This window comes from Nannobrachium achirus (genome assembly GCF_963921795.1).
Source record: "Nannobrachium achirus genome assembly, chromosome: 2".
Classification (NCBI taxonomy): domain Eukaryota; kingdom Metazoa; phylum Chordata; class Actinopteri; order Myctophiformes; family Myctophidae; genus Nannobrachium; species Nannobrachium achirus.
The window spans coordinates 38,799,337-39,049,484 of record NC_137811.1 but is presented as its reverse complement, the minus strand read 5'-3'; the positions used below and the strand labels follow the sequence as shown (position 1 = coordinate 39,049,484).

At 43.0% G+C, this 250,148-nt stretch overlaps 2 protein-coding genes across 2 annotated transcripts; both read left to right on the top strand.

The window, feature by feature from the left end:
• Nucleotides 1-28,845: 28,845 nt before the first annotated feature.
• thsd7ab (thrombospondin, type I, domain containing 7Ab) lies at nt 28,846-215,478 on the top strand (the record flags this gene model as incomplete). Its single annotated transcript, XM_080746633.1, has 29 exons — nt 28,846-28,993; nt 107,321-108,155; nt 115,100-115,348; nt 117,175-117,359; nt 122,006-122,074; nt 133,378-133,533; nt 134,324-134,527; nt 137,856-138,050; nt 142,874-143,030; nt 145,033-145,140; nt 154,419-154,534; nt 157,146-157,281; nt 157,886-157,989; nt 160,221-160,415; nt 162,213-162,479; nt 179,564-179,742; nt 181,435-181,568; nt 182,407-182,560; nt 184,909-185,050; nt 187,818-187,933; nt 189,036-189,153; nt 192,299-192,444; nt 193,440-193,614; nt 200,319-200,492; nt 206,220-206,318; nt 207,097-207,179; nt 207,979-208,192; nt 210,434-210,521; nt 215,205-215,478. 29 exons carry the CDS (start codon nt 28,846-28,848, stop codon nt 215,293-215,295), a joined length of 5,037 nt encoding a protein of 1,678 aa, XP_080602759.1. The 3' UTR covers nt 215,296-215,478.
• A 2,934-nt stretch (nt 215,479-218,412) lies between these two features.
• Nucleotides 218,413-226,568, top strand: LOC308303046 (neurexophilin-1; the record flags this gene model as incomplete). The annotated part of the gene is made up of 2 exons (XM_080747365.1): nt 218,413-218,466; nt 225,798-226,568. 2 exons carry the CDS (start codon nt 218,413-218,415, stop codon nt 226,566-226,568), a joined length of 825 nt encoding a protein of 274 aa, XP_080603491.1.
• Between the last annotated feature and the right edge of the window lie 23,580 nt (nt 226,569-250,148).

The following is a 250,148-nucleotide window of genomic DNA, read 5'->3' as shown; positions in this document are numbered from 1 at the left end:
TGCCAATTGTACCCTATCCATCTCAAAAACAAATTGGATGTCTATTGTATGTATTTTTTGATGGGGAATTCAAATGTTACCTTCTTTTTTAGATATGACAACTCTGACCTGCATCAATTGGTGCATCAACCTACTTACTATCTATCTATCTATCTATCTATCTATCTATCTATCTATCTATCCATCTATCCATCTATCCATCTATCTATCCATCTATTTATTTATACTTCACCTTTAGTCCAGAAGAGAGTTCAGCCTCAGGAACTTGCACACATGGAACTGTGTCATGACTGTGTCATGGAGCTAAAACAGAGCCATGTTAAATACTCACAATGACTCTGATGGACCAATCAGGGTGGTGGTGGGGGGAGGGATCAACAATAGACAGAAACTGGATAATGCTTTGTTAACTGTCCCACCTAAGTCCCTGCTAGTCTGAACAAACATCACCTTCCCTCTCATAACACTACTACTACTACATTTATATAAAGCTGCTCTTGCATTTGAATTCAAGTCTGACACAAGTTAAGGTTAACTTAGGTAGTATTTCATTTTGCTGGCTTTTAGGGTCTGTGTGAGTGTGTAGGCTCACAAATTATTATAATTGTCATTAAGTGACTCTGAGATCTATCCATCCATCCATCCATCCATCCATCCATCCATCCATCCATCCATTTATTTATACTTACTGTTTACATTTTCTATAAATATTTATTTCTATATAAAACTCAGTTGTGTGGAGTTATTGTGTGCCTTTTCTTGTTGCTAAAGAGTCCATTTGTTCACTATACATTAAGTCAAGGTTACTATTTTGAGTTGAAGCTAAGTGTTGTATTGCTTTGTGGTTTAACATGATTTAAAAGGCAAATTCATTGTTATGGTTACTTTAGAAGACTGCTTTTGCATTCATGAGTTAAGAGAGCCAAGCTAATTCAAAGAGTTAGGTTAAAGGAACACAAAACATGACCTAACTCACAGCTGCCATTGGACAGACAGTTACAACATACTCTTATCTTTCACAGAACAGACAATTATCATTTATTTGATCTATTTGAGACTATGTAGCTGCTCTAGGGGAAATAGAGCATTATATCAGCCTATTCAATTGATAATGACCAATGGGTGCCAGTTTCTAAGTAGTTAAAGCATATTAACATAACAATATATGTGGCCTAGACATGGACATTGCCCAATCAACTCGTAATCTACAGAAATGTCCACCACATCACACAGTATAAAACCTAGTAGGCTTAGTGGATTACCTATGTTAAATCATGTCAGGTTAGTTTGGTTCAAGATTCAAGTATAATAATTTATGAGACAAAAATGTAAACAGCACAAATGTACAATCACATCTAGGCTAGAATGATAACATAAAGTCCTGACTACTCCTTGTTATTGTGGTCCTAAATACTACAATGATTAGTTTGGATGCATTGCTTCTATCATGTCCAATTAAAAATAAATACATTACATACATACAGAAATCTGCCTTCTCCTGTATTGTATTAGTGACATTCATTATAAATAGTAAAATAACAGGACAGAGCAAAAAAGGCCTCTGTTGTGTCTTTATCTGATCACATGCAATCAGACACTCACACTGCACAGCAATACTTTATTACAGGCTCAAGGCCCACAGGGTAAGAAGACCATACATTACAAAGATAATAATTAAAAAAACAACAACAGAGTACATTCACCAAGCCCCAACAGAGCTAAAAAGGCACTCATGCCAGTGGCCTCTAACGGTAGACATGTACCTGACAGAGTTTTCCCCACATTGGTTACAGATATAAGGTTTCTCTCCGGTGTGAATTTGTTGGTGTATTTTGATATGTTCCAGTCTAGGAAAGCTCTTTCCACACTGGTCACAGCAATAAGGTTTCTTTCCAGTGTGATTTTTCTGGTGTGCTTTGAGATGATGAATATCACTGAACCTTTTCTCACACTGGACACAGCAGTATATGGCTTCTCACCAGTGTGTCTTTTCAGAGCCGTCTTCAGAGTGAACCTTTTCCCACATTGGTGACAGCAGTAAGGTCTCTCTCAAGTGTGAATCTTCTTGTGTTGTACGAGGCTAGATTTTACAGTGAAACGTTTGCCACAGTGTTCACAGCAGTAAGGCTTTTCTTCGGTGTGAAATCTCTGGTGTACTTTCAGAGCAGCCGTTAAACTGAACTTTTCCCCACATTGGACACAGCTGTACGGTTTCTCTCCTGTGTGAATTCGTTCATGTATTTTGAGATAAGACAATCGAGTAAAGCTTTTCCCATACTGGTCACAGCAATAGGGCTTCTCTCTAGTGTGAATTCTCTGGTGTTCTTTTAAAATCCCCTTTTGAACAAATCTTTTCCCACACTGGTCACAACAATAAGGTTTCTCTCCAGTATGTGAACGCTTATGATCTTTTAATTGTCCAGACGAGCAAAATACTTCCCACATTGTTCACAGCTGAATGGCTTCACTCCGGTATGAATTCTCTGGTCTACTTTGAGATAATAAATTGAGCTGAAGGCTTTTTCCACATTGGTCACAACAGTACTGTCTTGGTTTAACTGAGGACAGCACAGGACAGGGAGAGAAAACACACACCTGATAAGAGCCAGATTCACACATTGATCAGCATTTAAGTAACATCATCATTATTATTGTTGAGTCTGAAAAGAACAATACAATGTGATAGATCTTTACACATCTGACCCATAACATTATTAGCAATTCACATGGTTACTATAATAGGTGAGTCTTCTAGCTTTTAAAAAAAATATATGTCATTAATTCTTTCTCTTACTAAGTGGAACATCCCACTTCTTAATTGTATATTATTTGGAAAGGGTTGAGTAGCAAAATGTTTGCCATAAATTCAATGCTGAGTTGCATTTGTTTTCCTACATTTCCCCTTCAATGTATTATTACAATGTATTTACTATTTCTTACTTAGGTCTACTTAACTTTGTATTTTTACATTATTATATTGATCAACATTAACACATAGTGTGTGTTAGGTTAGGTTAGTTGCAGAGGCCTTTTTTGCAGAGGCCTTTTTTGCTCTGTCCTGTTATTTTACTATTTATAATGAATGTCACTAATACAATACAGGAGAAGGCAGATTTCTGTATATGTAATGTATTTATTTTTAATTGGACATGATAGAAGCAATGCATCCAAACTAATCATTGTAGTATTTAGGACCACAATAACAAGGAGTAGTCAGGACTTTATGTTATCATTCTAGCCTAGATGTGATTGTACATTTGTGCACATTTTTGGCTCATAAATTATTATACTTGAACCTTGAACCAAACTAACCTGACATGATTTAACATAGGTAATCCACTAAGCCTACTAGGTTTTATACTGTGTGATGTGGTGGACATTTCTGTAGATTACGAGTTGATTGGGCAATATCCATGTCTAGGCCACATATATTGTTATGTTAATATGCTTTAACTACTTAGAAACTGGCACCCATTGGTCATTATCAATTGAATAGGCTGATATAATGCTCTATTTCCCTAGAGCAGCTACATAGTCTCAAATAGATAAAATAAATGATAATTGTCTGTTCTGTGAAAGATAAGAGTATGTTGTAACTGTCTGTCCAATGGCAGCTGTGAGTTAGGTCATGTTTTGTGTTCCTTTAACCTAACTCTTTGAATTAGCTTGGCTCTCTTAACTCATGAATGCAAAAGCAGTCTTCTAAAGTAACCATAACAATGAATTTGCCTTTTAAATCATGTTAAACCACAAAGCAATAAAACACTTAGCTTCAACTCAAAATAGTAACCTTGACTTAACTCATTGAGTGCCTATCCCGAATTAGTTCGGGATATATGATCGTATCACAGGGTGCCTATCCCGAACAAGTTCGGGATATAAAAAAAAAAAAAAAAAAAAAAAAAAAAAAAAAAAAAAAAACTTTTTTTTTTTTTTTGAAAAAATTTTTTTTGAATTTTTTTTTTTTTTTTTTGGACCCCATCAAATCTGGTGAACATGATTTCAATCGCGATTTTGCATGTTCCACCCCCATACAACCCCATCTAACATACAGGGCAGCCATTTTTGTTTACATTACATGTAAAACATAAGGGCGATTATCTCAAGAATGCCTGAACGGATTTCCAATCGGATGTTTTTGTTTGAAAGCTGTGAACAAACTGCACAAATCCACTCTGGATTGCATTGGATTTTTCAGAGCTCATTCTTCTCTGTTTTTTTCCCATGCATGAGGTGTGCAAGGTTTAATCATGGCTAAGTTGACGAAAATAAGGCTTCTAAAATGCTTGGTAGCCAATAGCTAACTTCAAGCTAACTTCATCCTCTTCCTGTACATGCAGTCATGCACAAAGGAAAGTGTTCAGGCAAGTCATGGCTGCAGGGCTTCTGCATATACCAGCATATCTCTATGGGATTTTCTCTGGCCACTGGGCGCCCTCTAGTGGTGAAAGGGGTGGCACTAAATGAGTTAATGTCTAGTGAACAAATGGACTCTTTAGCAACAAGAAAGGGCACACAATAACTCCACACAACTGAGTTTTATATAGAAATAAATATTTATAGAAAATGTAAACAGTAAGTATAAATAAATAGATGGATGGATGGATGGATGGATGGATAGATCTCAGAGTCACTTAATGACAATTATAATAATTTGTGAGCCTACACACTCACACAGACCCTAAAAGCCAGCGAAATGAAATACTACCTAAGTTAACCTTAACTTGTGTCAGACTTGAATTCAAATGCAAGAGCAGCTTTATATAAATGTAGTAGTAGTAGTGTTATGAGAGGGAAGGTGATGTTTGTTCAGACTAGCAGGGACTTAGGTGGGACAGTTAACAAAGCATTATCCAGTTTCTGTCTATTGTTGATCCCTCCCCCCACCACCACCCTGATTGGTCCATCAGAGTCATTGTGAGTATTTAACATAGCTCTGTTTTAGCTCCATGACACAGTCATGACACAGTTCCATGTGTGCAAGTTCCTGAGGCTGAACTCTCTTCTGGACTAAAGGTGAAGTATAGATAGATAGATAGATAGATAGATAGATAGATAGATAGATAGATAGATAGATAGATAGATAGATAGATAGATAGATAGACAGACAGACAGATAGATAGATAGATAGTAAGTAGGTTGATGCACCAATTGATTTAGGTTAGAGTTGTCATATCTAAAAAAGAAGGTAACATTTGAATTCCCCATCAAAAAATACATACAATAGACATCCAATTTGTTTTTGAGATGGTGAGATTGATCCTGAAGAGAAAAAATATTTTGGATATACTGGGAACTCCCACCTTACAGAGGATTAAGCCGGTTGTCCTCCACCAGCTGTCAGTCAGTCAGTCCCTCCGTCAGTCAGTCTGTCTGTCTGTCCATCACGTCACGTCACACTTTTGGCCCTACTCTTAACTCCGGCACCGTTGTCCCTATCCATGCCAAACTTTGCACAGACACTCCTTGGCTGGCAAACCACAACCTCCGCCCCTGATTCCTCACATGCCCCTCTTCTAGCGCCACCATGAGGTTGCTTATCTCATGATTAGGGAATCTTACTGGTTATTGTGATGTTGATTTGGAAATGGCAACACTGGACTTGGCAAGACTGTCTGGACTTTATCATAATGATGATGTTTGATTTTATGCATATGATCAGATCATTATGGTTATGTTTCTTTTTTTCATGTTGTCCTATGGTTGTTTGGGCTGCTTTTGTTTATAAATGATAGCCATTCACCATGATCTGTCTACTTGGTTGACTCCAAAATGTAATGTTGTTCCCCTGATCTATGGATATCCTGTGGGATGCATCCTGTTTCTGAATGTTTTAGGGACATCATACTTTGTATATAGTCATTCAAATAACTCGCAAATAGATTGAGTCCAATAATGGCTTGAGAACATTTTTATCTATAAAAAGTAAATACAAGTGTGAATATTGTTTGATCCTGACGTTCAGGCTCTGCTATACATTATTCCCTGTTCAGCACATTAGCAGACAACCTTTTACGAGCAGGGAAATATACGTCTATTAACAAACCCCCAGGGGAAAACCGAAGTCTTTGGGAAAGCAGAGTGTACTGGTGGTGCTGGGAGCAAACAAAGCACATACACATACAACATCAGTGGCAGCACTGACAGCAAGAGAAAGGGCAATGAATCAGGTGAGTTTAAGTAGAAGGCCAATTTAGTCAGCTGCTTGACACGAATATACAGTACATCTCCCACAGTGCTGCACATGCGTGTTAAACCTCTTGAACCTCTGCTTGAACTAGCTTGCAGGCTGTGCATCAAATTTCTCTACCTACTGTAGATAATGAAGGTATGATGGCTATTAGCCTGATATTATTATTTTGTGCTGTGTTATCAATCAACACATTGGAGGTGCGTAAGTTGCAGTGGGGAGGATGAGGAGGAATTTTGGATACTTTCCTGATGAACTCCTCTTATCCAGGGGTGTCGCACCAAATTCTGGGCCCTGGGTACTTGAACTAACTAGCAGATATACAAGCTCAGCGCGGCACCGAGTGCAGCGCTGCGAGCTTGTAGATCTGCTTTTTTTGAAAAATCTTGAAAATGTGTGCAAGTCTTTGAATATTTCAAGTCCTTCTAAGGCTTTTTGAAAAACCTATGTTTCTATGTCAGTGGTGCTCAAACCTTTTCATGTGAAGGACCCCCAAAATGATATGTATTTGACCCCCATCTCAAAATAGTTCCAGGGACCCCCCCCCCCCCCCCAGAAGCTAAATTTGAGTTACAAATGTTCGCTTAGAAAAACACATATTTTCAAACATTTGCACACATTTTCATGACTTTTCAAAAATAGCTGAAGTATAAAAGGCCCCTCCACCTTGGGCCCTAGTAACTCAGTCCCACTTTCCCTCTCCCCTTGTGACACCCCTGCCTGCTCTTATCCCCTCTATGATGTGCTCGTGGGGATGAAGAGCACATTCAGTTGTAGCCACAGACTCATCCTCCCCTGGCATCCTCACCACAAAACGACTTGGACAGTCCTTTGTGCCAGTAGCCTCCATATTCGGTTCTGTTATTGGGATTACTAATACAGTACCTGCATGGACACACTTGCACATGTACTACTGGGATATACACAACTGGCCCATGCCTGTTGAGGATAAGTGTTGTGAGACTCAATTACATTCACACACACACACACACACACACACACACACACACACACACACACACACACACACACACACACACACACACACACACACACACACATTCATTGTTAGTTTGCTGTATTAATTCTATTCACTATTAATATATTTATTTATATTTACAAATATATTTACATATATTTGCCTATAATTACCCTCTGTTGAAGACTGGCGACACTGTATCCACCTGTTTCCGCCAGAATTTACTGTAGAATTATGTGTCGGACACATCCGGAGAACAGCAGACATACAAGCTCACGTTGCGACGCAGATGCAACCGTTGTGAGCTTGTAGATCACACTCGGCTGCGACGCCGGAACTGCCACACACCTTCTGCGCAATGCAGGATGGGACGTTGGAAAATTGTGGATATGTCTCATATTAACTGTTGATTGTCTGTCCATACATCGAGTTATACAATGATTGGAGAGATGTGTACTGTACATGTACATTCATGCATATTATGCTGATCTACAAGCTTTTATTTAGACAGGACAGTGTAGAAAGACAGGAGTTATTCTTTTTTTATTATTTTTACGCATTTCTTTTTGTTATTTGGCAGATAAACAAGATAAAAGGTTAATTATATAACGTTACATATCTGCTTTTCTTTCCAATAAAGAAGAACAAAAGCGAAAGAAAAAGAACAGCCATACAAACACATTCATCCAAAGTGGGGGAGAGGGTAGGAGGGGGGAGGGGGTCTCTCTGCTCTTATAGCCTAGATGGAAAGGTCATCGACTATGGTCAGGGTGCCAATGTGGTTATAGAAGGACTCCAATGAGCCACCAAGCGAGGCTCTGAGCCTCTCCAATTTTATACAATACAAAATTTCTTGGATACACCTGTTGTGAAGGAGTTCTTTTTTAAATATTATTTGTATTTAAGGTTTGAGTGTGGGAAGGGCATGCAACACAGCAATCAAACTGGGGATGTTCTGATTATGTGGTCAACAGCTACCACCATGCCCCTGTTGCTGGCTTAGTTGCCTTGATTGAACTGTATTGTGGAATTGTTTCCATCGCAGGTCCAGGGTCAATTGCTTAGCTGATTATCTGTAGGGCAGTACATTTCTTAGAACCTCAGTCCTTGAATTTGATTAGAATGCTTGTCGCTCATAGCTGCATGTTGGTCCATGTTTGTTCACACTGTGGGAGGAGGACTAGTAGATTTACTTTTTGGGCTCTATCTTGCCGATTAGGCCCTACTTCCCGCAGTAATTAATTCAATGAAATGTCGGCTTGATGCTCTGCTGTCTCCATAAATGTATCCAAAATAACAGATGTATAAGCTGTCAACACGCCATGATGTTGTGAGTTGATAGCTTGTATGTTTTTTTTGGAGTGGCGCATGCCGCGCATCGCGCATCTTGTACTAGGAAGCAAAGAAAAACACAGCAGATTGATTCTGTTATTACTCTATCAATTATTAAGCATTTTTTTAAATTCCACTAAAGGTCCACTGCCATGACCAATGAATAATTGTGTCCCTATTAAATTTGTAAATATTTAAACGTTGGCTATTTGAAAATAGCCGATCTACAAGCTCGCCAGCTGATCTGCGCCATTTACCACCTTGATTCTAAAAGCTCAAGCTGTGCTTTAATTGGCTTTATATAAAACCATATTTGAAAGTTATACCTATCATCTACACTTACTGATTATAGAGAATGTTATATAATTGTAATCAGGTCTTTATATCCTGCGCAATGAAGTAATCAAACTGACAGAGCGAATGGCATTACGCACATGCACATCCAGAGTGTTCATGTATTTTGTACATGACAGCAATAGCATACACTCGAAGTGGCAAACAAACAAAGTGGCATAGTGGGAGGTTTTAGGATCCTAAATAACATGCCCACAGCCACACCTCCATGCGCAAATAAAGGAGTTGGCATAATGGTTAGCGGGTATAGCGTCCCCAAAATACCATTTAGGGAAATAGCAAGTTTCCTTACCCGCATTTCGTGGGTATAGGGTGAAGGTATAGCAATTAGGGTGGCATAGAATAGACACCTTTATCTGTTCAGCATTTATAGATTCCACTCACCTCTATAATGACTGAATAACGAATGTTGCTGGCCCACAATAACCTACCTGACCTGGCAGAGAGCTGTGCTCCGAGGAGCACTTTTTCTAGTATTATTTTATTCTGTCCACAGTCCACATCTAATGTGGGGTTGTTCACATTTGTAAGTACATAATGTCAAAATGTTACTTAACACTTTGCCGTCCGAAATAGAATTGTGGTTGGTAGATTAGCTGTGAAATTTCTATTATTGTATTGTGATCTGAGACATAATATTATGTTTATAAACATGAGCCCGCCGCCCCTCCTTCTTGGACAGCGCCGTTGTTTTTTTTTTGTTTTTTTTCCCAGGTCATTAGCTCACCGTGATTTTCTCGATCTCGGTTGGGATAGAGTGGTGGTTTTGGCCGAGCATCGATCTCCCTGTGCGTTTCGCGTGCGCGATCCGCGCGCATAACGATCCATGCATATAGTCCAGGAGTGACTGAACAGTCGATGTGTCCACTTTGGATAGCCTAGCACCTAGCACTCCAGCTCTGCTAGTGCTAACGTCCAAACAACAAGTGGGTGGGAGGAAGGAAGGCTGAAGAAGGAAACGCCATGAGAGTCACTTCTGTTCATGTCAGACCAGCCATGAGCTATCAATGCACGAGTGGTGACTAGGGTTGGGGGCGGTAACCGCCGTACCGCGGTATACCGAGGCCTACCGCGGTGTCAGGGTCCTTACCGCGGTCAAAATAGTCTATTTTTTATTGAAAACAAGCGAGTTTTAAAACGGGGGAGAGGCGAGGACCGCATGCGCTCCATGCCGCTCTGCTCTGGGCCGCGTACCACAGGTTTGGAACGTCTATGGTTTGGAAGCCACATACGTCACTCGACTCGGAGACAGACACACAGACACAGCAGCAGCCTCGTAGTAGGGAGCACGGAGAAGCGTAAACTTTCTCTGACTGTAATCCACACAACACAAGTATGTTAATACATACCTTGTGTTGTGGCAGTAGTACCTTGTGGCATTTTGTTTTTTGAGCGGTGGTCACAACGCTCCTATACGTGGCCGTGTGTGTGGGTCTGTCTGTCTCCGTCCGTGTCTGTCTGTCTGTCTGTATGTAGCCTACAGTACCTTTTTTGACCACACATGTTAAGGGAGGGGCGCTGTTGTTCAGGCCAGACCAGACACACCAGACACACACACACACACACACACACACACACACACACACACACACACACACACACACACACACACACACACACACACACAAGGATGGATACCAGTGGCGGCCTGAGTGACATGCATTTTATTATTAATATTTTGTTTAATATTGTTTTAATATTTTTTATAATATATATATATATACAGGTATATATATATATTTGTTTTGCTGTTGCGCAGCCTCCACGACCACCGCTCAGTTTACACGGGTGTGATTTTATTCATACGGATTACAGGCGGAGCGCGGACCGCGTGGACTAAAAGCGAAAATGAAACTATCTTTTACTTTTCCCACCGCGTCGCGCCGAGCCGAGCCGACTCGCCCGTTGTGCCCCGTCGCCAATTTTATAACCTTTTCTGTCAAGTCTTGTCACTAAAACCTGTATATATCAGCACTCAATCGCTGCGATTTCAGACGTGAGTTAATCACTGTACACGATCTGATTACCCGTCTCCGTCTCTCTTCTGGTTTGTTCACACACAGCAGTCTGTGTCTTAAAAGCCCAAGTAGCTACCGTTACTATGGTAACCCGACAGTGCAGATCTAAAAGCTCAGAACGCGTCGCGGATGCGACGTGTTGTGAGCTTGTAGATCTGCTCCTTTCAAAGCCAAACCTGCTGTGCTGTACGGGGAAGTATAACTCGGGCAGTCAGGCTGTGGAGAGGCGACTTTTGGGAAGACGATTGCAATATTTTGGCTTATCGCCGAACCTTAATTAATAGATACGGGGGTGCGGTAATTACCGCAATACCGGCGGTAAATGGGAAGACGGTAATCGCGGTAACAAAATGTCAATACCGCCCCACGCCTAGTGGTGACTAGGGAAGGTTAGACGATCGCCGATTTTCGGATGAAAATCATTTATTTCGGTAAATACGGGAAAGTACGGGAAAAGACGATTGGCTGCCCCTCCCCCCTAGGAAGTCCGATATAGTACGGTTTTAATATTAAGGGGCTCCCCGTGGCTTGGAAAGGGTTAATAATAAATTACACAGAATTAAGAATAATAAACTACACCGAAATAATGTGATTTTTATTCATTCTAGTTTGACATCCAAACGTGGGCTTCATAAAAATTGATGTATTTCACATGTAGCCTAAAGCATATTGTCAGTAAAAGGGACCTACTGTACCAACTAGAATCATAAGGCTTTCTTTATTTGTTCCATTGTGCATTCTCATGGGGTCTTATGTGCTTAGTTATTTTTCACTACTGGCATACATTGCTCATTTCGGTGCGTTCGCTGAATTTCATTGATTAGCAAGATTTGGAGTTGCAGGGGTTGAATTGAATTGACAGTAAACAATTTTATTGTGGCGTTTTTCTCTATGGCGGCTGGCAGCTGTCAGAAAGGTTGTCGGGATCGGAAATTTGAACCCGCGAGTAGGTCCCAAGACGCCACGCCACTCCACGCCACACCAGCCCATGGGTCCTTTTTACCTGGAAAATGCTCTGATACACAAATAAAAACAACTTAAAATAGTTGTAAATTGGTTGGATTAGTACAGAGTTAAATTTACACAGAAGTTTACAGTGAAGCTAAATATTACATGCCGTGTCTTCTATTACTGTCATACATTTCTACGAAAGCAGTGGGAAACTCGTTTTCAGTGGCGCACATTGTCACACAAACACAAGCTTTGTTGCCCTGTGGGTAAGCTTAAGGAATATGTGGCGTGTATGTCACTGCTCTAATTTTTGCTTAAGTCTCAGTAAAGAAGCACTGGTACATTGAGGAGTTAATGAGCTTTACACAGAGACACAGATATTAGTGCACACTGACACACAAGACAACACATGAGAACATAATACACACACTTGCAACGTAAATACACACATGTATTGTACATACAAGAACAGAAACGCATGCAAACCCGCAGACGGATGGACAGACACACGCACACATGCACGCATTACTCATACAGTACTCTCTCAAACACACACACACACACACACACACACACACACACACACACACACAGGCACAAACACACACACATGTACACGCACACACACACACACAACATACACGCACACACACATTCTGCCTGTCAAATCATATTAAGATCGGGTCGGGTTGCTTTTGTACTGGTTGCTATGGCAGCAATGAGTGAAAAATGTCTGGCTGTAGGCCGCTCCTTCAAGCAGCTCCGCAGAAAGCGGCAGCAGAGAAATTGTTCTAGAGTGCTTCTTACATTGTGCCTAATGTCCTATTGTTGCTATAAAACAGTGATTCTCCTTTCCTTTTTCATTTCAAGGTTTGATAGTTTTAGTTAGGTATGTTTTGGGCCACAGGACCCCCATTAGAGACATAAGTACTGTCTCCGCCAGGCCGGATGGCCGACGGCCGGAGACTGTTTTCGATGTGTGTCCGTGTGTGAGCAGCTTGATTGATTGATAGATTTTTATTTGGTGACATAAATGAGAGCACAAGAGCACTTTCCGCCATACAGTCAATGCATCACAGAGGATGAAAACACAATAACGCCAGAGGGCTTGTTTCCATTGCGGTCCTCTTCAACCAGAAATCACAACAACAATACACAGCTATACATAACAGATATCAATACACTACACTAACCTTTGGACTGATCAGCGCAAAACTTGAACACACTCCCAGGAGGCCAAGAAAGAACCTGTCAATTTTGAATTCCTGACTTTTACTTGTAATAACAGAGTATTTCTTTTAAATGCTTTATTACTCTTACAGATGTTTTCCAAACCTCACAAATCAGTGCACATTATCTCTAAATATATGACACCCCACAATGTCTCTTTTGAGACATTGTGGAATTCTTTTGTTTAATTTTGTAAGACAATTGTTAAGTGCATGTATGATTGCATGGAAGTACACATACTGTACAGGGTACATTTTATGTTGTCTGTCAGTATTTACAGTATGTAATCGAATAGAATTGATTGATTGATTGAAAACTTTATTAGAAGTTTGCATAGGAAAAGGTACAGTTTCATGACGGTACAGTTCACTGGTACAAGGTCTACTAAAAGGAGATCCATGAAAAGACTAAGCTTATTTCCACAGGAAACCATTTAAGTATCTCATAACATTGAATGACAGACGAATAGAACACAGTACTATGCAGTAGAAGTCAAAGTGCTGATTTGGGGTGCTATGGCATCTGCTGCTTTTTTACCCAATACTGTATATATATATTTATTTTTAGCTGGATCTGTATGTCTTTGACAGTGACTCCACGTCAATCTAAACAGTGCTGTGGCCTGAGTTTAATGGCTGTACACAGGAACGGCCTCCTGTGCCTCTGGTACATTTGGCATACAGTAATAAGTCTCTCACTGAACGAACATGCTCCTTCTGTTATCCAATTCATCATGGAGATGGTGGGAGACATTGTCCATGATTTCATGGAGCTCTGACAGCATCCTCCTCTCTCTCAGACAGACACTATACTGCTAGGTGGAGTCCAGCTCCACCCCCACAATGTCACTGGCCTTTTTAATCAGCTTACTAATTCTGTTGGCGTCCACTGCCCTCAGCACGCTGCCACCGCATGCCACAGCAAACAAGAAGGCACTGGGTTAGGCACTGGCCACCACAGTCCCATGGAACATCGTCAACGTCTAGGATTTCCGTGCTCATACGGTGCTGGTACGGACATTCATTAAATCGATTTGAATCGTCCCCTGTTTAAATATTTTTTTTCATAAATTGTGGCATGCCTAGTAGGGACCTACACACAAAGCCAGACGTGGGAGTGGTCAGCCACAGTGCTCTTTCTTATCCAGGTGAGCATAGTTGCGCTTCAGCAGGTATAGATTACTGCATCCTCAACTCTCAGGTCCAGCTGCCGCTGGTAGGCAAACTGGTATAGGCAAAACAAGTCACTCCAGAGTCTTCATTAGGTGGGAGGTTAATGATTCCGCTCCAATTCAGTTTAGTAGTTTATTTCACTGAAGATTCAGACTAGGAAGGTACGCTCAGTGGAGTGAATATTACTCCCAGAAAACCTCCCTTCAGTTCATAAATATATCATGATATATTATTGACAGCCAAATGCAGAGTTTCACACAGCTCCATGGTGATTCGGTGGTTGATGGTTTAGTTCAGTGCATGGGCGAGACGGTGGATCTGTGAATATGAATTCACAGAATGTGAAAAATACTATATAGGCTTGACTTCCTTGACTTGGCAAGCATGCACAAACAAAGCTTAGATTTCCAATGAACCTTCAAAGTGTATAAAATGGCATTCAGCTCAGCCCAGTATTGATGTTTTTGTGATGACTCATGAGATGACAATTTCTCATCATAATCATAGTCTTCAGGGTTATTCAGTTGGCATTTATTTACAGCAGGAGTGCAGAGCACAATGACCTCGTCAGTTCTCTTTGTATTCATTAAGATACATTTCTGTACCCACAATTTTAGTAGCTACGAAAAAAGAAATCTATAAAATAGACTTAATAATTCTCAATTCTGTGGCACACAGCATATTGTAGCCAGTTCAGATGGAAGATTGTAGATTGATCCCATTGCACGATAATTATCTCAGAGGTCAATGAAATAGTCATGGTTTTAGCTAGAATATACACTTTTATAGGTAGAAGTTCTGTTGAAATATCGGCAGGCATATTGACTTGCCAATTTGATTACGCCTGCACAGCACACCCTGGTACCCTATACCATCCCAAAGATACAAAGAAGCATTGCATCGCTAACCCACCTTAATCCTGTGTGGAGGCCAGAATAAAAGTATTACTCACGCAGGCATCCACTCATGCACGCACGCACTCACACACACACACACACACACACACACAGACACGGACGCACGCATGCACGCACGCACGCACGCACGTGTGCGCGCGCACACACGCACGCACGCACGCACGCACGCACGCACGCACGCACGCACGCACGCACGCACGCACGCACACACACACACACACACACACACACACACACACACACACACACACACACTCTCTCTCTCTGTTGTCTTTTCTTCTTTTTTGTTTTGTTTTCATAATCCATAGCAGTAACAACCTTCCTCTACAAAGCCAGAAAGATGCAATTTGTGTCAAAGGCAGTTTTTGTACGTATCTTGGTCAGATGTTTTTGTTTCATTTCCAGGAGCTTGGTTTGGCCCTATTTGACTTTGTTCTAACTTTCTAACGTGACTGTTGTTGTTTTTTCACTTTTTGATGACATCATTACAAAGGTCCTGTTTGCAGAAGTCAAACTGATCAGGAGTGTGTGCTGTATAGGAGGCAAAGAATTTCCACATGCAGACACAACCTAGCTGTGGTTCTAGTAGTAGATGGAGAGATGCATAGGCTGGTGGATAGCTTCTGCTATCTTGGCGTCGGTGATATGCTCGACACAGATGGGGGTGGACCTTGCTTTGATGGCAAGGGTACGACGGAGTGAATATTTAGAAGTTCAGGGATCTTATGTCTTTCCTAACATCCAAGGCCACATCCCTGAAGATGAAAGTGAAAGTATTAAGCCTGCGTCACAAGCTACATGACGTACAGAAGCGAGATGTGGGCCCCGAGGGTGGAGCACAAGGATTGGACAGAGCAGAGATGAGGATGATTATATGGATGAGGCAATGTCACTGAGGAAGGTGCAGACTGAGGATGGCAGTGGAGGCGGATGTGTTGAGTCATCAGGGCTTTAGTGCACCTGATTTGTATTTCCTATCCATTATTATTTAGAAAAACTGTACGACATTTGACAGCTATAGACCGATAGACACATACACGTAATCAATATAGCTGTATGCCAGGTAACAGATACTGTAGTCATTGGGGTATCTCCGTCGGGACCGTACCTATGTTCCCCAGGTTCTATGTTCCCCACTTACCACCTAAACCTATCCTTAACCCTAACCCTAACCTCAGAAAAACTAACGCTGGTGAATGCTAACCTGGTGAAATGCTAACCTGCCGACGCTGGTGAATGTTAACCTGCATAGAACCTGGGGAGCATAGGGAGGACCCCTCTCCGTCTACTCTATGAAATGTCCAGCGGCCCTCTAAGAGGCTCTGTGTGTCTGTGTCTGTCCGGAGCTAATGTCACAAACCGCTGGACCGCTTAGCACAAAACCTTCTATGTGTGCTGCCAGTAGTACCACCGCTAATCTTTTTTCAGGTTTTATAAACGTTTTGAAATATACTTTAATTTTATATTGGAAGTAAGGTGCTGTGAGCATGCTGAAAGCTTGCCCAAGTTTGGAGACAGTTCAGACAGACAGACAGACAGACAGACAAACAGACTGATTGGTTGGCTCCTGGCCTCCCCCATCAACTCCAGCGACAGATGCAGCTGCGCCTAACTTGATAAAATAACCTCAGATCGATTCCAAGATATAACTAAATCAAATTATACATCCACTATGCATCCACTTTATCATGTTTTATGGTGTCCAAAAAAATCTGATCGGTATATCATCATTGGAAAAATATATAATGGGGGGAAAACAGCCCCCTTACTGGGAACGCACCCTTTGCTGCCGGTAGCGACTGCACAATGCCATAAGATATATTATGCATACAGTATGAGTGTGACATGAAAGCATTTGTATCAGCTGCATTCGCTTATCACAAAGGCTGACAACAAAAGCAGGGATCCATTTAGTCTCTTCTCCAACAAATCTCTTACAGAATCAGCACCTTCCCACAACATCACATTAGAGAACACCTTAAGGTTAAGATCTTATAAGCACAGCACCAACGAAGGTAACAAAGCTAAAATGTTCACCAGGCTGGCTGGAAACATTCTTACTGTTCTCTTCAGTTAATTAATCAAGGACTAAAGGATTAATCCATTGGATAGTTACATCTCCTAATGAAGTCGGGACTGAGTTCAAAGAGCACATTAATTAATGGGGAGCTTTCTGAGCAAGCAGCCTATTTTTTTGGAGAAAACAGTTTAATGCACGTATGTGTGGGATGTGCATCGCTGTTTCTCATCAGTATAATTGGTTTTGGCTTATGGCCACTGGATGAGGATAGCTGCGAGTGGTCAGTTGGGTGAGGAAAGCCTTTAATCATAATGGATTCCCTACCTGAAAATGGGCTCGGGTGACTGGAGAATTGGGGTCGCACACATGCATGCCACATACTGGCTGGTCTGGCGTGTGTGTGTGTGCGTGTGCGTGCGTGCGTGTGCGTGCGTGTGTGTGTGTGTGTCTGCACTTGCACATGTGTGTTTGTATAGGAGGACACAAGATGTAGAAAGGAAATCTGCATATTGGCTGGTTATAATAATCTATTAGATGAAGAGAGAATCACTGTGTGTGTGTGTGTGTGTGTGTGTGTGTGTGTGTGTGTGTGTGTGTGTGTGTGTGTGTGTGTGTGTGTGTGTGTGTGTGTGTGTGTGTGTGTGTGTGTGTGTGTGTGTGTGTTACTGTAGCTGAGTACAATGTAGATGGTTTCTGTATACCCTTTAAAACAGCATGAATATGTAAATGTCTGCATGGTCTCTGGACAAAAAGCTTAGATTTTAGGTTTTCACTCCCAGTTGCAGGCCAGTATCAGTTGGCAGGGTTGCTTAAGACTCTTGTAAAAACCACCAACCAGTCTGACCTTATTGTTAATCTTGTTAAGCCATTACCCAGCCTGGGCCTCACTAAAGACTCCTTAGGGCCTGACCTACTGCCTGCACTTTGCTAGAAGCAAAGAGCAGAGCCCCTTAGGGTGCGAGCCATTAAAACAAATCAAACTAGAAGCAGTGCTCTTCCGAGCACAGGTCTCCACCAGGCCACACAAATCAGCCTGTTATAGCGCCACCATGAGGCTGATTTAAAAAATGTGGGGCAGAGGTTCTGAATTAGCATCCAGGGAGTGTGTGTGCTCAGTTTGGCAGCGATCGGGCCAACGGCGCCGGAGATTAGCTGGTAACAACCAGGCCACACAAATCGGCCTGTTATAGCGCCACCATGAGGCTGATTTGAAAAATGTGGGGCAGAGGTTCTAGATTGGCATCCAGGGAGTGTGTGTGCTCAGTTTGGCAGCGATCGGGCCAACGGTGACTGAGATTAGCTGCTCACAAACTGCGAGGACGCACGGACGGACGGACGGACGCACGGACGGACGGACGCACGGACGGACGGACGGACGGACGGACGGAGGGGAAAACATACTCTCCCTCAGCCTTCGGCTGGTGGAGACAACAAACATATAAAATAGATAAGCGAAGTCCAAACTTTTAAATTGGGATCTGAACATCACCGAATTGGATTCATTGAATGCATATTCAGACCTTGGACATTATTGTTAGCAATCCAATAGGTACAGTAGGTCAGGAATCTTTCCTACATACTACCAAGAATCAACTTCTTTTTCAAGAATCAACTTCAATTATTTACAACTATCAATATATATAACTTTTAATTTAGCGAATGTCTGTCTGTCTGTCTGTCCATCTGCATGCTGACATCACTGATACTACACAATTTCAACGCCATGGTAACCGTCTGTCTGCTTGCTACTCTGATGTCATACTCTGACGTCATAGTACTGACATCACAGACTGGCCTGGACACGGAACACCATGTATGTATGGGCATAAAGATCAGATCTACCCAATGGGCACTCCAACATGGAACACCATATATGGGCATAAAGACTTTTTTTTTCTTTTCTTTTTTTGAGAATGGCAATTGCAGTACAGTACAGGCACTATGGTGCTCTTAAACGGCTTTAACCAGTGGTGTAAAGTAACTACGTACATTTACTTAAGTAATGTACTTAACTCTCCTACTGCCAGATTATTTATTTATTTATTGGGTCTGGTGCCATCAAAAAGCGGCTTACCTTTGCGACGTTATAGTAGATAGACAGACAGACATTTATTTTATTTATTTTTTATTTTTTGGTTGTGCAATAGTGCACTTTCAGAGGGCGGCGTCATGCGAGAATGAATGTGAATTTGCCTGTTATGTGTTGAAGAAGAAGAAGACCAGTCACTGGCCACAGAGCCTTACAGCCAGAGGAAATCAACAAGGAAGTGAATTGTTCTCCGTTGATCTAACGCATAATGGATTTTTTACACCATCACCGCGGAAAATGTGTTTATAGTAGACGGCCGCGCGACCCCTCATCAGCTTACAGTCATCAGACGAACGAACCGAACGAGCGCCGTATTGGCGGAGAGGTCTTGCGAAATCGGGCGAACGTGAACGTTCAAAGCGTTGGGAGAGTTAAGTACAATGTTTAGGTATTTGTACTTTATTTGAGTATTTCCAATTTCTAATACCTTTACCTTCTACTCCACTACATCTCGGATCCAAATATTGGACTTTTACTCCACTACATTTATTTTTGGACAGTGCTCCTACAGATTTTGGCCTAAAATCACGCAAAGGGGTACACAGTCTCTCTAAAGTCATGTCATCAACATGGATCTGTCCCATTTCCCATATTCCCTCCTGATTGGCTATGATTGCCTTCTAAAGTTTGTGTATGCGACGTAACGGTCGCTTATCTCCCGATTAGGGAGTCTTACTAGTAATATTATATAAAACATACATAAACCAATTTAGCCCTATTTTATACCGTGGCTATTTGAAAATAGACAATCTACATGCTCACAACGTGTCACATTGCGATGCGTTGTGAGCTTGTAGATGTTCTATTTTCAAACATTTTTTACTTTTACTCTTGATGCCAACACTTTCATACTTTTACTCAAGTACATTTCGAATTCCAGACTTGTACTTGTAAAGTATTTTTACATTGCTGAGACCTAGTGGTTAAGGTGTATACTGTACCACATATAGGCTCTAATGCAGCCTGACAGCGAGTCGCAGGTTCAATTCCCTAGCTTGACGGACCTTGCTGCGTGTCACTGCCTCTCTCCGTGTTTCCTGTCACTCTTCACTGCTCTATCCAATAAAGTCAAAACATTTTTTTTTTTATAAAAGCCCATAACAGCTTGGACTGTAGATCTGCTATTCTGGGTATGTTGGCTATTATGACATGCCCAGAATAGGTTGATGTTAAAGTACAAATACAGCAGCAAGAGGCTACACAGCATGGTTTATTAGCTCTCCCAGTGCACTATTCAAATTTACAATAAAGATCCTGTGGTCAAAATTGCTGAAACGTCTCACAGTTGCGTTGAGTCATGTTGTTTGGGGCCTCCGCTCAGTGTGCTTTAGCTTTGATTGCTCAATAATTTGCAACAGGGAGTTCTTAAATGTTTTAATTTTCTTATTCATTACAAGACATTCATTACTAAGTGTTTGATTAATATAGATTCATAAGCATAAGGAATCCCCACTCGTTGCTAGTCTTTCAGGTAATAAACTATTTAAAATGAAAATGACTTTAAATTTTCTGTCAACTGTCCACTACTAAAGATCTGCTAATTGCTGTCAGGTGTAAAATGAAATTCTACAATGAAACTCATAAAGACAAAAAAAATAAAAATAACTAGAAAATATTGTTCCTTCGAAACAATTGTGGGCTTGCAAGCCAAAAAACAATGGCTATAAAAGTGCAAAATGTCAAGATCGCAGTGCTCTCTTTGACGTTACTGGCTTAAAATGGTAATCGAACTACAATGCAGACAAGCAGTGTTATTACATGAACTTAACGGTATGGACAATTAAATAAAAATAAATAAAAACATAATGTGGACGGGTAAACAAACAACACAAGTTATGGCTGTTTAAAGCCTGGCCAATTGTAAGACAGAGGGGGCGGGGCTTCCGCAATTACAGTTCGTCTCCATCGGCGGTCTAAGTCCAGTAACTGAGTTTCGAGACGGTACCATGCTGCTAACTGGAGTTACGGCTGTTTAAAGATCAGCCAATAGGAAGACAGAGGAGGGACCCTTGTGTGTGTGTGTGTGTGTGTGTGTGTGTGTGTGTGGGTGTGTAGAAAACAGCTCAGGGACCCCAGAGGTACCCGAACCACACTTTGGCAACGAGCCATTGACCCCCTGTAAACCCCTCAAGGATCCTCGGGGGTCCCCGAACCCCACTTTAGGAACCAGCAATTTGACCCCCCTGGAAACCACAAGGACCTCCGGGGTTCCCTGAACCACACTTATACAGTGTTATAAGCAGATTATAATGCATTATGGACATGGATTGCATAGTCTTCCTTAACCCCACTTCTGTAGGTATACCTGTTACCATTGTTGCTTTTGGTCTTCTATTGTATTGTACAGTATGTACCGTATTGTGTGTTTTGAGGTTGTACATAGGACCACAATGGAAACAAGCCTTTTCATGTTATATTTTTAACAGAGCTTTTTAAATTGTACTGTTTTCAACATGTTAATAAAGTATTCAATCAATCAATCAATCAATCAATCAATCAATCAATCATACAATTGTTTTTCTTCTTTTTTTGCTGCCATCCTTGTTTTGAAAACAGGAAGTATGAAATATAGTTGTGTGTGCTGACACAAAAAACATGCCTGCCAGGGTGAGAGCCTTATATAGAAACTGAAATTAGCATATACCGTAACTTCAAGAATACTGCATTCTCACCACTTTAGCCTTGTTTGACAGTTGATAAAATTCTGACAATCTCAAACAATATTATCTAGGTCAGCCTTGAACATTTTGGCATAATACCCAAAACCACACAATGTTTTGCTGTTCTGAGTATTTGGTTGATTCCCGAGAGGTAAGATCCTATACAGTTGACCTAGAACAACCCTACCGGATGTTTTTGTGTTTTAGCCTTAATGTATGACTGTACAACATGCTGTTTACATTGCTGACTAATACAGTATTCAATCAAATCAATCAATCAATCAACATAAGTATGTAACGTCATGAAAAATTAGTACTGGAAGTGGTAGCTGACAGTAGGCTGTCAAATGTTTCCAATGTTTCATCCCAATATTCTGAGGATGATTCAATGATTTTTCCTATAAGCACAACTTTTTGTAGTAATTTCACTGTTTTGCTTAGTATGCAACTTTTCCACTCGTAACCTCGGCTGACATTGTCTTAAAGTGTTTGTTGTTTTTACAGTAGCTTTTGGTTCCTGGACAAGTTATGTTACTTGATTAATGAGAGGACAGGATATATCTTGCTGCAGGTGTGTGTGTGTGTGTGTGTGTGTGTGTGTGTGTGTGTGTGTGTGTGTGTGTGTGTGTGTGTGTGTGTGTGTGTGTGTGTGTGTGTGTGTGTGTGTGTGTGTGTGTGTGTGTGTGTGTGTGTGTGTGTGTGAGAGAGAGTGCGTGCGTGCTTGCGTGCGTGCGTATATGCACATCTGTGTCTATCATCTGAAGAAGTCTAATGTTGCAATACCCCATCAAAATACTGTATAATATTTTCATCAAAAGTAAGTTACGGGGTAACATTGGTAGAGCGGCCGGATGGGAACCACAAGGTTCGATCCCGGGCTCCCCCAGAGTTAGCTTTGAAGTGTCCTTGAGCAAGACTCTGAACCCCTAATTGCTCCAGATGTGCTTTGGATAAAAAGCACATCTGAAAGTAAATGCACTATTTACCATTTGCCATTTAAGATCATAGTGTTAAAATCTATTGTGATAGAATTTAAGGACATTTCATTGATGTGTAATATTTGTTTGTTTGATGTTTGGGAAAGGGATGTTCCAATGAGTGTCTGGAGAAAAACAGTAGAATTATATATGATTTATTTTGATTCATCATATACCGTCGGATCTACAATATTAAATATCCATATAAAAATATACCATACACTTATTCCCTCAATATTTAATGAGATACAAGGACTTGAAGCTTTTAGATTTAGTAGTGCAACCCAGGTTTCTAAGGATTTTCCAAAAGGTTTGAGCATTATCCTTATTTGATTGAATTGACTTGTTTTGTTCAGTAAAATAACTATCCTTGGCCTCCTTTATTTGAGCTAAACCTGATTTTTAGTAGGAGGTCCACTCTGTTACCTGATTGCTTAAATCATGACAGGGCTTATGCCTTTGTACATGGCGCTAATGGCGTCAATGATTTCCTGTGTGAACCACACATCATGGATCTCTGTTTGATTCTGACTGTTCTAGTTGGATGTCCATTGAGGAAAAAACTATTTAAAACTGTCTCAAGCCTAATCAGAATTTAGAATTTATAGATGGCCGCTTCGCCTCGCAAAGTCGTGCCGACGAGTAGCACTTGAGAAATCTGTCAGTGATTGATTTATTGGGAGTTAAAAGAGTGTTGTGCTCTCCTGGAGCAGTAAGTCAGGATTTCTGATGCCAGACACAACAGAAACCGTGCCAAATATATGCACATATCTGGAAGATTTTAACATAGACTTCCAGAAACAAAAACAAAAAAACATGTATTATTAGATTTGTCCTATTTCATTCATCAAACAATGATGATGAACAACACATATCTGCGCATGAGTCTCCTCTGTGTCTGCCTCTTTGTGCCCATATATGGGCATATTGGTCGGATCGTTGGTGCATCGTAGGTGTGAGGGCTGCATAACGGCCCGAACTCTAGTTGGGAGGGCCGCATAGCCATAGCGGCTCGAACCTCTAGTTATATATACAGTATATAAAACATGCAATGCTTGCCTATAATCTGTTTGTCTGGTGGCTTGCTGTGCTTAGCTTCGTCAACGTGAACTTCATGCCGTGCTACAGGCGTTTACTGTAGATCTTCTATTTTTGAAAATATGTGACATTTTTTAGCAAATATTTATATATATATATAAATATATCCACAACTTTCCATTGTGCATTGCGCAGAATGTGCAGGCAGCTTCCAGCGCAGCAGCCGAGAGTGATCTACAAGCTCACAACGGATGCATCTGTGACGCAACGTTGTGTCTGCTGTTAACCGGAAGTGTCCCGCAAATAATGCTATAGTAAATTCTCACGGAAACAGGTGGAGATATATATATATATATATATATACACACAGTATATATCCACCTCTTTCCGTGGGAATTTACTGGATAATTCTTTGCACCACACTTCCGGTTAACAGCAGACATACAAGCTCACATCGCATCGCAGCCGTTGTGAGCTTGTAGATCACACTCGGCTGCGGCGCCGGAAGCTCCGTCCAACTACTGCGCAATGCACTTTGGGATGTATATATATATGTATATATATATATATATATATATATATATATATATATATTTTTTTTTTAAGCAAATATTTTTAGAAAACTGTTACGATTTAGAATACTTTTTTAGAATCGGCCTCAGGTCTTAATGGGTTAGAGGATTATTAGGCATTGTAATAGTGTGGTATGCTATGTCCAAAATACAGCTCCCGTAGGATTTTTGTGCTAAAATTGATTTTTTTGCAGTTTTGGCTTTTATAGGGACCAAACTATCGGAAAATGATGGGGGTCAAATTTTCAGACCCCTCCCTCATTTCCTGGGGGCGGGTCACTTCAGTTATGGCCCTATTTGGCTATGTATTCCCAATTTCCATAGGAATCTTTTGCAAAAGTACTTTGTTTTGCAGTTTTGGCTTCTCTAGTGACTAAACTATCGAAAAATTATGGGGGTCAAATTTTCAGACCCCTCCCTTATTTCCTGGGGGCGGGTCACATTAGTTTTGGCCCTATTCGGCTATGTATTCCCAATTTCCCATAGTATTTTTTGCTAATATTTATTTGTTTGCTGTTTTGGCTTCTATAGGGACCAAACTATCAGAAAATTACGGTGGTCACATTTTCAGACCCCTCCCTAATTTCCTGGGGGCGGGTCTCTTCAGTTTTGGCCCTATTCGGCTATGCATTCCCAATTTACCATAGGATTTTTTTTGCAAAAAATGTTTTGTTTTCTGTTTTGGCTTCCATAGGGAACAAACTATCAGAAAATAACGGGGTTGACATTTTCAGACCCCTCCCTCATTTACTGGGGGCGGGTCACTTCAGTTTTTGGCCCTATTCGGCAATGCATTCCAATTTCCCATAGGATTTTTTTTTTCTTTTTTGCTAAAATTGTTTTGTTTGCTGTTTAGGCTTCTATGGGGACCAAACTATCAGAAAATGACAAGGTTAAAATTGTCATACCCCTCCCCCATTTCCTGACGCGGCGAGGGGGAGGGGGGTTTCAGTTTTGACCCTATTCGGCTCTATATTCCCATAGATTTTGTTTTTCTTCTTTTCTGTTTTGGCTTCTTTAGGGACCAAACTGTCAGAAAATGAGGGGGTTCAGATTTTGCATGCAATTGAAGATGCCAGGACAGGCCCCTGTAGGAATCTCTTCCTTGTGTCCCATAGCATGATCTGACGGAGGACGATTATTCTGTCAAAGTTCTTATTGTTGATGCCATGGGTGTGCTTCAGAACTTGAAAAAGACAAAAAGCTGTCAGATCTTCAGGATGCATTCAGCAAACGAATCATAACGATGATGGCTGGCTATGTTGAGGGTCGAGTTGTCTTTGACTATGTCCATCAAGGAACTCCTGACTGTGTGATCAACCAAGGAGAAGTTGACATGTTAGGCCAGGGACTGCTTGAGTATTTCTCAAGGGACAGTTCTTTCATGCTCTTTGTCATATATGATACCTTCATCAAGGGACATGATTTTGAGGAGGTGCACACATCGAAGAGGCTGCTGACACCGATGTCCAATTGCCCTGAGCTCTGAGCTTCCACCAATTGAAGAGAATTGATGGAATTCAGAGAGTGGGGGGTATGTTCTAGTCAGGTGTCTTGCCCTCCCTCCAAAGGCAATACTTGAGCTCATCACATTTGGCTGCAAAGCAGGTTGCAAGGGACAGTCAGTCTCTGCAAGTGCTATGACACTGGACTGGAGACTTTGCCAACAGTATAAAGGCCCATTCCCACTGGACCAGATTAACAGATAAAGAAATATCTTTCTCCATTCAAGTGGATGGTAAGACACAGCTAAAAAATATCTGAGACAGATATTTTCTTTTATCGGTATCTTACCATCCACTTGAATGGAGAAAGATATTTTTGTATCTGTTTATCTGGCCCAGTGGGAATGAGCCTTAAGGGAGGACATAGATAACAGTGATGATGAATAGATCCTGTATTTGACAAGAATAATAACTGGTCAGAAGTATAAATGATACCCCATCCTCCTCACCTGAACTGTTCCTACCTAAACTATTGAATAGCCTCTGAATATACTGTGAAGTTGTTTATAAAGTACTGTAAAGTACTCCCCCCAGGATATGAGGGAGGGGTCTGGAAAAAAAAATCGGAACCCTGTCATTTTGTGATAGTTTGGTCCCCTATAGAAGCCAAAACAGCAAAGAAATCAATTTTAGCAAAATACTCCTATGGGAATACATAGGTCAATAGGTTTTCTGATAGTTTGGTCCCTATAGAAGCCAAAACAGCAAACAAATCATTTTTTGCAAAAAACTCCTCTGGGAAATTGGGAAAACATAGCTGAATAGAGCCAAAACTGAAGTGACCCGCCCCCAGGAAATGAGGGAGGGGTCTGAAAATTGAATCCCCATCATTTTCTGATAGTTTGGTCCCTATAGAAGCCAGAACAGCAATTTTGGCCCAAAAGAATCTTTGGGAAATTGGGAAAACAAGGCCGAATAGGGCCAAAACTGAAGTGACCCGCCCCCAGGAAATGAGGGAGGGGTCTGAAAATTTGACCCCGTCATCTTCTGATAGTTTGGTCCCTATAGAAGCCAAAACAGCAAAAAAATCAATTTGGGCAAAACAATCCTATGGGAGATTGGGAAAACAAGGCAGAATAGGGCCAAAACTGAAGTGACCCGCCCCCAGGAAATGAGGGAGGGGTCTGAAAATTTGACCCCCGTCATCTTCTGATAGTTTGGTCCCTATAGAAGCCAAAACAGCAAAAAAATCAATTTGGGCAAAACAATCCTATGGGAGATTGGGAAAACAAGGCAGAATAGGGCCAAAACTGAAGTGACCCGCCACCAGGAAATGAGGGAGGGGTCTGATAATTTGACCCCCGCCATTTTCTGATAGTCTGGTCCCTATAGAAGCCAAAACAGCAAGAAAATCTATTTGGGCAAAGAAATCCTATGGGAAATTGGGAAAACAAGGCCGAATAGGGCCAAAACTGAAGTGACCCACCCACAGGAAATGAGGGAGGGGTCTGAAAATTTGACCCCCGTCATTTTCTGATAGTTTGGTCCCTATAGAAGCCAAAACAGCAAAAAAATCAATTTTAGCAAAAAATTCCTACGGGAATACATAGCATACCGCACTATAATGTTGAGTTGAGGATTTTATGGATTAATAACAAAGACGGAGACAACACCCATTACTGTAAAGCTGCAATCTAAACGTCCATTGACAAGCCTCATTTGAGGCGCTCACTATGACTCTTACTCCTCCTCCGTCTCCATCTTCTACCCCACCCCCTGCTCCCCCCCGCCGGCACAAGTATAAACAACCGACCCTTCTCTTCTCACTGTCCCACTGGGACTCTCATCCTCAGCTTTACGCCCCTCCTCACCAACCCCCATCCACCCCCAACCGCCACACCCCCTCCTCTCCTCACTCCATGCGTTAATCTGCACTTGTCTCCCAGCTTCTCTGATCTCGGGAGCGGTATATGAACAGGAGTGTGTGAGGGCTGCTGGGCTCCAGTTGCCCTCCTGTAGTGCTGCGAGCCTGGAGAGAGAGAGAAGCAAGATGAGGAAGAGGAGCCTATTCATCCTTCCTCGTGCCCTGGGCAGGAGAGAGGGAAATCAGAGAGAAATAGGGGGGTGGGTGTGGGGAACAAAAGTGATACACGAGAGATGGAGAGAGAATATGTGAATAAAGGGCACATAAAAGAGCGAGAGAGGGAGGGAGAGATTCAGAAAGACAAAGCGAAGGGCATAAAATAAAAAAAACATGAGGAGAAAAAAAGGGCAACAGTGAGAGAGAAGGAGAGAGCAGGAGCATGGAGAACAGCGAATGGGTGAGCGAATAGAGGGAGCGAGAGAGAGAGAGAGCGAGGGGGAGAGGGAGGGAGGCGCGCACACACATACACACCACACTGCAGACGCACAGCCACTGTCACTGCTCCACAGCCAGGGGACAGAGGCACAACGGCAGCGCGTGGCTGCAGCAGCATGGAGGAGGGAGACGCTCTCGCTCATCCGCAGCTCAGTCCCTCTCACTGATGACCCCCACTGCCCCCCCAGGGACCGTCCTGTGAAGTTGGGGGAGAAAGAAAACACGCCACGAGGAGCAGGAGAAGAAGAGGAGGGTGTCAGAGAGCAGAGAGGAGAGTCACTCTCCCTGCCCTTCAGAAGACAGAAGAATTGGATTACTCCAGGCGAAAGACTGATAATTGCACATCATCACATAATACTCTCTTTACATGGGCACACGTACACACACACACACACACACACACACACACACACATATAGGAACACGCGTACGCGAGACACTCAAACTGGACACACACTTTCGTGCCTTGTTGCAGTAAATTGAGGCTTGTTTTTGGTGACCTTCTGAACTGTGTGGATTTACTTTGATCCCGCGGGTGGACCATGGAGCGAGGGTGGAGGGGTGCAGGGACCCTCAGCAAATGGACAGCAGAAAGCTCGTACCTTTTAGTGACACTGCTGCTGTTCTATGGCTTGTGGGAGGTTCACACACAGACGGATGACTGGAGGTCTGTCTACTTCTGGGAAACAGGTATTGAGGAATAAACATTTCAGTCATTTGTGCTTTGTTGAAATCACGTGTATGACTTTTTTTTTAGACAGTTTGACCACGAGAGCCATAAGCAAGAGTACTTAAGACAATAATTAGGTTGGAGATCAATTTCATTTCATCGCCTCTATACACTAAAATCTAGATTATTAAAACTCTAAGGGTGTCAAAATGGAACTGTAATAGTCCTCTAGAGCAAACTGATGTGCCCAATGGTATCCGCTCTATATTTTTCTCTTGAGAACAGGGTCTTCTCGGGACGTAGTCTAAAGGATGACACCCCTATTTTCATGCTGACTTTTCATGTGCCGGTCTGAAAGGCAATAGATGACACACTTTTATGTAGATTCAAAATTTCATTTTTGAAGTATATGAGCCAACGTTGGAGAAGTTGAAAGAGGCTTGCACTTGAGGAATGACCTACAAATTGACAGTAGAACGGGGACGAGCAGTGTGTGTTCACTCCATACCGATTACCTGTGACACATACCGTGCAGCTATGATCCATTTTCAATGGATTACTGATATCTCCCTCTCTCGCTGTCAGATGATGTTCAATGATTGAAAGTTACTGCTGTGCGATAAAGCACATGATTGATTGATAGACAATGTAGCACCATAGAATGGAGGTGTTGAGGGAATTAAAAGGAGTACAATTGCCTTGACATCACTGAGTAGTGAGTGTGTTTACCACACCAGTGATGAGTAGGCGGGGATCGTGGGTTGGTTAAAGTGTATTCTGACATTTATTGTGCGGGTCCCTTCTGTTCTTCAACTGTTCATTGGTGTGTGTGATGCTTTGTGGCTACATGAAACTTTTTTTTCCTCGTTCCATTTACTGTAAAAGCCCACATTGAATCAACTTGTGTCTCACCCTGGGGCCCACTTAAAGATATTGCTCTTGTCATGTAGGGAGCTATCAGCGATGGACCCACAACCAATTACGGCTCCCAAGACACAAAGTCGTTTAGGAAAGCAGGGTCTATAGAAGATTTTTCACACGGTACTGAACGTCTTTTGCGGAATATCGCCACTGGGCATTCTGAAAACGAATCGCATTGCTCTTTGAAAATGTATAGGAACTTTTTCTTGACTATGCATTAATTAGCCCATCTTTCACTTTGAAGCCTCTGTTACACATGGTGGCATTGGAGGGATGGGGGGGGGGGGGGGGGGGGGGTTCATGAGAGCGTACAGAAGTCAAGATACCCCTGCCTCTCTCTCTGTCTTTCTCTGTCTGTCTGTCTCTTTCTCTCCCCCTGTCTGTCTCTCTGTCTGTCTGTCTCCCACCGTCTCTCTCTCTCTCCGTCTGTTTCACACACATTAAATCCAAGTCTGACTCTACACACCTCCACTACTGCCATTCCAACCTTGAGTCCTCCTACTTACCCATCCCAGCCCAGTGCCAGTCAAGGCAACCGTGTCTCTCCTGTGGCTCTGCATCTTTAAAGAGGATGTAGCTGAGTAAGGAGATTAAAGGAGCGGGGATTTAACAACCCAGGAAAGACAGCCCAGGGAGCAGACTTGAGAAAGAGGGAAGAAAGAGTGAGCGTTGCAGGCAGAAGGACTAACTTAACCTACATCTATCCTACTGTAGGTCATAGTGATTACACCTCTCTCCCACGCTACACCGCGCTTCTCCCACGCCATACATGCCATCCACACAACTGAAAAGCTCTAGGCTCCTCTGCGCTTTGATAAGAAATCCAGTGTTTAGTAGTTTGCGTGCTGCTTGACAGCTCAAAGGTATAATGCATAGATTTGAGCCCTGATGCATGATATGCCTCTTTGGTTTGGCAATTGCTTTCAATAGTGTAAAAATCACACAGGGCAATTCAGTCCCCCGGATTCCAGTGCCTTTCATCAAAATATAATTATGCACGCACTAAATTTGCATTATTTTCCAGAATTCCAGTGCTTTTCATCAAAATATAATTATGCACGCACAAAATTTGCATTATTTTTTTTCCACGTCAAAGCTTGTTTAAAAGAAAATAAAAAAAACTATGTGATGTGCAGTGGAGGGAATTTTCTCACGGCAAGCAGTGCTGTGATGTTGTGAATATTGATGAGTCTTTGGCTGACATACGGCCCCCGTCTTCAAACTGTGCGGGATTGGGTGCGTATTTCTTTATATTGGATTCTATGAAAAGATGATATATCTGTTTCAGGAGTTGAGACAGTCTGGCAATGTTTTATTTTTGTTCCTCTGGAGACTTCTATTCAAATGAGGCAGATAGAGGCGCACCGGGTTTGTCGTGCATTGATGGTGATGTCTCTGAAGGTGGCGGTGAGGATAACTGGAGGAAAAAAGGATGGATGATTACGACCTCTGTGATGAACACACTGGTGATGATGGTGATGGCGATAACGATGTGCCACAGTTGTTCAGGGGCCTCTCAGAGATTTCAAGGAGTTTGCCTCTTCCTCTGAGGACAATTTCCGTGCACCATTCTTCCTCAGCTTGTCATTAGCGACTTTAAGTTAGATGATTTTATGATGTGTATGACTTTTTTTAGACAGTTTGACCACGAGAGCCATAAGCAAGAGTAGACAGTTTGCTCACGCAACGCCAGGCGGACTACGGCTGCTATGACGTAATCGCCGTAGCGATCAAAATGGTTAAGCAAAGCCTCGGCAGCGACGGGTTCCCAGTTCCCACCCCTTTCACTGAACGCTTTGGTTCCCATGGCGACGCGTACATGCAGCAGACGGAGTAGGCGCTACGTGAGAAGGGACCTTCTGCCGTAGTAGAGACGGCTGCGGCAACGGCAGGTTTATCTATCGAGCACAGATCATTTCCGGTTACCGTTGTCATCTGCCGTTGCCGTAGCGATGCTTAAGGTCGCTATCTCGACAGGCCGATTTGTGTTTTTACCTATGACTCCACTGATCAGTGTAAAACATTGTATGCACACTCCCTAGAGGCCAAGGAAAAACCTTTGCCCTGCATTTTTCACATCAGACTTTTATTGTGCCACCAGGAGGCAGACTTCTGTAAAGCAACTTTTTTGACTCCTACAGATTTTATCCAAAGATCACGCAAATCAGTACAAAGTATCTTTATAGTCATGTGATCAAGACGGATTTGTCCGATATTTCATATTCCATCCTAATTGGCTAACATTGGCTTCCAAAGTTTGCAGGATTGGTCAGTCTTGAACAAAACGCCTCAAATCATGTACGCAGCTTGTGATTTCTGAGAAATTCTGCACGCACATTCCCACTAGGTCAAGGAACAAATGCCTCCCTTTTCACATTGGCTTGTTATAGCACCACCAGCAGGTCGACTTTTGCTAAACTCATTTTTGGCACATGCAGCGTCTGATCGCCATGAAAGGCAGAAGAAGACATGGCACCCTTTTCACATTGGCCTATTAGTGCCACCATGAGGCCACATTAACATACCTGACCTGGCGGAGTCCTGTGCCCGGAAGAGCACTGCTCGTGTGTGTGTGTGTGTGTATGTGTGTGTGCGTGTGCGTGTGCGTGTGCGTGTGTGTGTGTGTGTGTGTGTGTGTGTGTGTGTGTGTGTGTGTGTGTGTGTGTGTGTGTGTGTGTGTGAGAGAGAGAGATAAAGAGAGATTTAATTTAATATGATTATTGTGTCAAGTTGAACCACTTTGACACACACACGCACAAACTCAGGGAGTCTTTCCCAGTCTGTTTGTGTTTGTTTGTGTGGTTGGTTCTCAATTTATTTTATTTCAGACTTGTAACGGTCCATTTGGAATCCCCTCTCAGTGAACCCCTCAGGCTTCCTGTATACCCCACTATGAGAATCACTGGACAGACAAGGTTGCAGGGCTGAACTTTCAATACTCCACCAACAGTTTTCACTGTCCGTATGTCCGTGTGTGAGTCAATCAGTCTATCCATCTGTCCGTCCCCATCTGTGAGCAGCTAATCTCCGGCACTGTTGGACCAATCAGTGCACACACTTTCAGTAGGCCAAGAAGAATCTCTGCCTCACATTAGTCAAATCTGCCTCATGGTTTGATTGATTGATTGAAGACTTTATTAGAAGTTTGCATAGGAAAAGGTACAGATTCATGACGGTACAGTTCACTGGTACAAGGTCTACTAAAAGGAGATCCTAGAAAAGACTACGCTTATTTCCACAGGAAACCATTTAAGTATCTCATATAACATTGAATGACAGACAAATAGAACACAGTACTATGCAGTAGATATGTAAATAAAATAAAATGAAAGAACAAAAAAAAGAAAACAGTAAGTCTAAACAAACAGTAAGTATATACAAAGAAGGGGCAGGGGAGGGTAGGCACTATAACAGGGCGCTTCACGTTTTGGGCTATACTTCTCGAACCGTAGGTCGAATAATCAAAATGCCCCCAAATTGTGTCCAAAACTCAATTCAAATTGACCGCCTTCCACATGTTTTCTGGCCTTGAGTAGGAAATCCGGCCTGGCGGTGACCTGCGCCACTAGGAGTGCACTTTTTAGTCATGTATATTGTATTATAGGTCTATATTTCAGCTGAATACAGCATCATTCCCATCGGGCTCGATAAAGATAACTATAACAATAAAGATATGTATGTCGTGGTTCACATCTATTATTTCTGCGTTATCGTTGTGGTGGATGCTACCATCCACATTGGTTGAGAACAATTTTTAAAATGATATCTTTATCGGTGGGAATGACACTTAACTATAGTGGGGTCATAATGTGCCCACATTCACATATAAATGCAGTTGCCGATTAATACATTGGATGTCTTGAGTTTAGACTTGAGTCTTGAGTAATGCACCAACAGCAGTCAGACCATTTATCACTATGATCTGATGTCCCACTCACCTGCTCACCCTAACACCACCTCTGGCCTCTAATCTGTCACTGGGATCGAGATTATCCGTCGTTCATATTGCGTAGACGCTGCCCTCGGTTTCTGATCAGTCGAATCCCATTAACTACTACGTACTGCTGGATCTTAGCACGTGCTCTTTTAGGCCTATTACTCACCATGAGTCATGCACAGACAGTTCGGCTAATCGCTCCGTAATGCTTACCAGAACCACCTATTGGCATGGGCATATGTTTAGGTATTGTGTGTGTGTTTGTGTGCGTGTGTGTTTCACTACTATTGAAGTTTAAAGTATAACATAAGTGGTTCAAAACAGGAAAAGACAACATTTATGCCATATCACAATAATACAACATCATGAATCCCAGATGATATCTAGTCACATATCATAATGTCTATAACATTGATATGTTGCCCAGTCCCTAGAGTGTAAAGCACATTGAAGCTCTATCTAATGACCCCTTATACAGAAACAATGTAATCCCCTGTGCATTACATTGCTGCAGTATTCAGCAATACAGTAAGTGCCCCTCCACCTTGTAGTGCTTTGGACACACAGTGCTATGTGTCACCATGGTCCCGCTGATGTCACCCATCAATGAGAGGGGACAGTGTGACTAGCACTGACAGGCCATTGTTAGTGGAATACATTTGTGCCTTAACAATGGCCCCAGCAGTGAACGATGACTCCCTCTCCTACAATCACCTGCCATTACGGCAAGAGCCATGAGTGGGCCATCCAAGAAATTGAAGTAGAACAGGTAGAGTGGGTTCACAAGTTCAATACCGTAAGCCAAGGTCATTACGGGTGGCAGTGGCTCAGGGGTAGAGTGGCCGGTAGAGCGGCCGGATGGGAACTATGAGGTTCCAAGTTCGATCCCGGGCTCCCCTAGAGTTAAAGTAGTGTTGAAGTGTCCTTGAGCAAGTCTCTAAACCCCTAATTGCTCCCGATGTGCAGGTTGGTCCAGAGAATGTTAGAGAGGCATGGGCTGAAATTTCTAAAAGGGACTTTTGGTGAAATTATTGAAAATAGCAAACCTCCAAGCTCCAAGTGAGCTTGGAGGTTGGCTATTTTCGGTGCTTGATACCACACTGAAGTCAAGAACATAATCAAGTCAATACTGAATATGTGGTGTACGGTATGGATTTTTACATAGAGAGGGCAGAGAGGGAGAGTTTGAACAAGGCAATTCTCTTGAATGCTGCCATAAGGTATGGAATGGAAAGGGGGCGTTTGCATTATTTTCACCATAGTAAAAACTATTCATGGTCTGGAGAGGGCACTTTTTTTCCAGGGGGCTCAAGCCCCCTTTGATGTCTATGTGTGCACGTGCCTGGGTTGGTGCCTTGCATGGTTTCCTCTGCCATTCGTGTATGAATGTGTTTGTGAATGGGCGAATGTAATGCACAATCTGTATAAAGCGCTTTGGATAAAAGCGCTATATAAAAGCACCATTTACCATTTATTACTGTGGTGCAACAACCTTAGACATCCGTCTAACCCACATGGGTAACCGGAATCCGCCAGGGATCAATACTAGTATATTTTCTGTTAATGTGGGGATTCTTTTGAGAGATTACAAGCACAGCGACGCTTGGATTTAAATGGTAATGTATCGTAGGCCCTATATGACATACGAGTAGACGGGTGAGAAACAAAAGGTCAATCCAACATAAAGCGTCTTAGTAACATGTTGGGTCACCACAAGCCACCAAGACAGCATCAGCATCAGCGTGCCTTGGCATTGATTGTAAGTCTCTGGAAAGTTCAGTCATAGCGGATATAAGCATAGTCTTTATATGGGTACTTTCCTATTTGCCATAGGGTCTAAGCCCTCACGTTCCTCACTCTTCATGTTTTCTGGCCAGTGCTAGTCTTTCACTCCAATCCAGCAACATCCTTCACAGTCTTGCGGTCTCATTTCCCCACTAAGCTGCCGACTGGCTGTGTCCGATTCCCTTTAGTCACTTTTATTAGTTAGTTAACCCAGGTAAGCCACAAGACCCTGTTCTGAATTCCTAAATTGACATTGAGATATTTATATCTCATTATTGAATTCTCTCCAATATCAAATTGTGATGTTCATATTCGAACTTCACAATGATTAGACTAGGACAGTGCATAGACCAGTGCCTATTGTTTTTGCACTATTGAACTCATTGTGAGAAAAGCTGTGCCTACCTTATGGGAAACTTCCACTACTTCCAGTTTCCTATCATCTTTCTTAGTTTCATCAGTAAACAAACTGCTTCACAACAGTGCTGGTTTCACCAATGCGGGTATAAGTAAAAGATTTGCTTAGAAATCTATATTTTTGAGTAGTGTTCCTGGAAGGAGCTAAGCTCCAACATCTGGCTTTGTCCGGGCTGACATTCTCAAAATTGGGATGGCGCGATCTGCATTGAAAGTGGTTAATAAATTAATTGTTGCATACAATAAAAGGCTTGTCTAAATTATAACGTGTGTAGATCGATTGCAAATCATATTAGTCTGCAAAGCATTGGGGCCAATAATGATATTATTGTGAATTTTATGAATATTATGTATAACTGAATTTGAGGTAAAATGTGAACGCCAGGGGTGACCATTGCCAAAGCCCCTGATGCCCCAAATGACTCCCTTGACAGCAACCTTCGATGGTTCACACACAGAATGGCTGCATACCAACAAAGGTGTGGTACTGACTGTAGTGTAGTGTACTGTATGCCAGATAGCAACACACTTCTGGTGTTGTGACTCAATTCTCTCCTCCAGCCCCCACGCTGTCAGAGAACCCTAGTGGGACTACAGCATCTCGTTTGCTGCAGGGAGTTCCTCGTTGACAGTATGATAATATGATGTGATGACAGTAATGATAATCCAGTGGAAATGGGGCTGCTTTTTGCCGGCTTCGCTGACCAGGGAAGTCAAATTCCTCATTGAGACTCAGTTTGCATGTTTGTTATGTACACGTCTTGTTCCATCATATTTTGAATGCATGCAATCTCGGATTGATGGTGTTTTTTTGTTTTTTTTTTGCATGTCTTTTGGGACATGCATGTCCCCACTGTCATCAGACTGAAAAATGGATATTGTTGCTGTATCTCATCTCATTTAAACCCTACTTCATCATACAAAGTGTCACACAAAAGTAGTAAAAATAGCAGATCTACAAGACTCACAACGTAACGCTATGCAACGCGTTGTGAGCTTTGGTTTGGCTAGGTCGGCTATTATCACTATTTTAGTTGTTGTTGTTTTTAAATAATAAAAAGGAATGGTTTTGGACATATGAGGTTTCCACCCGGCAGCGCTGATATGCTGGCTCTCAGCCTGTGTTTCTGCTGAAAAAAAGGATACCATGCATGTGATATTTATTGTATTTTCCACTGTAGTAGTGAGGCAGGATGGCAGAGCATGAAAAATACTAGAACATTTTGACTGAGAGGGTTATCTTAACCACTTAACAACTGAGCTACTTAACCACAAAAAAAATCTCAATTATTTTGAAAATATCCTATCTACAAACCTAAAAGATATCTAAAAATCATATAATAATATGCCCAAAATGGGGATACCAGGGTTAAAGACAAGTGCTGATCAAATGCTATATTCGTATTGTCTTTGTGAATAAGTAAGGCAAAGGGAATATGTAAATCACATAGCATTAGTCGTTGCCCTCTTTATCCAACCTCAGGCGCTAACTATCATCCTAAACGAAGAGAAAATGATGAATGCCAGGTGATATATACATTTCCATCATACCCAGACTATATTTGCCTTGATTTTATAAACGTACCCACTACCCAGCGCTGGGTTAGTAGGGCGATAAAAGGACGAGAGGGTGATTAGATTGTGCTAATTGCCCAAGGGGTTATTATGACAGCTGACCGACCACTCAATGCAAGCTAAAGCAGTACATTATATTCTCTTGGGGTTATACAGCAGTTGACCAGTTGCTAAATGTTTATCTCTGCCAGGCTGGAACGGCTGGGAGGCAGAGATTGTTTTCACCCTTGCTTGTGTGTGTGGGTGTGTTTGCGTGCGTGCGTGCGTGCGTGCGTGCGTGCGTGCGTGCGTGCGTACATGTGTGTGTGAGCGCGCTGCGCGCGCGTTTGTGTGTGTGCACGTCGGTGCCAAACTTTGCATACACTTCAAACCTTCCTCATGTTGGTGCTATAACATGCCGCTTAACATTTTGGCCTATAAAGTCGCTCTTGAACCGTAGGTTGTACAATCAAGGAATCCCTTGAATGCATCCCTGGATTCCTTGGATCATGATGGAACTCCCATATAGGCTTGAGAGTCATGTGATAATGACCATCGATACGCTACACCGTTTGACTGTAATTGCCTTGTCACATTAAGAGCGGGCCTATTTCCTCACATGTTGAGGGGCCTCTCAGGAGCGCAAATACAACCACTTTCACTTCTGCCCTATAGGGTACGGCACAAACGCAAACGCTTGCACCATCTGTCATACACACTATTTCCCCCGCAGCTTCTTCGCGTCCTGACGGCTGTAACCCATGACTGACAGTCCTGGGTATAGGCAACGCTGCCTAGTGGGGAGCTGCACTCTGAGAAGCGCACTTCTCTTGTTAGAATTAACTAGGCTAGTTATATTAGGCACAAAGGTCTTGTGAGGCTACATACTGTGTACAGCAGGGGTCTTCAACAGGGGGTCCGGGACTCCTAGAGGGTCCTCAGAGTTACTACAGGGGGGCTGCCAAATCTTTGTGTGATATAAACCTTTTTTTCTCCTTTTTTATATTAACCGTTTGAACCCTAGTGTCCATATTAGCAGAACTTTAGACAAAAAATAATCATTGTGCCAGCATTTCTTTTCGGCAAAGAGGTTTGGTGTAGAGGGGAAAAAGAGTAGACTAAGTACAGAGTAAAAGGTCAAGTTTATTAAGTATTGACGGTTCAAGTGGTTAAATATCTGAAAACTAAAATTGACATGAATCCAAAATACACTGATGATTGTGCTGTCAAACGATGAAACTATATGGAATCTATGAAAAGGTTGTAGGGGTCCCTGCTTCATCTCTCTCTCAACTAAGGGGTCCTTGGTCTGAAAACGTTGAAGACCCCTAGTGTACAGTATAATACATTTCTATAGTGACTGCTTTTAGTGAGCGCAGTGTTAGTTCAGCTAACCACGGCTGGCAGAAGGGTAGCCTGCCCTACAGTAGCTGCCACACACTTGTACTCACTCTCCCCGCCCTCCCCCCATTCTCATTCGCTACCAAGGTTCAGTAATACACCCACGTAAGTCAAATAGTCTCTCTGAGTTCAACCTCTCTCATCTCCCTTCATTCCCATTCGCTTACAAGCTAACACGTACGCCCTCACTCTAAATGGTTCATTTATGCGGTATATTTAAGCACACTGTTCACTCTTCAAGCTCATTATTGGTTTCAACTCTTTATGGATGATTCTCTGGTTGGTGTGTTATATCTGTGTATCTTAAAGGGCTTTAAGATACGCATGTCTTTAAATAGCTCAATGTTTCAAAAGAAATATGTGGATTGTATGCTCTGTGGATTGTATGATTGATTGATTGAAGGCTTTATTAGAAGTTTGCATAGGAAAATGTACAGATTCATGACGGTACAGTTCACTGGTACAAGGTCTACTAAAAGGAGATCCATGAAAAGACTAAGCTTATTTCAACAGGAAACCATTAAAGTATCTCATATAACATTGAATGACAGACAATTAGAACACAGTACTATGCAGTAGATATGTAAAGAAAAAAAGAAAACAGTAGGTCTATACAATCAGTAAGTACAGTATATACAATATATACAAGGAAGGGGCAGGTAACAGTAAGTCTAAACAATCAGTATGTACAGTATATACAAGGAAGGGGCAGGGAGGGTAGGGTTGGGCTAGGTTTTTACCAGTTGTGAACGGCTGCTGCCTGTAAGTGGTTTTTTAGGGCAATTTTAAAGGATGCTAGTGATCCACACTCCTTTATGGCCTTCGGTAAGGCATTCCACATTTTTGTGGTGTAGCAGAAGAACGAGTTCGACCCTTTCTTTGAGTTGACTCTGGGTTGAACGTGATCTGTGGCACTGCCTCTGGTGTTGTAATTATGGACATCCTTAACGTTTATAAAGTATTTTGACAGGTACTTGGGTATCATAGTGGTGTAGTGTATCTTGTACACCAGGCCCATTGCAAGTTGCTGTACTCTGTCATCTACTCTGAGCCACCCCACTCTTAACTGGTGAGTAGCGGTGAGGTGAGTCTGATTGGGAAGGTTAAGCAGGACCCTAATTAGTTTATTTTGGGCTGTTTGGAGTTTAGTTTTTAGGGCTTGTGGGGCGTCACGATACCATACGTGGACTCCATAGTCAAAGAGGGGCTGGATTATTGCACCAGCTATGGTCTTCAGTGTGTTGAAGTTGACCATTGGGGCGATCCTCTGTAGGAAACGAGTTCGTTGGTTGATTTTTTGTATTACTTTTGAAGTCATCTTTTCGCTGGAAAGATTAGCTTCAAGGATACATCCTAAGTAGGAGATTTCGTTTTTTCGTGTTATGACCTTGTCACCCACTTTGATTGTGAAGTTCTCTACCTTTTTGAGGTTATGATTTGATCCAAAGAGGATGGACTCGGTTTTGCCCAGGTGAATTGATAATTTGTTGTCGTTAAGCCATGTGCAGATCTTACTCAGTTCAGAGTTAAGTGTCTTTTCAACCTGCAAGTGGTCCTTGCCCGAGACTAGGAGAGCCAAGTCATCCGCGAACAGGAACAGGTTGCAGTCGCAAGCAGATGCCATGTCGTTCATGTATATTAGGAACAACAGAGGTCCCAGTATGCTACCTTGGGGAACTCCACAGCTTACTGGGAGGGGGGGGGACAGGGTACCGTTAATCTCCACCACCTGTTCCCTCCCCACCAGGTAAGATTGCATCCAGCTCACTGCTGCGCTGTCAAGACCGATGGCTTTTAGTTTCTCAATCAGAATAGCATGATCCACGGTGTCAAATGCCTTCTGGAGGTCCATCATGACCATGCCACTATACTTGCCCTGATCCGCTTCGCGTTTGATTTGGTCAGTCAAATAGAGAAGGCATGTGTCAGTGGAATGGGATTTTCTGAATCCAGATTGGAACTCGTAAATCAGATTATTCTCATCGAGATATCTTGCAATCTGTTCGTAGACTATTTTCTCCATGACTTTGGATATGGAGCTAAGAATGGAAACGGGGCGGTAGTTTCCAGGGTCTAGTTTGCTACCTTTTTTATGCAGGGGGGTTACTTTTGCTAGTTTGAAGTCCTGGGGGACATGACCCTGTTCGATGGAAAGGTTAATTATGTGGGTAATGATTGGAGCAATGGTGGCGGCTGAATCTCTGAGAAATCTAGCTGGGATTTTATCAAGGCCAGTGGCCTTGTGTTGAGGTAGGGCGCTCAATTTTTTAAACACTTCATCAGTTGTCACTGTGGAAAGTTTAAAGCTGTCTTTACTGACGCCCAGTTTTTTGTAGAATGTATTAACAAATTCTTCACCATACCGCCCAGATGGGGCGACCAGTCTTTTGACCAGTGAACGGGCTGTGGTGGTAAAGGTTTTGTTAAAATGGGTAGCCACTTCACCTTTGTCAGAAATGAGAGCGGCGTCCGTTTTGATGTTTATGTTGTGGCATATGGTTTTTATGTTAATATTATGTTATATGTTAACATATGTTAATCTGTATATTAATTTATGCCCTTGAAGTGTTGATGCATAACTCTGTATCTTGTGCTCTGCTTCTGGGGGGTTTGTGATCTCACATGTCATGCTTGCACGGATAAATCTGTGGTATCACAGGAGCAGAGTCACACCACCAAACTGAATGCAATAACATTGTAATAACGAATGTGTCTAACTAAAGTGGGGTTCTATTTCTGTTTTCTTACTGGTACCTTCTGTGTTTACTGTTCCTTTGTTATTGGCTAAAGTAAATCTGAATCTGAATTAAACCCAGGATAGTCTTATGTCTGTACTGTACTGTGAGCAGATTTGTGCAGAGAATGTTAGAGAGGCAGGGGCTGAAATTTCTAAAAGGGCCTTTTGGTGAAAATATTGAAAATAGCGGACCTCCAAGCTCACAACGCGTCGCAGTCGCACTGCAACGCGTTGTGAGCTAAGCTTGGAGTTCGGCTATTTTCATACTTGATACCACATAAACTATGCATAAAAAAGGCAATACAGCATGGATTTCTACACAGAGAGGGCAATTCTTTCAACATAAGATGCTGCATTCAAGTTCAGGAGAGTTTGGACATGGCAATTCTCTTGAATGCTGCCTTCAGCTATGGCATGGAAAGAGGGCATTTGCATTTCTTTCACCATTGTGAAAACTGCATTCATGGTCTGGAGAGGGCACTTTTTACAGACTGTTAAAAGGGCAGGGGCTCAAGCCCCCTTTCATGTCTATGTGTGCACATGCCTGACTGTGAGTACATACATACACTGTGATTTACCTATACAGAACTACAGTACCACTACCTTACGTGCTAGTTTAATTTCTCTCCACTTGGTGCATTTATATCCTAGACTGGCCATGGTGCTGATTTATCTGAATGTCTTATTTATGTTGTCCTCAATTATACGACAAAAATGGCATCATTTGCTGAATACTGAATTAACATGCCCTTGCATATTGTATCCATGGCCAGAGGAAAACATTTGCAAGTACTACTGTAAATATCTACGTATTTCCAATGTTCCCCAGCAGAAATGGGACATCACTTCATTAAATTCATGTTGTCACAGGCTGGCCAGTGGCCACGATATTGATGTCCCAAAGTGTCCCGGCGTCTAAAGTAGTCCATAATGTTTCTGTGTGGAAATCCTTGACTTGAGTAGCTCAGTAATAATACTGTACCTGTGTGTGCACTGCGTGAGCCTGATGTCTAAATTGAGCCAAAAACAAACATGTGTCTGACTCAGCCGGCCCAGCGGTGAGGAGCTACAGTTGTGGGAATTGTGCCGGGATCATCCCAGCTGAGAGCATCCCTCTGGGATTCCTCCCTCATTTTAGTGAGTGCATTTTCATGTGACCCCTCATGACCCTCATTAGCATAGCACCTGAGGGCAAACGAGGCCGTGGAATGTAATTGGCTAGCCACCCTTTAAATTCCTTAGCAACAGGCTACACAAATTTAGGCCATGCATATCAATGAAGGTAATTTCCTTGGGAGTTTCATTGTTCATTAAGGAACGAGCTGCTGATGGGTTTCTTTTAATCATTGTGCCAGCATTTTTGTTTTTATTTCCAGTTTACTTGGAGCCACCGCGAAGGCTAATTGCATCTGTTGTGTATGACTTGCCCTATAGCCACCAGAAACTGAGCACTCAGCGGCCTGTAGAGCCTTCCTCAGAAAAGGGCATCAACAGCTAATAGGCATGGCGTCAGCGTCTTTCTGTCTGGAAAATAGAGGAAGGTTTTTAAAGTTTTGTTTTGTTTCAGTGCGTATAATGAGTTTGTCCGGAATTCAGGAACATTCTTCAGGAGCAACTCATGACTTAACACACTCAATATAACGTGACTCTGCACTTCATGTGCATGTGTAAGCAGTGCATTATATCATGTTTGACCGAGATTGATCTGTTTTGTGGCTTTGCAGAAGCCCTGCTACCCTTGGCTTTACTCCAGACAGGTTTGAATGTTTTATAATTGCCGATCCATTCAATCAGTGGAGAGGGATAGCATAGCAGTAGAACCAATGTTTGTGGCAGGCAGAGCCACTAAATAGCAGAGCTTATGCTAAAAACTGGCTGTTAGGGAGGGCTAGTTTAATAGGAGATTATACTTAATCCCAAAAACTTTATTTAGATTGACATAAGAGGATACAACCATAAACCTACTTCATTCAAACAGATCCTACGGGAATTCAGACCGCTGCGATTTTGCTTCACAGCGTTCTAATTATGCTCTGTAATATGACAGTGTCGCAGGCCAGTAATAGCAGATCTACAAGCTCACAACGTACCGTATAAATCTGACTTAAAATGGTTTAGTCTCCTTGTGGGGGGCAGTTCTCCATTCCTAAACCTGCCATTGCTACCCACTACTGAGGTTAGGGTTAGGTTTAGGTGGTCACTGCCTCCGTAGGTATGGCAGTGCGTAGGAATGTCAGGTTTAGGATTAGGCATGGAAATGTGTACCCCTCATTGTGGAACTTTGGTCTGAATTAGGCTGAACAGACTGTCACTGAGCCACACTATTGGCACACCTTGTGATTTGTCATGCCACACCAGGAAGCAGATCTTTTATTTTTCATTATCAGCCTCAACCTGATATCAAAGCCATGTTGCTCGAGGAATGAGTATAATTGAATAACTTATTAATCTCCCCCAGTGCCATCAGGTTATGATACACTGGCAATCTTTAGGGCAGAATTTGTTGCAGAATTGTCTGGCATAATGAGCATAGAGGGCAAATTAAAATACACGTAATTTAATCATGCCTGAAAAGTTTGATAGTTAGATTTGTTGGAACTTGGATGGGGTAAAAATGTAATCACTTTAATCTTTTCCTCCTTTTTAATCAAAGGGTAACACTTTAAAGAGAAGACTAACCTATTGTACTGGTATCAAAGAGATTGCTGGCTTGCTGAATTAGATACTATATAAAAGACAAGCTATTATTTCCCAGTTGTATTTATTATATTTGTATTAAACAAGTCTCTTATAAGTGCACAACAATGAGGTTCTGATTATAGGGCACCTTACTAATTATCTTGTCTCAGATTGTTTGATCATAAAATTGCCAGCCTCTCTTTTTAAGACTCGCTATCAATCTGCTATATTGTTATGAGTGGGGGGAGGGAAGTAAGTTGTCCCGAATTTGCCCTAAAAATGTGCCGGTCTGTCATCAAACAAAAAGTCAAAACAAGGACACAGGGTTGAGAGAGGGCGCTGAAGACTGGGGTTATATTCCCTCATTGCACAGAGGATATGCAATTCCAGTGTGTCTTCACAAACAACGGCTCAACCTACTGTGCTAAGCCACAAGTTGAAACACAAACAAAGTGCACGCCCATGTTGGCTGGAATAAGCAATTCTGCGGTCTGGGAGTGACTTTCAAAACAGATCCTCGCCTCCCATGAGAAATCTATAAGGCGGCTTCAGTGGGTTGAGAGGAATAGCTGTGTTGTCAGGAACCTCAGTGACATTTACCTCAGTGAAAGGAGTCGATGCTGCCTCCCCCTAATGCTATTACTATAAAGAGATGGGGAATGCTCAGGCGCAAATATTCACCATCCATCTGGCCTTCTTGACTCTTGTCTCTTATCATTCATGTCTGTAACAACCCATGCTGGTCTGCTCAGAGGATCACAGAGCCTACTCATTCACTCCAATGTCTGAAGGCAATTTTGAAACTGATATCTTGAGTTGGCGTATTGTGGGCAGTGGGCACTGTGCTGTATATGCCTTGTGTTTATAGAGTATTATGTACAATAGGCTAGACCTTTATGACCTAGATTCATTTACTATCATCAGATCATGTGATGCATCACTAATAGACTTTATAGTAGACAGTATTTGACTATATTTTATTCAACTCTGGGATGAGCAGGCTGTATGGCTGGTCTGACTCTTTTGTTTACTACTGACAGTTGTTTCTATTGAGAGAGCCAGACCAGACTGTACTCTGCAGACTGTATACTGCTGCCTGCAGCACTGACCAAATGAACTTGAACTTCGTTGGTGACCATACATTATTGGTACTTTGGTCAACGTTGACTGTGTAAACAGCGCTGTAAGTGCTGTAATACTGTACCTTTGTGTGTCCCTAAACAACATTGACAGGACGGTGGCTTTGCGGTAATTGTCTCTGACAGTATTAACCCATCCCTGAACTGAAGATCTGGAATTTGTCTGTGAAATAACGCTGACTTGTGCATGTTTTTGTGACCATATAGTGTCAGGTCTTGGCACAGATAAAGCGAAGGAAAACCAAAGCCAAATCGTTCTGACAATTGTAATGGACATTCGGTGCACTAGATTGGCCACATCCGTTGGCAGTGCCTAGTGGTGAGGGATGGTTTGTTTCAATAATTGACATGTTATTGGCAACAGGAATACATAAATATATGCAAGGGAGTCGAGGGTGAGATAGTACACCATAACTCTACACATAAAGGACCCGAAATAAATGATGAGAGAAAGGGGAGGGGGTGGCTAATCAGCAGTGACAATCCCCTGGATTAGAGAGGGTGGCAGATGGCCTCAGGCAGGCCAGGGCTTGCTGTACACAACAGAGTATGGGTATCCCAGTGGGTTGATCAGGTTCATTACCTCCTTGTGCTTATGCTTATATTATGTAGTAATCATGGCATGCAGTGACCACACTTCCTATTCTACATGGATGACTCGATCCCTCCGTCCCTCAAACCCCTAACTTGTTCAGTCAGCCATCACTTCATCAATGGATCTATTTTTCATGGTTCATTGACAGCTGCTGAACTTGCCTCTTCTCCCGCCCATCTATCATGCCTTCCTCTTCTGTTTCTGTCTATCTATATCAGTGAACTGTCTATCCGTCAGTCTCTTTAGACACCCATCCATTCTATTCATGCATTCATCCACCCATCCGCAAGCTCACTCATCCATCCATCCGTCCGTCCGTCCGTCTAATTATAACTCCATGTCAGCCAACCATCAGTCTACATGCCTACACACCCACACATGCATACACACATTATTCTACACCTACGCATCCTTCCTTCACACTTCCCTCTCACTCTCCTGGTTGGGGGTGTATGGTGTTGCTGCACTCATACCGGGGCGGGGCAATTATCCAAACTGCTCATGTCTGTTACTTCAGTTATTTCCCCAACACAGGCATTCATGAACTCAGCTGTGCCCTTAAAGTGTCGTCATCATTATCATATATATCATTTTAATTAAATCACTGGTGCACAGACATTAAATGTTTAATAAAGTTCCATGTATCCATGTTTGTGAATAGCAGCAGTAGCACAGTGGCTTGTCAACACAACAGTGCAACGTGACTCCACACAGTGAACTATTAATGGACGCTTTGCGTCACAAAGCTAACATTTCTTGTTTTCATAAAAAGAAAAACGTGTAAGGCTCTGTGTCGCTCTCTCGCAGTAAAATGTGTCTGTGACGCACGCTGTGAATCTTTCTTTACTGTGAGTGTGTGTGTGTGTGTGTGTGTGTGTGTGTGTGTGTGTGTGTGTGTGTGTGTGTGTGTGTGTGTGTGTGTGTGTGTGTGTGTGTGTGTGTGTGTGTGTGTGTGTGTGTGTGCGTGCGTGGTGTAGAGACTTGGCTAATACAGCTTTTCTTAACATCTAGTAATCTCTCAAGAACAGAAAAATGGATGACAAAACTAAATGGCACTTTTTTGGACATTGTTAAGTGTGGATTGATTAAAAGAATCTAACAGACCCTCTGTCTGGCCCTCTGTGTTCAGGGTCAGAGGGACCCATCATGTTGGGATCAGGGTCACATCAGGAAGTCTGTATCCAGCTGCTGAGCTGCTCATTGTCAGGTGCAGGCCTAGATCTCTGAACTTTGTGTCAAGCTTAGGGATGGGATGATATGAAAATGTCATGTCACGATTATTGTGACCAAAATAATTGCGATTTACGATAATCAAAATATGCCTAATACTCCTAAAATGCCACTTTTATTAATAACCATTTGAACCCCTGCATCCATATTCTGGGGCGGAACATTTGCCAAAAAATAGCCGATCTACAAGCTCACAACGCGTTGCGTTGCGACCCGTTGTGGGCTTGTAGAATAGATCAGCAAAGAGATTTGGTAAAAAAAAGACTATAAAGTATGTTTACAGGTGTGTTTTACCAATCGTAGAGGGTGGATCAAAGGTGAATTGATCCCAGCGTATGACGGAGGACAATTTCAAGATATATTAACATCTCTGCGATACGATTATTGTGAACCTTTCTTATCCCATCCCTAGTCAAGTTTGGCAGGAACTATTGGCAGTGTTGAATGATGAGCTGCAGTCCACAAGAGGCATTCTGTTATACACATACACACACACAAACAACAAAATGCCCCTACTGTACATGTACACATCCTAGTAAGTTCATTGTGACCGTCAGGTCGCACTTACTATCAAAACCTCCACAGGCTGTAATATATGTCCGTCCGTCCGTCCGTCAGTCACACGTCACACGTCACACTTTTGCCCTGCTCATCTCTCCGCAACCGTTTACCCGATCTATGCCACATTTTGCACACACACTCCTTGCCTGCCAAACCACAACCTCAATTCTCACATGGCCCTCTTCTAGCGCCACCATGAGGCCGATTCTTGCAAAACACATTTTTGGACACTGCTCTAACAATTTTTGCCCTAAAATCACGCAAATTGGTACACAGTATGTCTACACTCATCTCATCAACATGGATATGTCCCATTTAGCGCCACCTTCAGGCCGATTTTTTACAACAAACTTTTGGACACTACTCCTACAGATTTGGCCCTAAAATCACGCAAATTGCTACACAGTATGTCTACACTCATGTCATCAACATGGATCTGTCCCATATAGCGCCATCATCAGGCCGATTTTTTCAAACACATTTTTGGACACTGCTCCTACACATTTTGCCCTAAAATCACGCAAATCGGTACACACTTGCTCTACACTCATGTCATCAACATGGATCTGTCCCATTTAGCGCCACCTTCAGGCTGATTTTTTAAAACAAATTTTTGGACACTACTCCTACAGGTTTTTCCCTAAAATCACGCAAATCGCTACACAGTATGTCTACACTCATGTCATCAACATGGATCTGTCCCATATAGCGCCACCATCAGGCAGATTTTTTCAAACACATTTTTGGACACTGCTCCTACAGATTTTGCCCTAAAATCACGCAAATTGGTACACAGTATGTCTACACTCATCTCATCAACATGGATCTGTCCCATATAGCGCCACCATCAGGCAGATTTTTTCAAACACATTTTTGGACACTGCTCCTACACATTTTGGCCTAAAATCATGCTGCGACCTGACGGTCGCTTATCTCCCGATTAGGGAGTCTTACTGGTATTTTAACCCTCAACCCTGCCAATGTTCATAAAGCTTTTTATGTTCTAACTTCTAAGTAACAGCAATAATCAAAGAGAACTATTCCTCACATTCCTGTGATTGTCTCATTGTCATTACCATATAGGCCTACATTTAAGATAGTTGGATAATCATACTTGTGACTTATATTTAGGAGATTGTAGGCTAATCACTGTGCAATTCCATTGTGCTACCGTACCTGTATGTCTACACTCATCTCATCAACATGGATCTGTCCCATATAGCGCCACCGTCAGGCAGACTTTTTCAAACACATTTTTGGACACTGCTCCTACACATTTTGGCCTAAAATCACGCTGCAACCTGACGGTCGCTTATCTCCCGATTAGGGAGTCTGTCAGTCTGTCAGTCTGTCTGTCACACGTCACACTTTTGCCCTGCTCATATCTCCGCAACCGTTGCCCCGATCCATGCCAAATTTTGCACACACACTCCTTGTCTGCCAAATCACAACCTCAATCAATTCACACATGACCCTCTTCTAGCACCACCATGAAGCCGATTCTTGCTAAACACATTTTTGCAGCTCCTACAATTTTTGCCCTAAAATCACGCAAATCGGTACACTATACACTCATGTCATCAACGTGGATCTGTCCCAAATGTGTTTTTAAAAACACATTTTTGGACACTGCTCCTACACATTTTGCCCTAACATCACGCAAACCGGTACACCGTTTGTCTACACTCATGTCATCAACATGGATCTGTTTGCAGGTATAGGAGCTCCTGTTGACCCTGTACCATCACACTGTTTCTGTTTATTTCCATAATGAATGGGATTCCGATTCAGTTGACCAACAATGAATGTACAATATACATTTTGGCTGCCACTCAAAACCTAGTCGTTCTGCATCAGTGTTAAAAGCCACTCTTTGTCTTGTGCGATCAAAAACCAACTGCAACCACTATGCTAATGAATCCCTGTCATTTTAAGATTAGGCCACGGGAACACACTATATTGTGAAGGCAGACAACTGAATGCAATGCGAGCTGTGTGGCCATGTATCGCTGTAAAGCCTTGATAAGAGGCCAACTCAGTGTTGATCTGTCCTTTTGTGGCGTCTTGGCGTACGCCCCTGAGTGGACTCATTAAGGAACAAGCAGTCAGACAAGCCAGGGTGCGGTAATTCATCATGACACGTGTGACCTCTCTCCTCAGCGCCAGAGGCTGTTCTCTGCTGTACCCTTCCTCATTCCCAATAGACGGAATAGCAGGAATATAATGTACATGGTATACATGTGAACTTTAACCCTGTCACATCGTTTATTTATAATTAAGTCATTAATTGATTGTGATGATTCAACCAGCATTGTTTTCTCTTTTCTTATGTTTTCTTGTTCATTTTTAATTCCTTTTATTTTTAATTCAGTCTCCATATCTCCACCTCTGCACTTGCTCTATAAGAAAAACCAATTAAACACTTTCCTATCTGAAACCATGCAGGAATGGGCTGACCACAGGCAATCAATTCTGCCACTGTTCCTTCTCAGTGATGACTAATGGCTATAGGGCGAAACCAGTCAGGTGACGTCAACGCATGTCACCAGAGGATCACATGATAGAAGGTGGCATACGTTTCTGCTGACCCCTGACATTACCACATGTGTAGCAGACATGCATTCATTATAGGTGTGTATATACGTCGAGGAACATTGAACGTTTATTTGTAGATAAACAATGGAATTAGACAGATGTTTTCAACGCCATACTACTGCACACACAGGTACTGTTATCCGCATCAGAGCTTCAAAGTCATATAATGGGAAAAAAAAGAGAGAAAACAAAAACAGAAAAAATAAGAAGAAACCAGTAAGACTCCCTAATCGGGAGATAAGTGACCGTCACGTCGCATATACAAACTTTAGAAGGCAATCGTAGCTAATCAGGAGGGAATATGGGAAATGGGACAGATCTAGCCTGCTTCCAGACCATAGACCCCGCCCACTCTCAGAGTGGACTGTTTCTCTGGTCTGGAGCTGAGTACATGAATCGGCAGTTATCAGCCAGAATTTTCGGCTGATCCAATGAGCGCGGGGGGTGGGGGTGGGTCTAACGAATATCAAATCCACGCCGCAGCCCGTTTTTTCAAGCGATGTCATCATCAGAGCGCAGGGGTTGACACTAAGGTCTTAGAGGCACTTGCCCATCGGGCAAGTACAGGTCATGTTCTACTTGCCCGAAGGTAATGCCCACTTGCCCGAAAAGTAAATCGTCCATTATAAAATGATAGGTACGATTTTAATTACCGCTCAATTTAACACTTATTTCTTTACTTTCTGGGGCTGTGCGATAAAATGTCATACCTCAATACCTCCAAATCCAAATACCAAATACTTTAGCTATGATTGAATATGTCTATGGTTTCAAACTTGTTATTTTATATTTTTAAATGTAGCAACAGTAAAAACAGCACATTATAGGTAAATAGTGCTCTTATTTTACATTCCACAGACCAGAAGACACAGCGCACTGGCCACGCTCAGGTGTTTAGACAGATATCTTGTGTTGTGTTTATAGACATTTGTGTCCCCTCTCAAATGAGCACTTGCCCTGTCGGGCAACCTGAAAGCCAACTTCACCTGCCCTGACGTTTTATTTACCTGCCGGGGGCAGGTGGGCAAGCCTTAGTGTCAATGCCTGGAGCGTCATCATTAGAAGACGAGGTGCTCACGTGGGTGCTCACGAGGGGACCTGTAGTGATTGGTTTTTTTTTCAATCAAAGCAACTCCCACCCCCCTCCCTTCCAGAAATCGCCCACAATAGGGCACAGTTTCAGACTACTGCGTGAGCTGAGTCTGAGATCAGGCTAGGACAGATCCATGTTGATGACATGACTTTAGAGATACTGTGTACCGCTTTGCGTGATTTTAAGGCAAAATCTGTAGGAGCAGTGTCCAAACATGTGTTTTGCAAAAATCGGCCTCATGGTGGCGCTAGAAGAGGGGCATGTGAGAAATCAGGGCTGGAGGTTGTGGTTTGCCAGCCAAGGAGTGGGTGTGCAAAATTTGGCATGGAAAGGGGCAACGGTGGCGGAGATAAGAGTAGGGCCAAAAGTGACGTGACGTGACGTGACGTGACTGACTTAGAAAAACACGACACAAACTGCAATGGAAAGCCTTTTTAAAATGTAGCCTGCTTTGAAAACATCAGCTGTGATCTCCATGTTTACATTGTCTCCTTGGATTTTTCTGGACTGTCTTTGTTGTTTGTTGGGCTGAAAGCCCAGCGGACACTCAGAGGAAAGAGGAGAACAAGACAACCTCTTCCCTTAGGCAACAGATAATCCACCAGTCCAGAGAGCTATACAGATCTAGGAGGGTTGTGCTCTTGTGCTGACAATTTGAACCCATGGTGAACACAAGCTAAGCAGATCATGTTAGAAATGCGTTCTGAGAAGGTGTGGAGGGCATGCTACTGCTGTGTTTCAGACATTCTTTTATTTTATTGGACGGGGGGAAAATAAACGGTAGTGCCATTTATTGAGTAGTAAGGAATAAAGGACAAATATCTCTTTCAGGACCAATCATGGCTAATTTCTCTACTTTTATTAACCGCAGTTTGTGTCTCTTTGCCAAGTGGATTTAAAGAGGCGTGCTTTTTCAGTTTTTATCTGGTGGAAACACCAGATCCTTAAAGAGATGAGTTTGTGGCGAGACATTCAGGCGACATTCAGGCGACCTATTTGCCGATTGGCTGTCCATGTCACATGGTAACCGAGCTAGTTTCATGATTGGGAGCGGCCCTCCAGACGATGGGGGGACACTGCATTAGGGCCTGTTAAGTATGACATCATTTTGTAGGCAGAGGAGAATTTCTGCCCCCAGTTTCCGTGAATCTTTTTACTATTTTTACTATTTACAAATTTTTCTTCTCTTTGTTGTTGAAAGGAAAGTGTTAGAATTATACTTTAGTCGTTATTTTTTAGTCGTTGCTTTTTGAAATAGCGAGGGACAGAAAATGCTCTGGGGGCAGATTCTCCTCTGCCTACAAAATGATGTCACGGCTTAAAAGCCCCATAGCAGGGGACTTTACCGCTCCTCCAGACTATGGAATTCTGGACTGGTCTAATGAAATATTTTGTCCAGCAGGGAGCACCATTCCTTCACACTGAGGCCAGTGGCTGTGGTCACACATTTCTGGACACCAATGTCTGTGTAACTGTTACATCCATGCATTCATACAACTGCGAGTCTGCCGCTGCGTGGCCGTGCTTGATTTGGCTGTACACGCTGACTTGTTCATCAGGAAACATGCTCCCTCGTCGATTGGATTTTACAAAACAGACCCGCGTCGTCACATTGAATCCTGTTTAAGAAGAGCTTAAAACACAACTTTCTAATGTTACATTGATGACGTGAGGAACGCTAAAGTCGTCTTGGTTACATAGTAGGCTATGCGAAAATAACAAAGCTCAGAGTCGCAAATTCAATGATCGCTGCATCAGCACACACAAAACACGGGCGTGAGAGAAGTAAATGAATGAAATGGACATCACGTTTAGCCGATTCAACGATTCCAAAAGTCATACGATTGGAAGTTATTGCTACATGCGGCTACATGCGTCTCGCTGTTGCTGCTGTTTTGTTAGGCAACAGCTAGGGTCCAGGGAGTGCACAGAATTTTAGAGAGGCATGGGCTGACATTTCTAAAAGGGCCTTTTCATACGGATAAAAGTTAAGGGCTCAAGCCCCTTTTGCTGTATGTGCGCACGTGCCTGGCGACCAGCGCATCACATTACAGACTTATCATTTCAATCCGTTTCTTTGCAAAAACACATTTCTTTTAGAAAACATTTGTATTCTTGTTTCTCCCAGTGTTATGGTTTTTAATGTGTAAATATAGCACTTTATTATGGGGAAAAACGTGTGTAGGCCTATTTTCCTTTTTTAAATCGCTAAAATAGCGCATTTTTGAACACATTTCCTTAACGGTTAACGGTTAATTAACTGATAAGGCCTGACGGTTATCGGTTAAGAAAAAATCTCCATTTGGCCATCCCTAGACATATAGCCTACAGTAAGTTAGAATATTATGAAATATACATGAGAAAGAACACCAACACTAACTTCAACACACCAATCCACCAGATTTTAAATTGACTGTGTGTCGATTCTGGTTTATGTGTGTGCATGTGGAGTTAACATCTCACTACCTTAATCAGAATCTGAACCAGCCAGCATAGTGTGTTTGTCCGTATATTTGTTAACTCTGTGTCCAGCAGTTGTTCAATTGTCTAAAAAAACGAATACACAAATCACTAATGCTTCTGCCTCAATGACCATCTATTTTTCCACCTTCAGATGTGGTTCTACTTCTCATACTCACTAAATGTTTACACATTTTCCCACAAATATTGACACTTTCTGTACACTTTATTCTTGAAAAAGAATCCTCCTCCTAGTATAATTAGGGGCTGCATAGCTGAATGGTTAGGGAGTCCACCCGGGGGAACAGCCCCTGGTTGTTCCAGGTTCGATTCCAGGCCAGGGTAGCAATGTCGATGTGTGTCCCTGAGCAAGACTCTTAACCCCTAATTCAGGGGTTCCCAAACTTTTTTGTCTCAGGGCACCCCATAAATATTCTTTTAATCCGAGGCACCCCTACATTATAATTTTCACTCCCAGCACACAATTCCTAGCATATCGTCGTTGTCGGGTGGAAACCTTGTATGTCCAAAACCGTTCGTTTTGTATTTATCATCTATAAAATGTATTAAACTATACAAGGCGTTGTGTGCTTGTAGATCGGCTGTTTTCACTAGTTTTGTGCGACAGAGGTTTCTGCCTGACAGTTATGATATTTTAGTGATTATGTTGCGAGGAAAACGTTGAGATAATAGCCATTTTGGTTAGAACTGACTGAAAATAACTTCCAAATAAATTCCAAATATTATCAAATGATCTCGCGGCTCCCTGGACTGCCGTCACGGCACCCCAGGGTGCCCCGTCACCCACTTTGAAAACCCTTGCCCTAATTGCTCACGCGCCTTGTGGGCAGCGAATCAGTTGGGTTGGGCTGAAAATACTGAATTTCCCTCACTGGAGGTAATAGATATCTATTATTATTATTATTATTATCATAGTATAATCAACTGATGATCATATTTTGAGGGGAAAAACACGGCACCCCGTCTTTAAACCCTCACCTGTTTAACAGTTTATTTACTGTTTAATAGAGAGGGGGCGAGTGCCAAAGTCTGGCCGTGCCGGTATATCTGGCCGCACCATTATGCTCATCTCGAACACAGACAGTGGTGTCAGTTCAGCAAAAGCTAGGGTATGGCAAAGATGGGAGTCCTTGTGGAAAAGAGGCATTACATTTTGAAAAGCACGGTTCTATTGTGAAAATAGCAGATCTACATGCTCACAACGCCTCGCGCTGCGATCGGCTATTTTCACAATGTCTGAAAAAAAAAAAGAGTTTTGACAGTTTTTTACACAGCTTTCTACGGTTTCTTGGGCTGGATATGGCAGCCTGGAACGGTTGTTCAAGTGCAGCTAAACTTAGCATGTTAGTAAACGTGCCACAATTAACAATAATGCATTGCACCTGTGCAGCTGACCTGCGGAACCTGGGAATATACCATTTTGTCAAGATGGGGAGAATACAAGTGTGGAGAATATAATTATAATACCTTGTTAAAGTGACCATTTTGTTAAATTTTGCATTTGTAGTTCTTTTACTGTAATTTAACAACATAATAACCAGCGCAGATAGACAAAGAGACATTCATGGATTTATATTTAAAAGTAACTTTTATTTTCCCCCCTGCACCCGGGGTATGGCAGCTGCATACCCCTGCCATACCCAATTGACGCCCCCTGAACACAGAGGGACGATAATGAAGCAAAACAAGCTCCATCCCTCTATACCTGAGCCCACGGTATCTTGGTATGTCATTAGGAGTTCCCATCAAATGTCAGCAGCGGCGGAGCACACAGTCACACACACCCAGTCCTTCTACTCCATTCGCAGCGTGCCTCGCTTGTTGGCGGCAGGGCAGCTTGAGTTTAATGAAGATGGTGTGCACGTGTGAGACAGTGTGCACGTGCATCCTTTTTCTCGCCTTTCCCCCCCCCCTTGAGAGCACGACCGTCAGGATTATATAGCTGTCACAGCTGTCAATCAAAACTCCAGCCCAACCCCCGCCCCCCGCAACCATATATGCACATTTATTTCCCAGTGTGCTGCCAACAGCTGTAGCCATGGCAACAGAGATAGTATGATGACTGTATTTATCATCGCTGTCGGGTGGAAACCTTGTACGTCCCAAACTGTTACTTTTCACAGGGTTCCCACGGTCATGAAATTCCTGGAAATATTTTGAAATTAGAAAAATATATTTCCAGTACTGGAAAAGTTTTGGAATTGATCAAGGGTCCTGGATGGAAGGTCCTGGAAAAAAATAGCTATGCATTGTCTTTGGTTATTGATTTTGTTAATACCTCTGAAATGACAAATTAAACATTGGCCAAATTGTCAAATATTAGAGGCAGAAATTGTGAAAATAGCAGATCATGTAGATCGGCTATTTTCACAATAGAACCGTGTTATACAAAATTCCTCAACTTAGTGCTCTTCAGGGTGCCGGGGTCCCCAGTTAAAATATGATTATTTCTGAGGTCACGGCCTGAAAAGGTTGAGAACCACTGGCATACACTATCTGTCTTTAGGCATTGCGTATAGGAGTAAGCGACTTGTTATTGAGTGGAATTATTGTTATAATATAGTCTTGGAAATTGGGTTAAATATTCTGGAAAAGTTTTGGAAATTCATTGGTAAAAATATGTGAGAACCCTGTTTTCAGGAAAGACTTTGATTGTTTTCCAAATACAATGTATAGGTATTATTTAGTCACAAGTCTTGTCAATATATTCATTGGTTCAATATTTATAACAGACAGATTTAGCCACTTTCGAAACAAGATTAAAAAAATAGCCGATCTACAGTACAAGCTCACAACGTGTTTGCGATGCGGCACGTTGTGAGCTTGTAGGTCGGCTAATTTTGCTCCTTTTCTTATGCGAAACATGAAAAGAAAAAAACAAGTTGAAATGTGGAGATACAAGGTTTCTGTGTGTCAACAACAGCGCTGTGTTAAAAGCTGCTACCTGTGGTCCAACCTGTCCACTGCTGCTGGCAGGCTCCACACTTGACACCAGGACAGGAATTTCATGGAGGCCATGAAGGCCATGGCCGTCGTTGCCCCTGAGTTTGGCCTTGTGCCCCTCAAACCAATGGAATAACATGAGGCCACATTGGCCTTAATGCCCCAGCAGACTGTATCACTTTCTCCTCTGTCTCTTTCTTGTAAGTAGCCAGTAGACACTGGTGTCTCTTTCTTGTCCTCTAGACACCAGTGTCTTTTGTTGAGATTCTGAAATCTTAACTCCCCAGAGTCCCCATCTTTAAACCAATCCAGTAACTTTGATTGGTGCAGGGCTGAGCATGGATCAGATTGTAAATACCATCATTTATCCATTTCACTGCAGATTAGGTTATCATCCCTAATCCTTAAATTCAACAAATTCTTTCAATGGATGAAGCCTTTTTGCCCTGGCATTTGGCCTTTGTGCCCTCAAAAATGGACAACACCAAAGGCCAAGTGGCCTTGCCCCTAAAATGACGAAATTCCAGGCCTGCTTGACACATTCCCTTTAATGGGAAGAGTCTCATGCATAATTATGCTCTTGTTTAGAGGAAAGCTTTTATATAAAGTGGTGTCTAAAAGCTATGTGAGAATGCTGTACAATTTAGGACCTTATATTCTTTTTCCTTCTTCCTTTTTTTAATTGTTGCATTGTGTGAGCTGACGTTTTCCTGAAATAGTTTGAGCGACCCATAAGCTGTCCTGTGATATCTGCTGCCGCTATGTGTTGCATAGAGCATCATGTGTGTGTATGCGCCTGAACATCTGCGTAGTAACTGTGCTAGGCCACTGTGTGTGTGTGTGTGTGTGTGTGTGTGTGTGTGTGTGTGTGTGTGTGTGTGTGTGTGTGTGTGTGTGTGTGTGTGTGTGTGTGTGTGTGTGTGTGTGTGTGTGTGTGTGTGTGTGTGTGTGTGTGTGCGTGCGTGCGTGTGCGTGTGTGTGTTTATGTATGTACAGAATTGTGTGTGAAATGTAGGTCAGTGCTGTTGTTGTTTCTGCCCGTCAGTGAACCCTCCAGTCAGACTCTGGACGATGTGAACTGGTGCCATGGTGCTTGTACATGCACACGCGTGACAGCCTGACACACCCCTCCATCGATTCCCAAGATCCACTGCTTTGCCAGTACAGCAGTTTTTTCCTTCCAGTTCTAACCTGTGCTCTATATAAAAAAGGCATTAACCTATTGGTGATGCATGTAAGTCACAGTAATGAGAGCCTCTGTAGGAGTCGTATTCAGGAAGTACACCACCAGCAGTGTGGGTCAGCACTCTGTCTGTCAGAGTGGCTGGTTCTCTGATGAAATCTGTCCCCTGGTAACTTACAAAGTATTAATATCGTTAAGGCCTGCTTGTACATGCTCAGACCCTCTCTCTCTCTCTCTGGGTGACTGACTACTGAGTCTCCATTCTGTAACACTGTGTTGCATCCTCATTTGCTATTCACATTTTTGATAAATTACTGATCTGTCTGTGTTATGGTCCTGGCTGTGCTGCGGTTGTTTTGGCCCCCAGTCTGCTCTGTACAATATATAGATCTCAGTAGAACTAAACTTGATAAGTCAATGTTAAAAAATAAAAGAAATACCTTAAAGCTTCAGATGAGGAGATATACAGTAGGTGAAGTTCTACCATAAAGCAAAAAGCAGAATGAATATGCTTGTGACCAGTGGATGATAAAGCGAGGAAGGTGAGTATAATAAAAGGGAGGAAGATATAGCGGCAAAGGGGAGGGTTAGGCCAGGCAAGTTATCGCTGATGCCATCCATTCCCCTCAACTGCACCGTTATCTCTAGGAAAATGAATAGGCTCTCATCAAAGGCTTCGGGGCTATTGCACGGAAATTGGCAGGATTAACCTTTGGCAATGCTTGATGTCATAACGCTGTCTTGTCAGAGATTCCCAATGCCTCTCACGTATGTCCTGACACCGCTGGGACACTTTTGTTTTGCAAAGAGACAGGAAGAGAAGGGGGGCAGAGATAGATGGGGGGAGTTGAGAGGCAAAGTGAACGATATAGGGAAGGAGGGAGAATCAGAGAGATGGATCAAGGGGAATAACAAGGGGATGATGGAATGGGTGTGAAAGACAAAGAGCAGTGGGTTTGACTGAGGCCCCTTGTGAAAATGAATGCAGCCCCTTGGGATGGCACGATGTGTACTTAGGGAGAGAAATAATAAGGCTCCCCTTGTTACACTCGCTGACAAATACTATGATTGATCAAGTCAGTGTGCCTCTCTTTATTACAGCTGAGCATGGGTGAATTCCACGCAGCCACCATGATCGAAACATTGCAACGGGTTGGCCATCAGTGTGGGAACATGGTATGGCATATCAGTCAAGTTTGATGGTTCACTGCAAACACTGGCTGTGACAGCAGATCAACTCTAGAATTTATTTTCCACAGGAGGTAGGGAAGGGAAAGAAAAAGCAGCCACAACATCATCAAAAGAGCAGCAGGTTTTAGAAATACTTGAAAAATGTCTCAAAAACCAAACCAAAACAAAATAGCTTTACTTTATGTCCACCAAATCCTGTTAACGGAAGGTTCACACAGAAGATTATATATATATATATATATATATATATATATATATATATATATATATATATATATATATATATATATATTTTTTCTTCCTGATCACACCGGTGGCTTGTTGTAGGTATGGGTCAGCACTTTGATTCTGAAGGAATCGAGTTTGATAGAACATGGTCCACAGCTTCAATATACTGTAGCCGCTTTGATCGTCCACTTTCTGGAGCACCTTTGAAAATGTTTCTTTGAGGATAAAAAAAAACTAAAACAAAACAACAACTGACAGTTCAGGGGTACAAAATGTCATTGCACAAAGGAGCCGGTTGGAATGTATTTCTGTGCCACAGCCAACACCTTTTCAAGTATAGAACATTGGCATAGCGTGCAATGTGCAAACAAGGCCACAACATCTGGCATGCATTGTCATTAACCTACATTCAAAACCAAATCACATTCATCTAGTCATTACGGCATCCCGACATAGACAGACAGACGCACGCATGCACGCACGCATGCACGCACAAAACACCCAATCCCTCCCAATGAGCTGAAATTATTAAGACTATATGCTGATGCTGACTCTGCCTCTCTCTCTCTCTGTACTGTGCTGGTGCAACAACATGCCACAGCAGCTTGCTGCTTGCCCACCCCACCTGGCAGTACAGTATACAGCACCTTTGCTCCTCCTCTGCCCTCCTGTCCCACTCTCTTGATTATCACTATAATCCATATTTAATGTGTTTACTGCGGTTTACTCTCCACCCACCCTGATGGTTGCGGCTGAATAAACCTCCAAAAGTGTTACATTCCAGATACTGTAACTGAATGAGAAAGGTGTCTATACTTTTACGTGTCAATGCCCATGGTTGTTGTTTTTTTTATTTATTTTTTGGTGTTGAGTTGAGACAATCGATGGCCTAGGGGCCTAGCTTGTTCAATCACACTTACACAAAAGCTATTATCTCGTATGTGTTTAGTCCTCAGGGCCAGTGCCCTCACTGCGCCTAGAAACCTGTATGCTATTTTCCTAAACGCACTAGCTCTGGAAGCGTAGGTGGCTTGTCATCTTGAGTGCACGGTGCACCGCGTGTGTCATCATGAAGTGCGCTTCCCTTCGCTATGTATTTCCAATTTACACATGCGACCGCTTGGTCGGATGCTGTCCGAGTTACGCCCGAGGCGGGCAGACACAGACACCAGGCATGTGCACACATAGACATCAAAGGGGGCTGAAGCCCCTGCCCTTTTATCTGTCTGTAAAAAGTGCCCTCTCCAGACCATGAATGCAGTTTTTACTATGGTGAAAGAAATGCAAATGCCCCCTTTCCATGCCATACCTCAAGGCAGCATTCAAGAGAATTGCCTTGTCCAAACTCTCCTGAACTTGAATGCAGCATCTTACAGTATATGTTGAAAGGATGTCCCTCTCGTGTAGAAATCAATGCCGTTACGCCACATCTCCAGTATAGTCTTGATTATGCTTAGTTTAGTGTGGTATCACACACTGAAAATAGCCGACCTCCAAGAACTCCTTGGAGGTCTGCTATTTTCAATATTTCCACCAAAAGGCCATTTTAGAAATGTTAGCCCCTGCCTCTAACATTCTCTGCACGTCCGTGACAGACACACAGACACAGGCTTCGGCAATTAATAGAAAGATACTGTGTAACATTCATTTTAATTGTCTTTCTGGCAACACCTCTCACAGCCCCGTCGTAGTCATTAACAGCATCTATACGGAACAAAAAGGAATGCTGCAGGGTAGTATATTTTGGAACGTGACAAGCTGTCAGAAATGAATTTATTAATGTTGAAATGCATAAACATTTTCAGTACTTCTTTCCGGTGCCTACGTAACATCACAGTCTGCGAGTTTAGAGAAGTTGTCAAAAAACACATTTATGTGGAATGGTTATTGTGAAAAATATACCAGTCAAAGATTATATCAAAAATAACTTGTTTGAGTATGACTTCAAAAGAATGTACCATTTATTCATAATTATTTAACATTGATTTTATGCTTTTTATCCTTTACTGTACGCTTTCATTCATAGCAAGTGCTTATTTATTCAGCTGCCATACCATGCTTGCTTCTTTCAGGGCATTGAATTGATTCTTGATTGATTCTTATATTTATTTTTTACTATTGAGACCTTGAAAAATGCAAAGATGCATTCAACATACGAGCCAAGTAATAGACATATAACTAGAATGGACATAGAATGTAAGATTAGACATTCTGTCTAAATTTCCTCGCAGCCATGTCCCAGGGGTTCTATAATCTCTCCCGTCTGGCCAATTAACAGCATAGGGGTGGAGTCGGAGCACCAGGGAGGAGGACCTGAGGTTAGCACATGCGTGTGAAATATTGAGAGTGCGATCACACATGCACCACTTCCACTTGTCACCCAGGGGCGTCACACCAAACTCTGGGCCTTGGGTATTCACGGCGGGCCCCCCATGAATGTTAACTATTGAAAAATAGCAGATATACAAGCTCACAGCGCGGCACCGAGTGCCGCGCTGCGAGCTTGTAGATCTGCTATTTTTGAAAAATCTTGAAAATGTGTGCAAGAAACCTATGTCAAGGACCCCCAAGATGATATGTATTTGGCCACGGACCCCGATCTCAAAATATTTAGTTCCAGGGAGTCAGGGACCCCCAGAAGCAAAATTTGAGTTCGAAATGTTCGCTTAAAAAATACATATTATTCAAAGATTTTCACACATTTTCACAACTTTTCAAAAATAGCAGATCTACAAGCTCGCAGCGCGGCACTCGGTGCCGCGCTGTGAGCTTGTATATCTGCTATTTTTCAATAGTTAAAGTTACTAGGGCCCCTCCACCTTGGGCCCCAGTAACTCAGTCCCACTTTCCTACCCCAAGTTGTGACGCCCCTGCTTGTCACCCAGGCTATTTCTGTGTCTCATGGTTAGCAGCATCTTTCTCTCTCTCTCTCTCTCTCTCTCTCTCTCTCTCTCTCTCTCTCTCTCTCTCTCTCTCTCTCTCTCTCTCTCTCTCTCTCTCTCTCTCTCTCTCTCTCTCTCTCTCTGCTCACTTCTGCCTGGTGATTTGATTAGGTGCCAGGGCACTTGTCATTCCACCGTTGCGTGGTTAGCTGCTGGGGCTCCTGAGCTCGGGCCACCTGCTGAGCAGCGTATTAAGGTGCTTGGCGATGGTTCTTAGTGGCTGGTGTGCTTTGATTAGAAGAAAAAAAAACAGAAATAGCAGCGACAGAACTTAACTCCTACGCAGGTTGGCAATATATTGAGCAGGGGCATTAACTTGATTATACACGCAAGCTTTATCGTGATGAAAATCTTGTTAATCGAGTACAGAACATTATGTCAGGGAGGACCACCATCAAGGTAACGTTCACAGTGGGGGTGTTTGATTCTTATTCATGTGGCAGAATCATTAAGATGCCTGTTGGGTCCCTCGCCAAGAGGTCTTCCATGAGGCCTTCATCTCCTACAGCTGTTTGACAGGTCTTCACTGTTCCAGCAACATCAATGCACCGTGCGCTTATATCTTCCATCTCTCAGATGTGTCATAGTGGGAGTGCCTATTCCTGTTCTCTGGAACATGGGACGCAGGCGTGCTCTCATGAATTATTCAGAGGTTTTATTGTTATCAGTTACACGTGTTATTCTATCCTATGTTCCTTTTTTTATACAGTATGTAGGGAACGGTAGGGAATTCCCAACAAACTATTTGTGCCCTCAAGGCAAGGCAAACCTGTATTCACACAATTATCACATCCATGCAAAATTGCCTCTATTTATATTTACCAATGCCAAATTACATCACAAAACACTTAAGCCCTATTTCATACTACTACTACTACTACTACTACATATGTTCTAGCCTATAAGATCATAAGTTGTATCAAGTTGTGAGCTTGTAGATCTGCAAATTTTGCTATGTTTGGAAATTTGTGGAAAAACATTAAAATTATTGGGACACCAGGTTGAAAGTGGAAAAAATGTTTGGGAAATGAGTGCGCACAATATAGTAAAATATTTGTCTTAATTTTGGTGCAACAATGGCAGATCTACAAGTCACAACGTGCCACAATGTGAATATTTCTTTTTTGATTGTTAATATACTGTATATACAGTATTTAAAACATAATAATCTAAACACTCTTCTTGTTTATTCCATGAATTGAAAAAGTAATCAATAGAATAATCACTAAGGCGTTGCAGCTCTAATAGCCCTAATTTTGTACACTCACGTTTTGGCCCTTTACCAAAGCTTATCCAGACTTACAACTAGTGCAACAGAAGAATGATCTTATACAGTACATTCCTGCTTCACCATTAGTTGTAATTCATTATATGGAGGCCAAGGTTCAGAGACATCGTAACCAGTCAATATTCTTGTTAACCTGTTATGACCACTAGTCCAAATTGACTCTTACGGGTCTGTAACTCTTGAGTGTGCAAAACTGCAAATGGAACAATATTCTTACATTTTTGGGGCCCTAATCTACACTGTAAGATTATCTTAATTGTCTTAATTTAACTTTTTTTTCTTTTTTTTTCTTTTTTTTAAGATATGTTTTTCGGTTAGGAAATAGGGAGAGAGATGGGGAGTAACGCGCAGCAAAGGTAGTCGGGACCGGGACTCGAACCAGTGACCCGCTGCCAGGCTACACTGAGCCTATGTGGTATGCGCCTGGACCGGTAGGCTAGCGGCCGGCCCATGTTAATTTAACTCTCGGAAGAGTACAAATGGACACCGACGTTGAGACCGGTATCCTTCTGGCTCGAGCCTACTAGGCAGGTGCAAGTCGAGCATGATGCATGTTGGGAATGTATGCCCCACCTGGGTATTGCAGTACCCAGTGTACAGGTACCTGGTTGTTGTCAGGGTACTTGCTGTACCCGTTGTTAGACTACCCAGTGTGATACCTATTACCCGCAACAATCAATGGGTTGTTTCTAAACGGGCGCCAGTCTTTTTAGGATAGATGCAAGCCAGTAATGATGCAAGTTAGGAATGCATCCCCCACCACTTAATGCAATACCTGCTGTGCTTGTTGAGTACCCCTTGTCAGAGGACTCAGGGCCCTATTAGGCACAAATTGCAGACTTACCTTGAATTTAATATTTTAGTTATCAGTGCATTAAAGCTATACTGTGTAAGTTGCTCAACTAGTGGTCAGTAGCGTTATAGCAAACCGCGGTCGCGTCTGCTTTTTTCGGCCGTTTTTTGGCCGTTTTTCGCCGCGGACCGGCCTTCAGACCACCGCGTCCGCCTCGCCTCGCCGAGACCTATCCATAGAGGTCTTTCGTGTCCCTCTACGAGCCTCGGTTGGGGAGATACATGCTAGACTCCTAGCCCATTGTAAACACTGCAGTGTATTTCCTGAAGAGCTCGGCAGTGTATGATCTGGGCTTTGATTGGCCGGTAGGGAGACACGTGTACAGAATGATGCATTATGACGTAATTTTGCCGGGAAAAACAGCCCCGGTCACGGCCACCAGGGAAAAGGCTTTGGGAGCTGAAATGAACAGAGTGGGTGTTCTAAAACTTTAGAGATTTAATAATTAGGACAATTTTAAGATTTGTTTTATTAAAAAAGTTACATAGTATAGCTTTAATACTTACATGTACCAAACCTATGCCACATATCCTACTTAAAACAAATAACAAATTGGGAAATGCTGTGGATTTACAGCAATCAGCTAAATCCACAAGCATAGTTCCGCACACAAACCTACCATGTACAGTATACTAATACAGTGAGAGAAACAGTATACCGGAACCCCACACGTACATGCTGACACGTGCATACACTACATCACAGATCAAGAATGCAGTGTGCATATATAAGTCAGTGGCACGGTGGTGCACCAATAAAGCATTGCTTTCTTTTAATCAAAACAATAATACTTAGGGGGGTGTCCAAGCCTGTTGGGTGTTGACAAGCTCATGCACTCCTTCCCATGTGTAGGAAACAATACAAATTAGAACAAGCGAGAGCCTGGCTTCCTGTGGGAACGGCAGCTGTCAGTCTTTAGATCTATTCTTGGCACTGGGAGTCATCACACATCCAGGAGTGTGGATAGTTGACAGGTTTTACTGTAATCAATCATTTGTTCTTTTCTATTACTGACAGAAAACTTGGAAGGCATGTTTGAAGCTTAGGTATGAAAGGCAGACATTTTATTTTGTATGTATATATCATTTTGTTTATTCATTTATTTATTATTTGCAAAAATGCATTAATTTACATTAGTACGTACTGGTGGTAAGGGAGTGTCCGCCTTGAGATTGGGTGGACAGGGGTTCAATCTCTCAGGCTGAGTCATACCAAAGACAATAAAAATGGCATCCTATTCCTCCGTGCTTGGCAATCAACATCAAATGTTGGATTGGGGGTATATGTAAGTCCACTGTGACGTACTATAGCGTCATGTTCAGGGGGTGTACTTGTACAGTACATCAAGCTGCCTCACCTTAAGTAAACAGGCTGTAGATTCCTGAACTATCATAATGGGCCACATGCCTCAGGAACTGTTGGTTCTCAAGTCTACTTACTTTCTTTATTCAATACAATGCAATACAATATAGGGTCTTCTACGGACCAACAGCTTGGAATAAACTCCCGCTACACCTAAGACAGGCAGCCTCTGTGGATAGCTTTAAAGCACAGCTCAAGACCTATTTCTTCACTCTTGCTTTTAGCTGAACTTTTAAATCCCTGTGCTGTTATTCACGTCCACACTGTTCTGAAAATGTTTTTACTATAGAGTCCTTACTGATGTTTTAAATGTTTTTAATGTTTTATTTTTTTACTTTTTGTTTATTGTAATCATGTGTACTTTCTGTTAAGCACTTCATTTCTGCCCTGTAAAGCGCTTTGAGCTGCATTTCATGTCATGAAAGGTGCTATACAAAATAAATAAAGTTTCATATTGTGCCAGCTGAACAGCATATCCATATGAAAGGGATCTGCCAATAAAAAAATAAAAGGCATTGGCCAACAACATCATTCACACAGAGAACTGAATGTCAACAACAAAACCCACAAAAGCGAGTGTCTCAAAAAGGCATCAGGCGCCAGAAATATCCGTCTCCGCTGCCCTTTCTCTTCTTGCCCTTCCCTGCTAACACATAGAGCAATTATCTCCCAACATCTTAACAAGAGCTCCCAGTGGATCAGCTGCCAAGTGACACCGTCAATTGGTGGTGGGAGAGGAGCTGAGATGGCCGTGTGCAGGGGTGTCGTCACCGAATGCTGGGCCCTGGGTACAAGCATTCACTGCGGGCCCCCCATTAATGTTCTTCATACGGGGAGGGGGTTTAACCCATTTAGACCGGGAACGCATTATTACACGTTGTTTTGTGCTTTAACTATTGAAAAATAGCAGATCTACAAGCTCACAGCACGGCACCAAGTGCCGAGCTGCAAGCTTGTAGATCTGCTATTTTTTTTAAATCCTGAACATTTGTGCAAGTCTTTTAATATTTCAAATCCTTCTAAGGTTTTTTTGAAAAACCTATGTTTTCCATCTCAAAATATTTAGTTCTAGGGACCCCCCCCCCCCCAGAAGCAAAATTTGAGTTACAAAATGTTCACTTAAAAAAATACATATATTCAAAGATTTACACACATTTTCACGACTTTTCAAAAATAGCAGATCTACAAGCTCGCAGTGCAGCACTCTGTGCCGCGCTGTGAGCTTGTATATCTGTTATTTTTCAATAGCTAAAGTATAAAATAATTAAGGTTCCTCCACCTTGGGCCCTAGTAACTCAGTCCCACTCCCCCCCCCCCCCCTTGTTGTGACGCCCCTGGCTGTGTGTGAATGTCTCGTTACCAGTGGTGCAAAAAGACAGCAACGTAGAAATACCCTTTTAAATCAGGAATTTGAAATTTACTTTTTTATTAGTAAAAGTAAAGTACAAAAGTATTGGCGTCAAAATATACTTAACTACTATAAGTAAAAGTACAGTATGCACCATGACTAGAATTTCGTCGTTTTAGGGGCAAGGCCAATTGGCCTTTGTTGTTGTCAATTTTGGGAGGGCACAAAGGCCAAATGCTAGGGCAGGAAGGCCATCAAATAAAACAAGGTTTAGTCCATTGAAAGAAATAATTGAATTTAAGGGTTAGGATGATTTTGAAATGTAGACTATCTGCAGTGAAATCTCAGCCCTGCACAAATCAAACTTACTGCATTGGTCATGGGTCATCAACCCAAAAATATATTTTTGCCACAGACTTACAAAAGGAGTGGTCAATAATATTACCATGAATAAAATACTAAATGTATTAGTCCAGTAGACATGATGGAGAACACATGATGTGTTGATGGAGAACACATGCTGTGTTTTTAAAGAGGGAGAGTGGTTAGTCATACCTTTGAACTTTATTCTATAGCAGGAAAGTAGGAAAGCTGAGAGGGAAGGTGTAGATAGAGCAATTTATAATCCATTTTGAAAAGATGCTTTAAAAGTCAAGTGTATTATTGTTATTATTTCCATGGCCATCTCTGAACCTTTTATTACTTCCTTACCTCTAATATTCCAAAGTGATAGCTTTGAACTTTTCAAAGCACTAAAGGTAATTAGAGAAGAAATGTCATATTGACATCATCCACATTATTCATTTGCTTTAAAAACCTGGGTTCTTTATTAGAGTGTTAATGTCAAAGGGCATTTGAGAAACGCAGCTCTTAAACTGTTCAGATTGCCTTGGATGTTTTGGTATGGTTCTCTGCAATGGCGTTTCTGGGCGTACTGGCACCAGTGGCCAGTGGTTCTCAAAGTTCAGGGGTCCTTGAGCGGGTATTAAGAGGAGAGTACAGTCAGCTGGGGCATTAAAGGACAACTTTAGTTTTTTACAACAAGGGTTCATATTTTAGATTGTAATTAAAGAATATAAAAGATGAGTGTTAAAATTATTTCATTTACCTCTTTCTATTGTTTTAGAGATTCTTATTTCAGTGGTTGGGGGCATGCGTACAAGTGGCTAAATATGTCATTTTACACAGAAATAGCCCATTCCCAAGATACAATGCAACCTTTCATGGTTGGATGTGACTTATGGGGGCTAGAAGTGTTACTGTAAATAGCAATAAAGAAACTGCTGGCTTATTGTGTCTAAAATACATATTTAGCCACTTGTACGCATGCCCCCATGTGTATGCATGCCCCACATTTTAGCACGGTAAATGCGATAAAACAATAGAATGAAGCAAATGAAAACATTTTAACACTCACTTTTTCTTTTCTCTAATTACAATCTAAAATATGAACTCTTGTTGTAAAAAAACAAAGTTGTCCTTTAAGGCCACTGTGGCCTCAGGTCATGCCATTTTTTGAAGGGGCACAAGGCCAAACTGAGGGGCAAGGACGGCCATGGCCTTCATGGCCTCCCTGAAATTCCTGCCCTGGTATGCACAGACACGTTGTAGTGAGGTAAAAGTACAATATTTGCCTCTGAGATGTAGTGGAGTAGAAGTAAAAGTATTGAAAATTGTACTTGAGTGCAGTACTTGCTGAGGCAAGCAGAGTAGTCCAAGATGCTCTCAACAAACCATCCCGACCAGTCCAAAAAGTAATTATAAGTGAGTAACCCAGGCAACTGCATCTACCTGACCCTTGACTTTGAAACACTCCCAAACAAATAAATAAAGTGGCTGTTAGTTTTATCTGTAAAGAGAACAGATGAGTGGGCAAAAAGTGTGTAATCACCTCTGACACACACACACACACACACACACACACACACACACACACACACACACACACACACACACACACACACACACACACACACACACACACACACACACACACACACACACACACAGAATGGGATAATGCTGGCACAAGTAAAAAGAAGAAAAAAATATATATTTTAATTGCCAAACTGAAAAATAAAATACAGTGCTTTCATGCATAGGACATACTGTAGAACTTTATTGTTGTCCAACATCATCACAAAGATGAACTGTTCATTGGTCAGCATAATTCATCATTACGGCGTGATTTGTACCGGAGCTACTTCATAAAGTGATGGCAAAAGCGTTTTTTGATCTTTAAAACATTTATTTCACCAGCCCTATTATTTAACAATGGAGGTGTTGGGAGTTCCATTCTGATTTGAAGGTATGGTAGCGAGATTTCAAGACAATTTCACACTGATTTCACCTCCCTATTCAATGTTTTCATCATACATTACTACTTAATACCTGACATTATAGTGGAGGCAAACATGAAGAGAGATGACAGAAGGCGGAGGGTCGACATTGATAGTACGATCGCAGTCTGTCTGCCTTGGCTCACTCTGAGCTTGTGTGTGTGCGCATGTGTGTGTGTGTGTGTGCGCGTGCGCGTGCGCGTGCGCGTGTGTGTGTGTGTGTGTGTGTGTGTGTGTGTGTGTGTGTGTACGCGCGCGCTCTGTGTGTTTGTGTGTGTGTCTGTGCTTGGCTTTGATTTTCATGTTTTCAGTCCAACACCTCCTACCTCCCTACTGCTGTTGAATCTCTGTCCAAGAAGGATCTCCCGTAGGCCCATGAAAGTGGGCCTATAAACCCCGGATCCAAGTCAATCCTAATTGTACATTGTTGTTGTAGTATAACTGTGTGAAATTCTGCTTTTTTCAGTGGGCAATGCAGTCATAAGATGCAGTAGAAATGAGCCATTAGCTGTGATTGTCGTGGAAGTGATGCTTTGCTCATCTGCACTACACCTAGTTGACTGTGAAGACAAGCAGCCCTGCTGTGTAAATTATTTAACCAGCTGACAGCAGGAAGCCTTCTACTATCACTGCGCAGCGTGAAGGTATTAATTAACAGGGAAAAAAAAGCTTGTATGTAGCTCCTCGTCTCAATTCAACAAGTAACCAACCACTAATTAAGCAATACTACAGCAGTGGTGGCAGTGGCTCAGAAAGGTAGAGTGGCCGCTTGGGAAGCGGAAGGTTCCCAGTTCGATCCCCCAGAGTTGGTGTTGAAGTGTCCTTGAGCAAGATGCTGGACCCTTAATTGCTCCCGATGAGCCGGTTGGTGCCTTGCATGGCTTCCTCTGCCATCGGTGTGTGAATGTAATGCACAATCATTGTAAAGCGCCATGGATAAAGGCTCTATATAAATGCACCGTTTACACAAGAGGATGTTCTATGCGTTTCAACATTCGTTACTGTAATACTGCCACAACAGTGTTACAGTTAGGAACGAGGCAACTAGTGCTGAGTTCTGTTAGTAAGTGGCATTTATAACAGAAATAACAATACTTGGGGCTCGATTTTACACCTGGTATCATACAGCACAACAAATATTCTGCGAATCTCTTATGTATTTCTCATTTCCTAGTCCAGGGGTCTTCAACAGGGTGTCCGGGACACCTAGGGGGTCCTCAGAGATACTGCATTTAACCCATGCATCCCTATTCTAGGGGGAACATTAGCTGAGAATAAAAGCCCACAACGCGTCAAGAGTAGGCTTGTAGATTAACTATTTTCGTACTAAGCCAAAGGTCATGTTTACACAGTATTGACGGATTAAGGGGGTATTGAGTAGTGTCTGAACACACTTTTAACATGAATCCAACATGTAGTGCTGGTTTCTGCTTCATCTCTCTCTCAGCTATGGGATCCTTTGCCTGAAAAATGTTGAAGACCCCTGTGCTATAGTCAATAATATACAGTATACCACTTCCCCCAGTTGTATTCCATGTCCCCTATAGCAGTCCTTGTATTCCACATCTTCTAATCCATGTTTTCCACATTCCCTAGTAGTCCATGTATTCAACATCCCACCGTATTTCCCCAGACTCCCTGTGGTTACTGGATTAATTGAGTTATTGCCATGGGAATAAATTAGTTTTTTTGCTTGGTTGGTTTAGATAATGGGGTGATCTATAACTCCAACCTGAAGGGAGTGGCTGGAACTCCACTGGAAGTGGAAGAGATTTACCATGGAGACCTTTTCTGTCTTCTTAGCCAGCCTGGTCAGTCAGGTGCAGATGGTACAGGTCAACCTGCTGATCCCCCATTCATTTACCAGTGGTCTTCTTAGGTTGTCGTAATTTGTTCTGATTTCGGACTGTCCAAGCCAGCATACAATTCAATAACAAAGGGATACGTTGAAAACATTGATCAAATAGAATGAGAATTGTATGTATCATGAAACGAGTTTGGTTTTCTAAAAAAGAACATGAGCTGTGGTCTCTTTAAAAATAGCATCAGCGCAGCGGTCCCAGGATAGTTTGTTATCTATAATAAGACCAAGATATTTATTCTCCGTCACCACCTCAATCTCCTCTCCTCTGATCCTATTGTAGATGGAGTGGGTGGAGAATCTAAAATCAGCTGTTTGGTCTTTTAGTCGGAGGCCTTAGGGTTTTTTCATGCTAATCAGTCTAAAAGCGCCAAATGTTGCACAGATGTAGCCCAGGGCATGCTCTAATGATTTAGCTAGGGCGCCTGAGTCAGCGACCTTCGGGGTCGCCACAGCGGCCAAATCAAGGAATACAGGAGGAAAATATCCACAAAACCTTTTTTTTTCTCCCTGGGTATTTAAGTAGGATGTGAGGGGTCTAACTAGGAGTTTGTCATGATGCTGAATCCATTGCAAGCATTTGTTTTGCACAAAAAGCATTCGGCTACAAATGGCCCCAGAAAACGCCCACAAAACTGCGTTTCATCACTAAACCATCTTTTTCTGGGGCCATTTATAGCCCAAGGAATGTTTTTTGTGCAAAACAAATGCTTGCAATGGATTCATCATCATGACAAACCCCTCACATCCTACTTAAATACCCAGAAAATAAATGTTTCCTCCTGTATAGAAAGTCGATGGGAGCCCAACTTGATTTGGCCGCTGTGACTCGGGCGCCCTAGCTAAATCATTAGAGCATACCCTGGGCTACATCTGTGCAAAATGTGGCACTTTTAGACTGATTAGCACGAAATTACCATTCTATCTCCCTAAGGCCCCCGACTATTTGATGTGTTCAGGTTTTTAAATGTGAGACCTAACACCAGTTGACAAAGACATTTAGAACTGTGATCATGTTCATCTTCATCCTGCTCCAGTAGCCTGAGCTAAATCTAGTTAGTTATTATGGTGTCCAATGCAGAGTGTAGAACCCTGCCTTGAGTAGGACCCCACGGGACCCGGCTCAAATCTCGCAGGATTGGGCGGTTTTTAATTTGGTGCGGAGAGGAAGATACGATAAAAAAAAAGGGAAAAATTTTTAAGGAGAGGTCAGATAGGCCTTAAGGCCTACATCACTTTCTACACACTGGGAGGCGAAGTTTGATGGAATGCATTAAAGACAATGAGAGTTGGGTCAACTTGGGTGTGACCTTTATTGTGACCTTTGTACAATGATCGATTCAGGAAAATCAAAGAAGACATACCACACATTGTTTTCTAATCTCTCTTTAAAACATGTTTTACACTATGTAATTTTATTGAAGTATCTAAAGACCATACAGTTTCTGGGTGATGCTATAATAGGCCAATGTGAAAAGGTGCAATGTCTTCTTAGGCCTTTCACGGCAATTGGACGCTGCATTCACGATTGAGGCATTTTGTTCCAAAAAATTGTTTTGCGAAATTGACCTCCTGGCGGCGCCAATGTGAAAAGGCCAATGTGAAAAGGGTGGCATTTATTTGACAGATCTGTCTTGATCACATGACTATAGAGATACTGTGTACCGATTTGCATGATTTTTGTAATATCACAAAACTTGTTTTGAAAAATCCTATTAGTCACTATAACGGTAGGTTCCGTACGGAACCATTGTTTACTTAGAGATGGAAGGATGACCTCCCACTTGGGTAATGTCGCCCCCTGGCGATCATTCAGAGAAACTACTTCAGCTCCCGTACTAACGTAGGTAGGAAGGGCCTGTCACTCAAACCGGAGTGACCCGCCTCCAGGCTATAAAAGCCCCCGGAGGCGGAAGTAACATCCTCTTAATACCACTCTCTGCCACATTCAGTGAAACAGAGGGGCATTACGTGGGAGGTCATCCTTCCATCTCTAAGTAAACAATGGTTCCGTACGGAACCTACCGTTTACTGTCAAGATTCCAGGATGACCTCCCACTTGGGATTCTTAAACTCCCCTCTAAGCCACAACCTACTCTCATACCCCCACACACCCCTCAAACGGGTGAGCACAGCCCAGACGGGCGTGACCCATCACCCAGAAGGTCCCAGGCCCACCGGACCTGGGTGTGAGAAAATAAGGAGAGACCCTGACAGACCGAAGTCCGCCTCATTCAACTAAATGAAAAGGACAAGTCCGCCTTATAAGTAAGACACACTATATAAGGAAAACACAGGGTCCCCCCCAAAATACCCCAGGTGGCTACATGCCCACCTGTGGGAGGGGAAGATCCGACTCCTCTATGACGTAGAGGAGGCAACTGCACCCAGAACCGAATGCGCTAGCGAAGAGGATTCGATATCCAGGTGATAGTAGGCTGCAAAGGTAGAAGGCGAAGACCAATTCGCCGAAACACAAATCTCCTGAACGGAGACTCCCTTTGCCAGTGCCCACGAAGTAGCCACACCTCTAGTGCTATGGGCTTTAAGTGCCGCCGGCACTTCCACACCCGCACCAGAGTAAGCCAGCCTAATAGCATCCACAATCCACCTCGAAAGAGTGGGTCTAGACACCGGCTTTCTGACAAGAACATTGCCCATTTCCACGAAGAGCTGAGAAGAAGCTCTAGAACCAGCAGTCCTGTCACAGTAGGCCTTCAATGCCCTGACAGGACAAAGGCAATTCAGCCGTTCATCCTCCACCGAGACAACCGGAGGAGGATGAAAAGCCAGAAGAACAACAGGCTCCTTAGGAACCACCATGTTCTTAGGAACAAACTTAAGATGAGGCTTGAGCAACACCTTGAGATCACTGTTCATAAACTGCATGCACTCCGCAGACACCGAGAGAGCTTGCAGGTCACCAACTCTTTTAGCCGTGGCCAAAGCCAGCAAAAGAGCCGTCTTGAAACTCAAAAGTTTCAAAGGCATCCCTACAAGCGGCTCAAAGGGAGCCCGACATAGGCCCCCTAGAACCACCTGCAGATCCCAAACTGGGAACAAAGACCTAGTCACCGGCCTCAAACGTTCAACTCCATGCATGAACTTGATGACCTCCGGGACTTTAGAAGGTGCCTTGCCCGCCACCCCCAGGTGACAGGCATTAATAGCCGCCAAATACCCCCTAAGGGTAGAAAATGCAAGACCACTTCTCAAGCGGTCCTGCATAAATTCCAGAATTTCCTGGGCTGACGCCACATGGGCCACCACCGGTGGAACACGCGACTCACACCAGTCCTGAAAAGGCATTCCACCTTCCATCATAAGACGCCCTCGTAGAAGGCGCCTTAGCACTCTGAATGGTAGCGACCACTTCAGAAGAAAAACCAGCCGCCAGCAGGTTTAACCTTTCACGTGCCAAACCCACAGGTCTAGGACCTGCAGGTCTTGGTGGAAGATCTCCCCCCTGGCCTGACTCAACAGATCCCTGCACTGAGGCAGCTGCCAACCCGGTTCGCAAAGGAGAGGGGCGATCGCCGACCTCCACGTGCCCTTGTAGGAAGCCACCAGGAGCATCTCCAGACCGAACCTCCTGACTCTCTCCAGAGTGGGTCGGATTAAGTCGAAGGGGGGAAACGCGTACAGCAGACCTCTCGGCCACGTGTGCGCTAAGGCGTCCAACCCCAAGGGAGGACCGCCCTTCACCGCGAAGAACAACGGACACTTCGTATTCTCCGCTGACGCAAACAGGTCCGCCACTGGCTGACCGAACTTGCGAAAAATCTGGCTCGCCACCCTGGGGTGGAGAGACCAATCCTCGTAGCGAGAACCTCCCCTGGACAGGAGATCTGCTCCGCTGTTGAGGAGACCTGGGACGTGTAAGGCCCTGATCGACTTGAGGCGCGACAAGCACCAAACCGTCAATTCCCGAGCCAGACGGTCCAGTGGCAACGACGACAGGCCCCCTTGTTTGTTGACATAAAACATGGCCGTCGTATTGTCTGTCCTGACCAGGACGTGACAATGCAAAATCCAAGGCTCGAAATGCTTGAGCGCCAGGAGTATAGCCCTCAACTCCAAATAGTTGATGTGACGACCCCTCATCTCCAGAGGCCAAAGCCCCTGCGCTGTGCGCCCCTCGAAAGTGGCTCCCCATCCACTGAGACTGGCGTCTGTCGTGATCGACTTGCGGGAAACCACCTCGCCAATCGAGACTCCGCTGGTGAGGAGCCCCTCCACCAGCCACGGAGACAGGGCGATCGCGCAGGAAGGGGAAACCGTAACCTTCTTGTACTTCAAGGAGGGCGGGATCCCGAGGGATAACATCCATCTTTGAAAAGGTCTCATATGAAACCTGCCCAAACGCAACAGATGTACTGCGGAAGCCATCATTCCCGTCAGTACCATGCAACTCCTGTAAGTGACCTCCTGGCCCACTTGAAAGGAGTCGAGACATTCCCGAAACCTGTCCACCCTCTCCTCTGAGAGACGGGCCGACATGTCGGATGAGTCCAGAAGGACCCCAATGAATGTAAGACGACTTGCTGGAGTCAGCATGCTCTTGCCGTGGTTGACTATGAAACCTAAGGCCTTCAGGTGAGCCAAAACCACTTGTGTGTGACGCGCCACTTCGTGGGCGGAGCTCGCTGAAATCATCCAATCGTCGATGTACGTCGCCAACCTGACGCCCTGCTGTCTCAGCGGGGCGATGGCTGCTTCGGTCACTTTCACAAAAACCCTCGGGCTCAGTGACAGACCGAAAGGGAGTACTGTATATTCGTACAGGCGACCCTCGAAGGCGAACCGTAGGAATTTCCTGTGTGGGGGATAAATCTGGACGTGCTGATAAGCATCCTTCAGATCCACTGAACAGTGGAAATCCCCTTGCCTGACCGACCGTAACATGGTGGGTACAGTTAGCATCCTGAAAACGTATTTCTTCAGGTACACGTTTAGTGCCTTTAGGTCCAGGATGGGACGTAGCCCCCCCCCCCTTTTTGGGCACCAGGAAATAACGGCTCCAAAAACCCATGCGGGATTGGGTCCTGTCCAGCTCCACTATAGCACCCTTGCTTAGCAAGGAGCTGATCTCTTCTCTCAAAAGATTTGCTTTTAAACCACGCGCCCTGGTATGAATACCAGGGCCTGAACATCGACGATGGACCCTTCACAATCAGCGAGCTCGCCAGGGCAAAATCCACCCTAAGAGAGGGAAAGAGTGCTGGGCCGGATGGCATACCCCCAGAGGTCTTGAAGAACTGCGACCTAGACAACCTCATCCTAGACTTTTGCAACAATGCTCTACAGCACAACAAGCAACCTGAAATATGGTCTCTGTCTAATATCATCCCGGTGCCTAAAGCTGGAGACCTCTCAAAGCCAGACAACTACAGAGGCATCAGCCTGACATGTATCACTGCTAAGGTCTTCAACCGAATGATACTGAACAGGATACGGCATGCCATCGACCCTCACCTGAGAGAGAACCAAAATGGTTTTCGAGAGGAGAGAACAACCGTAGCACAGATCCTGGCATTAAGGAGATTAATAGAGGAGGTGAAAAAGAACAACCTAGCAGCTGTACTGTGCTTCATTGACTTCAAAAAGGCTTTTGATTCTATCCACAGAAGCAAGATGGTGAAGATCCTTGAGGCCTACAATGTCCCTCCCAACATTCTCCGGGCTATCGAGACCATGTACGCAAAAACAAGGGCCAAAGTGGTGACCCCAGATGGCAGCAGTGAGGTGTTTGACATCCGAGCTGGGGTAATGCAAGGAGACACCCTAGCCCCCTACCTCTTCATCATAGTTCTAGATTATGCGCTCAGGAAAGCCATAGGGGGACGGGAACAAGAGCTTGGCTTCACGCTAACACCAAGGAGGTCAAGACGGCATCCCGCAGTAGTTCTGACAGACCTGGACTATGCGGACGACATCAGCCTGCTCTCCGACAGAATGGAACAAGCACAAGAACTCCTGAACAGGGTGGAGATAGAGTGTGCCAAAGTTGGTCTCAGGCTAAACGCTAAGAAAACTGAGGTTATCACCTATAACCTACCTGATCACTCACCTCTGACAACAACAGAAGGAGCTGTGTTGAAGGAAGTCAAGGACTTCAAGTACCTGGGCGCATGGGTCGACTCAACTGAGAAAGACCTTAAAGTAAGGAAGGCACTCGCTTGGAGGGCCCTGAACGGCATGAACAGTGTATGGAACTCTAACCTCCCCCGCCAAATCAAACTTAGCTTCTTCTTTGCAACGGTGGAGTCTGTTCTCCTCTATGGCAGTGAATGCTGGACCCTGAAGCCAACCCTGCAGAAGTCTCTAGACGGGTGCTACACTAGAATGTTGCGTGCAGTACTCAACATCAACAGGAGTGCACATGTTACAAACGAGAGCCTGTATGAGGGAATACCAAAGGTAAGCGAGAAAATTGCCACCAGAAGAATGAGACTAGCAGGACACTGCCAAAGACACCAGGAGCTTCCAGCCAGCAAATTGGTACTGTGGGAGCCAACACACGGGCACCGGCCGCGAGGACGTCCCACAAAAACATACGTGGACATACTCAAGGAAGACGTAGGGACACAGAACACCAATGAGCTGGCCAGATGTATGGAGAACCGAGATGACTGGAAACAACGATGGAGGGCTCGTCTGAGGACGACCTAGATAGATAGAAAGCGGGGGTATGTCTGCGAACTGTAACCTGTAACCCCTGGTTATCGTTCGAAATACCCAATGGCTCGGGTTGCATAACTTCCACTGGCGCGCGCAGCGTGCTAGCGTGTTTTGAGCGAGAGAAACCCCACCACTGTGCTTCCGTGACGGCGGAGCTTTTTGGCGGCCGGACCGGAAGTGGGGAACCTGCGTATCCGTATCCGGAACACCCGGATGCGGAGCGCAGGGGTTCAATAGGCCGCAAGGCGGGAACACCTTCTGATTGTACCGCTTGACTAGCGGAGCTTTTTGGCGGCCGGACCGGAAGCGGGGAGCTAGCGAATCCGTATCCGGTGAAACCGGAAGCGTTCGGTTTTCGCTTGATAGAGCAACAGGAAGAGCAAAGCGATTCGACTGATAAACAGACTCGCCCACAACTAAAGCATTCTCCCCTGACAGGAGAGGAACTTTTACGTTTAATACCTGCTCTAAGGCCTTTATGCTTGTCCCTTGACCCGGGCTCATAGTAGGCCGACAGAATTTCTGACTCAAAGTTAAATTCATAGCATCGCTCACGCGAGGGAAATTCCACTCGCGCGCATGAGGAACCACATAATTGTTTGACGTTAACAATACTGGTTGCTGATAAAACCTGTGACTGATTAAAGAGTCCTGACGGGACTTCATCACTCTTACAGGAGGCATGCATAAAGGAGTCATATTGTCGACGCGAGGGATATCCCGCTCGCGCGCTTGAGGAACCACATAATTGTTTGACATTAATATTACTGGTTGCTGATAAAACCTGTGATTGATTATCGAGTCCTGACAGGACTTCATCATTACTACAGGAGGCATGCACGATGGGGTCGTCTGTGCTAGTGCGAGAGAGTTGGACAGAGACAGACTTTGCACTTTCAACATATTTATTGCCGACACAGGAGGCATCAAATTCCACATTTTCATTTCCCCGACACGGGGTACAGAAAAACGCCCTCGTTTGGGGGGAGGGGGACCGAGAGACACCTCGGACCCCCGCCCCAGCACAAACCCCCTCTTCCGAGTGTCATTTACGCTGTCCCCTACCGCGGCCACCGCAGTAGGAAGACGGCTGCCTGCCATCCTTGGACGGGCGGCGCGGCTGAGCGCGCTCGGGAACCACAACCTTGCTGCGGGGCCTGTCAGGCGCCCTGGCTGCAGAGGCTCCCCTGGAGGAAGACGAGTGCTTCTTAAAAGAAGCAGAGCGGCCCCTTTCCTTGACGCGGGAGGAGCGGGACGCCCTCCTAGCTTGCTGCGGTTCTTCCTGTGGCACTGTGGTGGACTCGACAATGTCCTTAGCAGCCTTAAAGAACGTGACTCTGCCCTGCAGCAGCTCCAAACCGCCGCCCATGAGGGTGGTGGGACTGTTCTCCATGTTGATGAGGGATTTATACATCTCCCCGCGAGGACCCAGAGGCTTCTCGCCCACGTCCCTCTTAGGCTCGAGGTCGACATAGTCGAGCCAGCGGGCTCTCTCAGCTTGGAGGTTATAATCCATGGACCTGCCCATCCACTTGACCGCATGCCAATTGACCTTCAGCATGATGTCGAATAGGGTGTTTAGCTCCGCAGTGTGCTCCCCCGTGGGCAGACCTTTGACCAGGTCCTTGGTGGAAGCTAGCAAGAGCTGGATAAGGTTAAGGTCCTTAGCAGCCAGGGCAGCGGACCGGTAGGCGTTACGAGCCCTGTCCGACTGCATCTTGTCCTCCAGGACAGTGAACCCCGGCGGGTTGGTGCCGACGGGGCCGACAAACGGCCCGTTTTTAGCTGTGCCCACATCTTTGTACTGAGGTCTGACGGAACCCAGAAAAGATTGTGCCAACAGGTGGTCCAGGTTAGGGCAGGTGGACATGCCTGCCTCCGCACCGCCAACCACATCCAACACAGAAAAAGGCAGCTTCCTGGGGTCTTTGTGTGTCTTCCATGAGGAATGGAGGGCCTTGGTGAATCCCTTCACCAGCGGCAGCCTGGAGAGGACATACGGGGCGGGAACCGAAGGCTCCTGCCCGGGCATTTCGTCATCATCCTCGGCCTCCTCAGAGGGGAGAGGAGGTGGCAACTCCTCTCCAACTCTGGCAAGAGCTCTCATGTAGACCGTGAGATGATCCAGCATTTCTGCTGCAGAATCGACGTCCTCTGCTCCCGCTTCACCCGCTTGACTGGCGGGTGGAGGGGCAGTGGCGCCTGAGGAGGACTGGGAGCTCCCTGCGGCGTCCAGTTGACGTGCTGGAGCCGCAGGGGTATTACCTTTCACTGTGACCGTGAGTCGAGAACCATCATCCTCGACGGAGTCCTCCTCCTCCTCGGCCGGGTATCCAGAGTATTCAGAACCAGAACCCTCGCTCTGACAGGAGCTCAGGTCCGACTCGCGCCTGAAAGTCTGGACTGTTTTGGTGATGCTCACGTTGAGGGGAACGTCCCCGACGGTCACATCCGAGCGTTTCTTTTTGGGCACCGCGCCCGAAGGGGAAAAGGCTACCGGAGGGATGTTAGCCTTCTTGGTCGCCTTCTTAGCGGCGACTTCACCAGACCCGCCAGCTCCAGTGACAGTGGAGCTAGCTGCGGTCGGTTGCGCGGCAGGCGGTGTCTCATGTAGCACGGCGCCATCTTGACTTGGAATGGCGCGCTGTTTGCCAAACGGATCTCCGGAAGGCAGCGCCGCACCTTGACCAACGGTGCGGGCCGCCTGGGGAAGGAAAGACTGGGTTGTGGGGTTGAGAGCAGTGGACCCACCTGGTGGAGCGCAGGCCCCGAGGCCTGCCCTGGCTAGGTAGAAGCGGTGTACCAGTACATCGTGGTCGTAGGCCACGCAGAAGTCACAGAAGGGTCCTGCTCTCCCCTGAGGACTCAGTGCAGAAAAGGCGTGTGCAACGCCCATGCAGCCGACACAGAGAGGGTGAAGATCCTGTCCGTCGATGAGTCCTGGACAGCCTGGACATTGCCTCGGCAGGAAGGCCAGAGGATCCATGGCGAAGCAGTGTAGCTAGAGTTAACAAGGAGCAGACGAGCTAACAAGCTAACGGCTAATGCTATGCCACGCTTGCTTCGGCGGAGGCCTGAACAAGCAGTAATAATCCTTTGTTATAGAAGGAAATAACCGTCGTTTTAGGACGGGACAAGAATAAGTATTCTTAACTCTTATTCTGCCAGATGTTGTTATTTATTATTGGGTTTTGTGCCAGCAAAAGCACCTTACCTTTGCGATGATATAGACAAAGGTGTATTATTTTTTTTTTTGAAATGTTCTCTTAAAGAGTGTGCCGTGGCTCTACCAGCAGTAGGGGGCAGCCTCATGCAAGAATTAATGTGAAAATGGTCTCAGCTCGACGCTTGCTTGTCAAGGCTGTTCAAGGCTGATGAGTCGCTACAGAGCAATAGATCCAGAGAAAAACACATGGAACAGTGTTGTGACTCCATTGATGTTAACGTCCAGTTGGATTTTAAGAGTACTTTTATGGGAGCTGTTTCAACGGTAGACACCCGCGCGACACCTCAACAGGTTACAGACATCAAACCAAGGTACAAAAGAACGAGCCAAAGAACGTACAATTGGCATTATCGGGCCGTCAAAAATGGGGCGAACGGGAACGTTCAAAGCAGTATAAGAGTTAAGTACGGGTTAATTCAACACTCGCCGGTGGGCGACTCCAATGCCACCGCTTTAGGCTAATGCGCGAAGAATAATAATACAAAGGCTGAGTTTCAACTTATCTGAATGTGATATCGCAGAGAGTGAAAAAGAGGATGTTACTTCCGCCTCCGGGGGCTTTTATAGCCTGGAGGCGGGTCACTCCGGTTTGAGTGACAGGCCCTTCCTACCTACGTTAGTACGGGAGCTGAAGTAGTTTCTCTGAATGATCGCCAGGGGGCGACATTACCCAAGTGGGAGGTCATCCTGGAATCTTGACAGTAAACAGGCAGATCTGAAACATTTGGGGCAGAGGTTCTGAATTGGCATCCAGGAAGTGTGTGAGCACAGTTTCGCAGCGACCGGATTAATAATGCCGGAGATTAGCTTTTTGCAGACGGACGGACACACGGACAGACGGACAGGGAGCAAACATAGTCTCGGTCAGATACCTTTCGGCCTGGTGGAGACAATTAACGATGGTCTAATAGTCAGTCTCACAGAGGAGGAAAACTATTTTTAAATGTTATTACCATCAGGTAATTTAAATGGGTATCTATTTAGTATTTATTTATAACAACAATCAACCCAGCCCACGGTGTCTCTGTCCATGTCTCTGTGGTGCTGAAATGGTAATCCTACTCCCCTCTCACTCTCATCTTGTCTTTCTGTTTGTATTTGGGTCCCAATGACGATATTGCGGTGGCAGGTGGTAACGGTCAGAAATCCAGCAGGAGCGGATGGGCACAGGATTAAGAAAACAGTCCTGTGTAGGGCTCAATCTAGGGTATCTGCTACGACAACAGCACATTGTGATGGCACATTATGGCACCGCCATACCTTCAAAGCCTGATCCATACAACCCCACGCATTCACTCAGATCAGCTAACACAGGGAAGCTGACAGAACCCTCGATAATAAACCCCAGGACAACAATCCACTCCTCCTAGACTCTTCGCCCTCCTGGCCTCAAACTCTGGAATAAACTCGCCATTGTAATTAGAACTGCAGACTCACTCCCTAGATTCCGCCGTGGTCTGAAGACTCACCTCTTCAGACTCACCTCTTCAGACTCCACCTCAGCCCATAGCACTTACCATAGCTCTTGCCTACCATCAATGACCATACAATACATGTAATTTAGATAGCATTATTTATATGTTTTGACCTTCATAGTTTTTACTGAATAGGTGCTTGGTCTACAGTACCTACGTTTTTTCTCAGATTATTATTTCAATGCATGTGATGTATCGATGTTGATGTACTGATGTATTTATTGCCTTTGCTTATTGTAAATCGCTCTGGATTAAGAGCTTCTGTTACAGTAAATGCCTTGCTTACACTTACCTTTGAGATCAGCCCATAATGAAATCCAAAATCCGCTAAGCAGGCAGAGATATTGTGATCGCTTGTGTGTTTGTCTGTTTGACTGTCTGCTAGGCCAATCAGCATCATATTTGTGCACTCTGCCAGCAGGCCAAGGAAATTAATTCCTGTATATACATTTTTAATGGTTCAATAAAAGCAATCATCCCTCTATTGTGAGGCGATGGGCCAGAACTATCTGTCCATTCAGCGTATGTGAGCTACACTTCTAGACTATTAGACAATTACAATGCTCCTGTTGTCCCTCTTTCAGTCGGACAGCCAGGATTAGTGGCTGAATTGCATTAAATGAAGATTCACACACACACACACGCGTGCGCACACACACACACACACACACACACACACACACACACACACACACACACACACACACACACACACACACACACCTATACATAACCCATGTAACTCTATATATATTTGTGTATATATACTGTACATACACTATAACAATGTATGTATAATTAATAATAAACTAGTTATGCACGCCACTTAAAGTAATAATAGTGAAAGTTGCTTCGCAGATGAAAACAAAACCTAGCACAAACAAACAATACAGACAAAGAACAGCAGAAACAAATCAAGCAAATACAAATAACACAGGGAACACCCAATTCAAATGAAACCAAACACAAGGATCATAAAACATCAGGGATACAATTACGTAAAAGTAGGCTATTTGATAAAAGCCAGTAATTCAAGAATTAATAAACGCTTGAACATAGCATTTTATGGCCGTCACTATCGATTCAGGGACTGGAGCCAGGCAAATAAAGCAAGGGTTTAAGAAGGGGTTTAAATGCCACTAATGATATAGCCTGTCTGATGTCAATAGGCAGAGTGTTCCACAGTCTGGGGCCTCTAACAAGCCAGCATCACCAGCAGAGCTGCATCCACAGATCTCAAGGTGTTAGTAAATCCTTTCTATAATTTGGAACGAGGCCATTCATAGCTTTAAAGGTGACCAATAAAAAAATGTAAGATCAATACAGAATAAGACTGGAAGCCATTGTAAGTTGGCTAGCACAGGAATAATGTGTTCATATTTTTTCGTGCTTGTTAGAAATTTGGGCAGCGGCGTTCTGCACTAGTTGGAGCGAGTCGGTGAAGGAAGTAAACTGGAATTCAATGTTTTGCATGGATCTAAAGTAAACTGATTTCAATGTTCTCTGGCTTTAATGTTAAATTGCATTCAAGCTTGCATGCATGACTCAAGTTAATCTGGTCAAATGTCTTGCTATTTGCCCGCTCTTGTAAACGTGTGTGTGTGTGTGTGGGGGGGGGGGGGGGGGGGGGGACTACAGCAGTCTTCTCTCACTTTTTAGCAAGTGTATATGTGATACTGTATGTTGATACTGTAGGAGTGTGGGATGCCCATGTGTTGGCTGTTTTAGGTTGTGTTATATTATCAGAAGAGTATAGTTTTATAATGATAATGATCATTGATAATGTGTTTGTCCTTTGTAAGTTTGAACATTTATGTGTACGTGTCGTGCACTGTAGCCTATACTGTATGTAGCCTACTGTATGCATGTCGAACGTTGAAGCACTACATTGCTCTCTTTGAACATATGTGACAATTCACGCTGTTGTTTGTGGTTACCAAACAGGGGGTCGGGACCCCCTTGGGGGTCTCCAAATTATTTTGGAACATTGTTTTGTGCAACAGTATAAGCGTATGAGGGTATCAGCACATTTCTGCAGTTAGACTTTTAAGAATGTTTCAAATATTACATTAGATTGAAGCTAAGACTAGCTGATCCAAGATGTCCAAATTAAAACTCAAAGTCTCCCATGCCTCTACCTTGACATCGTCTGCATCCCTGATAGTGGTGACTTTTCCATCTCCATCCATCCATCTTCAACCGCTTATCCGGAATCGGGTCGCGGGGGTAACAGTTCCAACTGAGACCTCCAGATTTCCTTATCCCGAGCAACTTCCTCCACTCCCTCAGGGAGTATACCGAGGCGTTCCCAAGCCAGTTTGGAGATATAATCCCTCCATCTGGTCTTTGGTCTGCCACGGGGTCTCCTCCCAGTGGGACGTGCATCGAGGACCTTCCTAGGAAGGCGCTCGGGGGGCATCCGTACTAGATGCCCGAACCACTTAAGCTGACTCCTTTCCAAGTGTAGGAGCAGCGGTTCTACTCCAAGTCTCTCTCGGGTGACTGATCTCTAAGGGAGATACCAGCCACCCGTCTGAGGAAACCCATTTCGGCCGCTTGCAGCCACGACCTTATACTTTCAGTCATGACCCACACTTCATGACCATAGGTGAGAGTAGGAACGAAGATTGCTCGGTACGGTAGACAGAGAGCTTTGCCTTTCGGCTCAACTCTTTTTTCTTCACCACAGTGCAATTTAGCGACTGCAAAACCGCTCCTGCTGCTCCGATTCTCCGGCTGATCTCCTTCTCCGTCTTCCCCTTTCTCTCATTCGTGAACAAGACCCCAAGATACTTAAACTTCTTCACCTGGAGTAAAGCCTCATTCCCTACTTGGACTGCACAATCCATCGGTTTCTTTTACAACCACTTAACTACTTACCCTGGCATCCCCAGTGGTGTAAAGTAACTAAGTAGTACTTAGTTACTGTACTTAGTTACTGTACTTAAGTACAATGTTGAGGTATTTATACTTTACTTGAGTATTTCCAATTTCCAATAGCCTACTTTTACTTCTACTCCACTACATCTCAGAGGCAAATATTGTACTTTTACTCTGTACTTTTACTCCACTACACTTATTTTGAAACTTTAGTAGTTACTTTACAGATATAATGTATAATATTATAAAACATACATGAACCACTTTAGCCCTATTTTATTCATACTGTAGGATATTTGGAAACTGCTCACAACGTTGTAAGCTTGTAGATGGGCTATGGTCTTGCGCAGCTTTCAGCGTGCCACTCAGACCTTACGTTTATGCTTGAAGCACTGTTTTTCCCCTCTGTCCAATCGGGTGAGTCGAAGGTGGACCGTCCCAAGGCCCAGGAAGTGACAAGTGCTTGTCACTATTGGGAGAATCCGCTGGCTGTGAAAAACAGTCGGCTGAGCACCAAAAGAGTTTATCAGCCGCCAGCCATACTTTGGTGTGACCGTGCCCTAACAGAGTACTTCTACACTGCAGTATTGATACTCTTATTTAAGTACAAAATCTAAGTACTCTTCCCACCTCTGAACATCCCTATTCTGGTCATGTCATCATAGGCTGGTGAAAATAGGCAAATATTATCTGAAAACAGCTGATCTAGGCAAGGCAACTTTATTTATACAGCACCTTTCATGCACCAGGGACGTGCTTTACAGAATAAAAACATTTGCAAGAGTGAAATTTGAAGAGAGAGAGAAAAACAATAGATAAGATCAAAATAGATAAACATTTTATAGAAAACATTAAAGCTAAGAGAGCATAACAAAATAATGTTCCCACCTTCAATGCAACAAATCATTTGAAAAGTGGCATTTTAAAACAGCACTCGCTCAGAACGTATTGCAATTTGTTGTACACTTGGACCAAGTACAGAACCCCTGGGGGGCACCGATCAACAAAGTATATAGGGGTTAAGTTGTTAAACTGCAATTACTGTTTAGGGTTAAAATGCCAACATAACTTGATGGTATCGACTCCCAGCTCCACAGTATGGGCTATTTGGTAAATGTTTTTGTTATTTGTTTGTTTACCTTGTCATTCTAATTGTAAGATTGTGCAAATTTAAGCTTTGGAGATGCTGAAGCACAAATAGTTTCAAGATGGCCCTTTATAAATCTTTGTACTGTTTCCCAAACACTGGGTCAGGACCCATTTGTGGGTCGCGGACAACTTTTTATGGGTCCCTTTATTTCTTGTTTCCTACAATTTGGTTTTAATTATTATTATGTTGAAACATTTTCAATAAACATTCCCAAAAAAGCTAAACTTTTCATGAAATAAAAACAAAATTCATGATTCTGTTCAATAATTTCATTAACTCATACAGGGCCAGATTTCCAAAATATGAATATGAATGTGCGCTTATAACGCCAGGAAATAGCTATTTTGTATCCCCCCAGACCACCTTAACCAGACCACCTTAACGAATGCACGTTCACCATACCATACCACCAGATGACCACTAGAGACCACCATACACCATACACTGACATGGTCCCATGTTAAGCCTGTTTAAATCCACATAACAGGATGAGACGCTGACTTGGTCCTCATTGACTTAACATGGACGGGCCGCCGGTCACCATTTCAGCTCAATACTGTTCAATTCGTGCTTGATCGTCTCAAACCACCATTGGTATGGGCATCGGGACGTATATAGATGCCACACAGAAAGTTTCAGAATCAAAATCCGACCTAGTGAAGCTACGTGAGGGTCGGATGGTTGCATTGAGGCTAACGCTAGCAGAGGCCTGTTGTCAACAGGAAGCCCTGGTTTAAAGGTGACGTCATAATCGTATCCTTTTTTTTCACGGTTTACGTGTGGACATTAGCTGAGGTAAGCTAACCATTTCGCTCCGTCTATAAACACATATTAAAAGCTTAAACAATGCTTTTATATAAAAGTCGCTCCGAGTCGCTCGGCACCAAACGCCATAGTGAACTAGTCGCTCGTAAAGTCGCCCGGCGCTAACTGAGTTAAGAAATCAAAGAAAAATCTAAGAAATTCCATAAATTAGAACACAAATGTTTAAGAAGTAGTGAAAATAGCAGATCTACAAGCTCACAACACGGCGCGAAGTGATGCGGTGTGAGCTTGTAGATCTGCTGTTTTCACTAGTTTGGGTCCCGGGCTAACGTCTCTTTTGGGTCACAAGCTAAAATGTTTGGGAACCACTGCTGGATCTCTATGCATAGAATAATGATGAATTCATTTAATGTCTTTGTAGTTGTGCACTTGTTCTGCAGTGATATACTTGTTGGTTTCTATTATAATTGTCAAACTTGATGAAATGATCATCAATGTCACATTGGCTTTGATGTTGTTTCTTCAACATTGCTCATATTCAAATTCAGCCGGTATAAATGACTGGGGCTATTGTATGCAAGAAATTGCTAACAATAGAATATCAACAGTTAATTTCATGCTTAGGAAAATCCTCATCTTGGCATCTTTAATTGTGACACTGTGCAATGGTGCCATTACAGTATGTTCCTGTTTGTGTACCGCATGTCCTGAGGGCTAATTTTACACCCCACCCCTCGTTCTTTAAAAGGGAGAGATGCAGCAGGCAGCATCTGCCAGTCTCGAGTTTCTCACCTATTGAATTGAGATGTAGAGCATGATGCATTGTGGGTATGGGGGTAATCTAATCCGTGGCTCTCTGGCACTCCTGAGGGTGGGAGATCTCACCATGTGATTGGAAAATTTATCTTAATAAAGTGACAGCTACATCATCAAACTGCTGCCCCCAGAGCAACTGTGGTGCCGACACAAAAGCCACACACACATGCAGCTGCCGTGCATGTCGACAGTACGTGCACTCTCCAGCACACACGCGTGCTTCGTTATTACAAACAGATGCGCTCATGAGCGCGTGCCACTTTAGCCGTCCTTGCCCTCCACGTGTACCATGTGCACACGACGGCACACAAGCGTGCTTCATCATTGCGAACACTAACTCTCACAACTCAAACCACGTGACACTTTAACAGCCTTTGACCGATGCCAGCAGCACTGCTACCTATGTGTAAATGTGTGGTATCCTTCTTTCCCATCGAGAAGAAATCCACGCAGCATGAGCCTATAAAACATAAAGGATGATTTGCCCTGTACTGTACATGCATGGGGTTGAACATCTCTGGTTAAAATGTGATTCATACAACACAGCCATTGGCTGTTTACAAAATCTGACAATGCAATACAGAAGGTAGCCTATGATGTACAGATGTGCCGTTTCAACTCTTCAGTATTTAGTGCTCATTTCCTGAAAATGTCCTGTAAATGCTTTTTTTCCCCCCTCAGGTTTCTTTCCCTGTTTTGCCTTTCTAATTTTGATGGAGAATGGAGCATATTTTTGCAGAAACTCGCAAATGGCAAGAAACCACTCCATTCCCATTGAAAAGCAGAATCCACTTTCATAGATAGGATTTAAACTTCAAAGTTAGAGATGGTCATAAAAATAGCAAATGTTCTGCAAATCCCCTGAAAATCTACTGTCTTGCCAATAGCAGGACATGTGAAGTTTTGAAATGGCATATCTGTATAATGTGCCATTTCTTAATGGATTGCTTAAGTGCATTTTTAGCCGATCTACATCGACACGTTGTGAGCTTGTAGATTGGCTATTTTTCAAAATAGTAATAAGAGGCAAATAAGTTTAGGGATTAGGGGTAAGGCATGGACGAAAATAGGGCCCATACAACACATTGCCTCATGTCACGCTGTGAGCTGTAGATCAGCTGTTTTTTGGCACGGATCATTGTCTTATGATTAAGCATGAATCAGGCTTAACACTCCTAAGCAATTCAATCCATCCCACACTCACAAACCATCCCCCATACTGTACCGCACACCGCCACCCTTCATGCCATTGCCCCCTTTGCCAAACTGTCACACTCCCTTGAGGGATTCTTTTTCCCATTGAACTGCCTCTTCAAATTTAAGTCAAACAAGACAAAACAAATAAAATAAAATGGTGGAATTGCTCTGTGGACCATACTGCTGTATGTACAAGACTGAGGGTGTGCTGTGTTCTTTTTTCTTCCTGTTATACAGTAATTTGAATGGAAAAGAAAACACATTACAGACTTCATCATGTTTCTTTTAGCATAATATGAAAGGGTACAGCAACAACTAGAAGGGGTGCTCCCATGGAGTGCATATCTCCGGCAGACTGGGTTGCCTGGCCAGAGCTGTGTAAGTTGTGGATTGCAGCGTCAGGAAGCAGGGGAAATAGCATTTATTGCGATCGTAGGTGGTATTTACTATGAAAACCTGCAGCTCCTGTGCGTCAGTCAGTCTCTCAGTCAGTCACGCCTCATGTCACGCTCCACATATGGCCAAGACAGAATTCATTTGCAAATGTGACTCGCGTCACAGCAACCACACTTGCAAATGAATTCTGTCCTTGTCCCTTTTATGCTCATATAGGGTGTGCCAAATGTAGTTCTAAGAGCGGCCATTTCTTGGGTAAACACAGCCTTACACAGGTGTTCTGATTAGACTATAGCATTAGTTCTATGCAATCAAACAATTGAAACACCTGTGTTTTACCCAAGAAATGGCCGCTAAGGACTACAATGACGTAGCCGCTGGCACACACTATATGGAGATCCCTGATGTGATCACATACTGTATGGTGCAACTTTTCGCATTTGCAACGATGTTGCGTTCGTGATATAGGACATTTTTGGTATGGAATAGGCCCCTTGAACTTATAGGAAAACCATATGGAATATCAAAACCCTGTTTCACGGTCAGTGTATCATGTGGCACCGCCCGGGTCTAAGTGTAAACGGTAATCGCTTTTGGCTCTACAGTATGTTGTTTAGAGGCCCCTCAATGTGTGATTCATATTTAGTGTTAATGATTGGTTTATTTTTTGTAAAATAGGCCCCCTCCCCCACAGAATATGGAATATGGAATGAAACATTTTATGTTAATTTGTCCACAGTTTCCGAGATTATCTGCGAACATTCTCACAGACACGCACGCACACACGCACACACGCACGCACACACACAGACACAGACACAGACACAGACACACACAGGGACGAAAACATACAGTAATTTCCGCTTCCCAACCTTCCGGCCTCATGGACATAAAGTATCTAAATTATGTATGAAATAGATGTTTTTCTTCACACATTTTTCTAGGGAGTTTCTTTCTAAATCAAAATTATATGAAAAAAAAATATATATATATATATTCTATGTGACTGATGCTTTTAGTATTGATTATAGCAGCCATAGACCATGGACCATACAACTATTCCCAATTCAATATAATGTAGGCCTGCAGCATGTTTTCCTCCTCTATGCTGTACCTGGGGGGGCAAACCTTATTAGTTGGAGTGGCTGGATCATAAGAAATGCAGTAGCTGTACTAGTGATTTGTGGCCAGTTAGTCACTGCTGTCATACAGCTGACTTGTCAGAGTGGTGTGATGTGCATGTTGAATACAGCTCTGAGCAGCGTGATTGAGGCGCCAGTCCCTTCCCCATTATTTAGTGCCTGTGGCGATGGCCACCTCTGATTCCCTCAGTAAACTAGGGCAGGGGTCTCCAACGTTTTCAGGCCAAGGACCCCCTTAGTTGAGAGAGAGATTAAGCAGGGACCCCCACAACCTCCATAGTTTCATTGTTTGACAGCACAATCGTCAATGTATTTTGGATTCATGTCAATTTGTGTTTTCAGATATTTAACCAGTTGAACCGTCAATACTTATTAAACTTGACCTTTCACTCTGTACTTAAGCCCTTTGCACACAGGCGCGTTTTTCTCGCACGGAAAAAACGGATGATTTCATTTTTTTAAAGAAAACAATGATTATTTATGACCTCATGCACACCGGCTCCGAATTTGCCATGCGGCAGGTGGCTGCGGCTGCGTTTTTTCCCCGATCGAACTCAGTTCCATTCGTGCATCTTGTCGCATGCGGTAAAAACTCATTGACTCCTTTTATGACTCCTCTTCGGATCCGCAGTGTGGATTCCGCACAGCCTTGCACACCAAATCCAATGCGTTTTAATCATGCAGCAAACGGAAAGAAACGCAACGGTCCTGTGTGCAAAGCCCTTTAGTCTGCTCTTTTCCCCCTCTACATCAAAGCTCTTTGCCGAAAATAGCCGATCTACAAGCTCACAACGCCTCGCAGCGCAAGGCGTTGTGAGCTTGTCTGCTATTTTTTGGCTAAAGTTCTCATAATATGGACACAAGGGTTCAAGTGGTTAATATAAAAAAGGAGAAAAGAACTTTCTATCACCAAAAGATTTGGAGGACCCCCTGTAGTAACTCTGAGGCCCCCCTAGGGGTCCCGTATGGAGTTACATTTGTGTCCTTTTTTGCTCTTTTTTTTTTTTTTTTTTTTATCTCTCAATACTTTTTATTTTGCTTGGATACATTTTTTTTGCTCTGTTTTTTTTTATTTTTTATCTCTCAATTCTTTTTCTTTTGCTTGGATAATAAAGACACAAATGTAACTCCATAGTCCCGGACCCCCTGTTGAAGACCCCTGAACTAGGGCAAGAGAACTCAGGTCAACACTGACGTACCACAAAAATACCCAGAGATGGTGCAGTGGGTTTAGACCTCCTACCCGAGTCCATATGAACCACTGCTGGGCTACCATCAAATCCCCTCAAAGCCTTCTCACCTGTGTCTTCCCAAAGTGACATCCATCTCAGCTCTATTACCTCTGTCAATATAGGAAAAATACATACCGTGGAGAGCGGTTCGCCCAAAAATCAAACAGGTACATATTTTGCAGTGATACAGTATTTTCAGAGAGACCGTTGACATTATGCTGTTTATTTACAATCCACACATGGCATTTTACTGGGTTATGCATGTGCAGTCAAGCATTGTGCTTTTAGCTCATCCTCTTGTGAAATCATGTGCTGTTCAAATGCACAAGGCAGTATTCATGTGTTTTGTCGTTGAGATTTTGAGGCATTTTAAACAAGTGAGTAGAGCTTTTAGAGGTTTAGTGATTGTTTTTGTATAGAAAGTGACAGCTTTGGCATTTTTCATGACAGCTCTTCACACGGACCAGTGCTTCTGACCTTTGGAAATTAGCCTGGCTGTGTTGAACACTGCATTTTGACACCAGAATGGATGAGCTGACGAGCAGTGGAAGACAACATCTTGTCATTGTTGACACAGAAGCAAATTAAAATGCAACCTGCTGCTTGAATGCAGTGTGCCATTATGGTTTGCTCTTTGCTGCTGATTCAGATAAAAGCACCAGTGTTGAGCTATTGCTGCTCTTTGTCTCCCTGCACCCCCTAGAGAAACTGCTCAGGAGTTTACAGGGAATGGTTTAGAATGGTATTTTGTGAGAGACTTCATCCTGTTGTGTTACAGTACAAACAGTATAATTAGGTTGTAATATGTATAACCTTCATTTCTGTTCATATATTCAGTTTTATTTTCATAATATTCAATGTTTCAAAGGGTTTATGCACATGATACAGTTAATTAGTTACAGCAATAATCATAATTTAAGATCACGCTGGGATTTAAGATCGCGCTACCCTACTTTGAAAATAAAACGATGTGTTCAAACACCAGCCTCCCAGTTAGATGCGTTGTGTTGGAAATGCTGAATCAGAATCATCAAAGAAGGCCCCTCATAACCATGTCAGCAATATTGTGGTATTGTAGCTAATGGAATTCACATCAAGTGTTCCAGGAAGCGCTTAAGTCAATGGATCATGGCTTAGCGAGATACAGCCGAGGGCACTGATCACACTGAATGCTGGCCAGGGTTAATAATCATCCTTGAATGTTAAGTAGCTTGGCGTTCTTTCGGATGTCGAGTGTTACCCTCTGGTCTTTTCCCTTTTCCCTTGGATATAGTTTGATCTTTTCTGAGCTTGCCCTCCAAATGGTCTCCCAAATGAAAACTCTACTGTACACATTGGCCCAAGCATTCCATGAGGATTCACATTTCAGGATTCTATACTATATATTACAGTCTGCATGAGGGATTGTTATCCTATTGCTGCTAACTGTACACCCTCTACAAACAGTACACAGGCCTTGCATCATACACCACATTGTTTGCTAGCGTTTGGCAGACACACTCTACTGAGAATAACGTGACTTAGTTGCAAGGCATGTTCAGTGTGGTGATGTTTATCTCGGCCAGAGGATATGCAAACATGCAATTATGTTGGTATAACTGTAGCGGTTCGTTTAATCTAAACTACAGCTCAACACAACCCAACATTCTTTTGTATTTTTTATTTTTTTATATGGAATAACTGGTAGACCAATCACAGCTCACACTGCTAGCCGCATGACATCACAAAACACAACTACCTCCCTCCAGTCCCTCACTCAGAGGCGGGACTAACGAATGAGTGGAGATGTGAGTGGAGTGAGTGTGGAATTTGGGGTGTTGGAATGTGGCTGTGTACCCAGGAAATGCCATTTGAAGTGAAAATCAAATGAACTCATAAAGACTATGAAAGTTGGATCGCAATTATTGAGACTGTAGGTTGCAGTTTACTATGAAACCCGGCTGATCCTGTCCATACGTCAGTGGGTGGGTAACACCTCAATGTCTATAATAGCTGACCAGTTGTGACATCACCTTGTTGACTCAATGACCAAGACAGCCTGATCTGGCAATCATATATGGAGATCCCTGATGTCATCAATATTAAGCCCATATATGGCAATCGTGCTGACTGCTGGAACTTTAACCGGGCGTTTACACTGACTCCGATTTAAATATGAATACACATGACTACAAATACCTTATTTGTTATGTTAAATAGCTACTGAGTATTAGCCTAATGTAGCTAGGCTGAATGAACAGGGGTAGCCTAAAACGTGAAGTGTTTCAGCTCTGCCTTGGGTAGCTGCAGTGGAGGCTATGGGCAGGGGCGTCACAAGGGGGGGAGTGGGACTGAGACTGAGTTACTAGGGCCAAAGGTGGAAGGGCCTTAATTATTTTAGACTTTAGCAGATGCAATCCCCCGATGAAGAACATTCATGTGGGCCCGCAGTGAATCCTTGTACCCAGGGGCCAGAATTTGGTGCGACAACACCCTTGTCTCCATCTGCAACTCGGCAGCTAAACTTTTCAGGAATTGCAACCATTTCATGCCAGAGATATCAAAATGTTATAGATTTATAAGCAATCGGCATGATAAGAAACATGTAGGCTTAGCCTACATTTGAAGCAGTTTATTCTGGTTGTTGTTTAATGTAGAGTATAGCCTACCTCATTTGTCGCTCTATAGGCTGTTAACACACACCATCATCACACTCACAGATCAAATGAATGAATGAATGAATGAATAGTTTTTATTTCGGTTCAAGGTTAAAATCATTGTAAAAACAATAACAACACAAAATAAAAAAAATAAACAATAATTCAACCGAAAAGGACTAGGCAGAAGCCGAAGCTTATAGTGCCTACCCTTTTTGTCCTTTCTATAATTTTAAATTCTTAAATCATAAACAAAGCCATTGTAATGCTATAACAAAACAACACAAAAAACAAAAGAAAAAATTAAATACATTAACACACCGTTTGGGCGATAAATTCACTTGTAGGTATATTCATTAAGTGCTGCAATTTGTTGTCTTTCTTACCTTGTGTTGTGGTACACATAACTGTCCCGTCCAGTGATAAAAGTTGGCTTATATTATATGAAGTAGCCTATTCCTTGGTGCTTCATGATAAACACATACTGTAGAATGTGTTGGTATAAAATGAGTCATACACATATTTTCTCAGTTCATATGACAAGACTTGATGAAACTCACATGCCGCCCAGGTCAATAACACTAATCATTATAATGGCATGAATCGAAGTCTGTGATGATAATGTTGGCAATGCATGCTTATGGCTGATGTTAGGCTTAATTAGTAGAAATTCATTCTCGAGACAGAGTTGTAGCGAGCGACCGAACCTTTCCTTGACGATGGCTAGCCAGATTGGTAGCCATTTAACATAACAAATACGGTGTTGGGTGTTATAGTCATGGGGCATATTAGCCAATACAGTATTATTCATATTTAAATCGATCTGAGTCAGTTAAAACGGCTCAATAGGTCCAGCAGCCAGAGAGCGATTTCCTTATACAGTATTCCTCTGCTGTTTACTTTTAATAGTCAAATAGTTTAATATTTTTCCAATGCATGCCAGGCCTTGTTGACGGATTTGGAAGAGATTTCGAAGGTCTGGGTTCAAAACGCGATGGGCAGTGTGTTGACATGCATCCTCCATGCTGACACTAGTGAATGACTGAGTGACGGGCTCTGACAGAAGTCAGCTTCAAAGCTTGACGTACGTAGCAACAGTAACGAGGGCGGAGAGGTGGGGGCGCGGCCTCCGGGAATCATGGATTGTTTGTCTCCAATGCTCTTACTAGCCTTGTTTACCTGGGGTGAACTTGTTCCTACAGTATATCTAACTGAGAGGTTCCCATACCACAATGTTAAAAGTGAGAACACTCTCAGTTACTAGCATCAAAGCTTCTCTGTTTCATGAGAAGATGGAGCCTTTTTATAAATGCTATCTGCATTGGTCTGCAAGGTGAGTTTATTGTCTATAGTTGTTACCAGATATTTAAAGTTAGTGACCTGCTCCACTTCCTCCCCACTCATGATAACAGGCCTAAAGATGGACCCTGTCGCCTTTGCTCCTGTCATAGCTCCCAAACACAGCTCCTTGGTCTTAGTGACAGTAATGTCAAAAGTTGCCCTCAAACCAGGTAGCGATACGGTCATTAATTGTGTAGGGAGTAGGAGGGACTGGAGCATCCTGCAGGTGTGCGTTGTTACCAGATATTTAAAGTTAGTGACCTGCTCCACTTCCTCCCCACTCATGATAACAGGCCTAAAGATGGACTCTGTCCCCTCTGCTCCTGTCATACCTCCCAAACACAGCTCCTTGGTCTTAGTGACAGTAATGTCAAAGGTTGCCCTACGGTCATTAATTGTGTAGGGAGTAGGAGGGACTGGAGCATCCTGCAGGCGTGCAGCCACGGCCAATGTCATCAAAGAGAACTTATGAGAGAGAAATCTTTGTTGTTGTTTTATCCTCATTTCTGTATAGGGAGAATAAGAGAGGAGATAAAACACTCTCCTGTGGAATGCCAGTATTAAGACAAGACAGTCAGAGAAGTTGTTATTATTACAGCTCGTTGGGGTCTCCATCTCAAAATGTCCTGATCCATAAAATTGAGGTTACTACTAACGCTCAGGTCACACATGTGTCTTTGGAACAGATGGGGTTCATGTACTGTAGCAATTTTGCCTGTGCAGTTTTGGGCACCGGGACAATGGTTGCTGTTTTCCAAGCCTGGGGGACAAAGCTGATATTAAGGAACATCTGGAATAGCTGGGTAAATAATGGGTCCCAGTTGGGTGACAGATTCTTTCAGCACCCTTCCCTGGAGCACATCTGGCCCGGGAGCTTTGCAGGATTGACCTGCTGGAAGATTGAAATGACATCCTGTTCCTTTAATACCAGTAAGACTCCCTAATCGGGAGATAAGCGACCGTCAGGTCGCAGCGTGATTTTAGGGCAAAATGTGTAGGAGCAGTGTCCAAAAATGTGGTTCAAAAAATCTGCCTGATGGTGGCGCTATATGGGACATCCATATTGATGAGATGAGTGTAGACATACTGTGTACAGATTTGCGTGATTTTAGGGCAAAATCTGTAGGAGCAGTGTCCAAAAATGTGTTTGAAAAAATCGGCCTGATGGTGGCGCTATATGGGACAGATCCATGTTGATGACATGAGTGTAGACATAGTGTGTACCGATTTGTGTGATTTTAGGGCAAAATCTGTAGGAGCAGTGTCCAAAAATGTGTTTTGCAAGAATCGGCCTCATGGTGGCGCTAGAAGAGGGCCATGTGAGAAATGAGGGGTGGGGTCTCCGCGTTGCCTTGGCGGACGAATAGGTACCGGCCCCGGCTCTCCCGGACGCTCCTAGCCGGAGTTACGGCATTTTATGTGAGCTGCAGTGGAGGGGGTCCTCCACTGGGGGCGCCACCACTTTGGCATCCGTTCTGGAGCACCAGGAGTCGGTGGTCCCCGGGAATTCACCGTGAGCAGCCCCGTTGGGGTGGTCATTTGGTCATTTTTTCACATTTGGTCATTTTTTACATCTGGGGGGTTGTAGTTGTTGTAGTTTGGCAGGCAAGGAGTGTGTGTGCAAAATTTGGCATGGATCGGGGCAACGGTTGCGGAGATATGAGCAGGGCAATAGTGTGACGTGTGACAGACAGACTGACCGACGGACGGACGGACGGACGGACGGACGGACTGACTGACTGACTGACTCACAGTTTGTGGAGGTTTTGATAGTAAGTGCGACCTGACGGTCGCAATCACAGGGGCACGTGTCATCCCTGCACAAACAGAGTCACATTCATCACTCAAGTCATGTTTATTAAATATTCAGATCATTTGAAAGGTTAACAGGGTCGTCACATTTAGGGTCTGCTTTTTGTTTCCTACCCATCATTGTGTTCAGTCCCCTCCAAGCATCCCTTGCATTGCCATTTCTTAGTTCCACCTCAACTTTGTCTTTATAGTCTGTTTTTCCTTTCTTAATCATGCGACTTACATCCTTCTCTAGATCTCTCACTTTTTGCTGCATGCTCTCCCTCCAGGAATGCTATTTTCGGAGGAGAAGGTGTTTGGGAGGAATCTATAACACAGATTTCACACCAGCAGTGTGTCATTTGGCTGCCTACATTCTGAGAATGATGCCAAGTTCAATACAAAGTCAATGGAGAGGAGCAAGCAGTGTTTTTCCCACTGAGTCAGGGGGTTGAGCTAGCAGGACGCGAAGCATTAAAGTACAGCAGAGAAAACCTCCACTCTTACACAGGGTGACAAGCCAATAAGAGCGAGCTGTGCTCTAACATGTCTGGATAATTGCACGAAATTAGTGAATATCAATAATAAAGTATTAACCCATTAAAACCGGGAAAGCATCTGTGTAAATTTAGACTTTTACTTTAGCTAGATTATAAAAGCTTGCACATCTGCTATTTTTGAACGTTTGTGGAAAGATCTTGAAAGTGTGAGGACTGCTGCTTTAGAAGGCATTTGTATGGGTTAACCCATTTAAGCCTGAGGTTGATTCTAAAACGCCTTCTAAATTCTGACCAAACATTCTGTACTTTTACTTGTAACTAAATGTTGATGCCAACACTTTTGTGCTTTTACTCATATACATTTTTAATTCCGGACTTTCAAGGACAAAACATCTATTGTTTAAAGTACCCGGAATGCAAGTAGGCTACTTAGTACTTTTAAATGTACTTAGTTAGGCCTACTTTACACCACTGATGACTGCATGGCCGTATCACGCCAACAATAACTGTTTGTAAATACTCAAAATGCAAATATTGTACTTTTTCTCCCCTACAATTATTTGAAAACTTTAGTTACTAGTTACTTTGCAGATATACATTATAATAGTATAAAACATACATTAATCCACTTTAGCCCCATGTATACCTAGGCTATTTGAAAATAGCCGATCTACAAGCAGTCACAAGCAAACATTTTGTATTTTGATGCCAATACTTTTGTACTTTTACTCAAGTACTTTTTGAATTTCACACTTTTACTTGTAACAGTGGGCTATTTCTATTGCAGTATTGATACTTTTACTTAAGTAAGTCATCGGAGTACTTTTCCCACCACTGCGTTTGTTTTTAACCCACCGAGCGGTCAGTGCGGGCGAACGGATCTGTTACCAAACAGCATAGTGTGGAGTGGAGGGACACTTATTCAAACCACATTGTCCCACAAATAGCCCAGTAGAACACCATAGTGTGTGGGAGGGACACTTCAGACCACATTGTCCACCGCGATTCTGCTCAGAGCCGCGATTTCCACTCCTTTGCGTCATGTGAGTACTTTTCCCACCTGCCTCCATCTAATCGAGCATTAGGAGGGGCAAAAAAGCAACAAATGGGCAAGAGCTCTCGATTTGCAGCAGTGAGTGGCCATCCAATAGAAACGAACGTGCTGTGAGCCTAGCTCCGCCAGGGCAAAACTGCCAAAACTGATTATTCGGGCGCTTTCATGATGATGTCACTTCAGGACGATTCATTGAGCAGTGTTTTTCAAACACAGCTAAAAAAAAGAAAAAGAAAACACTGTGTCGAGACCCATTTGAGGGTCACGGACACATTAGGGTCCTTACATTTTTTGTTTCCTAAATTCTTTTTTGGGACTCGACCTGAATGGGGAACCACTGCTGAACCACTGCTGTACATAGCAGTATTGAAAGGTAAAAACCCCAAAAGGGGTTCCTGTCCTAAATGGGTGAGAATAGGAGTTGTAGGTGAGAATTGAATCAAGACTGAGCAACTTCATGGCCTATTTATTGCCTAAAATGTATGCAGTGTTTTCACAAACAAGCTGCCAGAGTCCGTACTTCTCCTCCCTGTCTGAGAAGTCCTCAGCCAGGTGCATCTGCTGGCTTTGATCCACTAGGACGACTGGAGCTCACGCTGGGCGTGGACCAGACACCACTTGAGATGGACGGACTCAAAATATACAAGCCAGCTTCCCTTTTCATCTTTTCAGCTTGACAAAAATGTCTCTCCAACTGCACCTGTGTCATGTTGGCACTTCATAAAGGAGCACGTATGGTGCATGTTTTCCATTGAATTAGATACTGTGTACAGTATATGCATTGCCCTCACTTCAAATGCATTGCTTCTGGCAGCTGTCAGATAGTGAGGATGGTATTGAACTTGTCAGCAATGCGCCTGTCTTTGTGAGTGAGAAGCTGTGGATTTGATCAATAATAATCAAACACAACCAAGCGAGCTACACTGTGACCCTTTACTTCCTTTAGGTCAGGATAAATAAATGGGCTCTTCCTTTAATGAGCATCGGGGATACACAGAGATCTCAATAGTGGAGATATTACACTAATTGTCTCCACCAGCCGAAGGCTGAGGGAGAGTATGTTTTCCCCTCCGTCCGTGTGTCCGTCCGTGCGTCCGTCCGTCCGTGCGTCCGTCCGTGCGTCCGTCCGTGCGTCCTCGCAGTTTGTGAGCGCCAAATCTCAGTCGCCGTTGGCCCGGTCGCTGCCAAAGTGAGCACACACATTCCCTGGATGCCAATCTAAAACCTCTGCCCTAAATTTTTCAAATGGGCCTTTTCTAGCGCCAACTAGTGGCCGATGTTTGCTAAACACATTTCTGTGCACTACTCTTACAGATTTTGTCCAAAAATCCTACAAATCGGTAGGCAATATCTCGACAGTCATGTGATCGACACAGATCTGTCCGATTTTGCATATTCCATCCTGATTGGCTAAGATTGGCTTCCAAAGTTTGTGGGATTGAGGCCGAGGAAGAAATTCCACTTAATTTTTTTTTAATCAGCCTCATGGTGGCGCTATAACAGCCCGATTTGTGGTTTTACCTATAACTCCACCGATCAGTTTCAAACTTTGTAAGCGCACTCCCTAGAGGCTAAGGATAAACCTTTGCCCTGCATTTTTCACATCAGCCTTTTATAGCGCCACCTTTGGGCCGACTTATGTAAAACACATTTTTGGATATTACTCCTTGAGATTTTATCCAAAAATCATGCAAATCGGTACACAGTATCTCTATAGTCATGTGATCAAGTCCGATCCGTCTGATATTTCACATTCCATCCTGATTGGCTAATATTAGCTTCCAAAGTTTGCAGGATTGCTCCGTTTTTTAACAAAATGCCTCAAATCATCAACGCAGCTTGCGATTACCGTGACATTTGCCACACATATTCCCACTAGGTCAAGGAACAAATGCTACCTTTTTAACATTGTCCTGTTATAGCGCCACCAGCAGGTAGACTTTAGCAAAACACATTTTTGGAACACAATGCTTGAAATCATGCATGCAGCGTCCGATTGCCATGAAAGATCTAAGGTGAAGAACATATGCCACCCTTTTTACATTGGCCTATTATACAGTAGCACCACCAGGACGCACGGCCTGGTGGAGACCTGTGCTCGGAAGAGCACTGCTTCTAGTTATTAGTGTGGTTGCTATAGGCAACCAGACTATCGTTCTTGTCCATTGTCCATCTGCAAACCTTTATATCACCTAGAGTAAACCCTTTTCTGGAACCCCAAAAGTCCATTGAGTTCAGTGGACGTTTTCTGTAACCTTTTCTGTAAACCCATAATCCCTTTTCTGTTTGGACAATATAAAGTCCAGTCAGACAGGATTGGTTATGCTTCACGTGACATCACAATATGTAATATAAATGGTAAGACAGAATTCATTTCCCAATGACTCGTGTCATTGCGACCTACTTGAAATTTCCCAGAATTGCAGCTTTCTAGTTACTATCTCTTTAAGTGATAGGTGGATCTGAGTCATTTGGCTTAGCTGAGGACACTGAGGATTTTACTGTGCAGGGAACCAGTTAAGGCCAATGGACATTGTGTGAAAGTGTGAGCACTTTAAACCACTAAGCTCAGGATTTGTGGATTTTTGCATAGGGTATTTGAGTTACTAGCAAGACCCCCGTGTTAATTGAAGTCACAAATTGATGAATTATCATTTTACTATGCACATTTCTGCTCTCTTTTAGAGCAGAAACTTAGCCAATTACTGTATATACAGTAGCCTAAGTAAAAATGATTTATGGTTGTAATTCCAAAGTAAGATTATCTACCAAAAAAGCAATTTATAGAACCATCTACACAACCCTACTGTTTAACACAAAATCAAAGATTACAGTACTTCTTATAGTCCCTGGAATTGCAGCATTTAATCTTTAAAATATAGAAAATGTCCACAACCCTCCTATGAGACAGAGTAGACAAAATGGTGCCATATTGTGACGAGCATAAGTTAGGACCAATTATATGAAGATTGGCTGAAAATGGGTGAAGTCGTCCTTTAGAGCAGGGGTCTTCACCAGGGGGTCCGGGAACCCTAGGGGGTCCTTAGAGTTACTACAGGGGGGCCGCTGCTGCGAGGCGTTGAGAGCTTGTAGCTCGGCTATTTTCTCAATTAGGTTTGGTGTAGAGGTAAAAAAGAGCAGACCAAGTACATAGTGAAAGGTAAAGTTTACAACATATCGACGATTTAAGTGGTTAAATGTCTGAAAATACACATTAACATGAATCCAAAATAGACTGATGACAGTGCTGTCAAACAAGTCTATGAATCTATCTATGAAATCGATGAAAATCTCCATCACACATTTATACAATATGTAGAGGGGGTCCCTGCTTCATCTCTCTCTCAGCTAAGGGGTCCTTGGCCTGAAAACGTTGAAGACCCCTGCTTTAGAGGAGTCGTTCACCCAAAAATTACTTATTTTCTATCAATTGCACACTCCATGAAGACTTGAATTTAGGAGATTGTTTTGTTTTTGTCGCATTCCAGATGACAGCTCAGTAGGAGACCGAATTGCTGGTTATCAAATTATTGGCTTAATGCGACAACAACAAACAAATCTCCATAAATTCAAGGTTTCATGGGGTCAACTACTCCTTTGAGACCTTTATTGATACAATTATAAAACTCATTCCGGGTTGAATTCTCATTAAGTAATGTTTGATCACCTCAACGGTCATCTTTGTTCACAGTGGCGTCAGTTCAGCAAAAGCTAGGGTATGGCAAAGATTTGGAGTCCTCATGGAAAAGAGGTATTATAACACGGTTCTATTGTGAAAATAGCCGATCTACATGCTCACAACGCCTCGCGCTGCGAGCCGTTGTGAGCATGTAGATCGGCTATTTTCATTCATGCATTGCATTGCATTAACCTAACCCTAACCCTGTGCAGCTGACCTGGGGGACCTGGGAATATACCATTCTGTCAAGATGGGGAGAATAAGGCCTATAATACCTTGTTAAAGTGTTGTAACATTTTGCATTTGTAGTTATTTTACTGTAATTTAACAACATAACCAGATAGACAAAGAGACATTCATGGATTTATATTTATTTACAACTTGTATTTCCCCCCCTGGACCCAGGGTATGGCGGCTGCATACCCCTGCCATACCCAATTGACGCCCCTGTTTGTTCATAGTGTGAGAGTTGCCTGTCAAACAAACAAATCTTATGCACTGGATTTATGGTTTCAGAATGGGAGAACTTGATTCCATAATACCATGCAATATGTTGACTAGATATTGAATGAACATTCTTCTGTTCTGTATTTTATTTACTGTATGGAAATTCAATATACGGTACGTAGCTTATATAGCTTTTGCAAGACAATTCACTGGCTTACCATTACTTTCATCTCACCATTTTACACTGTGAAATAGATAGATGGATTATTATTCATTGATCCCATGAGGGATCATGCACGCGCGCGCGCGCGCACACACACACACACACACACACACACACACACACACACACACACACACACACACACACACACACACACACACACACACACACATACTGTACAGTACACATGGCCATAGAGGCCTCAAAGCAAGCTGCCAGTCCTGTCAGAGAAAATAAATATCTCTGGTATTTCATTGACTCACACAAGCAGTCGAGAGGATTATTCTGGGGAATGCTGCGGATATTTTACTCCCTTGTATCTTTTGTGCTGAATACCCAAGACACATCTTTTCTAAGGGGTATTAAATAAAGCTTTGCTTGATCTGTAGCTAACGGGCGCCCAGACAACCCCTGAATCACAAATATGTGGTGTAACATATATCATCCACTCTTGCAGCTGGACATTGATCCGGTGTGCTGATATAGGGAGAGAGAGTAAAGTCCTTTGAGGTTGCGGCGGGCCTGCTGACATACTGATTGAAGCCAATCACCACACCAGCAGCATGAGAGATGGGAACTGTTAACAGGTTGTCATCATGAGGCCTTGGTTTTTTATGGTAATAAACTCCTGATTTCTGTCAGTCAAGGATTATTATTATTATTATACTTCTACACGAGGACAATATGTGAGAAAAGTCAGAAAACATGATGAAAGCCACTTCCTTCTGCTCATTGTCCACTGGCGGCTACACACTAAGTGCTATGTACATGATTGAAATGAATTACAATTTAATGAATACGGTTGGCTATGGGAAGGAAGCTCCCTGTATAGTGTCCCTCATCTGTGAATTACTTTTGTCTGTACCATTTTTTCTGCATTCAATACTTCTAGCCTGGCATGGCCAGACTAATATCACTGCGCAGATATTGGTCTGGAATCTCTGCGTCTCTGTGTGCCCTGATTGGTGCCCCACAACTTCGGGGGCAGGGAAACAGACCCAACAGACCCAAATCAGCAGAGGGCTATTTATTTTTGCACATATTTTGCACCGGAAGATTGGTCTGGTTTTCAGGTTACAATACTTCCTCCCATAGTGTCTCTTTGGAAAGAACCCACCACTTAGCCCTGGGTATGCCACCTGGCCTGGTGGAATTATGCGTCCCATGAAGTGCAACTTTCTAGTTATGTTTCTGTGACACAGTTGACAGAACGGCATAATAATCTCAGGCTGAAATTTATTTTCCATGGCAATATAATGGGGCTTTAAAGACAGTTGAGAACCAAGCCAAATACCCAAATATTTAAATTCCTCCTATGGCATGGCAGTGTTGGTGGGTTAAAGTCACACTGAGAGAACATGTCCTAATTTCTTGCACATGAATTTTAAATGTGATGAGTCTGTGTTGGAGGCTTTGAAGCACAGTAGGCTTTTAATTCAGCATCATTGATCTGACTGTTCTTCCCCCTGCACCCGCAGGAGGTTGCTTAAAGGGATAGTTCACTCCCCAAAAATACTTTCTTTCTATCGATTACTCACCTTTTATGGAGACTTGAATTCATGGATTATTTATATATTTATTACATTTTTTACACTTTTGCTTTTGTCACATTCCTAAGCCAATAATTTGATGACTAGCAGTGATTCCTTCAGGAGACACAAAGAGCCTGCTTTGTTCCCTATGGAGACACAAGAGTCTCCTCAAATGATTGTCTTAGGAATGCAACAAAAACTAAATAATAGTCATTTTTAGGTTGAACTATCCCTTTAACCACTTAAACTTAGACTGTATTCCAATGGGCTACACTAAATATTTTCACAGAATATTTGCCCCAGAATAGGGATGCTAGGGTATAGACCGTTAATTCGGCCTCATCGACTGACTTCATCGTCATGGTTTGCGTTTTGTTTCTCTTGGTGGTCCACAAGAGGGGGGAACATTATTGTGTATGTATTATCAATGGACCTCTGTTAACTACTAGCTCACAGGCATTGACACTAAGGCTTGCCCACCTGACCCCGGCGAGGTAAATAAAACTTTCGGGCAGGTGAAGTTTGCTTTCAGGTTGCCCGACAGGGCAAGTGCTCATTTGAGAGGGGACACAACCGTCTATAAACACAACACAAGATATCTGTCTAAACACCTGAACATGGCCAGAGCGCGCCATTTTCTGGTCTGTGGAATGTAACAAGTGCGAAACCACAGACATATTCAATCATAGCTATATTTGGTATTTGTATTTGGAGGTATAGTGTATGACATTTTTTTATCGCACAGCACCAGAAAGTAAAGAAATTGAGTGGTAATTAAAATCTTACCAATCATTTTACAATGGACAATTTACTTTTCGGGCAAGTGGGCATGACCTTTGGGCAAGTAGAACATGACCTGTACTTGCCAGATGTGCAAGTGCCTCTGCTCTGAGAGCTTAGTGTCAAGTGTCTACCCCTGGTTCAGAATATGAAATGCCTTCATCCACTGTAATAATATGAATTATTATTTTTGCTGGTTCTCAACTTGGAGTTTGGCCAAAATGCATATCAAACTGTGCGTCCTTGAAATAAAAAAGGTTGATAATCACTGGTCTACATTACTGTAAGTGCGATGAGTGTTACTGCATGTACATTTTGTTTTAATACTGGTATTCTCAGTCTGTTCTGTTTTTATATAGTAATGCTTTTTATATTATAGAATTTGCGTTTAATTGTTGAAGAAATAACCATCATTCACCATCATTCACCAATACCACCCATTAAAATCCTTAAACCACTTAAGCCCTATTTTATACTTTATATCTTCATACAACGGTGTCAAGTGGTGAAAACATCTACTGTAGTGTACAACCTTGCTACACACTGCTATTTATGGACCTTTTTGGAACGCTTCATGATTTCTGCCTATAATAATGACATGCCCAAAATAGGGACACCAGGTCGAAAGTGGCTAAATTGCTAAATTACCACCGGATTTTACTGTGCACTCACTGATTAATCTAAAACGTGTTTAATTCCATTATGTGAGTGTAACTGCTGCTAATGTCCTCTGTTCCCCAGGGCCGTGGGGAAGATGTATGAGCAGTGACTGCGGTCCAGGTGGCAGCCAGAGCCGGGCCGTGTGGTGTGCCCATGTGGAAGGCTGGACCACTCTCCACACCAACTGTGACCAGGGCCAGAGGCCCTCCAACCAGAGGAACTGTTTCCGCGTGTGTGACTGGCACAAGGACCTCTATGACTGGCAACTGGGTGCCTGGAACGAGTGCGTGCCAGTGGCGGCGAGGACTTTTGGCGCCCCGCGGCCCACCGTATGCACCGGGGGAGAGGAGGGCATCCAGACACGGGAGGTGGGCTGCATGCTTAAGGCAGATGGGTCGCCAGCAGAGGATGCCATCTGTGAGTACTTTGAGACCAAGCCTCGCTTGGAGCAGGCGTGCCTGATCCCTTGCCCTCAGGACTGCGTGGTTTCGGAGTATTCCCCGTGGACTTCCTGCTCCAAAACGTGCGGGACAGGCCTTAGGAACAGGGTCCGCAGTGTACTCGTTCCCCCGCTTTTTGAAGGGGCCGCCTGTCCCAACCTGACTGAGTTTCAGTCCTGTAAACTGGGGGCTTGCAAAGGTCCTGAGGGTTTGTACAGTTTGAGGATCGGGCCGTGGACCCCCTGTGCCGTGCCGCAAACCCGGCCAGTACGTCAGGCCAAGCGGAGGAGAGGTAAAGGTCCGGGGGGCAGGGAGCGAGCTGGGGCCAAAGACCCCGAGACCAGGGAACTAATCCAGAAGAAACGGACGAGGAATCGTCTGAACCGGCAAGAGAGTCCGTTCTTTGACGTCCAGGTGGGCTACCAGACACGGGAGGTGATCTGTGCACACAGGAACGGGAGCGCCTTAGGAATCCAGTGAGTTGCATGATATTGTTTTCATTTAGCAGTCATTGTCATCTGTCGCTTTTTCAGTTACGTTTATAGCATTGTTCCATGGTACATAATTAGATATCCTACACAGTTCTCACTTAGGCAAAGGTGAAAAATCCTTCCAAATTTGTTTTATCATCAGGGACTAAAAAAAGAAAAAGATCTAAATGCTGTTGTGCACAGTTGGTACAGAAACAGCTTTGTCTTTCTTATTAATTATTAACTGTAATTTGAAGAAGTGCAAAGTTTGTTTTCTTTTTTATTTCTTTTGATAATGAATGGTTGAGAGAATGGTTTATTCTTTTCGGTCTTTGTTTACAACAAATCAAAACACTGCTGCCGTTGTGTGGAATTATAAGAAAATCATCGTCACAAATCACCAATAAGAACCACCAAGGATCTGATGTACAGTATGAATTGCATAGATATTGCAGAATACTCCCCAAGACACATGCATGCAATTACCTGTTAGCCTAGAAGCTGTGCGATGAGCAGGGGCGTCACAAGGGGTAGGAAAGTGGGACTGAGTTACTGGGGCCCAAGGTGGAGGGGCCCTAGTAACTTTAACTATTGAAAAATAGCAGATATACAAGCTCACAGCGCGGCACCGAGTGCCGCGCTGCGAGCTTGTAGATCTGCTATTTTTGAAAATGTGTGAAAATCTTTGAATATATGTATTTCTAAGCGAACATTTCTAACTAAAATTTTGCTTCTGGGGGTCCCTGACTCCCTGGAACTAAATATTTTGAGATCGGGGTCCGTGGCCAATTACATATCATCTTGGGGGTCCTTGACATAGGGTTTCTTGCACACATTTTCAAGATTTTTCAAAAATAGCAGATCTACAAGCTCGCAGCGCGGCACTCGGTGCCGCGCTGTGAGCTTGAGTAATCATTTGATCCTTGAGTAATCATTTGATCCTTCTTCTTGCTGTCAGAGGTTGGCAGGTGGATGAAATGGTTATCTGGTGTCTTTCTCTCTGCTTTGCTAGAACAGTAATGCCAAATGTATTCTTCATGTTGTGTCCTCCTGCGCCGAAAATAGCATATCACATGCTCACACGTGAGCTTGCAGATAGGTGGTTTTAAGCGCAGGACACTGTTGTATGACTAAATCTAAATTAGGCTCAAGGCCCTACTAGTACCGTCAATATGTTGTCTAGGATGGAAATGGCAACATAAAGTTATACTGCAATCATGTTTCACAGTGTGACTTCACTTTTAGCCAGTGATTCATTCCAGACATGTTCCTTCCGAAACTAATCACTCAAGATGCCAATGCACGAACATAGGAAAAGTCACTGCAACACTCAGAAAAGACGATCAATAGTTTGTACATAAAAAATGTAAAGTCAAAGGTACGGAAATAGAATTGGAAAATAAACTACCAGAAGGAAAATAACTTGATTTTGAGTGTGATCATTAACAATAGACTGTTGCAGTTTCTAGCTAGTCTATATAATTCAAAACACAGCAACAACCATATATTCACTGACAATAGATCTGGGCAATATTCCCACAACACTGATATAAGATGTAGGTCATGGGGTGGACTCAAATGTATTTATTTATTTGTCCCAAGTTACAAACAGCCCACATCCAAATACAGAATAACGTTCTAGTGATGCAATTAGTATTTGTATAAGGATTTGTTCTCTTTAGTGAAACAGTGGTAACAATTTGACTCCAGTGATTTATAAACAAACAAGTAATTAGAGTTGTGAACAATATCCTGTCATCTAAAGCAAGGCTTCAAATTGCGTAGTAAATTGGCTGAATAAGATACTTGAGTTCATTGACTGAAAAAAATCATGTAACCCCAATTACTTTTGGACCCCAATCATAGAAATTAATAGAATTAATTCCATAAATGGGAATCGTTGTTTCTGCTAAGTAACTAGAGAGGCAGTTTCCACAAATGTGTCAAACCTTCTTTAACTGCAGACTGAATGGTATTCAACAAAGAGAAGTACTGTACTGTAGTTTTTTAAAGATTTTTCTTTTTTTTTTTATTATTATTTATTCTTTGGCTTTTATGCCTTTATTGGTAGGACAGTAGACTGTCAGGAAATGGGGAGAAAGATGGGGAGTGGAAAAAAAAGTTGAAAAGAGGTATAGAGCCCGGCCCGCACACCCTTTTCCAGGTAAAGGATTTACTTTGTATTTGCGAAATAACAATCTTTTCATATAGTTCATAGTTTCATTGGCCCAGCACCCACCGTCGATGTGCATGTAAATAAGTATGCTTTAATTGTACATCCTTGACAAACGTTGTGTTAATCCGAAGTGTAAAAGTGGAATAGGAAAGCAATACTGTACTTATTTGCACATCATTTGAACATTCTGACATCAAAACTGTACTTAAGTTGTAAAATTGTACAGTATGCCAAAATAAATCTGCTCAGGGTGCACTAATTGCTAACTCTTTCACTCCAATTCTTTGTAATGTTATATTCTTCAAACGATGCGTTATCGTTAATTCATTCATAGCATAAGATATGTTACCACATTTTGTCCCACAAGAGAATAATTTTCTGCAGTTAAGACTTTTGAAGAGTGAACTTATTATTACAAGCATGAGACATCATGATAACATAATTAAGTAATAACACACAAGAGGGAGTTCTTGCCACGGCTCTAACCATAACCCTGATAAAGGAGGGCCACGCGTGACTTATTGCTTTTTTAAATGGTTACCAAATATGGCAACATGAAAATCATAGACCTATTCCAATTAGGCTCTGAATGATTTCATTACAAGAATAATTTCTATACGAGCATTAACACAGCGGTTCCTTTATCCTCTATAATAGCATGGAAGCTCCTGATTATTTGTCCACAAACTTAGCAAACTAGCTGTGGAATTAATCAATATTGAGCACCAAGACACTGCTTATTGACTATTATTCCTAAATAATCACTGCTGAATTGATTTGCAAATGCAATGCCCTTTTATATATTTTTAATTTGTTTTTATTTCCATTGGCCCTGACAGGCCGGCCACCTATGATCAATTCATTAGGATTGGACATTATAAATCTATGATGTTGGAGAAAGAAGTGCTGACTACACTATGGAGTTTTAGGATTCAATATGCTGAAAGAACCTTGAGATCGATAGGTACTGTCCAATTTTCAGACACACCCAAGGTTTATGCTGACCAATGGAAAAAGCGGATGTCCTAGACAGTCACAATATCTTAATGGTCTTGAAACCTTGATATCAGTGTCAAAGTTTGATGATTATTTCCGAGAAAAGGTTTGTTTTGATCCATAATAAATGCTTGATCCGTCCCGATGGAATTCCAGAAATGCTTTAGTCATTCAGTCTTGTCATTGGAAGATTCCATGGGTTCTCTGTCAGCTTGCTGTCCCTTGAGTGACAATAGCTTCAAAATGTCAATGCCACTCCTTCAGAAATCTTGGCTTTCACAGCATCTCTCACCTCTAGGAAAGTATCAGTGACAGTGTGAATAATGCAACCCCTCCATTCACATTATGTATTTGTCACATGCCACATAGGCTTAGATCTGATCAATTATGTACTAAAACTGTTCATTAATGCATTGTTGGTGCTAAATTCTCAGCAGTGACTGGGATCAAATATTTCAAAGGATCTGCAAAAACAGCTCTCATGCCCACAGGAACATAAATATTAATCCTTGACTTGTTTATTTATGGTTCTGAAATATTTATAGTTGTTTTTTGAAAAGTGGAACTAACTTCCCAGTGCAGCAGTAACCCAGTCAATTCCTTGCCAGACATTTTCTGAACATCTTGCTCCCTTCATTCATTTCCATTTTGTTTTGATATTCATCTGTCATTGGGTCTTCTCTCTCTGAGAAGTCCTTGCTTCAACCTAGACCAGCGCCTTTTAAGTAGAACCCTGATACTGAAACCACTTAGCATGTATCATATTAGGTGATTGCATTTAATGAGTATCCCGATTCCCATACATACAGTATGCTGCCATTATCGTGATTCTCTTCTTCACACATGACTATTTATTTGACTAAGTATTTTCGCAACAGCACTGAAATTCTAGAGAGGCTTACTTGCTGTAGTCCCTTGAACCCACATACCGTAGACAGTTCCAATGGGAAAATGTTTTGTTGAATGCAGGTAATGAGCATGCAAGTGTTGAAATGTGGATAATTCTTTCATCTGGAAGCAGTTGGACTGCATTGTTAACTGTCCTCATTCTGTCTAAATGACAGAAATTAAGAAATAATGGTGTCTTAAACCCTTCAACCCTTGTTGGCAATAGCCATAACAAATGCCAAATGCTTAGAGAATCCAGCTGCTTTAGGCCTTTTCAGTAAAGTTACATCAGAGGCGAGGAAATGGAGCCATCATGTTGGTGATTACTTTTCCTATTTTTCTTTTTGCTTTCCAAATGCAAAACAAACACTAAACACCAATTTTAGAAGGACACGAAATCCATCAGAAGAGTTCCAGTGTTGCTCTAGCACCCAGCCACCCACATATCACAAGGCTGCAGAGGTGTCCTAATCTGTAAAGACACAGTTGTTACAAAGAAAATAAAAAATAACACCAGGCTCACACAATTCCTTATTTTTACCCAAAGTTTGAGGCAGTGGAGGTGAAGTGAGGCGGCGGTGTCTAAATGAGATCTTTCTAAATGAAGCAGAGCTGTAATTAGCACTAATAGCTCGTCAGCTGCATCGCCTCTAGGGTAAAGAGACACGCCGACAGAGAGGAACAGAAAGTGCTCGGCTTTAGTTAGAACAAATTCCTAATGATTCAGAAGGGGCCCAAAGAGGCCTGGTTGCTCATTAACTGCTAAATACTAGTCGTGGAATGATTAAAAGATGGCTGTCAGTGATAGATTGCCCAAGGTTTGTGGCGTGGACTCAACACATGAAGACAGAAATACCTTGCATGTTAGATTTTATTACTGATATGAAACTGAGTATACAGTGATCGTGGTAACTAATGAGACTAACAAACTATAGCAACTAACAAATTATAGTGCCAGTCGGTGGCTCATGAAGTTCCTCTGTCAATGTGGTCAAGTACACGTGTTCTGCTGGATCCACTTATTCACCTGTGGTCAGTAGGACCACAAATCCTGACGTAACATTTTCACCCTTACAACTTTCCCAATCATTTGTCTCAATGAATCCATTAAGACCTGAGGCCTATTCTATAAATGCCTTCTAAATCAGATGTACAAGCTCGCTGTGAGCTTGTAAATCCGGATTCTTTTTTAAAGACGACGCTAAAATCTAAAATAACAGATGCTTTCCCGGTTTTAATGGGTTGAATTAGAAAGGATCCCAAGAAAGATATGAGAACCTCTTCAGAGACCATAAAACAGTGTTCTATGGTCTCATCTTGTAATTAAAAAAAACTTAAAAGCCTTTTTATTTACAAGGTGCTAAGTATACAGGTTTACTATTACGTTTCGATGCCAAGTACATCTTCATCAGACCATTAAATGGCTTTATATTTACACGGTGCCAAGTATGCAGGTTGACTAACGTTTTGAGTGCATCTTCATCAGTCATGACTCAAAACGTTAGTCAACCTATATACTTCATATACTGTACACAGCACTAATAAAATAAAAGGGCATTTAATCGTTGCAGATTCTCAAGTGCTTTATTGGCTTATATACTCCTGTGCTGCACAGGAGTATATATTAACTGTTTGATGCGAGGTTGAACCCGCTTTCTTATTGTTTAAAGCACACTATGTAACTTTCCTCTTCTACCCCGGTTTGAACCTGCACAATTGCCAACATTTTTACAGTAGAGTGACAGAGCCGGTACGGTGGCTCCTTTGATGCAGTGATAGTGCATGCACAGATCCACTCTAGCCCAGGTGCTGGACAAATGGCAACACAAGAAGAACATATCCGCTCCACTGGTTTTATTGCTTCAACTTTTCGAACCGGTTGGATCTTCTTCAGGAATAATATAATTATATTTATTATATTATATATATATTTCCTGAAGAAGATCCAACCGGATCGAAACGCTGAAGTAATAAAACCAGTGGAGCTGAGTAGAAACAGTGATGGGGACTCTATTTTCTTCTAGTAAATTGACCATCAGGTCCATAGACAAAGAAAGGTAGACGCCTCCTTCGGCTCTGGGGCGCGGCCGGTTCGCGGGACTCGGCGACCGGTCGTTTCCGGTCGTTTTCCACTTCCACGTGCGTCACAGAAGCGGTAGTTGGTAGGCCAATCAGAGGCAGGTGGGGGCGGGTCTTTTCGTACGCAGCCTCTAAGAACAGCTGAGCCGCACAACATTGGAACTAGCGCTGTTGAATTGAATGAAAAGACGCTCTGTGATTGGCCAGTAGAGGCCTAGTGACTTTGATGTCAGCGTGGTCACTGGCACTCCCGGACGTAACGTACGGCTTCCAGTTGTTGCACGTCGGTCCAATGAACTGCAGCGGCGAATGAGGCATCTAGTTTTTTATATCTGTGATCAGGTCAAAACCTGTGTCTAGGTTAGACATGGCCTTTGACACGATCTAAATGTCTCAATGGAAGAGCAAGGAGACAAAATACAACCACCCCAATTGTTTAAGTTATATTGTATTAACATACTCTACCCTACAGATTGGACAAAATAAAAACTTTAGGTTATTCATAAATTTGCAGAAAATAGCTGATCTACAAGCTCAGAACGCAACGTGTTGTAAGCTTGTAGATCTCCTATTTTCAGCAAAGATATTGTAGAGCGAAAACGGAAAAGACAGAAGTATAGAGCCCTGAGGCTGAGGGACCGTCTTAACTCGGGCCAATCTGGCTAGCCATCGTCAAAGAAAAGGGAAAAACCCTCCCTGTTTTTTTCCTTTAGAATCTGCTTTGAGAGATGAAACTCGGGCTAGCACACCATTTTCACCTCGTCTCACCTCACCATACTGTACCCCCCCCCCCCCCTATCTTTTTTCACAGGCTATGTACGCCAAGGGACCTTCCGCCAACGGTCCAATCATGCGTCCTCCCCAAGGATTGCCAGCTGACTGAGTGGGCGGAATGGGGCCCCTGCTCCAAGACCTGTGTGGAGGCCCAGGCCCCCAGTGGCACGCGCTCCAGAAGCCGACATGTGCTCCAGTTCCCCACGGGAGAAGGGGAACAGTGCCCTCCCCTGGAGGAGGTGGAGCCATGCCAACCCCAGGGCAACGGAGTGGCTCCTTGTCCCACGTGAGTGTCACTTTATGAAGTGGGGAAGTGATGGGGAAGTGATGGGGAAGTGATGGCTTTGGGCCTTGTAGGGCAGTGGTTCTCAACCTTTTCAGGCCACGACCCCCCAAATAATCATATTTTAACTGGGGACCCCCCACCCTGACGAGCACTAAGAGTTGAGGCATTACATTTTGTATAACACGGTTTTGAAAATAGCAGATCTACATGCTCACAACGCCTCGCAATGTGAGGCGTTGTGAGCATGTAGATCGGCTATTTTCACAATTTCTACCTCTAACATTTGACAGTTTGGCCAATGTTTAAATGTAAATTGTCAAATTAGAAATGTGCAGATACCCTCTATCTATACACTTAAACTTTATGTTGGTTTGTTTACTGTTGAGTCAGAAAACAATGTTGCACATTAAGTTAATCATCTGGGGACCCCCCTGGGGGTCCTGACCCACTGGTTGAGAACCACTGTTGTAGGCCGGAATAATTTGTAATGCATTCTTTAACTACCACAAAAAAAGATAAATTCCTGTGTGTAGGCACTAGGCAGAGAGCACAGTGAAAATGTAAGTGTTTACACTTACAGCCAGACTGAGGCTATACACTCTTCCTGTTGATTTCCCTTTATCCACATAATTTGCTCTCCTGGGTGGCATGGGTGAGTACTGTATGTGAGCACGTGTGTGAGCGCGTGTGTGAGCGCGTGCATGTTTGTGCGTGCGTGCGTGCGAGTGTGTGTGTGTGTGTGTGTGTGTGTGTGTGTGTGTGTGTGTGTGTGCGCGCGTGCGTGTGTGTGTGTGTGTGTGTGTGTGTGTGTGTGTGTGTGTGTGTGTGTGTGTGTGTGTGTGTGTGTGTGTGTGTGTGTGTGTGTGTGTGTGTGTGTGTGTGTGTGTGTGTGTGTGTGTGTGTGTGTGTGTGTGTGTGTGTAGGCGACAGCATATGGAGACAGATTAGAATAAGAGTTTGGACCGGTGCCAGGCACAAAGTAGAGACAAATGGAGGGAGACTGCAAGGATATTTGAGTCACACACAGGCATGCTCACACACATACGCAGTCACGCACACACACAGATGGCCTTCATTCTCAAAGTTTCATCCTATAATGTCTTTTCCAAGCTATTCCCAGTGTTTACTTTCGAACTTCTATCAGCTGCAACACTTAAGTAGAAAGTAAAAAAAAAAAATCAGTTTCTGTCTTCATAGCCAAAACATGGAACTTCTCAATTTCTGTGTTTCTTTTGTAATGATTTTATACTCCACTCTTAGTTTGTCCTTGCCAGTGCCTCCCAAGCATTAAAGGACAACAACGGCAGAGTAGACCTGTTAAACAGTGAGCCCTCATTTTTCACTCTACAAAGAAGCAATATCATGTTTTTAAAGAAACTACAAAGAGGCACACTCATCATTACCGTCAATGTGTTCAAAGTCTGACAACCAAAAGGCAAAAAGATACATGCACAGCAACAGCCAGGAAGGAAATTAGTTGTCACTTTTTTCTACATTTTTCACCCTAGATTTTCGAGCGATTTACATAATATCGTCGCTGTCGGGTGGAAATGTCCAAAACCTTCCTTTTCTTTGTTATTATTTTAAAAAACGATTTAAAATTGTGTAAATAGCCTATCTTCAAGCACACAGTGTGCTTTTAGATCTGCTATTTTCACTACTTTTGTGCGACATGGGGCTTTAATTTACCCAAAAAAACATGCACATTCAAAACTCGGAGATACGAGGATTTCTGCCCGACAGTGACGATGTTTTCTTTGATGCCCTTCCCCTCTCTCCCTCCCTCTTTCCCTTTTGTCACCTTTATCTTCTTCTTTTCTCTCCAGGTACACGTGGAGGACCACGGAGTGGAGTGACTGCCGAGTGGACTCGCTGCTGAGCCAACAGGACCGGCGGCGCAGCAACCAGACGGGGCTGTGCGGAGGTGGCCTGCAGACCAGGGAGGTTTACTGTGTGCTGGCCAACGCTGAACTCCTGACCTACCTCAAGGACCTGAGAGAGGAAGACAAAGGTAAAAAGGCCACGGTCGATCTAATCTATGCACCCGTGTGAGTGTGAGGTCACTTCACCTCATGTTTCCCGCCGCGGCCGACAAGGAATATACAGTATCCTGCTGGTCGGGAAGCTGGTGAACAAAGTCACCTTTTTGGTTTTACTCAGAATAGAGGTTAGCTTCCACCGTGGACTGAAGACTCACCTTTTCTTCAGACTCCACCTAAAGCCATAGCACTTACTGTAGCACTCGCCTTCCCTCGATGACCACACGTGAAAGCTAGTTAGCATTTTTTCGGGGGGTTTTACAAAACGTTTTTACTGATTAGGTGCATGGTTATTGTTTTCTAGATTGATATTCCTATGCATTTGTTGTTGATGTATTATCTTGCTTATTATCTTGCTTATTGTATTGATGTATTTCCTGCTTATGGTAAGTCGCTCTGGATCAAGAGCGTCTGCTAAATGTCTAAATTGTAATTGTAAATCGTGTGTTGATGTATCACTGAACACACCCAGGTACTGTACTCCAGTGCAATGACTTGCATGATTGGGATTTAAAGGAAGACTTCACCACTTTCCAACCCATCTTCATATAATTGGTCCTCACTAATAAAAATCTACTCAGTGTGTCTCTTAAAAGGGCTGTGGGCAGTTCAGAAACCCCCCCTGCAAGCCAAATGACGTCATGATGACGTTATGATAACGTCCTCCGGTGAATCCGGTGACGTTCAGAACTAGGCCAGATCACAGCCCATATGGGGATGATCTTGACGTCATTACCAGGACGTCATATGGACTTATGGATTATTGTTATTGTTTGTAATGTTAGTTGAAATATGAGCATGTAAGGTTATATTCTGGAACATATCTGACTAGTTATGATATTTATCTGGCCTCAATCGGACCCTCTCTGATTAATCCAGGACGTCCGTTTTCGTGTGCAGGATTTATGTTGGTTGAAATCAGGTGATATTCTAGGCCAGATCTAACTAGTCATGGTTTGACTTGATCTGGCCCCGATCGAGGCGCCACTGATTGGTCCAGGTCCTGACCGTGCTTGCTGGGCCGCCTACTACTAGTACTAGTGACATCATCGATGGGGAATCCAAGCTAATATAAACTGTGGGCTTTCTATTCCTGAAAAGTTACCATGTTATAATGGAAGCCATTGTTCTTGTGATGATAAAAATCTAAATTAAAAAAGAATCTTCATAACGATGATGGCACTGGTACTGCTCACAGTCCTTCTTGCTATTTTACATTACATTAGTGAAGACCAATTATATGAAGATAGGCTGAAAAGTGGTGAAGTCGTCCTTTAAAGGACAACTTAGTTTTTTTTACAATATATTTTAGATTGTAATTAGAGAAAATAAAAGATGAGTGTTAGAATGTTTTCATTTACTGCTTTCTATCGTTTTAGCGATTTTAATGACTTTGATTTCAGTGTTTGGGGGCATGCATACAAGTGGCTAAATATGTATTTTTAGACACAATAAGCCCATTCCCAAGATGCACCACAATCCTTCATGGGCAGATGTGACTTATGGGGGCTACTGTAAATAGTAATAAAGAAATCGCTGGCTTATTGTGTCTAAAAAGACATATTTAGCCACTTGCATGCATGCCCCCAACCACTGAAATCAGTCATTAAAATCGGTAAAACTATAGAAAGAAGTAAATGAAAACATTTTAACACTCATCATTTCTTTTCTCTTATTACAATCTAAAATGTGAACCCTTGTCGTAAGAAACCAAAGTCGTTTAAATAACCATTTCCATGACACTGTCTTCCTGGCCTGTGTCAGTTCTGGGTGTTGTCCAGCGTCTCTGTCTGCTGTCTGCTGCTCAGTCCCAGGTGGTTTGGGGTCCGTGACCCACTGACTGTGTTCTGGGTTTGCACACCTCCAGCTTATTGTTCAGATGTGTTTTCTATTGCTCCTTAGACCAGAAAGATGCAGGGCACTGTCTTGTTTTTGAAAACGTCCTGGAGATTTCTTACTTTAGTATATGTACGTGACATTTTACAGCTGTCACACAACATCACATCTTAAGTATTATAATAATCGTTTTGATTCAGAGCGATAGATTCTCCACACAGTGGTGAATTAGTAGGACCGTTGAATATTAATTGAATATTAATTGTTTACATCATACGTACGCCGAACGTGTCACCTCAGTCAATATTCAAAATGTACAGTGACAGACAATGTCATTCATCTGCATAATTACTTACTCGAAATTATGCTGAACAGTTGTTCACCCACTTGAATTATACCAGGGAGTTTATCCACTCGTGTCTCCTGGTGTGAACCGTGTGTGTGTGCCAAGGCCCTTGTTTCTGGCTGCCACTTGTCAGGGCAGCTTAGAGTCAAAGCTGCCCTCTTATAGAGAAGTGTTAAAGACATTAGCTGGGACTGAGCTTATCGAGAACAACTGTGGCAGTTGCATGAGAGAGGGTGTGAGGTATACTTGTGCATATGTTACCCAGGGAGATTGTCCTGTCCTATAGTAGCAAGAGAACTGGGAAGATGAAGTTAAATCTAACATTAAATGCATTCGCTTCTTACGTTAAGTTCTTGGTTATATTCTGTACAGTATAACATATGCAGTTAATCAATATTATTGACACCTTATATTCTACCGTTTGAGACATGTTAGCTACTTAGGTACTCACTCTACAGGTAACTTTGTAATAGGAATGATTACATCAGTGTGTATTATTTAAGGTGTTCAGTGAAGTTAAAGGTGAATTCCGGACTACCTGTTTCCTTACCTTAATCTGATGTTATAATTTCCCAGAATGAGTGTTACAGGTTTTTATTTAAATTCTTCTGTATCCCGAGTCCACCGCAGCTCCGACTGTAGGCGGTGGCTTTTAGCTTAACAGTAACTCGCTTATTTGTATCGCTCAATTATCTTTTAGATATCTCATAATGACAGTGTTTGTAGGCTACTTCCTGAAGTCTTGCAAAATGAGATTTCTCCCGTGCTTGCATCCAAAGTCCCCTTCATTTGGGAATTGGGACACAAACACTGTGGAGAGTGTCAAGTGCATTCCAATTTAAGTGTGCATCCACAAGTGAATTTTCAGATCAGTTGAAAAGGTGTTTTACTGTATTACTGTGTAGGTGTCATGCAGAAGAGTGAAGAAAGTGTGAACTAAGAGAAGCAATGGTGGCTCATGGAGTGATTTCTGTAGGCACGGTCTCAGCTAATTTATCTGGGGACCTGGAGTGAATGGATAATCTGTCTGTTTCTCCTAGCCTTTTTTCTGTCTGTTTCTCTCTCTCCCCATCCCTCTCTTCTCTCTCTCTCCTCGTCTCTGTGTCTGCCTCTCTCCCTCTCTCTGTGTCTGTCTCTCTCCCTCTCTCTGTCTGTCTGTCTGTCTGTCTCTCTCCCTCTCTCTGTGTCTGTCTGTCTCTCTTCATCTCTCTCTCTGCAGAGAGGATAAACAAAGCACATGTGGGCGGAAGAAAGTAGAGCAGTCATACATGTTAAAGTACACATTACTTCCATACGTAATAAAAAATTCATACCAGTATGTACATATGGAGTGCTGTTGCTAGGGCTTTGCGACGCAAAAATGTATATTATGTGTGTCTGTGTCCCCAAAACTGTGGTCTGTTGTACTGTATGTATCTGTTAGCTGGCACACATATGAACACACGTTGGGGGTACAAAAAAGAGAGAAGGGTGTTCTTATCTGCCTGGTGCAGGATTTGTCTTCCATCCATTGGGGGGGTTATCACCCAGCATACTGCTGAGACAGAGAGACAGACAGTGGCTCACTGAAGTCTGCTGCAACCATTTATTTCCCTCTCTCTCAATCTCCTTCCTTTTTTCTGTGGCTCTCTTTCATACCATCATGGGACGTGGTTAAAGGATCCCCCAGGTGAACATGTGGAATCAGCTTACCACCTCCCAATCCTAAGCGACCCACACCTTAATCAGCGTGCAGGGAAATGCAGCTCTTTTTTCACCCTAGTTCAGCATCCACTGCCTGTGCAATGTTCCTTCAGGGTTACTTAGACGTGGTTTTTGGATCTTGCAAGCACTATGGCAGATAGGGAGCTGCTTGCCCACCCGCGGAACACGTCTACTCAAGTAGACTCATTGATCCTCATGCCATCTTGCTCAAGGCATTCACCGCCTAAATTGAAGGCGAGTGTACAACTATAGGAATGTGAAGTAGAGGTTTTTATTTTACTTCAGCACAGCTGAATAAGCGGAATAAGCCGTTTTGGCATTGGCAAGAGAATATATGGCGAATTCTTCATGGGCGCAACCCACATACTCAGCTGTGCTGTTCCTTACAAATGGGGCACCATTTAAAAGGGAAATAAACAGGCTTTCCAACGGTATGAAAGTTATTGCCAAGAAGCATTGTTACAACAGGAACATAATCTACCAATCACAAATGTCGACATTTGCGCTCTGTGAACTTGTACCACCCTGCAGAGTGAATAAAGGTTAAAGAGAAATATGGTGGCTATATGCCCTGCATCCCTCCCCTCTGTTAGTTGCAATCAGCGGTAGTTGCCCTTGCATTTAGTCTCTGCCTCTCTCTAATGGGCTTGTCTCCCCACTCTTTGTGTTTGCTTGTGGCTGTCCCTCCCTGGTGTGTCTATAGCTAATAGTGCTATCTCCCTGTAATTGCAGCGGGTCAGACCCAAACACAGCAGAAGCCTAGTGTCCCCCCTCTCCTCTCCATCACCTTCCAGATTACAGGTAGGTGCTTTTAGTCAAGCTGTTGTACCGATACCATGTCTTGCTCACCCACTTTCTGCTCCCCAGGTGTATTATTAGTAGTTTCAGTAAATTGTAATAAAAATATTAGGATCTCTGGGTAGCTAAGTTGGTCGAGCACTTACTTTTGGACTACAAGGTTCTGCGTTCAATCCTGGGAATGCACAGCATATGAGTAGCACGGCTTGGGTAACTAAGTCATGCAGTAAGTACTGAGAGATGATGGTAGGTGTTGCAATCCATGTCCCAGGGGTGTTGCACAATGAAAAGGGAATAGATACCCTTGATCTTGGCCGATACCAATAAGCCACCTGACCTACTTATAAGTAAGTCTACTGTTTTATTAGTAAGACTTTTTATTCTCAGTCTCATTAGTAAGTGTTATTAGTAAGTTTTACTAAGTCATGTATGCTCTTGTCTGCATTTTTGTTTTCCCTACCCTCAGTTCCCTTGCCTTTACACTGTATATTCACTTTCTATTCTTCTAAGTCTATTATTTCCTTGCTTCTCCTTCCAGCTTCTCCTCTATTTCCGCCTGATAATGTAATTCAGTGAAATAATGAATTATAGTGTGAAGGTAATATTTCATGTATCGATCATAACATTTTTTGTTTAGGTTCTCCCAAACACTGCAATGCAGTAAATTTACGCCGGAATACCTTGACAAAGTCAGATGCACTAACAGTTTCAAGAGGGCTGCCTGTCTAATGTAAAAGGGAATGTGGGATATTAGAACAAAGTTCCATGTTCTGCTGGGAAATGTCAGGCAGACAAAGGCAACGTTCCTTCTCAAAAGGAATATTTAAAGCATGTGTCAGATGTGTCACTCCTCACCTTTTATAAGGGATTTCTTTTTAATCATTTGTCAGTTCAGTATGATGTGTAGAAGGAGGCATAGTAGTAACATAGTAAGGAACATGGGTAACCAACGGTTCCTGCTGTAAATCCCACATTCCCTTTTACATTAGATATAGGTCAGTAGCCTATCTCCTGTTTCCGTAGCGTGGACATGAGGCTAGTGCAGTCGCAGGGACTTACCCTCCTGATCCAACCCGCTGAGTGTCAAAACAGCGGGGCACTGTTTTATAGTCTTCTGACTCGAACAGAGATTGAATCCCAGACCTCCCAGTCTCAGGGCGGGCACTCTAACCACAAGGCCACTGATCTGGTCCAGAATAGGAACGCTATGGGTCAAGCAGTTAACTCATTCGTAGTTTACGGCCGTAAAGCCTGTTAATTTCTCTATGTCTTTCACTGCCGGCTTCTCCTACCTGTTAACGTCCAGTTCCCATCGTGCGTGGATCGGACACTGATGCATCGTGTGTTCGCGTATTCCATCAGCTTCTCAAATCCGTTGAAACTTTTTCAATTGATCAATAAGTTCTCCATCTGTAAGCCGCGGAGTTCAGACAGAAAGCTAACGGGCTAAAATAGAGGACGGACATCCGCTTCCGGTTCAGGGACTCCAATGTTAAGTTGTCCGCTCAATAATGTGTCCGTGTAGAAACTGATCACGGAGCATTAGTTCCGGCCTATTTTAGTTCCGCTTCGATAAAAAAAATTATTTTTAATTAATTTTTATTACATTTACGGGTTCTACGGGCATGGCAGAGAAGGGGTACAAAGGGGTATTTTGAGGGCAGAGTTTGAGTTAACAGACCTTAGCCGTGGGTGTAGGCTTGTACTGTCTAATGCAGTGGTTCATATTTGAACTCCCTTATAAGCACTTGGAATGTAGGAGTTAAGGCATTACATTTTTGGTTCCACAGATAAATATTGTGAAAATAGCAAAAATGTCCTTAAAGGAGTAGTTCACCCCCAAAATGACTTTTTTTCTATTGATTACTCATGCCATGGAGAGTAGAGTTCAATAATATTTTTAGTTTTTTGTCACATTCCTAAGACATAAATGTGATAACAATAAATGTACCCCCATTCATTTCGGATGGTGACCCGTTTCGAAACGGGTCACCATCCGGAATCAATGGGGGTAAATTTACTCAAATCAAATTTTTGTCTTAGGAATGTGAACTACTCCTTTAAATTGTCAGTTTATTGTCATACCTCCAGACAAGGTCCCCCATTGGGATATCAGCGCCATCTGGCGCTGCAACAGAGTAAAACTCATAAGCTCCCGTACGAGAAATATCATTTGTCGGTAGGGCTGTCAATCACAAACGAGGGCACCGCCCCCGAGTGTATATAAGCCCTGCGGGCTATCATAACTTCCTCTTCCGCACCTCTGCTTACCTGCAACTAGTGTCGCGAACTCAGCCATATAAGTATAATTTTCTTTAAAGTTTAGCCTAAGCGTTGACTAGGAAAGTCGGCCACTGGCCTTTAGAGATTATTCTCCTGTACGTTCTAATTCTATTCTTCCTAACAGTTCGGTCTCTTTTCTTCACTTTCGCTTTGAGTCTTTACTTCTTCTCTGTACGTTCTGCCACGTGTCTCCCTGCCTTAGCTTAGCTTCGCTTAGCTTCGGTTAGCTCACGATGGCAGCTCGTCGACCTACAGTTAGCAGCCTGCTAGCTAGGGTACCGAAGAAGTGCGGCCTTCCCAGCTGCAAAGGCCTCATCGCCAATGAAGATACACATCCGTTCTGCATTGTCTGCATGGGGGTAGGACACGCCTTGGCCTCTCTGTCCCCTCCGGCCCCGGCCACGGGGGTGAACTGTGCTGAATGCCTCCAGTACGATGTTCCAGCCCTCGAGGCACGATGCGAGATCGCTGCCGCAGGCTACGGCCTTCACACCACGGTCTCCGCCGGAACCCTCCCAGACACCTCTCCTCGTGTGCCGGACAGCGCTGTACGCCACAGCGCTGCTTCTCGCCACGTGGTTAGGCCTCCAGCGGCCTCGCCCTCTGCTAGCTTCGGTAGCCCCGTTGCTAGCGGGTCTGCGGCCCCTGTTTCCACTGCTGTTTCTCCGACGGGCTCGACTGGTGCCGTGCCCAAGAAGAGAACATGCAAGACCGCCCACGTTGTTTCTCCGCCAGCTACAACGTGGATCGTCCCCCCCAAGGAATTCCACCCTCTAGTCGTCGGGGACATTCCTCTCTCCTTCTCCGTCCCCCAGCTACGGGCTATGCGGCCACCTAGCCCCGTCTCCTGGCATGCTAGCGACGGAGACGAACCGGAGCTAGAGGACTACGACATGGAGGAGTTGGACACGGAGGGTGAGTACTCGGAGGATGACGAGTCCTCTTTCCCCTCCGGACAGGGCGGAGGCGCGGCCAGGGTGGTTCCTCATGCCGAGGCTTCCATCTCCGCCGCGTCCTCCCAAGCCCCTTCTGCCTCTCTCCCCCCTTCCATGCCGGCTGGGGCGAGAGGGGCAGCGGCGCAAGACCCAGACTCCATCCCCATGGACGAGCTCTCGGTGCTGGAACGCGCCGCCATCCGTTGTGGCCTGGAGCTGCCACTCGGAGATGCGCCACTCGGACCACGGGCTAGGATTCCTCTCCTGGGCCAGGATTTGGAGTCCTCTCCCCCGCGTCGGATGGAAAAGCTACCACTAGTCCCAGGCTTTGCAGAGGCCCTGCATTCAACCTGGACTACACACAAGGACCCCCCCAAGCTCCCCTTCCTGGTCGATTACCGCGACTCAGAGAAGGCGGGAATCCCCTTGTGCCCTCCCATGGACAAGCTGATGGCCCAGTCCCTGGTAGGGAGCCTCAAGCCCAACCATGAGCGGACCGGTCCTGGAGGCCGGCCTCCCCTCAATCTGGCCGTGGGTAAGAAGCCTCCTGGGTTTGCCATCCCCTTTGACGACAAGCAGTCTTCAAGGGTGAGGAACTCTTACAGATCGTCCGCGCTGGCAGCCAGGACGATGAACGCCACCCAGCTGCTGCTTTCCTCCACCAGGCGCCTCCTCAGCGAGATGCGGGAGGTGCCTGACGTATTGGTGGAGGAAATGGACAAGTCGCTGCGCATGCTGATGGACTTGAATGTCCACGCGATCGAGTGGCTTGGACATGGCATGGATTATTGCATCCAGGCGGAACGTGCCAGGTGGCTAGACAAGGTACAGTGTCCTGGCAGTTCTGGAGAGGAGACCGGGAAGATCCTGCAAGACCTCCCCGGCCACCCTACCTTCCTCATGGGCGTTGGACTGGAGCTTCTCCGCCAGGAGGTGGCGGATAAGAAGATCACTCTGGAGCTCCTGGGAGCCACGACGGACCCCCAGGTACCCAGAAAGGAAAAGAGACAGGGACGGAGCAAGGCCCCTGGTCAGGCTGACAGGGGGCGCTCTTCCTCCAAGCAGGGGAAACAGAACAATCCCCCTAGGACCCCCTCTTCTTCCTCCGCGGGACCCCCTCGCACTGCAGCGGGGGCTCAGGCCCGCTCTCAATCCCGCCACCCTCCCAGGCACGGGATACCGGCCAGCTCCCACAAAGCCCGTGGGAAGCCGCCGCGAAAGTGACACTGGACTCTGGCGGGGTCCCCCTGAAATTTCAGGGGACCCCCCCTTGCAAGCGCAGACGTTTGGACAATACAAACTATGTTTCTCATGCCAGGAAATCAATGTTTATTCCTCCTCTGTGCTCTCCTCCAGTGCCTGTAATAAAAAGTGTGTTGATGAAACAATGCCTGTTTATTTCAAACCCACCTGCTTTACTACAGACGACCCCATTTTGCATGAATTTAACCAGTGTAGAGAAGTCCAGGCTGGAATTTCTTTCCACTCAGATAATATCGCTTCCTCCAGTCATGCAGACAGGTTACAAGCAGAATATTTCTCTTTGCAAAATGTTCCCAGACAAGCTAATTCCTATTCACAGTGGTATAGTCTCTCTAGTGTGCAATACCCCTCTGTCTCCACCGAGCGGCACTGTTATGCCGACTCTAGTTCAGGACAGGAGTTTGGTCTTAGCGTCAGGGAAGAAGCCAACACATATCACCCAGGGTCGGCCTCGTCTTCCCGCAAGGAAGCATATAAAGGCCTTAGCACAGGTTATAAACGTAAATACAATTCCCCGAGCCGGGGATTATGTTACTTATGCGATGAACCCTGTCCCCCGGGCTCCACGTTGTGTGTCGCATGTATTATTAACAAGCGAGGCTTCTTGGAGGTCACGTGTTCGTCCCCCACCGGATACGGAAATAAGCGTACCGGAAACGCTCTTTCCGCCGGTGACTCCGCGCCTTCCGGCCCGGAGGTCACGTGTTCGTCCCCCACCGGATACGGAAATAAGCGTACCGGAAACGGAAACGCTCTTTCCGCCGGTGACTCCGCGCCTTCCGGCTCGGCGTCTAGCTTCAGGATGCTGACGTCAGAGTCACTGATGAAATCAGTGAGACAGGGGGATTTCCACTGTTCAGTGGATCTGAAGGACGCTTATCAGCACATCCTCATTTATCCCCCACACAGGAAGTTCCTGCGGTTCGCCTTCGAGGGGCGCCTGTACGAGTACACGGTCCTCCCTTTCGGTCTTTCTCTGAGCCCTCGGGTTTTCGTGAAAGTAACCGAGGCAGCCATTGCTCCACTGAGGCATCAGGGAGTCAGGCTGGCGAACTACATAGACGATTGGATGATTTCCGCCGCCTCCTGCTCAGAAGCGGCGCGCCATACCAATCTGGTGTTGTCACACCTGAAGGCCTTGGGTTTCAACGTCAACTTTGGCAAAAGTATGTTGTTACCCTCCCAGCAGATTTCCTTTATAGGAATATCTCTGGACTCGGCCACCATGTCCGCTCGCCTCTCCCCGGAGAGGGTGGACAGGTTTCTGGCTTGTCTGGGCTCCTTCCGACTGAACCAGGTGGTCAGGTACAAGGAGTGCATGAAGTTGACTGGGCTGATGGCTTCAGCAGTGCAACTTCTGCGTCTGGGCAGGTTTCATATGAGACCTTTCCAGCGGTGGTCACTGGCGCTCAGGATTCCTTCCCTGCAAGGGTACAGGAAGGTGACAGTCAGCCAGGTCTGCATGGACGCTCTGGTCCCATGGAGGGACCAGGCGTTGTTGACAAGTGGGGTCTCCATGGGCGAAGTGGTGTCACGCAAGGTGATCACCACAGACGCCAGCCGCTCGGGGTGGGGCGCCACCCACGAGGGGCGCTCAGCCAGGGGTCTTTGGACCCAGGCCATGTTGGAGTACCACATCAACTATCTGGAATTAATGGCGATCTACTTGGCGCTCAAGCATTTCGAACCATTTCTCCGGGGTTGCCATGTCCTGGTCAGGACGGACAACACGGCGGCCCTGTATTATCTCAACAAACAGGGCGGCCTCTCCTCGCGGACGCTGGATCAGCTGGCGCGCGAGATGACCCTCTGGTGCTTGCCTCGGTTGAGGTCCATCAGAGCCTCCCATGTCCCGGGCCTTCAGAACGGCGGCGCCGATCTATTGTCCAGGGGGGAGCCTCGTTACGAGGATTGGTCTCTCCACCCTGCGGTGGTGAGGCAGATTTTCTCCAGGTTCGGTCGACCGCGAGTCGACCTCTTTGCCTCCCAGGAGAACGCGAAGTGCCCCCTTTACTTTTCAGTGAGGGGACCTTCTCCTCTGGGGATGGACGCGTTTGCTTACGAATGGCCACAAGGTCTTCTCTACGCGTTTCCACCCCGGGAACTGATTCTTCCCACTCTGGAGAGGATCAGATGTTCCAACCAGGAGGTTCTTCTGGTGACACCATCCAGGGGAGTGTGGAGGTCTCTGATCACCCCACTGCTCTCTCAACCCCCTTGGCGGCTTCCCTTGCTCAGGGATCTGCTGCGCCAGGCAGGGGACGAGATCTTCCATCCAGACCCACGGGGCCTAGACCTGTGGGTTTGGCCCGTGAGAGGGAGAACCTGCTTGCAGCAGGCTTCTCACCGATGGTTGTAGCCACTATTCAGAGTGCTAGAGCCCCCTCTACTAGGGCTGTGTATGATGGAAGATGGAATGCCTTTTTGGACTGGTGTGAGCTACAGGAGCCACCTGTGGTGGCTCATATAGCTTCGGCCCAGAAGGTGTTAGATTTCCTGCAGGACCGCCTGGACCTTGGTCTGGCGTTCTCTACACTGAGGGGTTATTTAGCGGCTATTGATGCCTGCCACCTGGGGGTGGCAGGCAAAGGCCTTTCAAAAATCCCTGAGGTGGTCCAGTTCATGCATGGTGTGGACCATTTGAGACCTGTGACCAGAGCCTTGTTTCCTGTTTGGGATCTACAAGTGGTTCTTGAGGGCCTTTGCAAGGCACCTTTTGAACCGATTGGGAGGACCTCTTTGAAACATTTAAGTTTCAAAACAGCTCTTTTGCTTGCCTTGTCTACGGCTAAGCGTGTGAGCGACCTTCATGCGCTCTCTGTGAGCCCTGATTGTATGAGGTTTCTCAATAATGACTCCAAGGTTCTTCTTAAACCTCATTTGAGTTTTATTCCTAAGAACCGAGTGGTCCCGAAGGAACCTGTTGTTTTGACGGCTTTCCATCCTCCTCCGTTTGCATCAGAGGAGGATAGGCGTCTTCATTGTCTTTGTCCAGTTAGGGCCCTGAAGGCCTACTGTGATAGGACGGTGGACAGCAGGTCTACTTCTCAGCTTTTCGTGGTCATGAATGCCCGTCAACGAAAAGCGGTGTCCAAACCCACTCTGTCGAGATGGCTTGTGGATGCTATTAGGTTGGCTTACACCCGGTCTGGGTCTGAAGTGCCGGAAGCACTTAAGGCCCACAGTACTAGGGGTGTGTCTACCTCTTGGGCTTTGTCCAAAGGTGTCTCCATTGAGGAGATTTGTGCAGCGGCGAATTGGTCTTCGCCGTCTACCTTTGCGACCTACTATCACCTGGACGTTGCGCCTTCTGCTATGGCGCATACGGTTCTGGGTGCTGCTGCCCTTCCTACTATGTAGTGGGGCGGCTCTCTCCCCTTCCTGAGATAGCATGTTGCTGTCTCTAGAATACGTGGGGGGACCCTGAGTTTTTCCCTTATATTATTGCAATTGTATAAGGTGGACCTGTGTCTGCCCTTAGTGCATAAGGCAGGCCTCGGTCTGTCAGGGTCTTTTTCTGTCTGAACACGCCCAGGCCCTGTGGGTCTGGGTCGGATCAGTCCTGAAAGGGGTCACGTCGGTTGACAGGACCTCCTTTCCGGGTGTGGTCGGTGTGCACGACAGTCTTGTCGGTTCATGACTTCTCGGGGAGTATATGAGTCCCAATGGGGGACCTTGTCTGGAGGTATGACAATAAACGTATAGGTTCCGAACGGAACCATGTTTATTTAATACCGGAGGACAAGGTCCCCCAGAATAAAGCCCCTCGGTTCGCTAGTTGCGGGCGCAGAGGTGCGGCTTTAGAGGAAGTTATGATAGCCCGCAGGGCTTATATACACTCGGGGGCGGTGCCCTCGGGAGCTTATGAGTTTTACTCTGTTGCAGCGCCAGATGGCGCTGATATCCCAATGGGGGACCTTGTCCTCCGGTATTAAATAAACATGGTTCCGTTCGGAACCTATACGTTTATTGTCATCTGGGGACCCTGAAATGACATGATTTTGAAGTATGCAAAATGTGTCCCAATGTGAGTAGACTTAAAAACACAACATTTCTGTGGTGTTCTTTTATAGTCATTAGAGTCATTAATTTTAACTCAACTATCATACTGTAAGCTTAGTGGTGCAAACTGTTCTCACAAAGACTGTAAAATGTCTCTAATACTGTAGGTGTGCTGAGAGATTCTTTAGAATCCATGCTGAATATTAAAATTATAATAAATAATAAGAGAATAAGAACAGTATTTGCTGTCTTTATATTAATGACCATTTCCATGGCAACACCACTTTCCAGTGCGTCTCCACCTAATTGTTGGTGTAGGAGTCCTCATAACTGCGTTAATTTAAATAGTCCATGAGTAGAATAATACTGTGCTTTAAACCAAACAATCCAATTCATCAGATTTGCTATGCCTTCACATTCTGAATTACAGTCAAAATTGTAAAAAAAAAAAGAAGCATCAAATATGGTCAATAGAACCTGTGCTGGTTATGTATAAATTAAATGGGAATAATGAGCTTACAGTAGCATAACAATCCTGATTTGACAGCAATTAATATTGTCTTGTGCATACTGTATGTACTGTACCATACAGTATGTTGTCGATTCAGAATGTAGTTTACATAAAGACCATCAATAGTAATTCAATACACAATTTCACTGAATATATAGGAATAACATACTGATAACTTGTCTTAAAGGGGAAGACCACCCATTTTCAATATTGATATACTTTCAAGTCAATATTAATTCAATTGCATTTGTTCAGTGATATAATTTGACAATTGTTGGATAAAAGTAGGCTATTCTTTTGGGATCATTGGCTCCCCGTAGCTTTGGGCATTTTACCTGAACGGCTCATTATTGTCTTCAACTGAGTCGGAGTGTCAACTATAGAAGCAGATCAACTTACGACAATCCACAGTAAAGTATGGTTCAAATGTAAGTACAGTACATTGGTATTCACTGTAGGCACTCAGTCAGCGCCCCCACTCCCCATTGTACTGAACAGACCCTTTTCACACCAGCCATTTTGACAGGACGTGGATTACTTTTGTGTTCCATAAATTTCACTTTTAAGAGGTTATTAGCCGTTTTATATTTCAAAAGCTCCTCTTGCCAGCTTCTTACACTAAACACTACTGGAATTATGATTTGGTTCTCCTCACTTAGTGAGACTGTAAGCTCTTGGACATCATGTAGGGAGGGTATAAATAGCAAGCAGAGGAAGAAAGGTATCGTGGGTGGACCATACTGTAAAGGGCTTAACTTAAAGTTCAAATAATGTTTGTTGAAACTAGCCAATTATTCAGTGCAGGTGCAGGCGATTCCATCTTTAACCGTGTTTGTATTTGATATGGGCAGAACTTTCCTCTTTTTTTTTAAAGATATCATTATGTGAAAGAACAGCAGGTGGATGAATTGGCAACAGATGGAATTTATCCATCTTTTAATAACACCTCTCAACAGGGTCAGATTGAAATGGCACTAGCCAAATGAACAGGTGTTGGTGGAGCTCTGACCAATCCCCTATGATCAAGACTTGATCATAGGTAGATTAGGATGAGAGCTGTGTGGGGAATCTCAATCCATATGGGGGGAAATTTCCTCTCTGAGACAGGGAGTAAGATTTATGCGGAATCGGGAATATCTTGCAATAGCTGATGCAATCGTTGGGTCATATCCACAGGGATGTTTCAGTTTCGGTGTATGAGGTTTGTGCACGTTTCTTTCCAAAAAGAGATACTATTATAAAACACTGCCACACACTCTTAAAATATTATCACAGTGGATTGTTTTTGACATTTCTAGAATTATTTTGGCCCACAATTAAAATGGTGGACGAAAGCCTGCTGTGTTTTTGTGCTTTTCATATGTGTGTCCCTGTCAATAAACAGAGGCTTAGATATGTCAGGTGGCTGGTGCAGCCCCAGGGGTAGACAACATCTGCTAGGTAAGCAGTGGGTCCCACTCTTATCAACCAGGACAACCAGCAAACAAGGTGCAGGGAGATAAGCCAGGCTTTGAAGTGACATTGTTCTCCGAAACCACTGCCCACCCAGGTGCACACGCAGGCATGTGTGCATAAATTTGCAAGCACACACAGACACTTACCTTTGGAGACTCCTTTAATCGACTTCATTAATCAATGTTTATTTTAGCAAACACTTGCTTCACCGTTGTCTTCACTTAATCAAAGATAGCATCTCACCTTGTTCGTCTCCTTGTGGGAACGTACTGTTGAAGCGTATGCCACAGGAATTGCAGATAACACTTTCTAAATGCAAAAACTGTGCAGCCTGGTAAACTTGGCACCAAATTACACCTCATGGAATATGCATGAGCTAAGATATTGTCATTGGTTTCTCACACCTTTGCTGTAGCATCCACGTATTCTTGCATGACTCTGTGCAGTTCTGCACTGTTTTATGTGATAGTAGTATGCTGCATTGGATAATCATTACTAATTTATCATGGTGACACGCTAACAAGGGAGGGTGATGAACAAAACAAAGAAAAGTTGGAGGGAGACATGGCAGCACTTCACAGGCAATAATGTTGTGTTTACATCGTCTCTCTTCCGGGATTTATGCTGGGAACAAGGGCCTGTAAGAATTTAAACAATAACTATTAATAATGTTTCCATTTCATTGTAAACATTTCTCAAATGAAAGGCGTTTTATGATCAAAGAGAGACAACTTGGAAAAGGGAAACACAATTATTATTCCATGGAAACCAGGGAAGAGCCCCAAGCATTGACTGAACAAAGCCAACAGTTTGTCTGTTTTGTAAGTGTATTCTGCGTTTCCTCTTCCCCCCGCCAGCTTCCCGTCCAGTGGAAAACAAGCTGTGTGAAGGCCTCATCCCCAACAGGTCCCAGTTATGCCATATCCCCTGTCCCACTGAGTGCGAGGTGTCCGCATGGGGGGCCTGGGGACCATGCACTTTTGAAAACTGCGATGACCAAGCTGGGAAGAAAGGTACTAAGATTTTGTACTAATTGTTTACTTGGTTTTTGAAATAAATGAATGTTAGTGTTGACCACTGATGCTTGCTTTTTTTTACGTTTTCTGCCTTTGCTCATACTTTAACCCATTAAAGGAGTAATTCACGCCCAAAATGACTTTTTTTCTATTGATTACTCACGCCATGGAGACCTGAGTTCAATAATATTTTGTAGTTTTTAGACCCAAATGCATTTGGGTTCCCATCCGGAATCAATGAAGGTACATTTACTATATTCACATTGTTGTCTTAGGAATGCGAGAAATACAAAAAGATATTATTAAACTCAAGTCTCCAAGGCGTGAGTAATCAACTACTCCTTTAAGACATGAGGCCGATTGTACAAAATGTCTACTAAATTCTTACAGTTTTCTGAAACCCGTATGTTGCTATAATATCAGTGGTGCTCAAACATTTTAACCCCAGAATTATATGTATTTGGTCGGGAACCTCCATCGCAAATATCTAATTCCAGGGACCCTCCAGAATGATGCAAAGACTTACAAATGTTCACTTTAAAAATATATATTCAAAGGTTTCCACAAATTTCCACAACTTTTCAAAAAAACAACAGATCTACAAGCTCATGGGTGCCGCGCTATGAGCTTGTATATCTGCTATTTTTGAATAGCCAAAGCATAAGATTTTGTGAGCTTCAAAATGGGATCCGACAATCGAATAGGTTATATGTCATGGTCACTATACTGTATATATATTTTTTACTGTCTACGGTTCAAACTCCTAAAATGTTCCTCTGTAACCCAGGTTTCAGACTGCGGAGACGGCAGGTCACAAACAAGCCAACAGGAGGGCCAGGAAACTGTCCCCACCTGGTGGAGGCAGTCCCATGTGATGACCCCAGCTGTTATTACTGGCGATTGGTCAGTCTGGCTCAGTGTCTCCCTGATGACGGCAAGCCTTGTGGCCTTGGGACACAGACGCCAGAGGTCCAGTGTGTCAACAGCAACGGTGAGATGGACGCAGCGTGGCTGAATTGTATTTGTAGAATTTGACTGTACCTATAATAGTTGAAGGATTATAACAAACTGCAAAACATTCATGGAGTTTTTTGTTTCTCTGTCTTAAGGAAATAATATATGCAGCGGTTCGGATTTGTGATTTGATTTAAAAGCCTAATTTTCAAGTTCATATTCTTAACTACTGGTGCTCTTGGTTTGACAATTTACAAAGCAAGTGTAGATTATGCTATTACCGAATTGATAAAAGAGTCCATTACATGTTCCTCTCATGAATTCATTCTGCTGTTGTCCCACTGCCATTACTGATGAAGAAGTGCAGGTCTTCAACTAAGTGTGGAACATTGGATATTGTCCAAGGGCACCCAGGCAATAACCCTGTAACTCTGGATAATGTGTGTGGAGCTTCCAATGGCTTGAGTTCCGCTTTGCCAACATGAGCCATTTATCAACTTTGTAAGGTGTTCCCTACAGTCAGTCCCACTCACTTCCTCTCGCTACCCCCCCCCCCCCCCCAGTCTTTTTACCCCTGCTTTCATGCTCGTTTAATTCAGCGTTTGCCACATATTACTCGCTCTCTCCCTCTTACTCTGTCCCCTCGCTTTCTCCTCTTATCCCACTCCTCTTCTCTGCATGCACAATTAAGTCTTACTCACACTCAATCAAATCCATTTTGTGTGACCCTGGGTCTCAGAGCCTCCCATGCCCTCCGCTGCTCCTGATTTTTACTGCTACTTTTATTGCTGTAAATCTTTGGTGTGAGGTGTGGAGTTGCAGAGATGCTCTCAGATGCACCTTGGCTTCTTTTTCTTAATAGCCTGCAGGCTACAGACAAAATAAGCTACAGTACTTCATTCATTGATTTTACTGTAGCTTTCAGTCCCTTTCCCATCTTGCGTGTTGTATATTGCATGCAATTTGTTCAACGTTAGAGAAAATAAAATGGAACATGCTGTTGCAGTGGGACTCTAACTCAGTTCCAAATGCACTTAATAAATCTTCACTATATTTGATCCAATGACGCAAATTTTCCTCACATACAGTAGCTCCAAATAGAGTGCTAAACACGACCAGACTACAGATCACACGGCATGCAATTCATCAGCGGCTGACATTCACTGATGTTGGTTGAGTGGGAATCATCCGCTCTGTACTGCAGTCCGAACCGAAACTCTGCGCCGGTACTCCATTCCTCCTACCCTCACTTTGGTTGATTGATCCCTCCTCCCTCCACCTTCACTCCCCTGTCTGATGAAAATTGATTTGTTTTTGCTTGAATCTTCACTCTACATTTTGTTCCAGAGATTTCTTACCCTGGTGTCGGCCATATATTTCCTTTGAGTATGATGGGAAAAAAAGTAAAATAAAAGGCCACACAGATGGTCTCCGCGACAGCAGATGGAGGTCGATACAAATGTCATTGAACCTGGTTATTGATATTCCTCATGCTGCCCAGTGCCCAGTTAGAGGGGGAGCTGCTTCCTTTTTGTACTCATGGAGGAACATGAAAGGTCTTCCCCTACATACTGTACAGTAGTGGTCAGGGGCGTCACAAGGTGGGGGGGAGTGGGACTGAGTTACTAGGGCCCAAGGTGGATGGGCCTTAATTATTTTATACTTTAGCTATTTAAAAATAGCAGATATACAAGCTCACAGCACAGCACTGAGTGCCACGCTGCGAGTTTGTAGATCTGCTATTTTTGAAAAGTCGTGAAAATGTGTGCACATCTTTTAATATATGTATTTTTTAAGCGAACATTTGTAACTCAAATTTTGCTTCTGGGGGTCCCTGGGACTAAATATTTTGAGATGGGGGTCCATGGCCAAATACATATCATTTTGGGGGTCCTTCACATGAAAAACGTGAGCACCACTGACATAGAAACATAGGTTTTTCAAAAACCCGCTGCCGTGCTGTGAGCTTGTAGGCCTATATCTGTTATTTTTCAATAGTTAAAGCACAAAATAACACGTAATAATGCGCTCCCAGCCTAAATGGGTTAAACCCCCTCCCCCTATGAAGAACATTCATGGGGGGCCCGCAGTGAATCCTTGTACCCAGGGCCCAGAATTTGGTGTGACACTCCTGCATACAGTAGTGGTTGTTCTGTTCATTCATGTTTTTCATTTAACATTCAACAGTCTGAGAGCCAGCGGTGTTCCTTGTCACTTCGCGTTTCCGTGACGGCTCAAGTTAAGTCATGATTGGTTTACTACTTATTCGTCAAATTGACATCTTAATGCAAAGCCAGGCCCATTGAAGCTTTGAAGCTCAAGTGGTTCTCTCCTGTCTGAAATTGTGACATCAACCTTCGAAGGACTTTCCTCCATACATATGGAGTGCTTAGAGAAAAATGTTCGTTTGGTTCATCACAGAATGCAAAGCAGTTAAGAGCAAAGATGGGAGGATATATGGGTTAATATAATCCACTTAAGGGCGATGCTGGGTGTTCATGAATAATAAATGGCCCAAAGTGTAAAATATGTGAATCCCATGTGAATTCTCTCTTTCCATGTACATGGCTGATTGAGATAGAGTCGAGTTAAAAGTGCATTGTTTTGCAAATTCTACAAATAAACTGGGGGAATAAAGCCTTCTCTCAGACTACACTCTTAGCAAAGATTGAATCAATTGCCAGGTCAATATGAAAAAGACAACTCAAATGGCTTGGATAATTAGGCTTAGCCTAAATCAAACAGGAATATATGATGTCAGACATAATCGCAGTGCAACCTTTTTAAGATAAAAAGAACAAAACAGTACATAAACCCTATATACGCTACCTTCTTGACCAACTCTTTTCCCCCCTCTACCTCTATCTCTTTGCAGAAAATATACGTTTTACAGTACAAGCTCACAACGCATCACATTGTGATGTGTTGTGAGCTTGTAGATGTGCTACGTTTGCAGAATGTTCACCTATTATGTCCAGAATTGGGACACTAGGGTTCAAGTTGTTAAGTCAGTCTTTCTTTGGTACGGTCTTTGATATGAAACAAGTTCCCAGTCACAGTCTCCATTATTTACAAGCTAGCTGTAGCCTACCTGTCTTAAAAATAATCACACCTAGTGTTAAGTGAGCGGCGCTGGTTTAATTTCGTTAAACATCCTACGAAGCTTGGCCAATGTGACCCTCGGCGTACAACAAACCTTTGAGCGCTTTGTGCCGGATATACACGCCAGAGGCCCCGCTTCGTGTCCCGGACAAAGCCAGATGTTGGAGCTTAGCTCCTTCCAGGAGCACCTGCTCGAAAATGATAGATGTACAGTAGTTGCTGTACAGCACATAACAAAACATTCTTTGTTTCTACTGTTCCAGGAGAGATGGTGGAGAGAGGCCTGTGTGCGTCGAGCCCAACCCCAGAGCCTGTACCCTGTGAGGTGCCCTGCTCTCGGGACTGTGTCCTGAGTGACTGGACCCCCTGGTCCACATGCTCGCAAACGTGCTCCAGCAAGACCATTGAGGGCAAGCAGATGAGGACTCGTTCCATTCTGGCCTACAACGCCGGGGAAGGTGGGTGTCCGCTGGCGGACTGACTTTAGGTGCCATCGCACAGGGAAATAGATGTAAATTAGGCCCCGGTATCGGCTTAGTCATGGCCTTTCAAGTCGTCCTTTGCTGTCATTCATCGACTGTTTGGATTTCACACTTGTCTGCACGTGTGCCTGTGCTTATCTGGAACATAGTGCTTATCCGTGCCAGTGATTATTTTTCTGCCAGAATGTATACATCTTCTCTGCGTGACCCTCATTTCTTATCTGCCTCCAAGATCCTTTTGTCTGCATTATATGGCTGCCCTTTCTCTGTATGACTGTGTTTTTGTCTGTCTGTCTGTCTGTCTCTTTGTGTCGCACTGCGAAACATTTTCTTCTGTCTTATCGGGATGCATTTGGATTCCTCGTAGTAACGGCCATGGTAGTGGCATGGATCACAGTGATGGAGGGTAACGTTTGTGATTAGTAGTAGCTTGTAGCTGTGTTTAGCCTCTAGCGATATACGTCTACATATAGCAAAAGTAAAATTAATTGCTTATCTCTTGAGTTGTGTTAAAAACAGAGCATTATCATAACAGCCATAGGGTAAATTATAATTGGATCAGAACAAACTCAACCAAGTATTAGAGCATCAGCATCAGTCTTACGGTCCATGTGAAAAATACAGTTAACTTTGGTAGTTGTTCTTGGTGATTATTCTGTGATTATGCATTTTCATATAACTTGAAGCCATAACATTAACATATATCCAATATCCATGTTTTCCAAAGGTCTTACCCGGGTGCCAAAGTTTCCAGAACTTTTTGGTAAATGTAATGTAAAATCACAAACTAGATAACTGGTAATGATATAATAGCAGAATTGTGGTTGCCATTTTAAACATAGTTGTACTGTTAGTCTGTGCCCATGTTATCATTGTATTGGTTAAGACAGTGTTTCTCAAATGGGGGTATGTGTATCCCTAGGGGTACGCAGGGGTACTGCAGGGGGTACAGGAGAAAATAGGAATATGTATTTTACTGTTATGGGTAATGACAAAACATTGTCTTTGTGTGAACCTGCTAATCTGTAAATTGTAAAACCAAATTACATCAATAACTTGTGTGAACCTGCTAATCTGTAAATTGTAAAACCAAATTACATCAATAACTTGACTAGTATAACTGTTATTGAATAGAAAGCAATGTTTATTTGCCATTATGCTGTTTTATTTTGAACATATTGGCATCGCAACTGGACTTTCGATGAGCTTTTGATAAGCAAAATGCTGTAGTCAGGGGAAGTGGGTACTTGGCTTCAGAAATCAGTATAAGGGGGTACTGCAGCCAAAAGAGTTTGAGAACCACTGGGATTAAGAGACAACGTGGGGTGAAAAGAAAACTTTCTTAATCAGTGCAAAAACTCATGTTGCGGTATAAACATGAGAAACTATTTTGAGAAATGTGAGGAACGATCCCTGGTGATGGCTATTTTCTGAGGATGTAAATGCAGCCTACCATCTGGTGCGAAGCCGTCAGGGCCCCGAATGACTGCACGATTCAAGATGCAAAGTGGAAAACAATAATACCTCTAAGATCCTCCAATTCATTATGGATGTTGGATTTGCGAATGAAACGTGAATAAATGTAAATAAGAAGCTTTTTTTGGCTCTCCAGGCGTTTGTACCACCTGGCGTCACACTCCTTATTGTATGTTCTGTCCAGAGGTGGAAAAAGTACTCACATTTTGTACTTAAGTAAAATTATCAATACTGCACTGTAGATGTACTCCGTTAGGGTGCCCTCACACCAAAATACCTATGAGAGTGGAATCCGCGTTCCGCCAATGCATTTCAATGAGAGTGAAGCGGTTTCATGCCAGCAGAGGATTTCCGCAAAAAACGCTCCCTTATCATTGAAATGCATTGGCGGAACGCGGATTCCACTCTCATAGGTATTTTGGTCTGAGGGCACCCTTACAAGTAAATGTCCAGAATTCAAAATGTACTTGAGTAAAAGTATGAAAGTATTTGCATCAAAATGTACTTAAAGCACCAAAAGTAAAAGTACTAAATGTTTGAAAATAGCATTTTCAAATAGCCACGGTATAATATAGGGCTAAAGTGGGTTAATGTGCATTTTATAATATTATAATTTACACCTGCAAAGTTTTCAAACAAATATAGTGGAGTAAAAGTACAATATTTGTATTTATAAAAGTATTGGAAATTGGAAATACTCAAGTAAAGTACTAATACCTCAAAATTGTACTTAACTCATTGAGTGCCTATCCCGAATTAGTTCGGGATATATTATCGCATCCCAGAGTGCCTATCCCGAACTAGTTCGGGATATAAAAAAAAAAAAAAAAAAAAAAATGATTTTTTTTTTGATTTTTTTTTTTTTTGGACCCCATCAAATCTAGTGAACATGATTTCAATCGCGATTTTGCATGTTCCACCCCCATACAACCCCATCTAACATACAGGGCAGCCATGTTTGTTTACATAACATGTAAAACATAATGGCGATTATCTCAAGAATGCCTGAACGGATTTCCAATCGGATTTTTTTGTTTGAAAGCTGTGAACAAACTGCACAAATCCACTCCAATGCAATCCAGGATTGCATTGGATTTTTTAGAGCTCATTCTTCTCTGTTTTTTTCCCATGCATGAGGTGTGCAAGGTTTAATCATGGCTAAGTTGACGAAAATAAGGCTTCTAAAATGCTTGGTAGCCAATAGCTAACTTCAAGCTAACTTCATCCTCTTCCTGTACATGCACAAAGGAAAGTGTTCAGGCAAGTCATGGCTGCAGGGCTTCTGCATATACCAGCATATCTCTATGGGATTTTCTATGGCCACTGGGCGCCCTCTAGTGGTGAAAGGGGTGGCACTAAATGAGTTAAGTACAGTACTTAAGTAAATGTACTTAGTTACTTTGCACCACTGGTTCTGTCCTATCTCTAAATGTTTTGCTGCTGCCCAACACACAGCTTGTTTCTGGGTCAGTGAGTCTGTAGCAACCGCAGATTAATGGTGGAGCATTCATCATGCTAATAGTGGAGCTAGAGCCACCACATTGTTAGTCAGCTACAGTGGCGCGGATCAGTCAGCAAAAAGGAAGTCATGCTCATTTGCCATCAGGGCGATATTTGTCTGAGTTGGCACTCCTCTCTGACCCGACTGTATGAGTGCCACTGCTCATTACAGAGCTGGCTTTCAGTTTCACTCACCTTGAGGAAGCGCGGCGTGTGTGGACTGCGGAGGACTCATCGTCCCACATTGTCTCTCAATCACTGTACAGGGCGGGACACGGTAACGGTGGGCAATTACTCTAAACACAGAGAGGGCTCTAGCGCAGGGTTCCCCAATAGGCGGCCCGCGGGCCATTTGCGGCCCGCGGGGGGCTACTGTCTCACCCACACCAACCCCAGTAATAATCGTGGTATAAGAGCAGCAACAACACTAGTATATCGTCGGTGTCGGCTGGAAATCTCGTATCTCCAAATTTGTACATTCTTTCGCAAATCATACGAGGCCGTCGCACAAAAGTAGTGAAAACAGCAGATCTACAAGCACACAACGCCTCGCACCGCGAGGCGTTGTGTGCTTGTAGAACGGCTGTTTTCACTAGTTTGAATAATTTTAAAAATTATAAATTCAAAACGAACGGTTTTGGACATACAAGATTTTCACCCGACAACGACGATATCTGAACTGTCACTGGAGTAGCGGGAACGGCGCCGTCGCCCCCTGCAATGTTGTGGCCCTCGGCTTGGTACCCTAGACATAATTCGGCCCTTGGGGAAAACTAATTGGGGAACCCTGCTCTAGCGCATACTGAATGACTGCCACCACAGTGCAGAAACGAGCGGCTAGCAGAGAAGGTTTGAGGGCAAGACAGGCAGAGAGAGAGATGGAGAAAGACCTGTGACATGGAGTGAAAGGAAGCCTTTCAAACTCAAAGTGAACGTCAAGCTTTTCAGCTCCTCTCACGGCACCACAAGCTGTTACAAATTGACAGCATTTCCGTTTTTCAAGCCCAAATCCTTATAATAAAGGCTTTCTTTGTTCTCCAGCTGTCACAGTTCCCTACGGGGATCAGTAAAGTTTACCCTATGTTTGACAAGATTCTCAACTGTTGATGGAACAAAATACACACACCCTCACCCCACTACCTAAACCCTCAGGTTTAGGTAGGATGTGTTTCAGTATTTCAATAATACAAAATAGATAGATACCGTAGATAGTGTGTGAATATATTACATACAGTATAGACATCAGTTTATGTACAGTGTACTGTAGACAGATCCATCCCTATGTCTCTATATTATCTCTATATATCATTGCTGCCGGGCAGAAACTTGGAGAAATTAATTTGCCCCACATTTGGAGGGAGTGTCAGTGGTTTGCCATGATAGCATCCAGCTTCCTCGCTATACGCAACTTTGCCGCCACCTCCACCCTGTCCGGTGTAGCCCCAACGACAGAGCCCAAACTGGCAATCGCAAAGATGAGGGCACTAGCCAGTAGCCATTACATACAGGACCTGAGCCGCCTCAGAAAGAACACTCAACTCTGGCCCTTGCTGCTGTATAGAGGGCATCAGAGTTGTTAAACCAGTCCAGTAACTTGTTCAGACAAGAGCTTGTGACAAAATAATAACGTTGAATCCATTGGAACACAGGTTCTTTTCCTGTTTCCATTTCCTGAAAAGAAACGGTTTTGGACGTTTTCTGCCCGTCAGCGACGGTTATGTAGACATACTGTACAGTACATACATAAATATGTGCATGCATTCACGCATACTGTGCACTACATACTGTATACCTTGTCAATGTGTTCTCTACTGTGTTCCCAGGGGGTGGCATGTGTCCTAACAGCAGCGCTCTGCAGGAGGTGCGTAACTGTAATGAACACGCCTGCACGGTGTACCACTGGCAGACGGGGCCCTGGGGCCCCTGCACCCAAGACCCCACCGCCTCAGCCCCTAACAGCACCATGAGCGTCCCTGCTGGGTAGGCCTGGCGCACTTATTACATCAGTGGTTCTCAACCTTTTCAGGCCACGACCCCCAAACTAATCATATTTTAACTGGGGACCCCCCACCCTACGAGCACTAAGAGTTGAGGCATTACATTTTGTATAACACGGTTCTATGATTGTGAAAATAGCCAATCTACATGCTCACAACGCCTCGCAACGTGAAGCGTTGTGAGCATGTACAGTAGATCTGCTATTTTCACAATTTCTGCCTCTAATATTTGACAGTTTGGCCAATGTTTAATTAGTTATTTTAGAGCTATTAAAAAGTCCTTATATTGTCACTTATGTGCAGATACCCTCTATATATAGCCTGCCACTCAGCCTGAACTCCTTGATGCGGAGTAGTTTTGCTTTTGAAAAATTCGTTTGGTATATGCATATTATTTTAGTCCAACTCGTAGTGACTGGCAAGACAACACTAGGCTACTCGAGCATTTTGATAGGTATTGGGTAAACAAAGGGGGGAACCAAATCAAACCGACGCCACTTATAGTGGTTTCCGCTTTAGGCGGAAACCAAACGGCCTGCTGTGAACGAACAGCAGGCTTTCCCCCAGAAAGCCTGGTAGGCGAGGTTACTCAGACCCTGAATCGCTAGCCACACCCCTTTAAATTTTTGTTTTGGCAATTCAGGGATTCTGGTGTTGCTCTCACTGAAGAGGTTTTCCTCGTTTGTATATCTGTCCGGCGAATCAGCGTTGTGAATCAGCGTCTTGTGAACGGCGTGGGTGGGGTTTTCCAAGAACTCATGTGTGATTCCATGTAACCCAGCGGCGCCGCTGGACCGGATCGCACATCCCCAAACATAAACATTGCGTCGCCCGTCACGGTAATATGTGATCGTATCGATCTCGCTATAAAACATCAGTAACAGACATGTTATGTTGTGTTTGATTACTAGTTCATAGCGCTCCTATTCTGCCTGTTTCTTTGGTTAGCAAGTAGCACTAGCAGGCAACAGGCTAGCCAATAGCCAGCCACATAACAACAATACTCATCTGCTTTGCTACTGTTGTGTTGGTCAGACGGTGAACCAGTCGCAGAAGACTGCCTCTTTGGCAACGCCCATCCCAGAAATTGCCTTGGATGAAAGCAAGTTCAGACTGAATAATGGAGTGAAACGAAATGCAATTCAGGCTGAGTGTCAAATCTAAAGGGGTGTGGCTAGCGATTCAGGCTCTGAACCAGGCTACTCTATACACCTAAATGTTATGTTGGTTTGTTTACTGTTGAGAGAGAAAACAATGTTTCACATTAAGTTAATCACCTGGGGACCCCCCAAAATAATTTAGGGACTGGGGGTCCCGACCCACAGGTTGAGAACCACTGTATTACATAATCGCCTAATCACAAAGACATAGCATAAATGTCATTTTCATTTACAAGGAGAGTTGGTAACCAAATGGACCCTTATAGATCTTTAATTCTTGAGAGTGTAAAATGGAACCAACTCAAGAGTTAAATTATTGTTAAACATCTCTGTTAATTAATTTATAAGAAGTCTACACAATTAGAGAATGTAGAAGAATTGTTATTTTGATCAACGTTTGCCTTTTATCTCTCCTATGGTACCAGCATCAATACAGCATGGATGGAATTGTGGACAAAATCTTATCCAACAACAACAAATATTCTAAGTGTTGGGTCAAAGAGGCAAAATCTGGACCTTGATATGAAACGTGTTGAAAACCACTGGTTTACATGCTGAAAAAAGATTCACACTATTTTTTAACTCATTTTGAATATAAAATGATTATAACTTTTGGCCATAGTACATTATTTATTTTGAGTGTTGGTACCGATCATTGTCAGTCGTTAGTTGACACATCTGTGCTGTGCAATTTGTGTTTACAAAGCAATCCAAGCATAGCATATTATCTTACGATGTTCAATGCCAAACCCACAATGAAAACATTAATCGCAATTATACAGTATGTAAGACAATTAATCAAGTAAAATCTCACAATCCTGACAGCCCTGCTGCTGGGGACGGCATGGATGGCCCGGCTCCTTGTTCCATGGGCATGCAGACTCGTAAGGTGATTTGTGTCCGGATCAATGTGGGACAGGTGCCACCCAAAAAGTAAGACATTTTCCCTTTGTACTGCCTGCATGTTATGCCTATAATGTACAGTATGCTCTGTTGACGCCTGGTGAGCTTTTAGATCGTCTATTTTTGCTGCAGTGTGAATCAGGCTTTACATTGTGTGGCTGTGTGCAGTAGCACTCTGTCTGCATGCATGAAACATTTTTAGTATATAGAGGTGTCAGTGACCAAGCGAGAGAGAGACCGAGAGAGAGAGAGAGTGTGAAGGTGACTGTGACTGTGAGAGTATAGTAAGAGAGAGAAACAAGGAGAAAAGGAAAGTTTGGTACCATCTGTACACTCTGAGTTCAAATCATACTGAGGATTTGATTGTAAAGCATGCTGAGTACACTCTATGTGAAGTTAACGCTGAGTTAAAATAGTACTGAGGATTTGTATGTGAAAGTAAGCTGAGTACACTCTATGTGAAGTTTCAAGTTAACTCTGAGTTAAAATAGTACAGAGGATTTGACAGTGTAAAGTAAGTTAGCTGAGTACACTCTATGTGAAGTTAACTCCCAGCTGTTATCTTTCCTCCGCAGGCAACCATAAATATATAAATATATATATACGTATATATAATCACTCAGTCTCCAATAGACTAATTAACCCTGTCATTGTGGGCCATTTTAATTCCTCATTGATGATAATGACAGTAATTAGATCGGTTTGATACTTTAAGGCAATTAATCACTAGATGTTTGTGGCTAGCAATGAAGACCCCATGGTATACTGCACCCCTGAAATGTATCTGTACGTTAATTTTTGACTCAGCTCTGTTCTGATTTACTACAGTATGTGAAAACCTCTTGAGGAAGAATGAATGTAGAATTCCACATTTTAATGATTTGTAATAATACATTGTAATTTATTTTATTATATTTTTATGCTGTAAATATGTGGTAATGTGTAGTTTATACATTGTAACCCACATGTGACAATAGCTAAATGCTTGTATCCAACAACATTGTTGTGTGCCTTGATGCATGGAAAATATTGAAGGCATAACATCCATAACCTACTGTATTTCTCCCCCATAAAAGATTTATGATTGGTGAACTAGATAGACTATTAGACATATACTGCCAGGTTCTGTTTGGCTCATTGCCAGATCATTGAACCATTTCTAAAAGTGCTTATTTAGTGTTTAAAACTGGGCATATACTGTAGTACACAGATGGAGAGTCCAGAGGACTTTTGATTTTCATAGTACACCGGTTCTCAGCAGGGGTCCTTGAGGACATTCCAGGGGGTCCCCAGCAAAAAAAACAGTTTAAACACCCGAAGCCTTATTGGATTTTTCATATCAATTTGGGGGTCCTTGAAATGAAAATATTTTAGAGCTATCGCTCTAGTGTAGTCAAAGTATAGCATTCAAAAAAATCTAATAGATCGCATTTATCATGGACAGGTATGCACATTGCACAGACAGAAAATGACACTGCGTGGACCTCCTATTTCTGCATGTCTCTTTGGGTCAGCTGTACTATTCCACACAGACCTGTCTGTGTTTATTTGGTGACTATAAATTGAGCTTATAAACGTACACAGTGATACCTCATCCACACTGCACGCGAGTGGCGCGATGTCCCGCGAAATACTGTCCGCATATGGAGCGTCGGCCATTGCGTTGCGACGTAGCCTGAACCAATCAAATAAATACGTAATAATATAAAGTGTTTGGGGGGCGGGACATGGCCATTCATGTCTATGGACGTCGCCGCGAAACCTCGCTCAAATAGAGGCTCCGAGAATGAAAACCAGAGGGGTGGACGACGTCGCTGCACGACGCGTTGTCGCTCGCGGTAGGTCAGGACGTCCTCATTGAAACGAATGTATTTTAATGAGATTTCATCTCTCGCATCGCGTTTCTCGCGTCGCATCACGGGCAGTGCGGATGAGCTGTTAGAAACGCTTCTCATAAAACCAGTCACAGACATAATATCAGATCACACCCTAGTATGTGCAAATAGCCTAGGGGAAGGGAACTGATGTCTCACGTGTTGAAGGTGCAAGCAAAATGGAAGTCGTCCTGCATTGTACCGAAGAAGAAGTGCCGTGACTGCTGTCCTTCCGTCCCTACAGGCAGGCCAGTCGCTCTTAACAGCACAGGTCATGAAGGCCTTCGAGCGACTGCTACTGCAGCACCTGAAACCTGTGTTGAGCGACCACCTTGACCCACTCCAGTTTGTGTACCAGGCAGACATGGGGTTGGAGGATGCAATCCTCTACCTGCTAAACAGGACCTATATACTCATCTCGATGCCAAGGACAACAACACCGCGAGAATCATGTTCTTTCGACTCTGGTGCCCTCTGCAGCAAGGGCCGGAGCAGATTGTTCTTTCTTAGGAGACTGAGGTCCCTCTGTGTGTGTAACATGATGCTGCAGATGTTCTTTCAGTTTGTAATGGCTAGCTCTCTCTTCTTTGCGATTGCATGCCAGTGGGGTTACATTAAAGATACGTTTTTGGGCTTTTATGCCTTTATTGGATAGGACAGTTGACTGAAAGGAAATGGGGGGAGAGACGGGGAGTGACATGCAGCAAAGGTCGTCCGGTTCGGGAATCGAACGGCCGACGCCGTCAGGCATGAATGCCTATGTGACTATGTGTTATGCGCCTGGAGTCTGGACTGGACCAGTAGGCCAGCGGGCGCCCCCGGTGGGGTGACATTAACGCCAGGGACACTAGCCACCTGAACAAGGCTGGTCAGGAAAGCAAGCTCCATCGTGGTGGCTACCCTGGAAGGGGTGGAGGAGGTGATGAATGTGCATGTAGCGAGGAAGCTGGATGCTATTATGGACCTCCACCCTAATTCCCTTATCGCTTGTAGATTGTGGGAAGGCTCAGCATCAGGGAGAATGATCATTTCATTCTCTCCCTGCATGGGGACAACCAGTAGACTGAGACTGTCCTTTGTGCTGTTAGCTATAGTGGTCTGCTTGAGGAGCAGAAATGACGTTTCTCAGACTTTTCTTACATGACATTGTGTAATTTACCAGTATGCCGTAGCACCAAGTGCATAGATGATTTGATTGGTGATTGAATCCACCAGCTGCAAACACACCCAGCCTACTGTATTAAGCCCACTCCAAACCATTGTGCCATGGGTACTCTGCCCTTCTCCTCTGAAAATACCAATAGTCTAGTGCAGTGGTTCTCAACCAGTGGTCCTTGAGGGGGTTCCAGGTGGTCCCCAACTAAATGATGGAGAGTGGGTAACCAAATTGACCCTTACTCTTGAGAGCGCAAAATGAAACCAAATGGACCTGTTAGGGTCCATACAAGAAGTCTACATAATTAAATGTAGAAGAATGTATATTTTGATCAAGTTTGCCTGTTATCTCTCCTATGGTGAGTGCATCTCTCCACTCCGACATGTCTCCTTTCCGACATGCCTCCATTCCGACACTAACCCTATCTCTAACCCTAACCCTAAACCTTAGGCCCATGGGAGTGTCGCCACTCCGACAATAAGAAGTCAATTTCGGAGTGGCGACATGTCGGAATGGAGAGAGCCTCCCCCTATGGTACCACATCAACACAGCATGGCATTGTGGACTAAACCTTATCCAACGATAACAAAATATTCTACGTTTTGGGTCTTGAGAGGCTTAATCTCATCAAATGGTGGTCAAATGGTGAATAAATAATTGTCCTTGATATGAAAAGGGTTGAAACCTACCAGTCCAGTGTGTAGAGGGGCCGTCTGGTAAGTCACTGGTTCACCAACCGGCCCGCCCGGCCTATGTGTTGACTTAACTCTAAAATACCTGGAACGCGCCCGAGTCGCGTTAGATTTGAACCACTTTAACCATTATTTTTATGCTTTAACTATTGAAAAATAGCAGATATACAAGCTCACAGCGCGGCACCGAGTGCCGCGCTGCGAGCTTGTAGATCTGCTATTTTTGAAAAATCGTGAAAATGTGTGCAAGTCATTGAATATATTTGACCCGATCTTTGACCCGACTTCTAAATCCTTCCTCTAAATCATTGCTGTTCTAAAACCTTTTCATGTGAAGGACCCCCAAAATTACAGGTATTTGGCCGCGGATTTTTCAAAAATAGCAGATCTACAAGCTCGCAGCGCGGCACTCGGTGCCGCGCTGTGAGCTTGTATATCTGCTATTTTTCAATAGTTAAAGCAGTCAATAATCCTTGGCCTGAATGACTTAACCCCCCAGAGAACACAGCAAATAGCAGAGATGCTCACACTCAGCCTGTCAAGATTACATCACACTATCCAACTCTGCCCTCTGTGTCGGGGGGGCCAATCTGAATAGCAGGTGGGCTTGATCAGTGCACCTGGGGGACCCTGGAAGAAAATGCAGATGTCTCTTTCATAGAGAGATCTGAGCTGTCTTCCACCTTCCATCCCCCGAGGCTGTGAACCTCACAGGGTGCATGTCACAGTCACGCACGGGTGCACCCGGGCATGCGCGCGCACACGCGCATGCACGTTCACACGTATAGAGTACTCGCAAATACTCGCTGTCAAAAGCCCAGCAGAGAAAAACAGTCACAACAAAGTACAAAGTGTGTCAGTGCCTCGGGCCTGGGCTGCTATCATCCTATTGAGATGTGCAGTGAGAAAGAACAGCAGGCTGCCTTATTGATTTTGACAATCTGCACTGTGAATGGTGCCTAATGTGTGTTTGTACTGTATGTCACATATACAGTAAGTGCTGCAGAGGCTGTGTGGAAAAATATAATTAAATGGTTCAAAGTGATGCTGCTCGCCACTGGCTGTACACAAATGATTCTCTGGGTTGTTGTGAATCTGTGGACTCTAGTTTGAGGGCAGTATATTATTCCTTCTTGCTGTCTCTGCCTGCCGTGTAATTGATGGATTCGGGTGTTTGACACATAGCAGCTTATAAGTGCCTTGTGGTTAGAGTGTCCGCCCTGAGACTGGGAGGTCGGGGGTTCAATTCCCCGCCCGGGTCATACCAAAGACTATAAAAATGGGACCCAATGCCTCCCTGCTTGGCACTCAGCATCAAGGGTTGGATTGGGGGGGTTGATCACCACCAATGGGGATCCTGTCTGTCTGTCTGTCTGTCTGTCTGTCTGTCTGTCTGTCTGTCTGTCTGTCTGTCTGACTGACCAGCTCAGTGGCCTTGTGGTTAGAGTGTCCGCCCTGAGACTGGGAGGTCGGGGGTTCAATTCCCCGGCCGGGTCATACCAAAGACTATAAAAATGGGACCCGATGCCTCCCTGCTTGGCACTCAGCATCAAGGGTTGGATTGGGGGGGTTGATCACCACCAATGGGGGTCCAGGGACTACAGATGAAAATTAGCCCACGGCGGGCTAACTCTGGCTCATTTACATTGAAGTGAAAACTGACATGTCCATTAATGAGCACGGTCCCTGTCAAATAAACAGATCTTAACTCTTAACTTAAGTGACTAAAGTGGTATTACCTTAGGCATCAAAAATAATCAACTAGTAGACAGCATAACTGTACATCCGGATAACATGACTGGCATCTATCTAAATGGGCAACAAATAAGAAGCGCTAGGGGATGATTTGGAGTCTGAGAACGTGTGAGTTTGAAAACGTGAGTCTGCAGTCCTGACTGAAAGGTCATTCCATGGTTTGGGATCCAGGAGGCAGAAGTGTCAAGGTCGCTTGGAGCATAATTGGCCAGGCTGTCATAGGGATGGGTGGGACAGGCATCCTGTGCACTGTTTACTGATTGAAGTATGTGTGGCGAGGGGTGCAGGGCTGGATGGTGTCCTGCAGATAGTGGGTTGCCATGCCCTTGGTCACTTATAGGTCATCACTAGTGTTATGAATTGGATTCGAGCAGCAGCTGGGAGCCAGAGGCGTGCACTGGGTATAGTTACACACCAAGACCACCGGATTACCACGCTCAAACTAAAGGCCTGAGAATATAGGAGGTCTATTTACATTAACACCAGTAAGACGCTTAAGGGCGAAACGTTTAGGGCAAGGTCGCGCCATCTGTCTTGGCCATCTATTCTTGGCCATATATGCATTCTGTTAGTGTGGTTCTCCTAACAGGGCATCATCTGGGATACAATCCCTGTTATGCCCATATATGGAGATCCCTAACCGAATCCCTTTTATGCCCATATATGGAGATCCCTGCTCTGATTATCTGACATCACTGTGATGTCACCTGTTTATGCCCATATATGGAGATCCCTGCTATGAGTATCTGATATCAATGTGATGTCACAGTGATGTGTCAGGGGAACCACAGTGTCAGGTGTTACCCGTACAGCCGTCGGACAGATAAGGACAAGCTGTGATGGTTCTGACAGTAAACTGCGACCTACGGTCGCAACTAATGTTTTTTGCTGTGTTCTAATGAGTGCTTTGTTTGCCTATGGTGTATGACAGACGATAGTGATAGATAGTTGAAACAATTTAACGCTACAGTAGATTCAATGTGATGCTCTTGTTGTCACTAACTTTAATGAAATTAATGGCTGTACTATGTCCTTGTCTTACCCTACCACACCTTGTGTTCTTTTTTGGGGTTCTTTTTTTGGTTGCTCTCCTCCAGTTGTTGACGGCTCTCTGTTCATCTGCTGAACCATCTGCTCGACAACAGCCTCTCATTGAACTGATAACTCAAAGTGCTAATAACCACAAGTACAACACAAGCATTAGCCTGGCTGCACGTCTTAATGGTGTGCTATGGGACAAACTCCCGGTAATGTGCTGTGTATCCCCTTGCCTCGTTGCAAATCATGGCATTTGAAAATCATTATGAGATGATGACTCTGGCTGGAAGCAACACAACCCGTTAGTTTATTCATTGATAAAACACCCCAGTGAAGCAGTACAGTTACAGTGATAAAACATAAAGGATAGAAATAGAGAGCGAAAGCTGAAAAATGTTTAAACTTGACATGGGTGAGAACTAAAACAGAATTTTACCCTAGCCTTGCACTGAATTGTAGGTGTTTCTGACTGATATTTTGCTATGTTCTTTACGCACGCTTGTCTATCCATCTATTTGCATACAGTAGTTGCATTTGACATAGTTCCTGACCCAGTGACCCATATTATGTCAGTCGTTTATCTGTATGCTCCGCCACTGCGTCTCCTGCAGTTGTTTTGCTTGGGTTATACAGTGCTAGGGCTGTCACGATATGCCTAATCCACGATTCGATTTCAACTTTCGATTCTATGGTCACGATTCGATCCGATTCGATACAACACGGGATATACTATTTTTTTGCAGCACTGAGAGCTACAGCATATGACTATTCATTTAGGCTATTGTCTTGATTTATAAAGAAAAAACACTTGTTTCTCAATAAGTCACTTTTATTTGAATAACAAGGTTTAACATAAACAATATAAACTTTGGGTTTTATGCCCTAACAACTGACATTTTCATGCATGGAAGTGAATCGCGTTTCACGTTGTGATTTCGATTCACTGAATCGAACGTCAATTTCAGTTCGATTCGCGTTTCGAATCGGAATCGTGACAGCCCTATACAGTGCCATTCATTCCCATGCATTAACACTCCAGAGGATTTGTTCTGCTGTAGAGGGATTTAGCTCCATCAATTGGTATTAAAAATAAATCTCTCCTTGTTTCGTTGTTACATTATTACATTTTGCCTGTAAGGCTCCGTTACCTCTCAAGCACCAGACAACGACATGCTAACGAATGCAGCCCCCCCCACTCCCCCCACCCCCTCGTTCATCCCCCTCAACATTAAACCTGACCCAGATCATCTGTGTGTCAACCATAGGATGAGGAAACTGAGCTGCAATGTTTCTTTAGGGGGCCTGGGAGCAGGGGTGTCGCACCAAATTCTGGGCCCTGGATACAAGGATTCACTGCGGGGCCCCTGTGCTTTAACTATTGAAAAATAGCAGATATACAAGCTCACAGCGCGGCACCGAGTGCCGCACTGCGAGCTTGTAGATCTGCTATTTTTGAAAAATCATGAAAATCTATGAATATTTCAGTTTTTTTTAAAAACCTATGTGTCTAACGGAACCCCATCTCAAAATATTTAGTTCCAGGGACCACCCAGAAGCAAAATTTGAGTTACAAATATTCGCTTAAAAAATACATATATTCAAAGATTTGCACACATTTTCACGACTTTTCAAAAATAGCAGATCTACAAGCTCGCAGCGCGGCACTCGGTGCCGCGCTGTGAGCTTGTATATCTGCTATTTTTCAATAGCTAAAGTATGAAATAATTAAGGCCCCTCCACCACATTGGGCCCTAGTAACTCAGTCCCACTTTCCTACCCCTTGTGACGCCCCTGCTGGGAGCGAGCTACAGTGCTGTTCCAGGGATCAGATAACAAGACGTGTTTCAGTGGGTCTGTGTCGTCCCATTTATCTTTATCCATTTGTGAGGTATTAACAGGGGACCGAGGTACTTATATGAGTGAAGATTAACCGCAAACCCTTGTTCGAGAGAAACCTCTGTCTGACCCTCTATCCAGAGCCATCAAAAAGATTATCACCCAGTCACAGCCGAGCCCAAAGGCCTGTCTGACGCTTTGCTGCTTTTTACCCCTTGAGGAACTTTCTGTGTTACAGATTCCTCACTGCAAAGGAATGAATGTAAACCCATACTAATATGTATGTGATGTGTATGTAATACTGTCTTTAATTAATATGTCCAGTTCTTCTCATGTAGCCCAGTAATACCCTACCCAATGGCACAGACCAGCCATCCTGCTGCTGATACTATGTTTTGCATCAGTTTCTGTTTTCCTACATTGTCCATCATGTGTATAAATATTCCAGTTTGTTTCCCAGTAAGTTATACTTATATGACACCTTGTCCCACACCGAAAATAACCGAATGACAATTTCACAATGCATCCCACCGCACTGCGTAGATCAGCTGTCTTCGGCACGGGACACGGCTGTACGCTGAACTATAAGTTAGCCAATAATGTTACAGAGGTCCTTCGATTAGTTTTTGTCATAATTAGTTCTGTGTTATAAATAGAACGGAGCAAATTCCATATAGCCAAGAATCTATCACTGTGAATCAACAGAGTTCTGGCTTTTGTTCTATAGAATGACTCATTTGAGATACCATACCCCTCTGCTGTTGTTTTGTGTATGTGTCAAAGTTTCCAGCACTCAGTGTGTGTGTGTGTGTGTGTGTGTGTGTGTGTGTGTGTGTGTGTGTGTGTGTGTGTGTGTGTGTGTGTGTGTGTGTGTGTGTGTGTGTGTGTGTGTGTGCTTGCGTGTCTGCCTGTGTGCCCGTGTGTGTGTCTGTGTGTGTGCATGTGTGTGTGGTCTAGGTGCCCAGATGGTCCTCGTCCAGGGACAGTGAGACCCTGTCGAATGCCCTGTAAGAAAGACTGCATTGTGACCCCATTCAGTGATTGGACACCCTGCCCTATCTCATGCGATGCAGGTATGATGCAATGCACTCCCCCAGTGCAGTGATATGAAATGAATAATGTAAGGTACGAGCTGCTGTTTTCGAAGCCCTATGATGGAAAATGGAAAAACCATGCGAAAAAGCTAAAGCCGAAAAATCTGCATTACAAAAGGAGGTGCTTATCCAATCACGGCGTTTCATAAATCAATTACTTTTACACAGAGTCTGCTGGGACTGTGGCCCAGTGAAATATTAGACTGTTTGAAAAAGCAAGCGAAAATGAACTCTTGGATATAACGCTGAAGTGGAAGCTACTGTGCTGTGGCAGCCATATGTTAACAACCCTCTAAAGTCTCCAGTCGGCTCGTATCCCTCAGCTCACACCTCGTTACAGATCATTAATTTGACAGATTGGCACGTAGGACAACCTTTGGGGTGACTTTTAGTGTGCTCGGTGTACCGACTTCCTGTTGGCTGCAACAGATATGACTGTCAGGGAATGCAACGCCTGGTTGTTATTTCACGCAGCCTTTGGATGAGGTCACCTTTGTCGGTCATGGTGGCCAACACCGGTGAATACATTACATTTATTTATGGTGTGAAAAAGCTCTTATTTTTGATGCCCTTCTTATATGACACTGCATCATACTGTACACATCTTTGCCTCACACATGATCTAAATTACAGTGTTTTGTATATCTTAACCTTGTGTCCACTCATTTAAGAACTTCATACAGTAGTCTGCTACTGTATGAAGTTCGCTACAGAGATTCATATATTAATTCACATTTGTGTTAAACTATTTATATACCATGAACTTAATCTGAGCAAACCAGAGTATTGCTGCATTTTATACTGTATACCGTTGTTTCCTGTTGAGAATGGCACATTTCCTGGGGCAAGCTGCCCAGATCACACATGTCACACGTGTTTTCTTATTTTCTCACTCTCAAAAAACGCCTGCATTGTAGTGCATTTGAAACTACATTGCAGTGCACATCATGGGGTGATCACTGGTTGCCTCCTGTGAATTGTTTTATTTTTATAAGTGAGGTCAGCAGACAAAGTGACTTGAGTGAGATGAAAAAACCTGGGTGAAATGTGCCAATCTCAACAGGAAACATCGGTAGCTCTTCCCTGTTAGTTGTATAACCTCTGTAATCAGTGCGACGCTTGATTAGCCAAGCCCTCACATTACATTTGGCCGTAGTGTTTTCAGAGACTGATGGAGACTGAGATGGGAATTTGCAGAAAAGCTTCAGTCATCACTTTTAACCACTTATACCCTATATACTTCATTGACCAGGTTCTCCCAGGGGTATATGTACTTGGACCCCCCCCCCCCCCCCCCATGACGAATCTCTTCGCTGAAAAGCTTGCAAATTGGCTATTTTCACTGAATGTTCGCCTACGGTTTGCCTATCGTCACTGTCAGGCAGAAACCTCCTATCTCCAAGTTTCAAATCTGTATGTTTTTTCGTAAATTAAAGCTCTAGTAAGTCTAGTTCATCATACAAAAGTGCCACACAAAAGTTGGGAAAAAAGCAGATCTACAAGCAGATCTACAAGCACACAACGCGCGTTGTGTGCTTGTAGATCGGCTATTTTCACTATTTTACGACGCTATATAACATGCAGAGAATAGGGACGCATAGGTTTAAAGTGTCTCTCGTCAGTTTCCCCCCAGACCAACCTGTGTGTCAATGTAGCTGGTAACATTGTGAAGCAGATTGTAATTCAGTGGTAACCTGTGTGTCAATGCAGCTGGTAACATTGTGAAGCAGATTGTAATTCAGTGGTAACCTGTGTGTCAATGCAGCTGGTAACATTGTGAAGCAGATTGTAATTCAGTGGTAACCTGTGTGTCAATGCAGCTGGTAACATTGTGAAGCAGATTGTAATTCAGTGGTAACCTGTGTGTCAATGCAGCTGGTAACATTGTGAAGCAGATTGTAATTCAGTGGTAACCTGTGTGTCAATGCAGCTGGTAACATTGTGAAGCAGATTGTAATTCAGTGGTAACCTGTGTGTCAATGCAGCTGGTAACATTGTGAAGCAGATTGTAATTCAGTGGTAACCTGTGTGTCAATGCAGCTGGTAACATTGTGAAGCAGATTGTAATTCAGTGGTAACCTGTGTGTCAATGCAGCTGGTAACATTGTGAAGCAGATTGTAATTCAGTGGTAACCTGTGTGTCAATGCAGCTGGTAACATTGTGAAGCAGATTGTAATTCAGTGCTAACCTGTGTGTCAATGCAGCTGGTAACATTGTGAAGCAGGTTGTAATTCAGTGGTAACCTGTGTGTCAATGCAGCTGGTAACATTGTGAAGCAGATTGTAATTCAGTGGTAACCTGTGTGTCAATGCAGCTGGTAACATTGTGAAGCAGGTTGTAATTCAGTGGTAACCTGTGTGTCAATGCAGCTGGTAACATTGTGAAGCAGGTTGTAATTCAGTGGTAACCTGTGTGTCAATGCAGCTGGTAACATTGTGAAGCAGGTTGTAATTCAGTGGTAACCTGTGTGTCAATGCAGCTGGTAACATTGTGAAGCAGATTGTAATTCAGTGGTAACCTGTGTGTCAATGCAGCTGGTAACATTGTGAAGCAGATTCTAATTCAGTGGTAACCTGTGTGTCAATGCAGCTGGTAACATTGTGAAGCAAAAGCAGTCAAGAAACCGTCTCATCATCCAGCTGCCCTCCAACGGAGGCCAGGACTGTCCTGACATGCTGGAGGAGGAGAAGGACTGTGAGCCAGCCAAAGTCTGCCCAGGTTTCAGGTAATAAAAAAAGCTGAAAGCTGATAGGTGACACCTTGCAGCTTTTTATTTCTTGTTCATTCTTGTGTTTGTTCTTTGTCTTTTCAAACGTGTGTACACACACGCGCACGCATGCACGCACGCACGCACACACACTTTATTTTGAGAGGCAAGGACTCCAGTTCCCCTGTGTTGCAACAATAAACCGCTTTTGTTCATAAGCTGTAACATTTGTCCTTGTGCAACTGAAACTGCTAATAATGAATTCTGCCATCAGGATATAATTATACCGGTAAATAATGAAGATGAGGACGAGAAAGGCTTTCAGTTTCAGAATCACGTTCAGAGGAAACTTGACCTAATATTGTTTCCCGTCATGAGACAAGTAGAAAAGGTTAACCCTAAACCCTAGGCATTGTATTGCAAGTGACAACTTACAGCATATGGGAGAACAGTATATCACACTGCAGGGTTCAGGGACGACAGAACGTCTGATGCAATGCAAGGAGACATGCAGTGCAAGACATAACGGCTTGTACATTTACTGTGTAACTCACTCATTAGGTGCAGTCAGACAGCATGGTGTGCTAGCATGGTGTGACTGTAATGTCCTCATTTATTCCAGGTGGAAGACCCACAAATGGAGAAAGTGCCAACTGGTTCCCTGGTTTCTCAGGCAGGATCGTCCCGGCGCTCAGGAGACCTGTGGATCAGGACTTCAAACGAGAGGTTTTATTTTCTGCCTTTCCCAAGATTCCCTTCTCTGCAATAATATGCTAAGTGAAATTGTTATTCATTACGGCGCCTTGGAAGCGCCTGCCATGAGACAAGCAGACGGATGTGCCAGGGTTTTAGAGAAAAGGCCAATTTCCCTAGTTAGAGCATGCATCAAACTACTTGAGATGAAGAACGACACTCTTCAATAGAGAGGTTAGAATTTTTCAAAACATTGATGAGTTTGGGAGGCGGATGCAACTCTAGTCGTCTGCCTCTTGAGACTCATTGTGCAATTTGAGTTGTTTAACTGCTGGTGTCTGCACCGGTTTTACCTCAATTTTAATTTTAAATTCTTGTGAGGAGGCAATACAATCTGCCTCTGGAAGAGCCACAGTACAAACTGTTCATGGGCTTTAACCATAAGTGACTAAGTGAGTTTTTAGACAGTATTCTCTTTCCCTTTCGGTTCCAGAGCATTATGTGGAGGATTAACATACCGCACCACATAGTCATGAGAGGCTGTTTTAAAACAATTCAATTCTAGCTTAATGTTCCAGCTCCTACAGAAAAGACCTTTAATGGCGGCTATATTTCCGTTTTGTTTGACACTGAATTAATGAACTGATATTTCGTTCCACTGATGGGGCTCTAAAGATGGCTATGTTGTTCAGTCCATCTGTCAACCACTTTGGTAGCAAACAACTCAAAATCTGTTAGCTGGATTGCCATAGAATGTACAGTACTGTGTGGTGTGCACCTGTACACGTCACAAACATACTCATGAACACACGCACCACACACAGTACATACGGTGCATGGGGCAAACAGCTACGCTTCCCCCATGATCCCGTGCCTGCCTCGTGCCTCTGTACCTGACACTCTCACCAGCTGGTCTGAATGCAGCTATAAGGCTGTGTGCATTATCACAACATCATACTCACACTCACACTCACACTCCACGGCGGGAGGAGGATGATACACAGAACGTGTCAAGTCAACGCATAATGAGGCTTCAGCAGTCTGACATAATGATGATATAGCCTACAAGAAGTTACTCTCTGTGGACTAGCTGGCTTCTGAATGACAGAATCAATAGATTGTCATTACTGCCTCTATTAGTATTTTATTTTGTTATTATAATTTCAACTTTTATTGACGATTTGATTTGAAACTCGGAGGCACGAAACCTGGTCATAGCCCCGGGCACCAGAACTCTTAATCCGGCCCTGCATACACATTATATTATGTATACATACTAGTGTATGTGCGTGCGTGTACGTACAGTATACTGTACATAATAAAAACAGTCAAACATGCCGGCCATACACACCAGCAGTGCTTTCAAACCATGTCCAGTAGCACTCAGGAGAGCTTTAACGAAAGAAAACTAAAATGCTTAGAGATTGGTTTCTGTCTGGACACACACTCTTGGCTGGCTTACAAGAAAATGACATATTGCTGTACGACACAAGTAATACCTTTTTATTGACTGCAAAAATGTATATGGTGATGTATTGTTATTAAAGGTGGCTGGCAAATGTCAAACCAATTGAGTTAACAACACAGTTGTGTGAGCTTCTCATAAGTGTAATTTGTCACGTTGCAGCTCCTGTGAGATGTGACATAATTACAAACTGGTCTATTTGCTGTAAAGGTCTTCTTAATAATTACACAGAATTATCATACCATGTTACAGAAGCTATTATAAATTATTTATTGTGCATACACTGTCAAATATATGCATTTAAGGTAAAGCATGTTGGCCCAAGTGTCTTTACAGATCTGTTGTAACTACAGTATACATTTACTCAAGTAGGCTACTGTATTGAAGTAGGCCTAAAACTTTTACTTTACTCCAATACTTTATACTTCTACTCCACTACATCTCAGAGGCAAATTTGTACTTTATACTTATGTATTATTCATCTTTACTCAATAATTTGAAAACTTAAGTTACAAGTTATTTTTGGATCATTACAAATTGGAAAATAGCCAATCTACAAGCACACAACACGTCACACTGTGATGCATTTTGCACATCAGCTTCAGTATTTCAGACTTTCAGACTTCAGACTTTCCTTGTAACAGAGTATTTCTACATTGTGGTATCACTGCTTTTGAAAGAAATACACCACTGATAAAATGGCATGCATTATGTCGTCCATCAGTGTCAGTAGCTGACACGCTGCTCTCAAACAAATCATAATGAAGCCTTACACCTCCTCTGTGTTCAATTCCACCAGCGGTGTCCTGTCGCCAGCTGGATGGGACTCAGGCGGACATCAGAGAATGTCTGAATTTTGCCAAGGCCATGCCACCCATCACTCAGCGCTGCCAGCTGCCCTGCCAGGATGACTGCCAGCTCACCAACTGGTCCAAATTCTCGTCCTGCACGGCCGACTGTGTCGGGGTCCGTACCAGGAAGAGGACACTGATAGGTAAGGACCCGGGACTGCACCAAGAATGGAATGTTGTTTAGACCAATAAACGATTGGTTCTGTAAGGACTGTATTACCTAATTTAACCACTTGAACCCCTATATAATAGTCATAGAGAACTGGACTTGAGTTACAACTGTTCTTTGACCACCTTTTCCGTCTACACCAAAATATCTTCGTCAAAAATAGCTACAAGCTCACAAGTGAGCTTGTAGATCTGCTATGTTTGGCTAATGTTCCCCCCAGAATATGGACACTGCGGTTCAGGTGGTTAAATGCATGGCACTCCAACCAGTAGACACCAACACGATACACACCTCCATTGATACCATCAAATTTGTGTCAGGGAACACAACACTGCGTATAAGTGTCCCAAATATAGCTGTGATTGATAGCTCTCAAAAAACAGATTAAAAAAATAAAAAATAAATAGGGACTCCGTAGTCAGTAGAGAGATGGAATAAGGTGCTGCGGTGCTGGTGCATGCAGGAAGTTGGACAGGAAGCAGGTTAGGGAAGGTTAGACAGTTCAGACCGAACAAATAGTCCAAAATCTATTTCACACATGTCAGAAGTGGAGTGGTCTCTGGAGACAGACTGCTGGCTCACACAGCATTTTCAAAAAGAAAAAGGCTTTCTCTAACTACAGTATTAGCCTACTCTGTAACATTCAAAGAATGTGGAAGAGTTGTTGTTACTGGCTTGAGAGAATATAAAGTGGACTCTTGGTGATAGACTAGATCAGTGAAATTGCCTCAGTGCACTGTGGGCTTTTCTAAAACGAAAATGATCAATTTTGAAGTCCTAAAGTATTGATTTGTTGTCGACGTAAACACACCACTATGCTGGGAAACAATTGTGTCAGTGCAGTCCATCATCGGGAGCTGTTCTCCCTCATGTACGTGGGCACTTTGATCTATATAGCCTCTTGGACTTGTTTGTTTCATCCATTTTGGGTTGAACATATGAATCGTACTGTACAAAGAAGGCATCATTAGAGGAGCCAGGACTAGGCATGCCACGATCCACTCAATTCACGATACGATTCGAATCACGATTCAATGTTCACAATTCACGATTTTTTTTAACACAAAATGTTTTATTTTTTTAAACTCTGATGTCAGACATCAGCTCCGCATACGGGCGTCCATTTTATGCCCATATATGGAGATCTCTGTGAATGCCCTACCCTTTCATGCAAACCCCATTATACTGCACCTGTTGTCATAAGACCCGTTTTGACCATATGTTTGCCTATGTCCATATATGAACACATCATACTGATGACATTCAATACTTAACCATGGCATTTTTTTGTTGACTCATGTGGCGTACGTGATGTCAGAGTCTTTTATGAAGTGATGTCACAATGAGTCAGCGCTTGCGGCGGTTTTCTCCGAAACAGCCTGATGTCAACAATCAGCTCCGCATACGGTGATTCCGAACGTTTCGCGCCGGTTCGGAAAAAAACGCGCGTCGTGTCGGGTCGAGGCCGGGCACGTCACTCCGCGCCACGGCGGGGAACACCCGTGCCGAATCTGAAGCCGGTGGGACGAACGGTTCTCGAGATACGCAGATTACATACGCACACATACACACACACGCACGCAGAGACTTCTCGCATTTATTGTAAGATTATAACAATTATTATTATTTTGTATTCTTTTTTTATTTTTTATTTTTTTCACTTTCCACTTGAGGGAGGCCCTGGGCACTGCATGCGTTCTTTGAAAAGCGCTGAGCTAATTTGTACCTCGGCCGTGCGATCAAGTGTGTAAATCAGTCTTCTACCCTTCAGGGAGGAGCAAGAAGAAGGACAAGTGCAAGAACACTCAGATGTACCCTTTGAGCGAGACCCAGTACTGTCCCTGTGACAAATACAACGCTCAGCCTGTGGGGAACTGGTCCGACTGCATCTTGCCCGAGGCTGGAAGGGTGGAGGCTGCGCTGGGGATGAAGGCCCAAGGAGAGGGCAAGGAGTGTGGCCAGGGTTACCGCTACCAGGCCATGGTGTGTTATGACCAGGACAACAGGCTGGTGGAGACCCTACGCTGCAACAGTCACGGTGAGCTCCTCTTTGTGTGTGCATGTGTGTGTGTGTGTGTGCAGGGGTGTCGTACCAAATTCTGGGCCCTGGGTACTTTAACTATTGAAAAATAGCAGATATACAAGCTCACAGCGCGGCACCGAGGGCACTCGGTGCCACGCTGTGAGCTTGTATATCTGCTACTTTTTGAAAAATCGTGAAAATTTGTCTTTGAATATTTCAAACCCTTCTATGGCTTTTTGAAAAACCCATGTTTCTATGTCAGTGGTGTTCAAACCTTTTCACGTGAAGGACCTCCAAAATGATATTTATTTGGCCACGGACCACCATCTCAAAATATTTTGTTCCAGGGACCCCCCAGAAGCAAAATTTGAGTTACAAATGTTCGCTTAAAAATACATACCGGTATATTCAAAGATTTGCACACATTTTCACAACTTTTCAAAAATAGCAGATCTACAAGCTTGCAGCGCGGCACTCGTTGCTGCGCTGTGAGCTTGTATATCTGCTATTTTTCAATAGCTAAAGTATAAAATAGTTAAGGCCCCTCCACCTTGGGCCCTAGTAACCCAGTCCCACTCCCCCCCGTGACTCCCCTGTGTGTGCGTGCGTGCGTGCGTGCGTGCGTGCGTGCGTGCGTGAGTGCGTGCGTCTGAGTGGCCGGTTGGTTGGCTGGCTGGCTGGTTGTGCAGATGTCTTTAAATGTATACTCCGTTGCATGGCTGTGTTGCTCATCACAAAGCAGATCTAACAATCAACTTGAGAGCTTAATCTGATCTGATCTCAATGCTCTGTTTAGTATGACCTTTGACTCCTCATAACGGCCTCCCATCTCACACTAATCCTCACCAAAGCACAGGGTGAAACCTGCCCGTTGGTAGGAGTCTGTGGGAAACAGGAGGGTGTTTTTCTCTGCTTTACCTCAGAGAACCTCTATAGCAGTACTTTGGCATTCTGCAGGTGCGAGAAAGTTTCTGCTTATTAGGGCGTATTCTGCCAAGGCTTTTCAATAGGAACGGAGCATTTTTTGTATTGTTTTTTCTTAACTCAGTCGGCATCTTTTCAAAATGGCTGCCAAGTTCCACGCCGCCTCCAGTCTCCATAGACTTCCATGTAATTCATAGTGCACGGATCATGCACGCCCATGCCTAGATCATGCACCACGTGTGTGCATGCTGTTCACAGCTTTCAAACAAAAAGATCCGCTTGGAAATCCGTTCAGGCATTCATGAGATAGCAGCCATTATGTTTTCTTGTTATGTAAACAAATATGGCTGCCATGTTTGAAAGATGGGGTTGGTATGGGGGTTAAACATGCAATTTCGCATGTTTAATTTTCAATATTTTTGAAAAAACATATATATAAAAAAAAAAGGCCAAATCTCTGGATTATCGGGCCTGGCAGAGAGGGACATAGGCATTTTCTCGGGATTATCGGGGTAGGCATTAAATTAGTTAAAGGGACTACACCATGAATTTCACATTTTTCATTTTTTTCTTGTTTTTGGAGCTGTGTGAAGCACAGGCTCCCTATACGTGGCCGTGTGGGTCTGTCTGTGTGTCTGTCTGTGTGTGTGTCTGTATGTAGCCTGAACTTCCTAAACTTCGGCACGCTACTAGTCCCACAGTTTTGCCACCACACACTCGTGCCATATGTCAAATCGACCGGCTTACTCGGGAATGGTGGGCTAGTAACTTGCTAAGAGAAAGGTTCAATAGTTTAATTGATATTAATTTATTAGTGAATTAATTTTCCCCATTGACTTATAATGGGAATCGCAAAAACTCACATTCAATTATTTGTCTCTCGCAAACCATAGGGGCTAGAGTTTCAAGACTTGGAGAGGAGGTTCATAATGATTTCAAGGATTAAATAAAAAATAATTGTGTCATTTGGCCGCATGGTGGCGCCATAACACCCCACTTTACGTTTTGGCCTGTAACTCTTGAACCGTAGGTCGGAAAATTAAAAATATTTTTTCCCTGGATTCCTTGGGTCATGACGCATCTCCCCATATAGGCCACGCCCATTTGCGCCATGATAGATTTTCCGCCATCTTGAATTTTCTCCAAAACACACTTTTTGCTCCTTTTCCTACATATTTTCTTCAAATGTCACAAAAATCGGTACACATGATCCACGCACACACACACACACACACACACACACACACACACACACACACACACACACACACACAGCTCCACTTCACACGGGTGTGATTTTTTGGTCTATCTGCTACTGACCAAAAAAAAACAATTCATTAACTCATTGCCTTTCATTTGAGTGATTTTCTGAATGGGCATGTCTGAACGGTACTCTTTTGAAATTGGCCCCATTCTATGTCACAGGGGGCTCATTTCCTATTGGCCCCCCTCGAGAAGGGGGCGGTACTTTTTGGGAGGCTATTCTATTGAGACTATATGAGGTGGACAGTGTTGTACCCGAACGCGTTCAAAGAACGATCGTTCATGAACACGTTCATATTTTGGGCGAACGTGAACTGAACGTAATTGTTTTCGCTTGATGAACGATATTGTCGAACGCGGTCATTCTGATGCCCGTGAACGACGTTCGTCGGCGTTCTTCGGCCGTTCATGCGGCGGTCCGCGCCTCCGCGGTCGTCTGTCCTCTGCTCCTCTCGTCTCTCTTTTCATTCACATGCTCCAATAGTAGGCACTGCACGCAGCAGCACGCAGCAGTGCCTACTGCATCTCGTGAACGTTCCGATATGCGGTGCTGTCTGCACTCTGCTGCTGCACTGTGAATCTCCTCGTCTCGCAAGCCTGACTGACTATACTTTGTCCTATGTGTGTTGCACGGCGAAAATAGCTGATCTGCAAGCTCACAACGCGTCGCATCCACGAGACAACGTGAGCTTGTAGATCAGCTATTTTAACCAACGCGGAAACATGCTGTGCACGGTTTAGAAACGTCTGCCTTCTAGTGGGGTTCCTTGTACATGTAATTTTTTGTTTTTTTTCTAGTGGGGTTCCTTGTACATGTAATTTTTTGTTTTCATTTCAAATGTGTGTTAAAGTTTCTTTCACTTCCAATTTGTAGATTATGGTTTATAGAACAATTTTGGTTAGAGTGTCAAGACAGTAGATTGAAGAAAAATATATGTTTTGCCCTATTTCCAAAATGACCAAAATCGGAATTGTGTTTTTTGAACAATGTCTTAGTTTTCCCACAACTGCTGTGTAATATATATATTTTTTTATTGCTATATCAAGTCAATACTGTGTGGGGAATCAATTGGAGTCAAATATTTGTTTTGAATATTATGATATTTCACACAATGAGACAATAACATGGTTATTACATTCAGCCCTTCACAATAAGGGTGCAGGAAGACTGGGAACTAGGCAGTGGGCACATAAATATTGTGGGCACCTCAATGTTAAGTTGGATGAAATTATTGCTGTGTGTGGTTCTATATGGGCTGAGTCAATAATTTTGACAAATAATAGCATGCAGCAACGTCTAAACATTTATATATATATAGACCTTTATATATATTTTTTTTTCCTTTTTTTGAATAGCCAAAAGTATAAAAAAAAATATGGTTAAAAAAAGAACTAAAAAAGAACTATGTAGTTCATTTTGGGGAACCATGAACTTTAGTTCATAATGGGGAATTATGAACTAAAAATGAACTAGTTCATTTTTGAAGTTCTGAACTTGAACTTGAACTAGTTCGTTTTTAAAGTGAACTTTCCCAACACTGGAGGTGGAACCATGAGGTGAAGTGGTGCTAAAATTGGAATGATTCAGAGAAGATTACGATTGACTCTACATGATTCTCATCGTGTTTCTCTAATATTCTCTGTATCGTTCCAATTTTAGCCCAAAGACAGCGCCCCGTTGCCAACAAAGGGCATTTTGGTATTGCGGCTTGGAATTAGAGACAGACAGAACATGAATTTCAATATCCGAGTGATTGTTTAGACTAAAACCTGAATAAAACCGTATTATGGACCAATATTTATATAAAATATATATTTTGAGTATGGTGTGGCACCTTTAAGGGAATACCGCAATTGGAAACAGAACCGCTCCATTCCCATTGAAAAGCATTGGTAAAATCCGCCCTCATAGGCAGAATCAAAGTTCTGTGTGATCGCACCCTTACAGTATGTTGTAAAAATTCAGACCAGAGGATTTTTCGCTTGTATGCTTTTGAACCCTCTCTTCTCATATGGTGGCTACTCGTTTCGAATATCGGATTTTACATACGGATGCTCTTTTCCGGCTCTTCTGTCTCCATGTCTGCTTATTGTAAGGTCTGATCTGACATCCAAAATACTTCAAGCAAAGAATCTGGGCTCAGAAAGGCAAGCTTTGAAATTGCTGTGAAAGTAGAATGCAGGAGGAGATGAGAAATGAATATATCAGTGTTATGCATATCAAAACGTGCCGTTAGTCTCCTTGTGTGACTCACAGATTCAGCTACCGTATGTGACAGTTAATCTCAGTGTGGGTGTGACAGGAGCACTCCCTCAGGATGCCATGTGTGTCTGTGTATGTACACACGTTTGTGTGCATGTTTATGTGCTTGTATATGTTTTTATGCGTGCAATTATCTTTAAGCGTTATTCTATACTAGATACCATAGCCAGAAATTAACGTACTGTTAACTATACTGTTAAGTGAATAAGTGAGTGATTCAAACAAAATGTGGATAAATAACATGTTTTGATAATGATTCATGTTGTATTCAACTACTTCCTTGTAACTTCCTATGGTTAAAAAGAAACTAGACCTTTCTGATCACTAGTGGTGGAAAGTAACTAAATACATTTACTCAAGTACTGTACTTACTGTAAGACAGGGGTCTTCAACGTTTTCAGGCCGGGGACCCCCAAACTGATGGGGAGATGGAGCAGGGACCCCCTACCACCTCGTAGGGTGGGGGGGTCGGGGTTACGATTATTTTAAACATGTACAAGTTACAGCGAGCAGGGTGGGCCGTACCACTACCATTTCTAAACATATTATTTATTAACTGAGAACAAATGTCAATAATATCAACAATCTGTCAATTGCATATAATCATGTATTCAAGCTATTCAAAATGGATAGAATCATGATTTATTTTTTAACATAAATGTTAAAAAAAAAGAAAAGAAAAACATTTTTTGATTTTTTTTTTTAAGCAATAATTTCGCGGACCCCCTGCAGTACCTCCGCGGACCCCCTAGGGGTCGCGGACCCCCTGTTGAAGACCCCTGCTGTAAGATCAATTTTGTGGTACTTACTTACTTTACTTATTTGAATGTCCTGATACTTCTTATGACTTCTACTCCATTACATCCACTACATGCATGCAGTTAAAAGTTAGACTTCTTCAATAGTTTCATATATTTTATCCTTAATCACATAAACCCCTAGCATCGCTATTCTGGGCAAACATTCGCCAGATCTATAAGATCACAACCCTTTTCGCAATGCGATGAGTTATGAGCTTACATCAGTTATTTTAGAAAAGATTTGATGTAGTTTGAAAACATTCACCTATTATGACGTTCCCACAGTATGGATGACAGGTTGAAAGCACCCTGGGCAAGATAAGACGGAAGATACGATATGCGGTGCGGGTCTGTTTATATTTCCCAGCGAAACAAATTGATTGTAGCTCTTACAGTAACTCGCTCTTAATAGGAGTAACGTTGTCCGAATCCATGTTTTTGTTTGGATATTGTTTATTATGAGCGCAACCGACGGAGCGGGAGACGTAGAACAGATTTTTTTTCCAACGTTTGCAGGGACACCGCACTGTAAAAAAAAAGACAACTTCCGGTAAAATTCAGCCCCACCTCCTAGAACTCTCTCTGCCTCATAATATCATGACCAGGCTTTTCTCTTCACAGATGAGTAAGCCTGGCTACGCGAGGCAAGGTTGAAAGAGGTTAAATCTCTCTTTCATCCCCATTCCAATTGAATTTCTCTTGCATATATCTGTCCATCTCATTGTAAAGAGCAAAGAGCGGTCCTCTCCTCCACTCCGTGGCTGTCATGATGCCCGGGGTCACAATGGCTATCAGGCAACACTGCCACTGGTACAGTATCTCTGTCAGGCAAAGACTTCAATGGAAAATGGTGATTTTAATCATCATATTCATATTGGTGTGAACATCATGAATTATGTGGTATCGCTGACTTGTGATTGTATGAATGTTTTTTTGGAGTGGGTGCAAATGATAGAAGATTGAGTCTTTTGAGTGCTATTCTGAGTGGTTTCTTGTCTACTCAAGTTGATTTTTGATTTTATTTGATTTTATTAAGGATCCCCATTAGCTGGTGCCATAGCAACCAGCTAGTCTTCCTGGGGTCTGCATAAACACATGCAAACAATTTGTACAGTTTCAGTACTCAACAGTCAACACACAATACATAATGAAGCAGTTTCACACTAATTTATTTGACTAATAGGACATCTGTGGTACTTAGTTTGCCAAAAGAACATTAAAAACGTTCTAGTCAGAATGTCAGATACTCATTTATACACAAAAAAAGCTACATTTTGTGGCTGGCAAATATTAATCATGGACTTTAAGCTGTCAAATAGTTGCGGAAACTAGTTTGATTGGCAAAAATGTGTATGGACCCTTAGCTTTTTCTGGTCCTGTATGTTGTGGTTGTGAAGTTGCTTTCATGTATGACTACTAGTAGTAGTGACACATATATAATGCCTTAATGCTTGGCCTTTACTAAGATCTGATGTCATTGGATGAAAATATGTGGGCGGTGGGGGAGAGAATGAGGTCGCAGTAGGGGGGGGGGGGGCATGATGGCTATAGCTTTAAGGCAAATATTATGGTGAAGATCTGTTTGAACTTGATAGTAACAGTCAAGTGAAGGGATGTGGTGGTCCATGGTGGTCCATGGTGACCCATATTCACGACCACTTGGTTGACAGGGGTCTTCCAGCGCTCTATACTTGGTCTGCCTATTATGCCAGGCCCAGAACTGGGACGCGAGGGTACATGTGACAGAGAACAAAATTGGAGCCTATACTGTTAAAACAAGCCAGTGCCATAATTGCTTCTAGGGATGTTTATATCTTAAATGGCCGTTATTGCATATCAGAGGATCATTGTGTGTGTGAAGATGGTTGCATGCCACACACTGCCTATTAGGCACTTTAGATGCAACCTTCCCACAATTGAAGTCTATCAAGTCAAGCTAACCTGATGTTGAAAATACAGGGTGCTGAGAGAATACAAAAAAGTAGTGAATCCTTGTAGTTGTCAACTTGAGTAGTGAATACAAGATGTTCTTTCACCCTGAAAGAGCTACTGACACCCTCTGATGTCTCAGATTCGGAGACAGCATTTTAGTTGTCAGCTAAAAGCTAGAGATATCTGCCTACCGAGTGGTGACATCTCAATTCAGTCGCTAGAACAGTGGCGAGAATGGCCAGTAACAAACCCACACGCCTCCTCCTTGAAAAAAAGTCAAATCGTTATTCCAATATGACAGAATCTTTGCATGGTTACTGACTGTATGCAATGCAGTTATTTTCTAAATCTCTGAATTGTTTCCACCCAGTTTTAGCAACCATATTGAATTTAGATCTCACTTACTGAAAGGAAGACTAGCTGCTTTTATCTACTTCTCCTTTTTTATACCTCCTGTCATCTCTTTGGGTATTTGTGTTTGTTTCTCCTTTTTTCATGAATAAATGTCTCAAACTGTCGTACTGCCTGTCTGGAGAGAACCAGTTAAAAGAGAGTCACAGATAGGCTGCCTTAATGCAAGTGTCCTTATCTTGGTTTGTACAGGTGACCTACCACAGCCTGAGAATATTTTGTACCACGTAGAGGCCAACAACACCACTGCCCCCGAATAGCCAACACACTGATTTAAATAAACATGTCAAAGTAATCATGTGAAGACCTTCAATTCCTCACCCAGTGAAGTATTTGTCCAGTAGTGATAAAGCAGAGCACAGTTTTCTTACTATTTCCTTGCATGAACTACTTTTATGCTACTTTTTAAACTATTTCCATGTATTTATCCCTTTATACTTCATTGAATGGAGTCTCCCAGGGGTCTTATACTTAGTCCTCTAGTTTTTTTCCCCTCTACACCAAATCTCTTCACTGAAAATAGCTGATCCTACAAGCTTACAATGCAAGAGTTTGTAGATCTACTATTTATGTTCCTCAATTATGTATATTCACCTATTATGACATGCCCAGGATAGGGACTCTAGGGCTCATGTGGTAAAAGATATTCGCGTTCCCCTGAAGGGTGGAATAGTTTCTCAGTCCATATTACTTCTATCTAACTCATCTTGGGGCAAAGATACCAACTGAACCCCCTGGCTCAGCTGTTCCTCTCCTTTTATCATGAGAGGTGAAGTAAAATTCTCTTTTCGTTTCACATCTATATTATTGGTTACAGCAGAAGCTATTGCCGATACGATTATATGGAAGCATGGGCCACTCTTTCTAAGCCAACTATAGGAAATAGCAGCATTTGGTCACACTGAGGTATTTTGTTCTCATTAAAGCAGGAATAGAGCAGCAATGGAAAGATATGCTTACAGTTACACACTTATGTTTAACACGTGTGTGTTTAACACATTGACTTGTTCTACTAGACATATTTACAGAGGGGCTTATATTGGTAATTGCTCACACATCCAAGTCCATGAGGGCCTTCCAAGTACAGATATAAAAAGCTAGATACCTCATCCGCCGCTGCAGTTCATTGGCGTGACTGGTAAAACAGGACTGGCGGAAGTGCGTAACTGTGGAACTGTGGAAAGCACTGCCCCCTGCAGTGGGAAAGAGGGAGTCTGGCATCTGATTGGCCTACTGAGCATCCCATTCTGTGACACACAAGGAAGCGTCCTTCAGAATTCCGGAAGCTTGCCAGTCCTCTTTTACCAACGCTCCAGAGCTGGAGGAGGCGTCTACCTTTTTACCTCTATGCTTCCAACTGTAGGCTACTTTATGCCACCTGCTACGGAAGCTCTAGTCTAGCCTGTGCCAGGCTACAGTACAGTATGTAGAGACATGGACACTGGATTAACAGAAGCCACACTCTACAGTAAAATCTGTGTTCATTTAACTCTGAGAGTGTACATTTACACTCTCAGTTGAAGGTGCTCTAAGTGATATTTCTTAGTTTTTTTGTTAAGTTAAAGCTCTGTATTCGCATTGTATTCGATAGATAGATAGATAGATAGATAGATAGATAGATACCTTTATTATCCCAAGGGGGAAACTCAGTTGCCCAGTGGTAGCACAGCAGTATACAGTTATTTACAAAGTTACAGAGAAGTAAGAAAAAGGTAGGAAGAAACAAGAACAGTACTGTAACAGTAAAGAGAAGGTGCATCAAGAGAGGGGGGCGAATAATATATGAATATATATATACATAAAAAGGAGTCTTGGAATGCAGATCTCCACCAGGCCGTGTCATGTAAATCATAGCCAGTCAGAGACACACAGACAGACAGACAGACATACTTACAGGCAGGTGGGGAAACCATCCGGCCTTCGGCCATCCGGCCTGGTGGAGATAATAAAAGTAAAGTAGGAACTACTGTATACACAACATAGAGGATAATATGGGCAATGTGGGTGAATAAATAAATAAATATTGCACTTGATGTATTATGTACACAGAAGGCGATAGCATACACATTTCCACAATGCACTTGTTTACAGTACATTATGTACACAGGAGTAGGCAACAACATATTGTTAGTGTAGAGTAGCATAGTGTGAGTGAGTGAGTGTGTGCGTGCGCGTACGTGTGTTTGCGCTGTGCGTGCGTGCGTGAGGAGGAGGGTTTTAGAAGTCCCAGTTCCAGAGTTCTGTCAGTGAGAGGAAGGGGATTCCTTTTTGAGCCTCACTGCCTCAAACACCATTCAAGTTGTGCTGAGGTAGTGCTTTTGATAGACTGGTACATCTTGCCGGATGGTAGCTTTTGTGAGACCGGTGGGGTGAGGGGAGTCAAAGATAATCTTTCCTGCTCGTTCCTCGTTCCTGGAGAGATGGCAGGCTGCGACCCATGACCCTCTCTCGGCTGACCGCTTGATCCGCTGCAATCTGCACCTGTCCTTATCTGTAGAGGCAGCGAACCAGACGGTGATGGATGCCATGAGGATGGACTCCCATGATGGCTGCGGAGAACTGAACTGGACCGTAATTTTCTGTGGCAGGTTTAATTTATTCGAGGGAGTGCGAGTTCTTTTCGCGGCCCCGTCCTGTCCCGCATCCCCATGGAGGGGGGCCGCGGCCCCTCAAGGGACGCAGGTGAAATCAAATGTTAACCTGCTGACGATACGGAGCGCCGGGAGGTAGCACCTAAACCAAACCTTAACCCTAACCTTAACCTCAGTAAAACTAACGCGGGTGAAAATCTAACCCTCTGCGATGCTCCGTCCGCCCCGCGAGTGAAGATCTCACCCTCCGCGATGCTCCGGTCCGCCGCGGGTGCCGCAGGACAGAATGGGGCCGCGAGAAGATCGCGGCTCCGGCCCGCCACGGGTGCCGTGGGACGGGCCGGAGCCGCGAAAAGAACTCGGCCTTGCTGATTTATTCAGCTGTCGCAGGAAGAACATCCTCTGCTGCTGGTTCCTCTTGGTGATGGAGGTGATGTTCTCCTCCCACCACTGGAGTGGTTAGAGGTTAGAGAGATTATTGTTCCCAGGAATTTGAATCACTCCATAGAGTCTTAACCGGGGGTGGCAGGGAAGGAATGAGAAGGGCCTCCAGACTTGGAGAGCATTCAAGGAATCAAGTATCAAGAGGTTTTTAATGTTGGTGTTTCACAAGACTGTGGCTAACGACAGCAATACAATATACAACAAGAGTATTAAAGAGAAAATAGTGGATTGTAATGAAATTACAGGCAGGCTCATCCCCTTTGGAAATTAAGCCACTGAGGTCATGATCGGGACTCGAACCCGCGGCACGCTGTCAGGACATTGACATTGAGCCTATAAGTGCCGCTACACCAGCTTCCCGGACCCAATATTTTTATCGAGTAAAATGCAAGTTTACCTGAAATTCATTGAAAACACTCGAAGTCCAAGTGAACCACAAGCACACCACGGGTCATAGCATTGTGATTCTAAATGAGTGCATTCTGGCCTTCTGTCTAGTGACAGGTTGAAGCTGATTAATCTAATTACAGAGGTCTACTGAGCTCAGCAGGCCCCTGTAGATTGGAGTGTGTGCGTGCGTGCGTGCGTATGTGCGGTGCATGCATGCGTGTGCATGCGTGTGTAAGTATTGCTGCCACCGTTCTTTGACAGGGTACTGACATTTTTGATTCATATTGAGATACGTGTTCATATAATACGTAATAATGATGAGATTTGTCATTGCTACACCAGTGAATCAAGAATCAAGAGGGTTGAAATTTGGTGTGGGATGTTCCACAAGAGGAGAGGGAAAGGAGAAGGGGACACCAAATATTTATTTTTGCCAAATATAGCTACTCTACTCTCTCATTCCTACTCTTAGATATTCTAGATTCCACAAGCAAACCTACACACTCTGTGATGGTATTCCAGCAGGCTTACTGTATAATAGTCGGAGGACTTAACACATCGGATGCCCACGTGGTGTCTACAAGTCAATTTCTTTGATGTCGCTGGAGGCCCACGACGCGTTTGACGCGTTGTACAGTAAACTATACTGTACTGTAGCTACTGCACTTGGCTACCGCGGTGATGAAACAAACTCCATTTCCCAACATGCAGCGCGCAATTACGTCACCCGGACGTGCTGTGTGTCTCGTTGACTTCCTGTTTAGCGGCTGCACAAAAATGCTGTTTTCTCCTAATCTAGCTTTTAAATCACTTTCATTTCAAAACGGCAGCCTCTTCTACCTGCCGTAACACAAACACTGTGGCGATAAAAAACGGTCCTGACTGAAAGAAAAGATTTTCGCGAAATAAACAGGACATACTCGGATTACATTTACTCGGATTACTTTTCTCGCCAGTACTCTCGCCGGTAGGTAAAATGACGCGTTGCCATGGGCACCAGCAAATTAAGACACGTTAACCACGTGGGCGTCCGATGTGTTAAGGATATCTCGCACTAATCAGTCTAAAAGCGCGAAATTTTGCACAGATGTAGCTCAGGGCATGCTCTAATGATTTAGCTAGGGCGCCCGAGTCGGCGACCTTCGGGGTCGCCACAACGGCCAAATGAAGTTGGGCTCCCATTGACTTTCAATACAGGAGGAAAATACTTAGTATTTAAGTAGGATCTGAGGGGTCTAACTAGGGGTTTGTCATCATGCTGAATCCATTGCAAGCATTTGTTTTGCACAAAAAACATTCCTTGGGCTAGAAATGGCATCAGAAAACGATGCATGTATGGGTGAGCATTCATGTTAGTCGGAGGCCTTAGGGTTTTTTTTCTCGTGCTAATCAGTCTAAAAGCGCCAAATTTTGCACAGATGTAGCCCAAGGCATGCTCTAATGATTTAGCTAGGGCGCCACATCTCCAGAAAACACCCAAAAAACTCTGAAAAGTGATGACTCATCACTTTTCATCACTAAACCATCGTTTTCTTGGGCCATTTGTAGCCCAAGGAATGTTTTTTGTGCAAAACAAATGCTTGCAATGGATTCAGCATCATTACAAACCCCTAGTTAGACCCCTCAAATCCAACTTAAATACCCAGAAAAAAAGTGTTTTTCTGGGTATTTTCCTCCTGTATAGAAAGTCGATGGGAGCCCAACTTGATTTGGCTGCTGTGGCGACCCCGAAGGCCGCCAACTCGGGCGCCCTAGCTAAATCATTAGAGCATGCCCTGAGCTACATCTGTGCAAAATTTCGCGCTTTTAGACTAATTAGCGCGGGATTACCATGTCATCTCCCTTAGGCCCCCGACTATAAGGTGCAATCAGCTCTTTAATATTGGTCTGCTTTGTTGGGATGACGGTCTCATACTGAGAGCTGAGTTCACAGCCCTGCTGCGTCCAGTGGCTTGTATTGCTAGCTGGTCTTCATCTGAGGCCTTCAGTTGGAAGTCTTGGACATCCTTTATAGTCGCTGCCTGTCTCACTCAGATCAGTCAACCTGAACAGGGGTGTTAGTTGCATCTTGATCGGCTGCCTCAGTGCACTCACCCTCAAGTATTTATCTCTCCTTTGTCCTTTCCTGTACCAACATCAAAGAGCTTGGCATGGTCCCATGTGCTGGTTTGGTTTATCCTCAGACTCCCCCTGCCAAACTTGCCCTCGCTGTGTCTCCTTTGGCTTCTGCAGACACTGTAATATTCATCTGACAGCTGCCCTAAACATTCTTAAAGAGGTGGTGCCATGGTTGTATACTTTTTCTGTTTTGTATGTGTCTACTCTAATAGACCCCCAGGTGTGGTTATAATATGCAAATATGTCTTTCCTGTGTATTTTTGGTTACTTCCTGAAAGCTGAAAGCCACTGAGCCAAAAGGCCCAGTTGAAATTCATTCATTCAATATTTATTTAGTAAATTTAGTAAAAATGTAGTAAGTACAGTGGTGGGTACCATAAATATCACCCGTAACAAAACGAATTGATGAGTGATAGAAATACAGGAAATACACCGATATAATGACATCATAATATCATCCCCTCCCCTTTTTACCATTCAACTGCAGCTGTGGGTGTGGCTAACTTCAGCTAGGTCACCACCCGCCTAAAAACCAGGCATACTTAATGAGCAGGTGGGTGTGGCCACATAAAAACATAATTTTAACACTTTCTGTAGACCTTTTTGATGATTAAAAATCACAGCACGCCATCTATAAAAGAATTCTGGGCTCCACGGAACACCCATGCTATAGCAAACAGGTTTATTTTCTGTTTCCTGTGGAGAATGTCAAGCTCTTCATGTTCCTCTTCGGTGCAGATGTAGAGCTGCAGGTGGGAAACCAGTATAAGTATGCTATTTGAAATGATTATGAAACAATTTGTGACAGTCAGCCACCAGTGCATGCAGTCCAGTCTCGATCATTTATTTGTGCTTGTCTTGGTACAGTATGCCATTTCACAATTCAAAAGGCCATTAAAAGGAAGGATTAGACATCACAAGTGATGTATTATTTATTTATGCTAAATGTGTGGTAGGAGGATGACAGAGAGGGATGACATGCAGTAGGCAGGTTTGAACTAACAGACAGGGACATGGTATGATATGCACTTACATTAAGACTGCTGTGCTTCACATAACAGTTTTACAGTGTGGCCGAAGGCCAAGCACTCTACGTGACAGCTAGGGTTTGTATGTATTTCCATCCTGTTGGTATGTTTTGATGCAAACCTTATGTCTAGTTGTAAGATCTCTCTCTTTACACATACCGTATTTTCCGGACTAATAAGGCGCACTTAAAAGCCTTTAATTTTCTAAAAAAAACTGCAGAAAAAACTGCAGTGCGCCTTATAGTCCAGTGCGCCTTATATATGGATCATTCATTGACATTGACATTCCCTTTAGCACAGCTCCATCTGTTGGATGCATAACGCAACAGTAGCGTCTATTATGTGCACCTTATAGTCCGGTGCGCCTTATATATGAAAACAGTTAGAAAATAGACCATTCATTGACAGTGCGCCTTATAGTCTGGTGCGCCTTATAGTCCGGAAAATAGGTACTATGATAAGAAGAAGCACTTAATTGACATGATGCTCATGTAACATATGGCTGACTGTCCCTTGTCCCTAGACACTGTATATTCTGTACTTTTATATCCAGTTGCTGTTGAAACACTTAACTCAGGCCTGTTCCTTTTTTTTTAAGAAAAAAAGCTAAGAAGGAGTTTTCACTCCAGTCAATGTTTTTCTCAGAACCTAAACGTTTTATCATAATCATTTTATACACATTCCCTCAAAATTAGACCAATTATAGCTCTGCTATAGACCGATTTCTCAGAGCGGCAGTCATAACTGCTGCATGAAGCGGCGCCGCTTCGCACAGTGGCACCGCTGAGACACGGCAGCGATCTGAAATAAATGTTCTTTTTATATTGATTCTTGCTCATTTACTTCATTGATTCAGTGGTGCTGAGATAATTGTTTAAAAGAACTGCCATTCAATTTAACACCATACATTTCTTATAGAGTGAAACAAGTGTAAATGAGCCCAGCCCACATCAAAAACACACAAAAAAAGAAAGAAAATAAAACAAGTGCTTAGACAGTTAGACACCCAGAGACACAGCCCACTTTCTCAGCTCATTCACCCCATCGATTTTCTTAATCAAAGGCTGAATTGATTTACGAGCATTCTTGTTACATAACAGTAAAAACTGCTTTGCCTCCCTCCACTAACACACCTGCAGATTAAATGACACTGTGGCAGCAGCTCCGGAGGTAGAGTAAAAAAAAAAAAAAAAGGAAAAGTCTGCACACGATAAGAATGCTCTTTTATTTTATTTTTCAACCAAACAACGTTTCGCCAGGCAGGGCTTTATCAACTTGATAACTTGATAAACTTGATAAAGCCCTGCTGGGAAAAAAAGGTTGTTTGCCTGGAAAATAAAATAAAAGACGAGAGAGCATTCTTATCGCGTGCGGATATTGCTCTTTTTATTCACTTGACATTTTTGGATCCACCACTGTGTATAAAGTGGGGATGTGCGTATCCTACTTCTCTTGTCAGGAGGTAGAGTGGCCACCTGGAAATCTGAATCCCCGGCTCTGCTTTGCTTAGTGTTGAAGTGTCCCTGAACAAGACACTTAACCCTTAACTGCCCCCTTGTATGGTTCCTCTGCTGTAGGTGGGTGAATGTAATACACACTGTAAAGTGCCTTGGATAAAGGCACTATATCAAAGTACCATTCTACATTGAAAACAATATTGTGAACTGACAGAAAATCATTGGATCAAAATAATCTCATATTCACCACATTCAAATGACGGAACATAAGAACATATAGAAGTGCTCAGTAGAACTCAGACAAGTGTATGCCCCATGTCATCTATGATTTATCTATGACAGTATATGACTGATATTTGGGCAAAGGTCCCAATCCAACCCATTTGACCTTTATAAGAATGTAACTAAATGTATTTATGTGATACATTTGTGGAGCTACGACTTTAGTCTACGGATCGTATGCGCAAGAATGTGGCACTGATTGGTCAAGCGGTTTGTGAGATTTCTCCGGACAGACAGACAGACAGACAGACAGACAGACAGACAGACAGACAGACAGAAAAACAGACAGACAGACGGAGACAAATATATAATCTCCCCCATTGCCCTCGGCCAGGCAAAGATAATTCAAGGCATGAAATAGGAAAAACATTGGAAAATAATTGATTGAAATGCTAAAGCTTGCTGCCAGCACAAACTACTGAAGTGTATTTTTACACTTATATAATAGTTGAATGGTTTCTGATTTTTTTCTTTCAAAACAATGAAAACAATGCAGCCATGGTCTTTTATGCTCTCTAAAGCGTCATTCTCACCCGTAGAGGGCTGGAACACCTGTAGGAGGACAGGCTAGGAGAGAGCACAGAAGGATTTTGGAGGCGTGCAGGATTAGAATGGGGGGAGGCCGAATGTCTGTGGTACTGTAAATGGTACAGTAAATGCCATAATCTTTTCTTTTATCCTGTGTGTGCATTGACAAATGGCCATATATTCCCACAGCTACCATTTTGCCCTTATGTCATACTCGCAGTGGGAAGTATAGGTCAGTTGGGTCAAACTTTTGCCTGTTCTTAGGCAGTGCTCTTTAATATTTCTACTGTACTTCTCCCACCCAGGCTACATTGAGGAGTAGGGGTGTAACGATACATTTTAACAGCGATACGATACGCATCAAGATACGTGGTTGACGATGCGATACATGGACGATATTGGTTCATTCATGGTGATACGATATGATTCGATTCAATGATTTAAAATCGATATAGTAACTATTTAGCAAATAAATGAAATCTGTGTAAAACTTGTACAAAATCTATTATTATGGAAGTTAAACGCTGTGATTATCTAGCAAATACATGGACATTATATTTCAACACATATGGATGGAGTCATATGCATCCTCCCTTTACCATCAAACTGTAAGCTCAGACAAGTTTGACCTACAGTAAGTCTTTAATGGTTCTCCTTCCTCCACACAGGCTACATCGAGGAGGCATGCATCCTCCCTTGTCCCTCAGACTGTAAGCTCAGCGAGTGGTCCAACTGGTCACGCTGCAGCAAGTCCTGCGGCAGTGGGGTCAAAGTTCGCTCCAAGTGGCTCAGAGAGAAACCCTACAACGGTGGTAGGCCATGTCCCAAACTGGACCATATCAACCAGGTAATGTCCAGCAGGGGGTCAGGGGCGTCACAAGGGGGGGAAAAGTCTGGGACTCAGATATACAAGCTCACATCGTGGCACCGAGTGCCGCGCTGCGAGCTTGTAGATCTGCTATTTTTGATTGTGAAAATGTGTACAAATCTTTGAATATACCGGTATGTATTTTTTAAGTATTTGTAACTAAAATTTTGCTTTCTGGGGGGGAACTAAATATTTTGAGATGGGGATTTGAAATATTCAAAGACTTGCACAAATGTTCACGTTTTGTCAATAGTTAAAGCACAAAATAATGCGTAATAATGTGTTCCCAGTCTAAATGGGTTAAACCCCCTCCCCCTATGAAGAACATTCATGGGGGGCCCGCAGTGAATCCTTGTACCCAGGGCCCAGAATTTGGTGCGACACCAATGATGTCCAGTTCCATGAATCATGGTTAAAACAGATTGCTATGGTGCTAGATGAATGGAAGCTTGAAACCTCAGACATTCTTTCAGTTTGCCATTGTCTCCTAGCGACTGTTTATGAACTGTGCTGCAATGTGTTTTGGATTATGACAACTCCAAGACAAGCAATACTTATAAGACACTGCGATGGGGAGAGAAATAAGAGGGAGCAAATGAAATCTCAATGAATAATAAGCTCGAGTCCGCAAGGCTTTCCATTACCTTCCTCTCATTATTGCGGCAAGCGTTTTTGCTGAGCAGAAGCGGCGAGAAAGAAATGGTTCCTATAAATGGAACCCATCTACCATATTAATGCTTTTGGCGTCATGCTGGCTGATTCGTTGAGTTTGCGTTGATTTGCGGGAAAAAATTAAATGCTTCTTGGCCTATGTGGATATCAACAGATGCAGATTAAGGTTGTGTTGATGTTTCGGTGCACAGTTTCCTCGTTCATGCAGGTATTTGTGCTGGGGGGATTTTCTGATTATGTCCTTTAAACTGCCGCATTAATCAAATGTACTGCGCTCATTGCACCGGGCATACATTCATTAATCCAACTATGTCTGTTTTTAATCTCCTCGCCAACGCCCACTGGATATGACTTATCGCTACAGGCTCAGGTAAGAGCCTCTCTCTTCTCTCATTTATAATGTAGTTTCACATGTTGAATGTCATCCATGCCCGTGGCTCCCTGACATGCGGTAGATAGATGGACAGCACATTTCCACCATTTACCCACACTGGAAAAAAAGGGCAGCAGCATTACCAGCAGAATTGAAGCACTAGAACATTGGTTCTCAAAGTGGGGTCCGGAGACCCCCACGGGTCCTTGAGGGAATTCCAGGGGCTCCCAGGACCCCAGCTAAATGATTGTTTGGAACCAAATAGAACCTTATGGGTCTGTAACTCTGAGAGTGTTAAATGGACCCGTTAAATTAACATAGATTTTACAATATAAATTGGGGTCTCAGAGATAGAAATGCAATTAAATGGGGTCCCTAGAATAATGCACGTTAAACTGGGGGTCCTTGAAATTACAATGGTTGGGAATCACTGCTATAGAGCTGTAAAATATCTTCTCCTATGGGGGTCCCTGGCATATCTTTTCAAATGGGGGTCCGTGGGTCTAATAAGTGTCAATTTGGGGGTCCTTGACATGGAACTGTTTGAGAACCACTGCACTAGAACACCATCCTCATGTACAGATAAAACATGTATTGTATTGTTCCAATCCTCTGCATAATCACAGGTGTATGAAGTAGTACCATGTCAGAGTGACTGCAATCAGTACATCTGGGTGGCAGAGCCATGGAGCGTTTGGAAGGTTAGCAACGTGGACCTGAAAGAGAATTGCGGCGAGGGGGTCCAGACCAGAAAAGTCAGGTAGGAATCGATTGCAAATGATAGAACCTTCTTAGCCTTTTTATTTTCCTGCATTTGCATTCCATTTCCGATACGTGCATATATATATATACTTGCATTCATAGAAAAGAACAGCTCACATACCTGTATACTGTGGCATGTACAGTAAGATATTCCAGATTGGGGGTCCTTGAAATGAAAAGGTTGTGAATCACTGAAATAGGCCACATCATGGCCACATACAGTATTAAATACACTAGTAAGACGCCTCAGGGCGACAAGCGACCTGCGCCACAGTGATGTGGACATCAGGGATCTCCATATGGGCATAAAAAGGATTTGTTCCCCTGGCATCACAGGGATCTTCATATCTCCATAAATGGGCATAAAAGGGATGCGTTCCCCCTGGCATCACAGGGATCTCTCTAACAGGGCATCATTAATATTGATGACATCAGGGAACTCCATATATGGGCATAAAATGGATTATGTTAGTGTGACATCACAGTGAAGCCAGAGGGTGATGTCAGAGAGAGAGACAAGCTGTGGCGTTTCTCATGGTAAACTGCAACTTTCGGTCGCAATTAAGTTTCACTTTCTGTTGGAAGCCCATGTAGAAATGAAAAGGTGACCCCCGTACTGTCCCTTGACGCAATGACAGTGTTGTTTATCATCCCATTGCATAGTTCAAATAAGATCAACCTCAGCATATGTATGGGCCAATCCCACAGGTGCATGCCAAGCACCATTGTATCTTTTAGGCCAATCCCACATGACCCATGCTAAACATCGTCGTATCTTTGGGCCAATCCCACAGCTGCATGCTAAACACCCTCGTATCTCTGGACCAATCCCACAGGTGCATGCTAAACACCATAGACGGGCCATCAGACCCAGTGGAGGACTACCTGTGTGACCCGGAGGAGATGCCTCTAGGGGCCAGGGAGAACCGACTGCCCTGCCCAGAGGACTGTGTCCTCAACGACTGGGGCCCCTGGAGTCGCTGCAGCCGGGTAAGAGCTGGCACACTGGATGAATGAAAGCACACACAGAGCAGCCAGAAGACGGTCGCGCAAAAGAAGTTAATCTCTTAACAAATGGAGCTGTGAGAATTCACCATAAGCCCCCATGGAGATTAATCCCGGATGTCTATATCTCATCAAAGTTATTTTCTCGGAGGCCTAACGAATTCAAAGGATAGTGAGACGGCATTGTGTTGTACTGTGTGGTGTGTGAATCTCTCCCAGCAGGTTATTTCTCGCCCACAGCGGAGATATAAAAGAGATATACGAACTGTAGTGAGGTATAAAAATCACAGTAAATCACTTATATTACCCAGCATTCACTGGGTATTGAGCAGAGGAGCTAGAAGATTTATGATAAGAAATCCAAGAACTCATGAATGGGATTTGGAAGTCACATTTGTGGAATACACACACTTCTTTATGGGAATATCTGACACATTAACTAGTACAGGGGTCTTCAACGTTGTCAGGCCAAGGACACCTTAGAGAGAGAGATGAAGCAGGGACCCCCACAACCTGTTCATAGATTCCATATACTGTAGTTTCGTTGTTTGACAACATAATCATTAGTAGTGTATTTTGGATTCATGTAAATTTGTGTTTTCAGATATTTAACCACTTGAACTGTCAATACTTAATAAACTTGACCTTTCACTCTGTATTTAGTCTGCTAGTTTTCCCCTCTACACCAAAGCTATTTGCCAAAAATAGCCGATCTACAAGCTCACAACGCCTCGCACTGCGAGGCGTTGTGAGCTTGTAGATCTGTTCAAGTGGTTAATATAAAAAAGGAGGAAAAAAAGTTTCTATCACACAAAGATTTGGAGGCCCCCCTGTAGTAACTCTTAGGACCCCCTAGGGGTCTCGGACCCCCTGTTGAAGACCCCTGAACTAGTAAGTATTGACACCCTCATACTGTCTGTTCTTAATGTTGGTACTGAAACAGTGTTTAAGTTTGCTGCTCCGGCACCCTGGGACCACTACGCAGACAGATGTGCAGCTACTGTAAATGAGCTGATCCCGATTAGGACTTTTAAAATGAAGGGTTTGGTGGCAGATTCAATTGGAATTTGTAATTGCTTCCTCAGTTACATTGTTTCCTTTATTCTGTCTTTTAGGCATTTGATTGTTTTCTTTTATGTTGTTTACAACACTGTAATTGCTACTATGTTGGCCAGCGATTCCTTCCTTGAAAAGGCGATTTTGGAATCTCAGTGATACTACTCACTTGCTTAAATAAAGGTTTATAATAATAATCTAATACAAATTAAGTTGAATTTATAGTTTTGGCAATCACATACCAACCAACCCCATGAGAGTAGCCCTCAACCCTTAGGCTACACCATGTACAGTATAAAATGATACATAAAGCCTGATACAGTATACAGTATATAATTTGGTTGTGTCCTGAACATCTACAAGCTCGCGATGTCTTGTGAGCTTGTAGATCGGCTATTTGGGGGGTATGACATCGCTGCACAACCAAGTATAATTTAAGCATAAGAGACAGCAGAACATTCAGTTCAGCTTCTGCCTCAGTACCTCTGACAACACTGACTTGTGCTAAAGGCAAAATTTAACGGCTTTGACTTCACCCACTGTTCTCACATCAGAACTCAGGCTACAGTTAATCACTCCCATTCTCTCTGAGTGCCTGACACACGACTTCCCACAATTCCAATCTCGACATGGAGTCCACAGCGGGCACCGGTGGGACTGCACACATGTTTTATTCATCACTCCGGCAATGGAGTTATTTTAAAGACTGTCATTTCTCCCTCACTATCCCCACTGTGGCCAATGGCTGTGTAAGAACTGCTGGTATACCATTCCAGTTGAAAAAAGGCTTGCTATCGTTTCCTGTTATAAAATACAAACATTATTATATATTTTTTTTATTCTGGGAATGCCAACAGAATACGGAGTTTCTAAACCGTGGATATATTGTAGCATTAGAAAATGACTCCCTCTGGGAGAGCCCAATCCAGGGAATGGCATGAACATCAGAGTGTCCTAATAGTAATCCACTTATTTAGAGAAATTATGTACAGTATGTAGCAACAAGCTGGAAAATAATCAAAGAGCAGGCACATTCACCCAGTTGAATAGACTTTATTGTTCAGTAAATATGGACATCATATTGGCAGGAGTTCTGTGTTGAAAAAAGGCTTAGTTCCGGTTTGAGGATCTGTGTGCACTCTGTTCTTATCACTTGCTGCAACATGGCTTGCTCACTGGATCATTTATGCTTTCATATGAACATACACCCCTCAACCCTCTCTCATTTTGAAAACCATCAAAATGGTTAATAGAAATTGCATCTCCTGTTGTTTCAGCCTTGCACCAGAAGCAACAATCGAGTGAGGACGGCTTATGCGCTCCGGTCACCTAGTGTGGGGAGGCAGTGTCCTGAAACCACTGACAAAGAGCCCTGTAGCCTGAATCTAAACTGTTTCAACTACTTCTACAATATCACAGGTAAAGGACATGATAGTGAATAATATATTCCTTTATGAAATTGGATAAAAGGCTGATCTAGTCTGGGAGTAATCCTTACAATCCCCATTAACGTATACAAAATATAGCCTTGCTTTTGTACCGTAGGTCTTCATTCTTACTACATACAGTATCTGTTCCAAATGCAGTTAAAATTGTTTTAAAATTGTGTAAATTAGCAGTACTTTCTTTAAAAAATGTAGGTTGATTATCATAATTAAATTCTATTAATATTTGTCATCTGATCTTTGATGCTGCTCCCTTTTATCAATTTCCTCTGTCTGTGTTTTTGTCTCTGTTATTAACACTGCAAGACTTGGCGGCTAATCTCCACGCAGGCTTTCCCAGGGCATTATGTACATAAAATACGAGCACAGATCATTACAGGGAAGAGGGTCTGTTTCTCATTTTGGCTGAGACCATCTTGGCTGAGCTGAGCCATTTCTCTCATTTCCCCTTGTTCTCCCACTTTCGGCTACTCTGTTACCGTTCCTCCTCCTCCTCAATGCAGTCTCCCTGTTCCACTCCCCAGAGCTTCACAAAGCCTCCCCTACAGGAGGAGACGGAGCTCCCCAGCTCTGAGTTGAGCTCTGAAACGAGCTCACTGCAGCTAAAAACAGCGACTCATCTTTGTCAGAGGATAGCAGGCTTCATGAGTGATACCCCAGCACTCTTGTATAATGGCAGCGTATTTTTGTATTTTTTAACAACAGCGCACACAGTATATGTATTTATGTAAGAGCTTTGGTACCCAAGTGCCCTGGATTTGAAATGGTGTGCCTATGACTAGCACCCAAGCACACGCACGCACGCGCGCACGCGCGCGCGCACACACACACACACACACACACACACACACACACACACACACACACACACACACACACACACACACACACACACACACACACACACACTATGCTCACCGCACAGCAAAGCTGGCATGCTGCCTCTGAAGGTTGATATATTCGGTCGATGTTTCTTGTAAAATACTTGACGTGCTGACAGTGATGCCACGCCCTCCTCCACTTTCAGAGGAGAAGACTGGAATAGGAGTAATAAAGCTCGCTTTGTTGGCCAAAGGCACCGTAACACCCAATTTACACAATGTCACTCGACAAAAATAACCGATTTTCAACTGACAAAATGGGTCAGGTCGGGACGTGATCATCCAACAAAGTCTAAATTAGCCCTGACACAGACAGTAACTGTTATGATGATAGGAAACAGACCAGGGGGTTTCAAGGAAGCGCATGTAAAACTGCATTGGCCTCTTTTCTGACAAAGTAATCATCATGGTACTGATAATGTAATCTAGATGTTATTTTAAGATGATGCACACTTTCTTACTGTAGTATAACTGTATGGCATTCTGTCCTTAACACTTAATAGTGAGTGACTAATATTTGCTGCCATGCATAGCAACGGTCATCAACTAGACAAGTCTAGCCCAGTGTCATTTTCAGCTCATAAATCATTATCAACCCTTTAAATGTACTCTTGTAATCTATTAAACTTACATTCTAAGATCTGTGCACAAGAGCTACTGTATGATTATGTGGTAGACATTGTTCAACTGACACTCATACTGTACAGAATTTAACAGAAGCAATTACATTAGCAACATTCTATCAATACAGATTCATACAGTATATTGTTGGCACTAATCATTTATCAATATATATCAACATGTGCCTGATAATAAGAGCTATGCAGTTTATTAGCTTCAAGCAGCATCATCTATCAGCATCAATTAGATTCAACAATAAAGAAACAAACAAAACCAAAGCCATACAAAATTAAAACATAAATACAGACAATATAAAAACATAACACCAAAAGTACAGGGTCCAACACACCTCTTCACACTGTCAACAGAGCATTCAGCCTGGAAGAGTACACCACAATAAGATATTTAGCATGAATTCTGATAATCAAAACTGTGAGATATACTGTACTGTATCCACAAAATTGCCCTTTCTTCTTTATTATCAGTCAATGCTTTATTTAGCATTATGAGCTGTCTAGAATTTTTATTACATCTGTTGCCTGGGTACTGTTCATTAACACCTACTCTATTCATTGCACACAGTGTTGGCAGAATTCAAGATTACTTTGTAGCTGCACTGGTTGTGAATAACAGCATTAGCTAAATGGCAGCGAAATGAAAATGAAGTTGGTAAGAAATGAAAATCCTTACAGTCAGGGAAAGGGGGTCTATTGCAACTGATAGAATAACATTCTTGATAGAGCATAATGTGAAAAAGTGGAGAGAGTCGTCATAGATGTATTTGAATCTAACGTCTCCCTCACCGGGGACTGTGGTGTGTTTTACTTAAGTAAAAGTATCAATACTGCAGTGTAGAAATATTCTCTTATGCGTAAAAGGCCAGAATTCATAATTTACTTTACTAAAAGGGACAATTTAGCTGTCACTTGCCATCAGCCAAGTGCAGAGAAGTAAGAATTGGCACCGTTGTGAAGCTAACAACCATAACGGTATAGACTGGCTCGCCTTTATTTGCTGGCCTGTAAAGATTCACTGCTTGGGAGTACAGTACATGTCAGCTGAGCACACTACTGTTAGGATGCTACAAAGCCTGTTCAATGGCCTGGGCACACACACACACACAAACTGTGACTCTGAACTTGTCAGCTGTTACTGCTGATTGCTCAGATTTGTGGGCAAGGAATAGTGTCACCGGAATGCAAACAACAGTGTCACCGCGTTGTGTTTCCTTCCTCTCAGACTGGAGTACGTGTCAGCTGAGCCCTAGCGCTGTGTGTGGGAATGGGGTGAAGACCAGGATGCTGGACTGTGTTCGCAGCGATGGCAAGTCTGTTGACATCAAGTTCTGTGAGGAGGTAAGTCCTGGTTCTCTCTCTCTTGTCTCTATGTCACTGAATGCCAAGCTCAAAATAACTACCATGATGTGTCATGTTGTTGTCCAGTGTCCAGGTTTTCTTCAGAATATGTATGACACTTATTTACTACGACACCATGGCATATTAGGAATTTAGGAATCCACTTGTACAGTGGCTCTCAAATTATTTATTTGTAAGGACCCCTTAATCTGAGAGTTTCCAAATGGAACCAAATGGTTCCATTTGGACACTCTCAGAGTTACAGACCTGTTATGGTCATTCAGGGCTATCTCTTTAAGTGTTTCTGGGAATATTATTATCCCTTCATTTTGTATTTTGGTGGCAAAAAAATAATTTTGACAAAAATGTCCATCTTTGTGTCCAAAATGTCCATTCTTTCTTTTCTTTCTTTTTTTCTTTCTTTCTTTCTTTCTTTCTTTCTTTCTTTCTTTCTTTCTTTTTCTCTCTATGTCACTGAATGTCAAGCTCAAAAGCTTGACATTCAGTGACCATGATGTATCATGTTTTTCTGTTCATTATTATGAATTACCATTAGTTGACCTTCAGTCTGTACCCCTTTACTTCTTTTACGTTCCTTCTTCCTCTATCTTTTGTCTTTCTGACAGACACCTCCTCTTTAAAGACTTAATCACGTCACTCGTTACCGTTTTCGTAGTACTATTACGCCTGCAGTAATATGAAATATTCAGAAGTGTTCACCACACAGACAATGCTGTCAGTGGTTTGGGTCAGGCATTTATTCATTCATATTGTGTAATTGTATCCGGCAGGCTGTGGCAGAGAGTCTTCCCCACAGCTATTTAACCCATGGCCCTCTCCATCGTCTGGCTTATTCACAATTACACAATGTGTCTGAACAGCTTTCAAAAGAGCCCTGGTATCCCAGTAGACCAGCCTGGTGGCTGCCTAGCACCACATGCCCCCTCTCAGAACAAAGGCTTCTGGGAGTTGTAGTATGCAAATGTCACGCTGAGTTCCAACACATTTTATGGTTCAGAGCTGGTAATGGGTTTGTCTGAAGAGACCGGAATTGTGAACGATATGATGATGATGATGGATTATTCTCCATTTCCTTCTGTAGTTAAATCTGGAGAAGAAGTGGCAGATGAATATCTCCTGTGTGGTGGAATGTCCCGTCAACTGTCAGCTCTCAGAGTGGTCGGCCTGGTCTGAGTGTTCACAGACCTGTGGACTGGAAGGTACAGGGATTGACAATGCAAGACATACAGGTAGATAGTGGGTGAACTTAAGCCTGCCCAATCTACACCAGGGGTCATCACTATGTCCGTGAAACTCTGGTCTTGTCTGTGCATGGCACACCATTATAATGTTCTTATTTTGATCATATACCCAATTACTGAATGTCAAATGTCCAGGTTTCTTCAGAACACTTACGGTATTTACTACGACACTATGGCATATTAGGAATGTAGGAATCCACTAGTACAGTGGTTCTCAAATGATTTATTTGCAAGGATCCCTTAACTCTGAGAGTGTACAAATGGAACCAACTGGACTCTATAGGGTCCATTTGGTTCCATTTGGACACTCAGAGTTACAGACCTGTTATGGTCATTCAGGGCTAGCTCTTTATGTGTTTCTGGTAATAATATTATCCCTTCATTTTGCTTGTTCGTGGCAAAAATGTTATTTTGACAAAAATGTCCACCCCAAGCCAGCATGCCGATGACCCCTGAACTACACCGTCTGAAAATCTATTTTCAGCAAAGCGCAAACTAAACAGTGAGTTCTCCATGTGCGCCCTGACGCATACAGGCCTACAGTAGTATACCCATTTTCAAAAGTATCAAGATTTCATAGAAATTGAGTGTATCTCTGTTTGTTTGGTAGAAGTCATTGGATGAATTGTGCTGTAAAAAGCAGTCAGGCATGTTGAACCAGGTGATTGTTACATGTCCTGTCTCTGTTTCTGTTTGTGATAACCCATAATTATGCAAAGGAATGGAGAGCAGGTGTTCATTTGATAATTGGTTTTGCACGGATAATGTTTCCTCTGGAATCCAAGCCTCCACTTAACATGTAGACAAAAGCACATTAGTTTGTTTGTTGGTTCTCTGACAGCTTATTCATCAAGCGAAGTCTTGGGAAATGTACTTGTCCCATTCTATGCATTCTATGTGTCCCGCTCTGTGGTTAAGGTTAGTTTCTGCACAGGATTATGGAGAGTAAATTCAATTGCAAATGGTCAGAGAGAATTTAACTATATCCGAAATTTGTAAAGGTAAATATGTAAATATGTAAATATAAATATATAAATTAGAATCTGAATAATATAATAAAAATCACACCTGTGTGAGTGAGAGGTGCAAACACCACACACGCTTATATCTCCTTGTATGGGCCGTTCTGTCTGTGATGTCAGTTACTTTTTGTGTATGAACACTGATGCTCATAATCTTTTGGGTCTGACACATACAAAGTGAAACGTAGGAGCGTTTTGCACCGCTCAATAATAATAATAATAATAATAGTAATAACAATAAAATGTATTGTAAAATGGTGGGTTTAAGGTGACTTTTAAAAGCTACCAGATTTATAAAGGGTCAGCTACAATATTACAAACTGACCCTAGTATCAGTGTTTTGTAAGAGTTGCAGTCTGTCAATGAATGTACAGTATTAGGGGTGCCTTTGGTAGCTCAGCCAGTTGGTGTGCTGACCATAATCTCCTTGTGATGAATGTGAGCACGAGGACCCACGTTCGAACCCGATCCCATCTTGTCTAGCATGTACTGTATCTCCTCTCTCTCTGCCCTTAGTTTCCTGTCTCTCTACACCGAAATACTGTATGTGAAATAAACCCCAAAAATGCCATGAAGTAATTCATAAAAAGAACGCATTCTGGGATTAGCCACTTAACTCATTGAGTGCCTATCCCGAATATGTTCGGGATATATTATCGCATACCAGAGTGCCTATCCCGAACATGTTCGGGATATAAAAAAAAAAAAAAAAAAAAATTTGAAAAAAAAAATTTTTTTTTATTTTTTTTTGGACCCCATCAAATCTAGTGAACATGATTTCAATCGCGATTTTGCATGTTCCACCCCCATACAACCCCATCTAACATACAGGGCAGCCATGTTTGTTTACATAACATGTAAAACATAATGGCGATTATCTCAAGAATGCCTGAACGGATTTCCAATCGGATTTTTTTGTTTGAAAGCTGTGAACAAACTGCACAAATCCACTTCAATGCAATCCAGGATTGCATTGGATTTTTTAGAGCTCATTCTTCTCTGTTTTTTTCCCATGCATGAGATGTGCAAGGTTTAATCATGGCTAAGTTGACGAAAATAAGGCTTCTAAAATGCTTGGTAACCAATAGCTAACTTCAAGCTAACTTCATCCTCTTCCTGTACATGCACAAAGGAAAGTGTTCAGGCAAGTCATGGCTGCAGGGCTTCTGCATATACCAGCATATCTCTATGGGATTTTCTATGGCCACTGGGCGCCCTCTAGTGGTGAACGGGGTGGCACTCAAAGAGTTAAAAGGGAATTTCAGTGGTACAGACAACTACTGCACAGTTAAAAAGCTGTAGTGAGCATGAAGAGAGAGAGATAATGTAAGAGTTATGTTGAAGTCACATAATTACAACATCTGTTGTTCGATTCCGGCTGTGTGGCATCTGGCATGTCCCTCTATTGGTTTCTCTCTCTGTAGTCTGCACTTTCCTGTCTAAAATAAAGCAAACCAATGTTTAAGAAAAGCATTTAGTGAAACTAAAGGAATTGCAATCATAGGCCTCCCGTTGCGTGGCTGTAGATCAGAGGAGTAGGCAATTGATAAAGAATCAAGAGGGTTTCTTTGTCACTACTCATACAGGTACTAGCAGTGAAATGCAAGTGTGGAAAGGTACGCATGACAGTGTGGACAATTGATTCTGTCATATTATTGTGTCTGCCCCATAGGCTTGTGTGGAAACCTTTGCAGTGCTATCATTAAATCATAGGGAATCAGATAAGAGTTTAATACTGGCTAAAAAGGAACTGGAGGTGGAAAGTGGAGATGATGTATGACAGAAACTAAAAGCTTAGAGGTGTTAGAGTTAGCTGTTTTCTGTTTTGTTTTGTTTGCTTTTTTTGTTCATTTTGCACTGTGATCAAAATAGTTTCAGGCCTCTTGGCAGAGCAGAGAAGCCATTTTACTACCAGCACACCGAGAACAAATCAATATGGCTCTGGGACAGAGAAGTACTGTATGCAGGCTATTTTGGAAACCCCTGCTTTGTTTAAGTCAAGCACGTCATCTATCATGCCAGGCAAACACAAGGCTAACACAGTTTCTCTCTCCCTGTCACGTACTGTCTGTTTGGTCCAGGGAGGATGTGGAGGCAGAGGTCGGTGGTGCAGGCTTCTCAGGGGGATGGACGTCCGTGTCCCCCTCAGATGGAGCAGTGGAAGCCCTGTCCTGTCAGGCCCTGCTACCGCTGGCAGTACAGCCCCTGGTCCGAGTGCAGAGTGGAGGTACAGTACAATATGTGGATCTTGTCCAGGTATGAAATTGCAGGTGACATACAGGCAAAGGAAACCCTGGAGACATAGTGAGTGGTCCTCAAATTTCATACATTTTTAGAAGGCATCCATGCTCATTTCATGTGCTTTCGGAGTCTAAAGGCCGTATCAGAGTGTACGGTGGAGAGCTATCCACCGGTGGAGAGCTTTCCACCGCAAGTCAGAAAATAAGTGCAGGACATCATAGTCACGGGGCCCACGGTGAAGTCCTCCCCCGCCTCCCTCTGGTTCAGACGCAAACTCCGTTCAGGTCGACCAATCAGTGAACGGGGTGTAGAGCCTGTCTGTCTGATAGTAAAAACAGATAGATGTGTCGGTACTCGCGGTGGAAAGCTCTCCACCGCGAGGAATGATGTAACGTTGTAGTTTCATGACTCAAAAAGACTCGAAAAGACTACACCGCGGTGTAAAGCCTTCCACCGCCCAGGCGACTATGATGTCGGCTTTAACCACTTAATACTTTGTTGACCCCCAAGATTCTATACATTCCTTCCCGCTACACCAAATATCTTATCCAAAAATAGCCAGTCTACAAGCTCACAATGTGTTGCAAATTTGTTGATTAGCTATGTTTCCCAGAATAGGGATGCTGGGGTTGATGTGGGGCGGCATAGCTCAGGGGTAGAGAAACCGTTATTAGAGCACGAAGGGTTCCCGAAGGGTTCCCAGTTCGAATCTGGGCTCCCCCTGAGTTAATGTCGAAGGGTCCTTGGGCAAGACTTTGAACCCCACATTGCTCCCGGTGAGCAGGTTGGTGCCTTGCATGGTTTCCTCCGCCACCGATGTATGAATGTGTGCGTGAATGGGTGAATGTAATGCACAATCTCTGTAAAGCGCTTTGGATAAAAGCGCTATATAAATGCACCATTTACCATTTAAAATGTTTCCAGTATCTGGTCCAGTGTTTATAATTCAACCCTTACCTGCTGCTGTGTCTCTTGTCCCAGAATGTGGTGTGTGGACACGGCCAGCGCTTCAGGAACCTGTCCTGCTTGGTGTCAGACGGCTCTGCAGAGGGCGAGGGCAGCCTGGTGGACGAGGAGCTGTGTGGCAGCCTGGAGCTGGAGGTGGACGGAGACAAGCAGATCACACTGAAGGAGAGCTGCATACTGCCCTGCCCAGGTACAGTTGTTGGTGTTTACTGTACGTGTTGTTTTATCAACTGCTGCTCTTTGCCTGGAGGCTTCATTTTCGGTTTCAATTTAATTTTTGAGCAGTGCTCCTCGAAGGAGCTAAGCTCCAACATCTGGCTTTGTCCGGGCTCTGAAGCGTGGCTTACATCTGGCCTACATCTTGGCACAAAGTGCTCAAAGTTTGTTGTACGTCCATTTGTCACATTGGCCAAGCTTTGCGGGACGCTTAATGAAATAAAAATAGCACCGCTCACTTCACACTAGGTGTGATTTTTTTAAATTCTTGACTTAAAATACACAACAATGAAATAAAACATGCAATGTGAGATTGTGGACTGGCCAATACCAACTCGGGACTCCTGAATCCCTGCCCTCCACTCATTCCTGTCTAGCATCAGGGTCTTGTGCTCTGCAGTGTTGCTGGCTCCACTGTCACCCTCGCTGCAGTGTGTTTATGTAGTAGGTGGTGTGTGTCTTTCCCCTCGTAGCTGCTCCTTGGGTTGGCTGCCACAGTGTCAGCTTGTTTGGTACCATTTCCAGGTGCCTGACACAGTGCCCTGCCCTGCCAGCCTCATCCTTCTCTCTTTCACCTTGCCCGTGAGCCATGGGGAAGCTAGCCTCTATGGAAGCTTCCATGGAGGTCCATGTTTCTGATGTGGAATGGAAACATAAACAAACAAAAAAGACATGCAGTACAGTAATATACTGTACAGTGCAGGGTGGTGCAGAAAACACATTGGGCTTATTTGAAGCCTCGACCTAAATAACGTAAAAAGAGAGAACACAAAATTAACATATACCAAAAATAATGACTGCATAAGACCGATTTAATTATCAAAATATATACAGTAGAAACAATAAACAATGATAGCAGTAATATCAATAAAATAGGAAATGCAAGAAGAAGAAGTGTGTGTGTGTGTGTGTGTGTGTGTGTGTGTGTGTGTGTGTGTGTGTGTGTGAGTTTGTCTAGCTATACTTATGGGGACTAAACGCATGTTCTCACAGTCACCTGCAGGGGACCTCTGACAGTGTGGGGACAAAATAGTAGGTCCCCACAATGGTTAGGTTTAGATTTAGGGTTAGGGTTAGGGTTAGGGTTAGGGTTAGGGTTAGGGGATAGAGGTTAGGGTAAGGTCACAGGACTTGCATAAAAATGAATGGAAGTCTACGTAATGTCCCCACAAGTGATGTAAATATATGGTGTGCGAGTTTGTGTGTGTGTGTGTGTGTGTGTGTGTGTGTGTGCGTGCGTGCGTGCGTGCGCGCGCGCGCGCCAAAGTACAAGATATTTATTTATCCCCTGAGGGACATTCAGGTGTCGTAGCACCAACAGCAGCAAGGGTGAAAACACAAGAGGTACAGGAAAGAATAAAAGTAAAAACAAAACAAAATTGTGGAATGGCTCTCTGAATGAACATAATGTACAGTACAGTCTATCAATAAATAATAAATATATATGTACAGTCCTTTATCCACTGGCTTCTTTCACTAATTTACCAGCTGGATGAATCTTTAGAACAGAAGGCACGCATGCATGCTTGTTTGTTTGTTTGTTTTCCTTTACTACTGCAGTCGTCGTGCACCCTCCTTGGAGTGTCTCATAATATCTTTACTACCATATGAAGAACGGAAAGACAGATTTTGTTCGGCGGTTCCCGACATTCGGTCGTGTTGGAAGTCACCATTATTACAGAAATATATACTGCATGCTATGCTGAACGTAATCCACTTAGTGTCATCTTTTCAAAATGCATATTTACCGTACAGTTTGTGTTTGTATGCTTATTTCGCAATACCTATTGCGCAATCCTCTGTAGAGTGAGTTTGTCATTATCATCACGAAGGTATCGGGTTTCAAGAGGGAAGGGGGGGGTTAGAGAGAGAGAGAGAGGAGAGAGAGAAGAGAGAGAGAAGAGAGAGAGAGAGAGAGAGAGGTACAGTAAGATACAGTAGATTACAGTACAGTAAGATACAGTACAGCACAGCATAGTACAGTACAATACGGTACAGCAAGGTACAGTAGAGTACAGCAGAGTACAGCAAAGTACAGTACAATACGGTACAGCAAGGTACAGTAGAGTACAGCAAAGTACAGTACAATACGGTACAGCAAGGTACAGTAGAGTACAGCAAAGTACAGTACAATACGGTACAGCAAGGTACAGTAGAGTACAGCAAAGTACAGTACAATACGGTACAGTCAGGTACAGTAGAGTAAAGCAAAGTACAGTAAGGTAAAGTAGAGTACAGTACAATATGGTACAGTCAGGTACAGTAGAGTACAGCAAAGTACAGTACAATACGGTACAGTCAGGTACAGTAGAGTACAGCAAAGTACAGTAAGGTAAAGTAGAGTACAGTAGAGTACAGCAAAGTACAGTAAGGTAAAGTAGAGTACAGTAGAGTACATTAAAGTACAGTACAGTAAGGTAAAGTAGAGTACAGTAGAGTACATTAAAGTACAGTACAGTAAGGTACAGTAGAGTACAGTAGAGTACATTAAAGTACAGTACAGTAAGGTAAAGTAAGGTACAGTAGAGTACATTAAAGTACAGTACAGTAAGGTATAGTAAGGTACAGTAGAGTACATTAAAGTACAGTACAGTAAGGTATAGTAAGGTACAGTAGAGTACATTAAAGTACAGTATAGTAAGGTACAGTAGAGTACATTAAAGTACGGTACAGTAAGATATAGTAAGGTACAGTAGAGTACATTAAAGTACAGTACAGTAAGGTATAGTAAGGTACAGTAGAGTACATTAAAGTACAGTATAGTAAGGTACAGTAGAGTACATTAAAGTACAGTACAGTAAGGTACAGTAGAGTACAGTAAAGTACAGTACAGTAAGGTACAGTACAGTACAGTAAGGTACAGTAGAGTACAGTAAAGTACAGTACAGTAAGTGGATGGATGGATGGATGGATGGATGTGGATGGATGGATGCATGGATGGATGGATGGATGGATGGGTGGATGGATGGATGTGGATGGATGGATGGATGTGGATGGATGGATGGATGGATGTGGATGGATGCATGGATGGATGGATGGATGTGAATGGATGGATGTGGATGGATGGATGGATGTGGATGGATGGATGGATGGATGGATGGATGTGGATGGATGGATGGATGGATGGATGGATGGATGGATGTATGGATGGATGTGGATGGATGGATGGATGTGGATGGACGGATGGATGGATGTGGATGGGTGGATGGGTGGATGGATGTGGATGGATGTGGATGGATGGACGGACGGATGGATGGATGGATGGATGGATGGATGGATGTGGATGGATGTGGATGGATGGATGGATGCATGGATGGATGTGGATGGATGGATGGATGGATGTGGATGGATGGATGGATGCATGGATGGATGCATGGATGGATGGATGCATGTATGTGGATGGATGGATGCATGGATGTGGATGGATGTGGATGGATGGATGGATGTGGATGGATGGATGTGGATGGATGGATGGATGGATGGATGTGGATGGATGGATGGATGGATGGATGTGTGGATGGATGGATGGATGGATGTGGATGGATGGATGTAGATGGATGGATGGAAGTGGGTGGATCACTGCTGCAACGTAGCTGTGAGCGCCTGCGAAGCAGGCGCGATCTCTAGATGTGAGCGGCCCGAAGGGCCGCGAACCTCTAGTTCCACCAACACTTGTATTTGATCTATTTTACTTTATTATACGCAATATCTGTGCATGTTCCATACAACTTCCATAAAAATAAACTGTCATGTTGATATCGACTTGTAACTGAAAGTCCTTTAATGTCACTAGGAGACTATTGAATATCAAACTTTTTCTCTGTTCTATTTTATGCTGTGGTATGCTGGGAAAGCAGAATTACAGGAGGCAATGATGGAGGATCGATAAACTAATTAAAAGGGCAGTTTGTATAATCAGCACGAGATCTGACCCCTTATTTAACGGTCATGGAGAAAAGAGCCAGGGTTACTCCACTTTCCACATGGAATAGCATAAAAAGTGTCAGTGTTCACTGTTCAGTAGCTGGTTACAAATGTCCATATAATCATTTGAGCGTTAGGCTGTAAAGTTGACCAACATGTGATATTAAATACAGTACAATATCTACATAATATATGTGGATCTGTATTAAATGTTTATTCATACAGTTGTTATTACTTGGGCCTTGAAGCAATGCAAAATTAAACCTGTTTAAGTACAGTATGTACAGTATATATAAGTATATATGTATGTATGTATGTACATACAGTATGTCTGTCTGTCTGTCATTCTGCACATTTGTCCGCTAGAGCAGTGGTTCTCAAAGTGGATTTCAGGGACTCTCCAGGTTCCTTTTGGGGCGTCTAAATTGACCCTTACAAGTCTGTAACTCTGACATTATACAAATGGAACCAAATGGAACCTAACGGCTCCATTTGGTTCCATTTTGTATACTGTCAGAGTTAAGGGAAGACCTTGAAATATAAAAGTTTGAGAACCACTGCTCCAGAGGGCGCTGAACAGGCTTAACTATGCATGCACACCTCTAGGATGAGCGGTTGTCTCTGTATTTGCATAGTGTTCATTCTTCTTTGCCGGGGTTCTGCAGGGGCATTGCAGTGGATCTTTTCTCTGTGTTGTTTGGCTGCTCATCACTGTTCGTTTGTGTGTAATGTATTATGTGATCTGTCTTTTATGCAGGGTTGACCAACCCAGTTTCCCCTTTGGGGATGAATAACGTGTATGAAGTTGACCCTCATTTATTTCAATTCTTAAATATAGTCATAAAAGTAAGATGTACAGTAGATAAGGGGAGTAGACGAGTCAGAAACACACTTTTAAGCGCAAAATAGGTTGCAACTCGTGCCACAAAAATACGGGCCAGACATTTTGTATAATTTGTGTACTTTTTACTAGTCGGGTGATATGTTATGTTTATGTACTACATTTTTTATATAGATGTATATGGTGTTCCACAGTAGCATACATAATCTAGTTGCATAATGGCTGAACAGAAGCAGACGAAGAAGATGTTTATTTATCTGCATTGTTAATATAAGTGAGCCGAGTGTGAAACTACAGATAGCACAACCCAGACCAGTTGATAGGATTTAACTGAGCAGTCTTGATCTGGTAAATAGACAGAAATAATTATCCTGAATTTTAAGCACAGTAGTAATGTAAAAATAGACCTTGACATCTCCCTGAACACTCAAAGAGCGTAAACTCAAAGCTAGGGATGCACCAATAACGATACTGTATCAGTATCGAGTCCCAAAAATGACTTAATTAATGTATCGGATATTGAACAACATACGTATATCGGATATCGGACACAATAAAAAAATGTAAGTCTCTGGCTTATAAATATACAATATAATCACGCAATTGTAAGCCCATAACCAAACGTTTTAGCATATCATTATTAAATAAACAATATCCCACGATCTTTTCCAGCTAACTTTTTTCGTTTGTATTTTTTTAATACTTGCTATGTAGTCTACTGTAAGTATCGGTATCGGTATCAGGGAAATATCTAAATTAATATATTGGATCTGATCAAAATTTGGAGAAAAAAAACTGTATCGGTGCATCCCTAGTCAAAACAGTTCTCATCACAAAGTATTCACAAAAATATATTAGTTCATCATTCAATTATCTCCAGAGTACAATTTTGCCGTTATGTCAACCAATACACACTATTTTTTGCAACGATTTTTTGCAAGACTCTAGTTGTCACATTTTTCGAGCAATACGTTTTTCATTTTGGAATGACACTCCCTGAGATAAGACAATATTACAGGGAGGAGGTGGACAGCCTGGTTATGTTGGCAGATTGCATGCACACATGCTCACTTTAACCCAAACACACACCATTCACACATGTCCCCCTCTGTCCAGTAAGCTGTACTGTAGCTTCCAGCTGTGACCAGCTGTAACCCATGGCATTACAACCCTCTTTCACTAAAACCGCTTTTCCCCACCCAAGGCCCTCACAATGCGTTTTCTCCCCGTCACATACTGTATGTTGTGTGAAATGTAATACAAATTGTATGCATCCCCATAAGGTTTGCTGAGCATGCATGCTCTTTTTATTAACCAAGCAACAAAGAGCGCCATGTTAGGCAATCGCCCTGCATTGCTAAACTGCTTAGTGCAACAGTTCTGCAATGTCGAGCTGAACTGCAGTTTTGTACTTCTGGCCATTGTGCAGCTGCAGTGGAGCAGTGTTACCCCAGATCAGGGGTAGGCAACCTGCTGCTCTAGAGCCGCATGTGGCTCTTGGGTCCTCTCCCTTGGCTCCCAGTTGCTTAGGAAAGAAGTATGCAAAAGATAATTAATAATAACATGACTTTATTATTGTAGAAATCATAAAGTTATTCTTACTTTCTCCTATTGGAAAAAAGGGTTGCCTATACACCAGATACAAATAAGAAACACATTATTGAAGGAAAATAAAGACTGTATTAATGCTTGGGTATGTTGTTTGCTTTCACCACCAATGCATGCTGGCGTACTGGTGTACTTGTTCTGCTTTGAGAAATTAGCAAACAATAAAAAGCACAAATGAATAATTAAAGCAAGCTTCTTTTTGCGGTTCCAAACTGAATTTTAATACATTTCTCTGCCAAAAATTGCTCTTTTGATGTTCTGTGTCCCAGACACAGAACTTTGACACAAAATGTCTCCCCCAACAGGAGAATGCTACTTGATGGAGTGGTCAGACTGGAGCCCGTGTGTGAGCATATGTGTCAAAGGTGCTGGTGTGGACTTTGGCTCGATCCAGGTGCGCTCGCGAGCCGTCATGGCCCAGGAACCAGAAAACCTGCAGCTGTGTCCCGACCAGGACTGGGAGTCTGAGCCCTGTTCCAGTAAGTGTGTGATATTACGGCACAACAATACAGCATGTCACGAGGAAAACTTGGGAGAACGTCTGTTTCCATTATGACAGATTGAAAATAACGTTATAGTTGATCTTTAACCATTTGAACCCTAGTATCCCTTATCTGCGGGGAACATTCTGCAAAAACAACAGATCTACAAGCTCACAACATGTTGCGTTGTAGATCGGCTTTTTTTGTTGAAGAGATTTGGTGTAGCTTAAAAAAGAACGCCCCAAGTACAGTGCAAATTATAAGTATAGAGCGTCTTAAGTGGTTAAACCGAAGTGATTCATTCCAAATATCAAAGTATCCTGTGGCACCCCTAGACTTGCATCACAGCACCCACTTTGAGAAACCCTGAAACTACCTGGCGGAAAACTGGTGATATATAAACTGGTAAAGGCAACATGGCATGCCCAAAACCTGGTAAGGAGAAGAAAAAATAAATAAAACTGGCAGAGAATTTTGCTGTCTCCATGTTTTCCGTCACACAACCAAGTGGAGTGGCACTCCATGAAAGGGATTTCTTGAGTTAAATTTCAACACAGTGGAACAGCCCCATTTCTCTCTCTCTCTCTCTCTCTCTCTCACACACACACACACACACACACACACACACACACACACACACACACACACACACACACACACACACACACACACACACACACACACACACACACACACACACACACTAAATCTGTCCTCTACTGCACTGGGTCACACTGGCCACATGAACCTGTGTTAATCAGACATTACAATGAGGATGCCGCAGCAGGTTCTGTGAATCACCAACACTTGAAGGCAGCTCATCACATGGCCATAGGCTCAGTGTGCAGATCCCCTCCTCCTCCTCCTCCTCCTCCTCTTAGCCCCAGAGCAAAGTGTTCTTTGGCCTGACCTCGTTTCACAACATCACTCAGGCCAAGAGGAGGAGAAGCATTGGAGAGAGGGATGGAGGAAGAGAGAGGGGAAGGAGGAAAGATGAGAGGGGAGAGAGGTATTGAGAGGGAGGAAGAAAGGAAACCGGTGTGTGTGTGGGGGGGGTGTGGGGGGGGGGGGGGGGGGGGGGTTGGGGGGGGGGGGGAGTGGGGATATGAGGAAGGAGTGAATTTGTTTGAAATGGTTCAGGAAAACAATGTGACAGTCACAGTATAGCAGAGAAAGAGAATAGGAGGCTGAAGTATAAGCGACTGAGTGAGAAGACGCCGCAGTGCAAAAAACAGAACTAGGCTACGCCACGGTGAGCGGGTGGGAAAAAATAAAAGAGGAGAATGAAGAACAGAATGGTAAATGAGTCCCATTCCCAGAGACCATCTCTACCATCGTGACAATAGAGAGCGAGCTGCGTTATCGATTGAGGTGTTGATACTGTTACACCAGCACCACTAAGAAAATAGATATCTCTTTTGTTCAAGGTTAAATTGTTCATTTTCGCCAGCTGAGCAGCACGGGCCCGTGATTGGTTACACAGGGCTCCCTAAGGAAATCTGGTCATTTACTGGTCTGATCGGAGATATTGATAAAGCCATAATAGCTTTGATAATGAGTCATTAAGCGAAAGCTCTTAGTGAGGATTAAAACAACTAGACAGCTCTATGTAGAGACAGAGATATTGATAATCTTTTTTTTGTTATCAATTATTTTTATTTTCCATAACATGAAATTAGAGACATACATATGAATAGAACAAGAAAAAGTAAAACATTAATCAAAAGAAAAATGCAATTAACAGACAAACAACACAAACAATAGCAAAACAAGAAAAGGAAAAGAAAACCCACCCACCCCCTTTCCCCGGACCAACACGGAATGTACAATAGTGCATGCCTGTGCTAGGCTGTTACCACTATATAGTGATTTCTTGAATCATAGCCTTAAGCTTATCTGCAATGTCCGACCACATATTAATGTTTTCTTCTTTTGCTCCGTGTAACCTTGCTATCGACTGCTCTAAATATACTATATCTAGAAAGGTCAAGGCCCACTGGCGAAACGTTAACGTATGAGGAGGTTTCCACCGCGTAGCTACCATCTTCTTCGCCGCCGTTAATCCAGCAAAGAAGATGCGCTTGCGTATATTGTTTAGTTGCAACTGTGAGACGTCATTTAATAAAAATAAAGAAGGAGAAGATATGATATTAATACTAAAAATAGTTGAAAGTTTGGAGGCAACCATATTCCAGAATGACGACACATTTGGGCATTCCCAAACCATGTGAAGGAAGGTACCAATACTATTTGAGGCGCAGAGAGTGCAGTTGGGATTATTCAAAATCCTCATAGCACATAGTCTGCGGGGAGTTAAATAAGTCCGATGAACAAAATTTAAATGAATTTGTTGATGGTCTGGATTTCTAGAAGATAGCCTAATGTTAGACCATACTGTGTCCCAACAAAAGTCAGGGTCCAAATTTGGTACATCATTCCTCCAAACAGTATCAACAGATAGGGGCCCATAACTACAGTCTAATAAAAAACCATAGAGGGTGGAAACCAAACCTCTTGTTCTGTTACCATCACAGATAAACTCATGGAAGGGGTGCAATCTAAGGGGAGCTTGCCATGGGACCCCGTAGGTCCTCATGGACGTTCTCAGTTGGAAGTAGAAAAAAAGGGTATTTCCAGGCAGATTGAAGATGTCACACAAATCTCGAAAAGGTCGTAAACCATTTCTATCAAATAAGTCCCCTAATGTACGAATCCCCTTAGCCCTCCACCTTGGAAAGCGAATGGGGCGATCCTCGATTAAAAGTCTTTGATTATTGAACACTGGGGAAAATAAGTTCCATTTACAATCAATCTTACACATCTTTTCAGCTGCCCTCCATACTGCCACTAAATGAGAAATGATAGGTCCAAAGCGAACTTTGCATTGATGTGTAGTTATGTTTGAATAGATAAGATCTCTCAATTCAACAGGCTGCACTAAACTCTCCTCAAGCTCTCTCCAAGAAACCTTATTTGCTGGGTTAAACCAATTTAAAAGGGGGCGGAGCGTGAAGGCCCAATAATAAAATTTAAAGTTGGGCAATGAAAGGCCGCCATCATCTCTAGCACGTTGTAATAGAGAAAGTTTAAGACGAGGGCGTTTCCCTTTCCACACAAACTTAGATATCGAAGAGTGAAGCTTATTCCAGTATTGCGGCGGTGGTGGCAAAGGGAGCATAGAGCTTACAAAGTTAACCCTAGGAAGAACATTCATCTTTATGATTGAAACTCGAGCTTGGAGAGAGTTGGGCAAAGATGACCATCTATCTAAATCAAGACAAATCTTATTTAGAGTGTCACCATAGTTGTTCTTAACAATAGCCTGAAGAGAGGGGAAAATATCTATGCCAAGATATTTGAATTGGCTTACTACTGGGATTATGGGCGGCAGGATAGCAGATCTCATCTGATCATTTAGAGGTAGAAGGGCTGACTTCGTCCAATTAATTTTGTAGCCGGAAATGGAACTGAACTGATCAAAAATTTGAAGGACGTGAGTAATTGACTGTGGTGCATTCTCAATGAACAGTAGAATATCATCAGCATATAGGGAAATGCGATGCTGTGTGTTGTTAATCGAAACAGGAGTAATATCTGCAGACTGACGCACTGTCTGAGCCAAGGGTTCGAGTGAAAGTGCGAAAAGGAGAGGACTAAGGGGACAACCCTGCCTTGAAGATCTGCCAATCGTGAATAGCGGCGAACAGATCTTACCGGTTAGGACCATCGCTGACGGATTAGAATAAAGTACTTTAACAAAATGTATGAATGAAGCACCAAATCCCATTTTATCTAGTACAGCCCACAGGGAGATATTGATAATCTATGAGAGCAGTGTGCATAGCTGCCGCTTTATTAATCCTTCACTAGCATCCTGAACGGCACTAATCCACAAGGAGTAGTACACACTTACTACATAGTATTGCACTGTTACCACTTCAACAGCCTTCATTTGTGCCGTGGGAAGGTAGTGATAACGGTGCTATGACTCACCCCTTGCAGCTGATAACTGTTATCAACCCTAAGGTTGATTCTAAAAGTGCCACCACACGCTCATCTGTCAACTGTGAGCGACCTTGCTGCGATAGTAACGTGGCCACCATGTTTGCAGTTTTCTCATCTTTCGGACTAAATAATGGCTATGTGATAGAAATGATGACCTTGGCATTCGTCATGGGAGCCCTCAGTAAGCCACCTCAGGCTACATTGAATGCGGTGATAATCTATTGTACTTTGTGTTGTGCACAACTTTGTTGTTGCACACTGCCAGGGGCGTCACAAGGGGGGGGGGGGAGTGGGCCTGAGTTACCAGGGCCCAAGGTAGAGCGGCCTGGAATTATTTTATACTTTAGCTATTGAAAAATAGCAGATATACAAGCTCACAGTGCAGCACCGAGTGCCGCGCTGCGAGCTTGTAGATCTGCTATTTTTGAAAAGTCATGAAAATGTGTGCAAATCTTTGAATATATGTATTTTTTAAGCGAACTTTTGTAACTCAAATTTTGCTTCTGAGGGCTCCCTGGAATAAAATATGTTGAGATGGGGGGTCTGTATCATTTTGGGGGTCCTTCACATGAAAAGGTTTGAGCACCACTGACATCGAAACATAGATTTTTCAAAAAACCTTAAAGAAGGATTTGAAATATTCAAAGACTTGCACACATTTTCATGAATTTTCAAAAATAGCAGATCTACACGCTCGCAGCGCAGCACTCGCTGCCGCGCTGTGAGCTTGTATATCTGCTATTTTTCAATAGTTAAAGTACCCAGGGTCCAGAGTGTGGTGCGACACCCCTGCACACTGCCATGGTTGTTTAGTACTGTGCAGCTGAACGGATGGAGTGTAGCTATGTATCAGCACTTCTGCCCGGGATAGTGAGTCATAGATCATTCTTCATTTTCCTTGTATCTATAAAATAAAAACCCAGGACATTATATACTGTATAGATTGATAGCACCTTTCATAGAAGCGCTTGCACCAGGCCAGGGATTTCATGGAGGCCATGAAGGCCATGGCCGCCGTTGCCCCTCAGTTTGGCCTTGTGCCCCTCAAACCAATGGTATGCCCTGGGGCCACAATGGCCTTAATGCCCCAGCTGACTGTACCACTTTCTCCTCTGTCTTTCTGGTCAATATGTAGACAGTAGGCACCGGTGTCTCTTTCTTGTCATGTAGACACCAGTGTCTTTTGTTGAGATTCTGAAATCTTAACTCCCCAGAGTCCGCATCTTTAAACCATCCAGTGACTTTGATTGGTGCAGGGCTGAGCATGGTTTTAAATATCAGATTGTAAATATCATCTGTTTCACTGCAGATTAGGTTATCATCCCTAACCCTTAAATTCAACAAATTCTTTCAATGGACTAAAATCTTGTTTTATTTGATGGCCTTCCTGCCCTGGCATTTGGCCTTTGTGCTCTCAAAAAATGGACAACACCAAAGGCCACGTGGCCTTGCCCCTAAAATGATGAAATTCCAGGCCTGGCTTGGACATTCTCTCACACAATCTTTGCAAAATATGTATTTGTGAAAATGTATCTCCACAGTCCAAAATACAGCTTCAAGTACAGTATACTGTGTGGCCCATTTGAAATATGTTCTTTCCTTTTCTTTTTCCCGCAGTGTCTGTCAGACTGTGACCACCCCATGTTAAAAAATGTATGCACCTGTTGTACTGTACAATGCTTTGGGCATAACGTTACTGTATGGTGGACTTTTTCCTAGGTGGTGAGTGTTATGAATACAAATGGGTGAGCAGCCAGCATCCCAACTCCAGCCGCATCAGCTCCTGGTGCCAGCGCTCAGATGGACTCAATGTCACAGGTAAATACTCCACCTACAGTATAGTGGTGGTGCCTTATGTCCGGTTTGGATAAAAGCCCCAAAAACTGCCAGGGTGACATTAGTCAGGAGAGATGGCGGAATCAGCTAGTCATACAAAGGGTGCATTTAGCCCATTCTATCCAGGAAAGCAATATGTAGGCTATAGCACATTGGTTGGCTATACAAAAATAGCAGGTATACAAGCTCATAGCGTGTCACTTTGTGCCACGCTATGAGCTTGTACATCAGCTGTTTTTGAATATTTTGTAATCTTGAAAATGTGTGAAATCGGGCCGAAATCTCCTCACTCCAAAATGTTAATTTTCGGGAAAATGAGCTCAAGTGGAGCCTTTTACTACTTTTCATTAGTTCCGTATTATTTTAACCAACACACTGACGTAAAGGGTGTTCAATATCACATATTTATGAAAAAAAGAGAGGGCCGATTGGGTGGAGTTAGCTGGTTTGGAAGAAAGTGTGGAGTTAGGAGGTTTTGTCCCAAGCACTTTTTACTACTTTCCATCATGGTTCAATATTAATTTTGGTTCAATATCCCTAGAACAAAATATTTTGAGATGGGGGTTGGCAGCCAAATACATACGGTATAATGTTGGGGGTTCTTGATGTGAAGAAGTATGAGCACCACTGATGTACTGTAGCAACATGCGTTTTTCAGAAAACTGTTGGGATTTAGAATGCATTTGTTTGTAGAATCAGCCTCAGGTCAAAATGGTTTAATAATATGGTTGATCTGTCCTTGCCAACCTGTGACTGTCAGGAGGATGTGCCCCCATCAACCCTTCAGTGGACAACAGCTCCTGTGACTCTCCGTGTCTCATAGCAAAGTCCTTCTGTTCTGAGGTGAGCTGCTCTTATTTCTGTGTGTAACAAATACATTTAACCAGTGGTGGAAAAATAACCTTTTTTTCTTTTACTTTGTAAAGGTATCAATGCTGCCGGCAATATATACTGTAAACACTCTCTTACTCTTAATTAAAAGTCTGGAATTCAAAATGTGCTTGAGTTAAATACAAAAGTATTGGCATCAAAATGTACTTAAAGTACCAAAAGTAAAAGTACTCATTATGTAGAATGTCCCATTTCACAGGTTCAAAATGTTTGAAAATTATTTTGAAAATAGCTGATCTACAATCTTAATTTACATGAACTGAACATGAAGTACCCTGCATACAGTAACTGTATTGTATGTTGTATGAACTGATCTGTTGATTGAATTTTGGTTTCCATTAATCTAGTAAGCCTAGGCTCTGTTTTCTAAAACATATACCCTTAGAATAATTTAATAAGCAAGTATTACAAACATGGAGATATCAAAGTAAAACAATGTAATACAAAATAATAATAAGAAGAAGAATAAAAATAAGAAGAAAAGAATAGAAAAGAAAACTGCCTTTTTGTACAACCACATTTTGCCCCTGGGCAGTTCCACTGAATGAGCTAGAGCTTGCTCAATGCCATTGTAACTAATGAGAAAAGAGAGAACATTATTCACTCACTTCCAAGAATAAAGCGACAACCATGTGTTTTAGGAATCAGCCAAGTATCACACTACAAAATTGATTCTCTTAGTTATCACCCATCACCCGCCACAGTTTAACCATCCCTCGTTTCAAATGTGACTCTCCGGTGCCCTCTGCAGGCTGGCATATGCATGTGTGAGGAGGGCTACACTGAGGTGCTGTCTCCGCTGGGCCAGCTGGTCCAGTGCGCCCCCATCCCGGTCCTGGAGATCCCCACGGCCGGAGACAAGAAAGCAGACGTGAAAACCAGCCGTGCCATCAACCCCACTCTGCCCAGCACCATCCAGCCTGGACGCACAGGGCGCACCTGGTACCTGCAGCCCTATGGACCAGGTCAGAGCTCTACACCAGGGGTTCCCAAACTTTTTTGTCTCAGGGCACCCCATAAATATTTTTTTAATCCGAGGCACCCCTACATTATAATTTTCACTCCCTGCACCTTATATTTATAGCATATCGTCATTGTCGGGTGGAAACCTTGTATGTCCAAAACCTTTCTTTCTGTATTTATCATCTATAAAATGTACTAAACTAGTGAAAACAGACGATCGGCTGTTTTCACTAGTTTTGTGCGACAGAGGTTTCTGCCTGACAGTGACGATATTTTAGTGATTATCTTGCGAGGAAAACGTTGAGATAATAGCCATTTTGGTTAGAACTGACTGAAAATAACTTTGTACTTCAAGTTTAAAATGATACTAAATATTTCTTCAAATGTCCAAATAAATTCCAAATATTATCAAATGATCTCGCGGCACCCCTGGACTGCCGTCGCGGCACCCCAGGGTGCCCCGTCACCCACTTTGAAAACCCCTGCTCTACACACACAAGGATTTGAGTCCTCATTACTCATTACCGGTGGTGGGGAAAAGTACTCTTTACTTAAGTAAAAGTGTCAAAACTACAATGAAGAAATACTCTGTTGCAAGTAAAAGTCCGGAATGAAAAATGGACTTGAGTAAAAGCACAAACGTATTGGTATCAAAATGTACAGGTACTTAAAGTACCAAAAGTAGAAACTGCTCATTATGCAGAATGTCCCATTTCAAAAGTTTCCAAAAATAGCAGATCTACAAGCTCACAATGCATCGTGACGCATTGTGAGCTTGTAGATCGGCTATTTTCAAATGGCGGAAATGTATATGGTGTGAAGTGGGTAATGTATGTTTTGTAATAATCATAATCTACATAGTAACTAAAGTTGTCAAATAATTGTAGTGGAGTAAAAGTACACTATCTGCCTCTGAGATTTAGTGGAGTAGAAGTAAAAGTACTGAAAATTCGACACACTCAAGTAAAGTAAACAATAAAAACACCTAAAGATTGTGGTAAATTAAGTACTTTACTTGATTACATGTACTTACTTTCCACCACTGCTCAGTACATGTACCAACATTCATAAATTAAGTCAGGCCTTATGCTAAGTGATCAATTTAACTTAACCACTTGAAACTCAGCATCCATATTCTGGGTGGTACCAACAATCCTAAAGTAACTCAGGCATTATGTTAGAGATTAATTAACTCTATCAACTCCAGCATCCATATTCTAGCCAAAAATAGCTGATCTACAAGCTCACAACGCATGAGCTTGTAGATCGGCTAATTCAGGCCAAGAGATTTGTGGTAGAGGGGGAAAAGTGGCCCAAGTACGTACCCAACTCGGGTCCGATTTACTAAATCTAGGGGGTTTAAGTGGTTAATTAATGAAGGTGGTGTAGAATAAATTCTACCAGGTACTTAATTGCTGTCACCTTATGTTCCAGGTCTAAATTGGTCCTTGTAATTGCAAGTGCATGAGAAAAAAAAGCTGACACATCAAAGCCAGTAATGTTGTGCTGGATGCAGCTGGAAAAAATACTACTAAGCTATTCAGATGCATGTACAGTATATCTACGTATGTGTCCTAATCTGAAGCTGCTTCTGGCATATTAACATTTCAATAGGCATCTGCGCAGTGCATTCTGATCAATGGTGCATGACAGCGACGTAACGCTTGAAGAACGTTTACGATCCAAGAGATCTGAACAGATTGAGGCTGTCACAAATCCAGCAATGTGCAGCATTTGTCAGGGGGAGCGGGAACTTCCAGAGAGTGAGACACCAAGGCGCCATCTTGTAATCCTTGAATCGTTAAATCTTCCAAATTATGCCTCTTTTTTTGCATCAATATTGCAGGCAGATTTCAAAGAAGGAGAAGGGGGGGTAAAAACACTTCAATCTGTCAGTGTGTGGGCGTTTTCAGCAGCTTGCACAAAATGAATTGTTTAAGCCCTTAATGGTTCTTATTGCCATAATGCTTCAGTTATATACTCTGTTGCATGATGGTGTCGTGCGCTGAAAATAGGCGATGTACTGTACAAGTTGACAAGGCATTGTGGTGCGATGCGTTATGAGCATGTAGATCGCCTATTTTCGGTGCACAACACCTTCATGCGGCAAAGTATAAATCGGGCTTAAATATGAGAAGTGATGAGCTTCCTCCTTCACCGAATGAAATGCCTGAGCCCTTAATGGTTGTTAGTGCCATATTATGTGAACAGGCAGCCCAACTGACGAGCCTCCTCCTTCACAGATGGAAAGCTGAAGATGTGGGTGTACGGTGTAGCAGCAGGAGCCTTCGTGCTCCTCATTTTCGTAGTGTCTATGATATACCTAGCTTGGTGAGTTTACTCTCCTCTATTTATCGCCCTCCTCCCCCCATCATTATCAACCCCAACAATTTATTTTTGGATCAAACCATTCCATCTGTTCCATTCCACTGTGCAGTGCATCCATCCATCTGCCTGTCATTGTTTTTTGTTTAAGTTTGTTCATTTATTCTTTTGCCTCCTTCATGCCATCCTCTTCTGCTGCCGAGGGCAGTAGCTACTGTGCCATGGTTTGTCGCTCTCTTAAGGCCCAAGAGTCTGACGCTAATGGGACAGTCTGGATGGGCCAAAATGCACACGAGTTGACTTACACGTGTCCTGATTGCCAAGAGTTGGCCCAAAGCGGCAGCGCCGGCTAACCAGGATGCGGAGGTTCCCCCTATAAAAGTAACTCCTGTGAGCCCTCCGCCAAGTGTCACGTGTCGTGCCTGACTAGCTGAAGTGAATATGCTGGTGCAGGTGAGGTCTTCGCTGAAGCTGCCCAGGGTGATTTATGCTTAGTTGCGGCGTTGCGCTGTGCACTGAAAATAGCATATTTACAAACTAAAATGCATTGGGCTAAGATGCATTGTGAGCTTGTAGATCTGGTATTTTTGGTGCAGCACACTGGTGCGCAACTAAGTATAAATCAGGCTTTAGTTCTGCTTCTAGACTGCACTGGTAGAGTGCATGTTTAGTCAAAGTTAAACTGTTTAGTCTAGATTCAGTCCATTCCCTGTCCTGTTGTCAAATGTTAAACTAGACTCATTCCTGTTCCTTATAGCAAGCTGAAATTGTACTTATAGACTTCAAATTAAGAGACCATATAATTGTATGTCTGTTCGATATCAAGTATACAGCCCTGCCAAAATGTGTTTAAAATCGCTGAAGCAATTCCGCAAATATCTTAATATTGACAGCCCATGACAATAATTGTTACACTGAATTACGAGACAGACACACAGATTACATGCTTTCATAATGTAATAATTACGCATTGTTACACTGTAACTGGTTTATTTCAGAAATACAAAACATATATAATCCTGCATATCCATTTTGTAGCCATAATTGTGTGTAATATAATATTAATCAATCTATTCCATTTGCCATGCCTTAACCGCAGTTCCAAAAAACATGAACTACAGTTGAATACAACAGTGCAACTTAATGTTAAGTGTCATCCACCCAGCTTTATATCCTATATATATTATATCTTCTGCTGTCAGGCAGAACAACACAATTCTGCCTCATCAAATTCATCATTCATCACTTTACCTAAATACAGCTCAAGTGGAGTTAGGAGTTTTTTGACCATTAATTAGTACCTTGAAAATGGAGATAACAAGTTTCTGCCCTATTCTGTTGCATGCAGCAGCATGAAAGTATGAAGACAATAGCTTGCTTTCCTTCTGGACAGTCTTTATTTTAACAGCAACTGACTCTGCGCTAATCTTCTGTCTGTGGCATGCAGCCCTGTCTTTATTGGGCAATGACATCTGTAGTATGAAGATGATTGTGCCTTAAAATACATCTCTACCTATAACCAGTGTTGGAAAAAGTACCACATTTCTTTACTTAAGTAAAAATATCAATATTGCAATGTAGAAACAATCTGTTTTAAGCACCAGGCACAATAACTTTAAAGATAACTAACCAGTAAGACGCCTAAGGGCGAAAAGCGAATTCGCAGGACGGAATTCGCACAGGACGGAATTCTTTTGCAAGTGTGATTCGAGTTACGGCTGGTTGTTTAAGTTGGACAAAATGTGGACAAAATAGTTTCCCAAATATGGATATGACTGATGTCTGACATCATAGATGAATTATGTTATAGACCACCACATGAGACTCAAACAATATGTCCATATATGGGCAATCCAAGCTATGGGCTTAATATTGATGACATCAGGGATCTCCATATATGGGCATACAAGAGACAAGGACGGAATGTGATGTCACAATGTGATGTCACAACAATGTGATGTCATAGGGCAGCTATAGACACCGATGCGTTACCCGGCCTCTGACAGGCGCTACTGACAAGATGTGACGGTTTTCATAGTTAACTGCGACCTATGGCCGCAATAACTACCGGTATATCGTTCACCATTGTATTTTTTTCTGTGTGAACACTGACATTCACTTGACTGGCAGTGAACGAGGGGACTATACTTTTATAGTTATAGTTATAGTGCTCAGTGTGAATCGCCCTAAAACAAAACAAACAAAAGTCTGGAATTCCAGATTTACTTGAGTAAATGTACAAAAGTATTGATATCATAATGAACTTATATTACCAAAAGTATTCATTAAGCAGAGTGTCCCGTTCCACAAGTTATCATACTGTATGTTTTATAATAATAATTAAAATCTACAAAGTAACTAGTAACTTAAGTTTTCAATCAATTGTGGTGAAGTAAAAAGTACAATATTTGCCTCTGAGATGAAGTGGAGTAGATGTAAAAGTAATGGAAATTGTAAATACTCCAGTAAAGTAAAAGTACCTCAAAATTATACTTGAGTACAGTACTTGAGTAAATATACTTAGTTACTTTCCACCACTGCCTATAAGTACCTCTTATGTCCAAAACACTTTAAAAAAAGGTTGTGTTTAAAAAGTTGCGTTGTGAGCTTGTACAGTACATTGGCTATTTTTATGTGACACTGTAGTATGAAAAAAAAAATACATACAATGTTAAATTAAGGAGTTGGCTTCTCCCCAACAGCAATGATATTTAACATACAGTCCCTTGGCCAGTGACCACCTATAGAATAATGACTTGATCTTTAAAGATTATCTGTGCTTTTTATATTTAATGTAGATTTTTTTTTATAAAATAATAACTTTAAAAGTATGTTTTCTGTGTTGTACTGAAGGACATTGTTACAAAGGTTACTAGAGGGTGTACGTGAAATCAAATATTTCTGAGATTTACCCAACTCATCATTGCACTGAAGAGTGTTTGTCACACAACTGTTTCATGATTACCATCATGTGATATGCTTTAAAATGGTTTATTAATGTATCTTTGTTCTACTGAATGGCAATGATGAATCAAAAGTATACATAACCAAGTCTCTTTGCGTCGTAACACTGCCCTCTTCTGGTCAGGAATGGGTATAGGCAGAGAGTTCCCATTTCTCTCCATTTCATCCCTTGTTGTTCATTTGTCACAAATTGTTAAGAGCTCATATTGTCAACTTGTTACATGTCCTGACATTATTTCTTTCCATACACATTACAGAACATGCATACACTGCATGTGCACAATATTAGGATTACCTGAAACACCGCACCATGTAGTCCAGGATAGAGTAGTTCAACCAACAGTTGTTAACAAGAACAATTCTTAACCAAAATAAGAAACCAATGAATTTAGACTCAAACAGGATTTTCCATTCAATCTTTAAATTTAAGAATGATTGCCATGGCACCTCACAATAATTGATGCATAATCATGTTTTCACTTCCACACCCAGCAATACTTTTTCCACAAAGATTCTATCATAATATAAATCAAAATTACATGTGCTAAACACCATGCTTAATTTTCAACTACTGTATTTAGTGTCAAGGCAGATGAATAATCACTTAGACATTGTCAAATATTGTACGTAGCTAAGTAACAGTAAAAGGGTGAAAAATAAATCATATTTGCCATCTTTCTGAAATTCTTCTCTATGATATGCCTAGTGTAGTCACAAGTTTAGGTCCTACTGACCATGACAAGCATAACAAGATAGTAGGAGGGAAGGAATAATAATTATCACATGTATACTGTGTGTATTTACAGTAATGAATGGGAGATGTATTGTAGATGAAGAGGAGGAGACACGTTAAACAAGGATTTTTAAACCTTTGACAATTGAGACATGGATTGTAGAACAAGTAGTACAAGTCAATACATCGTATACAGTAGCTCTTAAATGAGAGTCCACACCATGCTGACACACACTGTTTCTTACTGTATCAATCACCAAGCCGGAGTGTTTTTGAGCCAATACTGAAAGCCATAAAGCCTGATTTATACTATACTGTGCTGTAGTTGCGTGGCAGTGTGCCTTGTAACAACAAATGGCAGATCTACAAGCTCACAGCGTTGCGCGTGAGCGTGCAGGGTGCCTCTTAAGTATGAATCAGACATTAGAGATCTTATAGAGGTGGAAAGCATGCCATTTTTGGTGCTTTATTAACCAGAGAAAAGGCTAAATGGTGTGTTTACCAGGTATCGCATAGCGTTGTTGTCAGGTGGAAACCTTGTATGTCCAAAACCTTCCTTTTTTTATTATTTTACTAAAATAATGAGAATAGCCGATCTCCAAGCACACAACGCCTAGCATCACAAGGCGTTGTGTGCTTGTAGATCTGCTAGTTTTATTACTTTTGTGCGACACTTATGTATGATGAAGTAGGGCTTTTTTACCCAAAAACATACACATTTGAGACTTGAAGATACAAGGTTTCTGCCCGACTGTGACATTGGCGACTTACTAATTTCCACGCTTTCAGATGTTTCTGTTGTAGATTCCATATGTTCATTCCCTGTTTCGATGTGTTCAAATATTGCATACCGTATGTATAATAGCGAGTACAACAGTTTATAGGCCATGATAGCGTTGTAACGCTGTTTTTTTAACCATCTATAGCATGACAACTAAGGTAACTTCTAGACACTTGTCCTGACACTGTGTTTTTTTATGCGTCTCTCACAGCAAGAAGCCAAAGAGACCTCAGAGACAGAGACAGCAAAGCAACCGACTAAAACCTCTGACTCTAGCCTACGACGGGGATGCCGACATGTAGCCGCCCTCCACCGTGGGAATAGCTTCACCACAAACACCCCCCCTTATCTTTATGCCATTACGGAGAGGGGAGCGAGGATGTTTACCCGGCGATGATGAAACTCATCACAGGGCCATGAAATTACTGAAGATTCTCTTCGCAAAGACACCTGCAGGGCTTTGACGAATTCAAGTAGGGCGCCATTCATTACCCCTGTTCATTTTCTTCTTCTTTTTTTACTGTTCATATTTTTGCACACAAGAGCCTTCATGATCTCCACTGACATGAGGAGAAGCCTTTTTTTTGTCTCCCTCCACTACCACTTTATGCAGAGGGAAACCCTCTGTGCTCATTTAACCCAGAGCATGTATAAATGGAACCAGATCCATTTCTACACTCTCAGGGTTAAATTAACATTCTGAACTTTTGCAATGCGTAAAGAGTGCTTTCCAAGGAATCATGGCTGGCTGCTGTAAGATCCAGACCTAACTTCTGTTGTCTTTGAACGTGGTACAGCACACAAGCTTCCCAACTCTTCCCTCGTGCTTTCTTTCTCTCCTCGTCCCCAAAAATGCTGAGTAGCTGGAGGCTTAGGATGCTGTGGCGGTTTGCACGTTGCCAAGAGTCACCGCAGGGAAGAGGAGGGAGGAGGAAGAGGAAGAAAATCTCCATAAAAAGGCTTGGATTCCTTTTCTTCAAGCCTGGACTGGGTTTTGTCTCAAATCTCTTTTACTGTCTTGAACAAAAGGGATATATTCCTTCTGTTGTTGGTGTTTTTTTTCTTTTTCTTTTTTTCTTCATTTTCTTTTTCTTTCTTTCCTTGTCTTGCACAGGCACAGGCCTGTGTTGAAGGATAAACTGAGTTGTTTGATGCCGATGGAGTAATAGCCTACAATCACTCTTTCATGGAACTATTGCCTGCCTCCCCCTCGCTTTGTTTCAGGCACAACATTGCACTATATTAGTGCAGCATGATATAGCTATGACTTCTACCTACTGTTGCCATAGAACACTGCCTCTTCAGACAAAACCATGATGCAGTTGAACACCAACGGTCACTCCAAGAAGAGTTATACAGTATGTGTATCACATTCCACCAAAACAGGGTGTGAGTCAATAGTAAATATATGTATAGATTCTATTTCTCACAACAGATTTTTTGGTTGTAGTCCAGTACCGTTTGTGGTTTGTAGATCTGTCTGGTGTTATCTTTCTATCTCTGCCCAGATGCAATCAAAAAGTGAATTATGATGTTGGCGGGTGACTCATTTTGTCATCTGTTTGTAGTTATTTTTATCTGTGACACCATACATCAAATCAAAATATAAATCCCGATATAACCCTTTTGCAGCAAAACAAAACTGAGACTCTACTAAGAAGAAAACAAAGTTTGAGTTGAATTTAACCCATTCTCTTATGGTGTATGTCATGCACATAACTTCTGCCTTAATGTCGATACTTTCAATATGTATTGCCCCATAACACTAAATTCACAGTGATTGAATGGGTTCTTGAGTAGACGCATAGACACAAGGAGGGATGATTATTCTGAAAGTCAACATAAGCAACATAAAACCTGTACATAGTTGACTGGATTTCCCTCCTGTTTTAGCTCTTTGCCTGATATCTTTGCCTGAAATCTACAAGCTCACAATGCATCACGTTACCCCACTTTGGGAGCTTGTAGATCAGCTATTTCTTTTTATCAAATGTAGTGTCCGCACACAGCTATGACTGCCACACATGTGGACTGTCACTTTTTGCTTTGTTTGTGAAAGGACCAGAATGGAAATAAGACCTGGACTTCATTGTGTTTAACCAACATGTATGATTTGTGGGTTACTTGCAATTTAGATAAAACTAAATACGTAATTTAAAGGTTTTCACACAATAATCTATGTCAACAATGCTCTTACATTATGCATCATGTGTCCTATTACTTAAGGTGAACTATAAAATAGTCTGTGTAAAATTAAGGTACAGTAGCCTAAAATACATACATTTTACAATAATAATGTTCACAAGGGAACACTGGTGTGGAGAACGTTTACCTTTTTGTTCTTGGACTTGTATATATAACGGCAAACATTTTTTTTTATTTTTTTGGAGAAAAAAAAAGAAAAGAAAATCAAAGTATGTGTACATTTATTTTGTATTGCACAGAAAATGTTTAGTTTGAATATTGCAAAGTGGGGTGTCTGACGATAACCATGTTGCTGATTGTTGTACGGTGTTAAAGAAGAAAAAGAAAAAAGAAAAACAAAAGACGGCTCAGCCATTTTGTACAGGTTGTTTATATGTATGGGAAAAGACTTACTAAAAATAAATGAGGAAATGTTCTAAACATACCCAGATAATGTGCTATGGGCTGTCGGTGTGAAATATGTCGCCCCGCGCTGCTGCCTCTCGCTGCCCCGTTATATTGATATTTGCATTAGATGATCGTTTATTCGGCTGTCTATTGATGGAAGGGCTACCGCGGACCGCCACTAGGTGTCAGCGCTGACGTTAGAGAAAAGTTACATCTCAAAAGTATGATCAGAGAGTGGTCCTCCCTCTCTGTGTCCCCTGCACGCCCCCCACCTCTTCTTCCACCCCTCTCTGTCTCTCCTCTCCCTGACTCTCCTTCTACCCCTTTACCAAGCTACCCCCCCCCCACCCCCACACACACACACACACACACACACACACACACACACACACACACACACACACACACACACACATGCAATCGCTCTCTCACTCTCCCCTTCTCTCTCTCTCTCTCTCTCTCTCTCTCTCCTTCAGAGCGCACTATATAAAACATCTTGCTACACTGACAGTCAGACTTGCAACACCTCCATCCATATCACAGCTCCTCAGCATCCTGCATCATCAAGAGGAGCTGGTACACTTCACACAGGGGAGAGGCTGGCTGTCCCCCCCGGTCGCTCCTGTAAAGATTGAGAGACTTTTCAACTGTCTCGCCTCAGGACCGCATTGACCTCTCGTCTTTATTTGCTTTTTTGTGCTGCTTCAGTTAGAATTGTGCTCAACAAAAGGGAGGTTTCTTTTGTTGCTCCAAGGGTCCGAGAAGAACACCGGGGAGGAGGCTGAGAAGGTTTTGCACGAAGAGACGTACACACTCCACTGAGAGGGATGGAGACCACATGTCCACGGGCTGCCGTTCTCCTGCTGTCACTTATCTCATTAGTAAGTTGAATATGGAACTTTTGTCACCATAATGCATGATACCTATTATACCTTGCATTTCTTGGTTTGTTTTCTCACTTTCATTCTTTCACTTTTGATCTATACACAATCTGGTTTTGTATGTAATCTTTATCACAGTGAGCATAGAATTTGGCATGTACGATAAATGAACAGGGTTTTTTGCCGGCGGTATTGGTGCAGAGTGTGCCACAACATAGCACAAGGACAATCAGTCCTCCTGGTATACACAGTGCAAGAATACGCACTGTAATATAAAAGTTATAAGCTCATACTGTATCATTTGCCAGAGGATTTCACTTGCTGTGTGATAACCTGAAAACATTGACTAACAATGTGTAAACAGAATGCCATCAATATCCTCTCCACTACAGCCAGCTTATTCTACCAGTACTTGACTATGTTAGGGGCTATTGTACCTTAGGACTGCTGCTATGCTGCCACTGATGGCAAATATCACTGGCACATCTACCAATCAATCAGTTATTGCATAATTAATAACTAATTGCGTGTACACAAGTTTAACATCCGAAATGTAACTATGGGATTCGCAAATCTATTGCTATTCAGTCCCAGCAATGTATTTTTTATTTTGCAATGTCTGATCTATTGCACCTATTGTTAATCTTCTGTGCATGCAAACAATTCCCAGATTTGCAGTTCAATAAAAGTGTGTTTCTCTGTGCAGCAGGGAGCGGCCTGAGCCTACATTGTATAATGACACACACACACACACACACACACACACACACACACACACACACACACGCACACACACTAGAATGACACTCAGTGCCTTGACAGTTTGTGACAACCCCGGTTCCTGTAATCCTCGGAGAGACTCTAACCTCTCAGCCAGAGATAAATGTGTCAACAAACAATCAAAGGGGAGCAGGAACACTCCCTACTTTCCTTGAACAAAAACAATTAAAAAAGCAAACTCCAATTTAATCTCCACACAGACTTGACTGGCCTTAAATAGCTCCTGTGGCGTTATCAGTCTTTAATTTGCATAGTGATGGAGAGAAGTCAATTACTATTAATTATTCTCCACGACTTAATAACCATTATCGAATTGAATTCACCGTCTTGAAAACCATAAACTCAATTTCACAGCTGACTAAGCACACTAATCATTTCACCTCCCTTTTCCCTAATAGAGCCCTCCTAGTTGTAAGGAAACTCTTGAAATTCCTCAAATCCAGAAGAAACAACATTAACCAACACTAATTCCCTAATGTTACAAACATAGCCCACAAATATTAATTATGAAGTATACGACGTTCATATTATGTGCAGTATGTTAGTATCGCAGTTCTCCTTGCAGATCTCACAGTATCACATAATGTGAATCTTTTTTTCAGGCTGGGCCGCCAAATTGCTTCGCTATGCTTTAATGGGATGATCATAATTGTTTCGCACTCGGCCCATCCTAAGCTTTTGCCTCCAGCTTCTTCGACAGATTGACAGACCCATGGGAACCTCGCAAACTTATTTTGGCCGCCTTTGAACCAAGTCGTGTGTGAAATACTATGATTATGTATTTATCCTCTGGGTAAGTAGGAAAACTAGTGGCTAGGCTGCCTTTTTTTAACCACCCGCTCTAATAGCCCTCAGACTGTCCACATGCAGTGTTTATCCTCCACACAAGTCATGGTAATAATTGTGCTGGGGCTTCTGCAAGTGGTGCTGCGGCGATAGAGCCCCACTCCCCCTTTGCAGAAGCTAGAGAGAGCTGCCTGTGATGTCTTGACACACTTTATGATTTGTCTTAATCTCTGACCCTCACCCCCAGGTAACACTTTGATATGGCCGGAAGAATAAAAGACCCGATTACATGGTGCCTTTAGTTGATCCATCATCCCAAACCTGTGTGAGGGATCTCAAAAGGCAAACTGCATGGTGACATTTTGTTTGTCAATGACTATCTGTATTCAAAAAACCCAAATGGGTTTTAATGGCATAAAACTTTACAAACACATGCCTAATTTATTTGAAATGTCAGCACAATGTTTTTCAGCCAGTGTAGTGTTCTATCAGCTAGGGTGTGGCGTTATCATGAATCACATTTAGAGCCTCTGGAATCATGTCAGTGCTTTTTCATATCAAGGACCCCCAAAATGATGTGTTTGGCAACGGACCCCCCTTCAAAATATTTTTTAAGATTAGTGTTAAAAAGGTTCACTTTTTAAAAACAATATTCAAAGATTTGCACTAATTTTCAAGATTTCAAGTGCTATTATCTGCTATTTTTAATAGCCAAATTGTGACACTATATTAAAAAACTAGAAAGATGCAATTCTGGGAAATTGCGAGTGTGGTTGCGTATTTATAGTCTCCCCGGACCCTACTTTGAGAACCAATGTTACAAGTAGTATTGTTGGTTCCTGACACTGGGATTCTGACACAGTCAGGTAGTGTCATTTACACATGGCTATAGTGGATGGATGTGAGAGATCACTATCAACTAGACTAGAGCATGTCTAAGCTCTGTGTGGAGCCTGCATTTCCAAGGTCCGAATTGAACAAAAATTCCTTTGTGACAAACCCGCCCCACATTTGCATACAGGGCCGTGATTGGTCCCTCGTTACTTCGGTGGGAGTGAAATCCAATCACAACTGAGCGGTGCCAGACCAAATCTGCAAGGGCAAATCTTTTGTCAGATTCGTCTGGTTTCCAGGCTATGACTAAGATATGGTGGGGCTGTGGCCCAGTGGTCACAATGACTGTTGTACAATCTGTTAGTTTGCTTCAATCAATCAATCAATCAATCAATCAATCAATATAAATCACATAGTCAATCATATAGCCCGTTTTCATACAATCGAATGCAACACATAGGGCCTCACATGTAAAAGAATCAAGTACAGTGAGATCAAAGATTAAACACTAGCAACAGCAGAGACCAATGCAACAACACAGTACACGACACAAAGACATTAAAGTTAGAGAGAGGGAGAGAGAGAGAGAGAGAGAGAGAGAGAGAATTGTATATCGAAGTCATTTAAATAACAAATATGAACTAAAGGATAGAAAGTGGAATAAAATAGAGCTGCGTGTGATGGTGGATGTTGGGCTGTCTGTATTAAGTGGTCAGACAGGCTGCGTGCGATTTCAGAGCATGTTTTTTTAAATGATCAATTGATTGTGTTCCAGCTTGGATAAATATACTTAAGTTCCTATGTATCACAAATTAAAACTCATTTTTTAAGGTTATAATGAAAACATACCATGACGTTTTGTTTTTACACACATTCTGTTATTTTAATGTTATATTATGAATGAAATCTTAGTGTTTGCCAATTATTTGGGGGCCCACTTGTAATATTCTCACAGCCCACCAGTGGACTCCGGCCCACAGGTTGAGAATCGAAGATTTAAGTGTCTCCAAAAACGAGCATCAGATAGCCTACATGCTGTAAAAAATAAATACAAATAAATAAATAGATCAATAAATAAATAAAGTAAACTAGAAATGTGCGCTCCTCCAAGAGCAGTTCTCGGCCAGGACGGATTACCTACAGTACGCTGGGGCCCAACATTTGAAAGCTAGTTGTAGTTGGAATCAGAAAAATGGACAGATACATCTTGATTACGTGACCACAGAGATGATGTGTGCCGATTTGCATGAGGTTTTGGAAAAATATCTGTATAGGAGCAGCAAAAAGTGTTTTGAAGAAAGCCCAAAATGATGAAAATCTTGTCAGGAGTCATGATCCAATTAAGGAATCCAGGGAAAAACATCTTGATTGTACAACCTATGGCCAAAACTTGAAACGGTCTGTTATAGTGCCACCATGAGGCCGGTTTGAAAACTTTTGAGCAGAGGTTCTTCCTTTGCCTCCTGGGAGTGTGTCTGCAAAGTTTCACGCCGATCGGTCCAACATTGCTGGAGATTAGCTGCTCACAGACAGACAGAAAACTTTGTCTCTGGTCTGGCAGAGACAACAAATAAATAATAAAGTTGATCTGTGGATCACATCGTCTGCTTTTTCTAATTCCGTCAGGCAATGCATTTTTCATCCATATGCCAATATTTCTCTGGCAATAATTCCATTACGAATATAGTTACTGTATGTTGCTGCCAAGCCGGAACACGCTGCCCAATCTAGATTGTGAAGTGGCTGCCTAAATCTCCTATCAATCTGTTTCACCTCCATTCCAACTCTGTAATGCCTGTTAAAGTAGAAATGTCGGACTCACAAATCCTCCCCACACACCAGTCACATCAGCTGCAGCATTCGGGTAAATGAAAACCGACACATACTTTCATTCTTCCCCTAAGGTTTTGTGTACAGCCCACCACTGAGTTGTCTGGCTTCTCAGGTGGTTCTATTAACCGGGGAATTTGTCGGCTGTTGGGGGGTCCAGCCCATAGAATATTCGCAGGGCTCCCTGGGGAAGCTGGGGTTGTTTATCTTCCAGTTTCAAAGAGAGGATGCCTGCGCCTTATCACAGCCTCACCAAGGAGTAGATAACATTTAGGTTTGTTCATAGCCTACTACATGCTGCATCTGGCAATCTGTGAGTTCCCTTAAAGGACCTCTGCAAGGCTGCGCTTTGTGTGTTATCATGTTGTGGAATGCCGGGGACCTGGAAATAACATTAACGGAGGACTAAATGGACTGGGAGAAAATGCTACAGTTGCAACTACGGCTTGTTTGAAAGTTGCAATAACTGTCATGTTGATTATGACAGTTTTGGCATTTATAAAATGCAATGTGTAGCATAGAAATCCTATGAAATTTTCATAAACTGTGCGCAGTCGTATCCTTTTAACCTTCTTTGTCAAAGTCCAATTATTGCCTAATACGGTTTTCTCTACCTCTTATCTCAGCCTAATTCTCCCATTTCTCTCTGCGTTATCTCTCTTTCAGACACACATAACGACCTCCATGTGCACCAATACATCCACACTTTGTGCCTTGCTTGCATGTTTTTGAGCTCGACAAGAGGTAATCTTGGCCCTCCAAGTGTTGATGCAGTCTAGGGGCTGGGCCTTCTGGATATAAACGTCATTTCATTCAGGACTGTCTCTGATCTGACTAATCTCCAATGGCCGGATTACAGGTTGGGTTCTAATCCATGAAGTGGGGGTCTCTGTGAATCTGTCACGGAGTGCTCTAATCCAGAGGCTGTCAGGTGCTAGATGAAAGCTAATTGCAAATCATATTTGCATATAATTGCATATCACAGTTTGCACATAGGCTACACACACATACAGTATATAGTAGATTGATTATAACGCAGGAATTCTTTGCTCCCAAGTTATCCAACCAATGGGAGATGCAGCTGGGCCTGCAGGGTGTATAACGAGATTTCAATGACGAATGCCGGACACTAACTTGTTTAGCTGTTCCCATAGAGTTATTTATTCACAAGGACGGTAAAGTTGCATTTGATTAACACTATAAATGAATAAGATAACTTATTAATTAAGATTATTGCCTGAAGCACTGCCCGGGTGAATTGTAGTCCCACAAGGATTTCCTAACTATGTGGGGAGGCAGTTGGCCGAGTTCACGGCAGGTGCTGCTGGCGGGCCTCGCCCTCTTTATACATCCTCGCTTCACCCTTAGCTTGTTTGTATGCTGCCATCGTGTGAACCGTGGAAGGTGGTTAATTGTTTTCTGCTCGATTTTGTTTCCTTTGTACCCGGGTTAATTAAAGTGACTCGTCAGCTTTGAATTCTGCCAAACAAACCATCAGCAGCTATCACGTTTGACAGCGGATTCTTTTAGTCAATGTTTGACATGTGGAGTTCCTTTTCACCGTGTGGTCTCTCTCTCTCTCTCACGGTGGCAGGCAGTGCAGCATGGGGTGACACATTAGGTTGGTCAGCTAGCCATATCACCTCTGTTACTTATCATCGCCCTTAGGTTCTTTTATCACCCACCTTTTACCCAGGGAAATTAAAGGCTGGATATGTGATATACCGTGCGTGCGTAGGCCTACGTGCATGCATGCTGCATGTGTATACAGTATATATACAAAGTATGACTTCTACTGATAAGAATATTGAATTACCGGTAATTACTGCCTACACCTTTCAGCAAAGAAAAAAATCCTGATCATGAGATTTGAATTATGGGTCACTAAATAATACTAAAACTAAATGGACTTTGCATAATGGAACATTTGAGAACGCTCAAACATATCAAACATATCAAAATGTATCCAAAGATCTAAGGGAATAATGATGTTCAAGAGTTGATTGTGAAAAATCTCCATGTCACAAACAACAAACAAGGGGGGTGTCACAAACACCCACTAATGTCACACTCCCAAGACCGTAGTATGAAGTCCTTTGGTTGAACAAATCATGAGAGGAGTTCGAGGAGTTGAATTATAGGTGAAACATGTTATTTGTCATCATATGACACATATAATCAAGCCGAGGCCATATTTCTTTATTCCGAGCAAGAGAGTGAAGGACACAAGAACGTTCCCAGAAACATGGGTTCTATTTTCACAGTGGCTTTGAAACACATAGGAGGTCGATCAAAATAACCGAGGGCCATCTTTTATCCTGCTCTGGTGTATACAACTAACTAACAAAACACAATAGTAACCACTATGGCAATTTAATTGGTGCAAGTTCTACACCCAAGCCTACAGTAACCACAATGTCATTCTGTGAACCTTCTGAATGAGAGAGGACCTTAATTTCAGAGTATTGATCGTAGGGGTAAAGGTACAAAATGTAAAAGCTTTACCCAGATAGATCTGCTGTCACGTTCCCCAGTCGGGGTTAGGCCATCACTGTCACTGGCCTCCGTGGGGTGCGCGGGGGAATCTTAGCGCTCTCATCTGTGTGATTGTTAGGGGAGAGAGAGAAGGAACCATCAATCATCCATTCAGGGCACATACAGCAGGTAATAGGCTGCTGTTGTATCATGTCTGCACTGGAGTAGCGCTTCATTCATCTCGATGTATGGCGGCGATACCCTTAGTCTTGATTAGGACACCATGAGCACACATGAGACAGTTCGCACATACTAAGAGCATGCTACGCTATGCAGCGATGCTATGCTATGCTATGCTATGCTATGCTAGGAGGACATTTTGGGAGCGTGTCGATATTGCAGCATAGCATCTGTTTGACGGTCCATTCTTTCGACGCGGGTGAATGTTAACCTGGTGAAAAACTAACCTGCCGACGCGGGTGAATGTTAACCTAACCTAGCCTATCGAAAGGTAGACACATCGAAAGAACAAGATTTTCCTGACATTTTGGTGCAAGTGATAGAGGCTATTTCTGTGTTTGTATCTTTTTTGATGGGGTTTTAATGGTCTCTTTGCTTCTTTCCAGGTTGTCAGTGTTCAGTCGCCCAGTTCCGGGCCCTCAGACCTGAGAGAAAGCCCAAAGTCTAAAACGAAGACCTACTGGACTGGAAGCAGCAAGTCCCTCTCCATCAGCCGTCTGCTCTCACAGACTCTCTACAGTAAGGAGAACTTCACCTCTCTGGACCTCGGCTATGATGACACCGGAGCCTACGCCAACCAAGAGCAGTGGAAGTGGCTTCACAACGCTTCAAGCACGCAGGACCCCCGGCCCAGGGCCAAAAGGAGGCCCATCGTGAAGACGGGCAAATTCAAGAAAATGTTCGGCTGGGGTGACTTCCACTCCAACATCAAGACCGTGAAGCTCAATCTTCTGATCACCGGCAAGATCGTGGACCACGGCAACGGAACGTTCAGCGTCTACTTCCGTCACAACGCCACCGGCCAGGGAAACGTGTCTGTGGGGCTCGTACCTCCCACCAAGGCTGTGGAGTTCCGCGTCCACCAGCAGCAGCAACAACAGCAGTCGACCTTGGAGCCCAAAGACACCAAGCTGTTCAACTGCAGAGTGGAATACGAGAAGGTGGAGAAGGGCACCAGGAACTCGTTGTGTGCCCACGACCCTTCCCAGAGTTGCCCCCAAGAGCAGACCCAAAGCCACGTCTCCTGGCTGTGCTCCAAGCCCTTCAAGGTCATCTGCATTTTCATCACCTTCTACAGCACCGACTACAAGCTGGTGCAGAAGGTGTGTCCGGATTACAACTACCATAGTGACACCCCTTACCTTCCTACTGGGTGATCACCTCGTTGGGTTGGGGGCAAAAAAAAGCACAGATTCGGGGCCTGAAAGACAACGCTGTGTTTGGGCTGAAATGGAGTTGTGCACCCTAGTAAAGAGACGCTTTAGAACTGAGATGTTGACTGGTATTATTAAAGCTAACATATCCCTGCTGTGAGATTGAGATTGCTACGCTGAATAGACCTACCCTGAGGTCATTGGGAGAGCATTTAGGAAAGCATTTATAGACTTCCAGTACTCTTATTATGCATAGCTGCTTACAATGAAAGGCACTTCCAAGCCATTCCAAAAAAGATAAAAGAAAATGCCAATGTTATTTATGTAAATATAATGAAACCCACCTGACAGCAGTTTTATAATGCCTTTCCCTACTAATTGAGTTGTTGTTGGAGTATTCCCCTCTTAGTCGAGCTGTCTGTCCATTTTGATCCATTTCTGGAAATCATCACAAATAAGTAAATGTCAAGGCAAATAAAATGAATCCACCAGTACCCATTACAATGCAGAATGGAAAATATTGCAAAGCTGCAAATGTTGTTTTCTGGAGTATTAGAATGAATATACCACTCTCTGATATGCTGTTGGAATTTCATCCATGTTCATGCATGAACAAAATGTAGTTAAAAAAAAGAAAGGGGGGGGGGGATCTATATTTTGATTTTGGAGCCTTTAAAAAATATTTTTAAGCAAGGCATACTTATTATGGAAACATTAGAGAAGACATCCTTTAGGTAACAACAGAGGCATAAGTAAATCACTCACTCAAACGCACGCACGCACACACGCACGCACGCACGCACGCACGCACGCACGCACGCACACACACACACACACACACACACACACACACACACACACACACACACACACACATCCCTTATAGTATCTCCAATATGGTTAGAATACAGTACTGTATTGTGTATATATATTGGCAAAGGGCAGTACAGGTATTGCACAGCAGGGGCGAATCACATATTTCAAACCCTCAAATAATCCCATCTATGGTACCAAAGAGGCAAAATCTGGATGGGAGTATATAGTCAGTGCTAGCTGGTAATGATATTGGCTATTTAAATTGGCTATTAAACCTTCATTACATAAATTGGGAGCCATTGGCACAATGGGAAACATTTAGAGAAATGAGCACAGTGTGAGCAGGAGTTGTGTGGAGCCGGTGCCAGTGGAGAGAAAGAATAAAGTGCCAATAGAAAACCTGTAGTATATAAAGTATAAATGTGCACCTAGGGGCGCAATCACTGCCGTCTATTTAAATTCACAGTTCTCTTACACAGTGTAGGTTATATAGTGTATGCGCCGACGTAGCCGCTAATGGCAACTGAGATGACATCCAATATACAGACATGGGGTGTATTTTCTAACAAAGCCCGTGAAGAAAAGGCTCTCCCTGTGGGATGAGTGAGCATAAAGAGGAATTTATGATGTGTATGAACAAGGTTGGCAGAAATCACTAGAATCACCTGACTCGTAAATTGAGAGCATGTTTCTGTCATCATTGTGGAGGAATGACTAATGTTTCATATTACTATGGGGACTGGTTCTTTAATTTCAATGAAGTGATTGTTCTACCGTCGGCCAAATCCACCCCAAGTTAACTTGTTCACAGTTATAAGGGCACTTTAACGGAATAATAACCAGTGCTGATTGATGCACACAATCTCAACACATATTGCAGAACTGTGAGAATGAATTTGTTTTATTGAGAGTTTGAGGGTTAATGAGTTTTTAGAATGTGTTGTCAGGGTGATACTTAGCCTAATGCGTGTGTAGTATTTAATAAAGTTCAGCTAAAATAACTGAATGGTCAAAAGCCTAAAGGATTTTTTTGTTTTTGTATGGAGGGTTGCATATCATTTTCAAGTTAGCCCATTGGTTTACACTAAACAAACCAATGTTTACACTAAATGTTTCACAATCTAAAGAAATAAGTCAAATCAGTGCACTGTTGTGTCCATGCAGCTGATCAAACAGAAGCTCCATGTCTGCACACAAGCTCCATCTCCATGAATGAAGCTGTTGGCCCCCATTACGCCACAGACAGCAGTTCCACAGACCAGTAGCATTCACACATGTCTCTGGAGTTATCTCTGGGACGCAGATCATCTCCCTCGCTTGACTTGTCCTGGGCTGGAGCCATCCGTGCCACCCGTCTCTCCCCTAGCTTCTCCCACAATCCCTGATTAATGTGGTCTGTGCGGGAGCTGTCAGAAATGGCAGAGAGAATCATGGGATTTCTCCTTCAGAGTCCCAATGACACCGAGCTGCTGCAGGAGTAAACAGATGACTAACCACTGGCCTTTTGGCAGCCAGTGGAGATTCACACGGAGGCATGGCCAGTAAACGTTGCTGTGACATTTAGGAGGTTTAGAGAGTACTCGGGTTCTGCTATACTCTGGTGTCAGAGGTGGTTGGAGAAGTAATTATTTGTGTCTTTTGTTTTTCTCAAACCCAGCGGAATCTCAGCCTCATTATACATTTATGGCTGTGTTTTCCACTTATACTTGTAAAATCGAGACATGCATAAAACGTGTGATATTGTTACATTTGTCATTCAGAAACGAATTAAATGTATGCCCTATCGCAGACAATTCCGACTGGCACCTTATTTATTGGGGGGAGGGGAGGGGAGGGGGGGGGGGGGGGAGGAAAAACAGTCAATTGTGACTTCTGGTCATGTACTGCTTCAGAATTAATTTTAAATCTGGGTTTAAAGCTGTCCTGGGGCACAGTTTCTAAAATGTTGACATATTAAAGGTGCTATCAGATGATGGCTTCTGTTCATGTTTTTTCTTTTTCTTTTCTTTTTTCCTTTTTGAATTACAAATAAATTACTCCCTCTCCTTCTCCAAACACTATTACTCCCCTGGAAATGAAAACTCAGTCATTGTGAATGTCTCGTATCAGGTAAAAACGGGATAGAATTAATTAACCTTTGTCATTTTAATTGCTTTAGTGACAGCTGTCCTTTGGTGCCGCAGCTATCCTAATGCACATACTGTGTGCTTGTCAATTACTTCCTGGTGAATAGATTAAAACACCACAGAGGATAGAGTCATTTCATTAGTCAGACTTAATGCCCCAGAGACACAACCAGGTATGAACACTTCACCCCTAAATATGCTGCAAAATGAACAATACTATTAAGCTGCACGTGAATAGAATGAATTGTAGCAACATGAAATTAAGTTTATGCTCTATTTCATTATTTTCCTCTGATCATACTACTGTACTCTTGGCATACAGAATTCTCTTTGTAATTGGAAAATTAGAAATGCCTTTGGTCTTTTTTTAAATTGGAGTCGGCAGATCAGGGAACCTGTTGGGTTACGGCTTGCAAGTCAGCCTTCGTGGATTCTAACATCAAAGCATTGTCACTACTGTGTTCTATGGTAAACAGAGATGATGCATTTCCTAGCCCAATTTGCCTGTTTATGTAAAGTAGTAAGATTCTAAACCAGGTTTCTCGCATGAGAAACCAAACATCTACTGCTCATCCACGCCGAGGGAGATTTAATCTAACTAGTGCAGTGGCCCTTCAGCTTCTGGTATAGCTGCTTGCAGTTGTTGGGGACATCATGCCCGTGCCGTGCAGGCTGATCGTTTGGTTCCCCGGAAGTGCTGCTTGCAGCGTTGTTGAGAACCACAGTATGCCTGATTGCAGCCTTTTCCAGAATCCCTCATCCGATTGATTTCACAGTCAACACGTACTGTACTGCACACCCCTGGTTCCTCAGCAATGCACCCGCTAAGTGTGAAGTAAATTGACTGAATGGTTCTCAAGATACTGTATGCAAAGGATATTTACAGTATATACATACATACATACATACATACATACATACATACATACATACTGTACATACATACATACATACATACATACATACATACATACATACATACATACATACTGTACACATACATACATACATACATACATACATACATACATACATACATACATATACATACATACACATACACATACACATACACACACACACACACACACACACATACATACATACATACATACATACTGTACATACATACATACATACATACATACATACATACATAATGTACATAATGTACATACTGTACGTACGTACGTACATACATACATACATACATACATACATACATACATACATACATACATACATACATATATACATACATACATACATACCTCATGTGCAGAGAACCACTCATCTGATGTAGTTACTTCACACACACCACTGCACTTCCCTGGGTCCACAGCATTCCACCCGGGAAATGTGAAGTCAATCAGAGATATGCATGCCATCCCGGAACACAGGCCCGGCCAGTTCTGGTGAATCGTTGATCCAATGGACTTCAGTGGTCATCGTCATATTGGCTTGTGGTGGACGAATTTGTCAAAATTCAATTTTTCATTTAAAATGCGTGGACAATAACAATAACCAGACAAATAAAAGATTTTGGACCCTTAGAAGTCCAGTTGGTTGTACTCTCAGAGTTAAGGGGGCCCTTGCAAATAAAACGTTTGAGAACTAGTGGACTCATAAGTGCCATTGTAAATCAGTGTCATATACTTGAATTAACATCCAGTAATTGGGTCTTATGATCAAAATAAGAACATTATAATAGTGTGTGAAAAAGAAAATTAAAAATTTGCCACAGACATACTGACCCCTGGACTTCACACTCGACACTGGGTCACTGGGACACTGATCCTACAGTACCGGTAGGTCCCTCAGCAATACGCTCTGCCAAGTGTGGAGTGGATCACATGGATGGTTATGGAGATACGGTATCATATGTGAAGGACAGACAGACATGCAGAGATTCCTGGAATTTAGTTGCTCAGCTTTATGATTATCAAATGGAAATTTCCTGTCTACTTGTTATCCCGCAGGTGCACTTCAAAAATAGGTTAACACCAATAATCTCTCACTGTATCATGAAAAGTGCAATATTCACATTTTATTTTATCTCTTTCACACACTAGGCCTATATAGATTTTCCGAGACCCACGTATGCGTTAGTTTTGACATTTAGCTGATGGTTATAATAAGGACCACAAAAGAATAATACACAATGGGGTATGTTTTTAAAACGATAGTTGATTTTATTTCACGCACAGTTTCACACAAATCCCCCAAACCTATACACCACGTCCAACTTATTTCTCTTGAGTTTATAGAGTTTATAGTGAGAGTTAATTGTTTGAATGTGCCTTCCCAGTGATGCCATCAGGTGAACAGGTAGTCCATGTAGTGTTAGAGACAGCTCAGTGAGCTGATGGAAACCATGGCCTGAAGCCTCACCGAGGGACGGTGCAGGGAACCTATAGGTTTTAAATTACACGTTTTCTATTAATTCAAATGAAAACAAATAATTAATATCCACAATAACAAGCTATAGGCTGCGATGAAAATCCTCCTGTGGGGAATGAATTATACTTAAGGAAACTATTATAATTTCCCTTAACGCGTATCTGATAAATCGTCACTGTCGGGCAGAAACCTTATACCGGTATCTCCAAGTTTCAAATTTGTATAGGCCTACTAAACCCTGCATACGAGACTGTTGCACAAAACTAGTGTGAATAGCAGATCTACAAGCACACAACGCCTCACAATCTGTGATTTTCACTATTTTAAATCATTTTTTAAATGATAAATACAAAACAAGCGGTTTTGGACATACAGTACAAGGTTTCCACCCGGCAACAACGAAATACATGTATAGGGTTTTATAGGAAAGACAAATGGCATAGCACGATGATGAGAAAGCTTCACATTATGGAGCGGAAGCATGCAGAGAGGGCCAGCATAAGCAGTGCTGAAAGACTGGCTTCCCAGAATCATCTCACTGTGACAAAGTCAATTGGCTTATGGATAAAGGTTATTTCAGCACAAAGATGCTTTGTCATAATCCCTCTTCAGGGAGGGTTCTCCTTCTACATGGTTTTACCAGTTTTGCCATTTCCTTTTTAACATGACCACGTTTGGAGTGGCCCATATTCTTCTGAGGCGTAGAGCTGAACGGGTTCTATAACTACTAGTATCTTTTTTTTGTTTGATTGAATACTTTATTAGCATAGAAAACAGTACAGCAGTACGGACAACGCTAAAAAAGCCCTGGGGCTTGTTTGGTCCTATGTACAGTAGGCCTACTCAATTCATCGTCAAGACATACAGGCTACAAAACATATCATCTATCAAATCATCAACAGCAACCATAGGGATGGATATTTACTCAAGAGGGGGCTAAAATAATCTTTCATTTGTGTCTTTTTAATGACTCTTTGTGACAATATTTTTTTTATCTTGAAACTATCTTTGACGCCATCATGGTCGGGTCTCAATGGGATTTTCTGGTAAAATAAAGGTAATTTCTTAAATAAATAAATGAAAGAAATGTGTTACCTGATGTCTATAATTTAATGTTTAAAATATAATAACTAAGTGATTCCTTTCTGTTAATTTACTATTGTCATCCGAGATCACACGTCTCATCCTATTCAAACAACTGACCCTTGATGAGGGAGAATTCATGGAAAATTCTGTCTGCAGTGCATATACTGTAATAATAACAATAATAATAATAATAACTTATTTATATAGCACCTTTCATGAACCCAAGGCGCTTTACATATACAAACAACTAAACAAAAAAACTAAGTGCCATAAGCCTGACTGAATAGGTGTCTTTTCAAGGCAGCCTTAAAAGAGTCCAGTGTTGGAGCATGGCGAATCTCCAGTGGGAGAGAGTTCCACAGGGTGGGGGCTGCCACACTAAAGGCTCTGTCGCCGAAGGTTCGCTTGTTTGCACGGAGGAGGTCCAAGTTTGCAGACTGCAGGGTCCGTGACAGAGTAGGTGAGGGACGTGCTGGCCATTGGGAAAAGCGGGACAACTCCCGAACGGCCGGTTCATTCCCGGCCGTTCCAGGCCGACCATTAGGATAGAAATGTTGGGCAGAAACCTTGTATGTCAAATGTGCAATTTTTTTCGCAAAGCAAAGCCCTGATTCATTATACAAGGCCGTCGCACAAAAGTAGTGTAAACAGCAGATCTACAAGCACACAACGCCTCGCGGTGCGAGGCGTTGTGTGCTTGTAGATCGGCTGTTTTCACTAGTTTAAATCATTTTTAAAATTATAAATACAAAACAAACGGTTTTGGACATACAAGGTTTCCACCCGACAACGACGAAATATAACTCATGTACAGTAATTGGCCCACTGGCTTGTCACTTTGTCACAAATCTTTGAGTAGCAGCAGCGCAATAGAAAGAGATCTCTCTCTATAGCGCGCAATGAGGGCCTCTCCTACTCTTTTTCTCGGGCTGAATCAGGGGCCCAGCACGTCCCTGGAGTAGGTCTATCATGGAGGCCTGAGAGGTATTGTGGAGCCAGGGTGTTTTGGCACTTGTAGCTTGTAGGTGAGAAGGAGGAGTTTGTAATTAATCCGAAACTTAAGGAAGCCAGCAGTTGTTTGGGGGTAGGCCTACTGTATAGCTGTAAAGCTGATGAATAAATTATAGCACCTACTGTAGCTTGTCAAAAGAGTGCTAATTCTATATCCTACATACCGGTATACCACACGTTACAGAATGCAGACACAAATCATTATTGAATATTTACGTTGGCAATGACTTAATCGAAAATACAGTGTGTGTGTGTGTGTGTGTGTGTGTGTGTGTGTGTGTGTGTGTGTGTGTGTGTGTGTGTGTATATATATATATATATATATATATATATATATATATATATATATATATATATATATATAGCCTACAGCCTATATATATAATAGCCTACAGTAATTTCTGGTCACATAAATGTATTATCCCAAAAGGGACAATTCCCTGATCTGGTAAAAAAGATTAGGACACAAAGGACACAAAGACAATACGTGATGGACAATTAGTGACAGTGACAGTACAATAACAGTTGACAACAATAACAACAATCGGACCAGTTACCCATGGAGACCACCTGATACCCATGTATGGAGATATGCTGTGAGACCCCAAACATGCCATGAAGTCTATGACACATCTGACATCATACATACAATTCCTTTTATGCCCATATATGGAGATCCCTGTCTGTAGAACCAGCCACACAGATATGGGTTGTCTTGGCCATCTGTCTTGGCCATATATGGATTCTGTTAGTGTGGTATGTGGCCGATGTGGCCTCCATATATGGGCATTCCCATATGAAGTCCTGTTAGATATGGGCTTAATATTGATGACTTCAGGGATCTCCATAAGGGCATAAAAGGGATTATGTTAGTGGTTCCCCTGACATCTCAGTGATGTCCGAGGGTGATGTCAGAGCGTCAAACCGAGCGTTTCACTGAGGCGTTACACGGAGACAAGATGTGACAAGATGTAAACTGCGACCTACGGTCGCAATAATTTACAGGAGTGACCATGTGGCAAAGGATTTACTCTAGTTTACTCTAGTAAACTCTCCCCTGGATGTAAATGAAAAGAAATGTTTCTCAACCTTTTTTGGGCCAGTGCCCCCAATCCAATAATCGGGTCCCTTACTGCACTGGCAGGGCCGTCATGGTCCTGTCATGTTACCATGTACCATACATAGTACCATGGTGTTACCAGCCCTGTGACAGAGCTTGACATCCCTGTCACACAGTGCTGTGAGAGGGGCCTGGTGTGGCAGGGCCTGACATCCCTGTGGCAGGGCTGTGACAGGGCCTGATATCAGAATCATGTTAGTATCATTACAGTTTACAATTTAGGCATTTAGCAGACTTAATCCAGAGCAATTTACAATAGGCAAGGACATCACAAGGTAATACATATATCAATACATCAACATCAATACATCAAATGCATAGAAATTGGAAACCAAAACGTAGGTAGACCAAAATCAATAAAAATCGAAACAATCAAAACACCAATAATCTGTACATCAAAGCTATACACAGTACACACTATAGCTTCGATGTATGAGGATGCCAAGTCAAAAATGGCCTGACATTGGTCTATATAAAAAATGCTATCTACTGTAAATTACATGGTCATTCAGGGTAGGCAAGTGCTACAGTATAAGTGCTATGAGCTAAGCCGTAGTCTGAACGGCGGAAGCTAGGGAGTCTGCAGTTCTAATTGCAATGGGGAGTTCATTCCACAGTTGGGGGGCGAAGAGGGCGAAGAGTCTAGGTGCACCCAGGTGCTAGGTCAGGAGGACGAGTGGATTGTTGTCCTGTGGTGAAGGAGGGTGAGTTTGCCTGCAGTTAGCTGATCTGTCAGTATCATCCCTGCAAGCAAGCCTGCACTGGCCCTGTCCAGGCCCACTTAGGACTGGCCAAAGGGCCCCCTGTAGGCGGCCCACACTGGGCCCGAGAGGTTTTGAACATCGGCAAAGTGTTGGCCCCAAAGTGCTGGGCCTGCGTGGGCAGCCCTTACTTAACCCTCACATTGTGAGGGCTAAGTAAGGGCTGCCCTCACAAGCCTACACTGGGCCGGCATAGGCCCACTTGGGGGCCCTGAATAGGCAGCCCTCACTTGGCCCTCAGGAAGCCCTATTTACTGCCCTAACTAGGCCCTGACTATGCCCACAATGGTTTTGTAGTCTATTTCTTCTATTGTAGCAATAATTATGTTTAAACCATTTCAACTACTGTAACTTAAGTTCACTTTAGGAAAAAAAAATAACTATTATTCATCTAAAATGTATAAACAATAAATAACAATAGTCAAAGGGATTAAAATCAATGTATTTATTAAATACAAAACAAATATAAAACAACACAACATACATTCAGTAGAACATTGGGGTTTCCAATTTTCAATACTTTTACTTCACTATATCTTAAAAGGCAGACATTATACTTTTATTCCACTACAATCATTTTAAATTGAAAATTGATTATTATAAAAAACATACATTGACCACCTCAGCCTATACATTTCGGCCATTTGAAAAAAGAGCTCTACAAGCCTGTGATGTGACGCATAGTGAGCTAATAGATCTGCAATTTTCAAGATCTTATACATTTGAAAACTTGTGAAATGGGACATCCAGCATAATGAGTACTTTCTACTTCTGGTACTTTAAGTAAATGTTGAAACCAATACTTTTGTACTTTTACTTTGTTGAGTATTCAGGGATTAGGATAACATTATTTACATTCATCTCTTAATTAAATCCCTTATAACTACTCCTTATACCCAGACCTCAGCACTACATGCAACTGTGGGTAATAAAAAAGAAGAAAAAAAAGAGAAAATAAAATGTCAGGAACTGACTACTAAGCAGAAGTGTCCACAATAGCACAGACTAACTTTGTAGCTTATTGTCAAGTGTTGATCTGGGTGGGGTGGATTGTGGAACGAAGGACCCAGAATATTAAGATTGTGTGATTGATTTCAAACAAAAACACACACATTTTTAACAAATAGTTTTTTTAAACAAACTATAAACAACAACAACAAAACAACCAACCTCCAGTCAGCCGTCAACGGTAAGTCCCCTATACCACCAGCCCACCTTGTGACTTGAGCCATGAGTCAATTTTCCAGGATGTTTCTTCTTGTACTGCTCACAAACATTACCCAGGCTTGTCCTTTCTCGTGGCTGTATTCATCTGGAAATATATAAAAACACAATTATTAGATTATCTGCATATGTGTGTGTGTGTGTGTGTGTGTGTGTGTGTGTGTGTGTGAGACACACACATTGTGCTAACATTTTTATACTTCATTCCCATTGAAAAGCTTTCACAGAATCCACAGGTAGAATTAAACTTTGGTTGACCATGCCCTAAGGAACAAACAATAATCAATTTAATTCAAAAGCTCACCATGCCGTGTCCTTGGAACTGTGACGCAGGAACTCTTCAACTATGGCTTGGATTGGCTTTGTCCCATTTTCTCGTATCCACTGTACCCTATAAATGGAGGTCTGCAAAATGTATCGGCCGGACTTATGTTGTTTTCAGCCACTCTGACATTTGCAGGACTTGCTCTGCAGTTACATCTGATTCTGTGATGAGCAGAGAAAATAATACATTCTCACTTAGAAAATAGTGGTAGATGAAGACATCCGAGTTTACAATGTAGAGTTCTTTGTTGCAAAGAGCATACAGTCATCCACTTCGAAATGCAAGTGAGTTGAATATACTACATTGTATTGACACCTTGATCTTGCTGTACCTGGCAGGATGACTAGGGTCTCTTCCCTCTTGTGGTGAATTCAACTGCCTGCCCTAGCGCTGTCGGCACCTTTTCCAGACATTGTGGAGGTGCTCCTCCAGATACCCTGATGCTGGTTTATGTATGACTCCTCCCCGGGGTGAACCATTCATCTTAAAGTAAAGGAAATAAGCAGAAAGGAACACACACACATTACACAACAGGCAGCAACACCAAGTTGACAATGTGTGTTCATAATTTGCTTTGTGCATTTTATAGGATATAGTGTATAGTAGTTAGTCTAGCTCAGCTAGACAATCCACCCATGTTAAAACAAGGTGGGGATATATACTGCAGTTAGTTAGCGGCATGAGTATATAGTCTGGCTAAATCAGGCTATATATATATTTAAAAAATGGCTTAATCTTGATTGAGAATACTCACTTCTCTCCAAAGCGCTCCTCCATCAGGTGGGCATACAGTATATGGACCATTGATATAGAGATTGATCAGGAGAGCTTCTTCTGAAGACCACAAAACAAACATTTCCCATTATATATTTTGCTGAAGATCTAACAGATATTTTTTTAATAAAAAAGAGAAGGCAAAATAAATTAAAACTACATAACATTAATTTCAAAATGTAGACTAGACCACCCTCCCCTCCCTACGGTCAATGAAGCAAGGCTGCAAAGCTGCTCGCACAGACAAAGTGAACTTACGAATGTTGCTCCATCTTCCACCAAAGCTTTTTGCTGGTCTGTAGGCAATACTGGTTGTGGTGAGTCTTCTGGTGCTGGTATGGGCTGCAGCAAAATAGTAGGCTCTGGTGTGGGGCTAGAATAATAGAAAAGTATAAAAGTATGAAAAGAAATTTATTAGCACCAGGGTCACAGCTACATTGTTTAAATGATAAAAAATAAAGGAGAAAAAAAAAGAAAAAAATACACAAAACACTGCATACACTTACTATACAGTATAGTTTACCCCAGTGGTTAATCCAGTGGTTCTCAATGTGTGGGTCAGGACCCCCAGGGGATCTACAAGCTCACAACACCAGTTTGCGGTTGAACTTCTGAGCTTGTAGATCTGCCACTTTCACAATTTTACCAATGGAACCGAATCAAACAGTCCATGTGCTTGTCAGGGTTTGGGGGTCCCCAATTCAAATATAATATTTTTAGGGGGTCATCAATTCAAATGTGATTATTTTGTTGGGGTCCCCAGTTCAAAGTGGGGTTTAAAATGCATGTCACAATTTAGACCAGAAGTTAACTACAGGCCCCAGTTTCCTGATATGCAATGAAAGGAGCAACTCCCAGTTTTTAAGGAAAAAAAGAAAAAAATCCTTTATCCCCAAATACCTTAACTAATAACTACATTTTGAAACACACATAACACATTTTGTCTCTTTAGACCTACTCTGGTGTACCTCAAGCAGGTGTCGTTGAAATTTCAGCCGTGGCTTCATACAGTATGAAGAATGCGTTCTCCATTCCAGGAGAAAGAAGCACTCTGTGTCAATCCGTTGCTCTGCAAAATATTGTTTTAACAGAGACACAAACTGTTTTTACAAGCTGTTTTTAAAGGCTGCCTGTTTCAAAGGGATAATGTGGTTATCTAATATGAGATAAATACCAACAACAGTCATGTGTAGTAAAATTCATATTACAGTACATACTTTCAAAAGACATGACCCACTCAGTCAGATTCCATGTAGGCTATATGGTTATCTTTGACAAACTCATCCAACTTTAGGAAAATAAGTAAGGAACAGAAAAATATTTAGGGCAACATTATGATGGTGTGTGAGTGTGCACAAATTGTTAGCCATTTCTCACTAGTTTTGACACAAACCAAACTATAGCTACTAAGAAATAATTCACATATAATTTACACTGTTTTATAAATTGCTAATTTAGCTAGATATGTATTTATGCTCCATTGCACAATGTATTTGGTACCTGAAAATAGCAGATCTACAAGCTCACAAAGTTTACAATAATAACTTGGTGTTAACAGCTGGCCAGCTATGGCCAAAGTTAACAAGTTGAGTTAGCTAAGTTAGCTAATGCCAATATCCACCCTTTGTGGTTTGTGTGAACAATGCTAAGAGAAATGAAAGAACAGAAAATGCTTTATCTTATTGGCTATTATCTTATATTAATGTGAAAAGCAGGTCCTTACTGTACCATTTCACCATTAAATAGCAGTCATGTCCAAATCACTGGTTCATCTCCTCCTGTCATTAGCTGCTGTCCAGTGGTAGTCATGGTGGTAGTGAATGAAAAGGCGGGAACAATAAATAAATACATAAAAAAAGGTGAAAAGAGCGGCAAATTTTGAGGGCTGCCCTCAGTACGCCCGTTTAGGCCCATAGCATAGTTCTACCTTTGGGCCCAATGCAGTTTTTGTGTGGGCAGCCCACATCATTTGCCGCTCTTTTCACACGTACAGGCTGCCCACAGTACGCCCATGGTTAGCCCATGATGAGTCAACAGCTGTGGGCCTCATTTAGGCAATCCCACTATGGGCCTGTGCAGGTTAAGTGCGGGCTGGCATTGCCCTCACTGCCCACACATAGCCTGCAGAGGCCCACCCCTGGCTTGCTTGCAGGGATATCAGTATCATGTCAGTATCATGTCAGTATCATGTCAGTATCATATCAGTATCATGTCAGTATCATGTCAGTAATTTAGAGGTAATTTACATCCCAGATTACACACACTCAAAACCCACTCTTGTTGGTCCTGTAGCACGGCAAAGCATTGCACAGTCCACTGTTTTATAGGCAACTATACCGTCTCTGTTCTCTGGTCTGAATCCTGGCCCAAGGAGAATAGAATTATGATCAGCAGTTCCAAGACGAGGGAGGAGTAAAGATTTGTAGGCAGCCAGGACTGAGCCATAGCACTTGTCATCATGGTTGGAGTCTTTTCAGTGATTTTTCCATGGCCCTATACATTTCGGCCATTTGAAATTAGCCGATCTACAAGCCCACAATGCGTTGCGATTCGATGCATTGTGTGCTTTTAGATCTGCTATTTTCAGAAGATTGTTTCTAAATGTTGTGAAATGGCACATAGTATGAGTACTTTCTACTTTTGGTACTCAAAGTACATTTTGATACCAATACTTTTGTACTTTTACTCAAGTACATTTTTAATGCTGGACTTATAGACCTACTTGTAACAGAGTATTGTATTATTTAGTACAATATTATAGTAGAGTATGTCTACATTGCAGTATTGATACTTTTACTTAAGTTAAAAATAAAAGAAAAATTCACCACTGTAAATGAGAATAGAAAATACTAGCTCTGGAAGGACTGAGCGACACCGCCAGGAGCGATAGAGACTCTGAGGATAGCACCAATTTTGACGTCTTATTCTTTACTGGCATTTTGTTTGTCTCTAGCGAGCTTTATTGCTGTGCGAAAACCATCAATATGGTGAATGATCATCGATGCAACCTAAAGGTCAAATCATGTTTCCCTGTGAACACCAGGGTGGAGGCGTTTCTATATTTGTGCAGGTAGTTACACGTTTGTTTTGAAGTGTCACCTTGCTCGTTGTTCGGAGTTTGGGAGAGAATAGCTCTGCTGGAATATCACGCACGCACACACACGCACGCACGCACGCACACACACACACACACACACACACACACACACACACACACACACACACACACACACACACACACACACACACACACAGAGAGAGACAGAGAGACAGAGAGAGAGATGTATACAGTACAGTAGGTGGTTAAAGGACAACTTTGGGTTTTTTATTATTGTGTCTAAAAATACATATTTAGCCACTTCTACGCATGCCCCCACCCCCTGAAATCAAAATACTAAAATCGCTAAAACAATAGAAAGCAGTTAATGAAAACATTTTCTTTTCTCTAATTACAATCTAAAATGTTCACCCTTGTTGTAAAAAAACAAAGTTGTCCTTTAAATAGACCTTGATTAATCTTGTGTAACAATGTAGTTGCCATAGCAGCACCGCAGTATGGATGAAACAAAGATACAGGTAAAGGAGGTAGAGGAGTACAGAGGAGAACTATAGGACTATAAAACAAAGGTTAAACAAAAGAGTATAAAGACAGTATAAAGATGACTTTTCCAACCTGGCCTTCTGTGCCTGGACTGGTCAGGTGTGCATAGTGTATATGGGCCACCAATGGTTGGACAAGGAAGCGAAGGTAACTTTTGCAATCAATCACCAACAAAAGCGGCATATAAATTGAGTTGAAGGGCCTAGGGCCTGACCTGGCCGCACCTAAGAGGACCCAAATATAATGGGCAATTGGTCACAGGAATATATGTACACACGCACGCAAACACACACACACACACACACACACACACACACACACACACACACACACACACACACACACGCGTGTGTGTATGTGTATGTGCGCGTTGTGTGTGCGTGCGTGAGACAAAGAGAATTAGTGAGGTAATTAGAATCAATATGCAGGGATTTGCCTTGGTGACATTATGCAGGGCTATATTGACATCTCATATACAGTAGAAACATTGCATATAGGGTCAACAAAGCCACACAAAAGAGGCTGCAGCTGCAAGGGATTGGTAAGACAGTAAATATGGCAGGAATATGTGGTCAATAATGTGGTCAGTGTAACCTAAAATAAGGACTGGTGGTCATCTTTTTTCCACTATATGGAAGTACAACCTGTTGTTTATCATGCCACCCATGTTCTCCTATGAAGGATTGACATGCCACCCGTACTGTATTGTAAGAATTGCTTTGTCACCCTGCCTTTGATAGAGGCTGGCAGGTAAAACAATCAGGGTCGGTGAGTGTCGGAGCCAGGGGGGTTAGTTTGCCATTGATTTATATCTCTAGCAACCTCTCACAGTGCCTCCACTGCTAAAGGTGAGATGAACAGCCAGTGTTTGTGACAGAGATGGACTATGGGCGGCGGAGGGAGAGGGATGATGCACTTTTAAAAAATGCATCACCGTTAAATCAAAGAGTAACCTTGAACAAGTTCTGTCCCATGCCAACTCGGTGACATGCTCTGCCCTCAGCGCTCGGTGACACGGAGCATGCCAAACAGCAGGGATGGATCTGCGAGCGCTCTGACACCCGGGTAGGCGGGTGGCGCTGGGTGGCAGCCCAGCTCTCTATAGCTGAGCAAGGGCAATCAAATTGAGATTTCCTCCGAGTTGGATTTTCGACCCATTATTGCCAAATTCATATAGCCCCTAGAACTGCTGAGAACATACTGGCAAATTGCCCCCGAAAAAGCTATAGCGAGTCCATTTGTATCTCATTCATTGCTGACCACATTGACATGCACCTGATCAAAAAAATGGAAAATAAAGTGTGCACAGATGGTGCAGTAGTGCAGAGTGCTTTCCTTTCAAAGTTCATGTTCCCCACTGCCTAATACAAGGAATACGTTTAGCCTGTATCTTCTATTCTTCTCATCTCCCTCACATTACATTATTGATGCTGTCTAAATGAAGCAAATGTTTTGTTAAGCATAAGGGCAAAGTACTGCTCTCATTTTTTATGATAAAATTGGAAATGATGCTTTTATTATACCTGCTTGCGGCAGATACACAACTACTCCCCAAGCAATTCCATGGATTTTTCACACAGTGGACTAACAAATAAATGGAGTGTAGCCTAAAGGAAATAAACCCTCCAAAACTAAACCCCCCATCAATCAAACCGTTTCAACAGAACGTCCCATATGACTTGATAATGCAGTTAACCAAGTCAAGGGAACACACCGTGTTCTTTAACTTATTTTCAAAATCAAACGTCTCCCTCCACTCCGTTCAATGGGACATGACATCCATCTATCTCAGTCCGCGGGTCGCACACCAGCCCCCTTGTCCATGAGTAGCTGCTGTGTCGCCAGGGCTGTATTTCAGCGTGTTGAAGTGCATGGAGAATTCCCATGAAGGGTAAGGGATTATGGATTTTGGCCTCTAAGCTGCCTGGATGCCCAGCGAGGATGTCTCTGAGCGGAGTAATCTTCAAACAGCATACAGAGTGATGAGTGGGCACCGAGGAGTTCTACTCAGGATCTAAATGTGTTCCAGCAAGTTACTGGCGGGAAAGGGGAAGGGCGGGCAGAGAGAGAGGGAGAGAGGATAAAGTCACCATTTGTTAGGGTTATGGAGGGGAGGATCCAGTGTCTCAGAAGACACTTTTGATCGTTTTGACTGGGTTTTTTATACAGTATACTGTGTATAGGCCATATACGGTACCTTGCCTTGAGAATTCAACAACAAGTAAGGGTTTTAGGTTGGCGTGAATGTAAATGTCATGGTTCCCCATCACCACACATAACTGCAGATGGAAAAAGTCAATTGAGCAATTTTTGGGGTCAGGTCACTCCTCCTGGAGGGGTTGCAAACCTTCATAATGAGGACATGCTCCGTTCAGGTATAGCCTGTGTCCCAGAAAATGGGACTCAATGTATTGGTCATTTTGGCATTTAGTGGTGTAGTGGAATGGAAAGAACACACCCAAAACCGAAGGCGCACAGCAACAAAACGTTAAGGTCGGGCAACATCAAACCAAATTAGCCATTAAGTACCGGCCCTTAACAAAATCACAAGAGGAAATTCATTGACTCTGTCCTGATTGAATTAACTTCCAGCAGAACCACTTCCTTCAGGATTGTATAGTTTTTCTGTCTTGTTCAAATGAACCCAAATGGATTGATAGGATCTGGGACCTGAAGATAAGGTTGGTATAAGTGCAGTATGACGATCTGATAGGATGAAGGACATTAGTTCCTCTTCAGATAATGATATCTTCAGGAGACATTTTTATCTGCCAATGTCAAAAGCCTTGAGGTAATGTCAAAGGTCGTGGCTTGGTATGGTGCCAAGACAAACGGATCGACATCTTTAAGAAGCACTATACATGCAAATTAGCCAAAAATATCATATGTTTGATTCTATTTCGTATGTGAATGAGAAAGATTGTAGAGTAAGTAGAGTAGCCTATGTTATACTGTATATATAACCAGTAAGACGAGCCAATTCTTTAATGTACAAATTCAGATCAGATCAGATTCACTTTATTGTAACTTAGATGCACTGTTTAGGTACATGTCATGTGGAAAAACCTACGCTCGGAAGCTCCAATACCATAAAAACATGATAATAAAATATGATATGAAACAAAAACAACTTCAAAACGCTCAATAAACTGTAAACACATGGCAAGAATGTCAGTCAAAGAATGTGCAGAGTACAATGAGTTATTGCACATTCACTTTTCACTGTAATTTAACAGTGTGATAGCTGCCTGTGGGTAAAAAAAACTGTTCTTCAGCCTGCTAGTGCATGCTGAGAGGATCTTGTATGATCCCTTCACCCTTTTGGACTTTAGAGTGGAATAGTTAATAAATTGTCTAATACTTTATTTTTTATTTTTATTAGGCTTAAATAGACGTATAGCTACTGCAAACATCAGTGATGGGTGACAACTATTCCCTTTCAGGGCGGCCCACTAGAATTGTATGGTGCATTGACCAAATAATTGCTTGGACTTACACATGACCCCACCCAAAAACCACCTTAAAATAATCTTAAAAACAAAAACAAACAAACAAACAAAACAAATGAATTAAAAAAAGATCTACAGTAGGCCTATAATACAGGCAGTTGCTTTAGATCAGCTTCAGTAGACTGTGATGAAATCATCAGCAGTTATTATAGATGAAAGCTTATAAGGGAAGAGGAGGATTTCCAGACCGCCTGCCATATGTCACTATGTTATACTGCCATCCTATGGACAGTACATGCAAGTGCTGAGGACTGGCGTTTCAGATGCAGTGGTGGATGGACAAAGTACTCAACCCCAGGACTTGAGTTTGTTTGATTGAATACTTCATTAACATTTTGCAATTTCTACAGAGGTACGGTTTGCAATGATTGTTAAAAGAATAAAAGCCCAATAGGGACGGGAGTGGCTCAGAGGAAGAGTTGCCATCTTAGAACACGGAGGGTTCCAGAAGAGTTCCCAGTTCGATCCCGAGCTTCCCCAGAGTTGGTGTTGAAGAGTCCTTGAGCGACTCTGAACCCCTAGTTGCTGCCAAGCCTGCCAATGAGCAGGTTGGTGCATTGCATGGTTTCCTCTGCTATCGGTGTATAATGTGTGTGTGTGAATATGTGGATGCAATGCACAATCTCTGTAAAGTGCCTTGGATAAAGGCACTATATAAATGCACCATTTACCATTGCTTCCATTGTGCTCCTGTGTATTCAATTCATCTATCTAACTATAAATCTAACTATAAATGAGACAAATCTATGTCCGTCTGTGTGTCTGTGCTTTCATCCACACACAGTGAATCACCAGCTGCTCCTGGACACCCTTGCTGACCTAGGCATCACCGGGACGGCACTAAAGTGGTTCTCCTCCTACCTGTCGGACCGGACCTACCAGGTCTCATGGAAAGGTTTGCTTTCATCCCCCCGAACCCTCCAAACGGGAGTCCCCCAGGGATCCGTACTTGGCCCTCTGCTGTTCTCCCTGTACACCAAATCCCTTGGTGCTGTAATCTCTGCTCACAATCTATCATATCACTGCTATGCTGATGATGACACTCAACTGTTTTTGTCCTTCCCCCCTTCTGCCACCCAGGTGGAAGAGCGCATTGCTGCATGTCTGGCCGACATCTCACAGTGGATGTCAGCCCACCACCTCAAGCTGAACCCGGACAAGACGGAGTTACTCTTCTTCCCAGCTAAGTCTTGCCCCATGCAAGATCTCACTATTTCCATAGATAATGCATTGGTGACTTCAGTTCCTACTGCTAGAAACCTTGGTGTGGTCCTGGACAGCCAGCTATCATTCAAGGCACATATTGCATCAGTCACCCGGTCCTGTAGGTTCACACTCTATAAACATCCGTAAAATCAGCCCGTTCCTCACCCAGGAGGCAGCGCAGCTCCTCATTCAGACATCTGTCATATCAAAACTTGACTATTGTAACTCTCTCCTCACTGGTCTCCCGGCATGTGCACTTAAACCTCTCCAACTGATCCAAAATGCCACGGCACGACTGGTCTTCAACCAGCCTAAGTTCTCACATGTCTCTCCTCTTCTCCGCAGCCTCCACTGGCTCCCGGTTGCGGCCCGCATGGAATACAAAACACTGATGCTGACCTTCAAGGCAGCCAAAGGTATGGTTCCTCCATACCTCCAAAACCTGATCAACCCCTACACCCCCACTCGTTCACTTAGATCAGCCAACACAGGGATGCTGACCGAACCCTCGCTAAAAACTCCAGGGCAAAAATCCACTCGTCCGAGACAGTTTGCCCTCTTGGCTCCCAAGTTGTGGAATAAACTCCCTGTCGCACTTAGAACAACGGACTCACTCGCTACCTTTCGCCATGGACTGAAGACTCACCTTTTCAGACTCCACCTAAACCCTTAGCACTACAGTAAAATCAATGACCATACATGAAGCTAGTCAGCATTTTTTTTTTTTTTTTTTAGGTTTCTTTAGAACTTTGATTATATTGTGTTTTCTCTAGATAGATATCCATTTACATTGTTATATTGCTGTTAATTGCGACCGTAGGTCGCAGTTTAGCATCAAAACCTCCACCGGCCGTCCGTCAGTCGGTCGGTCGGTCACACGTCACACGTCACACCTTTGCCCTGCTCATATCTCCGCATCAGTATGACATCACACCACATGTGTAAACAAACCTTTGTGTACGTTGCTGTGGCAACAGTCTGTTGTTGCTGGTCTGTTAGTGTACGTTAGCAACCACCTTAGCAACCATGGTTTTACCCTAGCAACCAACTGTTTACCCTAGCAACCAACTGTTTACCATAGCAACCATGTTTTTTTACCCTAGCAACCAACTGTTTACCATAGCAACCATTTTTTTACCCTAGCAACCAACTGTTTACCATAGCAACCATGTTTTTTTTTACCTTAGCAGCCAACTGTTTACCATAGCAACCATGTTTTTTACCCTACATCCCTCCATATATGGAGATAACCGACGAATCTCACTAAGTCTGACCTCACAAGCCCCATATTTGGACACGAACAACATATAACTCCATATATAGAGACATAGCTGCTGACATCAGTATGACATCACACTGCTGACATCAGTATGACATCACACCGTACACAAATGACCCTTATATAAGACCGGCATTATCTACCGACAGATTGTGGAGATAAGCGACCAACGGTCGCTTATCTCCCGATTAGGGAGTCTTACTGGTGTACTGACCTATTATCTTGTTTATTATTGTGATGTTGTATCTGCTTATTGTCTCCACCAGCCGAAGGCTGAGGGAGAGTATGTTTTCCCCTCCGTCCGTGTGTCCGTCCGTGCGTCCGTGCGTCCTCGCAGTTTGTGAGCGCCAAATCTCAGTCGCCGTTGGCCCGGTCGCTGCCAAAGTGAGCACACACATTCCCTGGATGCCAATCTAGAACCTCTGCCCTAAGTTTTTCAAATGGGCCTTTTCTAGCGCCACCTAGTGGCCGATGTTTCGCCTCCGTGCGTCCTCGCAGTTTGTGAGCAGCTAATCTCAGTCGCCGTTGGCCCGGTCGCTGCCAAAGTGAGCACACACATTCCCTGGATGCCAATCTAGAACCTCTGCCCTAAATTTTTCAAATGGGCCTTTTCTAGCGCCACCTAGTGGCCGATGTTTGCAAAACACATTTCTGTGCACTATTCTTACAGGTTTTGTCCAAAAATCCTACAAATCGGTAGGCAGTATCTCGACAGTCATGTGATCGACACGGATCTGTCCGATTTTGCATATTCCATCCTGATTGGCTAAGATTGGCTTCCAAAGTTTGTAGGATTGCGTGCGTCCTCGCAGTTTGTGAGCAGCTAATCTCAGTCGCCGTTGGCCCGGTCGCTGCCAAAGTGAGCACACACATTCCCTGGATGCCAATCTAGAACCTCTGCCCTAAATTTTTCAAATGGGCCTTTTCTAGCGCCAACTAGTGGCCGATGTTTGCAAAACACATTTCTGTGCACTATTCTTACAGATTTTGTCCAAAAATCCTACAAATCGGTAGGCAGTATCTCGACAGTCATGTGATCGACAAGGATCTGTCCGATTTGGCATATTCCATCCTGATTGGCTAAGATTGGCTTCCAAAGTTTGTAGGATTGAGCCGTTTTGAACAAAATGCCTCAAATCACAAATGCAATTATCATGAAATCGCGCACACACGTTCCCACTAGGCCGAGGAAGAAATGCCACGTATTTTTTTTTTAAATCAGCCTCATGGTGGCGCTATAACAGGCTGATTTGTGGTTTTACCTATAACTCCACCGATCAGTTCACCAGGACGCATGGTCTGGTGGAGACCTGTGCTCGGAAGAGCACTGCTTCTAGTTGTAAGTCGCTTTGGATTAAAAGCGTCTGCTAAATGCCTAAACTGTAAACTGTAAACTGAAAAAAACACAGCGACGTCATCCAATGGGAAAACCCTTGAAATAAGACAGAGTGACGTCATCAACTGGGTGATGACGTCACCATCATCTAACTATAAATTAGCCAAATCTATGTCTGTCTGTCTGTGTTTACGTTACCAATGGGAAAACCCTTGAAAAAACACTGGGTGACGTCGGGAACACCCTTGAAATAACACAGAGTGACGTCATCAACGGGGTGACGACGTCACCATCACCATCACCACCATCAACAGCCAATGAGGGACCAGCATTCTTGGTGACTTCACCATCAACAACAAGGCCTACTCTGCTGGCACATAAGTAGGCCATACGGGCCATACATAAATTAGTCAAATCTATGTACCGGTGGGCCATGTCTCTGTGTGTGTTTGGGTAGATCTTTATGCCCATACATGGTGTTCCATGCGAGTCCACACTGATTCGTAGGAACAGTAGCCTATTTCTAGTTTTAGTTTACTATTTTAGTGAACATGAGCATAAGGTTTTACTGTAGCCTATGTTGCTCTCTCTCTCTCTCTCTCTCACACACGCACGCACGCACGCACGCACGCACGCACGCACGCACGCACGCACGCACGCACGCACACACACACACACACACACACACACACACACACACACACACACACACTATTATATTACATATTGTGTAGGCTAAGCTGCTTTCTAAAAGGCCATGCTCAATAGAGCCCATATGCTCTTGAGCTTTGTTTGCTCAGGCAAATATTTGAACATGATTGGGAGAGGCAGTCTGTAGCTGTTGAATGACCAGTGGTGTAAAGTAACTAAGTACATTTTCTCAAGTAGGCTAAAGTACAGTAGCCTATTTATTTTGTAGCCTGCTTTACTTGAGTATTTCCAATTTCCAATACTTTTACTTCTACTCCACTACATCTCAGATGCAAATATTGTACTTGTACTCCACTAC